Here is a 286,548-nt window from a genome sequence, read left to right on the forward strand (position 1 = left end):
GTGCAATTGGTGATCGATGTGAGTCCATGTGGCATGAGAAAGAGAGAGAGAGAGACACCCTGGGGTCGGGCTTTTATGCAACAGGCTCAGGCTTTCTAAGTTGTTACCAGTCCAGTCCTTTAGGAATAAGAGAGACAGAACCAGTTAGCCTGGTATTAAGCCAAGGCAGTGACCGTCACAATCATCAGTACATGTAGTCTACTCTATACAAAAGTACAACCACAAGACAAACACACTGTCACACTGTCTGGAAACATTTATATTTGGAGATATCGCTTAAGTAACGTCCACTGGTGCTTCAAGACGAAATGTTCCAGCGTATCACGATATGTGACAACTCAGACTTTCTAACACCATTGGAAAGCCGAAGCTTGAGTTAAGTGTAACATCTTAATGCTGTTAGTGTCCCTAAAGTACACAAATAGACAAAGTGAATTCAAACGCTGCAGTCAATGAAGCTTCTTGGTCTGACCTCGTTTTTACACAGCCACATTCTCGGCTGTTTATTTGCCCGTCTAGATCTCAGTGAGGTGCACAGCATTCTTAAACACAGCTTGAGTGTGTCTGGCCTTCGTTTTATCGCAAATCTAATAGAGCTGTTACGTTGAGCCACTCATTTTTAAGTGAGTGTGACTTTGATAGGTGGGTTGACAGGTTTGTGATGACATTACAGAAACAATTCTTTTGTTTTATGCTATTGTGATCCACAACTTACCCCCCCCCCCCCCCCAATACACCCTATCTGGACTTATATATCTATACATATTGCAATAATGAAAGCAACAGCAAATTTAAAAGCAGAATTTTTATATAACACCTAATATTTCCTACAATCTCAAACAAATCCTGTATGTTCCAATTTCTGCAACTGTTTCAAGTTTCATTCAGAAATTCAGTTCTCTTGTTTTGCATACATGACAAATGAGACCGCGTACAACATGTTGACAATGTTTCTCTGCATATGGAAAACATGCCCATTAATAATGTATGTTTCTACTTATAGCACTAAGTCAACATCCCTCAGGATGTGTTTGTGGTTCGTACAGTTGTGGTTATAATCTATGCAGAGCTAATGTTGTGGGGAAATCATATCCCTGAAACCGTAACCCACAAAGACACTGTGGAAATGAGGGAAAGAGAGAATGTTTAAAGGGCAGAGCAAGTGCAGGAAAACACATTAATCCTGCAGCTAATACCAACTGTTCAAGTAGAAGGAGCTTAGAACAATTATGCCTCCAGGACATGACTCTACTACTCCACATGGACTCTGTGGAGACATAGACTTGAAGGCGCACGTGGTCAGTATATTCAGTGTATCTGTAAAGTCTTCTAGTGCCAAAAAAAAAAGTTGTCTTGGTTTGAAAAAAAGTGTATAAAAAGGGTACAAAATAAACCTCGAGCAACATCGAGACAATATCTTCCAAATCTGTTCTTATACTGCAGATTTGATGAAGTTGGCCTCCAAAAGCAAGTTCCTAACATTATCTATAAATGATCATCATAATCTGCTCTGTGTTTTGTGTTGGAGGCAAGCATGAATACAAACGCTGCATTCGGTGTCATTCATTATGAAGACAACAACCCAGGTGGCTGAAAATAGAGAGAGAGCCCGCACGAAACAGTAATGTCAGCACGTTCGCTTCGAGGCCTTTTGAATGCCAGATGTTCGGTGCCAGACGCCACAGCGCCAGGACGCTGCTTTCCTCCAGTCAGCTGATTTTTCCAGCGCTGTGCTGCGGCGGGGGCATACACTCTGTTTCTCTGTATGTGTTACAGTGTGATACGGCGCAGAGGCTCACAATGCAGCTCTGTGCTTTCTCTTACTGTACGCTCAACTGAATGGATTTAGTAAGAATGTATTTTTTTGTTTTTGTTTAATAGACATAGAAACAAGGGTTGGTGACCTTCTGCGGGCCAATTCTAATTACCAGCAGTCACATGACAACTCACTTTAATGCTCTACATGATGTAAGAGAGATTTTATCACTTTTAATTAGACAAACGTGCACAGGACAATACATCTATCCTTATTTCATGTCTATAATCCATGTAAGACCCCCCAATACTCTCAGTCCACAGCTGTGTTAGCATCGCCGTGAGCATTCAGCGTTTGAGTCTACGCTGTAAGTCCGTATAAGACCGAGCATATGTTAACCGCCATGAGCCTTTGCACTTTGAATTTGCGCTAAATGCTAATTCTCACAATAACAATAACAATTGCAACATGGTTTTGTTTACTATGCTCACCACAGCGTGTCAAAGGCACCATTCGCTAATTAGCACTGATACATTGTATGCCCGAGGCTGATGGGAATGTTTGTAGTTTTGCAAGTATTTTGATAAAAACCAAGTGCTCAAAATAAAAAAGTACCAATATTTCTCACTTCAACTTGAAGTGAGAAATATTTTATGCATCAAATGTAATGGAAATAGAAAGACATTTTACTTAAAACAAAGAAACTACACTGTATATGTCCACAGTGTTAAACTTTAAGACTGATAATTGTAGACTTATGGCAGAAAAATGTAATGATATATTTCATCAGATTCTAAAGAACGCGGAATTGTCTGTTAGAGAATTGTCTGAAGAGTGAACCAATTAAATCATTTGTTGGTCACTGGGTGTAGATTCTCTCTTTAGAGACAGGTCTGTTCCACCTTGACACACTCACTGAGTTTTACCTGTGTGCGTGTGTGTGTGTGTGTGTGTGTGTGTGTGTGTGTGTGTGTGTGTGTGTGTGTGTGTGTGTGTGTGTGTGTGTGTGTGTGTGTGTGTGTGTGTGTGTGTGTGTGTGTGTGTGTGTGTGTGTGTGTGTGTGTGTGTCCGTCCATGTGTAGAGTCAGTTGCTTTTAAAACATCTCCAGCATTGACTATTGGGAATCCCAGCATGGATGATATTTCCGTTCAAACGTTGCACAGGGGAAATTAGCACAAAACAATCTGCTCGGCCATCTGGAACGTTTCAGGGAGCTTGTTTGTTTCTGAAGCTGCACATCTGTGTACGTGTATGCAAACATGTATAGCCAGATTGGCTTCAAACACCTGAGGGTAGTACTTTGCCTCCCAGCTAAATTTGGCATAAGCAGAGTGATTTTTCCTGTTTTTCCCAGTGACACATGAATATGTGTTTGCATGGGGTTGTTGTGCATCTCCTTCACGAGGTAAAACATCAGGCCCCGACAGGGGATGAAGGGAAAGAACAAGAACAACCACTGGAAAGACACAAATGTCTTGTTAGCAATGGATTTTATACTTTTTTTTGCCCTAAAGAATATTTTCATTGAATTATGAAAAGGGATAAAGAGTAAAGCGGGAATCTGCATTATGTGCTGACAATATTAAGCATATCCATATCCCTGTCACTCTTTTCTATTCTGTCCTCATCTACCAACTGAATTTTCATACTTGTAAAAATACTTCCTCCTCGAAATAAAACAGACAGGGGCTGAAAGTCAATTCTTAAATTTAGCCATGAAACTGCAAAAACAAGTTATTTAATAAATAAATGGATAAAAGCACAGCAGACTGAGGGCTCCAGCAGAGGACAGTTTGTACAGTTTGATTGGTGCAGGCACGTCATCCTTTTTGTCATCCTTTCCAGTGGTGCCAAAAAAAAGGGGCAACAAGAGGTAGATTCTAAGGCAAAAATAAGGATTAGAGATACGGTTCAAATTGATTTAGTATACTTAATTGAGGGAGGGATGTTTGCCATTTTACCTGTATTTTCCATAATTATAGAAAGTTAATTGTACAGAGATTCTTTGTGTGTGGGGCTTATATTTTTAATTCTTCACTGTTTATCTTATTCAGTGTAAGTCCCATAACATTAGAAGCACTGTTTACAGGCTTTATTCTTGTGCAGTTTATTTTTATGTTCATTGTGCTCGCACCAATAACAAAAAACTCAGGACACATTCCTTATGTGTAAAGCAACTTGTCAATTAGTTCGATTCCGATCTTGCTCTGCTGATATTAAACTCAGAGTTCTGCTGTGCCTGTCAGCCTTACAAAGCTGCTAGCATAGCTTCAGGCAAAAAAAGCCCAGTAACTCCCTGGTCCCTGCTTCTGTGATGTAATGATTGTGTTTCTTTTATTTACATTCTGTCACAGGAATCTTTGGCTTTTTACACTGTTTTTCAGACAGTCCAGCAAACAACATCTTCTTTGGCTCTGAGAAATTGTGATGCTTTTTATTTCCAATTTTTCTGGACTTTTTATTGGAAAGAACGCAAATCATGTTGGATTGATTGATAATAGAAAACAGTTACAGCCTCAAAGTCAAACTCTTAAGAGTACATTTTCTTGTTGCGATGAGTTAAAAGCTTCAAATGTTTTCATGTCAGGGTCACCCTGGGTCAGTGGTGCACATGTGGATCAAATATGTTCTAGAATCATGTGTTTATCCTCCAAGATAACACCTGGTAAAGCTGAACAATTAGTAGGCACCAGCTGTGTTGGACACACAATTTGTCACAACATTAAATCTAGCAAAAAACATGCTTTGCTTCTGTGTTTTTGTAAGCTCACTTTTTCTAAATGACTGTGTACTTGATGTACTCACCCGTGTAATCCCTGTGTAGTCAAGCTGCTGTGAATAATGAATGTACTTGTCTATGATGACCCTGACTGCTCTCACACTTTGCTGCTGTGATCCTCATTAGTTGCTGACCTTAAGCCTTTAAAACTATCCTAACACTATTTTGGTTGTCCCCTTTAGCTGCAAACCAAACACTGTCAAGCCTCTCTACAACAAAGTTCACACAACCAGGGTCATGGACCGGAAAAATATGTAGAAAGCCAACCGGTTTGGTTGCCTTTGCTCGCTGGATACTTGAAAACTTTCTCCCTTGTTGAAAAGAAGGTCACTGAAGCTTTGTTTACTCCTGGTTAAATTTGCAAGTAAAATTCCACTTTCAGAAAAATCGCTTCTTCTTTTTTTTCCCAAATGTTTTGTGTGTGCGTGCTGTAAAAACGCTTATTTGTGCAGCTTTTGGGGGATTTATTTTGTGCGTGTGCTTTCACTCGTTCTGACTCAACCAAGTTGCCACTTTCATTGTTGCACAGAGAAAACAGAAGGAAATGCCTCAGCCCTCGTGGACACGGAGCGCATATATTTTTAATCTGCTCGATTTTACATACTGTTTAAATGGGTCCTGCATTTTTAATGCATCACTCGCCCCCACTGACACGGCAACCATTACTTTGGCACTGCTATTGTGCTACTTGGATTTCTTGTTGCTGGCCTTATTTCACCTAATTCCCTTTCTTGTAATGTTGAATTGGGGATTTGAGTAAAACTGAACGGATAATAGAGCAGTTTTGTCGTCCATCTTCCCCCCCTCGGAGCATTAGGGGGTCGTTTTATATCTACTGACACTGTGCAAGCAGGAAAGACATTAAAGATGCAGAAGGGTTGAGCCTCGGCGGTCACTGATCACCGCTGCTTTATAGTGGAATTAAAATGAAAAACGGACCCCCTGCAAAGTGTGTTTGCGCCGAGATAATGGAGCAATAATAATGCCAGAAAAACAATTCAGTCGGATAGACTCCTCTGTCTGTCTCTGAAGTTTAAGCAAACTACCTTCATTTGCAGTAGTACACTTATTAATTTGACATCTGAAATTTAATATAAATACATGTGGACATTTAAGAATCACTTCACACAATTACTTCTCATTGTGTACAAATGGCTGCCTCATCTAACAAGGGACTTATTATGCGGGTGGTGGGCTGGATTTGAAACCCAGAGTTGTTGTTAAAGTCGATTGTTGCTCCTCTGGAACACGTTTAGCTCTCATTCCAGTTAAATGCTGCGTGATGAGATGGTTAGATTGAAACAAAGCTGCTCTCTGAATCCTGAGGAACAAGAATCACTTGTCCAGTTGCCTAAGCTAGTGGTTCACAACCCTCCCCCCCCCCCCATTGTATCTTAGAAAAGCATATTTCATTAGAACCTGAATAACAGATGTGGCTGGCTAAGTAACCTGATACTTGTGGGTGAGGACAAATTCATATTTAAACTGTTTTATCTGCAGACTTTTGAATTAACTATCTAGTAAGTTTGTTGTTTACAGGGTTTTAAATTCATATGTGCGATTGAAATTTTGACAACCTCAGAGCAAACATTGGTTCCAGGTTGTGAACTACAGGTCTAAAGCATCGTCTTTATAATCAATACTACTGAAGCCATTATTCTTCAGATGTCCCTTTGAAATCTACTAAAGTCTAGGTCTACATCCCGATCACAGGCTTAAAATAGAACACGCCCCTCGGGGGAAAAAGACAAATACATTCATGTGCGTTAATCGCAAAGATGTTTCTGCATATTTCATGCATGATGTACAAGGTTACACAGCGGTTTCTGAATGTATTCAGACCGTCATACAACCTTTGTTGGTACACAATTTTGTTGTGCATTCCTTTAAAACATATTGAAATAAATGATCTGCAGCTCTTTACTTCTCTGATTTGTCTATCTTTAATAAAACAGCACAATGGTTTCATCCTGTTATTCCAACAGTGCCAACTTTTTTTCTGCTTATTTTTTATTTTTTTAATTTCTTATGACACTTAACATTTTAGTTTTCTCCACATTGAAATTGAGATTGAGGCTTGTATCTCTTCGTGCTCAGCTGATATTCAAAGTCAAACATACTGCCTCACGCGTAATCTTATCTGTGAGACGCAGAATTTTCAGAGATTCAAGCTCTATGGCCGCACATATAGGAAATTCTTTGCAGCAACACAAGAGCAACGTTTATGTTTTTAGTTTTTTCCGTGAAGTATCTCAATTAAAACTGTGATTATTGTGATTCATATTTTAAAAAATTCTGGACAATTCAAAAACTTGACCATTTGATGTTGTTGAATGAAAGGTCAAGAGGTCAAAAAGTTGATCTCAATCCAACCTGGGGAAGAAAAAAAAACATCTGCAAAAATAATTAATTGCCAGCCATACAACACATGAGATTATCAACCAGAACTCCAAAAACTCTTTCCAGAAATGAGTACTGCCTATTCTCATATAACTCAGTCACTGGAAGCTACAGTAGGTTCATCTTGACAACTACAACAACCTCAGCTTGTAAAAGAAACTGTTTCATACCTCCAAGGCCCGAGGTGTTTGTAATGTTCCCTCACTTTAAACAGTTACATGATATCAGCCTCTGATCTTCTTTTGTTGAACAAAAACTCTTAAAGAACTACGTCCTGTTAACTTCAGTTTCAACATGTCCTCTGTTTTCTCTTCCTCCTCTGCTTGCTCTTGTGTTGAATCTCACTCTGCTCCTGCACCAAGGACTCATCCATGTCTGCTCTAATTCCAGGAACTGCATAATATTCTACTCATTGTGAGCACCTCTGGATTACAACATTGTCCGATGGAGAGTCTTATAGCCCTTTTCCTGTCTGCGACTTTACAAATCTTAAGCTTCTGGGCCATTTGGAGTTCATTTTTCCTCTTCTCACTTCAGCTTTTTCTCACACAAATCCTCTCGGCTAAGTGGGAAGCATCTGAGAGTAGCTGGAAAAAATGCTACCATAAAAATGAAGCATCTTTAGAAACTCGTCATTTAACGGTACTACTCAGCTGTTGAATGGGATTTTAGTGAGCCAGACGGGCCTGAAAAGACATGAGGGATAAGTGTTTACTAAATATGGTTGCTTACATTAGCTGAAGGCCTAAGAGACCGAAAAGTGACATTTTTCACAGTCGCTGTAGCAACAACATACATTTCTGCCACCAAAGCAGAGGCTGACCCGGTGCCTCAGGCTGATGTCACACCGGCCAACGAGTTCTAACCTTCAGTGATTTTATAGATCATTCTCCAGTGTCTGTACTTCCTTAACTGTCTAAACTGCATTCTGTACATTTATTTACCCAACATTAATTCAAGTACTGAGCAACAATTGCAGGAAAAACATTTTTAAACAGGCAGAAACCTCGAGCATCTGCCACTACTGGATGGACAGAGAACGTAGGAAATAGGGAGAGATGGAACGAGACAATCAAACAGACAGAAAGCCAGACAAGGAGACAAACTGATAATGTAAAATATGGTAGTCTTAGCAATAACACCTAAAATAAGGAAGATAGATAAGTATTGTAATTGGCGACAACAATCCAGAGAAACCTGCGGAAACTAGGAAATATATATCAAGTTAGTGGCATGCATTAATGGGACATGAATGCATACAGAAAGAGAGCGGGAGAGACAGATGGCTGGTCAAAATCATGAATGAGCCTGTCCTGGGGCACCATTGGCCTAGTGGTTATTTTTCGTGCCCCGTGTACAAAGGCTACAGTCCTCAAAGTGTGCAGCCGAAGTTTCCAAGAACCCAACCTGTGGCTCTTTTACCCCATGTCATTCCCAACTCTCTCTCTCTCTCTCTCTCCAGGATTTCAGACTCTACCCACTGACCTATCTCTAAAATAAAGGTATAAAACCCCTAAAAAATAAACATTTAAAAGCCCCTTATAAAGAATGCTCTTGCTAAGCTCTATCAATGAAGGAAAGGTTAAAGCTTACTGTTTAAAGTAGAGAGGGTGTCTGCCTCCTGGACCCTGACTCATAGATGATTCCACAGGAACTGAAGGCTCTACGTCCCATACTACTCTTGGAGACTTGGAGATTAGGTAATAATATTTTAGACAACCTTAACCAGGAAGGCTTATTTTTCACATGATAATAAAAAAAGAGAACAAGACTTTTTACATGCTAGTATTTTGTACACTACTTTCAAATGATCCACTTCAGGAAATCATTGTCCTTAGTGTCCATCTAATATTAACCCCCTGTAGCCCTTGTGACTAAATTACAATGCAAACATTGTCATACACTGTATGCATGCAGGATAGTTGTGTGGACATCCTCTCTACCACAACTACAGGCCGGTCCCTGGTCTCGCCCCTGGCTTGTGGGGTGACCTCACGCTCCCTGCACGACAACATGGCTGTGATGCTGTGAAATGTCACTTCGCTGTTGCTCACAGATACAGCGCCTTGCTGCAGGGCCTCATCAATGATGGTGGGAAACAAGTGGAACAAGAGTCACTGTTAAAGGTCAGACCGCAAGATTCATGGATACAGTCCAGACCCCCTGTATCAAATTGAAATGTTAGGGCAAAATACTCATTTTAGAGCTTTTTGCTGAATAATATTAAGTATTTCTGTAAATTGGTAACTAAAGGCAGGGGGGCAATTTTCTTTGACAGCACTGTTGCGGGATCGATAGCTTTTGTTTGCATGTATATTAGCATTGAGCTTAAAGAAACACTGTGCCTAAGTACCTCAAACAGATGTAAGCCATGCCGAAGCCTGTCTTAATAAAGACAAGCTTATTAACATGTAGGAATCATAGCTGTTCCAGATGTGTGAATTTTCCCTTTAATTCACTCATGATAATATAGAATTCAATCTCCAGTTTTGGGACTTAATGTTGTTTTTCATTGTCAGGAAACTTATTTGCCTTTACTTCTGTGCTGTTGATTCATTTTATAAATCCTTTTAAAGTTCTCCTCCCAAAGAGAAGAAGCTTTTTCTTGAAGAAAATGTTTTCTCTTCCGTAGAGAGCTGGAAACTACTGAGCTTTCTGCTCCAATGAACTGATGTGCTGTGAGAAATATTCCGGCCAAGACACAAGTATTATAACTCAAAGATTTCCCACTGTACTCTCCAGTTTTCAGAGCATTATTATTCAAAACGTTTGGTATTAAAGCTGTTCCAACACTCAGCAGAGCAAGTTTTTTTTTTATTTCATTATCACATGTACAACATACTGTAACAGTCACCTTTACTCCCTTTGAATGACTCGTCCCTCCAGTGTGCATTATTATAACAGTATTAATTTCACAACACTTCAGTATTATGTGGTCAGTGATGATTCAGAGCTCAATATTAAAAGCACTTGTGGTTTAAGAAAATTAGTGTGATCTCAGCCCACAGTTTCTTTGTAAGTTTTCTTTTTTTTTGTCTGTCCAAATGTTCTTTTCAATTAGTCATGAAGTGAAACAGCAGAGATCATTCGAGACATTTGTGAATGACTCTTAAAAGTTTGCGTGCATCGTATTTGTGCTTCGTTTACTTAAACACTTAAAGAAAGAATAGCATTTTTAAAAAAAAAGGAAGCAACACAAAAGAGGTCAAGACCTTCAAGTTGATATTTCTTATCGTTAATTTTTCATTTCATATGCACACTCACTTTTGGTCTGTCCTCATTGTTAAATTGTTCAAGTAAAAGTGGAACTCCCCCTGATAAGAACACGGCCACAGAGAAAGATAACAAGGAAAGACTTGACAAACAACTCCTCAAAAGAACTCCACGGGGAAAGCAATCGTTCTTGTATCTTCCTTTATGCAGTGCAAAGATCTGACAAGAATTCACCAATAAATTAAGTTCATGTGCAGTATGGCTGCATGTCCATCAGTGCACACGGGTCAGGTTGCTGGTCCTACATGAGTGTGCAGCTTTTGGCCCGGTCCTTTCTGACGGGGGGAGTCTGCTCGTGAATTTCAGTCCGAGGCGGCTGCTGGGAGACCCGCTTCAGGCCGCGACGTGATCCAGCACGTTTGAGCTGAGGCCGGTGAATGCGAAACACGGACGACAGTGTGGTGACGTGGAAAACATCGCGGACGCTGTTCTCAGAGTACTTCGAGGTGCACTCTGCGTAGGCCACGGCACCGATCTGCCTCGCCAAATGAGTTCCCTAAAAACACAGAAAAACATATGGGTCTGTTAGGAGAAATATGAAAGAGTTCTAATTCTAACAGTGAATATTTAAGAGCTGCTCTTGTGATGATTGTTATTCTAATATGTACCCTCCTTTTTTGCTCTCTTTTGGGGCCCATTAATAAGAGACATATCTGGCTCTTCAGTTGTAAAATCTCCACCAAGTCTACAGATATTTGGTAACTTTATCTGCCATTTGGTGTGAGCCATGTGGTAAACATTTGCTGCAGCTTCTGCTTTGAATATGATGGTGCAGATACAGAGACTTAACCAAAACCTGTTAATGTGCCGGCTACTAGATCAAATGAATAAATTTAATAACCCTAAAAATGATGTAAGAAACTGCAGTTGAAGAGTATGTTATTGTGGGTCTTTAGATTAGATTAGATAACTTTATTGATCCCCAGCAGGGAAACTCATTTGTCACCTGGTCAGTTCATACAGACAACAAACAATATCGACAGTACATCACAGTACACAACAAGTAAATAAAAAACACCACTGAAACCATTTGAATAATCATGTACAGCCATGAGTCTGAAACACAACTAAAAATGTTCATTAAAAGATGGCCAAAAAGATCTTTTTCCTGTCTGTGAAAGACAGGAAAAAAATCTTTTTGGCCATCGATTTAGTTTCAGGTAGGTATTAAAAAAAAAAAAATTAGTCTTGCAGCTTTAAAATATAAACATTCATCCAGCTGTATGCCTCTTTTTGCCTTTGTTGTCTAAAAGCAAGTAACTCAGCCACAAAGCTGCTGAGTGGCGTTACTTAGAGCTATGTCATGATAATTGTGTTTGTGTGTTTATAAGAGACAGAGAGGTCATGCGGTGGAAATGATGCTTTTGCATGTCCTTAAACCATGTTGAACCTCTTGAATACTGCTTGATGCCTCTTGTTCCTAAAACGAGTGAAAAATAGGCTTCCTCCTATCAAAACATGTGATTGCTGCAAGCCCTAAAGTATTGCGAGTGCAACCCCAGCCCTCTTTTAAACATTCTCAGAAGTTTATTTTATGATCACCATTTATTACTTCATGCTACCTTATTCTTTAAAGATCAAAGAGCCCCACTTAATAACAGCCTGTGATCTCGGAGGCACGATCGCTAGCTAGGGCATCCAGAAAGCTAAGATACTTCACAAAGCTATGAAATATTCAAGGCCTATCGGAGCAGCTGTAAAACTCGGGCGTAAAAGCTCTGCTTATTCCCAGTAGTGGTGGCAGCATCTTCAATCTGGACTGGTTGGACTTGCATCTGGTGCCGTTATTCTGCGGATCTGTTCTCGGAAATCAGACTCTAGGCTTTTGTTTTGTGTGTTGTGTAAAAAGACAAAAGAAAACTTTAATCAACACTAGGTCATACAAATGTAACGTTAACTCTTGTGCTGTCTGGCACTATGATGTACACTGTCTTGGGCACCTTTTTCTTGGGATTTTTGTTTGTTTTCATTTACTTTGTTGGCAATGGCATTTCTAGGCTGTCTGACAGCGTAGGTGTTCAGCTCTTAGTGTTAGTGATGCTAGCAGGTGGTGGTAGCAATAGTACTTCTCTTTAAAAATATGAAAGGCTTGAGATGTGCTTCCAGGGAGGCTGTATTATTTCTGCATTAATGGAAACGTTCCAACACTTTATGCCTCTCTCTGAAGACCGTAGGGTGATTAGAGCAGTACAGTCACACAGTTAATGAGAGGTTTTGTTCTGGTGGAGGCACTTACCCCCTCGGGATCACATCACTTGGTCAAGTGGCTACAACCCCCAGCTTTTTAGCTGTTTGCATTTCATTACTTTGTTTAAATAGGCCAATTAGGAATACTATGGTTTTATTTTCAACTTCAGCCATTTTCAACACCACTTCTATTTTCCATGTTTGTGTGCTTACTTTTTGGACAAGACTTAGGGCTCTTTGTTCAATGCTTAAAAGCCAATGTACACTTATTAAGGCTAAACATCTTTTCACTGTTTCACTCTGTAATCACACATTTAATCATACACAACTAATAACATAAGGAAATGCCATTTACCATAATGCAAAGACTTTATGGTGAAAAATGAAAATGAAAATCAGAAGGGATGCATTTCAAGAAAAAACAACCTGTTAGCAACCATAGCATAACTGCTTACTTACTGTAAGTATTCCTCCTTGTCCAAGCTACAATTACTGTATGATAGTGTTACAGGATATGAGAATACAGGTGTACATTTATACCTAACACGAATGTTAGCTAGCTAGAATTCTGTGAGCTAGCACACATAAGCTAGCTCATGTTAGCTAGCTCATGTTAGCTAGCTCATGTTGTTAGATCAGGTAATGTTTTCTAAGAAGGCTGAATGGTGATGTTAGCTGTTATTACTTTGTTAATAAGTTATTAAATGATGTTTTACCTCAACTATGTACTAAAGTACCTCAATTTTTTCTCAATGCATTGTATTTTTATCTGCTGATCAAGTTATTGTACATAAACAACATCACTTCATAACACTATTTGAGCTCAACCCTACTCATAACTTAAAACAGCCACCATATAAAATTATGTTGAATGGATTTCCCAGTTTTGATACAGCTTAGTTGCATATATATCAAAATGCTCTAAAAACATTCGCTCTAGTATCAATATTGTTTGTGCGTTCTTTATTTAGGATTCATTTAGCCAAGTAAGACCCCAATGTGAGTATTTCAGTTTGTGCAAGTTGGATGGCTGGAAGTTTGAAAGTTTCTCAAATAATTTCAGACAGAGTTTTTTGCTGTGATCAAATGTTTCTGTTAGAATGGAAATGAGTAACTTTATGCAGAGAAACTCATCTGGGATCGTGATAGACCAATTTTGATGTCATTACTGACAGGAAAATGAGAGTGGTTACATTTGCTTTGTCGGAGGTATGGGAAAATATTAATATGTTGACAAAAGGGTGCCAAGAAGCAGGAATTCAAATTTACATGAAAATAGGCTATTAAAATTCATGCATGCCACTGTTCATCGCTTCAAGACACAAACAAAACAATAGTATTATCGCACATCCGCCTGTTTGTCTCTATCTTTGTTCAGTCCTGGCTCTTTTATCCTCCTTGTGTTGCCATATTTGTTGAAGTTATGATCTGAAGCAAATGTCACTCTCAAAATTCATTTTCAAAAGTTTTGTTTATGTGCACAAGGGATGAAAGTAATTGTTGTCATTTGTCTCAATAATACTTTGAGATTTGTATTATTTGTGTTAGGCAAATGAATATGCAGGGAAAGTTGTAGAGCAGTAATTGTTTAAAACCGTATGTTAAGCCTGTTCCAAATATATATACTGTCAGATAAGCTGATAAAAGACTGCTCAGCTGTCGTTCATTTCAAGCTGGGTTTGACTCTGATGATTGCAGATGCTGGTTTGGGTTCCATGGAAACAAAAAGAAACATATATAAAAATATGAATGGCATTTTATCTAACCTGTTCGTGAGTGACAGGAATGAGTCTGTGTTTGGAAAGCTCTCTTAAGACGTTGAGGTCCGTCCTCATGTCCAACTTGCAGCCGACCAGCACCACTTTGGCATTAGGACAGAACTCCTGCGTCTCGCCCTGCCACTGTGTATCAAAAGACAAATACATGTCAGTCCACAGACACCACAGAGACAATGAAATTAACATTTATACCTTTCTGTTTTCCATCTCATCCAAAGAGCATGGACATTATTGAGTCAGAGTCTGATGTTCCATGTCAGGATAATCAAGTTCTTCTACTTTGAACTGTGTATAAATTCCTCCTCTAAATACTTGAACATGTTGTTACACGTATTTCTGGCAGTAAACACAGAACATAGATTAAATAAATATAGAGTGTGACTACAGCCTTTATTCATTCAACTTTTCATTTAAGATCCCTCAACCTGGAAAGTGTTTTATTAACAGGTACAAACATTTGGATTATTGCTTGAAGAAGAATTCATATTTTATTTAGAATCGAAACAAGTTGAGAGCCTTAGCTGAAGAGGTTCAAACATTTAAAAAGAAAGTTTTGATAAAAAAGCATGTCTGTATTAAGCTGGTGTAACTAATCAGATACAAGTATTATGTTCATTACACCATGTTGCACATTTGGTATTTGGACACTCAGCTCTTGTTATAAACTTGAAACATTTAGTTTAACAAAGTCTTTTTAATCTATAAATTTAAACTGAATTTTTTTTCACCAAGAACCTTACAAAAACTTTTTGCCTCTTCCTCGAGGGCCTCAGATCTGAAATAAAGGCACATTACATCTTGACAAGATAACATTACAAAACAACAACTAGTCTGACAAGACAAGCAGGGCAAAAGCACAGAAAAATAAAATACATTTGCCACTTTAGCTAATGCTGCTTCTGGTCAGACAGTGAAAATGTAAATAGACAGACAACAGTGATTATATTTGACTGACATTACTCAAACTATTTAACGCTTTGTCTCTGCAACTCCAGTGATTATCTCCTCACGACATGGCACAGGCAACCACTTCGCACACTTGCTTCATTTGTTCCCCTTGACAAAGACATCTTTCTTTTTTTTTTTAAAGCTGGATGTGTCTCTGCTGTCGGGGGCTCCAGAGTGTTATGCTGTTGTGCAGAGTGAGCCGTTGCCTTTCAATAGGCCAGTCCGCCGAACAGTATGCAACTGTTAATAAGCACCAATTTAGATGAGTCACAAAGGAGCCATGGGAAGAGTGGTTTATTGTTTGTGTTAATGTTCAGAATAAGTGAGAGTTTTGTCCAGAATGAAGAGCAGAATGAGAGCTGTCGGAGCTAAGAGTCTGGTTTATCAAGAGGAAAATAAGGCTGCAGTTTAATAACAGCTGAATTTTTAACTGCATATTTAAATATACTTATCAAAACCACTCTGAAATGCGGAAGCTATCATTGAGAAGACTGAGTTCATGCCTGCAGTAATATTTCTACAAATTAAGGGATGTTTAAAGACGTTTGAGGCATTAACATTAATTTACACACATTACTGGTTTACAAACCATAATTCTAAATGACTTAGTTTATGCACATCATGAGCTTAACAGTTGTAGCTTTAATTGAAATTTAGGTTGGGTTGTTCTGAAACTTGATGCAGACCTCCAAGTTCTCAGGATGAAATGTAAAAACTAAAACAATGGCTTTATGGCTCTAAAAAGTGTTTTTATGCTAACCGAAGAAAGGGCATGGGGTGTGCGCGGTTACACTATACCTGTTAAACGTTTGCTTTGTGGAACATGCTAGCGTGCTTATGTTTTAGCATTTAGCCCAAATCTTGTATTGTTCTTTGCTGCAATTATATGTGCACTGTAGAAAATAGTAATTTGTTCAATCTTTGACATTTTGTTCAACATCTGAGTCAAATTGAGTTAAATCAGGAAAAATGTGAAATGTTTTTGAAATATTGGCAACAGCTCTAGCAGCTTGTTTCTTTAATGTCATTTTTTTTGGGCCAGTTTTTGCCTTTACTTGATAGTACACCTGCAGAGAAACAGATAACATTGGAAGGAGAGGTTGGGGGATGACAGCAATTGGCCGAGGTCAGATTCAAACTTGCGGCTGCTGTGACAAGGGCTATAGCCTCTGTATAGTTGGTGCTCTCTAACAGCTGAGGTAAACCTGTGCACCTTGCAGACGGTTTCTAGTTTCATGAAAAAAATTGTTTTGTTTTTTACCGGCTGACCTTATGCTGACATATTCCACTTCTCAGAGACGGTGGTGTGATCACAATTAAAGACACTTACAGACAGTGCTTTCTTGTTGTCTGTTGGTATCTGTGCATGATGTATTTTGCAGTCTTTAAGGATAGATACAAAACATAAAGCATTATTGTAGCTTTCATCATTTTGTTCACAAATAAAGTGATTCTTCAATCCAAAAGGGCATCAGAATGGAAAGAGACAGGGAAAAAAAATAGCAAGATGGGGGTGTTAGGGTGTTTTCAGTCCTCCAGTCAGAAAGTTAAAAAAAAAAAAGAAAGAAAAAGGTGAGAAAATGTCACTCGTGGCAAAGCAAGTGTTGAAGCGTTTCAAAAAAAGTGATAGCCGCAGGATAACATCTTACGTTGGGTAATGCTCTGACGTAGGAGATTTGATGAGCATTTGAAGAGAACAAAGGATACAAAAAGGGAAAAGGGAAAAATAAGGACTTCAAGAGGTGTTTTTGTAGCTTAGTCGTGCTGTGAAAAGAATATTCCTTCTCAAAAGAAAATTGGAGGACACGAGGACTTGTTAGTCTGACAGTTTGTCAGAAATGGCAAAAGTAAAAGTGCTGTGTACTACAAGGGAATTATTCGAGAAAAGAAGCTTGCTGATGGAAAATATGCAAAAAAAATAAAAAAATAAAACCATGACTCGGAAATTAAAACAAGACAAAATGGCACATTGCAATACTTAGACAGGATAAAGATAAGCTGTTAGTTTTGTCTTTGAATAGAGGGCCCATTCAACATGTCACTTTGGCATCCTGTGCATGCATTGTGTGAACAGTTTATTCACCACTATTACTGAGGGAACCTAAGGTCATCTAACGAGGTCAGCGGTCAAGTTAGTTCTCAAGTGGACCCCCTGTAGATGTGAGAATTTGTCCACCATGAAAGATTTGTGTTTTGTCTTATGCTGATGATGTCATTGATGAATGATGATACGACAGCAGGAATGTCTGTGGACTCGGAAAGGTCAAACACCCCAACACTTTTGATGTTCATCAACAGTTTTGGTACTGCAATTGAAAAAAAAAGAAAAAAAGTTCCAAACAAGTCGAAATACTCAACCATTGGAAAGGTTTTTATTATTAAACATTCGCGACTTTGGGAATAAATTCAGATCCTAGTAAGTCCATCTTCAGGCTATAGCATTTCCATATGCCATAAACACTTCCTTTATGTTACAATAACACTTAGAATACAGTCTAGACCTTCTTTTTGTGTGAACTGATGTGAGAAAACTTTATTTGTGTTTTGGGGATAAATGTATGAAAATTGATTGTTTAATGGATTAATATCCACTGTCCTTTTTTTGTGCAAAAATGTCTTTTAGCCAAAGCTAATATGAGGCTTCACCATTCTTAGTTATGCTAAATGACTGTTTAGCAGATTATTCCTTGTTTGTGTTTCAATAAACCATGTTATGTTGTAGGAGATAGTAAAAGTCTAAGTCCTGGTGGTTCCATTGTCAGAACAAAGCTCCAGCAACAAACTTACACAGAGCAAACAGGACAAACATACAGACTTTATTTGGCTAACTCAGACTGCTGCAGCTTTGGCAAAACGTATCATTAACCAAATGTTAAGCTGCCCACAACCTTGGAGAACTTTAAGATACATTTGATTTAAGGTTATTATTTAGCTATCCTGCTAGACATGTTATCTTATGATTCACTATCAAAGCTCTCATAGTGTCATTTATTTTTAAAGCATTGTTTTTGGCATGCTAGGAGATCTGCTTTTTGATAAGACCCAAATATAATTGGCAAAAAGTTAGCATCTAGCATTACCAGGTAAAGAGCTAGATTTAAACTGGAACTTCTTGACAATAAAAACGGAGCTTAAGATTGTGAATACTGTTCTTTAACGACTAACATTAGCATATAGGAGCTCGTGCATAACTTTAAAGTTGCTATGTGAATTATGTTTATATATTGTTTGCATGAGGCCAAAGAAATCAATTGTTATAAGAGGCGACGTTTTGATACAGAACAAGAGCTGTAGATATTGTACACTTTCTTTAAATGTGGTTATGCTTTAACAAAAATGTCTCTTGGCCAGCATAGAGCAGAAAAATGATTTCAGTGACCTTTAGCGTACACATTGCATTTGAGTTATGTAATAAGTAGGACTTCAAATAGCAAAATCCATTCTTTAAGGCTCCTGTTGTCTGACGTCCTGACAGGAGACAGAATGTACCTTGAAATCTGTCACACTCTGTTCCCTTCTCTTAATGTGACACTGACCTTTTTCAGCACGCTGTCCAGTGTTTCTGGACGGCTGATATCGAAGCAGATGAGCACAGCGTCCGCATCAGGATACGCCAGAGGCCGCACATTGTCGTAGTAGGCTGAACCTGTGGGTGAAAAGGACACAAAAACATGACCGACATTTCCAGGTAGATGCCATGTAATTGACTTTTTTTGAAAGTTAACTTTCCTATCTCAAAGTGAGTCCTTACAGAGCACTCTCAGCTGAAATAACTATGATTAAATGTAATTACCATGAACTAAGCCATTTCGCGAAGGACAATGAGTGGGTGTGATTCATTGCTTTGGAAACAATCAGAGAGGCCCCGACCAGGAACCCCAGGTCTGTTCGTCTGACAGTTTTGAATAAGCTGACAGACTTGTGATGCTGATATGTAATATGTATAATGCCGGGCTCACAAAAAGCGTCACCTGGAATTTCAGAATGGCATGTTTTTCTGCCGGGGGCCCGGCATTGTGACTTAGGGAAGGGGACACATTCCTATCTAGAGGGGACAACATTCCCTTTGGGTTACCGTCTTTGTCTCCATCACTACAAGCTTTTGTCACCACACACAAGGCTTTGGACCACTTCACAAAAAATGTGTTTGTCAGAAAAACTCCCATAGAACCCCAATGAATTGAACATACCGCAGCACAGCCAATATATACCACGAACTGAAAAAACACATTACACGACTCACAAGAGTTAAAAATCTGAAGAAAATGTTTTTTTGCTTTTAAAATGTCATTTTTTTAAGGTCACTGGGTTCAGATACAATTCAACTATAAAGTATAGTATATTCTTTACACTAAAATACCTCTTTTTTTATGTTTTTTTTAATCACTTACGTTTAATGACTCTTCCCTCAGTCATGGATATAAAGCTGACATAAAGCTTAATGAGCACTTGACCGTTAGCTTGTCAGTCGACGCAGCTAATGGTCGTATAGTCTCAGTGACGTGTGTATTTCAAATGCAGCTGGAAAACCTTTTTATTTATACATTTATATTTCCAATTATTTATCCAATTTCACAAATGAAAGTAAAGGTTGAGCTAACCAGTTCTACAGCTCTATATTTCAGTTATTTTGTGCACGCCACCACAACCCTGCCTCTGCATATTCCTCTACTGATTTATTATATTACATCACAGAAACAAAACATACGGCAACTGCCATTCCACTGTGAAATTGCAACAAAACTCCTGTTTGTTACACCCTTATTTATGACTTTATTTCTATCAGTTGCAACTGCAACAGACACCCCTAACCCTAACCATGATTCAGTCATATTTCTGAACAGATCCTTGATTAACATTTGATAACTGAATAAAGTTAGGTGAACATTTGAATATAAACAAATTCAATAAATATATCAATCATCAGTTCCCGAATCATTGTAAAGTTTGTTTCAGATGATTGTTTTCACATCATCTAAGTCTATAAAAATGTGGAATTGTTAACATCTAAAAAATAGGATTTTTCCCCCAAAGTTGGCATTATGTGTGCTACAGAGAGCAGCCATATTTATCCTGTTGTGTGTGTCATTCTGTTAAAATATGTCCCCCAAAGTAGAACACATGCTTGTACACGTGTGTTTCTGAGGTCATGAATGTCAAAATAAAGGTCACAACCAATTTTCCCCCTGTCGCTTTGACTTTTCCTGCTTCTGGGCTTCACACACACACTCACTTTTCTTACACCTTTTTAAGGTGCAGTTCAAGTCGTAACATCCACTGCAAATTGGAATGATTAATTAAGTGTAAGGAGAAGAGGGCATGGCGCAGATCAAGTCCCTATAAACCTGCCACAGGTTTCCATCAGTGAACAGACAGCAGCAGTTTCACAGCTCCACCTCTGCATTAGACCACAGCTATGATGAACCAACCTTTAAAAGGTTTCTCCATTAAAATCCACTGGATTCCACTAGACTCTGCTGAACTGAATAAAACAGCAATTTCTTTCTTTTCTTGATGTCACTGACTTTTTGTTGTTGTATTATTGTGTGTGTTGTGTTTGTGCCTTTTTTATGAAACACCATATCTTCATCTCAGCCCACCTGAAGCCCTGCAAACTGTATTTATGAAATATTGCTGGACTAATCTGTGCAATAGGATGGGTCCCTGTAAAAGAAGTCATTGCAGAACTGCTGTCTAAGCGCTTTTGCAAGTACACCGGGCTATATAGACTACAAGTGCAGAGTCATGTGTTTTGGTCAGCTACTCTCAAAAGAAGTGGTGCAGAGTTTTAACAAAATTCTTTCAAATACTTTTTGGTGTATTTGCCCAAACAACTGAAGTTACCACAAGGTCAGAGATAACAAATACACAAAATGTGTTATTCTTTAACAATTTCTATATTTAAAACAAGCTGGAACTTATGTCTCTGCACCAACATATCTGTAACTTGGTCATTATTAGAGATGGCCGACTGAGCCTACTGTCACCCATCAATGATCCAAACCAAGATCATTGATGTCCAGAAAAGTCTTTTTTTTTTTTTCTTTGGAGAGTCCCCTTCCAAATGTTACATATTCTGCTGTGTAGGCATTTTGCCCACCCTCATTCTCCTCTGCTGTTTAGATATTATTATTCCTAATTATAAAAGTTAGGTCGAATTACAGAGTTGGACAACAACCATCCTAACCAGGGATCAGTTGCAAATATGCAGTATGCTCACTCCACTTTGCTTCATCTTGGCCAACCATGAAGACAATGTGAGCTGTTTATTTGGCGTCCAGTCAATCAAGTTTAACGGATCGCTCTTCTCAGGTGTATTAAAGTTAGTTGCTACTCCTTTGGCAGTAACATAGATTGTTTGTTCTTTTGCCAAGTCATCCTTGCTCTGTTCTTTAAACCTATCACTGCCAGAATAAACAAGCATCGAGACTCTCCTGAGATTGAAATCTCCTAGCACTGAAATTCTCCTCCTTCTCCTTCTCCTCCCTTCACATTCAGAAATGCTGATGTTACTCCCTTGCAGCAGCTTTATAGAAAACTTTAGGGCAATAATATGTCAGTATATTTCTGCGAAACAGAGTGTTAAGACTTTGTATCCTGCTCTTTCATTTTGTACACCACACTAGCATGAAAATGAGAGTTAAAGGCAACCAGACCTGGTTCCATTCTTTGTGTCATCAATACCCTTATCCAGCTATGAAAGTAAATAATACAAAATCAAAACTATTCTTTTAATGCTTCAATTGATGCTAACTCACGTCTATCTTGTGATTAATATATGGTCTGTTTCTAGAAAAAGAGTGTGATTGTTGAAATCCTGAAAAACTGCAGAGTTTACTTGACCACACACACACACACACACACACACACACACACACACACACACACACACACACACACACACACACACACACACACACACACACACACACACACACACACACACACACACACACACACACACACACACACACACACACACACACACACACACACACACACACACACACACACACACACACACACACTGAGAGAGACTGCACAGACTGCAGAGCCAGCCTCAAGGTTCCATGATGTCAACTAATCCATGTTCAGCACTCCAGCAGCAGCTAATGTGTATTGATCTGAAGGCTTTTTTTTGACCCTCCCGGGGACCTGTAGTATGATGCCCCTCACGGGAAGTTTCCTGCTCTTGTTGCTACAGCACACACACACACACACACACAAAAAGCCCATCTGTCTCTGTCTGAAAGCCTCAAGAACAAACTCAAAAAGCCACTCAGACACTGAGCTTCTTGTATTGAGATATCTCAAAGGACAATATAAGTGGAATTTTCGGGGTTGTACAGCTCGCTTTGCAACTTGTTTTTTTTTATTTTTTTAAAGTATATATTTAGGGTACAAAAAACATGGATTGCAGAGTGTAAAATTGAAGTATCCTGCCTCAAGTCACTTCTAATGAAACAGAATAAAAAATAAATTTTTACTTAAATGCAAAATGTCAAATGTGTGTTAAATGAAAGGCTGCTGTACAGTGTTTGACACAGTGACGCAGAACAGGCTGAGAAAAAGCAACCTCATGCTGTGACTCCACATGGGGTTGTCATGCCTGTGATGTCTGAAACTCACAAAAAAGCTGTTTCCTTTCTTCTCACGTCTGTTTGCACACACAAACAAAACACTGCCAAGCAAGTTCTGTCTCAACCTTGTAGTGTTTTGTAATCCACTTGTGTGCGGCTTCTGAAGGAAGGTTCTGTTCATGTTTAGCGAGGGTTTGTCCTCCATAAAGACTGCTGTGGAAGTGATGTGTTTAAGACTGGGCAGTTCTTCACAGTTAATGTGTTGCACATGAAGCCAGGATTAATGACATGATGCTTTATATGTAAATGCAGACATAGGGCTGCAACACAGGAGAGGCCAGGTTGGTATTTGCTGTCCTTCTTACTTGGAGCCTTTCCTATCAGAAACACAACATAAATCAATGCTTCTTTTAAAGTCAATGGACAGGCATAGCTTTCATGAAAAAAATGTATGGATGCAAATGAAATGAAAGCGCTACTTTTCTCGGGGAGTACAGCCACAACTTATAATTATTGTCATCATCAGTATTCAAATTTTCAAAAGCTAAAAGTGACATCTTGTTTTTTTCTGATCAACTGTGCAAAGCGAAGAGTTTCAGTCTCATCACATACTGCAGAACAAAGACAAAACAGCAGAGCATCACATTTAAGAAGCTCAAAACGGAGACTGTTGAATGTTTGCTGTCTGCTTATTCCCTTTAGTAGATCAACTATTAAAATAATTTCCTGATGTCTGACAATCCATAAATGCCTTTTACAATTTTAGATATTTCTCGAGGCTGTTTGGGTTTTGCAATAGGTTCTTGGTGTTCTCAGCCTCGATATTTTTCTCTTATTTTGTTGCGTCTGAATGTGGATCTTGTGCAATGTAGTTTGCTGCTTCCATTAGCCCTTTACAGATTACAGTTCTGCAACAGTGCCCATTTCGATGGTTAGCACTATCATCACATCACCAGTCTTCCCCCCCCATGAAGATAGCAGGTCAGGGGCATAACGACATCAACCCACCATTCCGCATCAGTGTGTTACAAACTGCACGCTAGGCTTACCAGGGGGGCGTAGGTATCCCGCCTTCAAATGGCATTATGTAAGCATCTGTTGCTATGTGCTTCTCTTTTGTGTATTGTTTTTTTCTATTGTTCCTACTTAGTGGTTATTCTGTGGAGGCAGCTTAATGTGTGCAGCACTCCAGTTCATGACAAAATTTGCCTAAGGAGACAGCAAAGAGAAACGCATCTGATCTTTTTATATCATATTGTATCGATCTACCAAAGAGCTGACATGTGTCGTGTGTCAGCGCCTGTAACATTAAACCAGACATTTGTCAAAAACAGTCCACTCAAATGTCACATAGCGTCCTCAAAAAATATTTTCATATAAGAGCAAAATATGAGGTGACTACTGTATACAAAAAATTACTTATGTCAGTTTTTGTTATCAAGTCATGCATGTAACATTGCCTATCATGCATTGAACAACAGGATATGATTCAAGTTTTAAAACCGCAGAAAATGAAATAATTGTTCAACATTAAGTGGATGCAGGCAATCACTCATTGTAAACTTACTTTAGGATAAAGATAAACACAGCACTTTATCTGTGCGTGACTTATCCACAAAAACAATGAACAAATCTTTCATTCTTGACGGGAATACAGACAGGCGACGGAAGAAAACAGAGTATTTTAAGAAGGTCACCAAAATAGCTTCAAGTGTCTGAGCTCTTTCAAAGTAAATGTGCTGTTTTTGACTGTCTGACATGTCACTGTGAAAACTTTCAAATCTTTATGACGTGTCTTGTTTCTTCACTTGAGTTTTTTCCCCCCCAAGTTTTTCCAAGTTTCTAAATCATACATTAAAGGGAGGATACATTATCTCCTTTATGTTATCTCTCTTTTTCTCAACAACATCAACTTGTGAAACTCATTATGAAACATGCACTGTTATATTTTTGGAACCGTCTTTGGTGAGTAAAGCTCAGAGCTGCAGAGTGACTGATAAGAGACAATCAGACTGCGTGTCGTACCTTTCACTATTCTCAGCTCGGCATGATTCAGAAGGAACAAAAACACATCTTGAGAGGTTTCTGCTGACAATCACTATTAAGCCCCTCTTGTGACATCTTTGTCTTTATTCTGCCATCACACTCAGATATTCATTTGTTTTTATAGTCCTGTTTCTCTCAGTCATGCCCTTCTGGAGAAATAGTTCAGGTCTAAACTTCCCAAATACATTCAGAGTGGAAGCAGCAGCAGAACGTAATACTATTGATTGCCACATATTTATTCCAACACCTTCGACTGCATCAAGCTCATTATGTGTGCAATGTGGTGACACTCCGACTATCTGGGAAATATTAGAGGGGAAATCACCCTGTACTTCCTGATGACTTTTGCATTGTAACAGATGCTGCTTAGACACACACAAATACACACTCAAACAAACACACAAACACTTTGCGACGCCCTGCAGAGTAAACAATGTGTTGTTGTGTCTCTAACCTGTACAGAATCACAGCTTACTTCAAAGCAATTCTACAGAACCGAAATAACTTTAAATGTGTTGTGCTTCAGATTTTCTTTGCAATTTGATTGGAACGAGTCCCCAACAGGGCAAGAGAGATTGTATAATTGATTTCTAAAAAAAAGTCGCAATTATTTACTTCGGGTCTTTTTTCTACATAGAATGAAACTGGTTGAGCTGAGGAAATGAGACACCTTTAAGTACCAACTTTTACCAAATTTTACAGAAGATTTGTTTTAAGATTAGAGGTCACCTTGAAGCCCCCCCCCCAAAAAAAGTGATGTACGATTGAAGCAAAATTGTAACAGAGAGTCTGCATGATATACTGGCAACATAAAGATAAGGACGGCTTTTTTCAAAAAATATCTCTGCTCAGGTGTATTGAAAGAAATGTGTCACCCAGCATTTTTGGAGCTTGAGCTTATTTTCTCCACTTTTTGTTTCCCTTTCTTCTTTATGTTTTTTTTTCCATCAAACTTTATGAGATGCAATACATCATTGGCTTACAAATTTAACATTACAAACTTAAGAATCATTCGGCATATGCGTGGTCGAAAGTTTATTTATAGTCCTCGTTGCAGCCGCTGTGGGTTCAAGTCCGACCTCGGCCTTTTGCTGCGCGTCATCCTCTACTCTCTCCTCCCAACATTTCCTGTTTCTCTTCACATTTCCTATCCAATGAAGGCAAAAAGGCCCAGCAAATAACTAAAGCAGTCATTTTAGGTCAAAGCAGTATCTTGGTAATTAAATCTTCACAGGAAAGCTGTGATGTTAAAGGAGATAATCATTTCCTATTTATTGGCTATTGTTCAATCCCCTTTGTCCCCCAACCTTTGTTTTCTATTCCAGTTCTTAAAGTTAAAGCTTACTTTGCTAGGAGTACTTTGAACACTTTGAATTTGATCTGTTAAACTGCAGCTCTAAATGCGCAACAGAATGAATTTAAGCATGCTCACAGAACTCAGGAAGATAAGTGCTGTTTTCAGGCACATAGACGTACATGAGTCATGGATTTGTCTAACTAAAATGCCTTGTTATTGCTGTCATGTGCACTCCTCTGCTTCATACAAACCAAAGTCAAAGTAGCACTTTGGGAGAATAAGTGATGGTGGTGCTGCCAATCATATCAAGAGCTGACTAGTTGTTTCCACAATATGCTTGTCAACAATGTGACAACAGATTTCCACACACATGCTTGAATATTTTTATATAGGGTTTATATGACAGTAGGTTCAGTCTTTATTAGCACTGTCTACAGTCTAAATCACTCGTCTACAGCTTACTTACACTCTGTTGGTCGGACTTACTATAATTCAAATGTCATATTTTATTAACTAAAACATGAATACCAAATTGAAGTGAAATATCTACATGATGTTCAAATGTGTTTCTGATTTAATGGACACAGGAGGAGAAAACTGCCAGTGTGCAGAGTTTTGCCTGAAATCAGCAGTAATCCTTCAAGAATCCTTAATCTTAATGACAGTGACATCTGGGCATCTCCCCCTCCACATTAAAGCTCCCAGCTCCTGTTGTGAGTTTATATGCTGTCTAAGCAGCCTTATGTTTTTGTGAAGAGCCCCATATACAGAGAAGAAATGTTTATATAGACTACAACTCAAGAGTTTCAAGGCCATGCAGCCAGTAAGCCATATTCAGGACGGCCATTTTCCACCTGGGGAGGGGGAAATTAAATACAGTTAAAAGTGTCAAACTGCTGTTTTCTAGCTTTTCTTTGTTTTCATAAGCAATAAAAAAAAAAACAATAGACAGTTAAAGAACATCAGAACACCAAGCCAAATTTAAGGTTAAAGCAACAAATTTGATAAGGCACACACTTTATGATTGTACAAATGTTGTGCTGGAATGTCGTCTCACACCGTAAATGAAGTGAATCGTTTATGAAGCATAATCAAATCTCACGATTTTCTGTTCTCACACTGTACAGCCCAAACTCCCACAGTTGGGGGTTAAAGTCAGAGCTATGACATTTTTTGTTTGTCTCATACGCACGGCTCAAATAGCCACACCGTCAAAACTCTCTTGCTCTCTCACTCTCACACACAAGCTAACTAGTTAGCTAAATCATAACAAATAGTCCCTGGCAGCTAGAGGTTTGCAGCTATTCCCTGCCAATGTTTCTCTCATTCACATCTTTCATGGTAGGAGGACATTCATCTGACAGGTTGCGCTTTTCACAAATCAGGTGAAAACTGGCCTGAAATTGTCTAGTAGTGTATCCCCAGGTTTACTGATTAGCTAGCATTAGAAACAGCTATGGTTAGCTAACATAAACGTAAGCTAGTTGGCATATTGTGTATACTTACAAATGGTACTGTTAACTAGGAAGTGGATCGTGCTAACATTAGCTGTAAGGGCTATCAGATATGTTATTTTATCTTTTAATATGGCCCGTATGTAAGCAAAGAAAAGAGCTGCTAAAAGCAATTTAAAATGTTTGTAACATCCAGCTTCTGCCACTTTCCTTATTTAAAGTTGACATTATATGTATATTGGGGGAAAAAATGAAAATAAAGACACAAAACCAAGCCTTCACGTATACATTTCTCGGTTCACTACAGAAGCTATCACAGTATAATACTATACAGTAGAATCAGGGTCACTATAGTGCAGCCTTCCCTCCCTCCAAGTAATGGCGAAGGTGTTGGGAGTTGAACTGAGTGGTCATAGCTACGTCTTGAATTATAAATAAGCAATAGAGAGGGTTCCTAAGTGGATGGATAGACCTCTTGAGTGCCCTCTGTGTGTGTTACTGTGTCTGAACAAAATGCACAACAAAACCTGATTATGTTTTCACACAATGTAGAAACTGAGCTGGGAAGTTTCAAACCACTGAAACAAGACAAGCAAGTGTCTAATCCTTGATGGATCTCAATGTAGCCTGACAATAATTTCAAGTTTTTGCGTTTGTTTTTCAGTCCATAATACTTTGAAATGTCTTCAAGCCTCGTTTTAATGTCATTTGGGGAGATGGCAAAATGACAGAAATCTTGAAAGAAATAGCAAACAACACAAACAAGAGGAATACATTCGACAGGCATTCAGGAATACATTAACATGAAAATAAAAAGAAATGTACATAACAGCAACAAATCACTACTCACATCAAACATTTACATGAAAAAAAGAATCAACTGATTACGCTGGGTGGATGACGTTCTACATTCTGGTTGTAATGACAGCAAAATTCTGCGACTTTTGTTTAAGTTTGGCATTCTCTATAGTCATTAGGTTGTCATTTGATGACCTCAGTGGCCGCTCAATCATGTAAGAAATTAGTCATTTGGAAATGTTAGCAGATGCCAAATCCATTAAGTACCTTATAAGTGATGAGAAGAATTGTAAAATCAATTCTGAACTTCACTGTAGCCAGATCATGGAGTCTTAAATGATGAGTCTTTGTTAAGAGTGTAGCTGCTGTATTATTTAAGATGCATTTGCTGCTTATTATTGGGGATATCAGGGCTAGAAAAAAACAAATTCAGCTTTAACATTAAGTACACATAACATAATTCAATGTATCTTCCTCAATGTCAGTACACACATTGGGGGAGGCTGAATTTCTTGTTTTTATAATACTTCAGCTGACTTACTGCATTGCCCCTGTCATAATTGTTACTGCCACTAGTAGGCACAACCTTACAATTAAGATAAAGACATTCATTTAAAGACATTGGTGTTTGGATGGCAGTTTGCCTCTGTTCACTTAGACTAGTCGACTCCATTCGACAGGATGCTCAGTTACACATCCACCACTATCTGAGTGATGGACCATTTGTCTCCTGGGAAAGTGAGTGTAGATGCATCTAGACCATTGATTTTCAATGTACCCCTGGTCGTCTAAAGGTCTGGTTGAGCAGAAGAGAATCAGACCAGGCTCGCTCTAAATCTCACTGACACCTATTAAGCCTGAACTCAACCCATACATGACTCGGAGCACTTAAAACCCAGCACTTCTCTGACACAATGTCCTGTCTCTGCACTATCTTCATGCTTTGAACTCACCCACTTCTATAATCTCTGAGCACTTACTCATGAACTTACTCAAACATGCACAACCTTGCACATGCTATGTAAAAAAACAACATCAGCACTGGGACTAGAAACCCCGGTCCCTTTGCTATCTGTAGAAAGCCTCCGAAGCACCTCAGCACATCAAGCTATTTTCTCACTTTGTTTCTGTCATGGAGCCAGGTGCCACTCACACTCTGATATTCGCTCGGAAACACATTTGGGTAGTGCTTTTCAAGCAGCCAACATGTAATTGGGGTCATAAAAGCTGCTCATGAATGAATGATGGATTGTTGAAGCAATCTCAACCACTGACTCAGTCGGCCTGGGGTGGATGGATGGATGCCGAGATGTTTCATAGCATTTTTTTTTCATTTCCAATACCAAATTACATTATCAAATGTGCATTTTGGTCAGTACAGAATGCTTTTATTTTTTCTATTGACTTGTTCAGAGAGTGTATGACAGTGAACTTTCATTTATTTTATGGTTGAACAGTCAGTCATATAGATTCACTGAACAAAACAAAATGGATCCAAGAATAAATACTTCTTTATGGAGAAGATATGTTTGATACATTGGCCTCAATAGCATTGGGGAGACTGAGTCTTGAATCTGCTTTGATCAGTTCCGACCGGTAGAGTGAATGCTAATCCAAGAACAAGCAGAACCTCCTTCTAGCTAGCGAAGTGAATAAAAGCAGCAGTCTCTTTGACCTGCTACGTCCACGGAAGAGATGGAGCTATACATAATGGTACTGCTTTATTCAGTGTATCTTTGAATAGTTCTCTGCCAGTGCTGCACTGTTGTTGTTAACTAATGTAATGTGATAAATTACCAGAAATCAGTTTCACTTTGCTGCTTAAAACCGTAAACCGCTGTTTTGAGCTTGATTTTTGGGATTGTATTGGTGCACACCCACTTACCCAGAAACCGAGCCGGCATTCAAGCCATTCGAGGCATGTCTAAAACTATTATCGGCATCAGAAATCATTAGATGGATTACTTACAATGCCAGTTGTTTTGGGCAGTATGTGACAGAAAGAGCACCTGTGTTTGTTGTCTTCTTACTGACTTGTCTAACCCTCATGAAAATATCAGAAGTGACATTCTTCTGAACAGAAAGCTGCCTAGGGGGGACAGAGTTCAAGGCAGCTAACCTCAAAAGGTTCCTTCACTGTTTTGAGGTGTGACTCTTCAGGTCGATCCTGTTTCTTCATTAACTCTAACCTCACACTTTCACATGCTCAGCTGGGAAACCTGCATATTTTTGAGGTATGTGTTTTTGTAATGGGAAATTGCTGCAAGCCACAACAACTGCTCTTTGTCGGCAGCGCTGAAGAGGCGGAAAAATAACTTGGAATTCTAGTGAAATGTCATTTCTTTGAAGCAACCCTCATATGCTTTTGTTCTATATGAATCCGGGCAAGATTATTGTTCTTACTTCTAACCCTGATATATGGGTTAGATTCAGACAAATTCATTTATCCCAGAAGGGCATTTCAGTTTCGTAATTTACAGAGTCTTAATAAAAGAAATCAAGACAAAATAAGAGGAAACAAACACAGTCACAGCACCATTCAACAATTCAACTCACGTGTCAGTGACAACAGACCAGCAGACACACAGGTCTCCAAGTGAGAAGCCACATCCAAAAAGAGCACCGTAAAATACAACACAAGAAATGTGTTACTGCATCATGATGTCTCGGAGGAGTTTCCTATTCAACAGTATAACTCATGACACAACGTGAAATGAAGGGCTTTAATGGAATTAAGATGATAAACTAGTTTAAGTATAACTTGTCTTTAATGTGCAATTACATATATTGTTTACAAAGTAGGGCAGCTAAATGAAAATGCAATCATTACCATCCATCCCACCCTTATTTTAAGCGCTTTTACCATTGGGAGTCCCGAGGGGGCTGGAGCTGCTCCTAGCTGTCATTGGGCGAGAGGCGGGGTACACCGTGGACTGTTGGCCAATCACAGGGCTGACATACAGAGACTCAACCAGCCACACTCACATTCACAGTTATCGGCAATTAAGAGTCACCAATTAACCTCACAAGCATGTGTTTGGACTGTGGGAGGACACCGGAGTACCCAGGAGGAACCTACGCATGCATGGGGAGAAGATGACAAACTCCACACTGAGAGACCCTGTCCAACGGGGATTCTAACCAGGGACCTCCTTGCTGTGAGGCAACAGCGCTAACCACTGCACCATCACGCAGCCTAAGCATTACCCTAAAAAATACAACTAAAAGTTTATATAAAAAATGTGTTCATTGAGATCGCCTCCCATTGTCTATCAGTATTAAACTGCAAACTTCAGTTTCTCCCAACTTGACTTGAATACTGCCATAAAAGCTGTACGCCAGACTGTCTTGATCCTTCCAGAAATAACCTTGCTCGATGGCTGAACTCCAGCCGCATTTAAATGTGTTTGATTGTTTTATTGTACAATCTGATCTTCACAAAAAGCTCCCCCTCTAGACTCTCGTGCTTGACAAGTCAATCATATGCCTACTCATTAAGAACAGAAGGGTAAAGAGGACAGAGTCTGTTTAAGTGACAGGTTTAATATTATAACTTGATATGTAATTACCTTGGATTGTAGAAAAAAAAAAGCGATTCTAGGGCATATTCATAATCAGCATCAAATGAGTCATTGAGAATGAAAAGGTCACCCCTGCAGTCTAAGTATTAATTTAATTTATGACCTTTTGAAGACTTACATTGGTTAATAATGGAGCAGATGCCTTTCGGTAATTTTAGCATTTAACCATATTCTCCTTAAGAATATAAATAGCTCCAAAATACAATGGTACCCTTACATTACAAATGTTCAATTCAATATTCAATTCTTAGCTAATAATGTGTTAGCCAGGACTTTACACATTTCTGTATGTGCAACACTGTGTAGTCCTGACAAAGGATGATCAACAGAGTTGTATAATGATAAGTTATCAAGTTTCCTAAAATTATATGACTTGGAACCTGGAATACAGCAGTGCAATATCATATCACCATTTGAGCTTCTCTCACTATTAGTTTGATTTCAGGGAAAAATGGTCGTCATGTGAACATGGTCTTCTATACATGCTAGATAAAGATCATTGTTTGCTACTTTGCAGTTAGGTCAGTAGATAGACTCAGCACCACGTGAGTATTATCTAAAATAAGGCAGGTTAGAGTGTTTTTGTTTGTGGTTTCTGAACCATCAGGACACACTGACTTAAGGTTGAAGGCAGGAGAGGCTTTCGAGAGAAAATTGGGGGGGGGGGAACGACTTAGAAAGAAGTGGAGGAGAGACATGAAGACAGATAGAGAGATGGACAAAGAAAACGCAAGGTAAGCTAATGAAGTGCAAGAGTGCTGAGAGGGCAGTGCCCCGGTACACGGAGGCTCATGACCTTGACTTGCTGGAAAATCAAAAAAGAAGAGGCTTGGTGAGGTAGCCAGAGTAGATTTTTTTTTTTTTTTTTTTTTTAAAAGACTGAATGAAATTAAAGAGAGGAAGATAAAAAGTGCAGAGGTTGGCAAATCAAGACAGTAAAACTCTGTTAAAGCACATGAGGTCTGCTGGTTCTTCTTGTTATTTAAGTCATTCTGAGATCAAACTTCTCTCCCTATGTCCTCGCTTCACACTGTTGTATCATCATAATCAACACTGTTCACAACTTAAGACTAATAAGTTTTTGTTTTATGGTGGTTTGAGCTTACAATTGCCATTAAATGACTCCACAAGGTCCAGTGCACATTAAAATACAAAAGCTTCTTACAAAAGAGAATCTGTCTAATTGTTGTAGTCATTTGTTATTGGCAGACTTCATTTCAAAGTGTTTCTTAACAGGCTTTGATATAAAATAGACAACATAAACCATAGTATAGAATGAAATAAAAACTTGTCAAAAAGGAGGAAAGATGAGTTTTTGATCTAAAGGATTTAGAAAGACGGAGGATGGAGTTCCTTCTGTATGACAATAATAAAAACTCTTAAATCAGAGTTTCAAATAATTTGGAATACTTTAACTGCTGCAGGTAATTAGAGCGAACCTCCTGCACAAACACTAACCATGGGTGTGTGTATTTAGAGAGCTGGATATGATGCATTACTGCAAATATGTCCTGGTACCCACTCGCGATCATGTTGTTTAAATCTGTGGCAGACCTAACAGACGTTTTAACAAACACACACAAAAAAAACCTGCAAATTAAACAGGGATAATTATACATCCTTTGAACATATTTTCAAAACGTCCCTTAGCAGAGTAAAAAAAAAAAAAAGATGTTCATATTGCGATAAGTCAGTCTGGATTGCTCAGACTGGGCAAAAGAGAAAATGCGCACAATGAAGTGTCCCACAAAATGCAAAGGCAAACCAGAAAGAAAATTTTTTTTTTTTTTGGCTTATGCACAAATGGAGCAATTCTCTCTTGAATGAATGGGTGCTTTCTTTGAATGTTCAGTTCTTGATGTTACTATGTCTGTGTTGTAACCTCGACTGTGGCCTTGGTGGGGACTGAAAAGGACAACGCTAGGATGAATATGTCTCTTGCAATTAATAGGTTATGGCAACCTCCCAAACAGAATTGGCAAACATGAACACGATGTCTGACTGAAAAATGAGGTGAAATAAAATAGTGATTCCTCAGACTGATTATAAGGTGTTGGCAGAGTGTTAACGTCAATGTTGAAGTATCATCAAGGCAAATCAGTTGAAACACCAGAGAGGTGACAGGTCTAAGCAAGATGGCTCCACATGTTTCATTAGGGGTTTGAGCATTTTGTGTTTTTGTCACTTCTCTAAGTATAGGGAGGCCTTGAAATTATACAGTGTATAACAATTGTTTTTTTTAGAGCCCGACCGATTTCTCAAAAGCTGATAATGGCGCCTCCAACAACAGCCGGTTTCTTTCCTGGACTAGAGATCTGGTTCATGGACGCAGGCCTTGGTGTCTTCCTCTTCCCCCGCTGTGTGCGTTTTGCTTTGGACGCCTGTTGTTCTGTGGTTTCAGAGAGGGGGGGGGGAATGGCTTTGGTCCAAAAAAAAAAGGGGACAGGCAGGATTGCTTGGTGATGGAAAACTGTCACTGTGCCCTGGTTTGATTTTGTTCCCCCAGGGATGTTGCCACTGGCACCGAGTTCGAAACAACACACATGTAAGCACTGCAAAGGCTTCATACACTTTGTGTTACCTGAACTGGCAATAGTTACTGACTTCAAAGATATGAATTTAAATGTAAGACTTGTATACGTTCGCTTTGAATTGCAAAAAGAAGTTGACATTTGAACGTCTTAAACTCTGTGACAGTTGTGCAAACTTTATCTGCAGAGAAAACATCGTGTGACATGATCAAAGCAGCCCCCCCCGGAACAGCGTCTGAATGGACCTTGAGGTGAGGCTTTTTTTCTGTCGACTGCTGTTTCCAAGGCTAGGAATGCACTTTGAATCTCGGCTTGACGCCTGTTGTTGTGATCTTAATCTTAACTCAGTGTCACACACAACACGGCATGAAAGACAGAATAAGGAAAGAGATTAAGATGGCGGAGAGATTGGGAAGAAAATGAAGGCTAGCAGAGATGTAAACAGAAAAAAAAAAAAGGCCGGGGGGAAATTTAGTTTGGCAGGTAGAGAAGAAAAAAAGAAAAAAAAAGGAGTTTAACCTACAAGGCAGGGAGTGTGAAAACAAGCAAGCGAGGTCGGTGAAGCAGTGGGTGGTGTAGTGAGATGTAGAATGAAGCAGACAAGGGGCAAGTGTTTGGTCACACAGCGAAGGCCTGATTAATTAAATCCACTGTTTGTTTCTGCACAATGAGAGGGCAGCTCGGAGGCTTATTCTGGCACCTTGCCGAACAAACTCTCCTCTCTGTAAGACGGAGCAACACTCAGCTTCTTCTGCTCTTATCTGCTGGCCACACAGGAGCTCTGGTCTTATATCTTCAAATCTGCTCCAAGTTTATATTCTATTACCAATTAAATTTACGTCCTTCTGTAGTATGAAGCCACTCGCAACAAAAGTGCTTTGTTAAAAGCCACTTGCAGAATTAACTTGACCTTCACTTGGTACTACTCTGCCTGTATTGTAAATCCAAAATTCGCAGCTAACTTAATTAAATCATTCATCTCTGCACCCATCAGCCTGTTTTAGCTTGCTGTTATGCGTTTGTACACTCAAACACTCAGAAAGAAACTATTATGACACTTGGCAAAACATCTTTCTTTACAATGAGCGTTCGATTTCCTCTAGTTGTGTTGACCTGCTGTCATGCACACTGCACACACTGGCATGCCATGCACCCCAACACGTACACAGACAAACTTAGTGCCAACACACGTTTCCATGGCTGTTATGCATGCCTGCACATGCACGTGAATACAACACACACACACACAAACCAAAAAAAATCAGCATGTACTTACTCAAACAAATTGGTGATTGCATTAAAAAAAAGGAAAAAGAAAAACTGAAGTTTGAACATAAGTTGAGCACTCAAAAGTATTATGGCAACTGTTACAGCACACATAAAAACCATCCTTGTATTCACTCCAACTGACTGTAGCCCCCCCCCCTCTTCAGTCATTAGGAAGAGGAGTCAGATACCAGGGGGAGTTGTGGTAATACTGATGTAGGTGCCAATGCACCTGTCTCCTGAGAACGACCAGGAATAGCTTGCAGGGAAGCTGTAAGGCAACGCACCCTTCTCCTCTGAGCTTATGGAGAGCTAGAGTGATCCAGCTCAGGTCAGGCTCGGATCATCTGCCATAATGTACATCATTAAAAGCCTGTTTTTTGACAGACATCCAATTAAAGAAAAAGTTTTTCTTTTGGGATTTAAGTGCCTCCTCGCTTTTTTTTTGCTGCATGTCTTTAAATACTATCTCAGTATTAAGAAACAGCCAACAAACAGTTCGCTTAGCTCTGACTCGAAGAGGAGGGGGGGGGGGGGCTAGCCTGGCTAAAGATAAAACCATTTATGTTTGTCTGCTAAAAACTGTGTTCAAGCTAGGGAAGCTTCACACCTTAAGGCTAAAAGATGCTGTCAGTGACCGGGCGCTGGTGGTGCAGTGGTTAGTGCGCACGCACCGTGTATGGAGGCTATAGTCCTCCAAGCAGGTGACCCAGGTTCCAATCCAGCCTGTAGCTCCTTTCCCGCATGTCATTCCCAACTCTCTCTCCCTAATTCCCGACTCTATCCACTGTCCTATCTCTACAGTAAAGGCACAAAAAAAAAAATCTTTAAAAAAATAATAATAGAAAAAGCCATTGCTGCGTCTTTTTACTTTGCTGTGGGAACTAAAGTCTATATCTCTTTGAACAAACATTAAAGCTCACATACTTTTATTGTATATCTTGTCTGTTGCCCATTTAAATAACAGTGAGTGAAATCAACAGCACATAAAAGAAGAAATTAAAAGCAGCAGTTAGACAGACATTGCTTCTGTTCGACAAAGCCTGGCAAGCGGTTTTATGCTAAGCTAAGCGAACTTGTTTATTTGCAGAAATGAGAGCGGTATAATTTTTTCAACTTCCAGCACAATTCGGCCTACTAAGATGTTATGGCAAATTGTTATATAGACACCCATGAATGAGTAATTGCTTCATAAATCAGTAAAAAGCCATTAATAATTCCAGTATTTGGTCTGCCAGGTTGTAAAACACCCCTTAGCTGGTGTTTATCCTCCCATAACCCTTTTTTTAAAGTTTCCTTATTAAAAAATAATACCTCTTTGTACTTCAGAGCATCAGGCGCAGTAAGGAAGGGATTTTTGTCAAATATATTTACAGAAGAGGATTGGTGAACTTTGGTGAGAAAATACCGAAACATCTTGCAGACAATCACACCTTGGAGTGCTATGTCCACGATGTTCAGCCTCTATTGTTGCAAAAGATGCCTTTGAGATGACATAATTAAGTCATGGATGCTCCCACTGCAATGATGAAGCCAATGTTTTTGGGCGGTTGAGTAAATGACTGTTTAAGCGTCCTTTTAGTATATTATATAATTGTAATCCATCACACAGCTCATTGAGAAAAAAGGTGTGTGTGTGTGTGTGTGTGTGTATGTGTGTGTGTGTGTGAGACAGCAGAGACAACAAGCTATTTCAGAGGGTGTTGTTCAAACACAGTGGAGTGACCTCACCCACCTCAAACTAACAAGCAACACCAGCTTCAGCAGCTGCAGCTCTTACTGTGCAGCTTGTCTAGCTGGTCTTTCTTAGTGTCTACATGGGTGGAGGCTAATGGAACGCAGCACATTAAAGCCGCTCTTCTGTGGCCGTCTGAGAACAAGTTTGAAGGTGTAGTTATGTAAGTGGAAATGAAATGCGAAAGGGCCTAAAGGCTTACAAAGGGAAAAAAAAACGTTACTTATGTGCAGAGACCGAAAGAATCTGACTGTTCTACAAACTCTCTAGACTCTTCTTTAAAATGCTGAGTACAAAGTTTGGAAGCCTAAAAATGACTCCTAAAAAAAAAAACAAGCGTTAACTCAATAGCTTTGAAAAGATGCTCCTTTCACATCTTTGAGTGCACAAATTGCTCTGCAATCAACAGTAACTAACTTATTATTTGTAACAAGAAAAATGCTTCGTTGCATGCTTTTTAAAACCGTAATAAAGTCATGTACGCAGATACTTGCTTGTCATACCTGAATAAGAGTTTTGGCATTGGAAACTTATTTGGCTTACGCAAAGCTTTGACCTTTGTGTTCCTTTTTTTTTCAGTTCAGCGCAACATGAAACTTCTGTACAGACCTGAATGATTCTCCTGTTTGACCTGTTAGTCACATGTGAGTGCATGCTGTCAACCAGACATTAACAGATTTCAAAGAACCTCCTTTTTTTTTTTTTTTAAATGTTTGAAGTTACATCTCTGTCGACTTTGACAGTTACACCTAACTAAAAGAGTTACAGTAGCTCAGTCTTGTAGAGACTTGGGTTGGGAACCAGATGGTTGTCAGTTCAAGTCCCAGTACAGGCCACATCCCCAACACTGCAGAAGTGGCCCAGAATAAAGCACTTTACCTCCAACCCAACAATCTGATATCTCCCTCTGTATGTATGAATATAGGACCTGTTTGTGCTTTTGGCCCTATGTGTGTGAAGTGTAAGTTAAATGACCCTTCTTTCAGCATTAATAAAGTAAATAAAAAATAACCAGCTAGCGAGCTAAAGCAAAACCCATGGCGAGAGATTCTCATTCTCTGGAAAATTGCTTTATAGAACGTTTTGCCTGAATTTAATTTCCTATTTTAATTGTTTTGCAGAAGAGGAGACCCCAAAGGTCCATTTGTCTTCCTGCAGTAAAAAAAAAATAAATGAACATTTATGACATTTTAACCTAAACAAGCTGGGAACTTTAAACAAATTAATGGCAGTTCAGCTCTCGGCCCCTCCGTCCATGTGGCAATCTAACAGAGTCGGTATAACTCTGTGTTTGTTGTGTGAATCTGCTTTATTCAGGGCTTTTCGGTGAACCTGAACATTAAAAGGTCGGTTTGTAGAGTTTATAGCTCGCCATGCTGTTGCTCCTGCATTGGTGCAGCATACAATGACACAGCTAAAAAAGGAACTGCAGATATTAAACAGACAAAATGTTAGAAGGCAACTGTTGACTGACAAGTTGTGTATCCTCTCACGGAGCCGATACGACTCTCTAAGTGGCTCAACAACACACAAGTGTGAAAGTGATGACAGGACAGGAGATGCACAAAAAAACTGGATGAGCACACAAGCTCTGTGTGTAGAAATGTTGCATCTCAAACAGAATGAAATAGGTTATAAACATATAGTACTCCCAACAGATTGCACTGACACATTTCAGCATTGGTTGCTAATATTTTTGGCCCACAGCCTGGATGTGGTTGAACGCTCTGAGGATTCATCTGCTTGCCAATCTGGAGTGCCTCGAGTAACTTTCTCAACTCCTCATCACATCGGTTTGATAATCGAACCGAGCCAGTAAAGAAAACCAAACCACAAGCACGTCTCACCTGAGGTGTCCCACATGTTGAGCTCGATCCTCTGTTTGTCGATCTCAAAGCTGGCCGTGTAGTTCTCAAACACCGTGGGAACATAGTTCTGAAATCACACATATGAGGCTCAAATGAGATGAAAGTGAAGGAGGGTTGTGTACAATGTAAGATTCAAAATCAAGAACGGCTAGTGCAATGCGGAAACACACATATTATTTCAAGCATATTGCACTCAGGAACATCAGAGGCACAAGAGACCGTGTGTGAAAAGCAGATGAAGCGCCAATATTGAGCTCTGACCTATTTCCAATAATTGTAATGTAGGCCGACAAGCTCTGATTTCATTATCCTTGACAGTTCAAGAATTCGATTTAGAAATTAAATTAACTGGCATAAGGAGGATATTTCAGTCACACATTTCTTACTTCCTCATACAACAAGCAGTTTACTGATTGCATTTTATTATATATCTGCAAATAATTCACATCTTCATGTACTGTTAATATATTGAAAGTGTACAGTCATCATATAGACAGAACCATCACAGAGATTGGATTAATTATTTTATCTTGATTCATTTTTAATAAAAAAAAAAAAAAAAAAATCATGGTCAAGACTCTATAATGAAAAACCATTCATTTGTTTGTTTTCTTTGATTCTAAAGTTTCTTAATGCCGAAACTAAAAAAAAAAAAAACAGGTTGATAACAGGTGTTGATTATTGGCACGTCGGCTCACTGGCTGCGACAGTATCCACAGAACACACTGCTCCAAGAGCTCTGTGCGCTTTCTGCATCGCGCTCAAACATCTGTTTTGTGCAGATTTCCGCATGATTAAAAAAAAACAATAATAATAATAATATATACAAAAATATACAGCCAGCGTTTTAAAAAAAAAAAAAAAAAAAGAAAACTCTATACCATGACCATGAGACGAGCATATCAAATTATAGGATGAACAATGACATAACCTGCCTAAAGTAAACAGTTTGGCGTCACATGTTACGCTCTTATTTGGATAGTGTCTACAGTAGCCTAGGTCAGTAAAAAACAAAAACAAAAACAAAAACAAAAAAGAGGGAAAACACAAACATATAATTCAAAATAAACGTCGTTTATGTCATTACATTAGTTGTAAAACAATGACAAGCATAAGCAGGTTTTGAAGTTTCGCTTAATGCCGTTTGGTGTCAGGGACTTTGCGCACTTGTACTGCAGTCATCACTCGTGTTTTTTTTTTGTTTGTTGAGAAAAGAGTCTGTCTTCTTACCTCCGGGTACGAGTCCTTCGCAAAAACGTGCAGGAGAGCCGTCTTTCCACACTGCGCATCTCCGACCACCACGATCTTGCAGCGAAGTAATCCCTTAGTGCTCTCCATCGCGCCCCGAGTTATCACTGAGTGTCTCCGTGTCCGGGTCCGCTTGTCATTTAGCTCCAGACTAGTTCAGAGACGCGCAGCAGCTTTTCATTTGTCTCCAGAGAAGACTGAACTCACTTGACGTGACAAACTTTAAACTCCACGGCACTGGTAAGAGTTTCCACTACATGCTCTGAGCAGTGCTGCGCTGCTCTGATCCACCGGTGAACTGAGGCTCACTGATACACCTGTCAGAGCGCGTCCACAAACCCGTTTCCTGTCACATCTTTTCAAAATAAAGCACAAGACGTGGGCTACTTTTGTGATCTTAAAACAAATATATAAAGGCTATACAATAAGTAGCTTGATGCAAATTTAGTTTCCTACTTTTATCTTAGTTAACTTTCTGTGCTACATAAACACCGAGACACGTAAAGAGCTCTCTTGTGGTTGTGATACCAGAAATCAAACTTTATCTTTGTGCAATACAGCGGCAACAAATACATAGAAGTCCCAGGCGCTCTACATCCTGTTTCTCTTGTTTTAACCTGTAATATTTACAGTCTATGGTTTTAACATCACAAAGATGGTGCTGCTAACTCCTGCATACTGTTTAATTTGCTCTTTCAAAATCTGTTGGCTATTTTTTTTAATTTTGTTTTTATTTCGGTATTCTTTCAAATAACAGGCAGACATTGTATAATCTTTATACATTTTATGTGGTATCAAAAAGTATCAGAGTAACTGAAATTTTGACAACCTAAGTCTTGTGTCTATAATGTAGGCTGACCTTTTACCTCAAAGTATCTATTTATCTATCTATATTTATCTATCTATCTATCTATCTATCTATCTATATTTATCTATCTATCTATCTATCTATCTATCTATCTATCTATCTATATATCTATTTATCTATATCTATCTATCTATCTATTTATCTATATCTATCTATCTATATCTATCTATCTATCTATATCTGTTACTTCAACAACATATTTGTTTCCCAGTATCCGATATTCACGATGCTAAATTTAAAACCATAACAATTGAATTGCTGAAGATGAACAAATAAGAGTGATACGGTTCAGCAAAATAAAACTGTAATAGAATTCTAGTTAACAATCACTTATTTTGTAGTGATTATAAACATTAATATCACACAGACTCCAATGGGCTGATATTGTGCAAAATGCATTCATAAATCCTGACTTAACTTTCATCTTAAATCAAAGATATTGTTTTAACTAGCGTGTGAGTCTTCATAAAACAATGTGTCTGATCTATGCAATCCATTTATCTTTAGTCAGAGACAGAGAGATGGCTTGTCTGACAACGACTTTAGCGCCATCTTTTGGTCAAACTGAGTATTACTTCCCACAGGCTACACTATAGTGATTGCGGTCATCTGTTGTTTGTTTCACTAAACATATTTCCCAACAGCCAAGGAAAGTGACCCGATCAAAAAAACTGTTTTCTTAGTATTTATTTTTTAATTCAAACATTACAACAATTGTTTATGTAAAATAAATTGTAACAAATGCAGATCTTCTCGGCTCCTATATGATTTTTAATATTCCTGGAAATGCCACAGCGTTCAGGCCTAAATCAGAACATGTGTTGGCTGCAGACTGATTAAGAAAAATCAATTCACATGAAACTAACTTAAAAGGGAGATTGTGTTTTTCACTGTTTTCAAATGTGTACTCAGGTTTGTTGAAGACATCTGAACCTGTGAGAAGAAAGTGAAAAGTAAACTGTGTCAATGGTTAGATTGGTAGCTTTGACATATTAATGTGGCTGACAGCAACTGTGGCAGGATACAAAACCTCTGTGCAGAAACAGCCACGGTGTGCAGCAAACACATCCTGAGTGTCACTGAAGAAAACGATTAGGGGCCTGCTGTGTGTGTTAGTTCATCTGAAACACTGTAAAACATTTCTAACTAACCGACATGTTTGCAGCAGCTGTATGAGGGTGTTGATTCTGAGTGTGACAACTTTAAAGTGGGAGACATTAAGTGTAGCTTAGACCTGCAACTTCTGACCTCAGATATGTCTTTGTATTTAAAAGAGGAATTTCCTGCCCCATTTTTAAAGCCCACCTCCATCTCTCTTACCGTCACTTCACTTCCTGTCTTATTTACTCAATCTGTGTTGGCTGATTGAAACAACTCATTGCCATTATACAGGAAATTGTCCATAACTTGAGCTTGTCTTGATAAGATAATAATAACAAATTAAAAGACAGATTGTATTTATGTAGCACCTTTCAAAGTTATACAATGTTAAGTGCTTTTCAAGCAACATCTGAAGCTGTGGAATAATTAGGATAAAAAGAGTTACTAAAAGAGTTAAAACCTTATTTAAAATTGAGTAAAAAGGTCAATAAAATATAGCAACATGAAATAATCTAAATAAATATATTCTCTGGGGGCGCGGGTAGCCTAGTGTGCACACCCTATAGTCCTCCGAGCAGGCAGCATGGGTTCAAATCCGACCGATGGCTTCCCGCATGTCATTCCCCTTTCCCCCCAATTTCTGACTCCATCAACTCTCCTATCTCTAACTAAAGGTATAAAAAGCCCCAAAATAAACATTTCAAACTTAAAATAGGCCTAGTTGAGAATATTTCTCGAAACAGAAAATGGTTTTAGAATAACTTCTCTCTTTCTAAATAAGAATAATATATTAAACTGTCCGTTTGTGGCACTAACACTCATTCTGAAATAGATCTTTCCCCCCTCTCTTTGTAAAGTGAGGTTATTTTCAGATATCCAATAGGTCTATGTCATGTCTGGGGTTGGACTATATGGAGGGGTAAAACACATTAATTGTCAATTTGGTAAAATAACAGGCTACTCTTAATAATTGGATTATCTCACTATGGTCGAAGACTACCAATAAATGAGCACTGTGCATGACTTTTGAGTTGAAGGTGAGGGGGCTGAAAGGTAGCTGTGTGTCTTTTCTCCAGCTGTTCTTTAAAATAATCCCAATTCATCCTCTCAGTACTCCGGTATCCGGATTTTCTATTCTCCGCGTTTCTCTGACTCACATTTGACCAACAACACGGATCGGTCACTTTTCCAGCTGCGTCAAGTCAGACGAAAACAAAAAGAAAAACACCCGAAGATACCGGATTTGGTGTGTAAGTAAAATACTTTTTTTTTTAAATTTTAAAATCAAACCATTGCTTAATGCCAGAATCCCATCCACAAAACATATTGATAACAAACAGGATGATAATTTATTATAGCCCATCAAACTAAGTGATATTGTAATGAGTGTCATTTAAATCAATAGTATCAGGGTTAGCCTATTCGAGGGCTGATTCTGAATTAAGTCTGTTTGTCACAGAAACATTGCTCTCATATTTAGACAAACATTGAGGTGTAAAATGTTTTTTTTTTTTTTTTTAGATTTCTGTTGATATGTTTGAGGTGCAAATCAATTCATGATAGTATTGTTTGTAATTTGATTGGTTAAGAAACATAAAACCTTATGAAAGAAAGTCATTTAAGTTTGCATTTGCATTGTTTTAGTCTATAGTCATGAGCATCATCATTTTTATCAAATAGTCTACCTACCCTTCTTCCCTGTCTTCCCTGTGAAAATACATACAGTCTAAACTAGAGTCAAAATATTTTACATCAATATTTATCAATATTTAATAGTTTATATGTCCCCCATGTTTTAAACAGATTTGACCTTTTTAATGTAAGTTCTTGCGTGTATGCTTTTATTCCAAAATTGTAGCACTTTGAGATTTGGTTCAAATTCAAAGTGCGTTACAATAAATTGAATTATTATTATTATCAAGTCTCCTTTTCTTTTGTTTAATTCTATTATCTTTCTGTTTTTGTTTGCCTTTTGTTTTTGTTTTGTTTTTTTAAACTATTTTTGATCATTTATTTATTTTGAACAACAATTTTTCAAGCCAACTTTTAAGTTGTTTTAATGTGAAAATCCAAACCGGAACAAGCGATCTAGTTGTCAGTGTGTTGACTAATGTCACTTGTTGATCGCGGCGCGCTCACAGGAAACAAACCACGAAACATTAATCTCATTTTTCACCACAGACACAGACGGTCTTCATTCTTGGGGAACGACTATTTTCTGAGAGTTTAACGGGACTGTTTCACTTTGTTTCGGAGAATAAACGCCCACAAAGACCGAACTGTTGATCTGAAAACCTTTCTGGGGGAAAAAAAAAAAAAAAAAAAAAAATCATCACAAGTGTTGATCATGTCTGGTGAAGAGGCTCCAACTCAACAGCTTCAACCTGAGCAGGAGAAGAAGCCCGATGAGCCCCCGCCGGCTGCTCCGGAGCCCCCGCTGGAGTCCGAGGGAAGCCCCGCAGCTGCAGCAGAGGAGAAGGAGCTCCCCTGCCGGGCTCTGGTCCTGACCGGCTACGGCGGCTATGATAAAGTGAAGATGCAGGTGAAGGCGCTGAGCCCATCACAGCTGAAGGCGGGAGAGGTCCTGCTTCGGGTCAAAGCTTGCGGGCTGAACTTTGCCGAGCTCCTGGGCAGACAGGGGCTATACGAGCTGCTGCCGGCCCCGCCCGTTACGATGGGGATGGAGGGCTGCGGGGTCATCGAGGCGTGCGGGGAGGACGTGAAGGACAGGAAAGTGAGTACAGGCCTTCTGAGTGCACCCACACCCACACCATGTCACTGAGCACCGAAGCTTTATCGCTTTCAAAAAGTCAAAACATTCTAAAAACTAGAGCAGAAATGGGGAACGACAGCCAAGAGGTTAACTTGACTGATTAATTGGGGAATACAGTTTTAGCCTATAGGCTAAGGTACGCTCATCATGTCTCTACAGGGCCATAAACATAACCCCTAACCCATGTGTCATTTTAAACCACAAACATTGGACTAGTTATCCAGACAGTGAGCATTTTGAATGGCTGTTTTATTTCCCTTATAAGACAATGGAAACTCTATTTTTATTTTTTTAAGTGTCAGTATGAGAATTATGGCTGGAAAATAATGCTGACCCAGTTTACAATGTTTAGTTTACAACTTGTTTGCAAATGGAGAAAATTTCAGTCCAATTTCCTTAAGTCAAAGTTGGTATCTTCATTTTTCTTTTCTTGCCAGGACATCAAATATCCAATACAGAAATGCAGAAAATCCTCCAATCAAGAGGCTGAAACACTAACATTGGCCACCACAACCTGACCACCGACTGTTTTAATATCAATAGTTCAATATCAGTGTTTCAGAATTATAGTGTGTTAATGTTTCAGGTCTATATAGGACTATTTCTTTCCTACGATGGAATTTTCTGTGTTGAAACTTCTCCGCACAATATGCTGCTCGATGCAGAATGAAAGAGTAGAAGCCCCTTCACACGTAACCTAGTGACCTATGGTCTTTACATCAGGAAAGAAAAAACAGCGTTCTGCTTTACAGAGTGTCCTTGAAGTGTTTTTACATGTTTCTTCTGTGCAGAGGAAGCACATTTACCCGATCTGTGATAAGAGCTTTTGAAGGGCGACTTTTATGGCTTTCTCATTTATCAAATACAGAATATTTAGAAGGTAAAACCCAAACATTGACAGGCTAAAGTTTCTTTTATTTAATGCTTTTCTCTGGTGTTGAAGAGCATAGAAACCAACGCTGCAGATACTTGCAGCTTTCAGGCCACTTCTTCCCTGAAGTAAAAAAAACACTTTTTTTTCGTCTGAGATACTGCAGAGCTGATCCCAGAGAACAGGCCAAATCCTCCACCTGTTACCTACATAGTGTTTATTTATAAAGCCACATATTGGAGATAAAAGAAGTGACTCACTGCAAGCTACCTCTCTGACTTCAAGAGAAAACTTCAAACAGCAGCGTGTTTTTACATCGTCAGAGAGTCTCTTACATTTTTCTTGCAGTCATGCTCGTGTAAGGAAAAGAAAAAAAATCCCAAGTCACTAAGACAAAACTTAGAAAACTTGTACTGTTTGTAAACCTTTTTTCAAAATCTTCATTTTGGTTCAGGAATGTCCTTGACAATGTTTTTTTATTTATTTATTTTTTTTAGCCAAATTAATCATTCAGGGAGCTTTGCAGAGTGAACCACTATGCGTCCTACTGTAGCTGTCTTGTGCTGCCTCTCGTGCGTCACACAGAGCTAAACATTTAATGAACCGTTCTCTGAAAATCTGCATGAAAGATAGTCTGTCTGCTTCACTCTTGAACATTATGACATTACACCCTTATGGCTTCACAAAGACGGCAGATATTGCATATCCTATCAGTAATGATGGTTAGTATTGATGTTGATTTCATACATTCTCATATAAAGTGAAAACATTTTTTTTTACAGTTTGTGTTCAAAGGGAAAACACACAGTGGTGCAGTGGTTAGTGCGGTTGCCTTTAAGCGAGTCGGCTCCTGGTTCTCATCCCCTTCAGACGGGAGCCTCTCTGTGTGGAGTTTGCATGTTCTCCCCCGTGCATGCGTGGTTTCTCTCCGGGGAACTCCAGCTTCCTCCCACAGTCCAAAGACATGCTCATTTAGGTTAATTGGTGACTCTAAATTGCCCGTGGATGTGAGTGTGGCTGGTTGTCTGTCTTTATATGCCAGCCCTGTGATTGACTGCCCCCCCCCCCCAGGACCCTGAATGTGAAAAGCGGTATAGATAGTGGATGGACATCGGTCTCTCATATAGCTACGTAGACTGGAAGTGAGGTTGCAGCTTGAGCATCGGGATAAGCATATTTTTTTTAGCATGCAACAGGTCAAATGTTTTTAAATCCAGATTATTGGAATTATAAAAAAAAATAAAAAAAAAATACTGGTTTTCTTGGTTTTCCCTGAGTTTATTATGATGCCCGTCTCTCAGAGTGGGATTTACAGTCAATGCGTGAGAGGTGAAAACTGGGGCATCGCACACCTCATTCAGTTGTTGAAACATGTTAGAATGAAAAAAAAAGGTTTTATCTTGAGTTGTTTTTCCCATCTTCAACCTTTCTGAGCATAAACTTGACCATATTAAGCACTTACGTGAGTATGTCTGCAAGTTACTGTTGTTTTCGTCAATGAGTCTGTTCCGAATCTATACAAACTATTCTTCAAAACGGGTCGCTCACATTCTCAGGCGGGGTTTGTATTTTTCTCCTGATACACTTTTCAAGAGTTTGTTTGTTAAATTGTTGAACTCATTCGTGCGCTCAGAAAAGGAACAAAGACAATCCGTCATCGTTAGCAGTTTGTCAGCCTGTAAAAACCGATGTCTGTCGCGAGGTAATCAATCTGATGAACCAATCACGTCTCCCTGTTTGTACTCCGACACCTGGCGTGCGTGTCACAGAGTTTATACTGTGAGTTTACTCCCTGCTGAATGAGACGTGAGGCGACGTAGCTTCTACACAAAGCTAGTGATGAGCTCAAGTCCACTTCTGGAGAAACGGTGTTCATGCATGTACGTGAAAGGGGGCGTGGCTTTTGAGGGAGCACAGAGGGGAGGGGATGGATGTTGACGGAGCACTGAGGGAAGACTACTTTCAAAGTTACGCTAATTTTTTTAAATGACCAACCCTGCCTTCAAAGTGACGTCTTCATTTGCTTGTCCAATCGAGAGCCAAACACCAAAAACTCTTTGTTTACTGTCATGAATAATGAAGACAAGTAGCAAATTCTTGAATTAAAACATCAGAAACACGTTTTACATTTCATCTTAAAAATGACTCAAATAATCAATAGATCATCTAAACAGTTGGCAATTGATTCTCTTTCTTTCGATCAGACACGATAAACAAACTGAGCTGTGCTGTGAGCCAGCCTTTTGAAGTGCTGGAAACTTTTCTTTATTGTCAACCTTGGAGATACTTTGGAGTCAGACTTGCATTTTTCTTGGCTCCTACATGTGTGTGTTGCTGAAGCCCCTCCCCGTGCCTCTGTGTCAGCATGGAATTTCTTCCACCTCCTCTTACTACAGTCCTTTCCCACCCTCTTCTCATTCCTAACTCCCATCCTTGTCTCTGTTTTGGAAAAGAAAGAATCCCTTTTTTTTTTTTTTTTTTTGGAAAGGAAACGACTAAAACTTAGGACACCACAAAACCCCCAACTGCAGCAGCACAGAAACCAGATGTATGAAGTCAAGAGTTCCAATAAGCTAAAACGCAATGGATGTATCATGTAGAGGCTCTGAAAGGTACAAGGGGGAAGATATTCATGCTTACAATCAAGACATTTGGTGAGGTTAGAGTAAGAAGATTCTGGGTGGGACTGCGTTTGGGGACGCACAGAGGAGCAGATAGTAACACAAAGGAGAAGCTGAAGTGTTTTCAGAGAGAGGCTGAGGCTTGGCAGCAGCAGCAGCAGCAGCAGCAGTGCCTTTTCTCCAGACGAGGACAGGAGGGTGTGGCTCCGCAGCAGACGGAGCAGATGTGTGATGTAGGATCCCATTACAGCGCCTCATCCCTTCATGATTCAACAAGCGGCGTTACATTTTCACAGAGGTTTCCAAACACGGTGCCTCGACTGTCAGAGTTGATGAAATCGCAGCTTGATTGATCATTTTGGAAGATGGGACCCGTTTAGTTTCCGGGCCGACTGATTTGAAATAAACAACAACACCATCTGTTCTGCAATTCAGATAATTTCATCAGCCTAATGTGCTGTGATAACAGATGTGGAGCGATGTGTGAACTTAATTAATGTTTTTACAATTGGACTGTTTTGAATTAACTTTGTTCAGTCCATTCACGCAACACCTGCACTTAAATACAATTCAGGTCCTTTTACTTGACATGAATATTTCCACATTCTGCTATTTCATACATAAATTCCAACAGAATTAAAGGGGAAATATTCCACTTTTAACTCCCTACTTTAACGACAGCTGTAGCTGTGATTGACCTGAAACACAGTATGAAACACTTAGAATACGAATGACACATTGCAGCTGATTAAACCAGCTTCTACTTTTTTTCTAAATATTATTTTGGGGTTTTCATACCCTTATGGAGAGGACAAAGTAGTGGATAGATTCAGAAACAGGGATAAGAGAGTGGGGCATGACGTGAAGCAGGACTTGAACCTCTGTACATTGGACACACCATTTAACCACTGAGCTATTCTGATGCCCCAACCAGCTTGTATTTTTAAACATGCAAAAAAAAAAAAAAAAAATTGCACACAGAAGGTTTCCATACCATATTTTAGGGAAATATATGAGAAAATATTGAGGATTTTCCTGATTGGTTCAATTTGAGTTATTGTTTGAGGCCATGTTAGGTACTTTTTTCCTACACACACAAAGCAGTGAAGAAACCAGCAGAAATTTGGAGAAAAAAAAAAACTTTATTCTTTCAGCTGTTGCTTTAGATTGTTTTACGACTCTCATATTTATTGCATAGTAAGCCTTTGCAGGGGCTAGCCTGTTTTTGTCAATGAAGCCAGATCGATGCATCGTTTGTGCTGGTTTAATATTCTTTTACAGAACAAAACATGCAGAAAACATAACTTTTTTCTGAGAGGGGTTCATAAATGTTGTCTTCTTGTAGTCTGTGTAGGTGACAAATCCAACTCCAACATAAAACACGGTACTCTCAGCCCTGACCTCAGCACATTTTGGAAAGCATTACGGTCGATCAGATGCTCGTCTGCACAAGAAATTGTTGACGCTGTGTAACAACTCAAACAGCCTCCTGACTACATTTTCAAAGTTGTAAAAAAGAAAAATCACAAAATTGGCCAGAATATTGGTAATCTGTGAATATATCTATTTAAAAAAATCCCATATCTATCTTCTGGTTCTAATATTAGGAAACTCAGCCTCACTACAATTAAAGAAGTTTAAGCCAGCTCCACCTGGCTCTACCTTTAGCCTTGGTTCTTGTAGTTCCAGTTAAACAAACACAGCAACATTCTCTCTCTTCATCTATGTTATGAGACGTGTTTGTTTTACTGCTATAATTAAACCTGTGAATGAAAGAGGCAGCGTGCACTGAAATGTGTCACAGTGTGTTTATGTTCATGTCATTATAACTTCATCTGCTGATGTCAACAGTCAAGGGAACTGTGCTGTCTGATGGCTCATGGGTTGTCAGCATGCGGTCACACATGCAATGAAAATCTGTAGACATTTTCAGGAGTTTTGTGCATGTGTGAATACAGCAAAAGTGACACAGTCAAATCAACAGCAAGTTTCCATTCGAAAACATCCCCCTGCTGTTGTGCTTACAAACATCTCTTCAGTTACCTCAGTTCATGTCAGCTGTCCAAGAACTGAGCTCAGCCTTTTGTAAACTGACAATTGTGCATTTTTGTGTGTTCCTGCAGTTTTTTGTTTTTTTTTAAGTGTTTCATAAGAGCAAGAGTTGAGACATTTTATCACCATTAAGACAAATCAATACAGAAGGGAAGTAAAAGCATACAACATGGAGCTGTAATGATATATGTGTACAAACAGATATGTAAAACATGTTTGTCTGTGCCTGTGTTTGTGTGTCATCAGTCTATTGTCATGGGTTTGTGTGTATCAGGAAGGAGGCGTGGCTCCTGAATCTGTTTATACAGGAAGCAGGGCTGCACTATCAAGCCTCTATCCTGTACTCTTCTCTATTTTAGTGAAGGTTCACAGCACCAATGATACTTTTATCACTACAAATTTCAGTGTGAAAAGGCAGCACACAATGTGTGTGTCATGATTTGGTCTTATTTAGTTTCGTATTTCAGTATTTAGGTTTCCATGTTTTCATTTCTCCTGTTTATCTTAGTGTTGCTTGTTTCCCTTGTGTGTTTTTGTCCTAATGTTTCATAGTTCAGTCTTTAGTGTTTCGAGTGTTATTTTGTAACTTCGTACCCTAGTGTTTCTTTTTGTTCGAGTGTGTTTTTGTTACATTCTTGAGTTCTCTGTGTATCTTAGTGTTTCTTGATTTATGTTGTAGTTCTAGTCTCCAGTGTTTCTTGTCTTGTGTTTATTCCTGCCTCTGTGTGTTTTCCCTCCAGTGTTGATTGCCCTCATTGTCTTCACCTGTGTTGTTAGTCTCACCTGTGTCTGATTACCCCTGTGTCTATTTAGTCTCTGTGTTTCTTCCCCTCTGGGTCAGTTCATTGTTGTTATTATGTTGTTTGTTGGTATATGTCAGTTTTTGCTCATGCTCCTGTGTGACTCCCTGTTTTTGATCCATGTGTGTTTTTGTTGAACTTTTGGAAGTAAGTTTCTGTTTGCCTTTGGCCTTTTTGTTTATCAAATATATTTAGCTAATTCTGCACGAGGGTCCAGTTCCTTGTTTTTCCCCTGAATGTGACAGTGTGAACAACGTGTCCCATAAGCCGCCTATACATGTGCTGATAGTAACATGGAGTGGTCAGGCTCTTGCAGCAGGTTTTCAGTCATCTTAACATGCTCTGAATTGGTCATGACTAAAATATAAAAAAGAGAATTGAGTGATGATGTAAATTGTTGTTTTTAGCTGTTGAAGATGCTTTAAGAAATAAATCAGCAGACAAGCCGAATTGACAGTATTTCAGGAAATTATTTCTAGTTTGAATTAACAATAAATCATGGATTACTCAAGTGCAACTATTTGATAGTTTATATAGCCTACTTAAAGCTACTGTGAGGAGTTTTTATCTACTGATGAACCTACTAAGGCAAAGGACACGACCACCAGCACGAAGATGAATGATTTCTATGTAGTTATTTATAAATGTCTGAAAGTGCTGTCAGGGGCTCAGAAGAAGAGATAAACAGCGCAAATAACCTTCGACTGTATGTGTTTGCCATAGCAACGAGTATCGATGAGCGATACTTCTAACTGCTATTTGTTAAGTGAAAAAAAACAGTTAAACATATGTACAGGGCAAAATCAGAAAATAGATTAGAGGTGCCGCTTTGTCCACAGGGGGCATCGAAGTCAACACAAACAAAAAGTTTCTCACAGGAGCGAATTCTCAAATTCTCAAATTACACAGATACGTCCTGCTACATCACTGTTATAACATGGGTATTTTACTATGACATCACAGTTCATGAAATCAATTCTACAGCAGCTTAAAGGGATACTTCACTTTGCTCTCACTGTTTACCTGTGAACACAGACATAGACATAGAGTCTGTTTTCTGCCAGGAATTTCCAAGATACTAATTCCTTCTGGAAGAAATCTCGGAATGAGTTGTGTAAACAGCCTTATGTGTTGATGTAAACGTGTCTGTAAACCTGACCTTAGTGGGAGTGGCCTGCAGTGCTGTGCATTCTGGGATTTGATGTCTCTCATCCACATGAGCCAAAAAGACACTTTCTGCCTTTTCTCGGCCAAGAAGGCACCAACTTTATTTATTTCACATTTCTACTACATATATGACCCAATGTCAATACAGATTCATGTTTCAACGGGTGAAGTATCCCTTTAATAACAGCAAAGTGACGAGTATTTAACTGAAATTTTACTGCAACATACTGATTCATCACTGTAAATTGATTGAAGTATTTTACTTTGAAATTCTGCTGTTACATGCCTCTATGTTACAGTACAATCACAGGTCAATACAGTAATGCTAAAGCAAAATACTATATTTTACAGTGTATTTTAGCTGCTTGTAAAAAGTTGAATAGAGTGATCCTGCAGCAACATGCTGCCCTGCAGAATGAGACAGAAAATGAGGTATGTGTGTGTATCAAAAGGTCAGAAAATCAAACATTTCAAGAAGCCTCTTTGGGCATTGGGAAATAGGTCTGCTGAAAAAAGGTTGAAGTCATTATTAACTCAATCACAAGTTACAGACAGGATGTGTTTCCGTTTCACAGCCTGGCACACACCACCACAGAAGATCTTCTTAGTAACTTATCTCTCCCTCTCTTTCCTCTCTCAGGTTGGGGATCGGGTCATCACATTAGCCCGCAGTGGCATGTGGCAGGAAGTGGTGATTGTGCCTGCTGACCGCACCTTCCTCATGCCTGAGCAGATGAGCTTTGAGGAAGGCGCTGCTCTGTCTGTGAACTACCTCACTGCCTACATGATGCTGTTTGAGATGGCCAATCTGAGGCCGGGGAAGAGTGTCCTCATCCACATGGCAGCAGGTAAGAACCGCACAGAACAGACATAACAAGTGTTATTCAGCTTCATTCCCCTCAGTTAGGTCCAATAATTAAATGATTTGACTTTTTGACCAAATTAATGAAATTACCATAAACTGGGGAAATCAGTGGAACGTGAAAGAATGAAAATATATATAAGATGTAACAATAATCATTCCTGCAAGTTATGTAAAATCAAACATTTTGATTTTTTTTTTTTTTTTTTTTAGAGTTTTCATTATCTTCATTTTTTTTACACATTAGAGTGCTTTTGGTAAATCATCAGTTTTCTTTAGGTTGAAGTGTCATTTTGTTTTCCCCATAGGTGTATGAACCCATATTCTGCAGAATCAGCGCCAATACGTTCAAAAACATCCCCAGATAAATGAGACTAAAATGATCATGATAAAATAATAAGTTGAAACTTCTTATGAAGCAGCAAGCAACATATTGTCTCATTACAGTGTCCGGTCAAAAACTCAGTGAAAACAAAGTGTTGTCTAATGTTTACATCTATATGACTGTTATAGAAAAGGAATATCAACCTCATGACCTAGTTGAGCTGAATATCAGCAAAATGGTCTACTGATATAGTGTTGTTCTATTCTACATTCAGACACTGACAGGAGAGGCTTCTTAGTGAAGTGCCAATCTGTACTAATAACTGAAGTTGTCAACATGTTTTAATACAATACAGTTCTGTTATTTTAATGATTGGTGGTATTGAAAAGTACGGAAAATAGGTTAAAAAGAAAGAAAAAAAGCAGCACTAGGGGCGCTGGTAGCGTAGTGGTTAGTGCTCGTGCCCCATGTACGGAGGCTATGGTCCTCCAGGCGGGTGGCTCCGGGTTCAGATGCTTTGCCGCATGTCATTCCCCGCTCTTCCCCATTCTCTCTCTCTCTCTCTCTCTCTCTCTCTCTCTCTCTCTCTCTCTCTCTCTCTCTCTCTCTCTCTCTCCCTGATTTCTGACACAATGGTAGAGTATTGACAGGTTCCAACTCCTTAAACATGTTGTGGTCTCCACCCTGGACAGATTTTCTTCCACATGAATGGATTGTGAAATGTAAAAAAAAAAACAACTAATTAAACATCTCTCCTGGTCTCCATGGTAACCTTTGAAGAGTGACACAGCTTGTAACCTCTAGTTCACTAATCACTTCTCTGAATGCAGCTACGTGTCTTTACTGAAAACATATCATCTGAGAGACTGTGTGTGTGTGTGTGTGTGTGTGTGTGTGTGTGTGTGTGTGTGTCTGTGTCTGTGTGTCTGTGTGTCTGTGTGTCTGTGTCTCACGGGCCCCATAACAGCTTATTCATAAAATGGCACAGGATCATTATCTGTTGGGGTTGCTCTGGCAACACCTGACATTTGAAGAAGAGGCTCCAACATTGTGTGTGTGTGTCTGTGTGTGTGGGGTCCTTGTAGTACCACATCCATCACAGCAGGTTTTTCTAACAGCCTCTTACTGTGACTGATGGGATCCACAGTCCTATCTGTTACATGATTATTTCACATACAGAGATCTCTGTGTTGTTCTTTATGCTCTTCTCTCTGGTTTGAAGTGGGCGGAAGTCGCACACTGACATGCACCAATCAGGATTTAGCATCAACTGAGTCAGAATCTAACAACAGGTGTTTGCTTGTTATGTTTCTATTCATTGATATCTGATCAAACCACACCCACACGGTCCTGATGGCGCACACGAGCTGAGTAGTGTTTAACTCAGTAAACAGTCATTAGAATTATTTCAAATAGTCTTTTTTTTTTTTTTTTACTTCACACGTAACTTTTCATTTTAAAAATAAACACTTGGAAGCTTAAAAGGGCTATAACCATATACAGGCAAAATACCAACAGATTGTCTTCTGCTTATTTCTGATGTTGAGTCATGCTTAAAAGATGCTCCAAAAAACACAGGTGGATGAATCCTCCGAATGTAAAATTTGATCGATAGCGATGCCATTTTCAATTGCCAGAACATCCTGCTGGGTCAGTGATGCAAGAAAAATACTGTAAAAGAAAAACATAAACAGGCTTTAAATCTGGACCTTTGTTTTTGATGTTTGCAATCACATTATCATAAAGAAAAGATCCTCAAGTATTTACCTCAACTATTTCAAGCAGTTACCTTTCTTATGCTTGTAATCATTTACCATTACCTTCAACATCACATTATCATCTACAATCAGTAACTCAGCTGTTAGTGGGATTGTTCAACATATTCATCTTATGACAGCGTTCTGATTTTATCTGAGGATCTTTTTAAAAAGTCTCAGATTGATAAACACTTACTTGTGCCGTGCTGAATTTTATATACAAGCCAACCATGACCAAAATAGACCCGTCACAGATAGATCAACAATGGATGTTTTTCATGAAATGCCGATTTGAAAACTTTTTTTAAGAGAACATTAACTCCATCATCTCGTGGTTTAGCGTAGCAAATGATGCTACGACGCAGTAGTTTACAACTCTCAGCACTATCTGCAGCCACGTGTAGCAGAGAACCACAACCTGGCTTTACATTGACATACCTGTGCAAGAAAGGTGCACATGCCACCTAGGCTTGGTTTACATTGGCCAACATGTTGGTTGAGAACTTGATTTTTCCCACATTAAATCAGTTTAAGTCATTAAAAAACTCAGCTCTGTAAAGCGCCTTCAGACAACAAGTTGTGAAATTAGAACAATCATGAGCATATTATTTTGATCTTTAAATAAAAAGTTACGTCAAATAATTGTGAAAATTCTTGGGCACTAGTGGCCCACTCGTTAATATGCGGGCCCCATGTATAGAGGCTACAGTCCTCAAAGCGGGCATCCCGCGTTCAAATCCGACCTGTGGCTCCTGCATGTCATCCCTGACTCTATCCACTGTCCTGTCTCTCCAAAAAAAAATCCAAAATAAATAATATTAAAAACAAATAACTGTAACATTCAAAAGTAGAAGATACATTTTAAATCGGAAAGAAAAACGAAAGGTCTTTAAAATTCCCACCAACATTGATTTGTCCTGTTTGTTCTTTTAATCCGCTATTTTCAGATGTTTTTTGGAAAAGAGTCAGATTTATTATCGAACATGAAATCCAAACTAAGAAATGTGGGTGCTGCGGTTCCTCTCATAGCTCACTGTTTGTCCACCAGTCTTGGCGGTAAGCACAGAGGTCAGTTTCTGTCTGCGTTCAGCATCACAGTCGAGTGCTCTTCTGCATCCTCGCTCTCAAAGGCCGTGTTTCAGAGCTGAGTGGGCGGGCGCTGTCAGCTGACCTGTATGAATCAGCGTCATGAGGCCGGGGTGAAGACGAGGGCAGGGGGGATTACTGGTGAGGCTGCACACACAGGCAGCCATCGTTGTGAAAGACCTCTCACTGCTTCAACAGAACCAGAGCGAAAAACACGAGAAATGACAATCCGCTTTATCAGCTGTTTATTCTCCTCTGTTGTAAGGTTTCGCCCTCGCTAAGATCACATGAGCAACCTCTGCAGAACTGAGTGTAATGCTTCTGAATGGGATCCCACTGATGTTCAGGTTTTATCTACCGTACATGAGTAACCTTTACTTGTTTTCCTGGGGTCTTTGTTCGGATCAAAGCTTGTTAAATCATCAAATTCTGATTCTTTTATCACTTATTCTATGTATTTTGTATCTGTATGCATGGGATATGAGTAAAATAAATAAGAAATTGTATGGCCACATCTTCCCACTCAAAAGATTTTCTATTACATCCCGTTATTTACATATTCCTTAAAATAAACAGGACAATAATATAGTATGTAAGTTGGTATATGGTTGAATATAGTAGAATGTGCATGCATTGAAACGAGTCTAATGACTGAGGGGGTGAAAAGGTTGTTTGATCACAAACCACAGCTGCTTAACATCACATTTCAATATAAGGAGGAGACGTTTAAATACCAAGTTACCAAAAAAATAATTAGAATCAGTCTGAATCATCCTCTAAGAGACAATGTCTGACATATAAACCTGCTTTATGACAGAAGTTAAAACCCTTATTAACAGATAACAGCATTTAAAAATGTATTTATAAACTCCTGAGTCATCCAGGAGGTAGCTTTATTCTCTGCACTTAAAGTCATTTGCTGTTTGATGATTTCATTTGAACATCTGTAGGTGGCGTTGGTGTCGCTGTGACCCAGCTGTGTAGGACTGTGCAGGATGTGACTGTCTTTGGTACAGCTTCAGCCTCCAAACACGAGACCATTTCTCAGGGCGGGGTGACTCACCCCATCGACTACCGCACCAAAGACTACGTTGAAGAGATTCGCAAAATCAGCCCAAAGGGTGAGAAAAAAAAAAAAAAACATGCAAATCCGTCCCTTTCTTGCCCTGCCATGGAATTTCATTGAACTTTTAATTCCAATAATTATGAACTGTTTGTACGTTGTTTTTTGACACACAGGAAATAAAATGTATCTTTCTTTACTTTCTGGACCATTCTCTCCTTTTTTGTGTGCAGGAGTGGACATCGTTCTCGACCCACTTGGTGGTTCAGACACCCAGAAAGGTTTTAGCCTGTTGAAACCTTTGGGTTCACTTATAGTTTTTGGTAAGATATTTTCAAAAATTACAAAAAACACGTGTTTAATCTGTATATTCAATTACAGAAGAGCAGGGAAAAGACCGCCCTCATTGCTTAATCACAAAGACTCCAGCGTTAATTCATCATGAGCACAGCACTGAGCAAGATGTAGCAAAGCTACAGTGGAGAGAAAAAACTTAATTTTAACAGGCAGAAATGTTGGGCAAATCGAGCCATCTGCCGAAACTGTGCTGGGCTCCATAGCAAGAGGCGATTCCAAGAAGCCTACAAAGAGCTCAGGAGCTCCCAGGAAAATATGTGGTTCATAACTTACATAGTACATCAAGATTTACAGAGAGTGACATGCAGTAATATGATGTGAATGCACAGAGAGAGAGAGAGGGAGAGAGAGAGGAGCTCGAGGTGTCAGTTCCCCCAGCAGTCTAAGCCTATAGCAGCATAAGTAGAAGCTGGTCCATACCTGCGCAAGGCCTCACTATAAGGTTTATCTAAAAGGAATGTTAGTCAGGAATGTACTTACTGTATACCTAAAACAGTAAATCACAGTCAATCAAAGGGCCAGCTTCAGCTAAGTCTCCTGCTCTAAAGCTGAAAATGAAATGGGACACATCTTATTTAAAGACATTCTCATCTCTAATTCTCAATAAGATCCTCTTTCTTTGTTCCGTTCTATTTGTTTTCACTTTAAGGTGCTGCCAACTGTGTGACCGGCCAGAAGAAGAACCTTTTGGCCATGGCTAAAACCTGGTACCATCAGCTCTCGCTCTCTGCGCTGAAGCTGATGCAGGTCAACAAGGCAGTCGGCGGCTTCCACCTGGGCTACATCCCTGATGAGGAGCTCATCAGCAGGACCATGGTGACGCTGCTGGAGCTCTACAAGCAGGGGAAGATCAAACCCCGTATTGACTCCTGCTATCACTTTGAGGAGGTTTGTTTGATCAAGTTTCAGACAAATATTAAAACATTACTATATTTTTGATAGCCCCTTCAAAATTCAATCCTGATAAAAACACAAAACTGCGGTTGCTTTGCTGCACACGGCTCTTTCTTGTTTTGAGTTTTACAAGAAGATTGAAAACATTGTCACTCATCGCGTGATTTAAACGTCATCACCCCCTCCTCGAAAGTGAATTTTCCAGAATATTTCCTGTTGCATTCACACATCTGCTCACGCTGGCTTCACTAAATCATACGACTAGGGGGCAACTGGTCAATCGTCATGAATGCACTAGAGCAGCGTCATATTGTCGTCTCCTTGCCAAAATGTTAGTTCTCACTCTTTTCATGATACAGCAGATATAACTGACACTTTACGGTCAGACTCTGCTGTGCCCACCATATTTGATATCTTGGAAACATTATGACAAATCATCCTTTTTACATCTGTAAGGACATCTGTCAACTTTTGAAAATTTAAGGGCCAGGCACTCCTGAATCATTTTGTGGAAACTTTCTGGAGGGCAAATAGAAAAACAACTTTGCAGCTGTGATACTTAAGATTCCACCAAAGTCTTTGTTGTTCTGCTTTATTCTGACAAAGACACAAATGTCTGAAAGTCATTACTTTGAAAAAAAAACTATTGGGCCCCCTTGTAGGAAAAGTCATTATTACACCTTACAGCCACAATTTTATACCTACAGCAGATGAGCAAACCTACAACCCCTCATCACATGGGTGGTACTTAAGGGCCGTTGCCAGGTAGCAGTCCCAATTGTGTCCGTGGCACCAACTACTAATCTTGGTTGCGAGTTTCTCTGGAAGGACTGTGATACAAGACGACCCTGATTCTGTGTTTGAAAACAGGAAAGAGAGAAAACCAGAGGCAGGAAATAATAGGAAGTGCAGATGACAAATGACAGATACAAGTTGAAGATTGCCATCGCTTCCTTTTTTTTTTTTTGAACCATTGTAACATATTGTCAGCACTCAACATATTTTGAACACCACACTAATATGTGTGTTTGAAAAAGGCTGAGATGTGAAAATGATAATCAGTCTAATGATGACCTAAAGAAGCTGCTCTTGTTCTCAGCCCATAACCCTTGTCTCTTGTATAAACAATGGAGGAAACGATTACCGGTAAGTTCACTCATGAAGATGTAATTCTTCGGGATGAATCCACAGCTGTCACCTGAGCACTTCCTTCTTCTCTACCGAGCATTTTCGCCTCTTTCAGCTCATTGTTTTGCTTTTATGACCCTCCAGTTAACTCATATTGGTCCCCTGTGTTTCCTCTGCAGCTGTTTCGTGCACACACAAAACGCTCTGACAAACCAACATACAAAATCAACTCAGCTCCAAACCCCAGTCTTAGAGTTTAAGTAACTAGCTTGTGAACATATGGAGCATTTAGCCGCTAATGAGCCAGATATTGAACATGCAACCAAATCTGAGCTCATGGGGGAATAAATGATAGACGTATTTGCTTCAGAGGCAAAAGAAATCCGACCTCAAATCAGTGTCAAATGTGTGTCCTCTTGATGTGTTTGAAAAGTAACTGTTAGCTTGAAGGCAAGTTTAACTTTTACAAATGTAGATATCAGTTATGTGTTTACCACTTCCTCTCGAATAAACTAGACTGCAGCATCAGATCCCCCCCCTCCCCCCCACAGGGATTTGTGAATCACTGTAGTAAGGAATATTATAAGGATGTAAATAACAGTTGCACATTTTGTTAAGGCAGGAAAGAGACAGACCCTAATGCACACCGTCATTCTGCTCCTCTGTCTTTCCCCAGGTGACCGATGCCATGAAGCGCATGCACGAACGCCAAAACATCGGGAAAGTCATCCTCCTTCCCGAAGCCAAGAAGAAGGAGGAAGAGAAGCCAAAGTCCGACCCCGAGCCGGTAGAAAGTGAGGAAAAAACAGGAGCTGCTGTCAGCGAGCAGAAAGAAGAGGTTGCAGAGGAAGTTCAAGCCGAGAAAGATTGAGTAAGAGTGTTTATTGAATTATGTTTTCAATCACTTCCCTATTATTCAACCGCCAAAAAAAAAAAGAAAAAGAAGGAAATTGCAAGTTGCCATGAATACTTTGAATTTGTCCGTGTTTTGGAAATGTTGATGAAGATTTTGTTGTGGAATATGTCTATAGTGAAAGTGTCGATGTTGGGGATATTGTGTTTGAATTGGCTCATGTATTCTGATTTCAAGTTGCTGTTACAAAAAGGACAAACTGAAGGGATCTGCTTCAAATATATACGTTGATATACGTTATATACGCATGTCTGAAACTTCTAAGAAATGGTCTTATACTTTTATTATGAATAAAAGATAATATATAAAGAAATCAAAAGTGATTCTCCACATCATCATCTCAGGTTAACACACAACTTCTCATTCTCATCCAGTACTCATTGTGACCAACAAACCTGATGCTTCATTAGACTGCAGTAGCTCAGAGGAGAGCTCATATTACGAATTCTACATGTGGTTGGGATATTAGTAAAAAAGACTTCATTCTTTTTTTTCTATATTATGGTCCTTATGTGGAGGTGTTTTAAAAAACACATTTGTTACAGCTCCATCAAACCTTTTTTCCTGTCGGTTGAGGCCATGATCAATGGAGCCCGTTTGTTTTGCACCCAAAAGCAAATGTTGATTTGGCCCCTTAGCTTTGAAAGAACCACCATGAGTAGTATTCCCAACTACTCATTCTGGCATAAGTAGGCTGCGCTTTGTCAACTTTTTATGAGAATATAACTCGCTAATTTTTACGTTGTTAGACATTTTTGTTCTTTTGTTTTGTCTTAGAAAAATCTTATTATTTCACAGTTTTTCTCTTCTTCATTTGAATTATTTTATGTTCTTAGTGAGTAAAATAAGCAGAAAGATGCTTTCAAGAAGAAATTAGTGTCAGAGTTGATTGATCAGCCCTTTTTCAGTGCCCATGAAATACATCAGAAAAAGATTGGTGTGAAATCATTTTACTGAACTGAAATCAAACTTAAAAAAGTTGTTTTTAAATAGGCGTCATATCTGAAAACGGGAAAAGTCATTTAAGTGTAACAAGAATATTTTACTGAGCTTTGGTAAATGTATTCACATTAACCTACACCTGTGTTATCAGCTAGAATTAGTGTCGGGCTTGTTATTGTAGCTAATGATCATTTAGTGGAGTCTAGCTCCAAACATTATGATGCACTACTTAAATTGAAGTGTACTATAGTGGCGTATGTTTTCCCTTCCTTTCCTCTTCAATGAATGTTGTCAGAAAAGAATCTCTCTATGGAGAGCACAGGTCAGTATTTACCCTAGTTAGTGTTTTTTTCTTGCGTTTCGTGCCAAACGTAAAGCCAACTCACACCGCTGCCGTAAAGCAAACTGTGAATAACAATTAGCGGGACTTCCCGGCCTTGGCAAACCCTCGAGGGTTTCCTTTCCAAACAATGTCGTGCTGAACTCAAGGTAAAACAGTTTGGCAGCCTTGATTTGAATGAGTCCTGTGATTTAGCTGCTTTTTTAATTGCCTTTTCAAAATCAAAGGGATTCCTTCCATGTTTTATTGTTTACAGAACAGCCGTATGTGTTACTTTGTTATTCCTCTTATATAGACGACACATAGAGGTTAAAGAGTTATGAAGGAAGGTGCTTTGCTATATGCACTTTGTATGTCCGTGCTCTATATCTCTTCATTTAGCTTTTACGGCTACACTGAAGCTTTTACAGTATGATGATCGATTTCAGCTTCAGTCTTTAAGTTTGAATTATTCACTTTTCTTCACGTTTATGTTTTATTTTCGATGTGTGGTCTTAAAAAGTGGAGTTTGGGCTCTGATGTTTAATCCAGCTGTGGGTGTAATTCAATGCTGTGAAGCAGAAGATGCTACTGAAGCACAACAGAGAGAGCATTCCCCTCCGTCCCCCTCCGCAGCGACTCCTCACATTCCTCTCCTCCTCACTCTCACCCCTGCTCTCTGTCTCTCTCTGAGCCTTCCTCTCCATCCAGCATGCTCTGTTTTTCATTTTTATCTCAGCACTTGTAACAACACATTACAGATAATGCTTTACATTATTTACATTGACGAGTGTTTTCTTTTGTTCTTGTTTTCTTCTTTCTGGCCACTGGGATAAGTGTTGTGAAGTTGGGCCAGGTTTCCATCTGCTGGTGTGAAGTAAGATCTGATGTGGATTTAGAGTGGGGACTGGAGTGGCTCAATTTAACTAATACACAAAATATAACAGAGTAATAACTAACTAGCATATTGAGTTTTTTTTATATGACACAGGCTTTTAAGATTTGATTTTAAAGAGCATTTGGTGAAGATTTAAAATGTAAAGAAAAACATGAAAGCCTGCTAAACATGTTTGTAATGCTTAAATTCCACATTTAACAGGAGATATTTGTAAGAACTACAATTAGCTTTAAAAAAATGTGAGAAAATGTGTCTTGTAACACTTTATAGTTCGACAATTATATTGTGTACATGAGCTGTTACTGTTACTCGTGCAGTGAGGGACATCTAGTGGTCAATGAAACAATGTGCCTTTAAGATGAGTCATTAAAACACTCACCATAATGTTGCCTATAGAGGAACATATTCTTAGCCTGCTGTTTAAAAATACATTTCCAGCTAAAATCACGGTCTTCTAATCACCTCTGATCCTCCTCAGTTCCAAAAATGTTTTGTAATTCAAAATAAGCCTTCACATATTTTTAAAGGAAGAGTCGGAAGTCTTCGATTTAAAAGACATCTAACAGTTAAAATGACGCTAGCTGCTTTCAGTTGGAACATGCTGAACATGATTCTTTGATGGAAGCTGTGAGTGTCACCGCATCGATGATTGTGTCATAAATTCACTTATATATACACTTTATGCCTTCTGTGTTCATGTGGCACTAACTTGTCTGTATCATTAAAGTGTTATCACTTGTGTTTTTGATTTCTTAATGGATTTTGTAAATGGTTTCTTTGAAACAATATTAACCCCTGATTTTGTGTTTAATCAACATAAATGAATCTAAGAAACAAAGACATTTATAGTGTTCTCTATCAATTTTTCTTACAGTTACACATGCATGGCAATCACTATCGGTTACATTTGGGCCGATATTAACCTCCAGTGTTGAAAAATGAAGCCAATACGAAGTGTGACAAACTGCAATTCCTTGAGTGTCCAGTTGAGGCTAGCTCCAAAAGACCTGGAAGTCTCAAACACATACACACCCTATGTGTTGACTTCAAGACTAAACATATTTACAGCCTGGTACAAACAATTTTGTTCTGAATATTTCACGTTTATTTCGGCATACACTGTACGGGGGGTGACATTTTTAATGACTCATGAGTTTTGATTTGATAAAGGATAAGAGTGATGAATAATTAGAGGCGTGTCCAAGCAGCAGCCTCTGGTGTTGAAAAGTGAAGGCTGCAGAAGTACAGGAAGTCACATACACTCCCATTCCAAAAATCCTGTTTTTAATGCAGAAATAAACATGTTTACAGCCTAGTTTTAAACACGAAATAGATCTGATCAGCTGATCAGCACACACTGTTCGGGGGGGTCCATTTTTTGATTACTCATCTGTTTTGATTTTATGAAGGATTTGAGTAATTCACAATTAGGCGAGTAGCTGACCTGATTGCAGGCAGGCATGATGTAATGGTTTGTCAAGAAGCTTTTGACATAGCATTTTCAATATGGCGACCGCCATTTGGCTTCAAAACTGCATTTCAGAAACGGATGGTTGAGGTCACTGAGACTACGTCCATATTTCTACAGCCTATGATTTGTACCAAATCTTACAGCTTTTACACAAACTATTGCTTGTATATAAAAATATATTATTCAGTTTTATAAGTATTTACATGAGAATTAACCATAAGAGGAAAAAAAATAAGATGGTAACATTGAAAGAAACAAAGCTGGACAGAGATTATAAAGTAAGATTTTAACATCAGTGGTAGTTTTGGCTCCACAAACTTAAAACTGTGTTAATGAGCTGCTTGTAACCCAACATGTCTCTGATTCCAGTTCTGTTTAAGAAACCAAACCTTGTGAGGAAGTTCCTATGACCATCTCATTATCCTGGATGACTGATGTGGGATTTTTAAAAACCATTAAGCTCATTGAAATATATTTAACAAGATCCAAGTTGACGTTCTTCTGTGGGTCTGAAATAATCCTGTGAATGCCCATACGGCACATTTTTATATTTTGAAAACTGTTTGAGGACTGACATTTTCATCTTACACAAGGTTAAATTAAAATGTTTGCAAAATGATTTAAGAGTTAAAACCCTAATCTTCACTCACATGAGATAACATAGATAAGATTCACGGACATACTTCTTAATTTAAATGAACACTAACCCTGTGCTGTTATTATTTATCTGTTAATACCAGTTTCCACAAGTTATTAATTGTTTATCAATTAGTTTTCACTGGTGAATAAGGTCAGACAAGAAGTAATGTTGGAATGTGTAGAATAACACCAACATCTTATCTTTTTTTCTCTCAAGAAGCTGCCTGTTCACATCTAAAATCATCAATAATTTGGCAATCAATTAGGTCATGTAGTCATTGTTGGTTTGATGGTGTTAAAACAGCTCTTAAGAACCTAAAAGAATCCAGACTAATGTCCAATAGACAGCATTAAAATGTAGTTAAGGATGGACATGTTTGTTTCAAAAGTTCCAGTAGTTTATGTAGAATAAACACGATGGAGTTTGCTGATGTGATTGTTTTTCAGATGACACAATTTTGGCAACACCACAGTTTAATTCAAACCCTTTTATTATCCTGAATTGAATCACTTTTAGGTCATACTGGAAAAAAATGACGTGTGCCAATTTAGTTTTTTCTCTTTTTTTGAAAACATTTTCTCAGAAGACTGAGACACAGAGAGAGAGAGAGAGCGAGAGAGAGAGAGATACAGAGATATTTATCTTTTAACCAAACTCATTATTAAAAATAATTTACCTTAAGACTAAAAACCACAAACTACTTTGGAGGTTATACAATAAGAGAAATAATATCTTCCAAAATGTAAGGTTACAAATCTGGACTATCATCAAGTGTCAGACACATAACTGAAGTGAAGCATGATGTGCAAAGGTTGAAAGTTAATGTCAAAAACTGTACACATGTTAAGTTTGTGCTCTATCAGTAAAGGAGTACGACTCAACAGTGAAGGTTAAAGGTCAACGGGGAAGAATCCAAGTTAGTGATCTGAAATATATTAATGTTTGCTCCCAAAGCCAATACGTGTATAAATCGTGTCTAACATAGATAAGACCACCTATAATGAACCTATGATTCAGTCAGATGAGATACAATAAATGAGAGGAATCCTTTTATCACAAAAGTCATTTCTGTCAACATCCTGGTTTTAAATGTACGATGAATGATTTATACAAATGGACTTCTGTGTAAATCATCACATGCCACACATTATGTAATCACATGATGAACCCTTTGAATAGGTTAACCACGTTATTGGACTGAAGTATGTTTGGAAAGGTTGGAGAGGCTGAAATGATAACATTATGCCTTTCTGTATCAGCTGAGAATGTAAGTCTGGAGGTCTATCTCATTCTTACCTAACAGGGAGTTTGTCCAGCTTCTTCGTACATGAGCCGATGTCCTTTGTTTAACCCTCAGCTATCTGCAGCAGTGGCTGTCTTGTACTTGTTGCTGCGGCTGACTCAGAAATGCATTTATTTTTAGATGGACATTACCAGCACAAGGCAAGGTGACAAGTTATACAATATTTTCCAGAACTGTTGTCTCTACTGCTTCTATTGGGTTTATTGTTCAACTGAGTTATTATTTTTAAGTTTATTTATTCAGGAAAAACCTCATTGAGATTAAGACTCACTGGCCAAAAAGGCAGCAACACGTTTAAACAAAGTTACAGACAAACAACACGTACAAAATGACAAAACACTGTTCAACATATTCTGAGTCGCAGAGCGGAAAAGTCATTTGTCAAAGCGTCAACAATCTGTAGCATCTTCCTCAAAAACCTTCAACTATCTCTTCAAAAGAAAGATGACCAGCGTGCACGGACCCGAATCCTGCTACAGCAAATGGAGCAGCATACCTGAAACTGCTTTTCCCCCACTTCAAGGCACACTTTGCAGGAACAGATAGCGAGAATGCAAGCTTGCCATGTCACTGGATCACAGAGCAAAGGTGGTCCAATCATTTTCAAATGAATACAATTACTCAAGTAGGGAAGCAGGTTAAGTATTGCCTTACAAAAAAGTAAATGACAGAGTGGTCAATGAAGACCAGCCAACTCCAGCATACAGAATACAATGATGAGTTTGGGACTTCAGATTTGTAATGCACCTCAATGCTCAATGGTAAACTGTATCCAAAGAATAAAGGCATTGACAAGATGCATGTAAAAATAACACGTAGCTGTAGTCGAATAAAGGCATACAAGTAGCAGAAACAAGTTTTTTTTTCAGCATAAGAAAAACAAGCTGCAACTTCAATTTCTTTATGAGCTGCTGAATATGAAGAGAAAATACAGCTAATCATCAATTAAGAATATATGGTAATTATAAGACAATTCAGACTCAATCACATCACCCTGAGAAGAACTTAAAGAAGGCAGAGCCCGTGTTTTTTTCTTTGAGCTTGTAAACATAATGAGTTATGTCTTATCAGGATTCCAATAAAGTATTAATTAATGAAAAATGTCATGTACTGTATCACAGACATTTTGTTATGGAAGGAGAGACTAATGCTGAGTATAGGCAAGGCAATACACAATAGTATCATCTGCATGAAAAATTGCGTGTAGGAACATTATGACTGATAGATGCTATAAAGTGTAAATCAAATAAAATTAAATAAATCAATAAAATAATATAAAATTCATAATAAAATTAAATTCAACCTACTGTGTTTTGAACATATGTTGTGGTTACTGTGATTCGGCTCACATTCTGTTATTCTTTGTATCTTAAATACTTTTAAGTGGCATTTATGTAGCCTACTTAAAGAAGGTGAAATACAAGTGCACACCTACCAACCAGTCATTGTTGCCTTTCAAAAGAATGTTCCGCTCTCTTGCTTTTAATTTGAAAGGTCACGTCGGATGATCCGCGCTTTACGGTCGCTGACTTGACGTCATTGCTTAAAAAGGGAAACCCTCTGTGCTGCTGTGGGAGTCTCCTTTAAAAAAATCTTGCCGCGTCACTGGGATGCGGTCGCCGGAGCCGGGCACCTCGCCTACCATCCCGCGTACCATCGCCGGTAGGCCATATTTTCTGATTCTACTGTACAGGTTGTTCTTGATCGTCGTTTTTCTGTGTGTGTATTTTGTTCTGCTAGAATCTGCCTTTAAATCCATGCAGCGCGATGTGACCACAGACCCGGTCAGCCTAATGACTCCTGACTGAGCCGCAGCTTATGACTTTCAGTGGTAACCTTTCTCACACAGAAATAGCGCCGCGAGGCTATAATTAGATGATTTAGTTTGTAAATATATGCCCTATTAATAATGCAGCTGCTGAAGAGGAGCAGCCGCTCACTTGGCAACAATGTTACGTTGAAGCCAACCTGCAGGTCACAGGACGTTTAAATAAGTGAGCACCAAAAGCAGCTGGTCTCATATTACAGGCTAGCACTGTCAAGGAGGAGACATGGTCATAAACAAAATTGAATGCATTCAGTCCATCCTGCCAGGAATCTGCCCTTCAAAGCTAGACATCTGTATTAAATGCATACATCAGGTGTGGGTTCAGTATGGTTTTTTTTGTGTAGTTCTGTTACATGTTCATCATTTGAATTTAACTTTAACTCTCTGTTAGGCTATTATTAGCTGAAGGCATAAACCCAGTGCCCCCTGCTACACTGATGGCTATACTTGCACACAGCTTGTGCAAGACATTGGTAAAAACAGTATTCTGGTGTGACCTTCTAAAAACATTCCTTGTACTTGTAATAAGCGCCAAAACCTTTTTTGTATGACTGTTAATGCTGATCTTCAAATTAGCTACTCTTTACATTTAGCTTTGTTATACCTAGATAGTGTTTTAAATATGAGGTGTTAAACATTTAATTATTTTAGCTTCATTAACTATTGCATTACACAATTACATAATAATTTTCACAGATTAATGTAAGTATATTTTAACATAATGTAGATATATAGATAGATAGATAGATACTTTATTGATCCTGAGGGAAATTCAAAGCATCCAGTAGCAGGTTACAAAGATGTACATGACATGAAACATTTGTTACAAATTAACCACAAAACCCTACGCCCCCTCCCTCCCATACATATATATTAACCCGGAAAAAAGATTTAAAGAATACCCCGAGATGAATCAAACTTAAACTGTTGCAATTAAAAATAGACTTATACAAGAAATGTACATAACCCGTGCAGGGATAAAAATATATGTGCGATTTAAAACAAGAACCTTTAAACAGTTGAGGGAAAAATATGTAATTAGACCTGAATATAAAAAATAAAATAAAAAAAAAGTGTTGACCTTCTGAAGTTGTGTTGTTTATATATGTACAGCAATGTTTAAAAAGCAGATAGTGCAAAATGATCAAATAACAGGCAGTGCAAACATTCAATTAAGTAATTGAGGTAATCATTAAAGTGTCCAACTAGAGGCTGACTCTTGGGACAGCTGTGCAGATGGGAAATGGAAAAAGGAAGATTTAGTCCAAGTGTGTGTGCTTTCTCCCTGCCATAACCGTGAGGTGTTGTACAGACGTATGGCCCGGGGGACAAAAGAGTTCTTGAGTCTGTCTGTGGAACTGGATTGTGACAGCAGCCTGCCACTGAACACACTCCTCTGCCTGGTGAAGGTGCTGTGCAGAGGGTGGTGGGGTCCATTCTGCTCAGGGTTCCTTCTCTCTGCCACCGTCATTAGAGAGTCCAGCTCTGCGCCCCCCAACAGAGCCAGCCTTCCTCACCAGTCTGTCCAGCCCGTGCTGCGTCCCTCTTCTTGCTGCTTCCTCCCCCAGCACACCACAGCATAGAAGAGGACACTGGCCACCACGGACTGGTAAAACATCTGCAGCAGCTTTTTACAGATGTTGAAGGACCCCCAGCCTTCTCAGGAAGTACAGACGGCTCTGTCCCTTCCTGCAGATAGTGTCCATGTTTGATGACCAGTCCAGCCTGTCGTCCAACTGCAGCCTCAGGTACCCGTAGGTCTTGACCACCTCCACGTCGACCCCCCCCCCCCGATGGAAACAGGTTGGGGCTTGTTCCTTCTGAAGTCCACCACCCTCTCCTTGGTCTTGGAGGTGTTCAGCTGCAGATGGTTTGAACTGCATCACGTCACAAAGTCCCCTACCAGGCTCCTGTACTCCTCCTCCTGTCCATCCCTGACACAACAACCAACTATCACAGTGTCATCCAAGTATTTCTGAGCTCGGCGTTATACTGGAAGTCAGAGGTATACAGAGACAGGGGAGAGGACAGTCTTTATTGGACAATCTAAAGGAAAAATAAACATGGGATATAACATGCCATAATGTTCTTTTTCTTCTTTAGCTTTTTTAAAAAGTTTAAACATATGATCTGATATTTAAGAATATTCAAAAATATACATACCATTAAAACTGCAACTGCAGGGACATCAGTGCTGCTCCTATAGGCTAGTAACTTTAAGGAGTGCATGCTTTTGTACTGCTCCCTTTCTTAGCACTATGATGATCTTACGATACTGCCTTGTTAATGTGGAATAAAAAATGTAATCTGCTAAAATGTTGGACCTTTACGTTTTTGTTTTTTTAAAGCTCACTAGCTAACCCTGACTTGGCGTGGCAGTTTGTGTTTGGGTCTTCTTCTTTTAACAGTTCAAGCTAATTCTTTCAGCAAAAGAATTCACATTTTACTGCATCATTCTTCTATATGGCAAAACGTTCTAGTCTTTACTGACCTCATGGTGTTCCTACTGTGATTTGGGTCTGTATGGTCTATATTTTAGGAGAGAAAGATTTGACACGAAGCTTCTGAATTTAGTTACATTAACATTACGACAAAAAAATCATTTCAACAAGTTAAATACTTCTAAATGTCACACTCCTGATTCACATCTCCATGCATAGGTCCATTTGTTCCACTTGTGGTGAAGGTATGCTGTGACACGACACGTTTTTCTTCGCTCAAGTTACACCACATGCCTCCAACAGCGGAAGCTTTGTGCTGCAAACATATCTGCTATGTAAATATGGCATTGGCCCAGGTTTAAAATGTGGCCTGTATAAATAACTGTCTCAGTTAATGTTCCCTCAATCCTGAAAGAATAAAGGAATGTCTGAGTGGCAAAGAGATTAAGGAAACTTCAGACTATGTGTGGCATATTAGAGGCTGCTGCTATACTTCCAAAGAGAACAATTTGATGGATCCTGGAAAATGATCTTCGGACATTTGTTATTTCTTGAACATCCTGTTTAGTCTTGTTTGATTTAAATCAGCTCCCCTTCTTTCCTCTTGTAAACATATGTTTTCCCAGCAGCTAATGGCCTAATTAAGACGTTTTATATGTTGTGCTATTTCCTCAGCTCTACATGGTTTGGTCCCACAGTTCTTTAAAACAGACAAAGTGTGATTTCAAACTGATATTTTCAGAAGGTAATTTACTGGAATAAAACAGTAATATTTGTCTTTTGCAAAGAAAATGTTAAATGTTTCACACCCTCTGTTTTCTTTCTTAGTGACAGACCAACCACCGTTTTCTTCACACACCGAAGATGTCAGCTCCATCAAATGAAGTCCGTGTGGTGTCGTCACAGGATCAGCGCTTTCTGGTTTTGTTCGACTTTGATGAGACCATCATCAACGAGAGCAGTGATGATGCAGTGGTGCAAGCTCTACCCAGCAAACAGCTCCCCGACGGGCTAAAGAACAGCTACAGGGAGGGGCACTACAACGAGCACATGCAGAAGGTCTTGGCTTACATGGCTGAGCAGGGCGTGTCAAAGGACTGCATCCATTCAGCCGTGGAGAAGATCCCACCCACGCCTGGCCTCCTGAACCTGTTGCAGTATTTGCAGAGCCACAAGCAAGACTACGAGCTGGTGGTGGTCTCCGACGCCAACATGTTCTTCATCGAGACATGGTTGGAGCGGGCTGGGGTACGAAAGCTATTCCAGAAGATTTTCACAAACCCTGCCAGTTTTGATGACACAGGTAGACTGGTGCTGTTCCCGTTTCACTCCCACTCCTGCTCAGGTTGTCCTGATAACATGTGCAAGCAGGTGATCCTTCGCGAGTACCTGGCTAAACGGCAAAAGGAGCGGGATGGTGCTCCTTTTCAGAGGGTTTTCTATATCGGAGATGGGGCCAATGACATCTGTCCCTCTCTGGCTCTCGGGTCCCGGGACACAGCATTCCCCAGGAGAGACTTCCCCATGCACAGGCTGCTGCTGGAGATGCAGCAGTCCCGGGCAGCTCAGTTTAAGGCTAACATAGTTCCTTGGGTCAGCGGCGAGGACATAGTGTACTACTTGAAAAAAATAATGGAAGAGAGATGAGATCGGTGTGTGTTTTTGTGTGTGTGTGTCGTGTGTTGAAAAAGTGAGTAAATGAAAGGAGCAGATATAGCAAAAGCGCATTAACCCTACTCCTGGCGAGGGGTAAGATAAGCATGATTTTACCCAATAACCTTTGGTAAACCCTTAGAGTGTGCATCTATTTCTTTTTTCAAGACTTATTTTTGGGCTTTTTGCCTTTATTGGATAGAACAGTGGATAGCGTAGAGAGTGGGGAATGACATGCAGGAAAGGAGCCACATGCCAGACTTGGCCCTTGGCAGCCCACTTGGATGTCTAAAGCCTCCGTACATGGGGCGCAACCTAACCGTTAGGCCATCTGCACCCAGTGTGCATCTATTTAAGTCATCTGTTTTAAATAAAATTTTGACAACTGTGGGAAAACGCTTCTTCCTATTCTTCTGGAGAAGTTAAGACTATCAATGCCAATGTGATGTTTTAACAGTAAATATCTAGCTGGAGCCAGCACTGGGTTAGCTTAGCTTAGCATTAAGATTGGGCAACCACAAGCTGGCTTTGTAAGGCAACAAAATCTACAATCAACCAAATTTAAAAACTTCACTTTGGGAACTAATTATTTACTATAAAAACAAAAACTAAGATAAAACAAAAAACCTCTAAAAGGTTGAAAACAGGCATATTACTGTATAGATGAAAATGTGGATCTGTCTTCCCAGGACATACTCAAGAAACCAAAAATGTATTTCCCAAAATTTTAAACTTTTTTTTGTTAGCTTGGCATAAAGCCTATCTTTATTTATAGGCTGCAATTGTACAGTTATATGAATATGCGCATTATGATCAATAATGGAGATATAGTATGCACTGCAGTATTGGTTTTGCACTTATTTCTTGTTAAATTCTTGGATCCTGTTTATTTTTCATAAAGACAAAATGCTGTCCTCCCAGCCCCAAGCAGTGACAGAAAGAAAAAAACATTTAACATATAGAGTCACAAATATACCTAAAAATCTACTAAGGAATAAAAACAGCTGTAAAAGTACAGTAAAATAATTGTAATAAAAACTGCTCAGATGATATAAAGTAACAAAGAAAATACATAAAAAAGAGCCGACAAGAAATAAAGCAGGCAGCATACAGTTAGCACCAAAGACATTCAATGAGTGTCTAAAGTGCAGTGGATTTAAAGTGCAAGTGCAGCACATGTCCATCTGATACTAATTAGTGTGACAGAGGAGGGAGGCCCAGTTTGTTAATGATCCTGACAGACTGTGTAAAGAAGCTGTTGAGCGTTATTCTTCATTTAGCAAGAGTGCTCCGATACGTTTTGCCTGACGGAAGGAGGGAAAACAGTTTTTGAGATGGATGGTGGGGGTCCTTTCACGATGCTGGAGGCCTTGCAAGCACAGCGCTGATTGTAAGTCTCCAGCAATATTTTCTGCTGGCTGTCTTCGCTATCCTGTTAAGCTGCCATTGTTGGGCAGCTTTACAACTGCCAAACCAGGAAGTGAGTATGTTTAGATGGTTTCAGTGGTGCCCGTGTAGAAGGTGGAAAGAGTTGGGATGGGGAGACATGCCCTCTTTAGTCTCCAGAGGGGGTAGGAGCCGCTGTTGAGTCTTTTTTACTATGGCTGAGGTGTTGAAAGAGGAGGCCAGGTCGTCCAGAAGGTATGCACCCAGGAACTTGATGTTGCTGACCCTCTCTACAGCTGCACCATCGATAATCAAGGGCAAATGATTGTGCCTGCCAGTCCTCCTGGAATCGATTACCATCTCCTTGGTCTTGTCAACATTTAGAGCCAGATTGGGAAGTTTGCACCATGATGTTAGTTGCCCTAACTCAGCTCTGTATTCCGATTCATCATTGTTCCTGACAAGTCCCACCACTGTTGTGTTGTCAGCAGACTTGTGGTTGATGTGGTTGGGGTCAAATTGAGCACAACAGTCATGGGTAAGCAGGGTGAAAAGCAGGGGACTCAGGACGTAGCCCTGAGGTGTGCATGTACTAACTGTGATGGTTGTCGAGGTGTGGCGGCCCACTGACTGTCTGCTGCCGCTCCGTCAGGAAGTTAAGAACCCAGTCCAACTTCAGCGACCTCAGCATCTCAACCAGTTGTTGTGGTATGGTATTAAAAGCTGAGCCAAGGTGGATGAAGAGGATCCTGGCATAGAAGTTCTTGTCTTCAAGGTGGCATCTGGTGGTTATTCAAAGCACTTCATGACTACGGGAGATAGGGGCAACAGGACGGAAGCTGTTTCAAGTCAGATCAAAATGCTGAAGCTCTTGACCAAAACTGACTGTAAGTGCTCCAGAGCAAACTACATCAAATGGAGGTGGCTCAATAAACATACCATGCTCTGCAAATATAAATGGAATTTACATTAGAACATGTCTCTATGTTTAACATTTCTGCACAATCTATGTGGTGAAATGTGTCACAGTTTCTGAGCTTTGTTCACCAACTGCATAAAGCTTTTCCACCCTTTAGGGTGTCTCTTTGTAGGCAGCCCATCTGAAAAACACGGTGTTCAAAGCCTGGACGATGGATACACAGGATCAGATATTATATCACTACCTGACACTGTTTGGTTGATACAAGAGGGATAAGGTAACAGAGACTCTTGCACATTAGCTGTGCATTCACCTCCACCCAAGACTCTTTACTGAAACCTACTCTTGATTATACAACAGTAATTTACACCAGCATGAGATCCAAAGGGAATGCTGTAGCCATATGCCTGCACTTTGGCTCAATGTTGTACCCTGTGAGGCTGAAACATGGACAGAAACTGTACAAGTTAAAGACTTTTAAATCTAGTTATGTAGTCATTAGCTAGCATTCTTTACCTGTATTCAATGTATTTATGGTTGAATGTATCCCTTTAAGCTACACTGTTATGGATGAATTACAATGGTTCCAGTCTCTTTTGAATATTTGCATTAATAACGCAACACGTAACCTCATTTTGCCTCAGTAAAATCATCACAGACACTGGAAAATATATTTTAAAAAATAATTACGGACACTTGCATTCATATACATGGTTTACAGGGACATTTCTATATTTTTATGAAGCAGGACATTCTAAATATGCATTGTTCAGTCTTGTTGGGGCCTTTTTTGGGTTTGTCATCCAACAATCGTCTAAATTTTTGATACTAATAGGGCATGTACACTGTCTGTTTGTAGTTTTTTGCAGTCTATGTTTAAATTAAGTGTGTAATGTACACAAGTGAACACCCCCTATAATGGTCCTGTAACCTTAGGCAAGAGTTAGTATGAATAACTGAGTGTATATTTATATTCATTTTATATTAACAATATTTTAAACAAAACATGCATATCCACATACTGTACATCTTGTTCAAGTCATTACACAACACACAGAGAGAGGTCTGGTGCTGTTCAAAAATAGTTAAACATAAGTATTAAATATTAATATTGATGGAACAACTTCGCCTTAAACTACATCATAAAACTGTAAAAGTGCTTGAAATTTCCTAAACCAGTGTTTTAATATCTCAGGGAGACGAGAAAAAGTGTTGACAGATTAACGAAACATGTATTTATATTTAAAGTATATAGATGCTACTCTCTGAACAAAAAGTTCATTTGATGACTAACAGTATCGTGTTTATAGGAAGTGTGATTCTGAAATTCTTTGAGAACAAAACCTAATCAGTTTTGTCATTACATGAACACACAAGTTCTTCAAGCTTTACCCGTTCTAATGGTAGAAGTTGGGGTATTTTAATTTGCTTTACCTATATTAATATGTGTGTACCTGTAAATCTTCCGTGGAGTTCAGTGCAATAATCAATAATGAATACTTGATATGATGTAAAAGAGATTTAAGATTCATTACAAATAAAAAGACGTACATTTTCAGGGATGGTAATTCACTACAGATCACCAAACAACAGTTTTGTCATGATGACTTAGAAATGGTATTATGGCTTCACAACCAAATAAAGTCATATGTTGTTGCTTGACTGTTGTGTTTTTTTCCCTATTTTTTGTGTGGTTTACTGTCATCTATTGTTGGTATACGTATATTTATTTAGTCATTATCTAATCGTGTGTAATGCATCAGTGTAAAAGGAATGTAAAGCCATTTCCTGATTCATTTGTTTATTTTCATTTGTTTACCATCTGTGCGTGTAAACTACTAAAATCTAGTTTCATCTTACAGACGTTGAGTGAAATTTAGAGTTTTTGCGATACTGGTACCAGTGTCGGTAAGGGCCTCTAATACTACCTAAAATCCAGTTTCAGTTAGAAATATACTGTTCAGAACTAATCTTCCACGACCAGTACCTTCATCACTTATCTACTTACATCAATATCTGAATTTTACAATACCTGAGAATACCTGAGTGTTTATGGATCTTTTTTTCTAATATTCATCTTCAACTGAAGTTGGAAACGAGAGAGAGAGAGAGAGTGAGGAAAGACATGCGGAAGGGGAAAGAGGTCGGACTTGAACCCCAACTGCTAGGCCATCTGATCCCTCTTATATTTGATTATATTATATACAATAATATTTTGCAGGAAAAGTGTTAGCCTGTAAGCAAGTTCAGGTTAGCTTGGTGTAACAAGCTTTTTTACAGGTCTCTGGTCTTGCATTGGTCACTTCATATTGTTATCCGTAAAAGGATTTGTATTAAAAGTTTACTCATAAATATTATATTTACGAGTTATTTACCTGCCAAAAAGGTATAGAAGTCTGAATTTATCAGCAAATGTTTTCCACAGTATTTCACAACTTTGCTGTTTCAGAGCTTTTGTTGTAATCACAGGATCTACATTAGTTTTCCCCATTTTTCAGAGAACTACCAACATACAACACTCGCTTTTTTGCGCTCTAGTTTTACCTTTTTGCTGTGTGAAAGGGTCATGAAAATATTTAATTTAATTTTTATTTTTTTCACCTTCTATAAAAATTCAATTTAGTCTAAGTAGAATGGACCATTCCTTAACCAGTTGGAGCTGAATATTTTTTGAAGGGTGATTAATGGAATTATACTGGTGTGCTTTTTTTTAAGTCACTGGTTTTGGGAATGACATTGTCAACCCAATGTCAAATAAATTAAGTAAGGAGAGGGGGAGTGATTAAGGGAAAGGGACAAGGAGAAGAGGCATCACATGATACAATTCATCCCCTCAAAGTTGGTGCCACGTTGAATTAGCAGCAGAGGCAGAAGCAGAGAAAGGAGGACACAAGGGACCCGGAGTGAAGAGCGTCATCTGAACCACTTTCTCAACTTGCAGGACTTTAGACAGCCAAAGGACAGAGTGAAGACAGAAGGGCAGGATTAACGAGCAGCTAATGAGAGAGCCGACAGAGAAACTTGGAGGTGGTAGGGTCAGTCAAAAGAGAGTCAGCAGCTACAGAGAGCAGCTGAAAGATGGTCAGCAGCACTGAGCTGTGATAATATGGGTAGACATAAGAGATTAGATTAAAAAAAAAATCAAGTGATAGGTCTACAGTGAGTAGTCACCTTTAGATCTTGTGTAATGCAGTGCATGAAAAATAATTGTATGATTTTATTAACCTTTAGGACCCCAAATGTACTTTATATCATAGGACAGACTGTTTTTGGTTGGGATGGATTTCCATCCTCCCCTGCAAATGCCAACTTTTAGTGAAATGTTGGTATCATGAACAGAACCTCCAAATGCATTAAGAATTTCCCCCAAAATCCAAGAGGAACAGCAGACTGCATGGAGTCAAATGGGAACAAATGGCTTGGGTTAAAAATAATCTGCCTGGTTAAATTTGGTATGACCCTGCTGTGACAGCCATCTAAAGCCCCAAAGCTACGCCAAATTATTGCTGCTGTGCCAGTCTCCCAAATCCTTTGCCAACTTCTCCAAGGCTGTTTGGATGAAGGAAAAAAATGACCTTGTCTTTTTTCTTTATGGATCTCCATGACAGTTCTGTGGACCACCCTTAGGAAAGTAGGTTTGGGCACATCAACATCCAGGTCTGTCACATGGTAGGACATCCTGGGTACCAGCCAATGAACAAAAACCTCAGATCTTCTGGATTTTTGTGCATACTATTAGCCCTGACTTCATAAAGAATTTGTAGAAGACAAATGAATGCTGCTTTCAACATCCTTTAGTCAACCTTAAGTTCTTTCTCCACATAGTTTTGCATACTCAGTGTGACATTAATATTTAACTGTGTATAATGTTTAAAAACAAGTACGGAATCATAAGATCACCAATTGGAAAATCTTTACTCAGATCAAATCCAATACTGCATGTTTTTTATTGTATTATTCTTTTATATTAAATAATTCATTAGTTATTCGTAAACTTAAACAAACTTTGTGCATTTCCGAAGATACTTGAAAAAAGATTAATTCAAGTTTATAGTTAAAGAGATATTAGAACAAAGGTTTATCTATTATCCATTGCTCCAATTGTGCATTTTTGGTAGTTAAAGTCAACCTGAATGTCTGGTTTTGAATTAAACCACCAACATTGGGTATTGACCTTAAGCAAATGTCTGATTTTGACATCATCCCAACATTCAATTTTGGAGTAAAAAACAGGTTTGGTGAACAGCCCAAAGTAGGGTTTTGATCTAGACCCATCATTACATTTTGGTGTTAGCCCAATGCCAGTTTTTTTACAATAATAAATTGTCAGGTTTTGATGTTACCCAACATCTGGTTCTGATGTTAAACTGATAGTGCTTTCCATCCAAGATCTTCGTTTTGAGATCAACTTAAAGTTGGGTGTTCAAGTCAACCCAACGTTTTGGTTGAGATCAACCCAAAACAGTACTGACATCACCCTGACAATATTATTTCCAACAAAGATTAGATTCCTGTCCAGTGTTGGTGGTTGATGTCAACTCAATATATTGTTTTAACATCGACCTAGTATCAGGTTTGAGGTTGAGATTAAACCTATATCTGGTTCTAACTTTAAGGTGATTATGATTCCAGATTTGTCCAATGTTGGTGGTTAATGTCAACCCAATGTTAGGTGGTTGATTTCAACCCAACTTTGGTGGTTCAACATCCAATCCAAGGGGATTTTGTTAAAGCCAAGATAACATTTGGTTTTTATGTCAACATACATTTGTTCAGTCTCAATGTGTACCACAAATTTATATTAAAATAAATAAATCCAACACAAATTGAACTGTTTTCAAATGTTGATGCCCAGTGTATTTATGAAATTACTAATAATGCATGATTAATACTGATGATTAAAATCAGCCTTTGGAAAAATCTTATGCATTACTTAAACTGAATACTTTCAGTTCCCAAGATTAAAAAACAAAACAAATAAATAAACTGCTCCACACCAATAGACAACTGGATGTGTACAGTACAAGCTTTGTGTTTTAAGAGTTCACAAGACAAAGTCTTGGGAGCCACCAATTTATTGCATATTTTTACTTTTGTTTACAACTCTTGACCAGAAGATGGCGTCAAGCTTGTGTATTTTTTTGAAAACTGCTTCGGAGTTCCCCTGGCAGTCAGAGACATTTGTTGGTTCTTCATATACTAAGCATTCAGACTAACAGGGGACTTGTGTTGCACTTGATTAATGAAAAAAACACATGACAGCAACAGACATGTCTTTCCTTGGCATAAACAACAACTGATGTGACTTCATGAAACATCTCTCAGAGAATATGACAGCAAAGGCTTGAGGCTGCGATGCTGAAGATGACATGTTGTGTTTGTTCATTCTCTGTGTTACAAATCCCCTGAGTGAGATGCTGCTGAAGTCAGCCAAGTCATTTGTTGATTCAGCTCTCTTACTTGTGCGTAAGGGACTAATCATTGTATCCTCATTTTTCCTTTTATAATTTTTTTTATTTAACCCCTAATTAATCTCTTCACCTTTACTGATCTGAATAATTTCTACTTTGACTTCTGTCAGATGAGATAAAGTCATTTCATGTGTCTATCTTTCCAGCCAAACTCTCCATCATTGGTCTCTCTCCTCATCTGATTTGGTCTCTCTGATTTGTTCTGTCACTTTATCCTCTGGGTGATTTTGTGTCATTGTTGTGTCTGCCATTATATTCCCAGTTGTCAGTTCAGGACCCTTTACGACAATGTCACCAGCAAAGAGCTGACCGCAGTCACACTTTGCAGCCCACATTTACTTTGCATTTCTATTACCTTCTCCTTTCAGTTTGACTTCAACATTTCTCTCTGGAAACCTCTCGTGTGCTTAGATGTTTTGCAACTCTCAGCTCAAATAATCCAACCAGAATCAATCCTTCAATTAAGGTCATATTGACACTGACATTGTTAGGGAAAGAGTACATGCTATGTCTATTACGATTAATTGCCAAAAGATAAATTTATGTCCAAACCAATCTTCAATGACCTCCAGTTGTAAGTGAATGGACAGAAAATCCAATTAACGTCCATCTGCTGAGAATGATGACAAATCGCATTTGAGGATCTCAAACTTGTCGATGACAGCCTCGCCGCCTTCTGTTGTACGGCCCTGTCAATATCCACATTCCAGTTGATACAGCCCTTCTCTTTACCAATAACAGAAGACACTCAACTGTTAAAATGCTTTAAATTGGCAGGGCTCTATGATGATTGCTTTTATGGATACCCTCATTGATTTTTCTCCATTCAATTACTCCCTTTGAGGTAAAAGATAACGCAGTTAAGGGACTACAGCCTTGCAGGAGGTCGCTCTGAATTAAGATGTGGACTTCCTATGCCAAAACACTATCAGGCCGATTAGGGTTGAAAGTGTTTTCCCTCCTGTGTTTGATTCTTCCGCTGATAGTTTAAGAATACAATGCCAACTGAAAGTCAAGCAAATAGATTTGAGCAGTCACCCTCCTAGAGAGAAACAGTCAGTAAGCAACACATGGAGATGGAAAGGAGAAAGATGTGTGGGCTTGGGTTTGTCTTTGTCCGTGAGATAAACGATGGGGATAAAGCTAAGTTTCCAACACTTGTAGGTCATCAGCAGGAGCAATATTTGAATTGTATCAGCAGGTCCATGAGGACGTTTAATATCATATGAAATACATAGATATTAATATAATACATGCCTTGCTGCATTGTGGGAACCTTTTGCGTACTTATCTGCTAAAGCATAGCAGCTGTGATAGGACGCCATTGTAGCCATAAATCTGTTTCATTCATTGTCCTTGTTTGTTTCTCCATCCCCCCTCTATCCCACTTTTCAATCCCAACACAGTTGAAGCAAATGGCTGTTCAACACGAGTCTGGTTCTGCTCGTGGTTTCTGCCTGTTAAAAGAAACTTTTTCCTTGCCACTGTTACTTTGTTAACTGTTGACAAGTGCTGTGCTCGAGGTGGATTTATGTTGGGTAAGTCTATGGTTGGGTCTCTGTAGATAAGTGTCTTAAGATAACATTTGTAATGAATTGGTGCTGTCCAAATGAAAATGGATTGATTGGTAGTTATAAAACTGGTAAGCTATTCAGTAATATGTACGTTGAATGTGATCACAAGCACATTCTTATCCAGATCACAAGCACAGTCTTATCACACAACACAACACCCACACATGTGGTTTACATTGGAAGTTAAAAAATGCAGAACGAGTCCAAGCACAACATTGTCAATAGAAACACAGGAATTCCCTTAATTCAACTAGATCATCTTTAAGAGAAAACCTGTCGCCTGATAACTGCCCTCATCGTGAAACTTCACATCTGCCGTTTGTACACAGGCTGATCATATGCAGGTTTATTTTCGAGGACTTTGAGCTCCGAGCAGAACCGCAGATGATATTATACAGCTGTTTTTGCAGGCTAAGCTCTGTTCTCCATGACAAGTAAACTGACCTTTATGTTTTAATATTCATAGAGTGCCCCTTTGTTAAAGACTTGATAGCAGAATGATGATGTGTATCCAAAGCCTGATGGAAGAAGATGAAACGAATTGATGGCGTCTGTTCAGTCTCAGGCTCTGTCTTAAGACAACAGAGAGGGAAATATATGTGTTGTCTTACAACTCTGGTCTTTGCCCTTCTTATGAAGCCCTGACTCATGACCAACTTGTTCTGTCGTTTGTGCTTAACAGACCTGGAAGAAACTGGGGGAAACTTTGCAACAGACCTGAGCATTCATTACAGAAGGGTGTAAGAGTATTGTTTCAAAGACATTCTTGTATTGCTCTGCTTCACTAAATGCACCAGAATGCTAAACCACCCGTTCATTGTTGAATAAACAGAACCTGTAAACCTATCTTGGGGACTTGATTTCCTCATTTGTCACTTGGTGATCATCTGTCCCTGATGACAAACAAGACTGAAGGAAATAATTACCTTCATAAATAGGCTATGTGGCTTGTAAAAGAAGAACAGGTATTTTGAAAACATTTAAAACGTTGTGGCATTCACTTAAAAAAGGTAGGCTGCTACATGGAGACAAGGTGAAGTGATACAGCAATGCCATTTATTTGGGATTAAAGTTTTCCTGTATTTCACCATATATTTGCTTTCATAATTTAAAAAAACATAGGCTACTGTCCCCATTATTGGCTATCCATTAGATCAAATGATTACAAGTTTTTTTTCTTTGCCTTTTATAAAATGTCAAAAGGGTGCATTTAAGGATGAATGCATAATGATGCTTGACTTTCTGACTTGCTCTCTCTCTCTCTCTCACACACTTACAGAACAGAAGCCCCTCCTTGCCTTAAACCAGCCGCCTATGTGTTTCTGAACTGACACAATCAAGCTCTCCTCAGTCCAGTCTCCTTGATAAAAGACAATACATTACCCAAATTAGCAGAAACTTCCCTTTAGCTGAAACTATGACCAAATGTTACAGAGTGGGCGTCAACATAACATTTTTTGCTGGTATTCGGCGATGGTGATTTTGCATTCCCTGAAGAGTAGTTCACCTTCTTGCCGGTGTACTTAACGTGTATCCAGCTTTGTTTGACGGAGCGGACCGGCGCCAAATGTGAGTCTGATGAAGTGAGGATGCTGTGGGGAGTTCGCACATGAGGTAAGGCAAATCAATGTCAAGCTCCTGTTAATAAAGAAAGTGTATTTGGTGACTAGTCAGTTGAAGGTTATGAAGAAAAATATTTAAAAAAACCCCGTAAATACAATGAGGTTCGCCTGTCTCTTCCCTTTGGGATTATATTTGACTTAATTATCTTGCATGCAGCTGATTCAGTGTAAACTAGTTTCATTACCAACAACATAATGTTTTTGCTAGCAACATCAGATGAACTCAGTTATATTTTAAAGGACTTGATTAAGGGTCAATATACTATAAGTAGACTAGCATACTTTACATTCTCCAAAGTGATAAAAGAGAAGAAAAAAATCCATCTTGCAAACTTTTTTTTTTCTTAACACAATGTCAGTTATTCCAACGTTAGCACAACTCTGCTGTCATCTGAAACACTTGAAGTCGATTCAGAAGGAAACAAAAATGTGAAAACATATTTATATCAGGAGCCCAAATATAGTTATATCTGTCCAACAACCAGCACAGAGACATTGCACGTCTTTCTGCATTATAAAATAAATGAAAGACACACATACTGGTATTTTTAAATACTGACAGCGCCTAAATAATCTTAATTTTTGATTTTAAAAAATGGCTGGTACTCAATTTTCAGTCCCATTGATAAATTAGGATTATCAGTAACTGTTCAAATTAGAAAAATAAAAAAAGTAACAAAGAGACCTTTAGTTTACTTATCCATCTTTATATCTTACTGCATGTATTCAGTGAGTCCTTAGATAAATGCCCTTGTTCAGGTCTAATTACACAGTGGGCTAAACAATTTCAGTGTTACATTTAAATGTGTTTTTTTTTTTTTTTTACAGAAAGATCTGTGGTGTTAAATGCTATTTTGTCGTCTTTGAAATTGTGTTGCCTTTGCAATCACAGCATTTTCCACCCAGTGGTAGCCTCTTTCAGAAAGTGAGTGAGTTTTTAATTTAAAACTTCGGCTATTTAAAATGTGATATACATTTTTTTCCCCCAATGAAAATACATCAGGGCTTTTTGAGTGGAAAAAATTGTGACATTTACATAAATATGCTTTTTAGAAATCACCATATATGGTGAATTAACTTTTTTCTTCTGTCAAAGATAGGAGTGTCTAAACTGATTTGATCTGACATACTTTAATGTTGCTACCTGTGTTCTCTGTTTGCAGGCACATGGGGTTTGAAAACTCTTGTTTTGTTGCTGGCCGGGGAAACTACGAGGATTTGAAGGACAAAACAAAAAGAGGTGATTCACTTTAACCTGAACAAATACGTAAAATTATGATTAACATGAAAAATAGCCTATGCTGAAATGACACTAATATTGCTAATATATTATTAATGTTTATTTTTCTTATCCGTTTCGGTAGTTGTAGTAGTTTGAAAGTAAAGTTACTTTACTCTTATTTTTTATATTTGCATACATTCCTCAGGCTACCTTTATTCATATACTTGTATGGACTCATGCCCTAAGCCTTCACATGAATCTGATGAAGCAGCATAATGACTAAAACTAAATCAAGAGTATGGCTTTCAAGTTTTACTGGCAGCTAATATTTACTCACAAATGAACAGCTGCACATTGCAGTGTGGTTGTGACTCTTTGAGGTCAGTACATGAAACGACGGAGCTGACACTGAATTGACAGAGAGCAGTGAGTGTGTCTGTTGTGTTAATGACAATAATTTCGATAATGTATAAACACACACACACACACACACACACACAGTATATCATGCTTCAAAACTACTACTGCTCTCTGTGTAATGTTAATATTCAAACTTGTGGCATGTGCACAGTATTTAACTAGTCCCACTCATCCGTGTAGCCTGATGAAGAGAGACAGAAAAGTAAATGCCCACGCAAAGACGACACTTTTATCTCATGTGGACATGACAGGGATTATGATCAAATTATATCAAATCTTCAGATGAGGTTCTTTACAAGTAAAGAAGTAACCTGACCTGAGTTTAATGGGCAATTGATTATGAAACATCACATTGTCTCATAATTAGCCTTAATAATAATGTCATACGAGATGATATGGGAAATTAGACTAAAATCTGGCAGCTATTTTTACCCATTACAAGCTATTCAGTTTTTTTGCTTCTAATATCTTGAAATAAGTTGTTAACTGTATCTGGCTTGTCAGGTGGACGTGACTTATATTAATGGTAATGACATATTTTTGATAGGGATGCACCGATGCATTGGTTTAACATCGATATCCGCCGATATTAACCATTTTTGACAGACATCGGAAAATAATGTGGCATGAGCCGATGTCAGTCGCAAAATCAAGTTAATGCTTGCATCTAGTACACCTAACTACTGTTTCAGAGAAGAGGTTGTTATTTGGCAGATGAAGTTCCAGTTGTCAAACATGAGAGAAAATGGTGGCATTGTGGGAGCCTTGCATCAATAGAAGTAATAAAACAAGAATGGGCAATCGGCTTAATTGTTATTTCAAACGATATCGGTATCGGCTTGGAATTTCCCAATTGCTACATCTCAAATTTTTGACTAGATATGAAATATATACACGAACTAAGATTTGAGTTGTTGCAGAGTTTTTGGCCTCTCTACTAAACTCAGATATGATCATCACAGGATATAAACATCACCTCTGGATAATATCCGCCTGTGTTCTCGCATCAGCTCCCTCGCAAACAATACTCGGGGGCTGGCAGGAGAAACTCTTTATCTTAAACAAATGACCTGACAAATAAAAAGAGCAAAAAAAAAACCAAAAAAATGTAAAAGCTCCTGCATGAGAGACCTATCGTTCAGTTCACAAAGTAATACCGGGTAGTTTCCATCTCTTCCTTGCTGGATGATAGATTGCATATGAAAGCATGGCATGCTTACAGTGGCTCCTTTGGCACAACAAATTAGCTGCATGCTAAAGGCTTTTGTCATGTTGACATTGGGTTGTACTGCACTGCATCTTCTGTTTGATGTGTTTAGCTGTAACGTATTGGCTCCATGTCAGGATGAACAGTGATGGGATTTTCTGGACATTAAGTTCGGGTAATAAAAACACTTGCAGTCTCTCCTTGCAGCACTCCCTGACAGATAATAACTGACGTAGGTTTACTGAGGAGTATTGTAATGTGGGCAGAGTTATTTGTTGTTGTTTTGTCATTGCTCTTTATTTTTGATTCAGTGGAGAGACATTCTCATTGGTTGGCCTGACATTCCTGCCTTTTGATTTGTTTGTTCGTCGGAAATGCAGAAAACACAAATTCATCTCACGACACAAGAAGGTGTTGTAAGTTCTTCCTATGCAAGTAAAGCCATCTTTACCATTCTTTGCATTCAAGATACTGACCATGTTTACCTTCAGAGTTGAAGTGTAGCATGTTTTTAATTATTATTAAAAAAAAGTAGCCACCCCATGCCAAACAGGAAGTACAGTGTCAGCAAACTACAAACTTTTTACAGCGGTCTTTTAAGTTAACAGCCAGTGAGTGTTCCTTCCTCATAAGATAGATTTGGGGTTTAGCATCACTTTAACTGCTGTAAAGAAAACCACAAAGCTTCACAGTGTGAAACCTATTTAGATAGGCATGCTCCTTTAAGTTACAGTCAAATGGTTCTTTTACTAGCACTGTGGGGAACTGGAGGCTGCTGGTCTGGGGCTGGGAGACATCTGGGTAGAAAGCACTGCATCACCTTCAGGCAGTTGATGTGGCACTACTTGCAACTTGTTGCAGTTCATTCTTAGGAGAGGTAGGTGTTTTTATTGAAAATCATATTTACTTAAAGAGCCCATATTATGCCCTTTTTGGGGTTCATATATTTAATCTATGTACCTACTTCTGTACGTTCACAATAGCTAAAGTTCGAAAAAAGTGTCTGTTTTCATGTACTGCTCCTCCTTGCTTCCTCTCCGCTCTGAGTCCGTTAGCGACGCTCTGTTGAGCCCACACTGTTAGACCCCACGTGGACCAAGTCTGCTCTGATTGGTCTGCCGATCAGCTCTGTCGTTATTGGTCAGTTGCTCAGCACGCATCTCGGAAATTTCAACATGAGTTGCTGGGCTTGCCACAACGAGCCAATGGGCTTAGATCAGTGATCTCACACTGACAATGACGTCGGACTGACACATTTTTATCGAGGGGGACTAGAACCGAGTTTTACGTGCAGCTAATGCTACAGCTAACAGGAGGAGGTAGAAGAAGCCACGTTTCTGCGGACTTTGAATTTTTGCACATAGATGTGCCTAAACATTCACAGGACACTTGGAAAACACACTAAAGAGCATATAAAACCAGAAAAAGCACAATATGGGACCTTTAAAGGGGACATGAAACATCTACTTTTACAGTGTTTTTAGACATATATTTGGGTAACCTGAGTGTTTACATATCCACAAACTGTGAAATAAATCCATCCAGTGCTTTGTTTGTGGTCTGACAACACAGAGAAAAGTGCTCCATTTCAAATTTGCTTTCCTTGTGACATCACAAGTGGGATTCTGGTAAAAAAAAAAAAAATCCCCTCCCCTCCTCTGGTATCTAAACCCTTGGACTCCACCCCCAGCCTAGAACAAAACTTTTGCACAGGTCCTCCATTTTTGTTCTCGCTACAGAGGAGTGATGTCTACCGGGAAAAACTCGGGGGGGGGGGGGGGGGGGGGGGGGGGGGGTTCATTGTATTTAAAGAGACACACACACCAAAACGCAGCGTTCTGGGAGAGCTGGTTTATACAGGGTCACAAACCTACTCTGGTACTTGATTCATGTTATATTTTGACCAAAGCACAGCACAGATGTTTCATTTAGACCACAGGGAACTGTTTTTTAAAAGTGGAAAAGGGCTTTAATATGTCCTCTTTAATACTGTAGTTTTTTTCATATAAATACATACAGTAATGTTGGGTTCAAATTCCCCCTGCATTGCTTCTGAAACAAACCTCAGACTTCTTCTGCTGGTGAGTAAAATGCTACAGAATAGGATAAGAGCGAGCCGTATGCTGAGCTGAAATGAGCAATGTGAAGGTTTGTTCCCAGTTTCTTGCCGTCCACAAGACTTGTGTTTGGGTGGTGATTGCTCTGCTACTGGGCCTCAAAATAAGCTCATTACACAACACAGCCAGATGTGCAGTTTTAGAGAGCATGTGACTGTTAATGAGACTTTTTTTTTTTTTTTTTTTAATTTTCAGAGTCAGACATGAGAAACCATGTTGCAGCAGCTGGACCTGGCTTCATAGCAGATACTTATTAAATTATAAAATATCAGATAGACTCAATGCGAAGCTGTGTCAGTCTGTTATACACAAAGTGCCAGTAAGGAACACATTGAGTGGCATGACAAATAATATTTTCTTGTCTATCAAATTGCATTTGCACGTTTTTCCATGATAAGAAGAATACAGGCATCTTAAAGAAATTTGAAAATCACTGGTTTTGAGCATTTGATTTTTTTTTTCCAACGCTGCAAATATCAAAGAAAGCAATATCATGACAGAATGAATCGAGTTGCTAAGTTGAATAAGCTATTTGGGTGTTCCTGGTTGGGGAAAAGAAAATCCCTATACATTTTCCACACGGCTAACCGATGGAGCACTTTCTATGCCTGGATCAGCATGACTCCTCTGTTTGAATAGTCAGTCCAAAATGTTAAGGACTGCATTAGAAAGTAATTTACTACAACCACCAAGGTGCAATTGGTGCTTTTGGCTAACTCAGCCTAATTGCTCAGTTAGCGTTTGCTAAGTAACTTGAGTGTAAAATTCTGTGACTTGCACTGCTAATGGTCGGTAGAACACCAGAGCTATTGGTTTACAATTGCAGCAGCAAAGCTACTACTAAGCTATGTTGGCAGCAACTTTGAATAAAGAATACTTATCTAATATTGTTTTGATTACTCTAGTAATTGTTAGTTTACAGATTTGTGGATTAAGGGCATGTTTTTTTTTTTTCCTCCAAATGGTTTTTTGAAAATATCAAACTATGAAAATGTTTCTGACTACTTTCCTGCCCATTGAGTCATCAGTCTGAAAGAAATAACAGTAAACCTCTTGAAACTGAGCCGGAGATGCTTACTGTATTTTTGCCAATTAGCGTAGTCACACTAAGATGGTACACAAAAGGTAAAGCTTATTGAAGACAATGTTTTTGGATTCAAGCTCTAAACATCACATTAATTGACTTCACAGAGTGACAGTCCCATAACAACCTAAAGGCTGCTCTTTTATCACCTGGCCTCGTTTGCCTCGGCCTCTTTATTCTGGATGGGTGGTGAATGTCGAGTGCATGTTATTACAAGGAACTGAGCCTGTGCCTCGACTACTGGAATACACACTATCCCTAAAAAACCCTTTGAACTCTCGTACACATACACACCCTTACACACAGAAACACACACATACACATGCAGACACAGACTACGCCACAGAAGTCTCAACCTCTTAGATTATCTCTTACATGAGTGACTCTCAGAGATGTCTGCAGCTTAAGGTTTTGGCAGATGGATGTCTGCAGGTTAAGCAGAGTTTTTCAAGGTTAGGTACAGCACGAGCTGGTTTAGTTTACAAGAGAAAGAAGATGGATTTTCTACTCATATTTCAATCCTACAGAGTGATATTATTCCATGCATTTATCTTGAATAGACAGACAGTTTTTTTTTTTTTGGCTTTGCCTCCAGGAATGGTTTAATGTAGAACAGAAGAGAGTTTGACGTATCAACTGCCTCAGACCATGTGGTCCACTGATACTGAGGTTTTTTATAAATAAATACGATAATGATAATTATCTCAATATAAGTTTTCTCAATAGAAATATAACAAACGTTCCATAAAATTTCAATATCTCAGCCCTATGCTTCATGTCATCTCCCGCCCACTCTCTCCTCACAACATTTCCTCTCTCGCCTCAGCCTTCAGCTTTAACCAAGGTAACTAAAATCTTTCTCTGGGAAGCCAGATACCTGTCAGAATATGCAGAAATTATTGAGCTCTATGCAAAAGAAACAATGCAACCTGTCACTTAATCAACCATTTCTTTGTTTAAGCAGCCAAGAAGTCAAGGAAGCAGTCTGATGGTTCAAGCCCTTAAGATACATAAAATGACATACTCAGAGAAACTCAACATTGTTAATGAAAGTACAGAACATGCAGACTTTTGTCCACTGCTAAAAAATTCACAGTTATTCAAAGTAGAAGGAATGTGTTGGTGTTTGTATCAGCAGACCAGATGAAATCACACTATTAACCTTCACTGATTGACCCGTTAGTCGACCTTGGATTAGTGTTTCATGGTTTCTAACTTCAAATTCAAAGAAAACATGACTGCTTGTGATAAAGCTGGATCACTCATTTTGTTATTTAAACCTTTTATTATACAAAGCAAACATCAAGTGTCTGTTTACCTTTTTTTCAGGCTGCTCTGGTTGTTGCTTTCACCAGTTTAATTCATAGCAATAATACCAGCTATTGCCAATGATCACTAAGGAGCTAAAGACAAGAGTGGACTTGTTAAAGCTGAATAAAAGCAGTTTTTTTTTCAAATTTTACAGCGAAGGCAGCAAATGCAAAGAGTTGAAAGACAAGAGGCTGATAAGTGTGTGAGGGACTCGCATACAAGGAAATATTAAGTCATTTTCTTTGGTAACTTTCTTTACTTTAGTTACATCGACATCTGTGGAATCAAGGAAATGAGAGGAGCGGGTAAAACAAGGTGCACATTTGTAAAAACAGAGCATCAAGAATAACCACCAAAACTCAAAGTATAGATAAATTAGCTCACAATGACTTAAGCAGGGTTGTGTGTGTTAGTGTGCTTTCTCTTTCTCTTTTAAGAGCGGTTGCTCTTCCCATTAAGAGGGTTTAATACTACAAGATAATCTGGCCGATTTCGTGTCCGATCACCGCCTTCAGACCATGTCCGATTAGCTGATGGTTCCAAAGATTATTTTGCAAGATTCTCCTGTGGTTTGATGTGGGTTAAAAGGGATTTTACCATCCCTGATCTATTTGGAAGGTGATCTGGCTCCCCCGATTTGGAATCATAAATATTTATGATCAGAAATCCTGTTATGTGTGGAGAGAACACAGAGGACGGCCGAGCACGGAATCTGCGCATTGTCACGGAACCCAACAATAGCCAATCAGGAAGCAAGATGACTAAACCGGAAGCACAACTAACATATCCATGGCTATGAAAGCATTTAAGTTAGATGGAGGTCATAAATGGACCAATTTATAGATTTGTGGCAACAACACGTGTTTAAACAACAAGTCCTGTAAAACATACCACAATCGAACTGACAAGGAAAAGAGTTGGACCGAGATTGCTACCATAATGGATGTACCAGCTAACAGCTAGCCACATTTAGCTTCACTATCATGTTTGTTTACTCTTAAGTTGTGTTTGACCGCACAAGATTACGAGTTTTGAGAATCAAAACTGTGTTACTCCCCAGCAGCAAACTCTCATATCAGCGTTTTATCAGAACCGTTTGTGAAATGTTCCTCTGTTTAAATATACTTTGTCATGTTCTGAGAATAAAAAATGGTTTAGCCACAATTAACCATCTGATTTCTTCAACTTTCACTGAGGGGCAAAAATCAGCCTTTCAATATGAAAAAAATAAGTATTTGATATTTATCGTGATAAAATATTGATATCAACTTACATGGAACATTTTATTGCGATTACATTTTTGGTCATTGCCCAGCCCTACCTACTTAATTCCTCTTTAGGGTTTTATTGTTTTAGTAGTCGTTCCCCTGTACAAAAAGAGTTCTCTTTAAACCAACTGAGAAAATGTTTAGTTCATGCAACATCTGGATGGTAAAACTTAGTAATGACCTCATGTAAAAAGCCTGACTGGGGACATTCAGTTTACAATAGCAATTATGGTTAGACATTCCTTTGTTGTCATTACTCTTCCCTTTGTGTACTATTGCCAACGGTGTGTTTATACATGAGCCGTAGGGCACAGCTATTAAAAGAATGGAGAATAAACGTGTTGTTATTGTGGAGAAATACACTATTTGATAACCGTGTATACTGTAGGAAAGACAAAGTGCTGAATACTTGCAGAAGAGCGTGGGGTACCTTTATTTGTAGATTTAAAACATTTCTATTTGTCCTGTGTGGTAAGAGACAAATTAACAGACAAACACAAAAAGTCAGGTGAATAAATACTCTGTTTAGTTTTGTTCTGCCCATGTCACACATGGTTAGGAAGGAAGGAGTGGCCATGAAGTGGTTTCCTTTGCTAAAATCCAGGCAAATATTTTCCCTGTTGATAAATAATCCATTTATTATACTTGGTAGACAGTTGAATCATTTCTGCTCTCTCCACAGGGTAGTAACAGGAGGTGTGAGTTGCCTCTCACTGCTGTCTCCCTGCCACTACCATGAGTTGGAGTTTCCTGACTCGCCTGCTGGAAGAAATCCACAACCACTCCACATTCGTGGGCAAGATCTGGCTCACGGTACTCATTGTGTTCCGCATCGTGCTGACAGCCGTGGGAGGCGAGTCCATCTACTACGATGAGCAGAGCAAGTTTGTCTGCAACTCGGGCCAGCCGGGCTGTGAGAACGTCTGCTATGACGCCTTCGCTCCCCTCTCGCACGTCCGCTTCTGGGTTTTCCAGATCATACTGGTGGCCACACCCTCACTCATGTACCTGGGCTACGCCGTCAACAAAATCACTCGCGCAGAGGAGCAGGCGGGCTTTGGGGGAGGTGGAGTTGGTGGATATTCGCGGAGGAAATCCAAGAAGCACTATATGTCAGGCAGGAAGCAGCACAGGGGCATTGAAGAGGCAGAGGATGACCAAGAGGAGGACCCGATGATCTATGAGATGGCAGAGGTGGAGAGCGATGCCGGTGGAGCACCAAAAGAAAACAGTGGTGATGGACAGGCGAAGGGTAAAGTACGCCATGACGGGCGGCAGCGTATCAAAGCAGATGGACTGATGCGTATTTATGTGCTTCAGCTCCTGGCCCGCTCCCTGCTGGAGGTGGCCTTCCTGTGTGGACAGTACGCTCTGTATGGTTTCGCTGTTCCCGCCTCCTACGTGTGCTCAGACCTGCCCTGTCCTCACAGCGTTGACTGCTTTGTGTCACGACCAACTGAGAAAACCATTTTCCTCCTCATCATGTACACCGTCTCCCTGCTATGCCTGGCGCTCAACATATGGGAGATGCTACACCTGGGAGTAGGTACCATCTTTGACATTATGCGCTACCACAGGTCTGAGCTCTCCGATGACGAGCTGTACGGGCTCAGACGCGGACACGAGGCTCTCAACAACGCTGGATTGAGTGGAGAGGATTACAGCAGCTACCCTTTTTCATGGAACGCACCATCAGCGCCACCTGGCTACAACATCGCCATCAAGCCTCCTCTGGTATCTACAGGACACCACGAACAGCCACTTCCCATCACAGATCTCAGTAACGCCAAGATGGCATGCAGGCAGAACCACGTGAACATCGCCCAGGAGGAGCGCCAGCAGTACACCAATAATGATGAGAACCTGTCCGCACATGGGATGGGAGATTCCCCCCGAGGTGTTCATAAGGACATTTGTCAGCCTCAGAGCAGGCTGCAGGCTGACAGTCAGGCCTACAGCCAGCCACAGATCCACAGTAATAACCACAGCAAGCCTCAGCGTGAACGCAAACACAGACAGGCTTCCAAACACACCGCGAGCAAGACAGACGGAGACCGAGGCAGCAGCACAAGCAGCAGCAGCAAATATGGAGTCATAAAGGGTTCAGAGTGGATCTAAGATACAGACTTTGACTTTTGATGTTGTAGATGTTTAATAATGAAAATCCTTCTCACACTGACCCAATATCTATGCTTGTGTTGTGTGTCCATACTACAAACACATGGACACATCTCCCAGTCAATAGTTTTCATTAGGAATGTTTCCAAACACTATTTCCCTGTCGAGTCAACATATCTTTAAATTCAGACTATTCTGGATTAGTCTGAAGTTAAGAAAAACTCAGAGAACAACCAACATTGAGCACAACCTCTTTAACAAAGCTCAACATGAAGTCTACAGGTAAACACTGTCAAATGGGTTTGCAGAATGTGGCTAACGTTAGCAGTGCTAGCACTTCCAGCCTTTGATCCGCTTTTCAGGTTTGTGTCCACATGCCTGTGCTGGTTACTTATTGCTCTGTATGAGTGGTTATATGCCCATTTAACCTGATGAAGCCTACATACAACTTTGTCTCCATTTTCTTGATCAAAATATTGCCAAACGTCTCCGCGCTATGAGATGCAATCTGTCCAGTGTGCTAGTTTACATCAGGGTAGCAGAGCACTATGACAGTATGTTAGCAGCCATAAACCTGAGTTACAGCCCTAGCTAGTGGCAGGCAGCTACATTACAGCTTACACTCAACATTGACCAGCGTTGTGGACCTACATGAATAAAAATATTAAATCATTTGTTTACTCACTAGTAAGTCTGGTGTCTACTAGTGAGGGTGACTATGTTTAATCTTTTTGTTGGCTAATCGCGGACATCCCTACTTTTCATGCCATTAAAATTCTTAAATGTAAATATTAGTATCAGAATCTTCCTTGCATCAACTGGCAGATCGTTTTGTCCTATGAACACTTTTTTTTTTGCTCTAGATCTTTAAACAGAGAGATGACATGTATAAAAAGCAAATTCCTGATGCAAGTTTATAACCAAAAGTGTCTGATTTAACATTTCAATTTAGGGCTGAAATAATTGATTAATAAATAATCCTAAATATAATTGTCCAAACTTTGATTATACATGGTTTAAGTTTTTTATTTGTCCAAGGAAAACATACTAATTTACTTTATGTTAAATATTTTAAAGATTATATCTCTTGTTTAGGACTGATTATTTGACAAAATAAAAAAAACAAAGCAACAACTTAATGTGTTGGATAAAACATTTCATTGGTTTGTGGTTTAACAACAATCTTGAAATAATATTAGGTAAACCCCTTTTAGGCCTTTTAGGATTGCAGTCAGCATTGCCGTTGTGCTGAAATATGTTTTATACAGTGCATAAAAGAACATAAAAAAACATTGGGTCCAAGGTAATTGTCAGCCTCTGAAAGTGTTGATGTCCTTATGATACTGATACGTTTGTATTACAGTGTCAGTTTAATGTATAAAGCAAAGTATTCAAGAAGCTTTAAAACGACAGAACAAGATAGATTCTGCTACTAATATGTGTATCTAAATTTCAAAGCTAACCAATGGGGTTGATGTTAAGGGAATGGGAAACGACAAAAACAGAGGAAAAAGCTGGATTAGTGTTTCTTGCCACTGTGTTCAACATTTCACTGTTGTGTGTGAAAGTACCAAAATAACAGTTTATTTTATCGTACATTCTCTGCAGGAAGTAGACTGTTGTCATTTATTTTTGGTGAATATGCAGATGCTGCTATGCTGAAACCTGAGATGCCTTACTAAAACAAACTTTGTCAAAATGCTTCCACAGACTCTGCATCACTTTCAGTACAAGTATTGAAAAATATTTTTTTTTTTACACAAAAGATCCCACTTTTGAAACTACACAAGGGTTGATGTTTAAGAAAGATAGCTGTTGTTCAATATACGAGTATTACTATTTACACCAGGCTTGATTTGGATTGTTTTTTCACAGCCATAATCAGTATGTTTTCGGTAGGTACATTTAAAGTGTTCATGCGTCGAGAGAGAAAAAGAGGTCTCATTCTTATTTTGAATCAATGTCATTCGAAGTGTTTTGGAAAGTTAAATTGCTTCTCTCTTTGTTCAGACTGTTGTCAGTGTCTTATTGTTGAGCTGTTACAGTTTTCTGCCATAGGTTTTATTTTTCTTGAGTTTATCTTGTGATGATTCTCTCCAATAAGTCTTAAGGTTGTGTTGTTAACATAAAAAAAACCTAACCAGTGCATCTAGCCTTTGCTAAAAGAGTTCCTTTTCATCAGTACCCTACATTTATTTTTGCAGATTTTCAAATTGAAATTGAAGTGAGGCAAGTCATTTGCACTGTGACAGTGTTCTTGTGAAAAAATATTTTTGTAAACAAAAATGCATGTTTTGAATAAATAATTGGTTTCAATGTCCTGTGGTCTTTGTCATACCTTCACCAATGTTGTTGTAATTACAGCGTAAAACATAGAATGTATTAATATAAATAATTCCAATTACTGTAGGGATGATTTCTTAGCCTAAAATATATTCTAAATGAATGTAAACCAATGTGTTATAGGTTACTTCAAAAGGGATAATAGACTCACTGTACTGCTGATGTATTTTCTTCACTAAGATTACTGTATTCACGTGGACAATGCCCCCTGCTGGATAACACTTGAACTAGGTTCCACCTACTGTAAATAATGTTATGTACTTTATACAGTCTATGGTTCCATCTGATAAAGATTTTTGCAGCAGCAAAGGATTTTATCCCTTTTTTTGCCAAGTGCTAGTGTTACCAAAGTTGCAGACGCACAAACCCACAAAGGGGCTCATGATCAGAAGTAAACTCAACTCCTTTTAACTTTAGTTTTTCTGCAGCAGTTCCCACCTCTCATTCAACCACCTGTATATGATATCTTCCCCTTTCTAACCTACAAGGCTTACATTTATGAAATAATTTAACAACTTTTCTCTTAAGGGGCTACAATTATTATTTTAACAATGAGTTCTCGAAAACAGGAAAAGGAAGTAACAGCTTTGAAAAACACGGATCTCAAGGAACAAGACCATTAAAAAACAAACAACAAGCGGTTATAACTACAGACTGTAAAAAGATTTTATTATTCACGGTCTATGGTTATATAACATTTATGCGGCGTTTGGGTTATTATCAAAAATTGCATAAAACCCAACACGTATAAAAGCAATGTGTTGACTAAAGGAGGCGTGCCTTTTAAAGTTCCGCATCAAACATTCACCGCCATATTAGTTTCGTTTAACGCTACTGCTTCAGAAAATATTATTGTCTTTGCTGAAATCTGTAATTTTGTTGTTGTTGTAATCCAGCGAGCAGCAGCACGAGAAGGCGGCGTCATACCGGATGTGACGTCACTTCAGCCTCACGTCTTCTCCAGTGTTTTTAAAAATCGGCGGTTGGTGTTTGAGCACCTTTTTGGTGCAGCGATTTATTAAACCAAGTTTTACAATAAAGTAAAAAACACGTAAGTGGGCAGCTTTTCTTTCATCTTTAATACGTGGATGCGTTTAACAAGTTTAACCTAATTAGAACTTGGCGTTATATATATATATTTTTTAGGAAAGCTGTGTTAGCCGAGGTCAGCTAACATGTTGCGAGCTAGCTGCTAGGCTAGTGAAACGGGTGTTGCGCTGCGCTGTTGTACTTTGTTCTTATAATAATGTTGCAGTGCTTGTTCCTTTCAATGCTCGGCTACTTTAATGTGTAGCATTACTTTCAGAAAAAGTGTTAAAGTGAAGCTAATCACCTTAATCACAGTTAAAATGAAGCTGTTTGGCATTTAACTTTTCCAGTGTTCAAGTATTTGAACACGAGCTGGAGGTAAATATTCAGAATAAGTAAAAACCTGACACCTTGGTCAAAACGAAGTTCTTGTGTAATTGTCAACTGGCTTTTGATATGAGATTTTCTTAAATTTCTTCTCAGTTAAATAAGCAGACTTATAACATATTAATAACAACATGACTCTCCCTCTTTTCTAGTGGGATCCTGGTGTCTGTCTTCTGAGTCATATGCTCCTTCCTGTACTGGGATCATGCAGAATCAGCAGTATGCAGAGAAGCAGGGGCTCCTGGGCTCACTGTGTCCTGGGCAGAAGAAGCTGGAGGGGAAGACTTTCTACATGGACAATCTGAAGAAACGTGCAACAGCTCTGCTAGTGGAGGCCATATCTCTACTGGGAGGGGTAAGCTGTGGTGAAGATAAAGGCGCTTCACTATGCCTGTGAACCCTGTGCGGTGTGGTTCAGGGTTAAACACGGGAATTATCAGGTTTACAGATAAACAAAAACATTTTGGAAGACATTTTTCCACCAAAGCCACATGGGACTGATGTGAATTTAACTGTTTGCAGATCTGCTCTTGTTAACTGTGTCTTACCTACTGTGCTAAATTATGGAAACAGTTGTTTGGCAAAAAGTAATGCACTGTTATTATGGTACTTTGTGTATGTTTGATCGAATGACTTTCACTTTCACTTTGCCAAGGCCCCCAGAAGGCTACTTATAAAAAAAACTCTATTAAAGAGTATTATATTTCCATTATTGTCAATTTCAGTGCAGATCACTGTCTGTTCAGCTGTGATACTCTGCTGCATGTGCTGATAATAAAAAAACAATTTGATGGGCGTTGGTGGCCTAGTGGTTAGTTGGCGTGCTCCATGTTACAGAGGCACCAAAGTCTAATAGGGGGGTGCCCTGGTTCAAATCCGACATGTGGATAATTTCCCACATGTTATTCGCCATTCTCCTCTCATTACTCACTGTCCCGTCGATCTAACACAGGCTTAAATATAACAAAAATGATTCTTTAAAAAAAAAAAAAAAGACAACAAACTGTGTCACAATATCAGCTGCCAATTCATCATTCATCAGAATCGGTTTGAGGTTACATGAAGAGTGAAAGGCTTGAAGAGGTCAAAATGCTCCAGCAACACTTGTTGAATGAAGATCCACTTTATAAACAAATTAGACGTACGCGTTTTGGCTCGTGGCCTTTATCAGGGTCATCCAATGACTGATGTTTCTCTCTTTTCTTTGTCTGAAGGGGGTCGAGAGTTTCCTACACAAAGATGTGAGCTTTGTTGTGACTGGAAGCCAAGAGGGCCTGAGTGAATCCAAGTGCACTGAATCCAAAGCGGGGGCGAAGGATACGAGTGATGAAGCTCCATGTCCTATCATGACACGAGAGAGTGTCCCCAGCAACGGCAAACAGCGACCAAGAACTCCAAGGCCAACGGTACTGAACTTTTTACACATATGTGGGAACAACGTTAAAAGCTAACACGGATGTTGTACTGAAAGCTTAATATTACTTTCTACAGAACCAAAAATCTGATTCTTTTGAATAAGTATATTTGGTCTGTATTTACCCTCCTGCTTAAATGTATTTTGACATTTAATAAATCAGATGTTGTGTTTTTCTCCTCAGGTTTGTGGCAGCCGTGGGAAAGCCCTGCTTGAAAAAGCCATTCGCAACAATGTAGGTCACACACTAAAGAAAAAAGAAAATTATGGTTTATATGCAGACCTGTTTGCTTTATTTCAGATTGTGGGCGCTGGTTATATACTGCAGACTGACATGGTTTATTATCCTGATTCTGATTTGCTGTCATGTAGGAACGACTGAAAGGCAGCAGTGTTTTGGCCAATGCCCGATCGTGGGGAGTGAAGATTTTGTACGTGGATGGTATCCTTTTGAATGACTTCAGTGGAGGAACTGATTTAATGCATTATAATTATCTGTGTTGGCTAGTGTCCACATCTTTTAGTGTAATGAGCCTCTGCTCACAGAAGATGGCACTGTGTGAGTGCTTGTGTTTGGTTCTTTGCTGCTTTATTTCCCTGATACTAACTGTTACTCTGCGTAGAAATCACAGAAATATCACGATCCTTGTCACACTATAGTTATCAAAAGTCTTGTTATGTTCCTTAATGTTGTATCAGACGTGCTGTTATATTTGAAACAGCTGACCCGAGAGAGCTTCAGTGCGGCACCTAAGAGGCCAGAGGTAAGATGTCTGAACTCTTCAGCCAAAATGTTGCAACTTTACACCAACAAATAACAAATAAGCTTCAGCACAAATGGAACAAATTATGAAATTGCCTCTTTTTAGATTAATAATTCTTATTCAAAAATGTCTTCTACAGAAAACATACACCAAACAAAATGCTCATGTTGTCAAGGGTAAGTTTTTGTATGTGAGGTTTCCTAATTCTCAATTTCCAAACAAAATTGTATCTCTGTGTTTTTATTCATGAGGCTAATTTAACTGATTTTCTATTCCTTCTTTTTTTTTCTTCTTGAATACAGCTGCAGCTCTGAGGACTCCCTACCTTAAAATTGAAGATATGAGCAGGTAAGTTTCATTCCTTATACCCAGCATTTTCTGTTTGCTGACTGAGGAGTGTGGGAGGATTGTGACCCCCTCTTTTCTGCCTCTTTTTGTTATTGGAAACAAGTTGTAAACACAGCGATGATGCTATCTAACCACTTTTTAAGTTGGAGCTTGTTAGAAAGTAGTTGTGTATTAATGAAGCAGCATTTGGAGACTTGGGTTTGGCAGCCGTTTTCTCTTGTGGCTCTGATTCTGGTCTCTACCAAACTCTTGGATCAGTATCTTACAATTGTAGCGTAATGCTTCACTACGTTCTGCAGCATGTCCCTCTTTTTGTCTGCCTGCCCTTTGATGATGAGCAGGTAGTGAGCAGTGCGGTTCTGGAGCTTTATTTGTTTAAAACAGCTGCCTTGTGCAACTGAAAAAAACATGTTGAGAGTGATAATGAATGAATAAACACATTGACATACAGACTGGACAGCTAGACAGTGAACCTGAACTCACTGAAGCATAGAGGAGGATGCATCTCTACTTGCATCCTCTCTACTCTTTGTATCTCTACCAGTAACTCCTTGTGTTTTGATCTAGTTTTCTATATCATTGGGACATTGGGTTTTAATACCATCCCAGGTTCATGTGGGGTTAGTTTTATATTATTAATAATAATTACAGTGATACAACAAAGGGTGGCAATGATCTGTCCCCCCTGTTTCCGCCCTTTCTACCCCACTGGGTTCTCGATTTGGAGGTTTGCATTTCAGCCCAGATGATTCCCTTAATTGAACCTGTGAGGGAGTCCCATCGTGTAATGCGACAAGCCGCACCCCCCAGGAGCTCAGACCTCTGGTGGATACAATTTCTATTCGATGTGGCTTTGCAAGCTCTGCTGCCTCCTCCTGCAGGGGATCTCCGGGTGCAAACAGCTCTTTTCATTCGCCTTCTCATTTCAGTTAATTGAAGTGCTCCCGTTGATGCAAAGGCCATCGCTGTGAGAAACTGAACCCGAGACATCTGAAACATTTGAATATTGGCCTAGCTGGGGTTCATCTCAGATGTCTAGTGTCAAATTCATTTTGCAATGCAAAGTGCTCTTAAATATATTCAGTTTGATGATAAAAATATACTGTTATGATCTGCATGTATATGTTATTGCTTTACGTTTACTTTTTTCTTGCATGACATTTTGTCATTTGTAAAGTCTATTTATTGTCTGTGTGTAATTCTGTTGTTTTGTGATCTGCTCATCAACCAGGAAATACAGGCCTCTCCATATGCAGTCTGTGAGTTTCCCCACGCTGTGGTACTCTGGGCGATTTAGTCCCTTTGAATCTCCTCCTCCTGTCTTTGAAGAACAGACAGGGCAGGCAGAGAATAAAACAAGGTTTGTTCAACTGCCTGCCATCATTTGAATTATAACATTGTTTTGCTAGTTTGGATTCAAGTATATCTACGCTTCTAACAAACTGCAGCCCATTAAAAACAATTAGCTCAATTCTAGGGTTAGAATATATGATTTATCAAACTGTGATTTCCCTTTTATTTGTCAATTAGAGAGAAGAAGAAAGTTGAAAGTGGCATTCAGGACAAATCTCAAACCCCGATCAGCTGCAACCCTTCACCCTGGCGGCCGCGGAAAAAGGACCGGTCTTACTGTGAATGCTGTCAACAACCCTTTAATCATCTGGAGGAGGTAGAACTCTTTTAATATGTACTCAGATAATTGGATTGTATCGGATTGAATGTAGTTAGATAACTTTGGTCTTTGTTTAAACTTGCAGCACCTGCAGTCTGATCAGCACCGTGCCTTCGTGCTGGATCTCTCAAACTACAGCGTGGTGGACCAACTTGTTGCTGAAATGCTTCCGGGATTTGACCCAAATCCACCTCAACAATCAGTAGAAACACTGAAACTGTGAGTTACAGATTTTCCCAAGCGATGTCCTAACATCCCTATGGATTTGCTTTTCTCACTGGACCACAGTTTTCTGTTTAAATCAAAGATATTTATAATTTTCTTATCTGTTGTTTTAGACCACCTACTCCTTCGCTCATGGAGGATGTTTGTGAGCTGGAGCCTCTCACTGATGTTGAGACAGAGCAAGCTGTTCAAGCCCTGCAGTCATTCGACGCTCACATCTTTAATCCTCCAAACGGACCTCTTTCATCTGACCCTGCCTGCCCGTCACCAGGAGTTCCGTGTCCCACCCCAACTCCAGCCACTCCACCTAATGACATCCAGCTTTACACTGCTTACACAGACTGCAAGCGCCCTCTCAGTCCAGGAATGCCTGTGTTGGATATTGAGCCACAAACCAACCACTTATCCCAGCAGCTGCCTGATACTCATCATCTTTACCCCTGCCTATCCTCAGACCCTTACTTGCTGCCTCCGGTCCTCAGCCCACAAGTCTCTTATTCCTCCCATGTGACTGAGCCACACAGCCCTTACTCAGAGCCCCCTGTCCTCAGTCCTCAATGGTACACTGCTAATGATGCTGTAGAGGGACACACAGCAGAAAATGTGCCTCAGTTTGGCTCAGTTGTCACAATTCCTGTCTCCACCCCACTTCTTTCCTCTGTGGCTGTGACAAATACAGATTTAATAGAAGGATCGAATCAAGACAGTCATTTTGGATTCAGTGGGATCAGTTGTTCAACCAAAGGTTTGGGATGCGCTACGTCGTTTTCTCATAGATCTCGTTCCCTCCCCCGACAGTCAGCGATAGCACCAAACCCCAAAAAGCGCTGTAGATCAGCCAGCCCTGAACAGAGCCGGAGCAAAAAGAAGAGGATTACAGAACGAGGACATACATTTCCAGAAACAGAAAGAGACATGATATTGAAACCTGAGGACAGTTTCTCATTAGACAAAATCTCCTGTCCGATTTTACAGTCCTCCCCAAACCAAAAGCTCTCTTCAACATGCACTGGTGAAACACTTTCTTTAAAACACACTTTTACAACCTTTTGTGTTCCTGCTTTACAGAATTTCACTCAGGCACCAAATCAAAGGGACACTTTAGCTCACGGTAGCACTTCTTTTGTCGATCAGCCATCATGGCCGCTGTCATCCAAATCAAAGACTTTTGAACCTCTAGTTCACTTCCCACACAACAAATCCCTTTCCAGCCAAGACTCTCAACGCTCGCTATCCCACTCCACCTCAGTGTGCATAGAGCCGGCCCTCATTCCAGACTTAGCCGCACTCTCTCCATCATCATCAGACTCGGACTGGGACTGTGAGCTTCTCTCACGTATTGGACCCTCCTCAGCTGCTCCTGTGTCCCCCGCTGAGCAGACCTGCGAGCTGGACAAGGAGCTCCTCCACAGGCCGTGCACCTGGATGCACGACACAAGCTACGAGTCCCGTCTGCACACTGTCCTGCAGCCGACCAACACAGCGACCTCGCTGTGTGGGGATGAAATGGACCCTTCTGCGTTTTCTAGGACTGTGGTACAGATTGTTGAGGTTCAGCACTGACATGTTTATTTTCCCAATTATTTTTAAGAACAGGAAAATCAATCCCATGAAAGCCATGACAAGCATTTGGTGTAGCAAGTTTTTAACTTGAAATTGACAATGAACTCGTCAGAATAAGTCAATGCAATGTACACTGAATAAATATTTAAAACTTAGTGCAAACTAAAATGTATATTAAGCTGTTTTTAGAGATGCAGATTTTATCTATGGTTTTATTTTTAAGAAGTTACTGAGTGGATGCTGCAACGTCATGAATTCAGAGAGCATCCGTTATTATTTTCCCTCAACTCCTAATCCTCCTTGTGCACAAAACTTCAGCATTATACTGCATGTCGTGCTGACTTCAGGCTATGAGCAGCTATGTCCGGGAACACATGGTGGTATTGAGAATTTAATGAGGCATTTCTAAAGGGGGCATTACTCAATTACTGTAAGTGCTGCGTCTGGATCAGATCCCACTCTCACCAGCGTTCAGGCGTCAGTGGAGAGAAGGACTTGCACAACACGCGAGACAGAACTCTGTCTGATTAATGTCGAATGGCTTTTCCTGCCTGTTGAAGGTGGGCCAGAGGACTGTCTGTCAAGGAGTGTGTGTGCGTGTGTGTGCTGTAGCTACAGGGAAGTTTGTTCTTCACTCACTTGTTTTTGGAGTGCAAGGTCATTGCTCATAACAAAAGCAGACAACCAAACCCCCAGGCTGCCCTGAAATCACACCTGCTTATCTTACTTTGACATTTTTAACAGATTCAGAATGTAACAAGCTATCAGAAATACCACATGACTTTAGCATGTGCAAAAACTTTCAGATCTTGTACAGTGTTTTTAAATAAATGCTTTTAACCATAATTCCTTATGATGGTTCAGAAAAAGTTGTTGCTAAGGTATAAAGTTGTGGCACATTGAAGATTATTCTTCCTTACCGAGCTAATAAATGCTGACTCGGCTCGAAAGCTAAAGGAGAGCCAAATAGGAAGGGCAGTGGAGGGTCGATGTGTCCTGTTTGGCTCATCAGCGCAGTTTCCAGCTGACGCACACAATATTTGATATCCAATCTCCAACCATTGTTGCATAACCCTTCACTATCCACAGTTGCTTGAATTAAACGATTTATGTGTGGCACCAACAGTACAAAACCAAACTAGCTTGTGGCAAAAGAAGGGAGCATCCTGCTCTGACTTGTACCTGTTCAGTCGTATCTACAACAGATCTTTTTCAACAGATTGAGCAATCCAGTTGTCATGCAACCCAAAATGTTTGTTTACAATCCTTCAGGGACAGTACTCCATTTCCACAAACTTAAAGGATTGTATTTATAAGTCTTAAACATTTCGTACAGCAAGTCTTGTGTGTCTTGTAAAATCAGTGGAGATTTAATTTATGGTATATTGTGCTTTTCCAGCTAAGAGCCGCCCCCGCATGCGCCTGAGGGAAAGAACAGAGGAGACCAAAAATACAGAAATATTCAAGTGAAAATCCAAACCACATGTGTAAGTGTGCCAGGAATTGTCTTTCCTAAGAACTGTTGGATACAAAACTGATGAGGAAAATAGGATATTGGGTCCTTCAAGTGCATCAGTTGCCAACAATTTTAGCACAAGATTTCTCATAAACTCAGTGAGTTCCCGAAGACATTAAAGAATATCATTAGAAAAACAATGGGGTAAAGTCAATAAGGTTAATTTTGTGGCCAATTCAATGCTACTCAGACAGACAGCTGGTCGTTTTTTTAGATTTTGACTCTATAGTCTGGCTGCTGGAAGTCATAGTAGATACATTTCAAGTCCCTAATGCATTCTAAATTCATTTTTGATTCATAATGTAAACATCAGAAAGCTGCTTATAGCTATATGCCCATGTGTAACGATAGGTAACCTTGGAACCCAGGACCTGTCACCATCAGTGCTTGGGTGGGTGGGCCCGTCAAGCCCCACGTGCTCCTCGGCTCCTCGCGCAGCCTCATTGCTCTGAGCGAGCCTTTGGCGATAGACCACAGACTGTAACTATTATAGACCGACAGAGGAGCGTGTGATCACCGACACTCATTCACCTACACCGCCATGCCGCTGGAGCCGAGAAGAAGAGCGTCGCCGGGGTGTTGTTAGTTTACCTGAGGCGGAGGGGGGGGAAAGAGGCGAGAGATGCGGGCGCGTCGTTCAAAGGCACCCCGCTGTTGTGTTCGTCTTCACTGTCAACAACAGTCCAACCACAGCTTCGCTCTCGCCTTCTCTCAGTTCATCTAAACGGCGCTGCACCGAGGACATCACTAGGACTATGTGAGCATCATGCACGCTGTGAGATGCCTGCTGTTCGCTGCAGTGTGTGCACGGTGCTCCGTGACAGGTAGGACACATATATTCTATCATTTATTTTATGAGAAGGGACAAGTTATCACTCATTCCAAAAATTCTAATAGACATTTTATTCATTGCTGCGTCCACCTCACTTGCGCTTCTCAACATCATGCACCGTGTACTGTTGCATCGGCGTCAACAGCAGCAGCTTAACAGCAGCAGCTTAACATCAGCCGTTTAATCCCTGCAAAAATATGACACCTCAACAGCTTTACGTTGAGATTCACTCGGTCGGCTCTCCTGCCAGGGCAATGACATCCGCTCCTGTTCTCTGCAGGTCTGAGGGAGTGGGGGAGTCTGGTTGAGAGGTTGCCGCTTGCAGAGGAGGTCGTTCGACCCAAACGGCTCCTCCAACAGACCCACTCTGAGGAGGAGCTGCTCCACAGCCACCTGGACACCCGGGTCAAGAACTACACAGCCGGAGCTCAGGTGATCTTGTCTGCACCTGCAGTGACATGCTTTCCATTCCATCCATCACACACAGGCCACCAGAACTGAATACATGTGCATTATTCTATACATTTAATCTCACTTTGTTTATATTCACTGTTACACAGAACATGGACTGTAATTAACTTCACACCACCCTTTTTTAATGTCCAATTGCTAGGCCGATTTTAGGGGTCAGATTTGCATTAGTGCAAAGATACTCTATTTCTTTTTAAATACTTTTCACTGTGTAGGTAGGTATGTAGGTAGACAGATCATTCATAAGTAACAGGATAAATTGAATTATCCCAATAGAATATAATTTCCGATTAATCGGCCAGCCGATAATATCGGCCGATATTTGCATATCCGGTGACTATCGGCTAATTTTATTGCAGATATGCGTCGATATTGCTAGCTTTGTTTACCAGTCAAATTGCATTTCATTTGAGTATCCTTGTATTACACTAGCAGTTCTCTTTCTCGCTGTCAGCAGCAGTGTATTATCACCCTCCAGAGTGTCGTGCGGTGACGCCAAGGGGCAACCTCCGGTCTCGAAAAATGAAGCCTATGCGGAAGTCCAAAAAACTGCAGTTCCTCGAGGTTCCGCTTGAGGCTGGCTGCAGAAGCGCCGGAAGTGCCATAAGCCCACAGCCAAAAAAGCCCGTTTTTACCACAGGAATCAACATGTTTACAGCCTGGTTCAAAAAACGAGATATATCTGAGAAGTTGACGGCCCCTTCTCCTCACACTGTGGGGGGGGGGAATTTTTTTATAACTCATCGGATTTTATTCTATTAAGGAAAACGACTATGCCCATATTTGGTTGTGTCAGATTTGATTGACAGCTCTGCGCGGTCAGCAGGTCAGGAGGCTAACAGCTTGATCCGTCTGATTTCTCCTCTTTCTTACTTCGTTTGGAGAGTTTGTTTAACACATATCTGACAACATACATGGCTTGCTGTGCGGTTAACAGACCATCCAACAAGTTGATGCTTCAGTTTTTTTCGGTAAGTGATATAGTAGTGTTATATTTACTGTATACTTGTGTGTTTATATTTACGGACCTAGCTTGTTTAGCGTTAGCTTGTAAACCAGTCGGCTAACTGTTGCACTCATTATTTACATTATTTACGGTCAATGGTTTAGAAATGTTTGTTGTTAAGATGTTGTTGTTGAAAATAGTGAGTTTGTGTGATGTTAGAAGCTAAAGGTTCATCTCGGTGGTTAACCACAGACTGTAAATATGGTTATCTGACGTTATGATGAATGTTATACTCCACCTAAATGTGGACATTAAAAAACAAACTTTGTGTAGTAATTATCCGTCAGTAACATAAACTGAACTGAACCTAATGTGCTGTGTAGGTTATAGAGGATGACATTAATGTTACATGGTTGATGTAGTGTCTTAAGGTTTGAGCAAACTGTTAACAAATAAAAAAAACTTCACTTTGTAAGAGCATCTGTAACCATTAAGAACTATATTAATAACCATATTAATTTTCACTGAACTCATACACAGAATATAGCAGTAGAAATATAAAATATAAATAACATATGGAATGAAAATAAGATTTAAAGCACATAGATATAAAGTATAAGAAATAGTTTGAAGAGTACAGCCATGTACTGAGCTCATGTTAATAATAAATGAGTTACTGTATGTTCTGTACTAAAGCACAGAGAGTTGGGACCTGTTAATGATTTAAATAATTCAGATTATATTTGTTTCATGTTAAGATGAAGTACTATCCACAATAAATTGCTGAATTTTTCCTCACAAAATCTGAGACAATCTGATGTGGAATATCATTGTGTGAGTGAGAGAGCTGAATATAGCACGATTACAATAATGTTTATCTTCTTAACTTTAAATGTTGATTACCTGAATACTGTACCTTTGTTGTCTGGGTAGTACACTGTTGAATTTATAAATGTACTCTTACACACAGATGAATACAGAAAAATAGATGAGAACAAAAAAAAATATTTAATGAATAACTGATTTTTTCTCTCTTTCTTTGCCATCCTGAAGACCTCTCACTAAAAGTCCATGTTCTCCTGGATCCATGTCACATGCTCGAGCTTCTTCTGAATGACTTTTCAACAGTCGAAGTTCTGCTGAGAGAAGATGGCCAGCAGATAAGACAGCAGTACATCAACGAGCTCCACAGGCTTCAGGAGGAGGAGGAGGGTTTGCACCTTGGAAGACTGTATTCATGCTGTTCAAATAAAATAGATCTCCTCTAAACAACTTGCAATCAAACCATTTTCTTCCCATTTTAAAACCCTTTGTCCAGTTTAGATGGGAGAAGTTGATATTATGTGATATTGATCAGGGAAGACTACATTTCTAAATCATTTTTAACTGTGTTTTTATTCACAAGTTATTGATCTTATTTATTCTCCATGTATCTTGATTTAAGAATGGGGCTGTGTTTAAGGGCAAATTTTTGCAATGACTGTTCCATCCCACTTTCAGAAATGAACTACATTAGTATTTATCAAAAGAATAAGAAGTTGTGTAAAAGTAGACTTCCTTCCCTAAGCTATTGAGTTGAGCATTAATCTGAAATGTATACTCATAAGTAGACATAAAGGAGTGCATTTATATAGAAATATTTATTTAATCTGAAAAACAACATTAAAAAAAGTCTGTTTTTACAGCAGAGATTAACATGTTTACAGCTTGGTACAAAACAAACAAATAGGTGTGATTAGCTCATGTCTCGATGGACACACACTGTACGAGGGGGGTGAATGTTTTGATGAAGGATAAGAGTTATTCACAATAAGGCGTGTAGCTGACCAGCTTGACAGGTGGGCGCGGTGTAACGGTTTGTCAAAAGGCTTAAAACCCGTCTCAGCTCCAGCTCTCAGTCTGTGGGTGACATCACTCAGGCCGTCCGGGGGAGACCTCCCTCACAGCGAGCTGTTGAAGAGAAGCAACTGAAGTCCACCCCAGAAGAACCAACAAATGCAGATGTTGTTGAAGCTCAGGTTTCTTCCTCTGTCTCTGCAGCTCTCTGGGCACCTCGATGGACCAGTCACCAATAATCCACACTGTGTCTATAGGAGAAATACAAAGGTGTTCAATTAATGCCTCAGACAAGACAAAATGTACAGTTAACTACATGTGACATCTCAGGGTGTTTTTTTGTTATGAGCCACATCTGCAGGAATAATATTGAACAACGTAGCTGCAACTCATCATAATAGATGCCAGTCTTAAATACTATTTTTTCTAATACTTAAAGTTTTTGGTGTGAAGCTGACACTGTCCACAGACTCCATGACTTCACGGGGTTCAATAGAAAACAAATGTCTTATAATAAATACTAAATCATTATTTTTCAATTGTCATGTTCACTGTCATCGCTGTTGACATCAGTAAATATAAAACACAGACATTCCTCTTTTTGTCAGAACAGTAACATGAACTGTATGCTTTGTAATATTGATTTCTTCTGGATGTCTCATATTTATTTACAGTTTATGGATAAAACTTTGTTAATGTATTTCTCTGCTAACACTGACAAAGTAACTTCTCTAACAAATAACTCATAAACATAATTGTATATTTAAAAAAGTGTAGTTTTAAGACTTTAATTAAATATTTGTGTTGAATATAATTCGTTTTAACTGTGTTTTAGAAAAGTTAAATGTTAACTTACTGTTTGTAGAGATAACTCAGGACGAGCAGGAATAGTTGATGATAGCAGCCTAGCCGTTAGCTATGCTGTGAAGTGGACTGCTAACGTTGAGCTGAATGGGCGGAGCTATGTCCCGCCGGTCCCGCCTTACTGCTGTGGTTAGGTTGATCCGAAGTTAGGTTGAGACTGCAAATCCAATATGGATGCGGCCGTCGATTGGACTCATTTTCTGCCTATGTCACAGACGGGTCAGGGTTCGTCCAGTAATATTTACAGTCTATGGGTGACGCACGTACATGCGTAGTTACTTTCCAGTTGAGTGATCACCTTGTCTACATTATACTGTCTATCTTTTCCACAATTGTTTGATTACAGCATTTGAGGGATCAGCGCAACAAATGTGTATATCTAAATTTAAATATCGCTTCACATCAAACATACAGTAGATCGAAGAAATATATCGGCCAATATATCGGTATCAACCTAAAAAAGTCCATATTGGTCAGGCCCTATAAACCCCTTAAATCCTGTATAAGAGAAATTGCTGAACACTACCTACATAATTTGCACTATAAAATACACTAGAACAATTACTTGCCACATTTTTGAAATGAAATACAATCATACTACACTCTTAGAAGTTAAGCTGTGAATATGGCACAAGCTGTTGTATTAGTAGCAGAACAGAGTGCAAAAAAGACCTTTATTATCAATCTGCTCTCTTAGGACCTTATTGGCCCTTGTTTGTCCTCTCTTTTGAGGTCACACACATGCACATACACACTCTACTCACGTACATGAGGCTTCCCTTCCTCCTCCTTTAGAGTCCATTAGATATTATTTCACACTACTATCCGTCCTCTTGTTACCTGTGCTATGAACACTCTCTGTCAGTCAACGGGTTGTCTGTCAGTGGATATGACACAGCTCTGACCTTGAGCTCCCCTCTGTGCTCTCTCATGATCTCTCTGTTGCTGCCTGTGGAGAAGTCTTAGTTCTGCTACTGTACAGGAAGTGAATGTAGATGTGAGGTAGAATCAGCAGAACCACCTCTACGTGGTGTTTTCAAAACATTCAAGAAAAAGTATCTTAAAACGAATTGATTATATTTGTGCTAAAGTGTTCGCTCTGGATCCAATAAAGAGACTGCAGTTTTGGCTACAATCAATATTTTCACATTAGCATTTGAATAATTGTTTACAGTTTCTGCAGTGTTCCATCTAGCAGAAGGAAGCCATCACCAGACTCTTCATTTCCATCTCAACAATGGAGCATTTTAGTGTCTTTAAGCTTTTTCTTTTGGTTTTACAAAGAACAAATGATAAGCTCTAGTTGTTCTCATTAATGTTGCCTTTAGGAGCAAGCTAAGTTTCATACAAAATCCTTGTATTCTAATTGTCCAGTACCAGCCATATTATAGTAAAAAACATTACTCTCTGGAGCTGACACCAAACGGAGCTTGCGGAAAAAAAAAAAAAATTGGATATGCGGATGTAGGAATGGCAATGCTGCACCTAGTTTTGTTGACATTTGAATTGGTTAAAAAAAATGATCCTAGTCAACGAATTCAACGCAAAAAGGCAAAATATAAATGTAGATGGCAGTTTCTATTTGTAGATCATTTAAGAGGGGCTACTGTGAATTAATTTTAAGGTGCCCTTGAAACAGAACTCAGTTGGTTACATATTCAAGATTTAATTCTATTTCAATTCTATTCAAAACTTTATTACAGACTCAAGACACACAAAAGTTCAATAAGGCTAATCATTTTTAATTTACATGAGTATATAAAGTTGTAAAATAGGAATCTGTACCAATGTCTCGAAATCTGGAACTGGTAACGGACAGTACTGTAACTGATATTAGAAAGGAACAAGTTGATTTCATTCTCAGAGGCGTCAAGTCTGGATATAAATGTATAAGGTTCTTATGACAGCTCGGACAGTACTGACTCTAACATCTCACCTGCACTGCACCATCTCGGTCTCTTGTAATATTCTCAAAGCCTTATAGGCTACTTGTAGCCTCTGCATGCTTGCTTTCTTATAGTTTATCCCTAAGTGTGCAGTATAGAGAGGTGTACAACATGCTTTGAACTGAACACAAGCTAAACATGCACGCAAGAATGTTTTCTCGTGAGAATATCTTGGACTATTACCTTTAAATATCATCACCAGTCATCTTTTCCGTGATAAAATAGCCAAGAATTTGACCCTATTAGAGACGTTAATAATATTGTTCTCCAGTTTAAAAATAGGAATGTAAAGTGTCTAATCGTCTTTGGTGTAACAGATATACACAGAACTTTTAGTGGCATTATATTTGATATCATGTTCAGCTTCATAGAATGAACGTACAATCAGGAGCTGCTGAAGACTACAGCACTACTTGGACTGAAAACATGCAGGTCAGAGCTCTGTTGCTGCTGTCTTTCCTCTGCTAATGGGTAACCATAGTGACCATAGTGGGCTTATGGACCCAGTGGAGGTCTGGATTGGGACTAAGTGGTTTGCAGAGAGTGCATGCTAATACTAATGAGTGCATGCTAATACTAATGAGACCTGCCCAGCCTGCAACTGGCCATTAAGTACTGATGGGAGCCACCACAGAGCACAGTTTTATAATAATATAATCTGGACGAGGTTCACCTTGAAACAAGGTTATACAGAGCTGTTAATGCCAAACACCAAATTTATCTAACAAGCCATTGCGATGGATGGGGCTGTCTCATCTTAAGGGAGAGGCTACTGAAGAAGGGTGTCCCTTCATTTGTTGCATTTGTCTCTTTACACACGGTGTTATATTGTTTCATAATAAACATCCATCACTTCCTGTAATGGTATTCTGGCATTTTTTCTCAACATTTCCATGAAAACATCCAGTCCTTGTCGCGGCAGCAGTAGGTTTGAATCCGACCTCTGCCCTTTGCTGCATGTCAACCCCCAACTCTCTCCTCTCAACATCTCCTGTCACTCTTCGGCTGCCCTATCCTATAAGGGCAAAAATGCCCCACAAAATATTAATATATTAAAAAAGGATCGATAGATGTAAGATGTAGAGACTAGGTACTAACTATGTTGCTGTTTTCAGACATGCACTCCTGAAAATCTCTAGAAAATGTCATACAGCATGCCCCAGAAGTCTTCATGAGTTACCTGTTCTCACAAGTCCCTCACAGCATGAAGTTTACCCTGTTGGACAGGAGGGAAGGGGTCTAAGGAGGCCAGACATGAAACAAAGATCCAAGGGACAGAGTTTTGACCTTAATATTAATGCAATGTGTTCTTGGATGCATTCACACTCTAGAGTGAAGAGTGAAGAAGAAAATTCTGGCGAGCTGAAAAGAGTATGACGCAGTTCCATTGCATGCATGAAGATCTTACTGGTCCTGCCCCGGCCGCATGATATAAAAGGCATTACCCTGCCCGCTAGCTGGCGGTGAATTTACCTGAGTTTTCCTGCAGCATGCACATGGAAATAACCAGGGGGCTGGCAGGAAAATAAGTCTTAGCAAAGTTGGGGTGAAGAATTCGGCTAATTGCATTCACACATGCAGCTCACAATTTTCAGGAGTTTGTGCATGGGTGAAAACAGCATTAGTGTTGCTACTTAAATCAGTATCTCAGAAAATAAACCAAATGTAGACATCTTGTCTGTCTCTTTTTTTTCATTCTCTACAGTCTATTTAATAACTTTTTCTCCCAACTCTTCCTCTCAGCCAGTCCATCTGGCCCAGAGCAGTTTCTTGGTGGAGGCCTTTGGTAAATCCTTCATCCTTGACCTGGAACTCAACCAGTAAGTCTTCCTGCAGAACGTCCACACATCCTCACCTCGGAGGCACAAACAGTGTTTAATGTTGTGTTTACAGCAGTTACGCCTGCACACTCTTACTGCATGTCTTTCCTCCTCCGTCTCTCTCGCCCACCTTCAGCATTGTACAGTATGTATGTGTTGGCATTATACAGACAGTCTGAGGGCTAAACATCACTTTGAAAGTAAATCTCCCCCTCCCCCTCTTCTCGCTTTTCATTTGCTCTAATGGGCTGCTTTTATGTAACACCTTTCTTTGACTCTCTTAGATTTAAATGAATCTTCACACATTTTGGTTTAACTTTACCCACATTCATCATGTTTGATGCTGATTGACATTCTGTTAAAAAGCAGCCCAGAGTAATGACTCATATTGGCCTCTAATGGCAGCATCATCTTGCCTTTTCAGACAATTATTAAAGCACTGAAATCCCGTAAAAATGAATATTGTGTTCCTCATGTGTTTCTTCCTTTTCTCTGCAGCGACCTCCTGTCTACAGATTATGTGGAGCGTCACTATGATGAGGAAGGGCAGCTATCAATGAATATGGTAAGAGTAATCTATTGAACTCGTTTGCTTATTTAAATGATATACTTGTTTACTTTTTTCTTTTTACTAATTTCGCAGGTAGTATTTGTCTTTATTTAATGTAATGCTACAGCTAGCTGCTAGTTAGCTTAGCTTGTTAATGACACTGGAAACAAAAAAAACTGCAAGCCAGCTTCTGGCCAAAGGTACCCACATCTGAAACCAACCTTAAGAGTCGAGAATAAACAAGTTGAATCTTAAGTTTCTAATCCAAGAAAAAAAAACTTTGCCTTGAGCACTTACTCCTGCGTGTTTGAAATACAGCTAATGTGAGCATTGAGGCTTAAGCTGCAAGTAGCTGGGCTGAAAATAAAAATAAATTAAATAAATGTTGAGCAATTCCTTAATTTAATTATTTTTATAAATGTTGGAAACCCAATTTCTATCCGTGATATGAATAGAAATCAGTTGGGTTCCTTTTTAATCACAGCCACTTTGATATAAATAGATTTTGTACCAATGCTTGCACCACTAGCTTTTTGTCCACTGTGTAGGAGAACATTTTTGATGGGTGCATACCCCAGAGTGAAATTGAACAGAATCTATATAAGCAGTGCATGCTCTTATTTTGTCCTTAAATGTAAATATGTAAATATAAAGATGTTTTGCTTCAGGTGTGCTATGGCCTAGTGTTAGCTCATGTTGCTGCGTACTCTGCTTCCCATCTTTATACAAAATCTGCTGAATCTCTAGAATTATGGTCAGATGTGCATCTAGTTTGTTACCACCTCTCACAGAAAGGCAGTTCATGCAGACAGCTTGACTCTTTACTCCATCTGAGGAAATGATTCCCTCCGCTGTCCCCTCCCTCTCTCTGTCCCCTTTTGTTATCTCTATGCCTCTGTTTCTCTGCAAAAGACCACCTGACCAATCAGTAGACAGTTACCATGGGTACCAGCAGTCAGCAGCAGCAGCAGCTTGGGTCTTTTTTGTCATGTTGTGAGGGGAATTCAAATCATGTCCACTTCCTGAACCATCTGAACCAAATCTTACAACCATCCTCTGCCCTGACCTTTGAAACCACATATTTAAAATTACGAAGAATCAGAGGTTTATTGTCACATGGTAAAAAAGTGATCATATCTGGGTTTTTTTTTATCTTGATCCAAATGTAACGGATCCTCCTTCTCCCTTTTTTCTTGTGGCTAAAAAGGTTTCACCAGGGCTCTAAATGTTGGCAGTATCGCAACTGAACAAAAAGACAGACAGAGCGTAGACTATTTAGGGAAACATCAAAGATGTAATATGACACATCCAACAAATCACGAGTCCAACAAAACCTTTTCATTTAAAGTGTATTTAGTTGTGGAAATTATAGTGACACAGGAAAGGATCCTTGTGGCACACCATGATTTTTTGTCATGATGTTGGTATGGCAGGATAAACACACTAAAACAATTTGAATTGGCTAGTGTTCTGAATCAAGCCCATTTGGTCTGTGTACCAGAAGCTTATGCTAGAATTAGGAATATGGTATTAATTAAATAAATTATGTCAAATGGTGTGGTTATTTTGTACATTTGTTGGAGCAAAGCAGCTATGGCGTATGGTCTTGATGGAAAACTGTACAATTGTCAATAGAAAGGTAAAGAAAGAGGCCTTGCATTTGTTGATACTAGTAATAACATCCGTATAAAGGAAATTGATCCAATATCTTGAATTGGAATCCCATTGTGGGGATGAATAGTTGTTCAGGATTGGCTCGGATGTCGCACATGATAGTAAAACGACATACTATATTTGTATGGCTAAATTACTATACGTGCTAAACATTTAAATATCTGCACATTTTCTGATATGTATGCAAACACCTACTTTCATCTACAGACCAATTACACAGTAGATTGCACAAATTGCTCTTATGGACATTTCCTTCGGGCCCCTCCCCCACCCTCCCATCTCCATCTGGATTTATTTGGTATTATTGATGTGCCAATAAATTCTTCTTGCATTTTAGTGTCGTTTTTTTTCTTGGTCCCTTAGAATCTCTGCAATTAAACTGAGTTGTTGACTTGCTCATTTCAAATTGAATCTCAGTGTAATGGGACCAAGAGATGAACTGAATTAGAGATGAGGAAAAAAATGACGGGGTTGACTTGCATAGACTTTTTATTGTCCTCCTTAGAACTTGCTCCTTTGACATTGTAAGTGATAGACCACATTTACCACTCTCTATCAGCTTGCAGCATTGCATTTTTTTTATCGTAGTCTTCGTGACGGGGCCTTCTGATTATGAATCAAACACAATCACATCATCAATAACTTAGCCTATTATTGATTATTCCCTGAATAGTTTAAATGTGAATGTATTCAGTCTATGTTTTTCAGGCCAGTGTGGCTTTATTATATATGAAAAAACACATTTGTTAATAAAAATGCTTCACTTTATGACAGAGGAAATCTTTTACAACTAACTGAAGCTATTGTGCTACCATCTCTCTCCCTTTTCATCTTGCTTTTTGACTCTGCTGAGTCAAAGTCCAGACGGAGAATAAACTCTGGCTTTTTCTAATTCAGTTAGAGTTTATGATGACGCAGGACCCATCCATCCATTATCTATACCGCTTTTACCATTCGGGGTTGCGGGGGGGCTGGAGCCGTTCGCAGCTGTCATTGGGCGAGAGGCAGGGTACACCGTGGACTGTACGCCAGTCAATCACAAGGTTGACATAGACAGACAACCAGCCACACTCACATTCACAGCTTCGGGCAATTTAGAGTCACCAATTGACCTTGTTATTTTCCTGCGTTTCATTTTTTTTCAGTCACTCACTTATTGTCAGGCTAACCTGTCCCTGTCCTCACAGCACTGATATTTCACCATTAATCCATGATTTATCATACAATGTGCTGTATTTGTAGGAGTGAGTGGCAATTATTTGAAGCACATTTGCTTCTCTGAAAAGTGCACTTAGTCTCTCTCAGTCCGAGTGTGTCTGCTGTGTCAGGCAATTTGATTTCCTCCATTTAGCCTCGTAATCCTACCTTTTATTTATTTATTTTCTTGCCCCTTGACTAAGTGCTGCAGGCTGTCTCACTATTCGGTATGAATGATTCAAGTACATTTCTTCCTCAACAGATAAACGGACACCAAGTCTAAATATGTTCGACAAAAATACCTGGCTTTGCTGGCTGCAAAGCTAGATAGACTGTCAGTGTTAATGGGACCACCATTCTAGTCAAGACTGATGTACCTTAATGTTTCCATGAAATATTGTGCAGACATTCATGATCCCTGAAAGACCATGCATACTGACTTTGGTGATCCCCTCTTGTCTCATGCTGAAATGTTACACTAAAATGATGGTTATAGAAAATATAATACCTGTTAAACTTCAGGATGTTAGCATGCTTATGTTAGCTGTAAACACAGCGTCGAAGAACTACCAACATGGTTTGTCAACCCCTTGTCTCGTTTTTAAGTTTTTAAAATTGGTTAGTTTGTACTTCGTGATGTTTTATTTAATCAATACTTTTGTGCAAACCTTTCTTGTAATCTTTACTTCCTTGCGAGTCTTAAGAGGAATTTCGATGCATTTCCAGCATGACGCAAGGTGTAGTGATGTTGATGAAAGTGTCTGTGTTCATATCATAATTAAAAAAAAAACTGGGCAGATGTAAAGCAATCATGTTGAACTCTTGGTAAAGCAGTTGAAGCCATTTAATGTTTCTGATTTCAGCAGATTCTTAAGTCTTATAAGAAAAGTGTCAAACACAAAGGACACAAAAAGCCTCAATACTACATGTTTGCTGTCTCTCAAGCTGTCTGTTCTAAGAAACAGCACTGTGACTTTGTGTCCTCTGAGATCTGACATGATATGTTTGACAAATAGAAGCTATTGATATTTTGCTTTCTATCAGAACTGTGTATGAATCATGTTGGATTGGAGAGTGATGCTGTGGTTTACAGAAAAAACAAGGCAAGCCATTGATTTCTCATCAACACGTACACGGCAGCCTGTGTTATTAAGGGATTACATTCGGTGTCGAAGAAGTCATATTTTTACAGTGAAATTATTTAGTACAAGTTTGTACAACATTTGAAAGGCTTGATAGGGTTTTCAGGTCAGAGTAAAGGTTGTCCAAGCATACAGAACTGCAACTTCACACTGCCTCTTTTCTTTTTGGTCTATCAACCTTGCCAGACAACAGCAGGCTCAGTTGCCAGACTTATTGGGGTACATTACAAGCGTCTGAAACTGACCCTCTCTTTCACACAAACACACACACACACACACACACACACACACACACACACACACACACACACACACACAAACTAACTTCTTAGATCCAAGTTACTGTAAGCAGAGACACATTCTTTTATCTTCATCCATTTACAATAACTCTGCTTGATTATATATAAAAACATCCTTAGTGCAGTTATCCCTGCACTGCACAGATTGTTTTTTTTATCTTGAACTTTTAGTTGTATTTTGACACATGCACGTGTTGCTTGAGTGACAGTTGCAAGTCTCCTCTTTTGTTGGAGTAATCTGATCACTGTTGTACTGTGAGAGGCCAAGTGGAAACACTATATTGAAAACACGATCATCCAGATAGAGTCTTTTAGGGGATTATGAATAATCAGGTAAAGGTATCTGTTAAGCTAACACCTTACAGGAGGGCTGATAGACGGTTGCAAACGTGAAAAATGTGGCTTTTTATCCACCGTTAAATGTGAACTACTGATTTTACACGTCAAAGTTGGTGGTTTAGCAGGTTTACATTCTTGAATATGCCAATTAGTTACGTATGCTGCGATGGAACTTTGCTAGTAGTGGTTGCTACTTGCAACAGGATGTTTGTCTGAATCCAAGTGCTGTTAGCCAAATATTATGGCTAAATCTAACAAAATTACAACAAATCAATGTTTTATTGTTGTTTTATTATAAACATGATGGAAAAAAATGTAAATTGAGGTCTCTGTAAAAAAAAAAACACCCACCGGGTCTGCTGCAGTCCAAAGACTGACAGTAAACACTAGGCCCAGTTTGTATAGAGCGGCCAGGAGATCAGCAACAATAAGGGCTTCACGTCATTGATGATTTTTTCTTCAACACGTTACAAGGTGATGAGGCGTTAAATGTCTGACTCTGATTTTTATTTTCTTCAAGGGAGGAGAGCACTGTTACTACCATGGGCGAGTGCGGGGATCGCCCGGCTCCTGGGCCGCTCTTGCCACCTGCCACGGCCTTCAGTGAGTGAGATCCCCCCCTGAACTCACCTGACACAATCCAGATCAAAAGTTGTTTTTTTTGTATATAGGTATTTCGAGTTGCATATAAAAATACTTGCACGTTAAAAGTCTTCAATTCAAAGGGGAGATTAACTTTTTAATCTGTTTACTAATTTTCTCTCTAACATAATCTTTAAATATTAAGCCGAAGCTCGTAGTTGTTATGGTTGAATTTATTTCTGAACCTAACTGAACTTATCTAACTCAGCTCTTATCTTGGCTAATCTAGGTCTTTTTTTCTTCTTTTTTTTATACTCACAACACCCACTATGTCCTATTCTGACTTTTTAACTTACTTTTTTTTATCAAAGAGTAAAAAAAGATGTTTCAATTTGCTACACTTTTTTTTCCCAGGTCAGGCTGTTTCACTTCCCCGTGCCAAACTAATCCTGCGCTGGTTATTGCTTCACTATGGCTATGTAATCTGATTTATTCCCCAAAAACTTGGGGAAAATATAGATCAACACAAACTAAACATTAGGTTAAAGTGTTATATATTTGCTAAAAATGTTATAATGAAGAGCACCAAATTAAAGGATTTGTTTGTATTTGATAACTATTAGGATCCATCATGCTAATTTTGCCTATAGTAAGTGGTGGTAATTATCTTGTCTGTGTTTTTGTGCAAGATCATTAAAAAAAAAGCACATTTAAAAGTAGATACATGAAGGTGGCATCTAAGTATTTCTTGATATATTTATTCTTTTAAAACTCTTCCTTCACATCCTGGCTGCCATTCAGGGATCCACCTCTAACATCTCAGAGCAGCTTCAGGCGTACTCTAACACACTGCTGTGCTTTTGTTTTTTTCAGAGGCATGTTTTCTGATGGGAACTTCTCGTATGGGATTGAACCTGTTGACAGTGGCAAGGTGAGTTGGTAAACACACACATATCCACTTTCTTGGCATCAAACCAAAGCAGCATCAGTGTCATGTGAAAGAAAAAAAAAAGTCACACAAAACTGACACTAACCCTTTAAAGTCATTGAAGAACTATTTGAATCTTCACAGTGAAGCTGCCTTCAGTCTCACTTTCTCTCTCCATCTCCATATCACTGCACGACTTACGGTCAGTCCAGACAGTGATACTCTATCTCTGTGCTGCTGTATGGAAAGTATCAAGTTGATACACAACGCATCGGAAAACAGGAGGGAGAGAGTGGGAATATAAAATAATTGACAAATCCAAAAAAGGTTAAGAGGCTTTTTAGATTTTTCCAAAATACCTAGATTTGATTTAAGTGTATATCTAGTGTAAAAAAAAAAGAGACATATAACAGAGTGGCCAAAGGGGATAGGGTGAAAGTGTTTAGACTGGAAGAGGCTGCTTTTTTTTCCCATTAAGATTCACTGTAATCGAAGTGCAGCTCAATTACATAGACTGCAGAGATGGATCAATGGCTGCCCAGCTCGTCTTCAAACTCTCTCTCTCTCTCTCCCTCCACTCGGCTCCATATCTCCGATGGGTCATTTTCATAAAGTATTTATCCCCAGCTCAAGTGTACCACAGTGTCCAGCAGTGTTATTGCCATTATGACAGCCCTGTGATTGATTAATTATGCATCAGAGCACTTTCCTTCCTGTTGGTCCGTCTCTCACCCTGAGAGGACACGGCAAAGCTTTTTCACACAGAGAGAGAAGCTGGCGACTGGGAAAAAAAAAAAAAAAAAAAGAAAAAAGGTTAACGATGAGAAGAAGTCATTTCAAGCATTGATTGTTTTAAAAGCATGTTGTTGTTTTGTTCGCGGGGATGTCGACTTTCATAAAGAGCAGATTTGATGTCAACAAAAAGTGACTTTTGTGCTTTTTTCTTAAAGATATTGTTGCTTCAATTAAATGTCAGTATGGTAAAAAAAAAGTAGTATTATGAAAAGATAAGATATGCTTTATTGTCTTTTCTGTCAAAACACATTCAGTTGCATCCTCAAGGGAATGAAAAGGGAATTTGATGGCCTTTATAATAACAACTGAAACATTTTAGTTAAAATGGGGTAATTTGTGATACTTGCAATTGACTTATTATTTGTTTTTGAAATTTTTCATTAAGTATCAGAAACTTTTTTTTAAAACGTATTATCCCTGTTTCTACATTTCTGGAGTAGTAAATCACACAGCTAGGCTCTTCTGTGCACCCTCCATAGTAATTCATCTTGTAAAAATGATAAATGCAGAGTGAAATGCTGAGAGAATTCAGATTCTTGATGGGACTTCCTGTCTGCCTTGGTTTTATTCTGGGATTTCCTGTTGGCGAAGAAAGGGAAGTTTTAACATGACTTTCTGGCGTTTTCATTCTTGTTCAAGCAGATATATTTAAAGTGATGTTCAATCTGACACTGGCTTGTATATGGATCCTTTAAAAAGTTATAATAATCATATTTCAGAAACACTTACTTTTCTCTATCCTAGATTAAAATTTTCAAGAGATGTGTTTTGTCGCTGAAGTGTTATCAAAGAATTGAAAACAACGCAGGAATTGCTCTGAGTAATCATATACCACAAGAAGTTTAAACAGATAAAAAGTTATTGTTTTTAATGTAAACTTTATTGCATAAACATATACATCTGTTTTCTCTCTCTCTCTCTCTCTCTCTCTCTCTCTCTCTCTCTCTCTCTCTCTCTCTCTCTCTCTTTCTGTCTGTCTTTGTTTCATTTGACACCTTTCAGGAGGAGTACAACGAACACATTATATATCGCATGCCAGACATCGACCTCTTTCCACCTCCTTGTCCAGGTAAGACCACGGTCAGGCTTACAGAAGATCAAACTCTACACGGAAACTCCTCGTTTTCATTTCCCACTGTGATGGAAAGTCTTGAAATCATTTGTGATGTAATGATCAAGATTTGATTGGCACAAAATCTCAACCTCCGATCCACTTTTACATTATATATCTACATACAATATCTTCTGCACAAATTCAGCATTAATACAAAGTATGGACTTTCTCAACTCTCAAAGTAGTCCACGTTTCAAGCTTCATTCGTTAGCTCTTTTCTGGGTGCTGAATATATATCAAACTCAGATCTTGTTAAAACCTTGGCAGGATGCAGCTTGTTACACCTATATCCACATGCTGTGTGCCATTGCTTGATTGTAAGTCAAAGAAATCAGCTCTGTCCTTGAAATTTGAAGATCTTAAACAATCCAATGTTCTGTAATGCAAGTCGTTTTTTTTTTTCAGCTCACAGCGTCCTCCTCGAGTCCTCTAGTTGTCCTCCTCACCCTTGTTAAATGTCTAATTTCATTGCCTCTCCTCTCTGTCCCTAACACTCTTCTTCTCTGGACGCATCTCCTTCCTCTTCTTCCTGCTACCCAACCCCTGCCTCCCTGCCTCTTCCCCCATTCTTCCAGTTATACCCCCCCTCCCCCCCCCTTCTCATCCTTTCTCCTCCACTGGCTATTATATTGATTACTCCTGCAGTTCTGTGCACTAAAAACGTGGTTACATCCATCCTTGGTTGATGACTTGCCATTTTTTCTCTCTCACTCTATGCATTCATTTCCCAGGATGCTCAATGAACAGAACAGGACATGAGGAGAAGACAAACAGCCATGTCGAAGAAGAGGGCGAGCAAAAAGGCGGAGATGACTGGTCCGAGGAGCAGAAGCCAGTTTTCAAAAAAGGCCTGAGACGCTCAAAGAGACAAGTCAGTATTCAGATAGTCTCTTTCTTTCTGCACACAGATGTCCTGCCATGAACATGTGGCAAGCAGTGCTGCACATGTCACCATGAGGGAAACGTCGGAGTTGAAATGTGCAAACACAATTAATATTTTACAGAGAAGTCTGTCAAATGTTTCCAAATTTCCAATCGGATGTTGCCAGCTCTTTTCAGCTGTCATGATTTTATGAACAGAATCAAAAGGTAAAAAAATTAGATTTTTAAAATCAAAGAAAATAATTCAAGTGATGTCCCTTGATGATCCCTGGATTGGGCTTGGTGTATATTTGTACAGGAGGGGTGCAGGGGGTCTAGCGGTTAGCTTGCACGCTCCATGTACAGGAGCTGTAGTCTTCAAAGGTTTAAATCCGACCTGTGACACTTTTCCCACTAGTCATTCCCCAGCTCTCTCTTGCTCAAAATATGAATAAATAAAAATGAACATTTCTACAGGAAAGCCTGCAGTACAGGTAAAGAGTGTGGCAAGTGTAATGACTGTAACAGCTTGAATGATCTCCTGATATATCATTAAGCACCAACATGTGGTTAAAAGGTTTACTTTTCGTTGATTTATTGACAATAACTGAAGAGTAATTTCACAGATTACCTGTAAATCTCACAACTGTTTTTTTTGTTCTTTCATGTTGTGAATGGGAAATGGGCTGTAATTATGAGTTTTTCTTGTATTCAGACCACTCAAATGATGTATGGTAAATAGTATCACACATTCACCCATCTACGCACTGATGGCAGACGATGCCACGTAGGAGAAGTCTCTTATCAGAATTGACTAATCCCAGTCAAACATATTCACACGTCCCCAGGCTTTACCACCAGGAACAAATTGGGGTTCAGCTTTTTTGCACAAGTACACTTTGACACGTGGACTGCAGGAGCTGGGATTGAACTGCTGACCTTCTGTTTGAGAGACAAAGCAGACAACAGATTCTACCACTGAGCGTCTGCCATCCCTGTTCTAAAAAACATCTATATTCACCGAGTTGATTGTTAAAATCTGGGAACACAAAAGAATATTCAGACAGTCAGAAAACATTTTGGCCTGATTATCAAGAACTTTGTTTGAACGTGAACGTGAAAGCAAATAGCACCCATGTATGTCTGCTCTCTTGTCCATACTTTTTTGTTGTGAGAATCTTACAAGATAATGACTATAACGACTGTCACTATTTTAGTCTGGAATATTTAATGTGAAACTATATCAAGGAAGTTTCTGCTTCTTCAAAAGTACTTTTCCTTGTAAATAATCGGATACAGAAGCTGAGATTTATCTTTGTACATGCCGAGGATATATTGAGGTTATTGAATGAATGAATGGTTGTTGCTTTCCCAAGTTGTTGTTGCCCTTTCAAGGACAAAGAGTTGAGTTTCAGCAGCATCAGCGTGTGTGTGTGTGTGTCTGTGGGTGTGTGCGCTCAGTGTGAGTTATGGTTTCACCTGCTGGCTTTGAGTGTGTCTGCTTGTCCTGTGTGAAGGTGAATATGACAGAGGACTCAAACGTCTGGCTGTGTGGGTTTATTTTACCTCCTCCAGGTGCGACGAGGACAGCGCACAGTCCAGACTGAGACCAAGTACATCGAGCTGATGGTTGTCAACGACCATGAACTGGTATGTTTAACACTTAAAGCTGCAAAACATGTTAAAAACAGTGAAATTCAAACGAAAAAAAACAAGGTAACTAAGTGTTTTTCTCCTCTTTTTTTAAGTTTGTGCAGGTCCGTCGGTCGGCCACTCAGACTAAGAACTTTGCCAAAGCAGTGGTGAACATGGCCGATGCGGTAAGAGGAAATATAGTTAAAGACTTTTCTGTTAACGTCCTCTTTAAATCACATAATTTAAAAAAAGATGGCAGTATTTCATAATGAATCTATTAAAAGGAGTCTCTTGAGCTTTCCTAGGAGAGTTGCCACATTTTGCAGTATTCTCGAGTTGGACATCGGCCATCCCCTTTTTTTTTTTTTTTTTTCACAAAAAGCCATGAGCTGTTGGATAGTCTTGACATTTTTATTTTTAACCACCTCCTCCTCAGATTGTGTAGAAGCCTGCTGTGTATCAGAGTTTCTATTTTGTGTATGTACAATCACAAATCTCTCGATTGTCCTTCCCACTCAACTCTGTGACCCTGACCCCTCTCTGGAATCCTCATCATCATTTAATGAGAGCCTTAAGGAATATTTCTAATGTTTCTCATTATGCCATGTTTATAAATATACAAATAAATACATGTGTAATTGTTCGCAGTTACATTAAATTGGAGTCATCCCATCTTTCTCTATTGATTAGGGTTAGATCAATAAGATATAAAAAGTTGCATCAATTTCAGCACGACATAAAAACAAGTCTCTCAAAAAAAAACACTTACTCTGTTTGAAAATAATTGTGGTGGGCTGTCTCTAAATATGAGTCAATCTGCAAATGCCCTGAACAGCAGAAACAAATGTGTTCATAGCATTAACAGACAGAAACGAGCAGATGAACATTCTCAAAAAGAAACCCCTTTAAAGCATATTAAAGCTCAAAGTTATGGACGTGATCCCTTCAAATGACAAGTGAGTGCTGTAAGCTGTGTGCTAAAGGAATCACTCTCTCTGCTGAATGTCACAAGACTGCAACAGTCAATTTTGCAAAGATGAGTCTTCACTGTAGTTGTCCACACACAAATGTGTTAGGTCCACTTCTTTTATACCGTCCATGAGAAGGACTCATCCCGATAACCTTCCAGCAATATCTGTGAAAAAACAACTCAAAGGTAAAGTTGGATTGTTCTGAAACTGGCTCATAGTAATCGATACAATTCAAGTGAGTCTTCAGTGAAGGTTTCATGTCTGAACTATAAATCATGAGGTATGCACCAATGTATCCGTGGTTACAGATTTATAAGTTCAACACTGATCTTGTGTTTCCAGTTCCTTCACGTTCTCGATCTGACCAGGAGTGCTATGGACAGACAATATTTGACGATATATAGCAGTGATTACAATTTGACTTAAAGGTTGGAGAGAGATTGATTCAGGAAAACTTTATGAATAAATAGTTTAAGTGTCTCACTCTAAGCTCAGGGAAACAGAAAAGAAAGTTATGCATCCTCTAACACTCATCAAATCACTCACGTTACATTTTTCACAAATTATGTGACGCATGTTTAGGCTCTAGCAACTAATTTTTTTTAGGACTCTTCTCAGTTCTGTTTGAATCACTTTTTGCTTTAGGACACATTTTTGAGTGTGTTTTGGTATTTTCTGTTCATTTTTCTGTGTTTTCTTTTTCCTTGTCTGATGAGTCCAGATCTTTAAGGAGCAGCTCAACACTCGCATCGTCCTGGTGGCCATGGAAACCTGGTCTTCTGAGAACAAGGTCTTTGTGGGCGACGACGCCTTGCTCACCCTCCGAGACTTCATGAAGTACAGGAAGGAGAGCATCAAGGAGCGCTGTGACGCTGTTCACCTTTTCTCGTGAGTTCAGTCTTCTCATCCTCCTCCTACTCTTTCTTCATTTTTTTCTTTTCTTTTTCTGTATTTTCTCATCTCGCCTTTGTCTTCATCTTCTTTCTTATTTTTATTCTCCTCCTCCCACTCCTCTTTCTTTTTCCTCTCCTCCTTATTCTGCCTCCTCCTCCCCCTCTGACCTTTTCCTTTCTTCTTCCCTTTTCTCTTCTTCTTCTCCTTCTTCTTCTACAACAGTGGGAGGACTTTCATGAGCAGCCGCAGCGAGGCCGCCTACATAGGGGGAATCTGCTCCATCACCAGAGGTGGAGGCATCAATGAGGTGAGACCTGCATCTTTTACAGATCAGAGACACTGACTCAGCTCACAAAACTTGACTTATTAAATAAATGAGAATGCTTTTATGCAGAATAGGTGATGTGTTTTAAGAGTTCAGGAAAGTCAACTGTGTTTTCTTTCAAGTTGTTTTGTCAACATGTGTATTTGTGCGTCGTCAGTTCGGCAGTGTGGGCCCGATGGCCATCACACTGTGTCAGAGTCTGGGCCAGAACATCGGCATGCTGAGAAACAAAGAGAGGCCGGCTGCTGGTAAGGATAACCCATTTGTAACTTTCATCAGATATCACACAAAGAGTCAGTACACAAAGAGTACTGTTGCCTGAAGTGAACCCAAGGAGTTTAAATCAATTTCTAAAACAGAAGAAAATTCAGTTTTGACTGCAAACATTTTTATTACAGTAACACTAGTGGCTGCACTACAGGTCCCTCAAGTGGTGGTTTTATAGCACTGCATTGTGCTGTGTGTGTGTGTGTGTGTGTGTGTGTGTGTGTGTGTGTGTGTGTGTGTGTGTGTGTGTGTGTGTGTGTGTGTGTGTGTGTGTGTGTGTGTGTGTGTGTGTGTGTGTGTGTGTGTGTGTGTGTGTGTGTGTGTGTGTGTGTGTGTGTGTGTGTGTGTGTGTGTGTGTGTGTGTGTGCGTGTGTGTTTCTGTCAAGGAGACTGCAGGTGTCCCGACCCGTGGTTGGGCTGTATCATGGAGGACACAGGGTATGCATTTAATTAAATGTTCATCAATTTAAAAAAAAAACTATTAGACGTAAAATGAATAACAAAGACTGAAATAATTGAACTTCTGGAGTTGTATTGACTTTGATTTGATTGATTATTTCTCTTTCTTTCTTGATTGACTTCCTTTTTTGACGGCAAGCCACAAAGTAATGTCCAGTTAAAGCCTCTGCGAGGAGTTAATAGCTGGGTATTAAACAGACTGATATCATTGTCTCTTTAAGACCTCCCAAAGCACAAGAGAGCATAATCAACTAGATTGATTATTTTCTATATTTTAATATTTAATGTCTCAAACTGCTGGCAAGCGAAAGATGTCAGACAAAGTGATCAACACAAACAAGCATTGCTATTCTTGTTATGTATTTAACTGTTTAATAAAGCAGGGTGAGAGTTTTTGTTTAAACATTACACACTAACCGAAAGTCCCTCAGTGGAGCTTTAAGGAGACGAAATGTTGCTTGTAGAAGCATTTAGGCATTACGCCAACAAGAGTTTGGTAGACAGGTTATCACTTTTCACTCAAACTTTTGAGATTTTAATCAATACTGTGAATGTAACAGTGATTCGTCTTTGTGTTTTCTTCTTCGTATTAATTAGTTTCAACCTGCCTCGGAAGTTCTCTCGCTGCAGTATAGACGAGTACCTGCGTTTCCTCCAACTAGGGGGAGGCAGCTGTCTCTTCAACAAGCCCAGCAAGGTGAGATGAGATGGTCTGTCATCCTCTGAAAGACTCTGCTGACTGTTAGCTTATGGTGATAGTGTTTTTGATAATGATTCAATAACCAGTGCAGATTCACTTACTTTAGTCACCTCTATCACGTTGCAGTTGTTGGACACGCCGGAGTGTGGGAATGGATATGTGGAGATCGGAGAGGAATGTGACTGTGGATCACTTGTGGTGAGTTCATTTGAAATACACATTTTGTAGTTGGCCGGGTTCTTTATTTTTCTCAATTAGGGTTGTCATACCTGACCCCAAAAACCATGGCAACAAGAAAGACAAGCCACCCAATCGTGTGTCATTTCTTGTTTTTAATTAACAAAAAGCAAAGCAAGCAAACTCCTGACAACGTTTCAGTATGTTCTGGTCTATGTATCTGTGCAATGAAGACAGTGTCTCCTTCCCTGTCAGCTCCTCTGCTCTCGGTGGTAGTAAGAGACATAAACATAACTTTAGAATCATTAAGAGAATGAGAAACGTATCTGCCAACCCTTTGAATTTAAGTCGACCTTTGACAACCTTTTCCTCAGCTGCAGAAGGTAACAGATATGAAAGCCTGTCTAATTGCCCTGTTAGAAAGCCTTGTTGGTATCCACTCCCAATTATAGGGAATACTGCATTATGCTGTGAATACAAACACTCCCTGTAAACATCTCTAGGGTTTATAAACTTTATCAATCTTTTTATAAGTTTAGAATGGCCTGCCTCAAATGAAGCTGCTGATATATCTTGTGGAGATAATCACACATTCTGCACTCTGTTTCTTTTTAGAATCACTTGATTTTATAGTTGAGTGTAAAAAATACAGTTAAGACATTTACATTATGTTTCGTTGTAAAGCTGAAATTCACAGCCGTCATGCTTTGTGGATGGTTGCCTGATATCTCATCTGCAGTTTAAAACCCTCTCTGATCCGTAGGAGTGTGCCCGTAGTGGAGCCAACTGCTGTAAAAAGTGTACCCTTACCCACAATGCAATGTGCAGCAACGGGCTCTGCTGCAGGGACTGTAAGGTAAGTTGCTACCTCTCACCTTAAACTGAATCATTTTCATTGACTCCCTTACATTTTGATTTCTCTTTAACCTCCCTGTTCTTTCCCGTCTCTGTTTTTTTCTCTTCTTCTTCTTTGGTTGTTATGTGGCAGTACGAGCTGAGAGGGGTGACGTGTCGTGATGCTGTGAACGACTGTGACATTTCTGAGACCTGCACAGGAGACTCCAGCCAGGTAAGAAAGAGGCTTCAAACGCACGTCCCTGTGTTTATCCAGATGCTTGAAAAAAAATTGGTCATCAGAAATCCAACACGCAGATAATTTCCCTCTCTTTTAGTGTCCTCATAATGTGCACAAACTGGACGGCTACATGTGTGATGCTGGACAGGTAAAGACATCTTACTTGTTAATGTTATATTTTTTATTTCTGAGCGTCCCCTCTTCATCATTTAACCCTCTTCCTCCCCCTCCTCCTCCCCTTCCTCAGGGTCGCTGTTATGGAGGTCGTTGCAAGACCAGAGATAGTCAGTGCAAGAGTCTGTGGGGCTACAGTAGGTTTAGATATTATTCTTTACTTCTCAGTGCAGCAGTCCATCTTATGGTTAAAATAGGACTTTTATGGTTATAATAATAATATGATAGATTTTTTCTGAAAAGAGCTTTGTAATACCTGACAACTTGAAGTGAAATCAAACTTTCTTTTCAGACTCAGCTGACAGGTTTTGCTATGAAAAGCTCAACTCCGAGGGCACAGAGAAAGGAAACTGTGGCCCAGACTCCAGTGGTCAGGGATGGGTGCAATGCAACAAGCAGTAAGTTTCATTTCTAATTAATTAATTAATTAATTTGTTGGTGTGTTTTTTTTTAAAATGCAGTCTCTTCTGCAGCTTTTAATATTTTACCTTTTTTTTTTTTCCATTTTAAAAAATGTTCCTCCTTTCTGCCTGGTCTCCATCAGAGACGTTCTTTGTGGATTGCTGCTGTGCACCAACCTGACAGAGAGGCCGCGCTTCGGTGAACTGCAAGGGAAGCTCACCAGTCTGACCATCCACCACCAGAACAGATACATGGACTGCAGGTGAGGGAGCCTTTCTCTGGCTGCTTGCTGGGTATATATACAACAGCCTGATAGTTAACATACACTTAAGGACTGTTTAAATTTGTATTATTTAGAAAGAAAAAGTGAAAGTAAGTGGAAGGGGGGAAAAAAAAGGGAAAGAGGATGACATGCAGTAAGGGGTCCAAGGCTGGGATCAAACCTGGGTTACTTTTTCTTCTTGTACACCACGGATCAGCAGGGGGGCAGAAACACACCAAGGTAGTTAACAAGTAAACAAAGATATAAACAATGCTGAATATAAAGATCCAGTGAGGAGTTTTAGCTTGTGAGGAAACAGACTGAAAATTTACTGATGTCTTTTCTTTATGACCAACAAAAGCAAACGAGACCATCAGTAACAAGATTGAGTATTTTTATTTTTATTTTGTTATAAATACCTGAAACTGCTGCGGTAGTTCTCAGGTGACAGGATTAGCTACACGCTGCCGAAAGAGCTTTTCTTTACATTTTCTACTGCAAATATTCCTGATAAGTGATACGTTTGACTGTTAGTGGGATATTCATAAGGTTACACTGCTTACACATGTACAGGACAAAAGCTGAAAAGTAATGAGCTACTGCCTTAGCCACAGGGGGCGCCATAATTGATAAAAATAGAAAGTTCCTCAGAAAGATCAAAGGAGATTGTTGTGTTCCCTGTAACTGTTCCAAGGACGACAGTGTTTTTCTGGGTTTAAAAATACCTCAGAAGAAAAAATATTGTCGTCAAAATGCAAAAAAAAGTTGTATTTTTATCCCGCATGTAAAAACATCCAACCAATCCTGAGTCCTTCCTGGATAGAGCTGATCTTATCTGTCTAATAACACTCTTTCTTTACATGACCCCCTCCTGCTGGTTATGATTAGAGGGACATATAAAGCACAACCATCATTACGACATTAAAGCTTCTGTGAGGAATTTTCATTTTGTGTCAATATTGGCGCCCCCTGTGGACAAAAAAGAATCAGATTTGATTTGATTTTTTAAAAAGGAAATGATTTGTATTAGCGATCTACTGAGATAAGTAGGAAAAAAGTTCCAGTTAAATAAATTCCAGTTATGTAAATAAAATATATAGGCTATATATATATATCAGTAAATAAATAATTGTGATTTAACTTGACTGTGTGACATGCAGGGGTGGTCATGCTGTGCTGGATGACGGCTTGGATCTGGGTTATGTGGAGGATGGGGCACCGTGTGGGCCGAACATGATGTGTTTGGAGCGTCGCTGCCTCCCTGTCACAACATTCAACCTCAGCACCTGCCCGGGCTCCTCCACCTCACGCATCTGCTCCCACCACGGCGTGAGTGTGTCTCTGCAGTCCAACTTTCTGATTTTAGTGTTGAGTAGTTTTTAGATTAACATTTGAGTTTCAGGAAGTTAACGAGAATTGAAAAAGGTGAGTAAGGTTCCTCATTTGTGTCCCTCAGACTTGCAGTAACGAGGTGAAGTGTATCTGTGATCCAGACTACACCGGGAAGGACTGTAGCGTGTTTGACCCGATCCCCATCCCCACCCCGCCAGAGGGTCCAGAGAAACACAAAGGTAACATACTGGCATACTGGGGCAGTTTGTCTCAACTTACAAACACCCACAGAACAGTTAGAGGCGTTTTCACCTCATAGTGCCTGTTGTTACAGGAAATATGAACAAAACAAAAAGTAACTACAAACCTGCCATATGCACACACAGCTTCAATGGCAGATGCAGAACTTCTTCACTACAGTGTCAATTAAAAAAAAAAAAAAAACAATCTCACAAAAAGGTGTTAAGTTATGTTCTGCATGAATTAACACAGCAAACTCTATTTGTAGAAATTAACCAGAATACCAAAAAGTCTACACTTTTTCAAAAACTAAAACTTTCTTGCTTTTGATTTCTAGGCATTGAATTGTTGATTTGACAACTTGTTCTTTTACATTTGTTAGACAGTTTTCTTTGCTTTATATTTCAAGTTCTTTATATGTCTCTTAAAAAAAATTGGGCTTCACACAAGACAAATACCTGTTTCTTATGGGTACACACATTTCTAACAAAGGAACTCATTTATTAATTAATAACAAATATTGAGAATATTTCACGTATTAAAGTGGCAGTAAGCAACATGAGCATTGTAGTGGAAAAACCTTTCGCACCTTCCTTTGCTACATCTTATTACTTCACAAGCCCCGCCCACCAAATGACACAAAACATGAACACCAACGATTGCCACTGTAAACTTTCTTGTATCAATCAACAAGTAACATGGGACTCGAGAGAACAGAAAGACTGACGTTCGATCAATATTTGCACAAACACAGATGTTATGCTCTCAACGACCCTCAGGTGGCGAGAGAGAGCAAACTGCAAAGTTCTTTACTCCTTCTTGGGGTATTTTACACTCAGCAGGAATCCTGAAAATAAAATAAAAAAACTCTCATGCTGTATTTTTCCCCCTCACTGCCTGACTCCTTCACTCCCACAGGTCCCAGTGGTACCAATATCATAATAGGTTCGGTTGCTGGTGCTATTCTGGTGGCAGCGATAGTCCTGGGGGGAACTGGCTGGGGATTTAAGTAAGAGCTGTGGCATGCCTCCATCTGTGTGTGCCTGCTGTGTTCCTCTGTCAGCTAACACACGCTTGTGGCTCACTGCTGAATGCTGCTGTGCTTGCTGTCTGATCCATACACACAACCAGAGACCGTGTGGGTTAATCAATAGCGTTGGTGGATCTGAACTAGATGGAGTATGACCTGCTGGTTTGGTTAGAGAAAGAAACCATGAAGAACGTCCATGACAGTGTGAGATGTATTCATTTTCTTCACTTAGTTTGCTGACGTATGCACAATGTTAAAGCTTGTTTGAGAAACTTTTAGTCTGAGTCAATTTTGGCGCCCCCTGCAGTCAAAGCAGTACCTTTTATGTCTTTACTGTTTTTTTCTGACACATGTATAACTAGTCTTTTTTTAAAATGAAAGCAAATCCATCCCTTTAACAGTCCAAAACATCAATCTGCCGAAAACAAGGATGAATCCGAGGCCAGGTCTTCTTTCTGTACTTTGTTGAACTCACTCTACACTGCTGTCTCCACTCTTGTTAGCTTTGCTGTGGCATGCCTGCAGGATGTGTATGAACAAACACCTTGAACATGAATATGTTTGCTGTAATCTCATGACTGCAGCTTGTTTGATTGCATCAGAACTGCCTCTTTTAACACGACTGATGCAAGTTCACTGTTACAAAGATGATGAATCTGCAAGTTTTCAAGGCCTGTTTGCTGCTTTTGATTTTGGAAGCCTTGGATTCATTGCACGTTTATTTATTTATTTTTTACTCACTCCTTGTTCACATGCAACAACAGTTCAGTGTCAAAATATTTCTTCTACACTCATTTTCTCTCTCTCTCTCTCTTTCTTTATGTCTGCCTCCTCCGCCATGCTCCTGCGTCTACTCCCAATCCAGAAACATCCGAAGGGGCAGGTATGATCCAGCTTTTCAGTCCTGCTCCTGACTTGAAGGCATAAACTGAGTCTTGAATCACCATACATGATATCCCAAAATGCCATGTGTTTTATAAAAAAAGAAGCTTCTTAACCCTCTGGCTCAGAGACATTTGTAAACCCACACACATCTACCTGTTACCTTACCTTAATTGGCCTTATTCTTCTTCGTAATGTGATCTGTTTATTTACAGAGAGACTTATATAAAAGCATGAACTAACACCACATAGCCCAGCATTTATACAGTCTATGCTAGTTTGTCGTGGCCTCACATAGATGGGCCTTTGAAATAGGCAAATCTTCATGTAAAATGTTCACATTTTTATTTTTGGATGTGCATCAGCTCATAACCAATGTTAGGAAACCATTTGTGTTCTATAACAGTAGTTTGCTTCATCATTATTTGTACTGCATGCTCCTTCAATAACTTCCATTACTACGATATAGCTGCTATTTCACCTTTGTCATTTCATAAACTTCCACAATAAAAGGAGGACTACACCTTGGTTGTTTTGCATTTCATTTATTTATTATTTTTATGATCGATCATCACATAGTTGATATAACAATAAACAAGATTATTGAAAGAAACTAGCAGCTATTTTTAATTATAATAATAATTTGCTGCTCTAACTTGCGTGTTTTAATTAGTCTGAGTTGCCCTGTTGGTTCTCTCAGATTCCTCATTTATTTATCTCTTCTCTTCTCTTCCCCTCTTTATCTTCTCCTCTCCTTTTTTCTGCTTTCTTTCTCTTCTCTTTCCAGATCCTCGGGTGGCTGAGTCGTATCTCTTTGCTGTCTTTGTCTACCATAATCTGTGTCCAGCCTGCTCTGAGGAGACAAAAAAAAAAAAACTCAAGATGTCTTCCATTTATGAGCCCTCAGACCTCTCCACTCTTTTTCCCTCCTTTAATTTCATCTTTACCTTCCTCCTTGATGGTCAAAGATTTTTTTAAACTGTGGAACTTAAGACACCAGATCTTACCAGCTGTCAGGGATCATCTGGATACAAATATCTGAGTCTATATTTGCGGTATTACTTTGTTGTTTTTCCAGCTGTTCTTCTGCCATATTGACTGCTGGTTGTATACTTTTTACCCCTTTAAGTGATTCCTAAAAGAAAAAAAAAAGGACAGAGCCTTCTGTCCGTACACAGTTAAAATATTTTGCCTCATGGAGAACTCTTAACCTCTTTCAGTAGTGTGACTTTAACTGCCATATCACCCAGTAGTGAATGTTTGCACTCTATCAGCGTAGATGAGGTTTTTTTTTTTGTGTGCTAGTACATTCCGCAGTGACCTCCATACTTTCTCATTTAACGCTGCCTTCATTTACAAACACTAGCCCATGTAAATCAATGCTTCCACATAATCTGCATTAATATATTAATGTATAGTACAAACCACTAACTATTAATAAAGATAGACGATGCATCTCCACCTCCTCCCGTTGTACAAAGCTGAAGCCAAAATACCCCTGTGACGGGCGCTAACACATTAGTCTGCCAAGTAGGGATCGTCTAGGTGTGCAGAGGTTCTGATGCCCTGCTGCTTCTGCTTACCATGACACACATTTAACTTATCAATAATTTGGTATAGATCCCGCCCACAGTAGAACCGATTCTTGTTGAGGCAGACATTCACGGTTATGGAAGGTTCAATGACTCATTTGTAAGCATTGGTTTCATTTTCTCTCGTCTTTCTCCTCTACTCTCCTAATATATTACACACAGTGATGCATTTGTCAACAGAGCTGTCAATCATGGCATTATACCTTTTATAGCATCAAAGGACTAATTATAAAAAAGCTTCTTGGAGGGGGAAAAAAGAGGACATGAACACAAATCAATGTTATAAAAACTAGCTATCATGTCAAAAACTGTTTGAGAAAAATGTATTTGACATGAATTTTAATTCTAAATATTTCCCCATGTCCCATCTGTTAACATGGAGGAGGCAGAGTTTATGACCTATACTGCAGCCAGTCAGGCTGCACTTTGCGGGAGTTGTTGATCTTCATCTTTTTATATTGTCTGGTTCAAACCTGCATGGAGGCTCGTTGTGTCTCTGTGCTGATGTAAGCGAAGCTGAATAGTGTGTTGCATACACACCAAATATTTTCCCCTGTAATATGTTTAATCCACCCATTGCATCCACAGGACCAATATGCATACAGGTATGCTGAACACTGGTGCTGATGTACATATTGTAATATAAGGTCGAGTCATTTAGACCGCAGTGACTCACTGACGCTCTGAATGGAAGCACAAACCGCTCATGTTGGAGATTAAATAAGCAAGACAGGATTCAAATCTTCGCTTGTTCAGGGAAGTCTGAGATGCTCCATGCCTGGTGACTTAAACCACAGAGAAAACATGCTAGCTTGTGAACCCTCCGAAAGGATATCTAGCTGCACAATTATTACAGATTAGGAACATTAATGCTCATATTTAACAGGATCTCCCTCAAATTCCACATGATTTGGCTTCTGTCAGTCAAGTCAAGGAAGTAGTTGGAAAAGTATTTGTAAGATTTACTTAATCTCTTAATGGCTATGAGTAGTTACATTCTGATGTAACACAGCAATAAAATGTACACTGATTCAGAATGTGGTTATGGTGCAAAAGAAAGTACAACAAATTATGTTCTCCAAAAAAAAAAAGAGAAAAATAGTAATTTCTGCAACTTTTTTTATTTACCTTAAATTGTTTTAGTTATAGGGATTTACAGGAACTTTAATCAGGTTATGAAGATATTCTTCTGTGGATATGATAATATATAACAAATGCTTACTCAGCTTTGTTTGAGTTAGAAGCATGAACGACAGCGTAATAGCTCAGACTGTGCCAGAAGAGATGATCCAAGCTACACTGCCAGGCAACCTACAGAAGTGAGAGTCAGCATCAGGTTAATCATTTAAACATTCCTGAGTACAAGTAGCAAGTGGTGTTAGAAATGTCCTCAGAATTTATCAACACAGACTACAGTTAAAATGTCAATGTACATAACTAATATTCTTACTGTATCATTTCTAATATTTTAGGAAACATTTGGCTGAAAGCTCAGGTCCTGCTGTGAGAACTACTCTTGTCCATACTCACTCATGTAGTTGGACTTTGTCATCATTCACACATGAAGGTTTACACAAATGTTGTGTTACAGGAAGGTTACCAATATTTGCTCTGTTTGTGTTATACTCGTATGGCTGTATATTTAAATAAATATTAAACATATCTGAATGACATTGACTGTGTTTTTCATTCATCTAATTTTAAAAACTGAAGTGCTGCAGATTGCTCTCTTATCTCTGTCACTTAGTCACTTATTGTTTGGCAGTATTCACAGACAAAAGTCCTAAATATTTCCCAACATTTTCAGGATGAGGCGCATGTGTGAACGCAAACGGCCACATTTTTTAACCTGTACATTTTCGAGGCAAGTTAGGGGTGTGCTAACGTGTGATCGCCGCAATTGAAAGTCAGGCAATTTCACTTTGTGAGAGCTGGTGGTGGTGATGATGTTTATGTCAGCCAAGTAATGAAACTGCTTCATAATCTTTTCTGCTTGCCAGGATGTTCTTTTCTCCTCTTTCATTGAAACTGTGAATTAATCCAATTACATGTAGCATTGATATTAAGGTAAAAAAAAAACAAATGTCATCATAGTGTCAGACTACTGCGGCGTCCTTTGAGAGGTTTGATTTGCTCTATAGTATCTCAAAACTAAGCGTGACTATTGTCCAAACATTCATGGTCCCCTGAGGAAACATCCCACTTAACACTTCCAAAAAAAATCAATGTTAAATTTATAAAAAGTCTGGGAAAAAAATGATATGCAGGTTTCCCTATAATAATGACATCATATTTCCATATGTCCCCCCAAAATGCCCTAATCAATACTAATATGAATGAGTTGTCTGATCTAGTTCTAATGCAATCCTCAGTTTCTGCTCTGCTCAGACATTTGAATCCGCGGCGTCTCCTTTGCCCTTTGGTTGTTTCCAGTCAGCGTAGATTGACTCCTCGTAGTCTCCCATCCCTTCAAACTCAACGTCAGGAGACTCCGAGGTCAGAAGAGCAGCTCCCTCTGGTCCAAAAAAATCCTGAGAAAATCGACTTTATTAACAAAGATAACTTTTAACCACGTTGGAGAACAGCCTTCCATTAAGGTGTTATACAGGTTCCAAAAATGGACTGTATAAAAAGATGGACAAAACAACAGTCCCGTCTAAGTGAAGCCAAAAGGTTTAGAGCTCCCCCTACTCACTGGCTTCAGTGTAGGTCATGTGCTCTGTCTCCTCCATGTTAACAGCTTGGACATGGGGCAAACTTTAAAACTAAAACACACCTCAAGTAAATTATTCTCAAACCTAGATCCTGTCTAGATGGTTGATTATTATCATGATGATTTATGATCAAATGTTCGTTTTCTGGGAAGTTTTAATTCGTTTTTTAATGCAACAAAGACAGGTCTGTTGCCAAATGCGGCTCATGCAGCGTTTTTATTCCAGATTAGCAGAGTAGCAGAGGAACAATGCGATGAAACATAACACACACTAACACAAGAGTCATTGTACTTTCCATAGCAGTGAGTGTCTGCTTTAAACCAACACTGGAATCTGTTCAGTGGACTATACATGAGGGATCAATTCTGCGGCTCCGCCATCCAACTCCCTTGTGCGCATGTCTTGGCTCCAAAATACGTTACCAGCAAAATTAGTCAGCGAATGTTGCAGGGGTATTTTTGCGTCGATATTTGTACAACAAGGAACTGAAGATGCATAGTTCATCTTTATATACAGCCAACGAGTCCAAACTAAATTCACACTTATTAAAGATTATTTGCGCTAAAATTGAAATCAAACATATTCATTATTAAAATAAACAACATTCAAAATGTTTGTGGTGAAAATCTCACCTCATCGTCCATCTTTGAGTACTTCTGTGCAGATGTCAGCATCTGCTTTAGAGTGGCAGTGTGGTTGTAGAGTTTGAGAGCCTCCTGTTCAAACAGAGTTAAACTCATGAAGACTTGGACAAAGTGTCAATCTGAAGAGTGTCTGTCTAAAGAGTATCTTCACTTATTTCGTCATGAATAATCCAGGTAACATGTCTATTTGGTGTCTTTCACCGGTCATTCAATGATAGTAGCCATGTAAAACAGTTAGGATGAACAGCACATTTTCCCTGTGACTCAACACTTCGTATCCTCTGCCATGTTCATGCTTTAGCAGCATCATATGAACTGGATGATAAGAACAAATCTCATTCTTAGCTTGTTTTTTGGGGGGGATTGGTGTCAAAAGTTGATGAAAGATGAGACCGTTTTTTTTCTCACCATCCTTGGTAAGAAGTGTTCAGGCTGAAGGCCCCACTGCTCACTGTAGGCTTCATAATACTGCAGGTTCTGCTTCATCACCTGGTCCTCAGGCTCGAACAAGAAGTAGCTGTACGCACAGGGCACCGCACTGCAACCATCGTTCACTGGTGAAAAAGAAAAGCATCAGCATCTCTGAGGAATAACGATTAGAGATGTAAAGCTCTGTTTCTGAAGACGTGACGGTAAACTTACTTTTATAATAGGCGTATTGGAGGTAGTGGTAAATAGTGGCGACAAATTTCTCCACAAAGAAACCTCCAACATTAGGCTTCAAGTTTCCTTCACACTTCAGCTGACACTGTAACACCTCAACAAAGACTTCTGTGGAAAAGAGCAGAGCAGAGATTATTTAGTTAGTCTCAAGGGGGAGCTCGTTTGGATTTCTTTATACAGTTTGATTGTTGGGTGAAGTCAGAATCACAACCTGAGATATTTTAATAATCCTCAGGGCCAGGGGGAAATGTTGCTATTAGCTAAGAAACTAGAGATAAATTAAAATATAACCGAAATAGGAAAACCAGTAAATTAATACCAATCCAAGGGATCATTATAGATGAATATGAGACATACAAAAGGAAATTCTGCTTCACAGATTTGGGCGTAAAACTCAGGGATAGAAAAAAAACAAGGTTTTTAAGGACATTTAGCTCTTGGTTGATCTACTAGGTTCAGAACCAAGTGTTACATCTGTTGTATTTTATGGCTTATATCTGAACATAAATCTAAAGAGTTTTGCAGGTCTGATGCAAAAGCAGGACAATGAAAGAAGAACTTTTCCCTCCTAAATGTAGAATCTAGGAGTAGATTTATGAATCAGCTTTAAGTGAATAAAACCCAATAAATGAGAAAGTGTAGAAAGCCAGATTTACCTCTGACCAGAACATTGTATTTGTTCACATTGATCTTTCTTCAATAGGAGTTCTTACCTGCTATGACTGTGTAGAGGTCACTGTCTGGTGAAAGTTGACTGATGCCTTCACAGTCTGCCTGACAGAGTTCGAACTCTCTGAGGTAGAGCCGGAGAGCTTCCTCCATGTGTCCGACACTGTCACTGTAGTCGCCTGAATTCACAAGTTTGACTCCTTTCAGAAAGGAGGCCTGGACAGAAAGTGATTGACGCTTAAAAAAGTTGTGATTTTGTCGAATTTTCATTCAGTCTTCTTGCAGAGGTCGAAATGGACGTCTCTTTATGCTTCGTTATGTTGCGTATGAAGATGAAATCAAACTATTTTTGAACACTCAAGTTTAAAATAATGAGTGATGTTTTTTCACCAGATGGTGCAGCAGTAACTCCATCATTAATTCCATAAAAAAGACGCTTCACTTTTTCCACTTACGGTAAGTAACTGATGTAAACGATATGTGTTGCATTTGGTGTTATATAGCCTATAGTTATTTTATTCTCTATTGTGATGTTAATTCTGTACAGAAACTCGTTTTAACAAACGACAAACATATTTATTTATTAAAACTAACGAGGTAAGAAAAGAGGGGAAATTATGACAACAAAAATGTAAAGCTAAAAGAAAGAAGCCTCTGAATACAGATGTATGTCCTCTTAGGGCTTCCATACTAATAAGAGTCACATTTTAACTACATTTAAAGAAGATAGACACATTTAAAACTTGTCAATCAAGTGAACCACAGAAGCTGCCATACGAAAGCTGCTCCAAAACCAAGCAAATAGGAAATGTAATTCTTCTTCAAATCCAAGACCTTCAAAGTATCTATCAAGTGTATAATAATACTGATTGACTGTTTGTGGTAAAGGGTTCTCTACATCAGGTTAAACACAGAGGGAGGTTCAATATATTATATTATCAAATGTAGCAGAAGTAGAGAATTTGAACCCCCGGATATCCTTACCTCATATGGTTGTTCTTCGAGGTCTAGGAGGTATCCGCTCAGGTCATACTGGCTCTTGTACTCCTCCATCAGTTGATGCATCTCCTGGTCCCCCGGGTTCCTCTGGAGGTAGGTGTAGGCGCATGGCACAGCGCTCTGCAAGTCATCCAGCTGCGGATAAAAAAAAAAGAAGGACTCACCTTTTAATAGGAAACTCAGATCCTTCTCTTATCTTGAAACTTAAAACTTTGTTGGAGGTTTCAAGAATGGAAAAAAAAGTGTTTTGACCTTGGCGTGTGCAAAGTGCATGTATCTGTATGGAGATCTTCTGCTGAAATCCTGCAGGATGTCTCTGCTAGGAGGAGGCAGCTGTAGCGCGGGGAATTTTGCCCTGCACTTTTTCTGACACGTCGCTTTCATCAAGACGTGCCAGTAAACGTTTAGGTCCTTGTTCCGCGTAAAGCTGGTCTCTTCATGTTTGCTGCTGTTACAGTGCAGCACGCAATACCTCACGCTGTCTTTCAGAAGCCGGTGTAAACGCAAACTTAGCTCCAGATATCTGATGGATTCTGTCCACTTCTCTGCTGCATAATGATCCAAAGCCAATCCGTACGCAGTGGTGAGGGGCAAAAGCTCCTCTCTGGGGAAGTTTTTTAGAGTGTAGTTTTCAAACTGCGTGGCTGTCATACAAACAAAGTTCAACAAAAGCAAGGTCACCGACGTGTCCCCTTTGGTGCCAAATGTGACCATGGTAAGATATTATCCCACATATTAGTCTGCTTCTTCTGTTGCTTACTGTTCCAGTGTCTCTCTGTTTGATGGTCTGTTGAAGTGCTTAAGGGTCTGAGGGAATTCTGTGATTGGGCCTTTCAGAGGATACTGGCTCGGGTTTCTTTGTGAGCAGTGAACAGCTGTCATTTACTGCTGTGTTTCTTTATTTGGCACAAGAGTTAAAATGCCCACTTTTAGCTCCTGCTGTGTTTTTTTTTTTTTTTTTTTACATATGCAAGTTTGTGTGAATACATCTGATCTGTGTGATATGAGATGTATGAATTTAGGTCCCATATATTTTCAACATTTTTCTATTTGTGTGTGTGTGTGTGTGTGTGTGTGTGTGTGTGTGTGTGTGTGTGTGTGTGTGTGTGTGTGTGTGTGGGGGGGGGGGGGGGTTGGGTTATTTATGACATACAGTTGGTCGCTTCTGCTGCTGAAAGTTTCCTTGATGAGGTCATCAGAGGTCAGATATAGTGCTGACAAAGATGGACTCATGATTATTTGCTTTCTATTGCTGAAGGTGCTAAATATCTTTATTGTGCAAGTTGCATTGTTCAGAATACTTAGAATAATGATTTAGATTTAAGTTCTTCAGTTACTTTTGCATTTAGTTGAACTGTGCAGACTGTATTACAGGTTATGTTTAACAATTGTTTTTTTTAGTGTTACATGTAATGAGGTGAGATGAAAAAGAGAAAATGGGAGCATTAGAGACCTATAAATCATAAATATAATTAATATTTAATCATCCACTTACATCTTTAAGAATGCAAATTCTTCCATATGTTAGAAGCTGAATAGATTCAACAAGTTTGACCTCAGAATCATTTTGCTCTAAATTAGCGGTAATATCCAGAATTAGGCTAATAAACGCCTTTCATATCGTATCAGTGATTCTCAAACATAAATGTGAACTAGGAAGTGGTTGAATGCTAATGTTAGCGGTAACTAACAGGCAATTTAATGTTTGCTTTTGTAACTCATAATATGACCCCTTGTCTTGAGAAACCTCAGAATGCTTTTCAGGAGTTTTGTCGAAGTCGGAAAGCACCAATACATACTCCAATCTCCTTGGAGGAACTTTCTGTTTGTATAGCGCCCCCTGCAGGAAAAAGTAGTACCTTTATCTCTTTGCTAATTTTGTCTATAACTTTTTGTTTGTTTGTTTGTTTTCAGAGAAAGTTTCATCATTTTATCAAAGGTTATCACTCACAAAATCTTTGCTGTTGAAAATGTAATAGAGACTGTGCAGTGTTCAGTGAATTACTTTGTCTGACGCCTACCCTGCAGCAGCCGTTTTAGGCATGAAGAATAACTACTTAGTAAATCTTGGGGGGCCTGTTGGGATAGAGGTAAGCTTGCGTGCCCCATGTTCAGGGGCTGCTGTCATTTGGGCGAGTAGCCCGTGTTCAGGTTTGACCTGGGGCTCCTTTCCTGCCCCACAGGGACCCCAATCTGCTCACAAGGTTTAAATTCAATAGCATACATTGAGTTCTGTGTCACTGAAAAACAGCAAACTTAATGCAAATCAATTAAATTTGAAATAACTGAAAATGAATATTCCCTTTACTGTGATTAATGAGTGATCACAGATTATGATACCTCCTTCATTTGTTTGTGTTTTTATATCTGGGTCGTGGGCATTTGGGCATTTCTTCTGTACAATAGTTTTGTACTCTTATTTTGAAGAGTTACAAATATAATGCATTGTTCTGTGCTAGATAAGTGACACAGATGCTTTTTATCTTTTCAGTGTTGGCTGGTTTTTTTCCTCAAGTAATTTGTAATTCTTAGAAACAGTGTTGTCCATGATGAAGTCTATGGATGCTGGGCCGGAAGAGAGATTTTTTTTCTGGCTTTATTGGTACCTTTTTTAAAAAAAAAAAAAACTCATGCATTTCACAACATTAATGAAAACGGTGAAAGTTTGGGGCTGCCATGCTCCTTTACGGCTCTGAGAGGGAGAGGCGGGTCTCTGAGAAGTACCCTGAAGTTGTATACTTAACAGCGGAATTAGAGTCAAGTTACACGACACCGTAGACGCTTTGCCTTTCAAAATAAAAGTAGAAATTTACAAATTTTAAAGGACAAAAATAGCTTACACTAGGCTATTTTTTTTCTTTTCTCACCAGAATTAAACTATCGTCTACCCCAAATCCCATGTGCAGGCTGCAGTCACTTTATTGTAGGAAGTAGCACTAAGAAACATGCTCCAAATGATCTTACTTGATCCTCCAGCGTAGTCCTACAAAACTTCCTCTCTACTGGGATTGTCTTTTATTTTTTAAAGGAAGTCATGGGCTCTTCGTATTGTTGTTTCCTTAACCGCGGCGCTTCCCACTCCCAGCTCAGACATCCTTCTGGTTAAAAGTCCTCCCTGCAACCTGGAGATTGTCCACGTTTACAACCTTCAGACACAACTCTCCTGCTCCACATCAGCAGCCCAGATCATCTGCGCAAGGCACGCAGAACTCTGCAGGACTCTTAATTTATTTATTTAGTGTCTATAGTTTTTTAGTCGTCTATTATTTTTTATCCCTAAAATCTATTTGACGTGTTTCTGCAAAAAAAAAAAAAAAAAATGTTTGCCCGCTGCATTCTCCTTTTCCTCTTTTTTTCGTGGTCTTCCGTGGAGTGTAATCCAAGCCCTGTGCTTGGAGATGTAGTCGTGGACAGATACTTCATACCCAAAGTCTGTGCTAGAGAGTCCAAAAATGGAGATTATGTCCGCTATCACTACAACGCCTCGTTTGTGGACGGGAAAATATTTGATTCGAGGTAAGTTTGGTCCTAAATTCTTATTGCATTCATTTCAGTTTTCTATTTGCAAGATGTAACGGTGACGCAGAGGCCATTCAGTGATTGCAAACTTTGAGTGGACTTTCAGAGTGTCCTTTTTTTTTTTTAGGAAGTCAACAATAGTATTACACACAGGATGTACATGCATGTGTGATATTATCCGTGCTTCGAACAGCTGACCCACTTCTAACATTTGCCTTTGTCCGTGTGAATATTCTGTTTCCCTTTGCAGCCATCAGAAAGGAGAGGCCAAGGTGGGCCTCATCGGGGAGGGTCGGCTCCTCGCTGGTATGGATAAAGGTCTGCAGGGCATGTGTGTGAACGAGCGCAGGACCGTCACCGTCCCTCCTCACCTGGCGTACGGCAGCACCGGTGCAGGTAACTTCTACCAATGTCACAAAGTGAATGACGAGTGTTGGCATTTCTGTTTTACAAACTTTTTAACTGAATGTTCCAGTTTATTCAGTGGTAATTAACTTTTTATTTTTATTTTCAGGAGTCAGTTCTTATCAAAAATACATTCATAGGACATTTCAGTAGAATTCACTTAATATGATCAAAAGTATCAAACATAGTTATGGCAGTATTTAACATATAAGATATAAATGTAGATCTTTGGGGCTAAAAAAAAAAAAAAAAAAGCCAAAACTTATTTTTATTTCAAAACATTTTTATTTAATTTCCCATGCTCCTTCATTTTAGAGTTTAGAATTTCAATAAAATGCAATGTGGCAATAAAAAATAACTGTTAAAGGACCATGGGGGAGGAGCTATAGCGAGAGATGATGGCAGTGATATTAGCCTCAATAGTAGTATCGTAAGATAAAGTGTTTATTCTACAAAAATAACACTTTTGCTTATGTTACTTTAGATGACAATATGTATTGCAATGGAATTAAATGTGAAGGGAACACAGAGTTATAATTGAGTTTCATGACAATTCAACATGCTATTAGTGAGAAAGTTTCAACCACAACCATAAATGCGAATGCTAGATTAAAGGTCACATATTATATCCCTTTTCAACAAATTTAAATAAATCTCAGAGATCCCTTAAACATGTATGTGAAGTTTCTTGCTAAAAATCCATGCTGATCCTTTATTTTATCATTCCTTTAAATTCCTAATTTTCAGCTCCACTCAGAACAGGCTGTTTATCTGTGTGTCTGTAGCTTTAAACGCAAGTGAACTGTGTTTAAACACGCCCCTCTCTGGAAAGGAATGTGGCTTTGGCTTTCTCGCACATGTCCTATTGTTTACAGTGGAAAAGTGTACTCAGATGGCAGTACACACACCTATATGTGAGAGTGCCGCTCGGGGGAGGGGTGTCCTTTGTAATGTCATAAAGAGATAATCCTCAAACGGCCTGTTGTAGAGCAGGCAAAAGACAGAAAGAATGGACTTTTCTTGTAATTGGTGGGTTTGTCGACAAGCTAGAGACACATTAATGTTCGAAAAACATGATAAAGTGTACTTCGCATAATATGTGACCTACAATTCTACAATTCACTTAGCAGACGCTTTTATCCAATAAGGAAACTTTTTTACAAAATGTAATGGATTGAGGGATGTTCCAAGCAAATCATTTCATAGTTGATGAAACAAAATGTCAGTTCTGACGAGTCAACTAGTCTAAGGGTACGAAAATATTTTTCAAAATTCAGAAAAATTGGTTAGTGGTCAGTGCGCCCGCCCCATGTACCGAGCCTACAGTCCTCCAGGCGGCCGGCCCGGGTTCGAATCCCTGTGCTTCCTTTTCCAGAATGTCATTCCCCACACTCTGTCACCGTGATTTCTGTCCACTGTCCTATCTCTACAATAAAGGCACACAAATGCCCCCCATGTTGAAATGAGATGAGAAAGCCACCCAGATTGGGCAGAAAATCATTTCATCTGCGGGTACTTTGACAACTTTATAACAATTTTCAAATTCAAAATACTACCAAACCGTGCTGCTCCTACTAGCCGTTCAATGTGCTTGTTTACATCTGGGCAGTAGAGCCAGGAGGGGAAGTCCCATTGACCAGAGCTACAGCCCCAGCTAGTGGCGGTTTGCTGCATTACAGCTCAAACACCATTTAACTGGCATAATGGGTCTACATTGAAAAAAATATTATTAGTTTAACCAACTAGTAATTCTGGTGCCGACTAGTTAGGGTGAAGACATTTAATTGGTTAGTTGACTAATCAAGCACATCCCTAATGGAAGTCCGATCAATCATTCTTATAACTTGGTCTTGACGTCATTTTTATATCTAACGACATACAGTTTTCTTACTTATTTATTTAGAAAGCCAATAGTCATGTATCTATTCAAAAGCAATTCATAACACATTTTGAGTGATCTGTAACCTCAAATTCTCCTTAATTTCCCAGCAGTTTTGCTCATTTAAGGAAACCCAACGATTTGGTGTGTTACTCATGGATTATAGTGTTTGTGTTTACCGTGAAAGCTCCTTTTGACCTTTTATTTAACTTTGTTTACAGGCGACGTGATTCCTCCAGATGCCACCTTGGTGTTTGACATCCAAATGATGGATCTGTGGAACAAAGCTGACCTGGTTGTGACAAAGACCATCACCACTCCCAAAGACTGTAAACGCTCTGTGATGCGCACCGACTTTGTGCGTTACCACTTTAACGGCACTCTGCTCGATGGCACCGTCTTTGACTCCAGGTGAATTCTTGCTCAGACAAGAGTAGTTGACAGGATTTCCTGTCAAGAGTATTGAATAAATTGACAAGCTTTGATGTACCAATGAAGAAAGCTATGAAATTGTAAAACAAGTACCACTTTTTGTGCAGAGGTCATAGATTAAATCACATACTTGTCTAGAATTGAAACCCTCTGTATGACAGCTCTGTGTTTGCACTGTGTTATCCAGGTGTGTTGTGTGTTTGACTTTGCGCTTGTATGAGCCCTACGTAGCTACACAAGGAAGCAGACCCACGACTCCCTAGTGGGCGAGGGCTGGCTGGTCAAGGGCCTGGATGAAGGGCTGCTTGGCATGTGTGTGGGAGAGATCAGAAATATCGTCATCCCGCCCTTCAAAGCCTACGGAGAGAAAGGATCAGGTTAGTAATAAACTAACTGCAGCAAACGGCAAAATTGAAACCATGGTTGAACTGAAAAAGCTTATGAAGGAGAGGCTAGATTATTGTTTTCTAGTTTGCAATCAAACCCTGCTTCTCCAATCAGCTGATAGATTGATAAAATAGTGTTAGCAGGAGAGAAATCAACTTGCAAATGGAGTCTTTTAGGTTTGTTTACGTGTATGAGGAGGACACATGCAAACATTTTTTTATAAAGTAGTGGTAACAATTTAAATCATTTAAAAAAACTTTGCAAATGATAATGTTCAATTTATCATGTTCGATATGCCTTGAGGAAGATGTGTTTTCCAAACACTGATGATGTATACATGTGATCTTTGGTTTAAAAGTGACTTGATGGAAAACTTGTATAGTATTAAATACAGTATACTACACCAGGTTTGCAGGAAAAGGGCAATGGCAAAATAATCCAACAAAATATTTATCTAGAAACCTGAGAAAAATCCAATCTGTTTAAAATGAGCAGTTCTTTTGTTTTTAAATGCTTAGCAAGAGACACCAGCACAAACAAAATGTAACATTAAACAAACAGAAAGTAAAAGGTTATCATGGGTACATTCAAAGGTATACTCTACGTATTGTTTTGCTCATCTTATGTGTTAATGTACATATCTTGTTCTATTATTGTTTTTAATGTTTAGCCTTTGGCTTTCTCAGATTTCCTTAAACGGCTGGAGAATATTTACCTTGTTCAATCAAAGTAGTTCAGTTGTGTCCTTCCAAGACCAAATTTGGTGACATGAAAATCATTATATTATGTTCTGTTAAGTGAATGGATCAAATACTCCAAAGAAGCCTGGATGAAACAACTAATTGTTTGACTCTTCAACCAGGCACAGAGATCCCCGCACAGGCGACCCTGGTGTTTGATGTCTTGTTGGTGGACATTCATAACCCCAAGGACAACCTGACCATTGCGGACCAGGTCATCCCCGAGTCATGCACACGCAAGTCTGTGGTTGGTGATTATGTCCGTTACCACTACAACGGTACTTTCCTAAACGGGGTCACCTTTGACACAAGGTACAAAACTGCTGATGATATTTCATTTCCCAACACAACAGATACATTTTTTTTTTTTTAAACTGGAGAAGTGATATTAAAATCAAACCTAACCTTTTTTTTTTGTATGTGTGTTTGTCTGTCAACAGCTACCAGAGGAACAGCACATACAACACCTACATCGGGATGGGGTATGTGATAGCAGGCATGGACCAGGCTCTGATTGGAGTCTGCACTGGAGAGAGGAGGAGGGTCACCATCCCTCCACACCTGGCGTATGGAGAGCAGGGAGCAGGTACGTTACCGAGGCTTTTTCCTGCAGCCTGTTTGATGAATGTCAACAAATTGCACTTGACTTGATAAACATACTCAATAAATAATATGCCAGAATAAATATGTTTATGAGAAGTTCAATCTGTAGGTTTCTGAATGAGCTGTGAATCAAGATGCATGTAATTGAAAAAAAAAACGGACTTACCATAAAGATGAAATATCCATCCCTCTGTTCAGGTAACGTCATCCCCCCTTCTGCCGTTCTGTTGTTTGACATTCACGTCATCGACTTCCACAACCCAAATGACACTGTGGAAATCCAGATCACACACAAACCTGAGTTGTGTAACGAGACGACGGGAGTGAACGACCACGTGCGCTACCACTACAACTGCACCCTGGTGGACGGCACTCCACTCTTCTCTTCGTGAGTCATCCACACATATTCTTAAACGCTAATATTTTGGTACATTTCTAGAGCAGTATTATTCCAGCTGTCAAATATGTGGCACACTTCATCCTCAGACACGACTATGAGAACGTTCAGGATACAGTGTTGGGGGCAGACAAGGTGATTGACGGGCTGGATGAGGGCTTGAGAGGCATGTGTGTGGGAGAGAGGAGGCTGATAACGGTGCCGCCTCATCTCGGCCACGGAGAGAAAGGAGGTAAGATTTCTGCTTAGCTTCATAGAAACTGAGAGCTCTGACACACTACCACACTGTGCTCTTCTCTATCATAAAGAACATTATTTTATTTTTTGTCAAGAGAATACACAACCTGATTTACAATCCTCTGATGGTATGAGGCTGCATGTCAAACCTGCTAAAACCCTGAAGTGAAGAATGTATAAATATCAAAATCTTTTTTTGTTTATAATTTATAATATTTTTAGTCAAAAACAACACGTTTGCCATGTTTTTGAATTTGTCCTTATTTGTGTCTACTTCTTTGACTCACTGTTTTGCATTCTACTGAAATATTTGAGAACCTCTTATCAGCTGCCATATAGTTCTTTATTTGAACTTGTACATTTTTCACAAATGTTTCACATATTCAGCATTTTATCACAGATTTGTTTACTTACAAATCAATCAAAGCAAAACCCCACAGAGCACCAAATAATGAGCTAATGACAAAAAAGTTCAAGCTCTGACTGAAAAGGTTTCTTACAATGTCTACCCTTCTACCGACAGAATGGTCACTAACAATAGACACCATCTAGACAACATTTTTAAAGGAAGTTGTGAAGATAATTTCACAGGTAATAAGACAAACCGTGTTTTCCTTGCTTCCTATCCGCCAGCCAGTGGAGTGCCAAGCAGTGCTGTGCTGCTCTTCGACGTTGAAATGGTGAGCTTCGATAAGGGTGTGCCGCCAGGTTACCTGTTTGTGTGGCTCCAGGACAGCCCTGCTGACCTGTTTGAAGCTCTCGACAACAACAAGAACAAAGAAGTGGCCCAGGAAGAGGTTTGTTGATCTTTTTTAATAAAGAACTTACCATCAATGATCTATTGTAATTTTGTTCTCAGGTTTTTATTAATGTACTCTGATGTTGCTCTTTTATTCTTTTTTCTTAGTTTGGAGAATTCATCAAGCTGCAGGTGGCAGAGGGCAAAGGTCGTATCAGGCCTGGGCTGATCATGGATCAGGTTATTACCGACATGTTCCAAAACCAGGATAGAAATAAAGACGGCGTGATCACAGCTGAAGAACTCAAACTGAAGGTCGACGAGGACAGGGAAAGGGAAGAAGGAAAGCATGACGAGCTGTGATGACGATAAATGCTTTCATTCTCTCTCAGGGAAAAACCCAAACACCTTAAAAACAAGCAACTTTCCCACACAGTATCATGGTTTAATACTTTCTGCACCACATGGAAATGTCTTCCCAATTTTTGTCGTATGAATTACCAAGAAAATAATGCAAAGAATTATTTTTATTGAGTTTTATATTGTATGTTTGTTTTTGATTGTTGTATTTTAGAAAACGAAACAAGCACCTTCATTTGTCCCTGAAAGATTGATTGATTAAAAGGTTTGTTAGAAAAAGGAGATTGTTTTCTTATTATTTTTCTATTCCCGCTAAATTCAAGGGGCTCGAGCAGGAATTTTTGTGGTTTAAAATTTCAGAAAGTTTCTGAAAATCCAGAAAATTTGGGGGGTAAATTCTCAATCTTGTGTTCCCTACTTACAACAATCTTATATAATTAATTGTACCCCCAAATTTCTTGTCAGAGTTTCTGAATAGTTCCTAAAACTTCTGAAAAGTTATATTAAAAATGTATATTTCCCAATGTTTACTGTGTTGAGAATGTTCTGAAAAAAACTTCATGGTGACAATTCTTGAAAGTCTTTGAAAATTGTTAGGTGGTTAGCAGCAGGAAGCTTTGACTTGCAAAGTTTTATCTTAACTTAATGTACAGCATCATTACTACATGTTCACTACTACCATGTTGCAGGCACATGAAGTAACATTTACTCTGATTTTGTAAATTGCAAACAAAAGTTTTGAAACATTTCGAATGAAAATTCTATGAACATTTCAACGGTCTAAAATATTCAGTGGAAGGCGACTTACAAAATCAAATCAAAACATTTCTGTATGTATCCAAAAGTTATGTGCAAAACTTCCCGAAAGTTTCTTAAAATTTCCAAACAAAAAGTTTAAATTTCGAAAGAAAGACTCCCAAAAAACTTCGAATTAGAATTCCCAATTTAAATTAAAAAAACATTGTGAGCTCCTGAAAGTTTCCACAAAAAATCCCATTCAATTATTGCTCAGAAATCAAAAAAATTACAATGAATATTTTTGATAAAATAAAAAAAAATAATTCAGAAGACTTTCCTCAAATTTCAGATGAAAGGCTCCTTAAATTAAGTCGGTCAGTCCCACTTTTCCCCCAGCTTGGACACCCATGTCCATACATCCAATACGTCACATGACTTCACGTTCGTGATTTAGGATTTATCACCATAGAGACTTGGCCTAAACGCTCATATTTTCATTTAAAGGTTACCAAACCAAAGCAGAGCTAGCTTACATTTTTAGTATTGCCTGTGTCCACTGCAGCAGAAGTTGTTTTGTGTCTCCTCTCTAGTTAAACTAAAAGTTTTGATAATCTTACAAGCAATAATGCAAAAAGTCATTAAAGATAATTAAAAAAAACAGCATTCAGAACTTTGCAAATAAATAAATATAGTTAATGCAACAAAGTGTATTTGACTATAGGCTACACGAGTATTATGAATAGTATAATCAACCATTTTTTTTATCAGTTGTAGAACAGTCACCTGTTACATTGTTGTGTATTTTATTTGCAGTTTTGTACATTTAGTCTGAATATGTTTTCTACCAACAAGGGGATTGATTCATTTGTACTAATAAATGTAATTTGTACTTAAATCTACATTTCTACAATTCGAGGTACTTTATTTTCAGGTGGACTACAGGACTTGAGTAAAAGTACTGGTTATTGGTTAATATACTTTGACATAATCAACAGTGGTACACAGTTGTTGCACTGTATAAAAATATTTTAAACCAGCTGTGAGCCATATTCTCTTTTTCACTATTTTTACTTCTAAAGCTTCTCACCCTGACAGTTCAAAATACACGTTGACGTTTTGACGTTCAATGGAAAAACACTGATACACCATCAATGGGGATTCACTACGTTGTACTGTGTATGGCTCTAGCTTACAGTCACGTGATCCCTATCCCAACATTTAGTTACAAGGATCTGCTGCCAGAAGAGGGCGCTATTACATTGGCATATAAATCAGTTGGCAATTCTTTATAGGTAGTAACAAATGTGGCCACTTGTGTTGAGCTTTTAGCTGGTGAAACTACTATTGATGCCTATTTATGACATTTTAAAGCAAACAAGACCATCAACAACATTAATGATTTCTTTCCAAATTGTTTCATTTTAAATGTCTAAAAGCTGTGCACTGGTTAGTTGTCAGATGAAGTGATGGTGCCAAGACAGGCAGAGGTTCTTGATGACTGATACGTTTGGCTGTTATATTAAAGCAGGTTGAAAAAACAAAACACTGCTTTCAACTGTATTTGACAAAATCATCAACAGTATGAGTGAAACAACTTTGTCCAGAGGGGCCGCCAAAATCAACACAATAAATGTTCCTTGTGTGAGCTTTTCAAAAATATTCAACATTTAACATTTTTGAATGTATTATCTTTACAGTGATTTATTGCTGCCTTTAGTTAAATAGTACAAGTTAAAACCTTTTACAGCACAGCTCTGCACTTAACCTTGTTATTTTAACTCCTTTTGCATTTTTATACAGATACGTTTAGATGCATGAGTCTTGATGTTTTTGCTTTTCAGCCCTTCTGCTTCGGTGGTTTTTTCTAGAGGAAGCCCTGAGTCGAGGGTCCTGAGGGGGATGACTGGCACTGCAACCTTTGCTCAGTTGGCACAGTCTCCCTCCCTGAACTCTGAATACTTTAATAACAGACGTTGTTGTCGGGAACAGCAGGTTGGGTGGGGTTATGGACGGCCATATATGAGTGACTTTGGACTTACTGTAAGCAGGAGAACATAGAGGCAATTATTGTGGTGTGTTGCACCTCTGTTGACTCTCTTTATAGCAACATGTTCATAAAACCTGCTGCTGAAAAATGCTCTACCCTGTCGATGTCTTAACAAACAGGAATAGAGTGTTTCATAATAAGCTGCACTCCTATTCACATGTCAAACATTAACGTTTGGTGAAGTTAAAATTATTTTAATGATTTTTGTTGCTGAGTAGCCAAGCAAACAGTAAGCAGTGTGACAATTTCTATGTATGTCTATATTTCCATCCAAGAGGAGTTGTTGACAACAGACATTTTGACTTATAAGAGAGCACAGGTGAGACTCAGAACGTTGTATCATTGACAGGTACTGGCAGGCTATGTACCACAGTCATTTAAAGTAGCAGTAATCAAACCTCTACTCAAAAAACCTACTCTAGATTCAGGAACTCTAGCTAACTATAGGCCTATATCCAACCTTCCTTTTATCTCAAAGATCCTGGAGAAAGTGGTAGCTAATCAGCTGTGTGACTTTCTCCATGACAACAGTTTATTTGAGGAGTTTCAGTCAGGATTTAGAGTCCACTATACTGCACTAGTTAAAGTTACAAACAATCTACTTCTAGCTTCAGACAGGGGACTTCTCTCTGTGCTTGTCTTGTTAGATCTTAGTGCTGCTTTTGACACTATCGACCATCAAATCCTATTACACAGACTAGAACATTTACTTGGAATTACAGGGACTGCTTTAAGTTGGTTTGAATCCTACTTATCAGACCGATCTCAGTTTGTACATGTTAATGATAAGTCCTCTATGCACACCAAAGTTTGCCATGGAGTCCCACAAGGTTCAGTGCTTGGACCAATTCTCATTACATTATATATGCTTCCTCTGGGAAATATTATGAGGAAACACTCCATACAGTTTCATTGTTATGCAGATGATACTCAGCTTTATGTATCAATGAAGCCCGATGGCACCAGTCAGTTGTGTAGGCTAGAAACGTGCCTTAAGGACGTTAGGACCTGGATGACCAGAAATCTTTTGCTACTTAACTCAGACAAGACTGAAGTTATTGTGCTAGGCCCTCAAAACCTCAGAGAGACTTTTTCTAGTGATGTGACTGTCCTCAATGACATCAGCCTGGCATCTAGCACCACTGTTAGGAATCTAGGAGTTCTATTTGATCGAGATATGTCCTTTACCTCTCACATCAGACAAATTTCAAGAACAGCCTATTTTCACCTTCGTAATATATCCAAGATCAGGAATATCCTGTCGCAAAATGATGCAGAAAAACTAGTTCATGCATTTGTTGCCTCCAGGTTGGATTATTGTAATTCTCTTTTGTCAGGGTGCTCTGGTAAGTCTCTAAAGACTCTTCAACTGGTCCAGAACGCTGCAGCTCGTGTACTGACTAGAACTAGGAAAAGGACCACATTATTCCTGTGTTGGCTTCTCTGCACTGGCTCCCTATACAATCTAGAATAGAATTCAAGATCCTTCTTCTCACTTACAAAGCTCTAAATGGCCAGGCACCATCTTATCTTAAGGAGCTACTAGTACCGTACTACTACGATCCCAGAATGCAGGCCTGCTAGTGGTACCTACAGTCTCTAAATGTACTATGGGAGGTAAAGCCTTCGGTTATCAGGCTCCTCTCCTTTGGAATCATATTCCAGCCAGGGTCTGGGAGGCAGACACAGTCTGTATTTTTAAGAATAGACTTAAAACTTTCCCTTTTGATAAATCTTATAGTTAGGGCTGGTACTGGTGTAGACCAGCTCCTAGTTATGCTGCTATAGGCTTAGACTACCGGGGGAACTGGCACCTTGAGCTCCTCTCTATCTCTCTCTCTCTCTCTCTGTGCATATACAGTACATCATATTACTGCATGTATCTATCTGTAAATCTCAGTCACTAACCACCTACTTTTCCTGAGAGCTCTTGAGCTCTCTTAGGCTCCTTGGTTGACGGCCTTGCTCCCTGTCCCTCTTCCTGCATTTTATCCCATCTCTCCCCCTATCCCCTTCAAAGCCTGGCGCAGTCTAGGCCTGTGAAGACTGTTTCGTCATGAGCCGGGGATCCAGCCGAAGATTCCTGCCTTTTAATAAGGCAGTTTTTTCTTACCAATGTAACTTTTGCTGCTTTGCTAAAGTGCTCATGATGGATAGGCCGGGTCTTTGTAATATAGCAATAAGTAAGGTCTTTTTACCTGCTCTTTTGTAATGTTAAAAGACAAAGAGTAAGGTATTTTACCTGCTTTTTGTAAAGTGTCTCAAGATAACACTTGTTATGAGTTGACGCTACACAAATAAAAATTGATTGATTGATTGATTGATTGATTGATCGATTTAATGACAGACACCTGTAGTATACCCATTGTGACATGTTAATGTCTTCAGTCAAAGAGACCTTAGCCCCGCTTTTACGTCTCATACCTGACCGGCTTGATTCATAAAATCAGGATTATTCTCAACGAATTTCTTATTTCTTCACCATAAACACAAGGGAAAAGTACAAGGGAAGAAAAGTAAAACAGATGTTGTGTGCAATGGGCTCATGGGAATTGTGATCTTAACAGTATTATTGATGTTAGGACATGGTCCATGTTGAGTAAGGATGTTTTTTCCTGCTTAATGCTAATAACAAATGTCTGCTATAATTATAGTATATTTGAAATTACAATGTATATAGCTGGAGTTTCAGTCTTTTTTCCCACAGTATATTTTGAAAATGAAGTAAAGCCATCTGCGAAACCAAGCCTGACCCTCAATGTTTGGGAAAATGTTAGTTTTCAGCCAAATTAAGGGAGAGCGAGCAAATTCAGATTAGAAAATATGTAAAATAGGCACCATGATGTCTCCTTAAAGTCCTTCTTTTAAGGGGGAAAAAACCTTGAAACATTTACTGTTATCACTGCAGAGGAAGCATCTTTAAAAAGATAGTGGCATCCAAATTAAAATTCCATAAGAGAACTCATTAAAGTGTACTATTCAATAGTTTGACATGAAGAATAAGAACAACACCATTTGAATTACACAACAAAACCTAAATCCCTAAAAGTTTCCCAGTCTGACATTAAAGCCTGGAGGGCCTTAAGTCTTTTTGAATTTTAATGAAAGTAAAACTGAAGTCATCATATCTGGACCCAGTGGGGCTGATGCCCCTCTTATGGATCTGGGCTATTTGCAACATTGCCCAAAAAGCCACAGTATTTAAACTCTGGTTAAATCTAGTTTTTTACCATCTGAGAATACATTTCGTGAGTGATTCATGCTTTTATCTCAGCCTGTTTGGACTATTGTACTTTATGTTGGCATTAACCAGGCTTAATTCATAATTACAGTAAGCCCAGAATGCTGCAGCTCGTCTTTTTACATGTACCCTGTACATATACAACCTCACCTGACCTCCCTCCACTGGCTCCCTGTTCATTTTAGAATTCATTTTAAAATTGTATTGTTAGTTTTTAATCCTTAAATGGGTTATCATCTCTGTACATCTCTGACCTCTTACACATTGACACCCCCTTGAGGTCTTTTAGGTCCGCAAATCAACTTCTTTTTGTTGTCCTGAACAAAAGACTGAGCACCAGGGGTACCTTTTCTGCAGTGGCCCCAAAATGTTGTGCCTTGTAGAGATAGGACAGTGGATACAGTCAGAAATCAGGGAGAGAGAGAGAGAGTGGGGAACGACTTACAGAAAAGGAGCCACAGGGTGGATTCGAACCTGGCTTTTATTAGTTTTATGTGTTTTATATTTTTTTAAGTGCTTTTATGTTTTTTTAGGTGGTTTTTATATTATATTTCTGCTTTTTATGTGTACAGAATTACAAGTATTCAAGTATAAAAAGTTTATAAATGAAGTGGAATGGATTGGATTAAAACAACCATGGAAACAAGTGCTTATTTTACAATACAAAAAAACATACCCTGTTTTTATCTATGAACCATTATGTCATTTTTCCACTGATGCCCATGATGACGTTTAAATGTCGCAAGAGGGAAGCCGTGTTAAAACAGACATATACGACCAGGATCAAAGTCAACTTGGAAACTTGGAGATAAAATCCTTTTATGGCTGTTGATAGGACGATAGCTTCATTCTTGTTAAAATGGGAAAGCATTTTAAAGCATGACTACAGACTACATTTCTTGTGAGGAAAGTATTAAACAGACTTTGATATATTTCACATTTGAACTTGTTAAAGTCTGGCTAACTTTTTTTTTCATATCTTTTACTGTTTGTACTGAGGTCATTTTATCTAACATCTTATGACGTCTTGAATCAAAGGTCATGCTGTCCTTGGTCCCACCCGGTTTTTATTGGCCCCCTCATTTCCTGATAACATTTGTTGTTGAATGTAGGTGAAGTGAGACGTTGTTGAAGTTCTGAGACAATATATATACACCTTTGTTAGGTATCGAATTAAACTTCATGGAAACAGCTTCTTCTGGGGTGTTGTGGGGACCTTTTAAAACCTGTAAAGAAAACAGAGTATATAAGTTGTCTCAAGGTTGTGCAATAAATTCATAAACTCTTGGAGGAATGTTATCTTTGACCATCCTTTTCCGCATTGCCCATATCAGTAACTTATGCAGCCTAATGCGGAGATGTACATTATAATCAGAGATTTTTATTCTAAAAAGAAACTGAACCTTGGATGTAATACATATTTTTTCAATGATAAACATTTCCAACTCTTCAGGAGGAGAGTCTTGACTTGAGTGGACGTTTGCTCCAAAGGTGGTTTGATCCAGGCACACCGCAGATACAGGACATGACATACTTACATAATCTTAACATTTATTACTTACTGCCAGAGGCCGATGCTTCCTATTGTGTTTCTCATCAGCTGTGTCCAATATAAATCCAAATATTAATATAATTTTGTTTAGCCTTTATGGTTTTCAAGTATGAGTAAGAATGAGGTCAAATTTATCCAAATTGGTCCAACTGTTGCTCTAACTGGTTGCATGAGTGTTAGCAATAACTGTGAACAGCATTAATAACATGAATTAAAATAATAGTGCTGAATGCTATGAGAAAAATGACCTGAAGATGTATCATGTGAAAGAATAATTTCAAGCTGCAGATCTTTTGGTATATCTGGCGATTGCAGGCATTACAAATAATACTAAAGAAATAGTCATTGATGGTCTTGTTTGCTTTTCTGGGTCATAAAGAGGCTTCAGGATTCATTTCAGTCTGTTTCATAACCTTTTTAAAAACATCTCACAGGAGCTTTAATATGATTATTTTGTCAACATTATCTCAACTCATATTTCATGGTAATTTGTAGAGGGTTCATGAGGATTTATTCAACAGAATGTGATTTTTCACTGAAAATCCAAAAGATAATTTTTAAATAAAAAGCTTGGTCATGGTTTCATTTTTTTCTAGACATGTTCTTTGTTGAAATTGTCTGAGGCTGTGTTTATCATGTCCATAAAAAAGCTGAAATTCCTGAAATTAACACAATCAAAGTGATTTAACCACGTCTATGTCATGGAAGACTACTAAACCCATTCTTCTTTTCTGGGCCGGGACATGTACTTTAGCACAGTGCCGCCCTCTGAGGAGTGGCTAATGATTGAAACATCCAGATGAGGACACCTCAGCTCTAAACAGCCAAGGTTTTAACGCGAGTGGTGAGCCATCCACTCACAGTCCTGATTGGCTTTTTTCCCCCTGTGTTGACATTTAATCCTTAAATTTTATTCCAATGGCTCCAAACTTCAAACCCTTCTCACTCATTTGGCTAGTTGCAGCCTGTCTTGGTAAGTAAGCCCTTAAGATTTTATTTAACCTTAAATGCTAAATTATTTCAAATCTCTGAAAAGGAAATTGTACAGGTGATTAGAAGTTGGGGAGTTGTGTGTTTTTTTAAATTACATTTTTAAAGTCAAGAAAACAATTAATTATTCAAGTAATTCCTGACAACCATTTTTACCTGACAGTTTGGTTTGGTGCACACACAACCAAATGTGAATAACTACAGTACCTTATTGTTGCAGATAATTTAAATTACCTTATGACCATTTTTGCTAACCTACCTTTCTTTCTAAGTCTGTTGCAGTCAGGGAAGTCTCCCTCTCTTCCCCGTAACACCTCTTGTCTGGTTAATGCTTTACTTAAAGTCCTAAATGAGCTCAGGGACACTGTTACAGGAAGGGTGAGGGACCTGTTTTTTGTTTCCAGGCTCATGAATGGGCAAAAATCATGTAATCTGGATACTTTAAAAGGTCGTACACATACAAGTGTGTTTTAGTTTTAATGAATTGTTGGACAGTTTTCTCAAACAATAATTCAACCTGAATTTGGAAATGATTAATCTCCAACCCGTTTTGGCATGAATTACAGGATTGAGACAGTCCGATCATGAGCTTAATGTTTTCCAAATCTTGATTTTTACCTCAGTACAAATATATATATATATATATGTGCCAATTATTTGGGTTTAAAAAACAAAAAAAATGAAGATCAGTGTGTTAATTCTTTCAATGCATAGTCTCAGCTTTATTGAATGCAACACTGGATTGTCCCATTACCTCGAAGGCTGCAACGTATTAAGGAGAAACTTTGATAACAAATAAACCAGTGGATCTGTTGTTCGGGCTATATGTAGGAGTAAAACATAAAATTCCACTATTCTCAGCTTTAAACACAGTGAACAGTCTGTTTTTTTCCCCACAATCTTTATATAAAATATGGCAGGGGTTAAGCCCCCCAGGATCTGCCCTTTGTTAGGCTGTACAAAATTGTACCTTGGCTTCTGTCAATAATTTAGGATGAGGCTAAACTTTCATTGTTTGTTTTCAAACTGATACATCAGTATAATTTCTTCCTCTCATCTATGATGTCTTATAGATTGCATTGCCAATGCAAGAAAAATCTGTTAAATATGTTATTTTAGTGCAGTAGTATTTTCCTTCTGTTTAATTTGTCAGTATGTAACATTCAGCAGTGGATGAAAAAACTATTGGCAGGTTATTAATGATCAGTGCTACAATTTGTTGCTCTAGCCATCCTTTCCTCAAGCAACAACTGAAGCTGATGTGTGTCCATCCACAGCACCTCAAGCAACATCAGCCGCTGATGGTACAACAGTCCCAACAGCTCAAGAAGCAACGGCAGGTCCAGGTGGTCCATCGACAACACCTAAAGTAACAACGGCAGCTCCAGGTGATCCATCGACAGCGCCTAAAGTAACAACGGCAGCTCCAGGTGATCCATCGACAGCGGCTAAAGTAACAACGGCAGCTCCAGGTGATCCATCGACAACACCTAAAGTAACAACGGCAGCTCCAGGTGATCCATCGACAGCGGCTAAAGTAACAACGGCAGCTCCAGGTGATCCATCGACAGCGGCTAAAGTAACAACGGCAGCTCCAGGTGATCCATCGACAGCGCCTAAAGTAACAACGGCAGCTCCAGGTGATCCATCGACAGCGCCTAAAGTAACAACGGCAGCTCCAGGTGATCCATCGACAGCGCCTAAAGAAACAACGGCAGCTCCAGGTGGTCCATCGACAGCGCCTCAAAAAACAACGGCAGCTCCAGGTGGTCCATCGACAGCGCCTCAAAAAACAACGGCAGGTCCAGGTGGTCCATCGGCAACGCCTCAAGTAACACCAGATAGTCCAGCTACAAAACCACCATCAACACCAGCTCCAACAAAACCAGTTCCAGTTCCAGGTATATGTTCCATAGTCAAAAAACTGAAAATTTCGGTTTCCAAGGTGTCATTATTTTATGTTCTTATATAGCACTGCAGATACTTATTGTTATCTGTATTTTTCCCCTTTGCCTTCAAAGGCCCTTGTGAGTCAAACCCATGCGGCGGTGGTAGCACCTGTGTACCTCGTTTCAATCAAATGTTTGAATGCCTGTGTTTGCCTGGTAGAGTCCACAATAATGACAGCAACACTTGTGAGAGTGGTAAGTTTTTTCTTTTCTGCATACCACTTTTATGAGGTTGTTACTCAATGCAAAAGTTTTTAAAGAACACTTAATACAAAACCAAAGTGTATGTATCTTTGGGATATTAGAATATTTGGACAAACAGGAGAAGTGATTTTTCGTATGTCCCCAGCAGTCCTTTTGATGGAAGCTTATTTATGTGAACCTGTTGGTATCAGAATGTACAAAATTGAAGCAACTTTAGAGGACCTGTGCTACATCAGTCAATATCTTCAATACTGATGGTTATGCAAAATGTTTGGCAGTATCAAAAATTATTATTAAGGAAGATGTTAGACACAATTTTTCCAGTATATCTCCAAAGCCCAAGCTAGAAGACAGTTAGCCTAGTTTAGAATTACGGTGATAGTTTAGGTGTGCTTAACTATTGTGTTTACAATTTTATTTTACACTGTTACAAGTTTGGTAAAATAAAGTGCAATATCTTTGGTGATAACACTCCAGTGAGATGTCTTCATGTAATTGAAGGGGTTTTTGAGGCTTAGTGCAAGATAGCATACCCCCTTATTGGAGTCTAGACTGGTGTTGGTGCTGGTGCACTAAGACTGAAAAGAAAAACAACCAGCCTGCCTCTGTTAGAGGTCAGAAAATTACAACCATAATGCTAGGCTAACTTGCTGCTAGTTCTTTCCATATATAAATAGGACAGACATGAGTGGATTCTTCTCATCTACCTATAAACAAAGAAAAAAGTGATCAAATGTATTTCCAAGTTGTTGTATATCCTTTCAAAAATGTATCTGACTATACTTCTTCTGACTATATTTCTTGTTTTAGCCAAGGTTTTCCCTGGACAACTGACCCTGGCAAAAGAGTACAGTCCAAACCTTGCAGACCCCACATCAGAAGATTTTCTGAGTGTGTCTAAAGACGTTGTTACAGAGGTTGGCAATTATTTCACTCCTCTTTAATCCACTGTGTGTTTACAAGTGCAACCACTACAGTATAACAGTGCTTGTGTATCATTACTTATCTGACATAGGTAGTAAACCTGATTTGTGTTGTAATAAATGTACTATGTTGCTGCACAATATCTATGAAAGTAATTTCATTCAAGTGAGCCTGAACACAATTATGTTTTCTTTCCAAAACACAGCTGGACAATGTTTTTAAGTCAACTCCTGGCTACTCTAAATCTATAGTGCTGAAACTGAAGTAAGTGACTGATGATGGTTTTTTTTATACCATCTGGCTGTCTCTCCACCCAGAACAATACTTCTTGCATTACACTTAATTCCAAAGAACCTAAAAATTACAGAATATGATAATCATTACATGTATTTTTTTCCATAAAGGCCCGCTATTAGTGTCAGAGTGTGGTTCAGGGCGACGCCAGGTATCTTGGCTGAAGTAGAAAACATCTTTGAGCCAACAGCTACCATTGAAGCTAAAACAATTACAGAAACATTGAAAAAGGCGATTACAGAGTCAACTGAAGGTTCTCTCCTGAATGGGGCAGATTTTAAAGGTAAGTTTTTTACTCATATTCAGGTAGTAAGTCTGGGCCTTTTGCTTGATGCTGGTTGTTATCTATGAAAAATTCAAGCAAGACATAGATTTTCTTTAAGAAAGACACAAATGAATAGTTTTGATGTGTTGTTGCAGTATAGTCTGAAATAAATGAACATTGACCCATATCAACTATCAAACTAATTATGCTAAGGGTGGGGGGGCATTTTACATTGTTTTAACATTGTTATATTTGTTAGATATTTACTGTTTTTTAAATCACTATTTGAGCTAATAAATGCATTAACGTTTTTGTTGTGTGCGTATCGTATGCCTTATTTGCGTTAGATACTGTATGTTAATCTTCTTATTTTCCTTTATTTAAAGAGGCTGACCTGTGTACTTCAAAACCTTGTGATGTGGAAACCACAGAATGCACTCCCAAGAATGGATCTTTTGGCTGTTCATGTAAGGACGGCTACATTAAGACGAGCTTCAGCGACAGAGTATGCATTGGTAAGGAGGGCATTAGTGAGTGGAAGTGAGACAGAGAGAGAAAGAATGTGTCTGTGTGTCAGTGAGTGTGTGTGTCACAGAATGTAACAACCTTCCTTGGACTAAACTACAAACTATCTCCACTTTTTCTACTTTTGCAGCTTGTCCCAGTGGGAAAAAAGCTGGGACCAGTGGTTGTGTCAAGTAAGTACTTCAGTGTCATAGCATCTGTTCAAAATGTTAAAATGATCTAGTAAGATTTTCAAAAGTCTAATGTCAAGCATAGTAAGGCGATAAAAGCCAAGAGAGATGTTAATATGCTCTGTGTTTATAGAGAGTGAAATTGTAAAATGAATTATCTTTTTTTTCCAGTTGTCCATTTGGTTATTCTGGCTTAAACTGCAATGAATGTGAGTATACAGTACAGTATGTTTGAATATGAATGAAAGAAAAAAAAACACAAGATGATATTAAAGTGAATCAGTTATGCCTCGTCATAAGGGACTTAATAACTTAAAGTTCCTGTGAGAAACTTTCAGTTTGTGTTGATTTTGGCGCCCCTTGTGGACAGAGCAGTATGTCTAATCTCTATGTTGATATTGTCCTGTACACACGAGTGTCTATTTTATTCCAAAAAAGTCATCCTGATTTATTTTAACAGTCAAATTTCTCACTCATTCTGTACATTTTCTGTAGATAATATAACACAATGCTTTTTCTTCAGTGTGCTGTCAATTTTCCTGTCTGACACCTACCCTGTGTCAGCAGTTTCAGGCATTAAAAGTTACAATATAAGAAAAATAACCCCTGTCACTTATCGTTTTGTTTGTTTTTGGAGCACATAAAGTGACATCAGTATTAATTTCAGTTTCTTTCATCACCAGCTATAATTTCCATATAGGAGCTTTAAGCTTTCCAAATGTAACTTTCTCCTGACATTCCCTGAAAAAAATCATGCTCATATGCAAAACCTGGCAAACGCAATATACGATCCTGCTGAAGATTTAAATTGCTGTTAAAGACTTTTGCTCCTTTAGAACGATAATGTTTAACACTGCACGGGTCCTTAATATACAATTTTCCTCCGTCTGTGAATTATTTTTACTTCATGTAAATTGTGTTTTATATTTCTAATCAGTATTTCAATGTAGGTCACATGGTTTCTACACTAATATACCTGAATAAAGGGAAGGTAATTTATCTACAAGTCTTCTTTGACTTTTAAAATAAACTCTCTTAAACTGTTTTGAGACCACTACAAATATTTAATGTGTAAAATAGAATGTCATATAAAACTTGGATCTCCTTTTTATGGGTTCTTTTTTAAACAGTTAACAGATTAAAAGTAATTATTGAGTCTCTTTATTACAATTACAAGAGCAAACCAGACCATCAGTGACATGATCAACTCGATCAACAAAATGACTTTTGATGCCTTAAACCACTGAAGCCAGCCAGACAAAGTGAATAACTACCAAAACAGCCTTCATTTACATTTAACTCTTGATTAGTGATACATTTAGCTGTTAAAAGAGAGCAGGATGAGATTGTTTTGAACCTGGCAAAGCCATGTTATTGATCTTCTTGTCTTGTGTTGTTTTAGCATGGCAACTTGCGCTGGTAGTCGTGTCTGTTGTTGTAGGAGGACTGCTGCTCATCTCAGGCATTGTTATGGGTGTATTGGCATGCAGGTACGTTTTCCATCTACTCATTAAACAATTTGTCATTACTTTTTCATCTCTGTCATGTTTTTGTCATATTCTCTCTTCTTCATTCAAGTCATTAACCTTTTAAACCTTGACAGGGTAGCGTTTATAACTAGCGTTATTTACCATTTTAATTTGGACACATTAAAACACAGCAAATATTTTAACTAAATTAAAATCTGTTTACCAATTTATTAATTCTAAAATTATTGTTTTATCTTGTTAGACCTGCCAAGAAGAGCTCCAAGAAAATGAAAGATGCAGGCACGGCAAAGCATAATGTCAGCAACTTTTCTGCAAAAGCACCATTGGTCAACAGCACAGCCAACAGCCGAGCACCCTTGGTGAATGGATCAGCCAACGCCTATGCTAGCGCCGGGGTGCCTAGAATCCCCCGGGCTATGACAACAAGCAGCCTGGACCACAGGACCAACCTGGAGATGACTCCGAGCAGCAGCCGGCAAAACCTGGTCCCTAATGGGAGGAACGCGGTTAGTATAGCCTTTTTCACAAATGCACAAAACTCCTGAAAATGTCACAAAGTTTTTGGATTGATATGCATTTGCAAACGTAAACGAACAAATCTTTCACCCTAACAGCTCTCTTGTACATTTTCTTTACAAGAAGTTGGGGTTACGCAATGTGAAAACACAGCAGGTCAAATTCAGGAAAATTAATTTGGAGCATGTGAGAGCTGTGGCCCTGGGCCTTATAGTACATCTAAGCAATCCCCGCTCCTGAACATTTTGACATTTTCAGGAGCCTACTTGTGAAAAGTTATTTTGCCTCTGTTTGTGTTGGATATTGGTCGATTAATATTTGTTTAGCACTTTACTAATCAAAACAAAATATACTCCTTTCATTGTAGCGGCTCTATGATGACCCTGACGACATGAAGCCATACACACAGGCTCGACCCCAGAACAACCCCTACGCCCAGGCTCGACCCCAGAACAACCCGTACGCCCAGAATCGCCTCCAGAACAACCCGTACTCCGCCAAGGAGGGGTACACCAACCCTTACGTCACCAATGACAATGGAAGACGGTTATATTAATAATGGTTGTTCAACCATCCCAAATAACACAACCTCTTTAATTCCTCATTATGGCATTATGTATACAGAAGCATGAATTAGATGTCCTTTCACCACAATGACTCGCAGAGTTTGAATGTAACTGTGATCAATTATAAGCTTCCAACAGTCATTTCAGTTGTTTCCATGACACATCTACTGAACATCTTCCTTTGGGATTTGGAAAAATGCAGGCCTATTCAAAGGTGTCAGTCAAATCTGAATTAAACTCAGGGACCAGTATATTTAAGATATAACTATTTTGTCCAGTTAATATCTTGCTCGTCAGTGAATTTACTAGATATCACTTTATATGTCAAATGTTTACGCTGTGTCATTATGTGTAACTCATTAACTCATCTTATTGTGAAGGAGACGAGTTTCTTAAAGTCTGATCAAATATTGTTCAAGTGTTCATTATCTATCTGTCTGTCTGTCTATCTATCTATCTGTCTATCTATCTATCTATCTGTCTATCTGTCTGTTTGTGTAAAAAGTTTATTATATTAAGAATGTTTGTTTTTCTTTTTTGTATTTCTAAGATATATATATATTGTGTCAATTTTCATTTTGATTAATACTTAAGTATTATTCAACACCAATAAAATAAAGTTATAAGAAATATTTGATGGCTTATTGTACTGCTACGTGTAATGTTATACACTTCTTATATAAGATAGTCATGTACGGATGTATTGATCAAACATCAATATTTCAATTTAATGTATTTAATCAATAAATATGTCTTATGAATGTGAAAGCATAAGTGATTATTTGAATAAATTACTATCTCCATTATTGAGTAACTTGTCTCTCAATATGTATTATTATTATTATTATTAGTACGAATATCATTATTATTATTATTATAAGTATTATTAGTATCATTATCATTATTATAAGTATTAGTATTTTTTTTTATTATTAGTCAAATATGTTACCCTGCCCCAATCTGTCTATTTGATTGAAGAGTGAAGTGTGTCTTCTTTGTTGCTACCACTGGAGGGCGCTAACTTAAACTGTAAAATGGTTCAAAGGAATGAGTAGAGGGTCGCTTTATGTTTATAAGTCTACATCATGAAAGAGTCTATAAACCTGATATCTTTCATTTCATCAAAAAAAAAACAACAGAAAAACATCTTTTTAATTCATAAATTATTACTGGTTTTCTATTTTGGACCACTGTGCTTTTGAGAACAACAGTTTGTATTCACAGTGTTCCAATGAAAAGAAGAGACATTGAGTCAAGTTGAGGTGATGTGTGACTAAATGCCCTTTAACCTGCTGCATCAGAGTAACACTACAGCAACCAACAACAATAGCATGTTGTTTGAATGTTACATCTGAAATGTTCAACTTGTTGAATGTCTGACAATTTGTTTTAGGGATGAGGATAAAACTGACTGCAAAGAATTTTCATTATGCCCTTTACTCTTGCAGCACTTCCAATAAACAAGCAAAGCAGTTTTACTTCACACAAGTTTCAGGTTACATAATTTACATATTAAGCAATACTACAGGTCTGTTGGGCAGTGGGCCCACCAGAGAATAAACCTTCATAGAGGCAAATAAGGTGGTGAACAAACACATCTGGAATGACCTACACAAACACAGGCTTAAATGCCATAAAGAGATAAGCAGAAACTACTAATAAGGATGTCTCAGATATGTGGCAATGGTTTGATACTATTGACAACAACACAGAGTTCAGACCAGGAGGCAGAGCTGCAGTCTTACACAATTCTCTGCGCCTCCCTTAGATCTGTCTCCCAGTCACTATAGCTGTAATTCTGAATCGAACTGTAGTTATACTATAGGTACTGTGTCTGTCCCCCGGCCCAGACCCGTTTTTATAAGTCATCCAAACGTAGAAAAAAAAGGCGTAAATTGTCAAAATCTCATTAGAATCAAAACTATGAATACGATTTTGTTAAAAAATCAGAAAATTCATTGCAGACTTTTGATCATTAGGTCCTTAGCATCCAAATCTCTTTTAGTGAATGATCTGATATCAGATCAGCATATTGATTTACTTTTTTTGACTGAAACCTGGCTGTGTCGAGATGAATATGTTAATTTAAATGAATCCACTCCTCCCAGTCATTTTAATACTCATATACCTCGAGACACCGGACGAGGTGGTGGAGTAGCATCTATTTTTAATTCTAGTCTTCTAGTTAACCCTCGACCAAAGCTGAATTTTTCTTCTTTTGAAAGCCTTGTTCTTAGTCTTTCACATCCAGTCTCAAGAACCTTTCAGCCAGTTCTAGTTGTTGTAGTTTACCGCCCTCCTGGCCCATATTCTGAGTTTCTATCTGAATTTGCAGAATTTTTATCAGATTTAGTCCTTAGCAGTGATAGAATAATTGTTGTAGGTGACTTCAATATCCATGTGGATGTTGATAATGATAGCCTTAGCACAGCTTTCTTGTCACTATTAGACTCTATTAGACTTTACACCCAGGGTGTAAACGAACCTACTCATCGTTTTAACCACACCCTGGATCTTGTTTTAGCTTATGGCATTGAAATCCAAAACCTTACAGTTTCCCTAAAAAAATCTTCTTCTATCAGACCATTTCCTTATTACTTTCAACTTTGTCCTACCAGAATTATCTCTGCATAATAAAAATGTGCTCTCTAGAAGTTTAGCGCTAGAAGGTGCTGTAGCTAGATTTAAGGAAGCTATTTCAGCTGCTTTTGATTCAGTACCGTGTTTCAACCCAGTTGGAAACTCTTATGATAGCTTTAGTCCCTCTCAGCTAGATCAGTTTGTTGATAGTGCAGTGGATTCGCTAAGAGTTACTCTTGATTCGATTGCTCCCCTAAAACAGAAGGTTATCAAACGGCAGAGAATAGCTCCATGGTTCAACTCAGAAACCCGTACTCTAAAACAATCGTCGCGAAATTTTGAAAGAATATGGCGCTCGACCAAAACGGTAGAATCTCGTTTATTCTGGCAGGATAGTCATAGAAAATATATGAAGGCTCTACATCACGCTCGAGCTGCCTACTACTCCTCTCTAATCGAGGAAAACAAAGGCAATCCTAAATACCTTTTCAGCACTGTAGCCAGGCTGACAGAGAGTCATGGCTCCATTGAGCCTTGTATTCCTTTAGCCCTCAGCAGTAATGATTTCCTGAGCTTTTTCAACAACAAAATTCTAGACATCAGAGGCAAAATTAGTAACCTCCTGCCCTTACCTTATTGGTAAGTCTCTAAAGACTCTTCAACTAGTCCAGAACGCTGCAGCTCGTGTACTGACTATAAGATTTATCAAAAAGGAAAGTTTTAAGTCTATTCTTAAAAATACAGACTGTGTCTGCCTCCTGGACCCCGGCTGGAAGGCGGTTCCAGAGGAGAGGAGCCTGATAACCGAAGACTTTACCTCCCATAGTACACTTAGAGACTGTAGGTACCACTAGCAGGCCTGCATTCTGGGACCGTAATGTTCTCGAGGGGCAGTACGGCACTAGTAGCTCCTTAAGATAAGATGGTGCCTGGCCAGTTAGAGCTTTGTAAGTGAGAAGAAGGATCTTGAATTCTATTCTAGACTGTATAGGGAGCCAGTGCAGAGAAGCCAACACAGGAGTAATGTGCTCCCTTTTCCTAGTTCTAGTTAGGGCTGGTGCTGGTGTAGACCAGCTCTTAGTTATGCTGCTATAGGCTTAGACTACCGGGGGGAATTGGCACCTTGAGCTCCTCTCTCTCTCTCTCTCTCTCTCTGTGCATATACAGTACATCATATTACTGCATGTATCTATTTGTAAATCTCAGTCACTAACCACCTACTTTCCTGGGAGCTCTTGAGCTCTCTTAGGCTCCTCGAGATCGTTGGTTGACGGCCTGCCAGAACTGTTTCGTCATGAGCTGGGGATTTCTGCCTTTTAATAAGGCAGTTTTTTCTTACCACTGTAACTTTTGCTGCTTTGCTAAAAGTGCTCATGATGGATAGGCCGGATCTTTGTAACATAGCAATAAGTAAGGTCTTTTACCTGCTTTTTGTAGCATAACAATGAGTAAGGTCTTTTTACCTGCTCTTTTGTAATGTTAACAGACAAAGAGTAAGGTATTTTACCTGCTTTTTTTTAAGTGTCTCGAGATAACACTTGTTATGAGTTGACGCTATACAAATAAAAATGTATTGATTGATTGATAAGTTGTCTCAAGGTTGTGCAATAAATTCAAAAACTCTTTGAGGAATGTTATCTTTGACCATCCTTTTCCCCATTGCCCATATCAGTAACTTATGCAGCCTAATGCAGAGATGTACATTATAATCAGAGATTTTTATTCTAAAAAGAAACTGAACCTTGGATGTAATACATATTTTTTCAATGATAAACATTTCCAACTCTTCAGGAGGAGAGTCTTGACTTGAGTGGACGTTTGCTCCAAAGGTGGTTTGATCCAGGCACACTGCAGATACAGGACATGACATATTTACATAATCTTAACAATTATTACTTACTGCCAGAGGCCGATGCTTCCTGTTGTGTTTCTCATCAGCTGTGTCCAATATAAATCCAAATATTAATATAATTTTGTTTAGCCTTTATGGTTTTCAAGTATGAGTAAGAATGAGGTCAGAAGTTGATCCAAATTGGTCCAACTGTTGCTCTAACTGGTTGCATGAGTGTTAGCAATAACTGTGAACAGCATTAATAACATGAATTAAAATAATAGTGCTGAATGCTATGAGAAAAATGACCTAAATATGTATCATGTGAAAGAATAATTTCAAGCTGCAGATCTTTTGGTATATCTGGCGATTGCAGGCATTACAAATAATACTAAAGAAATAGTCATTGATGGTCTTGTTTGCTTTTCTGGGTCATAAAGAGGCTTCAGGATTCATTTCAGTCTGTTTCATAACCTTTTTAAAAACATCTCACAGGAGCTTTAATATGATTATTTTGTCAACATTATCTCAACTCATATTTCATGGTAATTTGTAGAGGGTTCATGAGGATTTATTCAACAGAATGTGATTTTTCACTGAAAATCCAAAAGATCATTTTTAAATAAAAAGCTTGGTCATGGTTTCATTTTTTTCTAGACATGTTCTTTGTTGAAATTGTCTGAGGCTGTGTTTATCATGTCCATAAAAAAGCTGAAGTTCCTGAAATTAACACAATCAAAGTGATTTAACCACGTCTATGTCATGGAAGACTACTAAACCCATTCTTCTTTTCTGGGCCGGGACATGTACTTTAGCACAGTGCCGCCCTCTGAGGAGTGGCTAATGATTGAAACATCCAGATGAGGACACCTCAGCTCTAAACAGCCAAGGTTTTAACGCGAGTGGTGAGCCATCCACTCACAGTCCTGATTGGCTTTTTTCCCCCTGTGTTGACATTTAATCCTTAAATTTTATTCCAATGGCTCCAAACTTCAAACTCTTCTCACTCATTTGGCTAGTTGCAGCCTGTTTTGGTAAGTAAGCCCTTAAGATTTTATTTAAACTTAAATGCTAAATTATTTCAAATCTAGATTTGTTAGATGCAAATCTCTGAAAAGGAATTGTACAGGTGATTAGAAGTTGGGGGGTGGTGTGTTTTTTAAAATTACACCTTTGATAGATAGATAAATACTTTATTGATCCCGAGGAAAATTCAAAGCATCCAGTAGAAGGTACAAGATGTACATGCCATGAAACATTTGTTACAAGGAGCTACTGGATATACTGGACATACGGCCACTCACGTCAGCGCCGGAAGTTATAATATTGTTTTATAATATATAATATAGTTTAAAATCAAGATAACAATTTTCTCAAACAATAATTCAACCTGAATTTGGAAATTATTAATCTCCAACCCGTTTTGGCATGAATTACAGGATTGAGACAGTCCGATCATGAGCTTAATGTCTTACAAATCTTGATTTTTAACTCAGTACAAATATGTATATGTGCCAAATATTGGGTTTAAAAATAAAAAAATAGAAGATCAGTGTGTTAATTCTTTCAATGCATAGTCTCAGCTTTATTGAATGCAACACTGGATTGTCCCATTACCTCCTGTTGGTGCTAGAAGGCTGCAACGTATTAAAGGAGAACCTTTGATAACAATGAAACCAGTGGATCTGTTATTTGGGCTATATGTAGGAGTAAAACATAAAATTCCACTATTCTCAGCTTTAAACACAGTGAATAGTCTTTTTTTTTCTCCACAATTTTTATATAAAATATGGCAGGGGTTAAGCCCCCCCAGGATCTGCCCTTTGTTAGGCTGTACAAAATTGTACCAATTATTGTCAATAATTTAGGATGAGGCTAAACTTTCATTGTTCGTTTTCAAACTGATACATCAGTATAATTTCTTCCTCTCATCTATGATGTCTTATAGATTGCATTCCCAATGCAAGAAAAATCTGTTAAATATGTTATTTTAGTGCAGTAGTATTTTCCTTCTGTTTAATTTGTCAGTATGTCACATTCAGCAGTGGATGAAAAAACTATTGGCAGGTTATCAATGATCAGTGCTACGATTTGTTGCTATAGCCATCCTTTCCTCAAGCAACAACTGAAGCTGATGTGTGTCCATCCACAGCACCTCAAGCAACATCAGCCACTGATGGTACAACAGTCCCAACACCTCAAGAACCAACGGCAGGTCCAGGTGGTCCATCGACAACGCCTAAAGTAACAACGGCAGGTCCAGGTGGTCCATCGGCAGCGCCTAAAGAAACAACGGCAGCTCCAGGTGGTCCATCGGCAGCGCCTAAAGAAACAACGGCAGCTCCAGGTGGTCCATCGGCAGCGCCTAAAGAAACAACGGCAGGTCCAGGTGGTCCATCGGCAACACCTCAAGAAACAACGGCAGGTCCAGGTGGTCCATCGGCAACGCCTCAAGAAACAACGGCAGGTTTAGGTGGTCCATCGACAGCGCCTAAAGGAACAACGGCAGCTCCAGGTGGTCCATCGACAGCGCCTAAAGGAACAACGGCAGCTCCAGGTGGTCCATCGACAGTGCCTAAAGAAACAACGGCAGGTCCAGGTGGTCCATCGACAGTGCCTGAAGAAACAACGGCAGCTCCAGGTGGTCCATCGACAGTGCCTCAAGAAACAACGGCAGGTTTAGGTGGTCCATCGACAGCGCCTGAAGAAACAACGGCAGCTCCAGGTGGTCCGTCAACAGCGCCTAAAGAAACAACGGCAGCTCCAGGTGGTCCGTCGACAGCGTCTAAAGAAACAACGGCAGCTCCAGGTGGTCCATCGACAACGCCTGAAGAAACAACGGCAGGTCCAGGTGGTCCGTCGACAGCGCCTCAAGAAACAACGGCAGCTCCAGGTGATCCATCGACAGCGCCTAAAGTAACAACGGCAGCTCCAGGTGGTCCATCGACAGCGCCTAAAGAAACAACGGCAGCTCCAGGTGATCCATCCACAGCACCTCAAGCAACATCAGCCACTGATGGTACAACAGTCCCAACACCTCAAAAAACAACGGCAGGTCCAGGTTGTTCATGGGCAACGCCTCAAGTAACACCAGATAGTCCAGCTACAAAACCACCATCAACACCAGCTCCAACAAAACCAGTTCCAGTTCTAGGTATATTTTCCATAGTCAAAAAACTGAAAATTTTGGTTTCCAAGGTGTCATTATTTTATGTTCTTATATAGCACTGCAGATACTTATTGTTATCTGTATTTTTTCCCCTTTGCCTTCAAAGGCCCTTGTGAGTCAAACCCATGCGGCGGTGGTAGCACCTGTGTACCTCGTTTCAATCAAATGTTTGAATGCCTGTGTTTGCCTGGTAGCGTCTACAATAGTGACAGCAACACTTGTGAGAGTGGTAAGTTTTTTCTTTTCTGCATACCACTTTTATGAGGTTGTTACTCAATGCAAAAGTTTTTAAAGAACACTTAATACAAAACCAAAGTGTATGTATCTTTGGGATATTAGAATATTTGGACAAACAGGAGAAGTGATTTCTCGTATGTCCCCAGCAGTCCTTTTGATGGAAGCTTATTTATGTGAACCTGTTGGTATCAGAATGTACAAAATTGAAGCAACTTTAGAGGACCTGTGCTACATCAGTCAATATCTTAAATACTGATGGTTATGCAAAATGTTTGGCAGTATCCAAAATTATAATTAAGGAAGATGTTAGACACAATTTTTCTGGTACATCTCCAAAGCCCAAGCTAGGAGATGGTTAGCCTAGTTTAGAATTACGGTGATAGTTTAGGTGTGCTTAACTATTGTGTTTACCATTTTATTTTACACTGTTACAAGTTTGGCACTGTTGGAGTCTAGACTGATGTTGGTGCTGGTGCGCTAAGACTGAAAAGAAAAACAGCCAGTCTGCCCCTGCTTAGAGGTCAGAAAATTACAACCATAATGCTAGGCTAACTTGCTGCTAGTTCTTGCCATATATTAATAGGACAGACATGAGTGGATTCTTCTCATCTACCTATAAACAAAGAAAAAAAGTGATCAAATGTATTTCCAAGTTGTTGTATATACTTTCAAAAATGAATCTGACTATACTTCTTCTGACTATATTTCCTGTTTTAGCCAAGGTTTTCCCTGGACAACTGACCCTGGTAAAAGAGTACAACACAAACCATGCAGACCCCACATCAGAAGAATTTCTGAGTGTGTCTAAAGACGTTGTTACAGAGGTTGGCAATTATTTCTCTCCTCTTTAATCCACTGTGTGTTTATAAGTGCAACCACTACAGTATAACAATGCTTGTGCATCATACTTATCTGACATAGGTAGTAAACCTGATTTGTGTTGTAATAAATGTACTATGTTGCTGCACAATATCTATGAAAGTAATTTCATTCAAGTGAGCCTGAACACAATTATGTTTTCTTTCCAAAACACAGCTGGACAATGTTTTTAAGTCAACTCCTGGCTACTCTAAATCTATAGTGCTGAAACTGAAGTAAGTGACTGATGATGGTTTTTTAATACCATCTGACTGTCTCTCCACCCAGAACAATACTTCTTGCATTACACTTAATTCCAAAGAACTTAAAAATTACAGAATATGATAATCATTACATGTATTTTTTTCCATAAAGGCCTGCAAATAGTGTCAGAGTGTGGTTCAGGGCGACGCCAGGTATCTTGGCTGAAGTAGAGAACATCTTTGAGCCAACAGCTGCCATTGAAACTAAAATAGTTACAGAGACATTGAAAACGGCGATTACAGAGTCAACTGAAGGTTCTGTCCTGAATGGGGCAGATTTTAAAGGTACGTTTTTTACTCATATTCAGGTAGTAAGTCTGGGCCTTTTGCTTGATGCTGGGAGTTATCTATGAAAAATTCAAGCAAGACATAGATTTTCTTTAAGAAAGACACAAATGAATAGTTTTGATGTGTTGTTGCAGTATAGTCTGAAATAAATGAACATTGACCCATATCAAGTATCAAACTAATTATGCTAAGGGGGGGGGCATTTTACATTGTTCTAACATTGTCAAGATATTTACTGTTTTTTAAATCAGTATTTCTGCTAATAAATGCATTAAAGTTTTTGTTGTGTGCGGATTGTATGCCTTATTTGCGTTAGATACTGTATGTTAATCTTCTTATTTTCCTGTATTTAAAGAGGATGACCTGTGTACTTCAAAACCTTGTGATGTGGAAACCACAAAATGCACTGGCAAGGATGGATCTTTCGAATGTTCATGTAAGGACGGCTATGTTAAGACGAGCTACAGCGACAGAGTATGCATTGGTAAGGAGGGCATTAGTGAGTGGAAGTGAGACAGAGAGAGAAAGAATGTGTCTGTGTGTCAGTGAGTGTGTGTGTCCCAGAATGTAACAACCTTCCTTGGACTAAACTACAACCTATCTCCACTTTTTCTACTTTTGCAGCTTGTCCCAGTGGGCAACAAGCTGGGCCCAGTGGTTGTGTCAAGTAAGTACTTCAGTGTCATAGCATCTGTTCAAAATGTTAAAATGATCTAGTAAGATTTTCAAAAGTCTAATGCCAAGCATAGTAAGGCGATAAAAGCCAAGAGAGATGTTAATATGCTCTGTATTTATAGAGAGTGAAATTGTAAAATGAATTATCTTTTTCTTCCAGTTGTACATTTGGTTATTCTGGCTTAAACTGCAATGAATGTGAGTATACAGTACAGTATGTTTGAAAATGAATGAAAGAAAAAAAAACACAAGATGATATTAAAGTGAATCAGTTATGCCTCGTCATAAGGGACTTAATAACTTAAAGTTCCTGTGAGAAACTTTCAGTTTGTGTTGATTTTGGCGCCCCTTGTGGACAGAGCAGTATGTCTAATCTCTATGTTGATATTGTCCTGTCCACATGAGTGTCTATTTTATTCCAAAAATGTCATCCTGATTTATTTTAACAGTCAAATTTCTCACTCATTCTGTACATTTTCTGTAGATAATATAACACAATGCTTTTTCTTCAGTGTGCTGTCAATTTTCCTGTCTGACACCTACCCTGTGTCAGCAGTTTCAGGCATTAAAAGTTACAATATAAGAAAACTAACCCCTGTCACTTATCGTTTTGTGTGTTTTTGGAGCACATAAAGTGACATCAGTATTAATTTGAGTTTCTTTCATCACCAGCTATAATTTCCATATAGGAGCTTTAAGCTTTCCAAATGTAACTTTCTCCTGACATTCTCTGAAAAAAATCATGCTCATATGCAAAACCTGGCAAATGCAATATACAATCCTGTTGAAATATTTCAATTTATAAACTATTGTGTTTGTTTTATATTTCTAATCAGTATTTCAATGTAGGTCACATGGTTTCTACATTAATATACCTGAATAAAGGGAAGGTAATTTATCTACAAGTCTTCTTTGACTTTTAAAATAAACTCTCTTAAACTCTTTTGAGACCACTACAAATATTTAATGTGTAAAATAGAATGTCATATAAAACTTGGATCTCCTTTTTATGGGTTCTTTTTTAAACAGTTAACAGATTAAAAGTAATTATTGAGTCTCTTTATTACAATTACAAGAGCAAACCAGACCATCAGTGACATGATCAACTCGATCAACAAAATGACTTTTGATGCCTTAAAACACTGAAGCCAGCCAGACAAAGTGAATAACTACCAAAACAGCCTTCATTTACATTTAACTCTTGATTAGTGATACATTTGGCTGTTAAAAGAGAGCAGGATGAGATTGTTTTGAACCTGGCAAAGCCATGTTATTGATCTCCTTGTCTTGTGTTGTTTCAGCATGGCAACTTGCGCTGGTAGTCGTGTCTGTTGTTGTAGGACTGCTGCTCATCTCAGGCATTGTTGTAATGGCACGCAGGTACGTTTTCAATCTACTCATTAAACAATTTGTCATTACTTTTTCGTCTCTGTCATGTTTTTGTCATATTCTCTCTTCTTCATGCAACTCATTAACCTTTTAACGCCTATGCTAACGCTGGGGTTCCTAGAAGATGTCCGGTAAGGGTCCTGAACCGCGTAAACAGCCCGAGTCTCAGTCTCAACCTGGAGATGACTCAGAACAGCAGCCGGCAAAACCTGGTCCCTAATGGGAGGAACGCGGTTAGTATAGCCTTTTTCACAAATGCACAAAACTCCTGAAAATGTCACAAAGTTTTTGGATTGATATGCATTTGCAAACGTAAACGAACAAATCTTTCACCCTAACAGCTCTCTTGTACATTTTGTTACAAGAAGTTGGGGTTATGTGACTTGAAAACACAGCAGGTCAAATTTAAGAAAATTAATTTGGAGCATGTGAGAGCTGTGGCCCTGGGCCTTATAGTACATCTAAACAATCCCCGCTCCTGAACATTTTGACATTTTCAGGAGCCTACTTGTGAAAAGTTATTTTGCCTCTCTTTGTGTTGGATATTGGTCGGTTAATATTTGTTTTGCACTTAACTAATCAAAACAAAATATACTTCTTTCATTGTAGAGGCTCTATGATGACCCTGACGACATGAAGCCATACACACAGGCTCGACCCCAGAACAACCCCTACGCCTAGGCTCGACCCCAGAACAACCCATACGCTCAGAATCGCCCCCAGAACAACCCGTACGCCCAGAATCGCCCCCAGAACAACCCGTACTCCGCCAAGGAGGGGTACACCAACCCTTACGTCACCAATGACAATGGAAGACGGTTATATTAATAAGGATTGTTCAACCATCCCAAATAACACAATCTCTTTAATTCCTCATTATGGCATTATGTATACAGAAGCATGAATTAGATGTAGTTTCACCACAATGACTCGCAGAGTTTGAATGTAATTGTGATCAATTATAAGCTTCCAACAGTCATTTCAGTTGTTTCCATGACACATCTACTGAACATCTTCCTTTGGGATTTGGAAAAATGCAGGCCTATTCAAAGGTGTCAGTCAAATCTGAATTAAACTCAGGGACCAGTATATTTAAGATATAACTATTTTGTCCAGTTAATATCTTTCTCGTCAGTGAATTTACTAGATATCACTTTATATGTCAAATGTTTACGCTGTGTCATTATGTGTAACTCATTAACTTATCTTATTGTGAAGGAGACAAGTTTCTTAAAGTCTGATCAAATATCGTTCAAGTGTTCATTACTTAAGTATAATTCAACACCAGTAAAATAAAGTAAAAATTAATGTATTTAATCAATAAATATGTCTTATTAATGTGAAAGCATAAGTGATTATTTGAATAAATTTCTATCTCCATTATTGAGTAACTTGTCTCTCAATATGTATTATTATTATTATTAATATCATTATTAGTATCATTATTATTATTATTATAAGTATTATTAGTATCATTATCATTATTATCATTATTATAAGTATTAGTATTTTTTTTATTATTAGTCAAATATGTTACCCTGCCCCAATCTGTCTATTTGATTGAAGAGTGAAGTGTGTCTTCTTTGTTGCTACCACTGGAGGGCGCTAACTTAAACTGTAAAATGGTTGAAAGGAATGAGTAGAGGGTCGCTTTATGTTTATAAGTCTACATCATGAAAGAGTCTATAAACCTGATATCTTTCATTTCATGAAAAAACAGACAAACATCTTTTTAATTCATAAATTATTACTGGGTTTCTATTTTGTACCACTGTGCTTTTGAGAACAACAGTTTATATTCACAGTGTTCCAATGAAAAGAAGAGACATTGAGTAAAGTTGAGGTGATGTGTGACTAAATGCCCTTCAACCTGCTGCATCAGAGTAACACTACAGCAACCAACAACAATAGCATGTTGTTTGAATGTTACATCTGAAATGTTCAACTTGTTGAATGTCTGACAATTTGTTTTACGGATGAGGATAAAACTGACTGCAAAGAATTTTCATTATGGCCTTTACTCTTGCAGCACTTCCAATAAACAAGCAAAGCAGTTTTACTTCACACAAGTTTCAGGTTATATAATTTACATATTAAGCAATACTACAGGTCTGTTGGGCAGTGGGCCCACCAGAGAATAAACCTTCATAGAGGCAAATAAGGTGGTGAACAAACACATCTGGAATGACCTACACAAACACAGGCTTAAATGCCATAAAGAGATAAGCAGAAACTACTAATAAGGATGTCTCAGATATGTGGCAATGGTTTGATACTATTGACAACAACACAGAGTTCAGACCAGGAGGCAGAGCTGCAGTCTTACACGCTTCTCTGCGCCTCCCTTAGATCTGTCTCCCAGTCACTATAGCTGTAATTCTGAATCGAACTGTAGTTATACTATAGGTACTGTGTCTGTCCCCCGGCCCAGACCCGTTTTCCAAGTCATCCAAACGTAGAAAAAAAAGGCGTAAATTGTCAAAATCTCATTAGAATCAAAACTATGAATACGATTTTGTTAAAAAATCAGAAAATTCATTGCGGACTTTTGATCATTAGGTCCTTAGCATCCAAATCTCTTTTAGTGAATGATCTGATTTCAGATCAGCATATTGATTTACTTTTTTTGACTGAAACCTGGCTGTGTCGAGATGAATATGTTAGTTTGAATGAATCCACTCCTCCCAGTCATTTTAATACTCATATACCTCGAGACACCGGACGAGGTGGTGGAGTAGCAGCTATTTTGAATTCTAGTCTTCTAGTTAACCCTCGACCAAAGCTGAATTTTTCTTCTTTTGAAAGCCTTGTTCTTAGTCTTTCACATCCAGTTTCAAGAACCTTTCAGCCAGTTCTAGTTGTTGTAGTTTACCGCCCTCCTGGCCCATATTCTGAGTTTCTATCTGAATTTGCAGAATTTTTATCAGATTTAGTCCTTAGCAGTGATAGAATAATTGTTGTAGGTGACTTCAATATCCATGTGGATGTTGATAATGATAGCCTTAGCACAGCTTTCTTGTCACTATTAGACTCTATTAGACTTTACACCCAGGGTGTAAACGAACCTACTCATCGTTTTAACCACACCCTGGATCTTGTTTTAGCTTATGGCATTGAAATCCAAAACCTTACAGTTTCCCTAAAAAAATCTTCTTCTATCAGACCATTTCCTTATTACTTTCAACTTTGTCCTACCAGAATTATCTCTGCATAATAAAAATGTGCTCTCTAGAAGTTTAGCGCTAGAAGGTGCTGTAGCTAGATTTAAGGAAGCTATTTCAGCTGCTTTTGATTCAGTACCGTGTTTCAACCCAGTTGGAAACTCTTATGATAGCTTTAGTCCCTCTCAGCTAGATCAGTTTGTTGATAGTGCAGTGGATTCACTGAGAGTTACTCTTGATTCGATTGCTTCCCTAAAACAAAAGGTTATCAAACGGCAGAGAATAGCGCCAAGGTTCAACTCAGAAACCCGTACTCTAAAACAATCGTCGCGAAATTTTGAAAGAATATGGCGCTCGACCAAAACGGTAGAATCTCGTTTATTCTGGCAGGATAGTCATAGAAAATATATGAAGGCTCTACATCACGCTCGAGCTGCCTACTACTCCTCTCTAATCGAGGAAAACAAAGGCAATCCTAGATACCTTTTCAGCACTGTAGCCAGGCTGACGGAGAGTCATGGCTCCATTGAGCCTTGTATTCCTTTAGCCCTCAGCAGTAATGATTTCCTGAGCTTTTTCAACAACACAATTCTAGACATCAGAGACAAAATTAGTAACCTCCTGCCCTTACCTTATTGGTAAGTCTCTAAAGACTCTTCAACTAGTCCAGAACGCTGCAGCTCGTGTACTGACTATAAGATTTATCAAAAAGGAAAGTTTTAAGTCTATTCTTAAAAATACAGACTGTGTCTGCCTCCTGGACCCCGGCTGGAAGGCGGTTCCAGAGGAGAGGAGCCTGATAACCGAAGGCTTTACCTCCCATAGTACACTTAGAGACTGTAGGTACCACTAGCAGGCCTGCATTCTGGGACCGTAATGTGCTCGAGGGGCAGTACGGCACTAGTAGCTCCTTAAGATAAGATGGTGCCTGGCCAGTTAGAGCTTTGTAAGTGAGAAGAAGGATCTTGAATTCTATTCTAGACTGTATAGGGAGCCAGTACAGAGAAGCCAACACAGGAGTAATGTGCTCCCTTTTCCTAGTTCTAGTTAGGGCTGGTGCTGGTGTAGACCAGCTCTTAGTTATGCTGCTACAGGCTTAGACTACCGGGGGAACTGGCACCTTGAGCTCCTCTCTCTCTCTCTCTCTCTCTCTCTCTCTCTCTCTCTCTCTCTCTCTCTCTCTCTCTCTCTCTCTCTCTCTCTCTCTCTCTCTCTGTGCATATACAGTACATCATATTACTGCATGTATCTATTTGTAAATCTCAGTCACTAACCACCTACTTTCCTGGGAGCTCTTGAGCTCTCTTAGGCTCCTCGAGATCGTTGGTTGACGGCCTGCCAGAACTGTTTCATCATGAGCTGGGGATTTCTGCCTTTTAATAAGGCAGTTTTTTCTTACCACTGTAACTTTTGCTGCTTTGCTAAAAGTGCTCATGATGGATAGGCCGGATCTTTGTAACATAGCAATAAGTAAGGTCTTTTACCTGCTTTTTGTAGCATAACAATGAGTAAGGTCTTTTCACCTGCTCTTTTGTAATGTTAACAGACAAAGAGTAAGGTATTTTACCTGCTTTTTTTTAAGTGTCTCGAGATAACACTTGTTATGAGTTGACGCTATACAAATAAAAATTGATTGATTGATTGATAAGTTGTCTCAAGGTTGTTCAATAAATTCATAAACTCTTTGAGAAATGTTATCTTTGACCATCCTTTTCCCCATTGCCCATATCAGTAACTTATGCAGCCTAATGCGGAGATGTACATTATAATCAGAGATTTTTATTCTAAAAAGAAACTGAACCTTGGATGTAATACATCTTTTTTCAATGACAAAGCTGAATTCTACTGTTTTTGTTTTGTTTTGTTACCTGTAGATTTGAGCAAACTCTGTTAAAAACAGTTACAGCTGGGGAGATAAAGTTCAGTCAGGAAATATGTTCGTGCCGCTTGTGTTTAGTGTTTGATATCACACTATCATAATAACGTTTGTCTGATAATGTTCTCCTCTGATTTGAACCTTCAGGTTTTATTTATTGAACTGGAACATTTCCAACTCTTCAGGAGGAGAGTCTTGACTTGAGTGGACGTTTGCTCCAAAGGTGGTTTGATCCAGGCACACTGCAGATACAGGACATGACATATATGTGCCTATTTATATAATCTTAACATTCATTACTTACTGGCAGAGGCTGATGCTTCCTGTTATGTTTCTCATCAGCTGTGTCCAATATAAATCCAAATATTAATATAATTTTGTTTAGCCTTCATGGTTTTCAAGTATGAGTAAGAATGAGGTCAAATTTATCCAAATTGGTCCAACTGTTGCTCTAACTGGTTGCATGAGTGTTAGCAATAACTGTGAACAACATTAATAACAAGAATTAAAATAATAATGCTGAATGCTATGTGAAAAATGACCTGAAGATGTATCATTTGAAAGAATAATTTCAAGCTGCAGATCTTTTGGTATATCTGGCGATTGCAGGCATTACAAATAATACTAAAGAAATAGTCATTGATGGTCTTGTTTGCTTTTCTGGGTCATAAAGAGGCTTCAGGATTCATTTCAGTCTGTTTCATAACCTTTTTAAAAACATCTCACAGGAGCTTTAATATGATTATTTTGTCAACATTATCTCAACTCATATTTCATGGTAATTTGTACAGGGTTCATAGGGATTTATTCAACAGAATGTGATTTTTCACTGAAAATCCAAAAGATAATTTTTAAATAAAAAGCTTGGTCATGGTTTCATTTTTTTCTAGACATGTTCTTTGCTGAAATTGTCTGAGGCTGTGTTTATCATGAAATTCCTGAAATTAACACAATCAAAGTGATTTAACCACGTCTATGTCATGGAAGACTACTAAACCCATTCTTCTTTTCTGGGCCGGGACATGTACTTTAGCACAGTGCCGCCCTCTGAGGAGTGGCTAATAATTAAAACATCCAGATGAGGACACCTCAGATCTAAACAGCCAAGGTTTTAATGCGAGTGGTGAGCCATCCACTCACAGTCGTGATTGACTTTTTTCCCCCTGTGTTGACATTTAATCCTTAAATTTTATTCCAATGGCTCCAAACTTCAAACTCTTCTCACTCATTTGGCTAGTTGCAGCCTGTCTTGGTAAGTAAGCCCTTAAGATTTTATTTAAACTTAAATGCTAAATTATTTCAAATCTAGATTTGTTAGATGCAAATCTCTGAAAAGGAAATTGTACAGGTGATTAGAAGTTGGGGGGTGGTGTGTTTTTTAAAATTAGATACTATATTGATCCCGAGGGAAATTCAAAGGGAAATTCAAAGCATCTAGTAGAAGGTACAAGACGTACATGACATGAAACATTTTTTACAAGGAGCTACTGGATATGCGGCCACTCGCGTCGGCGCCGGAAGTTATAATATTGTTATATAATATATAATATAGTTTAAAATCAAGATAACAATTAATTATTCAAGTAATTCCTGCCAGCCATTTTTACCTGACAGTTTGGTTTGGTGCACACACAACCAAATGTGAATAACTACAGTACCTTATTGTTGCAGATAATTTAAATTACCTTATGACCATTTTTGCTAACCTACCTTTCTTTCTAAGTCTGTTGCAGTCAGGGAAGTCTCCCTCTCTTCCCCGTAACACCTCTTGTCTGGTTAATGCTTTACTTAAAGTCCTAAATGAGCTCAGGGACACTGTTACAGGAAGGGTGAGGGACCTGTTTTTTGTTTCCAGGCTCATGAATAGGCAAAAAGCATGTAATCTGGATACTTTAAAAGGTCGTACACACACAAGTGTGTTTTAGTTTTAATGAATTGTTGGACAATTTTCTCAAACAATAATTTAACCTGAATTTGGAAATTATTAATCTCCAACCTGTTTTCGCATGATTTACTGGATTGAGACAGTCCGATCATGAGCTTAATGACTTCCAAATCTTGATTTTTACCTCAGTATAAATATGTATATGTGCCAATTATTGGGTTTAAAAAAACCAAAAAAATGAAGATCAGTGTGTTAATTCTTTCAATGCATAGTCTCAGCTTTATTGAATGCAACACTGGATTGTCCCATTACCTCCTGTTGGTGCTAGAAGGCTGCAACGTATTAAAGGAGAAACTTTGATAACAATGAAACCAGTGGATCTGTTATTCGGGCTATATGTAGGAGTAAAACATAAAATTCCACTATTCTCAGCTTTAAACACAGTGAACAGTCTGTTTTTTTCCCCACAAATTGTATATAAAATATGGCAGGGGTTAAGCCCCCCCAGGATCTGCCCTTTGTTAGGCTGTACAAAATTGTACCTTGGCTTCTGTCAATAATTTAGGATGAGGCTAAACTTTCATTGTTCGTTTTCAAACTGATACATCAGTATAATTTCTTCCTCTCATCTATGATGTCTTATAAATTGCATTGCCAATGCAAGAAAAATCTGTTAAATATGTTATTTTAGTGCAGTAGTAATTTCCTTCTGTTTAATTTGTCAGTATGTCACATTCAGCAGTGGATGAAAAAACTATTGGCAGGTTATTAATGATCAGTGCTACAATTTGTTGCTCTAGCCATCCTTTCCTCAAGCAACAACTGAAGCTGATGTGTGTCCATCCACAGCACCTCAAGCAACATCAGCCACTGATGGTACAACAGTCCCAACACCTCAAGAACCAACGGCAGGTCCAGGTGGTTCATCGGCAACGCCTCAAGAAACAACGGCAGCTCCAGGTGGTCCATCGGCAACGCCTCAAGAAACAACGGCAGCTCCAGGTGGTCCGTCGACAGCGCCTAAAGAAACAACGGCAGCTCCAGGTGGTCCGTCGACAGCGTCTAAAGAAACAACGGCAGCTCCAGGTGGTCCGTCGACAGCGTCTAAAGAAACAACGGCAGCTCCAGGTGGTCCATTGACAACGCCTCAAGAAACAACGGCAGGTTTAGGTGGTCCATCGACAGCGCCTAAAGGAACAACGGCAGCTCCAGGTGGTCCGTCGACAGCGCCTGAAGAAACAACGGCAGCTCCAGGTGGTCCATCGACAGCGCCTGAAGAAACAACGGCAGCTCCAGGTGGTCCGTCGACAGCGCCTAAAGAAACTACGGCAGCTCCAGGTGGTCCGTCGACAGCGCCTAAAGAAACAACGGCAGCTCCAGGTGGTCCGTCGACAGCGTCTAAAGAAACAACGGCAGCTCCAGGTGGTCCATCGACAGCGCCTCAAGAAACAACTGCAGGTCCAGGTGGTCCATCGGCAACGCCTCAAGAAACAACGGCAGGTCCAGGTGGTCCATCGACAGCGCCTAAAGAAACAACGGCAGCTCCAGGTGGTCCATCGACAGCGCCTCAAAAAACAACGGCAGGTCCAGGTGGTCCATCGGCAACACCTCAAGAAACAACAGCAGCTCCAGGTGGTCCATCGGCAACACCTCAAGAAACAACGGCAGCTCCAGGTGGTCCATCGACATCGCCTGAAGAAACAACGGCAGTTCCAGGTGGTCCATCGACAGCGCCTGAAGAAACAACGGCAGCTCCAGGTGATCCGTCGACAGCGCCTAAAGAAACAACGGCAGCTCCAGGTGATCCGTCGACAGCGCCTAAAGAAACAACGGCAGCTCCAGGTGGTCCATCGACAGCGCCTAAAGAAACAACGGCAGCTCCAGGTGGTCCATCGACAGCGCCTAAAGAAACAACGGCAGCTCCAGGTGGTCCATCGACAGCGCCTAAAGAAACAACGGCAGCTCCAGGTGGTCCATCGACAGCGCCTAAAGTAACAACGGCAGCTCCAGGTGGTCCATCGACAGCGCCTAAAGAAACAACGGCAGCTCCAGGTGGTCCATCGACAGCGCCTCAAGAAACAACGGCAGCGCCAGGTGGTCCATCGGCAACGCCTCAAGAAACAACGGCAGGTCCAGCTGGTACATCGGCAACGCCTCAAGAAACAACGGCAGCTCCAGGTGATCCGTCGACAGCGCCTAAAGAAACAACGGCAGCTCCAGGTGATCCGTCGACAGCGCCTAAAGAAACAACGGCAGCTCCAGGTGGTCCATCGACAGCGCCTAAAGAAACAACGGCAGCTCCAGGTGGTCCATCGACAGCGCCTAAAGAAACAACGGCAGCTCCAGGTGGTCCATCGACAGCGCCTAAAGAAACAACGGCAGCTCCAGGTGGTCCATCGACAGCGCCTAAAGTAACAACGGCAGCTCCAGGTGGTCCATCGACAGCGCCTAAAGAAACAACGGCAGCTCCAGGTGGTCCATCGACAGCGCCTCAAGAAACAACGGCAGCGCCAGGTGGTCCATCGGCAACGCCTCAAGAAACAACGGCAGGTCCAGCTGGTACATCGGCAACGCCTCAAGAAACAACGGCAGGTCCAGCTGGTCCATCGACAGCGCCTAAAGAAACAACGGCAGCTCCAGGTGGTCCATCGACAGCGCCTAAAGTAACAACGGCAGCTCCAGGTGGTCCATCGACAGCGCCTCAAGTAACACCAGATGGTCCATCCACAAAACAACCATCAACACCAGCTCCAACAAAACCAGTTCTAGGTATATTTTCCATAGTCAAAAAACTGAAAAGTTTGGTTTCCAAGGTGTCATTATTTTATGTTCTTATATAGCACTGCAGATACTTATTGTTATCTGTATTTTTTCCCCTTTGCCTTCAAAGACCCTTGTGAGTCAAACCCATGCGGCGGTGGTAGCACCTGTGTACCTCGTTTCAATCAAATGTTTGAATGCCTGTGTTTGCCTGGTAGCGTCTACAATAATGACAGCAACACTTGTGAGAGTGGTAAGTTTTTTATTTTTTTAAAGAACACTTAATACAAAACCAAAGTGTATGTATCTTTGGGATATTAGAATATTTGGACAAACAGGAGAAGTGATTTCTCGTATGTCCCCAGCAGTCATTTTGATGGAAGCTTATTTATGTGAACCTGTTGGTATCAGAATGTACAAAATTGAAGCAACTTTAGAGGACCTGTGCTACATCAGTCAATATCTTCAATACTGATGGTTATGCAAAATGTTTGGCAGTATCAAAAATTATAATTAAGGAAGATGTTAGACACAATTTTTCTGGTACATCTTCAAAGCCCAAGATAGGAGACAGTTAGCCCAGTTTAGAATACGATGATAGTTTAGGTGTGCTCAACTATTGTGTTTACAATTTTATTTTACACTGTTACAGGTTTGGTAAAATAAAGTGCAATATCTTTGGTGATAACACTCCAGTGAGATGTCTTCATGTAATTGAAGGGGTTTTTGAGGCTTAGTGCAAGATAGCATACCCCCTTGTTGGAGTCTAGACTGGTGTTGGTGCTGGTGCACTAAGACTGAAAAGAAAAACAACCAGCCTGCCTCTGTTAGAGGTCAGAAAATTACAACCATAATGCTAGGCTAACTTGCTGCTAGTTCTTTCCATATATTAATAGGACAGACATGAGTGGATTCTTCTCATCTACCTATCAGCAAAAAAAAAAGTGATCAAATGTATTTCCAAGTTGTTGTATATCCTTTCAAAAATGAATCTGACTATACTTCTTCCGACTATATTTCCTGTTTTAGCCAAGGTTTTCCCTGGACAACTGACCCTGGCAAAAGAGTACAATCCAAACCTTGCAGACCCCACATCAGAAGATTTTCTGAGTGTGTCTAAAGACGTTGTTACAGAGGTTGGCAATTATTTCACTCCTCTTTAATCCACTGTGTGTTTACAAGTGCAACCACTACAGTATAACAATGCTTGTGCATCATACTTATCTGACATAGGTAGTAAACCTGATTTGTGTTGTAATAAATGTACTATGTTGCTGCACAATATCTATGAAAGTAATTTCATTCAAGTGAGCCTGAACACAATTATGTTTTCTTTCCAAAACACAGCTGGACGATGTTTTTAAGTCAACTCCTGGCTACTCTAAATCTATAGTGCTAAAACTGAAGTAAGTGACTGATGATGGTTTTTTATACCATCTGGCTGTCTCTCCACCCAGAACAATACTTCTTGCATTACACTTAATTCCAAAGAACCTAAAAATTACAGAATATGATAATCATTACCTGTATTCTTTTCCATAAAGGCCTGCAAATAGTGTCAGAGTGTGGTTCAGGGCGACGCCAGGTATCTTGGCTGAAGTAGAAAACATCTTTGAGCCAGCAGCTACCATTGAAACTAAAATAGTTACAGAGACATTGAAAAAGGCGATTGCAGAGTCAACTGAAGGTTCTCTCCTGAATGGGGCAGATTTTAAAGGTAAGTTTTTTACTCATATTCAGGTAGTAAGTCTGGGCCTTTTGCTTGATGCTGGGAGTTATCTATGAAAAATTCAAGCAAGACATAGATTTTCTTTAAGAAAGACACAAATGAATAGTTTTGATGTGTTGTTGCAGTATAGTCTGAAATAAATGAACATTGACCCATATCAATTATCAAACTAATTATGAGGCGGGGGGCATTTTACATTGTTTTAACATTGTCAAGATATTTACTGTTTTTTAAATCAGTATTTCTGCTAATAAATGCATTAAAGTTTTTGTTGTGTGCGGATTGTATGCCTTATTTGCGTTAGATACTGTATGTTAATCTTCTTATTTTCCTGCATTTAAAGAGGATGACCTGTGTAATTCAAAACCTTGTGATGTGAAAACCACAAATTGCACTGGCAAGGATGGATCTTTTGGCTGTTCATGCAGGGACGGCTACGTTAAGACGAGCTACAGCGACAGAGTATGCGTTGGTAAGGAGGGCATTAGTGAGTGGAAGTGAGACAGAGAGAGAAAGAATGTGTCTGTGTGTCAGTGAGTGTGTGTGTCCCAGAATGTAACAACCTTCCTTGGACTAAACTACAAACTATCTCCACTTTTTCTACTTTTGCAGCTTGTCCCAGTGGGCAACAAGCTGGGACCAGTGGTTGTGTCGAGTAAGTACTTCAGTGTCATAGCATCTGTTCAAAATGTTAAAATGATCTAGTAAGATTTTCAAAAGTCTAATGCCAAGCATAGTAAGGCGATAAAAGCCAAGAGAGATGTTAATATGCTCTGTGTTTATAGAGAGTGAAATTGTAAATTTAATTATCTTTTTTTCCCAGTTGTACATTTGGTTATTCTGGCTTAAACTGCAATGAATGTGAGTATACAGTACAGTATGTTTGAATATGAATGAAAGAAAAAAAAACACAAGATGATATTAAAGTGAATCAGTTATGCCTCATCATAAGGGACTTAATAACTTAAAGTTCCTGTGAGAAACTTTCAGTTTGTGTTGATTTTGGCGCCCCTTGTGGACAGAGCAGTATGTCTAATCTCTATGTTGATATTGTCCTGTACACGAGTGTCTATTTTATTCCAAAAAAGTCATCCTAATTTATTTTAACAGTCAAATTTCTCACTCATTCTGTACATTTTCTGTAGATAACATAAAACAATGCTTTTTCTTCAGCGTGCTGTCAATTTTCCTGTCTGACACCTACCCTGTGTCAGCAGTTTCAGGCATTAAAAGTTACAATATAAGAAAAATAACCCCTGTCACGTATCGTTTTGTTTGTTTTTGGAGCACATAAAGTGACATCAGTATTAATTTCAGTTTCTTTCATCACCAGCTATAATTTCCATATAGGAGCTTTGAGCTTTCCAAATGTAACTTTCTCCTGACATTCCCTAAAAAAAAATCATGCTCATATGCAAAACCTGGCAAATGAAATATACGATCTTGTTGAAATATTTCAACTTATAAAATATCAAAATTGTCAAATTTGATCACATTAGAAGTGAAGGTTTATAATTGCTGTTAAAGACTTTTGCTCCTTTAGAACAAAGATGTTTAACATGAAAATCCTGGACTGCACGAGTCCTTAATATACAATTTTCCTCCGTCTGTGAATTATTTTTACTTCATGTAAATTGTGTTTTATATTTCTAATCAGTATTTCAATGTAGGTCACATGGTTTCTACACTAATATACCTGAATAAAGGGAAGGTCATTTATCTACAAGTCTTCTTTGACTTTTAAAATAAACTCTCTTAAACTCTTTTGAGACCACTACAAATATTTAATGTGTAAAATAGAATGTCATATAAAACTTGGATCTCCTTCTTATGGGTTCTTTTTTAAACAGTTAACAGATTAAAAGTAATTATTGAGTCTCTTTATTACAATTACAAGAGCAAACCAGACCATCAGTGACATGATCAACTCGATCAACAAAATGACTTTTGATGCCTTAAACCACTGAAGCCAGCCAGACAAAGTGAATAACTCCCAAAACAGCTTTCATTTACATTTAACTCTTGATTAGTGATACATTTGGCTGTTAAAAGAGAGCAGGATGAGATTATTTTGAACCTGGCAAAGCCATGTTATTGATCTCCTTGTCTTGTGTTGTTTTAGCATGGAAACTTGCGCTGGTAGTCGTGTCTGTTGTTGTAGGACCGATGCTCATCTCAGGCATGGGTGTATTGGCACGCAGGTACGTTTTCCATCTACTCATTAAACAATTTGTCATTACTTTTTCGTCTCTGTCATGTTTTTGTCATATTCTCTCTTCTTCATGCAAGTCATTAACCTTTTAACGCCTATGCTAACGCCGCAGTGGCAGCCTGAGACGTTTGATCAACATGTAGATGACTCCGAGCAGCAGCCGGCAAAACCTGGTCCCTAATGGGAAGAACGCGGTTAGTATAGCCTTTTTCAGAAATGCACAAAACTCCTAAAAATGTCACAAAGTTTTTGGATTGATATGCATTTGCAAACGTAAACGACCAAATCTTTCACCCTAACAGCTCTCTTGTACATTTTGTTACAAGAAGTTGGGGTTACGCGACGTGAAAACACAGCAGGTCAAATTTAGGAAAATTAATTTGGAGCATGTGAGAGCTGTGGCCCTGGGCCTTATAGTACATCTAAGCAATCCCCGCTCCTGAACATTTTGACATTTTCAGGAGCCTACGTGTAAAAAGTTATTTTGCCTCTGTTTGTGTTGGATATTGGTCGGTTAATATTTGTTTTGCACTTAACTAATCAAAACAAAATATACTCCTTTCATTGTAGCGGCTCTATGATGACCCTGACGACATAAAGCCATACACACAGGCTCGACCCCAGAACAACCCCTACGCCCAGGCTCGACCCCAGAACAACCCGTACGCCCAGATTCGCCTCCAGAACAACCCGTACTCCGCCAAGGAGGGGTACACCAACCCTTACGTCACCAATGACAATGGAAGACGGTTATATTAAAAAGGGTTGTTCAACCATCCCAAATAACACAATCTCTTTAATTCCTCATTATGGCATTATGTATACAGAAGCATGAATTAGATGTCCTTTCACCACAATGACTTGCAGAGTTTGAATGTAACTGTGATCAATTATAAGCTTCCAACAGTCATTTCAATTGTTTCCATAACACATCTACTGAACATCTGAAACTTTGGGATTTGGAAAAATGCAGGCCTATTCTGCATTACAGGGGCCCCGCAGGGGACAGTTCTCTCCCCTTTTCTCTTCACCCTGTACACCTCTGACTTCTGCTACAACTCTGGGAGCTGCCACCTGCAGAAGTTCTCAGATGACACAGCCATCGTGGGGTGTGTGTCTAAGGGGAGCGAACAGGAATACAGGCAGGTCATCATGGACTTTGTCGACTGGAGTGAGCTCAACCACCTTCAGCTCAACGCCAGCAAGACAAAGGAGATGGTGATTGACTTCCACAGGAAGTCACCCCAGACTACACCGGTGAACATCCAGGGTTTGGACATCGAGAGGGTGGAGATGTACAAATACCTGGGTGTTCACCTCAACAACAAACTGGACTGGTCACACAACACAGACGTCCTGTACAAGAAGGGCCAAAGTTGACTTCACCTGCTGAGGCGACTGAGGTCCTTTGGAATGTGCAGGACTCTGCTACGGACTTTTTATGACACTGTGGTGGCGTCTGCACTTTTCTTTGCAGTGGTCTGCTGGGGAGGAGGGAGAACAGAGAGAGACAGAAAGAGACTGAACAGACTGGTCAGGAGGGCCAGTTCTGTCTTGGACTGTCCTCTGGACTCTGTAGAGGAGGTGGGTGAGAGGAGGATGTTAGTGAAGCTGACATCTATCATGGACAACCCCTCTCACCCCCTGCATGACACTGTGGGGGCCCTGAGCAGCTCCTTCAGCAGCAGACCGCAGGTCGTTCATCCCATCTGCCGTCAGACTGTTTAATCAGACTGTTTAACAGCATCACCACCTCATGCTACACACTGTGTGTGTTTTTTAATAACAAGTTACTGTGTAATTTTACATTATTGTATTTTTTTAATTTAAATGATGTAAATATGTTTGATCTGTTTTTAACTTTTATTTTAATTTTTTATAATTATATTCCCGTCCCCTGTTTTCTGGAGCTGCTGTAATGCACAAATTTCCCCCACGGGGGATCAATAAAGTTTATCTATCTATCTATCTATCTGTCTGTCTGTTTGTGTAAAAAGTTTATTATATTAAAAATGTTTGTTCTTCTTTTTTATATTACTATAGAGATATATATATAGTGTCAATTTTCATTTTGATTGATACTTAAGTATTATTCAACACCAATAAAATAAAGTTATAAGAAATATTTGATGGCTTATTATACTGCCTTCATGTTATACATTTCTTATATAAGATAGTCATGTACGGATGTATTGATCAAACATCAATATTTCAATTTAATGTATTTAATCAATAAATATGTCTTATTAATGTGAAAGCATCAGTGATTATTTGAATAAATTACTATCTCCATTATTGAGCAACTTGTCTCAATATGTATTATTATTATTATTATTATTATTAATAATAATAATAATAATAATAATAGCATTATTATTATCATTATTATTATTATTATTATTATTATTATAAGTATTATTATTATCATTATTATTATTATTATTATTATTATTATTATTATTATAAGTATTAGTATTTTTTTTATTATTAGTCAAATATGTTACCCTGCCCCAATCTGTCTATTTGATTGAAGAGTGAAGTGTGTCTTCTTTGTTGCTACCACTGGAGGGCGCTAACTTAAACTGTAAAATGGTTCAGAGGAATGAGTAAAGGGTCGCTTTATGTTTATAAGTCTACATCATGAAAGAGTCTATAAACCTGATATCTTTCATTTCATGAAAAAACAGACAAACATCTTTTTAATTAATAAATTATTACTGGGGTTTCTATTTTGGACCACTGTGCTTTTGAGAACAAGAGTTTATATTCACAGTGTTCCAATGAAAAGAAGAGACATTGAGTAAAGTTGAGGTGATGTGTGACTAAATGCCCTTCAACCTGCTGCATCAGAGTAACACTACAGCAACCAACAACAATAACATGTTGTTTGAATGTTACATCTGAAATGTTCAACTTGTTGAATGTCTGACAATTTGTTTTAGGGATGAGGATAAAACTGACTGCAAAGAATTTTCATTATGGCCTTTACTCTTGCAGCACTTCCAATAAACAAGCAAAGCAGTTTTACTTTGGCAAGGTCACACAGGCCATAAAGAGATAAGTAGAAACTACTAATAAGGATTCTCAATATAATGTCTCAGATACGTGGCAATGGTTTGATACTAGCATACCGCATATAGTATTTCTAAATTTATAACAGCATCACTGTCCCCCTTAAACACATATGTAGCAGTTGTGAATAACATCTTGAACTAAAACAATGCATGTTGAATCAAATCAAAGATGAATCCTTTCGCATTTACAAATGTATTTACAAAAAAATAAAATAATACTAGTATTAAAATGATAGCAGGAATATTGTATTTGGCAGCAATTAATTTACAGCAAGTCAAATATGCAAAGCATGCTAAATGTTTCCAGAGCTTAAAACAATAAAACATTTGGATATAAATGGTTATCTAAGAAGTCTTTAACAAAGCAGCACTGATGGGAAACTGGTGAAAAACCTGCATTAGGTTGTCAAATAAAAAATGCAGGTCACTTGTGTGGAATTTCTAATCAAGACAAAATAATAAAACAATATTGTCTTGGTTTCAGAGAAAGACAGTTTGACCTTCCAGCTACATTGTTACACATAAATGAGTGGTTACTTTTTCTTGCTGATGTAGACAACATAGCAAAAGGTGAAAGTTAATCTTAGATGAGTTTTATGTAAAAGAGCGAGCCATAAAAAGCTGTAATCCTCCCTGTCACATTGTTGGTCTGCTGGTTTCTCCATGGTCATACATCTCAATCCCAAAGTCAGTGTCTGTCTGAGAGCTCATTTGGATAAGCAGGCTCAGATTTAGCATGAGCGTACAAAATTTGTCGAACTAAAATTAATTATGGGCCTTAACGGTCTCCACCTTCTATGTCTTCTACTGCTGTCTCAAGGGATTCAACTTACTCAAGGTATGTGCTTATTCTTGATTTCACATTCAAATGTTTTTTTTCTTTACTTAAAACTTTGTTGAACTACGTATTGAGAGTGGAATAAGAGTATAACAATTTTTAAAATAATGTGTTTTCCAACCATTATAGTGCTATTTCAAACACAATATGTGCTTTTAAAGGTTTAAATAATAACAAATAGGTAGATATAGACTTTCTGAGATATAGTATAAGGGTTCATGCAAATGTGGCAAATGAGTATTTTGACACTCATTTTAAATAAATAGTTACAATGGTGTACATTATAAAAACAATTAAGCAATCACTGGAAATTAAAATCCATTTAAAAAGTGTGCTCAAGAATGAAATGTAATTATTTATTGTGCAGAAAGTAATGGTATAAGTATTGCTATTTCAAAGTCTTTGATTACCGCTGTTATAGAAACATTACATTTACAGTACCTTAACTCATTTTTTTTCACATTTTAAGTCATAAAAGAAGCTATGAATGCAGAAAGATGGTCTAGATACAAAGCACATCCCTATATGCTTATTCAGACATATACTGTATTGCCAGTGAAGGGTTGTATCCTCCAAGGTCATAAGATTGACTGGGATTTCATGGTGAAGATTTAACTATCGTTTAATAGCCAAATCACATGCTTTAAGGTTCAAATGTTACACAGAGAGTGTCACTACAGGTGTCATAAACTAAGTAACTCATTTGTCAAGGAAACAGTAAAATACACTTTATTTTCAATTACATGGACATCTGACATGTTAAAGTGGCCCCCACACGATTTAAACCACTTTGGAGGTGTGAATGACCTCTTGGACTAAAACAATGAATGTTGAGCTTAATCAAAGTCCCTAAAAGATGAATGCTGATGTATGTTATAATGTACCATTCTGTCTTTGTGTTTGTATTTGTCAGGAAGTTGTGGTAGTACAGAGTTTCAATGCACGAGCGGACAATGCATCGACATAGCTTGGAGATGTGATGGTACTAAAGACTGCACAGATGACTCAGATGAGCTGAACTGTCGTGAGTATTACAACCAATCAGCCGGACAGAAACAATTTTGTGGAAATTTAGAAACTCTATATATGTGTTTTTCTTTGTGTCAGCACCTCAACAATGCACCTCACAAGAATTTAAGTGTGTGACGAGCGGGGAATGCATCTCTTCGGGATTTGTCTGCGATGGAGAGGAAGACTGCTCAGATGGCTCAGATGAACAAAGAACCTGTGGTACGCAGACTGTGCTGTTTAGGCCAGACTGAAAATATGAAACAGTTGTCTTCAGGAAGATGTTATACACTCAAACACTTTGACTTGTCAATGAACAAGTAATGTGATTTTCAAAATGTCAATTCATTTATCCTGGAAATTCGCTCAAAGTGTTAGGTATTTCATTATTTGTGTATCAGATGCTCACAAAATGTTCAGAGTTAAACCACTAGATGGTTTTTGAAATTTTAATTTTAAAATGGAGCATTATCTAAATGATTAAACAAATTGCACACAACATGATGCAATAAATATTTTCTTTTTTTAGAAAACAAATTAATGTAAATCCTAGTTATACTGTTATTTACTACTGACTGTATATGGAAACATTTTTTTAACAGGCAAACACATTATAATCCAAACATGGTCCTTTAATCCTTTGCTGAGGTTAAATTATGCCCTTATAGCACATTAAACATTCCATATAACAAGGATTATGCCCAATAGAGCCATTATATTGAAACAAAACCCACTAAAATGGTTTTTGGTTCAGGTGGGCGGACCTGCAGCCCAGACCAGTTCACTTGTCGGGAAGGCCAGTGTATCACCAGCAAATACAGATGTGACCATGTGAAAGACTGCGTGGACAACTCTGATGAGAACAACTGCAGTAAGAGTTTTTCATTTACAATGGATTCAACAGATTACTAATATAATGGTATTCAGATGTCAGTCCAAGAGTCACAAATCTGTACTTTACTGTCAAATGTTTTTTTTTACTTCTATTTTCTGTAATAATTACAGGGTTCAATGATCGTTTTATTTTCTTTGTCAGCAGAAAATCTATTGTCCTTCTACTTAACAAAGTGAGCCTGTATTTTTTTCAGATTATCCACAGTGCACTGAGAAGACTTGTGCCAATGGGGCCTGTTACAACAATTCCCAGCACTGTAATGGGCTACAGAACTGCAGAGATGGCTCTGATGAATTCAACTGCAGTAAGTAGACATGACCAGTGTATACTTAGCTGTGATGGTTTTGTAGATCACTAAGAATATGCCAGTTTTGTTTTGTAACACTTAAAAACAAAAACTTAAACCTACCTTTAAATACAGTGGTATAGGAGTAAATGTTTAATCTGTTGACTATAGCATTTTTAGACAAAATGATGGTAAATTGAGTTCCATCAAATCCTGTGTGCTGCAACTATATTACCATTTTAATCATAAACATTTAATTTTTAAAGTGAGGATGATCTAATTAAGAACAGGAAGTTATTGTTATTGTAGGGCCTGCTTAAATTGCTTTAATACTTTTCATAAAACTTAACTTATACCCATACATTTCAATACAAGTATCTGCACTTTCTAATCAAATTTTCAAAAAAAGACTGGTTTCTTTAGCCATCCAGCTTTATACCATTGAGGAGTTATTGAGTCATTGTTACAACTAATCATTATGATCATAGTGATAATGATTATGAATTATGTTATTATCATTATTATTATTGTTTTGTTATAATTATTATCTTTATTATTAGTTGCATTAGTGTATGATATTTTTTAAGACACTCATGTTTTGCGTTGTACGTGCAGAAATCCTACTTCCGCTCGCCATCTTTATGTGATTTTATCTCAGCTAACGTCCTAAACAAATTGTTTTTGAGCAGCAGAATAAACATTTCATATTGTAAAACAGTCACTCACGACTCTGTTGTATCAGGGACCTGTGATAGCTGAGCTGTAAGTAATATCAAATGATGTCTGTGGTGTATATAATACCACAACAACTTTTAGCATGTGCATGCGTTGAAAATCGTTTTCTCAATACAGTCCTGTTTTCTTTCCTGGCATGTGTTAACAAACTGAAAACTATGACTACTGTCTTAAACTCAGCAATATTTATTCATTAATATTTATTTCCTTAAATTTTGCTGTATAAAATTCAAACTTAATAATGTTGCTTTGTTCTAGGCTACCTAGAAACTTATTTTTGACCAGTTGTTTACCAGTCACTGCGTTTTATTTTCAGCCACACAGCACTGTCCAATTCATCAGTTTGAGTGTACGAATGGTTACTGTATTCCACATTCCTTTGTGTGTGACCACTATGATGACTGTGGGGACAGCAGTGACGAACAAGGCTGTGGTAAGGAAAGCAACACTGACAGTTCATCCATGAAATTATCTATTTCAGTAGGCTATGTATTTAGATCTAGGTTGACAGTGTTATCTTGTAAAAAAAAAAAAAAAAAGAAACAGAGTTAAGCCTATTCATGAAAGAAAAAGAAAAATAATTGTAGTATCTCTAACTCAAAATGTATTTCTCAAAATGTTGATATTCAGACTTATACTGTAATTTTGATGCAACTTCCAACCGTATTCAGTATTCACGTTGTTTATTTTAAACCCAGGTAACAGTCTTTAAACATCGGCAGTAGTTGCAAAATAAAAGTTGAATACATTTGCCTTTTTAGTTACAGTGGGTGGTTATTTCCTTTGAAGAGATACAACTGTAACTTTTTAGATTTTGATAATCTGGCAATGAACCAAAAACCATAGCATACTGTACATCTCAGCTGTTGGATATTGGAAGTCCTTTCTGTAGTCAAACTTTGTAAAGGATCATTATACTTATCATAAGTTATTTATTATCTTTAAAAAATAATGTACATTCTGCCATCTGCTTTATTGTTTTAAAACAATCATAAAAGATTGTCAAGTTTTTGTCAGAAACCAAAACAAACATTGCTGTATCTGTTTATTTGTTAGTTTACCAAAGCTGTAGCGGCAGTGAGTTCACATGCTCCAGTGGTCGTTGTATTCCTCAGCGCTGGGTGTGCGACCAGTTTAACGACTGTGGGGACTACAGTGACGAGAGGGGATGTGGTAAGAAAACTTACTTGTTAAGGAAGTAGAGAATACACATTAAAATATATTTTAAAGACTTGGTAACAATTTTAGATTTCTATACTTGGGTTCATACAGCAGAGGGTTGTCATTCATTGTCAATACCAATCCTCAATACTTCAAGTTAAATTTCAGGCTGAGGGTTTATTTTTTATTTATTTCAATGATGCTGATGGATAATATTTTAAGAATGATATTATCACGGTTGTGTCTGTGGTTTTTAGATAGTAACTCACGAGGCTGTTACCCTGGTGAGTGGGGATGTCCTGGCTCCACGTTATGTATACCAGTCAACAAAGTGTGTGACGGAAAACCTGACTGCCCCGGAGGAACAGATGAGACCAACTCCACTGCACAGCAAACATGCAGTAAGTGACAAACATGTTACCTGTCATTATTTACATATTCTAAGAAACCTATATGAGCCCCAAATGAACCACACAACACTTATAAAAATGGTTGCGTGTGTTTTGGAGTCTTAATGTTTATATTGAAAGCAGCCTTATCACAGGGAAATACTGAACTTAATTCAAGTATAGTCAATTAAATCTTTACTGTGTGATCGGGATCCGGTCACATGCAGAACAGGGCTATAAATGTAGTTGCAAGAGTTTTAGACTTTATAGCGTGTAAATGTTTCTCAGAAATCAGCTGTTTGGGCAGATATGATGATACCTTAACCTTCTTTATCACTGCCTTCACACAAACCTGGTTTAAGATTAACCTTGTTTTGGACTCTCTTAGCACTAATGGCCTCCAGAATGACTGAATGATAGCTGTAAAGCTGCTTCATTACTCACAAAGACGACTTGGCAGATAACATTGTGAAGATGACAATCCCAAATTGAACCTGTATGTTGATTTATATGTTTTTTTTAACTCACAGGCTTAGATCAGTGCTCCAGCTTGAGCTGTGAGTACCTCTGCCATTCTTCTCCTCAGGGAGGTGCTTGCTACTGCCCAGGTGGTTTCATTGTAGCAAATGACAGTCGTACCTGTGTAGGTGAGTGACAAAACCCATTTGCTTCTGCAAAACCTAACCTCACCTGTGTCATTGCTTCAAAAAAATGATTCACTGCTATTGAAAGCATAGCAAGTCCCTGATTGCTCCTTTACTGTAAATGCATACTGTTTGAGAAAGCTATTTATCAGAAAGATACTTTGTAAGAAAGACTAGAGACTTGTTTTTCCTTTAAGTTTTCAATATGAGTCAGCCTTTATTAAAGTCTTCAATCGCAAGTTATAGTTCATGGCGCTCTGATTGCAAATAGCTATGGCCCTCGTTCTTTGGACTTAAATATAAACAATGACTTCCTTTTCATCATCCAGACTTTGATGACTGTCAGATTTGGGGGGTCTGTGACCAAGTGTGTGAAGATCGTCCTGGGACACACCACTGTAGCTGTGCTAATGGATACTTCCTGGAGCAGGGTCATGTCTGCAAAGCCAATGTGTCAGGTACAGAGAGTCACACAGCACACAGTAGCTTCATGCGTTATGTACATGATACCACATGATCTAAATAGGGTTATTCAAAGATCCTAATGACATAAATAAAGACACACAACATTAAACTGAGTGTGAAGATTCTGGTGTGTTGCTCGAAAGACGAGATCATAAACCAAATTTAAACGAGAGCTAAAGATTTAATCCTTAATTTATTTACATAAAGTGCTTTAACATTGCTTGTCACATTCACCAATTTAATCCACACACTGGTGGCAGAGGCTGCTACGTAAAGTCCCCATCAGTATTAACTAATCCATTAATAGACATTCTCATAATGCTGGAGTAGCAGCATGACTCATGAGCAATTTGGGGGTCAGTGTCTTGCCCAAGGACAGTTCAACATGTGACTGCGGAAGCTGGTGATCAAATTGGAATCTTTCGGTTGAGAGACGACCGACTCTATCACTGAGCCACAATGTTCTTTATTTTTCAAAGAACCATAGTTGAATTTTACCATGTCATGTTACAACTGCAAATTAAAAGACATTTTCTTGGTGTTGCTGGGCCAACAGAACATACTGGTATTGCAGTATTTTGAAGTGGAAGGGGGGATAATGACATAATATTAAATTTTTTTAAATAAGAAAAATAAAAAGCTTTGATTGAGAGATTTTCTGTGAAACAAAGATCAGGTGCAACTGTACTCAGACCCAAACAGGTGTATGGTTTTAGAACCCCTCTTGTGTGCTTCAGTCTGTTACACTGTAAAAACTCAAAGCGGGTGAATACCTATTCAAGTACTATTTTTTTCAGGTGGACTTCCACAGATCATTTTCACCAATGGTGGAGACGTGATGATTGGTGACATTCATGGGCGCTTTGTCAGAACTCTCGTGCCGTCACAGGGAAGAGGTTATTCTGTCGGGGTTGCGTACCACCTGCACAGCAACATAGTCTTCTGGAGTGATACATACACCAAAAAGGTTAGTCTGGATCATTGTCTGAGCCATTTATGGTGGCAGTTTTTTCACTTCCTATCATCATCATAGTTTTTTAACATTATGTCATACACAAAGTAGTTATTTGTCCAAAATGCACCAAAAACTCTCAGCATTTATGATTTCTGTTTACCACCTGGAAGAAAAGCAACCGTGGCTAATGTGCTTTTTCCAAAGATTGGAAGGTAGCAGTTTAGTCAGGAAGAAAATCTAATTTCAAAACTCTTTATTTTCCCAGGTTTACTCTGCAAACTTCAACGGGGATAACATTAAGGAGGTATTGACTACTGCGGTCCACAATGTCCAGAACCTTGCAGTGGACTGGATAAACTTCAAACTGTATGTCCTAGAAGCCATGGTTGAGCGCATTGACATGTGCGACTTAAATGGAGGCAATCGGGTCACACTGGTGGCTGAAAACCTGCAGACTCCTCATGGGCTGGCCCTGGACCCAACAGTGGGGTGGGTTTGACTTTTTTCATATGTGAAGCTGCTTTAAATGATGTGAACAGTTGTGAAGAATTAACCATCCCTGTGTAGGATGCAGTCAATATTATCGGATATGAATGACATTAGACCACATGTAACAACATGTCTGTAAAGTATGTAAGTATATATACAGCTCTAACCAAATTCTATAATATTTCAGATCTTAAAAATGGTAGACAAAAAAAACAAACAAGAAAACCATTGGGTTATGTTAGAATATGGAAGTCTAGCATAAAGTCAGAACAATTTCATTTTTGGTAACCAATTATTAACTGGGACGTTCGTCATTTACAACAGCTCAGAAAGTCTGAGAAAATTAAAATGGAAATCAGATGATCAGAAACAATGCAAATTATAATAATGAATTAATAACAGCTATAATAATAAGAAACACATACATTATACACTATATATAAACATAAACATTATGCAACTTTCACTTACACAAAAAGATCAATCGATCTTTTCTGAACATCAATTCTACCTAAAGTGTCGACCTGACCCAGCTTCATTTGACTTATTGTTTATGTTTTTCTGTTTGCAGCTATATGTTTTTCACCGACATGGGCATTGGGAGTGAGCAGATGAAGCTTGAACGCGCCTTCATGGATGGCAGCAATCGTCTGGAGCTGGTCAAGAGCAGTCTTGGCATTCCGACAGGAATCACCCTAGATATCGTCACACAGAGGGTCTACTGGTCTGACAGCCACTTCGACACCGTGGAGACTGTCACCTACAGTGGTTTAGACAGGTAAAAGCTTCACTGAAGATGTTGTCAGGCTTTGAATAATTCTTATAAGCAGAGGAACTCAAATGTATGTTCTGTTGTTCCAAAACTGCTACCAGGACTGAGAAGGTCTCTGAAGTAGCTTACAATAAGGTATTCAGTATTGACAAGTTCTCTTTGCAGCCAATATGGTACCATACATAATTAATCGGCCATAAAAATACACTTCACAACTTTTTAGGCTAATGTTTGTCCAAAACAGAATCCTAAAATGTAGTAGAATAAATTATTGCTGTCACAAACAGCTACTTAATTTGCAAAGAATAAATTATTTCTGGCAGTTTATCATGTTCTGACAGCAAAAAAACAACATTTCGGTTCTAGTGGTATACAGTATGTTAAAGCTAGCATGATGCTTTTTTAAATTTAAAATTAAGAATAAAATCTTTCATGCATCAGTCTTTCATATTAAAAATCTACTTTTCTCCAACACTGCTGAGTAGAGGCCACGAACAGAGCTACAGCAAAGTGTTTCAGAGCATCTCCAAATCTAATCTGAAAAAACAAGTCTTCCATGTTGTACTGTTCTTGATAGCTATTCTGAAGTGTTGATGATTCACAGGAAAATAGTCCTCAATGGTGGGACCCAGGCACCACATCCTTTCGGAATTGCTGTGTTCGAAAACCATGTATTCTTCACTGACTGGACCAAGATGGGTGTTGTGAGAGCGAACCGCTTCAACGGTAGCAACCCAGCGCTCCTATATCGTACAACAAAGCGACCGGGCCATGTTGTCATCTCACATCCTGTCTTACAACCTGTTGGTAAGGAGACTTCCAGAGGTGTCCCAGTGTGTCTGCTGGAAGTAAAAAAATCTCCTGACCTTAAAATTGTCATATTTGGTTTTCCAGCTCTTGCTCAGTAAAGTGCAACACTCTCTTGTCCTTTTTGTAACTGCTCTCTCATTTCCTTTCAGTGATGAACCCTTGCGGTAGACACAACGGAGGTTGTCATCAAATTTGTGTATTGAGTCACGGCACAGACAACGATGGTTTGGGCTTCCGATGCAAGTGTCGCCATGGTTACGACTTGCAGTCTGATGGTCGTACCTGCTTTAGTGAGTTTCCATCAATTGAGGGCGTCCTTTTTATCGGACATTTTCTAAATTGTCGATGCTGCAGGGTCTGTGAGAAGTCATTTATGTAACATAAATAAGAGTTTATTTATTGATAATGTACTATTTGTCCCTATCTGATTGTTTGACATATTGGAGAGTGTATGGAGGAATTATGAGTTTGTACTACATTCCTGTACGCCCATTTTCACGTAAAAATATTTAGTTATTGACTTAAGACTTAAGTTTTAATTTTGGGTTGATTTTTATCATCGGGCCCAAGGATATTTCACGATTCAGATATGACTGCAGCTTGGTTCCCGTCAGGTTTTGGCTGGTTCTGGAAGTATGTTAAGCTTTTTGTAACCACCACCCACTGTTTGAACAGAGCTGAAGGACTACCTGCTGTTGGCGACCTCTCTGGGGGTTCGAGGAATTCCACTGAATATATCTCTCCAGGACGACATCACCCTGCCTCTCTCAGGGCTCGGGACTTCTTTCTCCGGTTCTGCTGTGGAGTTTGATGGCAACGAGGAAGCTATTTTCTACAACGACAGGTCCAGAGGCCTGGTCTACAAGTCCAACCTCAACGGCACTGGTAATTCTTTATTATGTTAGTAGTAAAGTGTGAAAAGTGAGATCATGTACAAAGAAAGATGCTGAAAAAGAAAAAAATACATTTGTTGGTAAAGTGTTGAACTTTATTTGAATCTCACTGTTATAAATCCTTCTATGCCTTCTCAGTCCAACAGATTTTGTCAGGCTACAGAGTGGGAACGGTTGACGCCATGGCTTACGACTGGACCTCCAAAGTCTTGTTCTGGACCACAAGCTCCTACAAGTCGGTGGTGGCCTTCAGAGTCACAGACAAGTCCAGACGGGACATTGTGACGGGACTGAGAAACCCAAAGGGAATTGCAGTGAGCCCCAGTGCTGGGTGAGCGCTCAGATTTATCAGATTTAAACATGAGAGAGTAAAAAAAGCTAATGCATTGATTATCAAAGCATAGATAGCGTTTAATAACTGTTTTAAAACTGGTCTTAATAACTGTTATGTACAGAATAGTTCTACTCTAATTAATACATTTAATTCTGTCTTTGTGACTTACACTAAACAGATCTGTGCCTCTGTGTGTTTTATTCATTGTTGATCCACAGTTACTTGTTCTGGTCTGACTGGTACCGTCCTGCAGTCATAATGAAAGGCTTCACCGATGGAAGCAATGCTGTTCCTCTGGTCAACACAACACTGGGGTGGCCTTATGGACTTGCTATTGATTATGTGTAAGAATAAGAATCACTTCACTGAACAACTTCAATGTTATAAAAAGGAAGAGAAACATTCAACAGTATTTGTTATATTCTTTGGTTATCCTTGTGATTGGTCCTTAACAGGATGGACCGGCTGTACTGGGTAGACTCCCAGCTGGACCAGATTGGTCACATTGACTTTGAAGGATATGACAGACAGACATTTTCCAATATCGGCCAGATCACACAACCATACTCTCTAACAGTGTATTCAGGTGGGTTTCATGGTCTCTCTTTTCATCTCCCATCTATACAACAATACTGTGCACTATTCAGGTTTATGATCACCTTGAACACAACAACAGTATGAACCAAAGTGAGGGACATTTGGAAAAAGCTGTCTTGCGTTTGTATTCAGATCACATCACAGTGAACAGATGGATCATTGACTTAATCAGTATTTAGTAATTCTATAAAGTATAACTTCACTGTACAGCAGGGTTTTTAAAGGGAGACCTGAACAAGTTAGCTCACAATTACAAAGATACACGACTTGTAAACTGTGATATATCAAAAACAGACACGGTACTGTTAAAAAATAAAAAATAAAAAAAAAACTGCATTTGCATTCTTCAGTTTGTAATAACTCGGCTCGTGGTTCAAAGCAAAAGATTGGAGAAGTCAGAAATTTTACCAAAGAAAATGAATATTTTTTTTCAAAGCGAGTTAAATAAATCAATAACAAGAGTTATGAGGCGTGTTAAATCTTGATCATCAGTGGTGAACGTGTGGGCGTGTGTGAGGTGTTGAAGAGTGCACTAACATAAAGAACTGAAGCAACAACTGTGCAAACGTCAGCCAGGCTTAGGAAGAGAGTGAAAGAGGCACTGGAAGCTGGGTTTTTATATCCTGGGTGGAGCAATGGGCCCAGGTGCTCCAGATCTAGCAGGATATGACAACTCCATGGCACCTCAAAGTAAAGACATGCACATGAGCGCACACATACACGAACACACTCTAAGCAGGGGCCGTCACACAGTTACAGTTTTTTAAAATCATAGCTGTGCACTTTCCTATATTTTTTTTGCTATATGAATAATACTTTGTGTAGTACCTTTGTTACTTTGTCTCTTTTAAGATTTTTTTTGTTGTTGCAATAATCATAATCTATTTTGCACATTCACCATAAAAATTGATGGGCTCCTTTTTCTGTTTTTGGTCTAAATTGAGTGCTTGACAGCTATTTGGAACTTATTCAATCATATTTTTGAATGTTGTTTTGTTAAGTACCTTTGACCGGTGTTTATAAAATGCTTAACTATCTATTTCATGTTTTCAGACTTTCTGTATGTGGCCGATACAAGGACCAGAGCGATATTTGAGATGAGGAAGAGGGATGGGGGAGGAAACATCCTGATCAGACAAGGAATCAACGGCATTATGAATCTCAAGGCCTACACAGCTGACCTCCACAGCAGTAAGCCTACTCACAGGGAGGCTTTTAAGACTGCAAATAGTTTTATTGCAACTTGCAGGATCAGAGCCGATAGCTAAGCATTTATTAAACCAGAAATAAATAACCCAGAAACACACTAACTGTCTCTTTTTCATCCTCCTGGCAGCATTTACCAGCCGGTGCAATGCTGTGCCCAACGGGCGCTGCAGCCACTTCTGTTTCCCGACTCCATCTTTCAATCGAGTGTGTGGCTGTCCATTCGGCATGAAACTCCATTCCAATGGGAGGGACTGCATCAAAGACGATTCTGTTACCCCACCACCTGGCAACATCTGTGGAGACTTTTCCTTCGAGTGTGATGAAGGACGCTGTAGACCCAACTCCTATCGCTGTGATGGGATTGTCGATTGCGTGGATCAGACTGATGAGGCCAACTGCACCGATACAGGTGAAGATATAAAAGAATGTGTGTTTGAGGAGAGGTGGAAGGTGACTTTGTTGAGCAAAGAAATGTATTTCTCCATCTTCCTTCCTCATATGTCTTAACCAGGAGCGACCTGCTCTCCTCGAGCATTCACCTGCAACAACAAACACTGCATCCTGACCAGTTGGCGCTGCGACGGCATGGACGACTGCGGCGACGGGTCTGATGAAGTGAACTGTCCCACTCGCCGCCCACCTAACACCTGTGCTGCAGATTACTTCACCTGCGACAACTCCAGGTGTATCTCTAAAATATGGCTATGTGACGGTGACAACGACTGCGGCGACGGCTCTGATGAACACAACTGCAGTAAGTATGACGTGTGCGTCCACTTTCAGCTCAGTCACCTAACATAAATAAACTTCATAAATGAATGTTTTTTTAAATGTTATTTAATGTAACTAATAAATAAGCGGGATCTGTGATTGACAGATTCAACCATCACTACGTGCCCTCCAAACTACTACCTGTGTCCCAACCACCGCTGCATCCACAACTCCTACGTGTGTGACGGAGACCAGGACTGCCTGGATGGATCAGACGAGGCAACCTGTGGTAGGAATCATTGAAACTTCACACTGAAATAACTGAAATCTTAGCATATTTAGCAATGTGTATTTAGCAATGTGTATTTAGCAATGTTTATTTAGCATAGCCTATTTATCATAACAAATATCTCATCACAATCAATTTAAGTTGCATTCACCTGACAAGTAAAAAAACACATTATCTAAATATATTACACCCGTAAGGCCTGAATTGCTTGTAATTATTTAAAATAGCTGCCAATGCAGCAAGCAGAACTTCATTCAAGTTGAAATACAGTAAATATCTCATTACATATCTAGAAATAAGACATTTAACTAATTTCAGTAAACAAGTTAGTACATTTTGCCTGCAGTATTGGCAGCTATTTTGCAAATTACACACGTTAAGGCCTTATTCTTTGCTTGGTAATCTTGAAATAAAATGTGGATCTGGATTAGTTAGGAGAATATGGTTTACAATAAGTGTAATGAAATTTGTTTTTATTAGAAATTGCTCAGTGATGTCATCCATTGGGTTCTGAGACTTTGAGCCCATCCATAGAGTTCGTTATATTGGAAATGCTGTCTCAATCTAACTTTCAGTCAACCTAGTAACAGACAAGGAGCTGGAGCTGAGGCGGACCTTGAGCCTTCTGAAAAAGAGTTTAACGTGCCCGCCTGGCAGTCAGATTAGCCCCACCCCCTTATTATCAATAACTCTTACCCTTTATCCCAAACGGGATGGGTACTAAAAAAAATTACAGTTTTTTTGCAGTTCCTTACCCAGTTCATTTTTTAAAATAGCAGGTTGCTACTTGACAAATACAGTTGCCATGATTTAGGCTTTTGCAGTGTAGTGTTGTGCTTTTTATTTTATTTTTCACGTTAATTTAGATGAGAAATCCTCCTTAAAACGACAATTTTTGGTTTATGAAATACCTTAGATGCAGTTGCATGGAGTTTCATTTCTTTCTGCTTACATGTATTTTACCTCTAACTTTTTCTCCTTTTCGCCACAAGAGTTTCACTGCGCCTCCCATGAGTTTGCCTGTGCCAGTGGGGACCAGTGTGTCAGTTCTAGATATCAGTGTGACGGCGTGTTCGACTGCAGGGACCATTCTGATGAACGAGACTGTCGTAAGCATGAAGCACAGCATTCAAAAAGACATGAATTATTTTTTATTATGATCAATTAAAGAGATAATGTCAATTTTGTTCATAATGCTGTAAAAATGAAAGATTGCAACAAATGAAACCCTTGCTTTTTTATTGTTGATTAGGCAGATAGATATTGTGCATCACCAAAAATCAGTACCTACTAGATATTATATGTCTGGCTTGTATTCAATGTTTCACTTATTGCCCCTTAAACGTCTGCAGTTTTAGTCATTTGTAAATGTCTGTGGCCCCTCCAGCCACTCGAGGTCCAGGCCTCTGCCATGACGATGAGTTCCAGTGCCAGACGGACGGTTTCTGCATACCAGACGAGTGGGAGTGTGACGGCCATCCAGATTGTGAGGACGGGTCTGATGAACACACCTCCTGCGCTCCTGTAACCTGCAGATCAAACTACTTCCAGTGCACCAACAAGATATGCATCCCTACGAGCTGGGTATGTGACGGCGACAACGATTGCAGGGACAATAGTGATGAGCAGGACTGTCCCACCCCTCCATTTAGTTGTTCCTCCGGACAGTGGCTCTGCCCGACTGACCAGTTGTGCATCGACATTGACAAGTTGTGTAACGGCCAGAGGGACTGCCCTAATGGAGCGGATGAGTCGCCTCTCTGCAGTGAGTTTTGAAAATGTCATGTCTTTTCAACTTTATTGAAAGGGTATACCTAACAATTAAATCAAATGGTGTATACTTACTGCTACACATTTATAATAAAAGGAAAACAACGTAACATGCACTCTTTCATAGTTGTTAAAGTCTAAGAAACTACAGAAAGTTGGCACAAGTATACTGTAATTCTTGTAAGAGAATAATGACAAACTAAAATGAAAAAAAGGAATATAAATCAAGGCCAAAGTTAACAGCAATACAGCATGACGATATTAACTCAGTCATTAAATATCTTAAAGACCAGGATGACTGCGTGCTGAACAACGGAGGCTGCAGTTTCACCTGTGTCCAAGGACCGTTCGGGGCTCAGTGCATCTGTCCTCCAGGATACCAGCTCCTCAACGACTCAAAGACCTGTGACGACATCAATGAGTGTCTGATCCCGGGTTTCTGCAGCCAGCAGTGCTTCAACGAGAGGGGAACCTTTCGGTGTTACTGCTCACATGGTTATGTCCTGGAGCCTGACGGGCGCACATGCAAAGCTACAGGTAAGGAACATACAACAGGGACCAAATTAAGCTACAATTAAAGTGTGCAGAATACGTAGAAAATAGCTTTCTCATTTATGTTTGGTGTTCTTCAATGAATATATGTTGTCATTTTGCTTTGTGATACAAAAAGAATTAAAGAAAATATTCAGTAACTTGAATCAAAAATCCCTGTAGACAGAATTTGTAAGATTATTTCTGTTCACTTATTTTCATGAAACTCTTCTTTGTTGAGATGTTAGGAGAAAACAAAATGTTTTTTTCTGCCTGTAGACCAACTAGCAGCTGTGCTACTGGTTTCCAAGCGTAGCCAGATCATGGCCAACCGGATCAACACAAAACCACCACAAATACGTCCGGTGATCAGCGGTTCCAGTATCGTGACTGTAGACTTTGATCGCATAACTTCCAGAATCTACTGGGCTGATGCGTCGCAGAAGAAGATATGGAGCTCCTTTCAGAACGGCACTGACAGACAACAAGTAAGAGAACAACAACTGCAAAAGCACTAAGGCAAAAGATTTCAACTACTGTTCATAACATTTCTAATAGGTAGAATTTAAATGTAAAGGCTGTACAGGTACACCAGAAAAAACAACATAAAGTAAATTGAACTGCAATACCGTCCAGTCAATCTGTCCCTGTTGCTCTAGGTGTTCTCCTCTGGACTGATGGTACCAGAGAGTATAGCTGTGGACTGGGTGGGGCGGAACCTTTACTGGACCGACTCTGTCATGGAGAACATAGAGGTCTCAACGCTGGATGGTCGCTTTCGGAAAGTTCTCCTCTCCAAGAACGTAACTAGCCCACGTGGACTGGTGCTAGACCCTCGTAACTAGTGAGTTGATGTATTGAATAGGGTGTTCAAATCAGATATTACATTGGGTTTATTCATGGTAAGCGCCATCCTCTTTATAAAAATTCAGATATTTTCTAAGGAAGGAAAAGTCCAAAGATGTTACAAACCTGTTGACAAATCTCCTTGTTCTTCCTCCAAGCACCAACTTGATGTTCTGGTCCGACTGGGGTCAGAACCCCCGGATTGAGCGGGCAGACATGGACGGCAAAGCTAGACGAGTCATCGTCAGCACTAAGGTCTACTGGCCTAACGGACTGGCCCTGGACTACGCCACACGCAGGGTCTACTTTGCTGATGCCTACCTCAGATATATAGACTACTGTGACTATGATGGCAACAACCGCCATCAGGTCCTGGCAAGTGACATGGTAGGTTTGGTCTGATGATTCAGTTATTTTTTGAAAACAAAGAGGATGTTTTACACATGGTGACTAACACAAACTGGAAAAGAAGAACAAAGTCTGATTTAAGTGCCACAAGATGTATCAGAATCAATTACTTTCTCACATTTGCCATGTTAAGGGAATTTTTACTCTTATCCAAAGTCTTGTTTATGCCAAATTAGTTTTCCTGTCATGGATCTTAATTGAAAAAGACAAGATTTGAGAGATTTGGAACTCCCCAGTGTATATATATATGAGAATAAAGAAAAAAGATATGATAATGGTCCTTAAATGCACATCTTAGCTTAAGATATAACCTTTCATTGGATTTTAAATTGTATAAAAATTTCACCCCTATACACGCCTACTTAAAAACCCCAGGTTCTCCAGCACCCACACGGTATGACCATCTTCGAGGACAGCATCTTCTGGTCGGAGCGCTACACCAGCAAGGTGATGACAACCAACAAGTTCCACGGAGGCAACATCACCACCCTGATGAACAATGTGTACCAGCCCATGGGCATCGTGATGGACCATCCCATCAAACAGCAAGCAGGTAATTTCACAGCAAATGTTACCTGTACACTTGTGGTTTTCTGAAGATAACTCAATGTTGTATTCTGATGGCAGTTTAGTCAAGTAAATACATGTATTGTGTGTAATCAGTGAGTTTAAACTGACCAGATTAGTACTGACCATATGGATGACAAAACTCCACCAAGATGGCTGCACAAAATGATCGCTATGGTTACACATTGTGTCATATGAAGTGTGATGAGGGTAACACAACTGCACTTTGGTTTTGTGTTTAGCCATCAACCACTGCAGAGAGCACCTGTGCACTCAGCTGTGCCTGCTGGCAGGTCTGAGGCCTCGGTACTACACCTGCCACTGTCAGTCTGGCTGGAAGCTGGATGCTGACCAACGCACCTGTATCAAAGGTCCGTAAGTTCTATTCTATGCACCTGTATTTAAAGCATTCAAACGTGTTAAAAGCGCCAACACATAAACCTCATGGATGGATATTATTTGTCTATTCCTGAATTATTTTTTTGAGTATCTGCTTCAATGGAATTCTTTAAAATAAGTCAGTAACCTGTTATGTGAGTTGTGTGTCATTATGATCCTGTGTACCTTCATTCTAGATGAGACTCCTTTCTTGATGGTGGTAAGGGACTCAGTGATCTTTGGCATTCCTCTGGACCCTGCTGACCCTTCCAACAACGCAATGGCCCCTGTGTCTGGCATCAGCCAGGGGAGGGACATTGAATTTGATGACCTCGAGCAGCTGGTTTATTGGGTGCAAAGCAGTGTGAGTACAGGCATAAAATTAAACCTTAGAAAAATGTTTATGATTTCATTAAACGTAGGCTTGAGGCTCATTGTGAAGAACGGTCTCTAATTTTGCTTCAACATCAGGGGTCTATATGGCAAGTGAAAACCAGCGGTACCAACAGGTCTGAGTTTGCTCCAGCTGCTTTAATGGGCTCCCCGTCTGGTCTGGCTTTTGATTGGATTAGCCGGATAATGTACTACACCAATCCAACTGGTAAATCCATAGAGGTAAGCACAGTTGAAGCTGGCCTCAGATGAATAGAGTAGACAAAAATACATAAAACCCATAAAGGTAAACTAACAAGAATTATGCAGATGATGTGAAATAGTTCCCTCAAAATGATATAATGAAATCTAAAATGTATTCATTTGAGAAGTATGGTGGACTTTTGTGAGTTCAAATTAATTTTCTTAAATTGCTACCTATGTTGTTTTCTTTGATTTGTCATTCTTATTTCATCATAAATGTTTTTAGATGTTACCTGCATGTTCTTTTTTTCCTATTGTCAGTTCTTTGTCATATAATGTTCTTGTTTTTTTGTATCGTCATCACATCTACATTAAATCAAACTTGACACTTGACTTAGGTTATCCGTGTGGATGGAAACCAGCACTATAGAAAGACCCTCATCACATCCAATGGTAAACCAGAGGGGGCAGGAGAGCCTTTTGGAATAACTGTGGATCCTGCTCGAGGGTAAAGCATTTTCTCTTGGCTGAAAGAAAAAACAATAGAGTATTTACTGTGTTACTTAAAATGAGTAACATAGGAAACCAATGGCACCAATAACCCTCTTAGTGTCCTATTTCTGTGTGTATTATTGTAATTATTGATCATCGCTGCGTTTTCAATTGGCAAACTGATATAAGTTGGTTGACAAGAACTAAGTTGTGTAACTGTTTTAAGAACTATCATGTAATTGCAAATTACCCAATAAGAACCCAACTAAAACTAATGAACAGTTTAAGGCTACACAGGAAAATGTGTGTGCTCATAAATGATCCTTTTTGCACAGTACTATTTTATCAATGCAACAGTTTTACACCAATATAATTCATTTATACAAATAATACTCTGTCCTCCTTTCACAGAAAACTGTTTTGGACAGACAAGGGGTCAGACAGTGGAGTTCCTCCGAAGGTTGGCAGCGCTGACATGGATGGAGGAAACCTGAGGAACCTCTACACAGGCAATCTGGCTAACATAGGATACATCACTGCTGACATTTCTACCAGGAAACTGTACTGGGGTGTGGCGGGCTCTGGGGTGGTATGTAATGGATAACTATCAATATTAATTGTTGTTTTTTTGTCTTTGTCCAGTAAACAACAAGTTAATTCCACCTAAACAACTTGTGAAAATCCTTGCTTATAGTCGTTTTCCCTCCCAGGTTCTGATTCAACTACTTTCAGTTACCTCTTCCTCTCTCTTGTTTCCCCAGATTGAGAGTGGCACCATGGATGGAGTAAGCCGGGTGACAGTTGTGAGTGGCCTGTCACAACCATGGGGGCTGACAATCCACCAGAACCACCTCTACTATACTGATGTGGACTACGAGGTCATTGAGAGGGTGGACAAGGCAAACGGTGCCAATATGGTGGTGATGAGGAGCAGCATGTCTGGCCTGCGTGCCCTCAAAGTGCACGCCAGAGACAGTATGTGGATTTTTTTATTTTTTTTATTTAGCAAGAGATTTCTGTCCTTGAGTTTTTTGTTTTTGCTCAGACTGTTGCATTATGTAGCAGGTAATTACAGCCACTGAGTAAGCGAGTAGGTGTTCAAGGACAGCAAACTGCAGGACTGAGCACCACTTGTTTTTCATGATTTGAATTAAGCTTTTGTGGTGAATAGGCTGTCTTCCCTCACCATTATCATAGCTCTATTTTAGCTTTTTCAAAAAAGAAAAGAAATCATCTGCAACTTTTTGAAAATGTTCACATGGTTACATCTCATCGAGGATAAAAAGCTAGTTAAAACCATTGTTATGAAAAGAGGAATTAAAACCTTTGAATGCTCAGTGCAAAAGCATCTTAGAATAACAGTGCAATTTTGAATACCTTTTAAAAAAAAACATCCCAATGACAAAAATCTCGACATAAAAACAAAATACAAATGAAGAAAGACATTTAGGTAATTTAAATGTGTTTGTTCAGGTTTTTTTAATGGCTCAGAAGTTAAGACAAAAATTAAAGCTCTCGCCTCCTGTCATCTCTTCACTATTTCTTCCTAATTAAAGCAGAAATTATGTCCAATTAACATAATGCATAATTAACATAATGCACAATAATAACACAAAGTTATTTTTCTTGCATGCTAAGAAAAATGCAGTTACTTTTCCATGTTAGAATGTGGCTCAATGGCAAATCTGCACGTGATTCACGGATCAATTGAAAATGTATCATCATGGTGTAAAATAAATGCACTGCCACTTAATCCCTGTGCAGAGTCTCAGTGAAAAGAAAGTTTTGACCTTTACACAGAGACGGATCATAAAGTGTTGATATTTCAGTCTGTTCTGGTCCTTTGACTCAATAGTTCAGTTGGATTTCAATGAGAGCGGGGTTCCTATCATCCAGTCTTGATCACCTCCGTTTCTCTCCTTCATCAGACTCAGCAGGGACCACCAATGCCTGCAGCTCCAACAACGGGGGCTGTCCCCACCTCTGCCTGCCCAAACCCGACAATCAGAAGACGTGTGCTTGCACCACAGGTTTTCAACCTTCTCAAGACGGCACCCGCTGTGAACAGTTTGAGTCCTATGCAATCATCTCCACCCCCAAGTACATTCGTGGCTTCCACATAAACAGCTCAGACCACTCCGAGGCTATGGTGCCTATCAGGGGATGTATGTGGGCTCTATACAATTCTTGATCGTAATGTGAATGTTGTACAGCTTTTCTCAACATTTTTAACTTAACATTTACATTTGTTGGATTCTATGTTTTCTTGTATCTCTTTCAGCTTCCACCTATAAGGGCAAATTGGACCTCCATATCCAATCAGGCTTTGTGTACTGGTCTGAAAACAGCACCTCCTCCTCGTACAAGGGCATCTTCAGGGCCAAAACAGATGGAGGGAGCTACAGCCGTATCATCAACACAGGCATTGGAAGAAGAGGCATACAGGGCTTCGCTGTAGACTGGATTGCAGGTGTGTAGCCGATCTACCAATCATTTTTTTTGGAGAACATAGAAGCTCTACTAGCATTGATTTAATCTCTTACTTACCTAAAAATGCAGAGATCACAGGATGAATGATCATCAAAGTGTGTCAACCTCATGAAATTAAATCCCTTGGCTTCTCTGAAAAGAATTAAAGATCTGCATTCTTGTCTTTTACATCCTTTTATTCACTCTAGGTAACTTATACTTCACTAACGCCTTTGAGAGTGAGACCTTCCTGGAGGTTTTTGCCATCAACACCACCTACAGAATGATTCTCCTCAAGTCCACTGAGGACCAGCCCCGCGACGTGGCCGTCAGCCCCAAGCTTCGATATCTCTTCTGGACCGATGGTGGCCAAACACCCAAGATTGAGCGTGCCCTTCTGGACGGCACCAACCGCACTGTGTTGGCATCAGAAAGCCTTGCATCCCCTCGTGGCCTCACTATCGATTATACCAACGATTTCCTCTACTGGACCGATGATGTGCTTGATATGATCTCCAGGATGGCCCCAGACGGCACACAGAGGCAGATCATCCGGTATGGGAGCCGGTATCCGTCTCCTACGGGCATGGCTATATTTGGAAACTACATGCTGTGGGTGGATACAAAGCTTGGGAAGCTCTTCCAGGCCAGCAAGGACCCAAACAATTCTGACCAGCCAGAGGTGAGAGTCATTTTCACAGTTTAAGCTCTCATGTGATACTGTTGTAACATCCCTAAATAGAGTTTGTTACAAAGATGACAGAGACTCTGTAACTTATGTAATTTCATGTTGTACATACATTTTATCGAACATTGTTCAGTGACTTGTAAACAGTCATAGTTCCACGGCATTTGTATTTGCCAGAGCTGCAGCCAAAAACTCTATTGTTAATGACAAATATGCTAATTCATATCTCAATCCATCCATTGTTTTATAACAAATAATTAAACTATTTTTTTCAGTTCATGATGGCTGCATTTGTTTTCTGACAAACAGTCCAAACCCCACACATATTTAAAAAGCAGAGATATAAAGCACAGAAAAGCACAAAATCCTCTCATTTAAGAAGCTTTACAAAAACAATGTTTGTGACTTTTGCCAGAAATATGCCTTCAATTAGTAATAGAGTAATTGCTTCAGCTCTGATCCCCACTTCCTAATCTGACCTTGGTTTAGTGCAATGACTCATTGACAGTAAGCTTTTCAGTCCAATGAAAAAGTAATCTTTCTTTGGTCTAGAGTAGAGACGAAACACAAAGCCTCATTTAGAGAATGGAGAAAACAGATGGCTGGAGGACAGTCAAGAGCACTAAGCATCACTACAATTTAGCAGGTGCAATATCAGTTAACAATGGAAAATGTCAAATTATATTTAGGTGGGGAATTGCAGACAGGGTTGGCCGATTGCTTTTTTTCCACTTATTGCCGTGATCTGATTTCTCTAAAGGTTCTAAACGGCTGCTTAATGAGATAATAAATGATATAGATGATAAACTGGATACTTGTTGTCTTTTTAGACATTTGATAAAACAGAAAACCCCAAATAGCTTTTTATTTAATAAAGAAAATAAGCTTTTGTTAACGCCTTAGTGTTCTGTTTTTTTCTCGTCTTGTTATGCAGTGTCATAATGCAATGTGAAATCACAGACTTGGACACCAATAAAATTCACATGAAGTTACAAAAGTGTAATGATGGCAGAGCTTCCTTATGCTATTGTTGTGGAATCCTAGTCAGTAAAGGGCTAAAGCTGTAGGGGCCCTAGTATTCTCGGGTCCAGAAAAAAGTTTGTACAAAGATTCACGAAGGAAAGTACTCATCGAGAACACTGAGTGATCCTTTTCTGCATGTGCTGTCCCATGTCCCATGCCAATAAATGATTTTCTTTTCTTTGGTACCAGGTAATTCGAGACAATCTTGACGGGCTGATGGATGTCACAGTTTTTGACGCTCATGTCCAGCCTACATCTGCCAATCAGGTGGGCTTTAACCCTTGCCAGGAGGATAACGGACGCTGCCAGCAGCTCTGCTTTGCCATCGCAGGCCAAGAGAAACCAAAATGTGGCTGTGCACACGGCTCTCTCCTTAGTAACGGAGTAACTTGTGGTTACGGACAGGATGAGTTCCTAATTTTCACTACGGACTACCAGCTGAATAGCATGAGACTAGACCCCACAGATCACAACCCCCCCCTTCCAGCGGTGACACTGGGCTACAACGTGGTGGCTTTGGATTATGACTTCAAGGAGAGGCGTATTTTCTTCACCCAGTACATGGGGATTGGTCGGAGTAAAATTGGCTACCTCAGCACCACATCCATCACCAGCCCACCTGTCATTATCGCCGCAAGTGAGATTAACATTAAATGTTTCCTTTTTGTCTTTTTGACCCCCTATCTTTTGATATTTCTGCTCCTGTTTCTCGTGTCCTTCCATTTTTTCCCCTCTCTATTTATTTTACATTCTCTCTTATCTATTACTTTGCCCAGATTTGGATGACCCAGAGGGGTTGGCCTATGACTGGGTCAACAAGCGTCTGTACTTCACTGACTACTATAAGCGCAATGTCCAGGCCATGGGAGTGAATGGGCAGAACCGCTCCATCATCGCCCATGCGAACCGTCCCAGAGGCATCATCGTTGACCCCTGCTATGGGTAAAAACAGCAGGCCAAACCTTCACTAGCTTATGATTTCAACATAATGAAAATAAATACTGAGAGATCATTACCTTCTCACACTGCTCTATTTTCCCAGTTACCTGTACTGGACTGACTGGGGCTCTCCAGCTAAGATCGAGAGGGCTACACTTGGTGGAAACTTCCGGACCCCCATCATTAACACCAGCCTGTCGATGCCCAATGGTCTGTCCCTGGATTATGAAGAAAGGATGCTCTACTGGGCTGATTCCTCATTGTATGTTCATTTGTTTGTTAAGATGTTTCTGTATTGCCGCAGATCCCATCACTCAGATGTTTTAATTTATCTTCTTTTCAACTCCTGTTTTCTGCAGAGATAAGATTGAGCGATCCACTCTGACTGGAGCCAACAGACAAGTCCTCGTGCGGGGGGTCATTTATCCGTACGCCCTTACCGTCTTCCAGCAGGACATCTTCTGGACAGACTGGACCGAGAGAGGCGTCTTTAGAGCCGGGAAGGACGATGGCTCCGGCTTCACAGTGCTGGCCCAGGACCTGCAGTATCGACCTAACGACATCCATGTTTATGCAGCTTCTAAACAGGAGCTCTGCTCCAGCTCCTGTCAGCAGTTTAATGGAGGGTGCAGTCATGTCTGTGTTTCCGGTAAGGTTAAATGTTTCTTTATTGGTGCCACTGATAGAGGCACTGAATGGCCTCTCTACATCAACATAAAAATACAAGATTATAATGCAGACCTCGCCTCAGATGTCTAAAACTTTGAATATCTCTACCTGTCGAAATATTATTTAGTTCATTTTTTTAGGTTTGTGCATTGTTGTTTTTGGTGCCTGGAATTATTTCTAAAGCCCAATTTAAACAATAAATACAACAAAATATAACATAAAAACTCTTGGCACAATAAGGCTAAGTGTTTTAGTCACTAGGACTTTCTCTCAAACTTGTGCTTAGTGCAATTCTAAACACAAAAAGAAACACAGCACTTCTAATTAATCTTCATCCTTCATCCTTTAATGGCCATCACCTCCCATAATCCCTTCTGCAGGCCCGTTGGGTCCTGAATGCCAGTGCCCTCATCAGGGAAGTTGGTACCTGGCTAACAATGGCAAAGACTGCATCCAAGACAAGGGGAAACGCTGTGAGCCCGAGCAGTTCACCTGTCTCAACGGTAACTGCATCTCAGCGCGCTGGAAGTGTGACGGCCACAACGACTGCCACGACAACTCTGACGAGCTGGAGAGAGTGTGCGGTGAGACGTGACATTTATGGTTCCTAATTTTCATTGGGCAGATAAGAGAAAACAAAGGAGGCACGTTTAACCATGTGTTGAAGGACAAGCAAAAAAGCCTGAGACATAAATATCAAGGCATTCAACTAAATCAGAACTCTCTTACTCCTTTCGTCCAGCTTTCCACACCTGCGCAGCCATCGACTTCACCTGCGACAACGGGCGCTGCGTGCCACTCGGCTACACCTGCGACTACACCGACGACTGCGGTGACAACAGCGACGAGAGAGACTGCCCCTTTCCAACTTGTAACCCTGCAACAGAGTTCACCTGCGGAAGCGGACGCTGCATCAACGCAGACTTCGTTTGTGACGGCCACAATGACTGCCGGGACAACGCCACCTCTGATGAAATCAACTGCCGTGAGTGATGACTCGGCTGATTAAGGACCATTTCTCTTGCTGAGTTTTTAGTTCAAACTTCCTTTACAAAAGCATTTTTTAAGAAAATCACAGCTGTAATTTCCATTCCCAGTTACGATTCTGTGTTTCTGAATAAAAAGGAATTCATGTCTGATTCTGTTCTTCATATTTAATTATCTCCCCCTCCAGCTGACCGGACGTGTCCTGCAGGCCAGGTCAAGTGTGATAGCACCAACATCTGCATCTACCCCGAAAGCCTCTGTGATGGATACAACAACTGTGGAGACAACAGTGATGAGAATCCTCTCTTCTGCGGTGAGTTGAACGTCAAGTGTTTATGCTGCTATTGTGTCAGCGAGCGAGAAGGTTACTCATGCTGGCAACAACAATATCAGCCTTGACGTTTTATTGTATCTGCTTGTAGATCTTTACATGCATACACATCTGATCAAATGTGGATTGTATTTCTGTGCTACAGCGGGTCGTACATGCGCTCCGAATCAGTTCCGCTGTGATTCAGGGAAGTGTATCCCTGACTCTTGGGTTTGTGATGGCATCGTGGACTGTAACGATCGCACAGACGAGCCTTCCTCCTGCGGTGAGTACATTTAACATGCTGGCTGTATAGACAGGTGACATTTCTATTCTAAAGCCTTCTTGTCTTTTTATGACTGAACTGCTTGAGATAGATCGAGATCAGACTTACTTTATAGTTTTTAGCTGTTATTTTTGTGTCTCTTGTATGTTTCTAAATGTATTGTGAGTTTAGCCATTGCATTGGGGTAACACAGTTTAATATCGTTTTTTAGAATTTGTGTTTTAACTTAGTTGCTTATATCTCACAGCAAAGGTGAGCAAAATATGTAAATTGAATGGTGCTCCCCAGAGGGAGTTTGACCTACCGGTTACTCTTTTTAGGATGTCATTACTCCACTATCTATATTCACATAGGGTGTATTTGATTCACTCTCTTAATATTCACAATGTTGCATATTCAGTTCTCAATTTGTAGCCCTTTAAGCACAAAGCCAGATAGCCTTTATGTAGTTTTTGTTGCAGTATTTTAGTCTGGAGATGGAGCCGATTTCTTAATATCTATTTTTTTGTTCCCATATAGAGGATCAAATCAGAACATGCAACCCCAGCCAGTTTACTTGTACCAATGGAAACTGCATCCCCCAGTCAATGGTCTGCGATGGCAACAATGACTGCTGGGACAACAGTGACGAGGCTCCCGAGCTGCAGTGTGGTAAGACAGCAGCTTACATTTATTGACAAACAGAGGCTCATAATAGGTCACATAGTTATCTTAAAAAACACTGTGCTTTATGTTCATTTTGCTCACCAGATGTTTTTCTCCTTGTCCAGTTTCATTACGTCTGTTTAAAAAATATTAAAGCTACATTTCTGACCTTGAACATGTTTTCTGTGTCATTTAGTCAATCCATCCCTCTTAACTTCTCTCTGTCTCCTGCAGGCCAGCGTACCTGCAGCTCTAACCAGTTCACCTGCCCAACCTGGCACCCTGGTCATCCTCGCTGTGTGCCGTTGAGCTTTGTGTGTGATGGCGAGAAAGACTGCGCCAACGCGGCAGATGAGCTTCAGAATTGTCCAAACCGTACCTGCCACTTGAACGAGTTTGCCTGCTCCAATGGGCTCTGCATCTTCATCCCCTACCAGTAAGTAAGAAATGTGTGTGAGAAATGTGTTTACTGCTTGTAAACTATGTAAACTGTCATCTCCTCGTCCTCAGCTGTGACCGTGTGAACGACTGCGGGGACGGCAGTGATGAGTTGGGTTGCACCTACGACACTTGCAGCAGCAGCCAGTTCACCTGCAGTAATGGAGCCTGCATCCACTCCTCCTTCACCTGCGACGGAGAGAGCGACTGTTTGGACGGCTCCGACGAGGCAGACAGCTTGTGCATCACACCGCAGCCCACCTGTTCTCCTCAGCAGTACATGTGCAAGTCGGGCGAGTGCATAGACACTAACAAGGTGTGCAACGGGCAGAAAGACTGCCAGGACAACAGTGACGAGAAAGGCTGCGGTAAGAGAGATTTGGTAATATTATATAATGTGACAATTAGAGCCCCACCGATAATTTCAGCCGCTATTAACTTATCCAGTGACTATCAGTATCGGCTAATTTTATCACAGATATTCGCCGATATTTCACAGATTTATTTGCTTATTCATGCTCTTTAAACTCAGGTTTGAATTTGCGTTTATTCTGAAAAAATTAAACTAAAAACTCAATAATTATTTTTTTCAAATTTTATGACAAATGATGCTAGTGCTTTTTATTTCCTCGAAAAAATAAATCTTTGTGGAAAGCTGAAATATAGTTAAAATGTTAAAGTATGCAACAAAAAGGTAAGATTATATAACTTTTTCTTAACTAAGAACTAAAAATAATCATCATTATTCTTTCTATGTTTGTATGTTATACTATAATAATAATATTTGATTGTTTTCATGCTGAAACATTATCAGTTGTTGACATATTTCCTACATTTCTTTTTGCTGTTTAAACACAGTACAGCACCCCTAATGATGATAATAATAATAGAGTTAAATGCTAGATATAAAATTCTAATTAAAAAACCCTTTATCTATTTTGCACCAGTCTACACCCAGGTTACAAAGTTATTTAGCACAACAAAGTTAGATAAATGGAAAAAGCAAATGATTTTGCTTTTATAATCTGGGTTCAGTTAATTGACATACTGTTTCATGGTTTATTTAGGTTCATCCTAATCTCTGAGTTTGGTTTTCACTCTTTTGATCATATTGTGATCTCTCAATCTTATCTGTGTCAATTTTCCTGTTCTCATTAGTCATTCTTAATCTTTTTTCTTCTTTTCAGGAGTCAACGAGTGCCGCAGCCCTTCAGTCCATAAGTGTGCCCAGCTCTGCACCGACACCCTGACTGGTTACTTCTGCTCCTGCTACCCCGGCTACAAACTCATGCCAAACGGCAAAGCCTGCGAGGACCTCAACGAGTGCATCAGCACGCCTTCTGTCTGCAGCCAGATCTGTGAGAACACTGTGGGATCGTTCCACTGCAAATGTGCGCCTGGATACATACGAGAACCAGACGGACGCACATGTCGTCAGAACAGCGGCATCGCACCGTACCTGTTGTACACTAACCGCTACTACATCCGCAATATGACCACTGATGGAACACAGTTGAGTATAGTCCTGCAGGGTCTGTCCAACGTGGTGGCGTTAGACTATGATCACTCTGAGAAGAGGCTGTACTGGCTGGATGCAGGGGCAGGAAAGATTGAGAGGATGCGTTTTGACGGGAGCGACAGGGAGACTCTGGCAGATGAAGATGTGAGAGGAGCTGAAGGCCTGGCACTGGACTGGGTGGGCAGGTATGTGAAGAGGAAGAGTCTCGACACTTTTTGTATGCATTCAATCTGTCTGGCCAAAACAAATAAAACTTTGCGTGTTTCCTGCAGGAAGTTGTACTGGGTCGATGGTTATTACGGCTCGGTTCATGTCATGGAGCTGGATGGACGTAGCCAGAAACGGATGCTTTCAGGAGATTTCACAGATGGAAATAACACATACCTCATCAGCAGACCTCGTGCTGTGGCTGTTAACCCTAAATATGGGTACTTAGACACACACACACTTACACACAGACTAAAACCATTGATCTGATTTATTATATTGAAAAAAGCAAACACAATGGTATTCGCCTATTTAAAGGTTTTTACATAGGTTAGGTGTCATTTTGTGCCGTTAACACTGGTCTTGTTAAGCACAGAAATGTTATAAAATCTCACCAGAAAGAGAAGGATTCAGCACTATATCATTGTCTGGACTCATGTGTTACAATTATTGAATTGCTTGTGCCAAATATCCATCATTTGATGAAAAATGGGGATCTAAATAGATTTCCCTGCCAGTTCTCCCTGGAAGCAAAACCCTTGAAGTTACCACTAATTAGCCAAAGAAAAAGTTGACAGCATAATAATAATGGACAACAGTGAAAAGAAGCTAAGGCAAGGAACGTGATAAGAGGGGAAACTCACACAAGGCAGTGAATAGATACATGAATCCTTCAGTTGACTTATTTAGGGATGCTTTATATTCTTCAGTTGATCACATCTTTTCATGTATCATTATATTATTGTCCTTCAAAATATAAGTTATTACATAATCACTGTGTGATGATTTTAATGTTGTCATGGGACATGTCTCCTATCGTTTTGTATCATTTCATTTTGTATTGTTTCATATGGTATTGTAACATATCATACTGTACTGTTCCGCTTTGCATTGCATGTCGTCATCTCATCGTCAGAGATTCCCATCTTAATGTATCCACTGTGATTGATTCTATGTTGCTTCGCTCAGAATTTCTCATACATTTTTCTGTTCCTCCATCCCGCCCCTTTTTTGCTCCCAGTTGGCTGTACTGGACCGACTGGGGAGATGAAGCATATATCGGCAGAGTTGGCATGGATGGAACCAACATCAGTGCCATCATCACAACCAAGCTGGAGTGGCCTAACGCTCTGACCATAGACTACACCACCAACAAGATCTTCTTTGCAGATTCCCACCTTAACTTTCTGGAGTGAGTTTAGAGTCCTGAATCCTTATTTTGTTTTTAAAATCCAGACAAGTTGTATTGACCCATTCTTGTGAAAAAAAAAAATTCAGCTTTGCAGACATGGACGGCAAGAACCGCCAACGGGCCATTGCTGGTTCCCTTCCCCATGTCTTCGCTGTTTCCCTGTTTGAGGACTGGGTCTACTGGACAGACTGGAACACACACACAGTGGAGAAGGCCCACAAGTACACTGGTGAACAGCGCACAGTCATGGGCAACAACACACATCGACCCTATGACATTCATGTCTACCATCCCTACAGACAACCTCGCAGTACGTACATTTGGACTTTAGCTGTTTGAACTTTGGCTTCTCGTCTCAAAAGACTGTCGCTCAGACTTAACCATTTTCTTCCCAGGTGAAAACCCGTGCTCCACCCATCACCTGACATGCAGTCATTTGTGTCTGATTGGTCCTGGTGGGCAGCGTGCCACCTGCGAGTGTCCAGATCACTTCGTCGGCCTCATGGTGGGCTTCAAAGTCCAGTGTGTCGCTGACTGCTCCAGCACACAGTTCCGCTGTGGAGACAATGAGAGGTTGGAAATAGAACATCAGGCTGTTTATGTTTCACCTCACAGTCATTATACGTTCACTTCTTAATGTCCGGATACACATATCGGTTAATACACATAAAAGCCTGTGAATTTACAGATAAACTGCTTTATACCATCATAAGCACTAACTCATATATTCATTTTTATTTTGAATTTCAGACATATTTACTTTATTTCAACTGCAGGACATACAGCTCTCTTTGTGTATTGAGGATTAAATTGCGACAAATATGGAGAAAGAGAGAAACTATTTTGACGCAGTTAATTAGTTTTGAATGTACAGTTTTATCGTCATTGTGAATTATTAGAATTAATCACACTTTGGATCCTTTAGAGGAAAGTCAGCGTTACTCCTGAATGTCTCACATTTACAGGTTTTCTAATTTAAAGTCCTGATTTACTGAGACAAGATTTCAATATTATAGCATATTGTAGGTTTTCTATATTTAGGGTTCAGTGTTAGGCTATTTAATCGGCAATACGTTGTTATTATCTTTCTTGTTCTGGTTAATTGACTTCATCTTAAGATAGCTGACCTTTGTGACACAGCCTACTATCCTTATCAAGATGAAGGGAGATGTTTAATGTCTGCCAGTAAGCTAAACAAGAAAACACCACAAGAACTAGGAAACTGAATCATACTGACCAACTTTAGAAATAACAGATGAATCAGAATCAGCTTTATTGTCCAGGTATGCTTACACAAACAAGGAATATAACTTTGGTGAACTGTGCTCTCTTATTTACACGTATAAAATTAAATATCAACAATAAACATAATAAGCAAAGACTAATATGTACAAGACTAAATAAGAAACAGTGCAGTGGTGAATAGTACAAAAGATGCTGAAGTGACAGGATAATAAAAAATGCAGTTATGTGACAGATGGGTTAATTTATATGAGGTAGAGATGGCAAGATGTTTTACTACAAAAAGACTAAAATGGTTATGAAAGAACTTAAAGATTCAAATAACGATGAAGTAGGCTATTGAATAACATCCTGCAGATTTATTTTATATTCTGTCTCTCGTCTAAAGGTGTGTCCCCATTTGGTGGAAGTGTGACGGACAGTCAGATTGCGGCGATGGCTCAGATGAACCTCAAACTTGTCCGCCACGCCATTGCCCCATTGGCCAGTTTCAGTGTCAGGACGGTAACTGTACTTACCCCGGCTTCCTCTGTGACGGACATGCTGACTGCCCTGACAGATCAGACGAAGACGCTGCTCTCTGCAGTAAGACGACTTATACTTAATTGTAACAATAATAAAACCTGATAAGAATGGAATACTGTTCCATTTGTTTGGATTTTGCACAGAAAGTCTTAAAAATGGCAAACTATCTGGTTGAAAATCTGGCTTTTTATGAGCAAAACCCCCCAAAAAACTCAGAATGTCTGAATGTGCCTCAAACTTTCAAAGGCAAATTGACCTTTGGTCCGTCCCTATAGGTGACCACCGATGCCAGGAAAACCAGTTCCAGTGTAAAGACAAGTTGTGCATCCCAGTATCCTGGCACTGCGATGGGGTAACTGACTGTTCAGATGGCAGTGATGAAGACGCAGAGACTTGTTCTCAGAAGACTTGCAGACCAGGACAGTTCCAGTGTGCTAACGGACACTGCCTGCCGTCAAGCTACGTGTGTGACGCCCAGGACGACTGTGGGGACGGGTCTGACGAGCCGTTTGAGATCTGCAGTAAGTGCCACTCTATCTGATTGTATTTTAAGTGATTAACTCCAGAAAGAAACAAGAAAAGAAAAATGTACTGCCTGGAGAGGCAAGAGAGAAGCATGAAGTATTTTTTCAGATTCTGTGTAATAAATCTGTGATACAATGATTTTCTGGTTACATGTGTCTGTTATGATTTAGAATTGGGCTCTGCTTAGTTGGATGTTATCAAAACAAAGCCAGAGCAGACAGCTTAAACAAGCATAGACCTTTTCAATGACATACAATTAATGTTGAACTATATAATTAATGTCCACTTAGTCATGTCCCAGGAGTAATCAGACTAAATGAATTAATTGGGTGTGTGTTCTTTCCCCTCCCATTCTTTCCCACCTGCTCTTACCAACTGATCATTTTCTCAACTTGTATCATTTCATTCCTCATTTCTGCCTCTAATCTCTTTCCAATGTCTCTCTTTCTTCCTTTTTGTCTCCCTCCAGTGGGTCCAGAGTACAAGTGTGATGAGGAAACCGAGTTCTCTTGCAAGACAAATTACCGCTGTATTCCTCAGTGGGCGCGCTGTGACGGCACCAACGACTGCATTGACAACAGCGACGAGCAGGGCTGCGGTGAGTGCTCGTGTCAGCAGATTTGTTTGATGTGTGAAGGCTGGGTGCGCTTGTTGAGAAAAAATAAGGCTTTAGAGCCATTTGATTGCATTCAGTTGTGTGTAATACTGAAAACGTCTCTCCAAATGCTTAAGGGTATACATTTTGGAGAACGTTTTAAATGCAGCATTTCTAAACTTAGTTCTCTTTCTCTTTGACCACATTTTGAAGCACCTTTATATCCATCAGTGTCAATGTTTCTGCCTTTGTTTTCCCACAGAGGAGTTGACCTGTGATCCACTGGGAGACTTCCGATGTGACAACCACCGCTGTGTCCCCATCCGCTGGCAGTGTGACGGCACCAACGACTGCGGCGACGGCTCTGATGAGAGGAACTGCGGTGAGTGTCACACCCCATATTTTTCCCCTCAGTCCAAAACAAAAACAGCAAGAGCTTTATGTCAGCCAAGGTTACAGAATGATTTTTGGTTTTTTTTATCCCTTTTTTTAGGTTATCATTTCATTGTAGAGCTGCAGAAGCATCACATTTACTGATTACATTTTCCTAAATGCTGACCTATGGTTGCTGTTTTACTCAAACTAAATACTGGGACAAAAATCCCACATTAGATATCATCTATGTACAAAACTGTGTCTCTGGTAGATTTTGCCTGTGTGTTTGTATGTTAGCTGTAATATCTCATTCTGGTGTCATACTGAAGACATTTGTGTGTCCCTTTTGTGATGATTGACGTGAGTAGAGCCGAGGCCTTGCTCTGAAAGTGAGTTTCGATGTGACGACGCACAGTGCATCCCTGGAAGCTGGGTGTGTGACCATGACAACGACTGCGGGGACAACTCAGACGAGCGGGACTGTGGTGAGTGGGCGCCACACATAAACAAAGTACCTTGAAGTATTCTCTGTCACAAACAACACTTACACACACATTACCATCCTGGCTCTCCTCCAGAGTTGAAGACGTGTCGTCCAGGTACTTTCCAGTGTGACTCGGGTCATTGTATCCCCGCTGTTCTGGAGTGTGACGGCCGGGCTGATTGTCAGGATCTGTCAGATGAGACCAAATGTCGTAAGTGAACAACATGAAAAGTAATGGCTGCCTGTTGTTCGCAGGGTTTAATTGATTGTGTTTTTAATTTGTTTTGTTTTTGTGAAAAGTAGCCCTTAAATCATATTTTTAACCAAATGCTGTGAGAGAAAGAAATAGAGTAGAAGTGGTTGACTCAAATTCACACGTCCTGTATTTGTGCAATTTAGACTTTAGACTTAGAGTTTAGCTGAAATTTTGATAATTTTAAAACAAAAAATTCCCAACCCTGGGTTGCCAAGGACTTCTACTTCTGATGCTGTTATTGAAACAGGAATGGCTATCATTCAATTTGTACTCATATTTAAGATGAAAGATGATAGTGAAAAACCTACTGGGGAGCTACTAGTTGTGACTCTTTTTACACAAAGGAGAGTCACAGAGAGATTATCCACAGGTCTTAAAGTCTAAATAAATGACATAACTTTTTTTCCCCTTCCCGACAGCTACTCGTTTCCCAGGAGGCCGTTGGTGCCCTCAGAGCCAGTTCGAGTGTGCGAACCGTCTGTGTGTGAGCCAGAGCTGGGTGTGTGACGGCACCGATGACTGCGGGGACCGCTCCGACGAACAGCTCACTTTATGCTGTGAGAATCATTTACTTTTACTCATTTTGTTTTAAATCACAGACATGTAGAGAGATTTGCATTGATTTGATAGGCTGACATGATAAACAGCTGCAGTATCAGTCTGAACTGTGTGTGTGTGTGTGTGTTTGTGCAGTGAACATCACCTGTGAGATGCCATCTAAGTTCCGCTGTGCAAACGGATACTGCGTCTACTCCGGCCTGCTGTGCAACCAGAAGGACGACTGTGGAGACGGCAGTGACGAGAAGGAGGAACTCTGTATGACTCACACACAGAAAACACGATCTTTATACTGTAGTTCATTGAACAGAAAACCTGCCTCTTACTCTATGTGGAACCAATTTAAAAGTCAAAACCTTTCAAAAAAAATTGCTTTGCTATGACTATGTCTTCTTCAGTTGGGGAAACTAATAATGAAGACTTCCGCCACAACTTGCAATTTGAAAGAGGACCTGTAAATTAAAAACAAAGATTACTAAGTGATGAATCAGATTTACGTCTATTGGCCAAGTACACATCAATAAATCTGAGTCCAGTTGTTCACTTCAGAGGATAAATGTACAACTACTAGGGCTGTGCTGGATGCTTCAAAGCCTTAAAACTTCTACTGTTGCCAAGGTAACCGATGTCTGAACCAGTATTGAATGCGGTGTCTTGCAAACAAGTAATGGTCTTGTTGTGCATCTCTGCCTCAGACTTCATATTTTTCTTAGCTGGCTTTCTACAGCTACGTTCAACATGTAACGTAGGAAGACTTCACCAATCACAAGCATGAGATTATCAGTTTTATCATATAGTTTGTGTAATATGGGAAATCTAACATTGAGAGACTGCAGTAGGCGATGGAAGGAATACAGTTAGTAAGCTAAAACAAGCTTGTGGTGGAAAAATCAATGCTTATTTTATTTAACCTTTAAAAATCGAAATGCCAAGTAGCTATTTTTATTTCATCTATAGCAGTAATTTAGTGAAGATGATTAATATCTGACTCATAAAATAATGAATAATAACTACAAGTTTGCTGAAAGTATGATTAGGATACTGTCTTTGTATGTCCCCATGACAAGTTAACACAAGCTTTTCAGCTTTTACCCTCCGTAAGAAAATCCAGAGTCCCTCAGACCAGGCTGAACCACTATGAACATTCATTTGTGCTGATTTCCATTCATATTCTGAAAAACAGGTAGTGTAGGATGTGCCAAGGGGCTGTGCCATATGTTTGTCACTGCTGCAGGAAGATGTTTTTCAGTGTATATGTGGAACTGTTTCACGTTTATTGTGATCTCTATTTATGTATTTTTAATTAATTATCTTGAAACTGCTGGACAGAATCCAACATAAAGCATTGAAGATTTCTCATTCAAAAGTTAAAAACACACAGATACAAGCATGATTCAAATACGCAGCTCATATAGAAACAGAGATATTGTGTGTAGACGCACTTCCCTTATACACAGTACATTTTTGTACACAGTATATTACAGTTGTTTCTTTAGATTAAACATGTTGTGTTCTCATCCTCCATTTTAAACATAACAATTGCTCATTTGTAATAAGTTCATGTTCAGTAAATGAACCACTAGTCATCAGTTTCTGATTCACGTAGGATTAATCTGAACATCACTAATGCCTTGTGAACTTTCCCCTCGTGAGGCCTGCAAAATGAGAAATTCCGAAATCACATCAGGATATCTGCTCAGCACAGAAAGCCTGAAACATACAAGGGATAAGGAAATAGTCTGTATTATGGAATTGTTACACAATCAGCTTACACGTCAATCAGAGCAAATTATTTTGAGAGGAGATTAAATAGTTGCTGGACATTGCCTGGCTCATCTAAATCCATTTGTTGTCAGGGAGGAGAGAGCCGAAGAAAACACAGGGGAGGCTGTGAAGAAGCCTTCCATTGAAGGAAAGATTTAGTAGATATAGGAAATATATTTTTCTCTAACTTCACTGTGTGGGATGCTTGAAAACCGTTTATTTTATCTGCCAGTGTGGGTAGTCGCTTTATTTTCACATATTTCTTCCCTTTCTTCGTTTAAAATGTTGTCTGAGCTCTAAAATGTGAAACAGAAGTGGAGGCGGACATGTTCCCGCGGACACACACCCATCGACCTTCACTGTGTGTTGGTACTGATGACTCACTCTGACTGTGTCCTTCTCAGGCCGTGAGCCCACGCTGCCCCCCTGCACGCTGGACCAGTTCAAATGCACAAACGGACACTGCGTGGCCCTGCTGTATGTCTGCGACCACAACGACAACTGTGGGGACCGCACGGACGAGTTAGGCTGCAGTGAGTAGCAGGACACAACACGACAACACATCCTGACGGTGTTCTGTTTTAATCGGACAATATCACGAGAGGTAGCACTGCTGTGAAAAATGGAGTCAATGGGGAATTACAAAGAAGTGCAGTTCCTTAAGTGTCTAAAAAAAACAAAGAATGACCATTTAGCCTCATATTGTAATGCCCATTTAACATGTTTACAGCCTGGTTACAAAGAGGCTTTGGTCTCTAAAGATTATTTCTTTAGTGGTCAAACTTGTACTTGAGGTGAATTGTTTTATTACTCATCAATTTTGATTATATTGAGGCTTGAAGTTTTATATAATTAGACTTAAGAGCAGCGTTTCTGATTCGACTGACAGTGGTTGAGTTGTATCGAGGAGGCCAGGCTTCACTTGATTAAAATCCTCTTACTAACAGTAACCTGTCTGATTTTTGAAGAGCTAGACATGCTAGATGGGCATCATTCAGAAAGACAATCATTCCACCAGCTTCAACTCAATCTCTCTGCCTGCTTCTCAATTCTCCAGAAGTTAGTTGGAGTCGTCATTTCCAATATAGTGAGCGCCCATTGTTTGGCGCGTCTTAAGAAATGGCTGGCCCCCTTAAAGGCCAATTGAATGGGCCGTCTGCAGATGTCATTTAATATCAATTCATGTGTGTTGGATCATTAGCGTTACACTCTTGACAAACATGTGCCTCCTCAGCCGACCTCCCATCAGCATTTGGAGCTATTATTCATCTATCCATCCCGCCATTTTGCAATGCTCATCCGGTCTAGACCTGATTATCACTAAGCGTCTGATATTTATGAGAAAAGATCTCCAATTAGAAGTTCTGGATCTCACAACCATGAGATACAAGTCTGTAGTCTGGTATTAACAGAAAAATTTAAATGGATAAAACACTTTTTTTTATTTGGAGATAATTTTGTAAGGCTAAGGATGGATGGATATGGATGTGTGTGAATAAAACCTTTTTCAAACACAAATTTACGTCCGATCCATCTATGTGCACACCAAGCTTCAGTCAAGGAGAATCATTGTCACCAGACACCTCAAGTATTGTCAATAGCTAAATTATTCTGCCTACGTAAGCAGAGTCTCTTTAATTTAATCTGCAGTAAGCAGCTGTTTGGAATTTGTAAATAACGTGCTCTGTGTTGTCTGGCAACAGATTTTGGCAAAGATCGAAACTGTGACGAGAAACTGTGTCAGCACGAGTGCACCAACCTGAACGGCACTGGTTTCATCTGCTCCTGTAGACCCGGATACAGAGTGAACCCAGAGAGCACCTACAACTGCCTGGGTACACACACACACACACACACACACACACACACACACACACACACACACACACACACACACACACACAAAATAAATAATTACATATCTTTGTTCCAGAATCAGATATTATGGTTAAAGTCAAATCTCAAATATGAACAAAAGTGAACCTCTGCCTCTCTTTAAACTCTTTTCTCACAAAGCTCTCGTCACTCTTTCAGATATCGACGAGTGTGAGGTGTTCGGCACCTGTCCTCAGGTGTGTAAGAACACCAAGGGCGGCTACGACTGTGAATGTGCGCCTGGTTACAGGAGAGTTGGCGACGGCAGCATGTGCGAGGCTCAGGGTGAGACGTGAGCAACACAGAACAGATCAGTACAACTTAAGTCTTATGTCTGTCTTTACAATGATAATGTTTTTGTAAATTAAGTAAGAAGCTTGGCCTACTTTCATTCCCCTGTTGTAATTTTCTCCTTTTTAGAGTTCTACAAAGTATAGCATGTGTATCAAATATAAAGACAAATAAAGATCTTTCAGGAACTTGTCTTAAATATCTAAGTTTTGATCTAACATGTTCAAAAAAGACCAAGACTGGGCAAACAGTTTTCTTTGGATCTAAGAATGTGTTTATGTGTGTTTCTCCCTCAGGAGCAACTCCCATTCTGCTTCTACCTGAAAACATTCGTATCCGGAGGTTCAACCTGCAGGCAGAGACTTACCACGACTTTCTCCAAGAGGAGGAGCACATCATGGCGCTGGACTACGACTGGGACCACAACAACACGGGATACAGTGGGTCACACAGAGTGGGAAAGATAGAAGACAATGTTTTTCCCCCCACAAAATTACAGAAATGACAACTCTTTGGAACTGTCTGTGTTTGTCAGGTATGGTGTACTTCACTGTAGCCGGTAAGGACTCTGTCCCGGGTGCCATCAAGAGAGCGTACATACCTTCAGTGGACGACGGCAGCAACAACATCGGAGCTGCTGTCGACCTCGGCATCAAATACATCACCAATCCAGACGGCATCGCTGTGGACTGGGTGGGCAGGTGTGTTTGAACGGACAAGTCTGAACCTCAAGAGCCCTCCTTTCATAAAGTGGATTGGTGAATATTGTTGCATTTCTTCTGCCTGTAGGAACCTTTACTGGGCCGACTCCAGAGTGAAGAGGTTAGAGGTGGCCATGTTGGACGGACGCTACAGAAAGCACCTGGTCAAGACTGAGCTGGGCCACCCATCCGCTGTGGCTGTTAACCCACGACTGGGGTGAGACAGACACACCACACCTGATTATAAAGAACTGAATCACAGACTATAATACATTTAAGGCGGCAGTTAATAAAGTTTCTTGTTACTTTGTGGCTCACAATCAGTTCTTGATTAACTCAAGCGACAACAATTTTAACTCTTAGTGGGGAAAGACAATTATTGTTTAGATTGAACTACTTACCAAGTTGTCCATGGCACTTCAAGCTTCTTATATCAGGACTCGGACCTCTGAACTCTGTATTTTTTCTGCAGGATGTTGTACTGGGCCGACCGAGGACAAGCAGCCAAGATCGAGTGTTCTTGGCTGGACGGTCAGGAGAGGAAAGTCCTGGTAGCTGATGGCCTTGGTTGGCCCACTGGCCTGTCAATCGACTTCACTAACGGAGACAGGATTTACTGGTCTGACTCCAAGGAGAGCCGCATAGAGTCTGTTCTGCCTTCAGGAGAGGAACGCAAAACTGCTGTTTTCATAGGTGAAGAATATTTGTCAGATTACTTTTATTCACAAAGGGTTTCAATTTCAGTATTTGAATTTTTTTTGTAATCTTGAGTCTGGGTTCAACTTTCTACATTTTGTTGCCTAGACGTGAGAAATCCGTTCAGTGTTAACGTATTCGAGGACCACGTTTACTGGAGCACCGAGGAGAAAGGCGAGGTGTTCCGCCAGAACAAGTTCGGCCGCGGGGCCAAGACGAAGCTGCTGACTGCCGGGCCCTGGCTGACCCAGGTCTCTGTGTACCAGCAGCAGAGATACAACTCCATCGGCAGTAAGCTACACACTCAAACACATGAACATGCACTGTGCTGTTTTAAGCATGCAGGATGATATTAATCTTTTTGTCCACAGTGAAGAATCCGTGTAAGGGAACCTGCAGCCACCTGTGTTTGCTACGACCGGGAGGTTACTCCTGCGGCTGCCCTGAGGGCACCAGCTTCATTACAGGCAGTGACACTGAATGTGATGCAGGTTGGAAAAGATAAACAGTTAAAGCCTCTATGAGGAGTTTTAAACCGCTCATTAAACAGACTGAAATGAATAGTGATGCATCTTTAGGACCTAGAGAAGCAGATCATTAGCAACGGGGCACGGGGTTGGTGTTAGACAAGGCAAATTACAGCGACTGATTTCACAATGACGGAAAAATGTGACTATTAAAAGAAAGCGGGATGAGGTTTTTTTTGTTTTTGTTAAAAAGAGATAAGATTAAAAGTTCCTCACTTCCTCTGTAATCAGGATCAAAGTAATGAATCAGTGACCTATACTGCATAGACACAGACAAACACAGAGTAAGTGTTAGAATGAGAGAAGAGGAGGAAAAAGGGAGGAAAGAGAGAAAGAGTTTTGAAGTCGTAAATCTGTAGTTTACCTCTAAATGTTCCAGTGAAACTAAATTATGTTCCTGCTTAAAACATTTTTTATTTTGTTTCGTGAATCTTTCAATAATTTCAGGATTTGATCCTCCACCCACCATGCCTCCACCATGTCAGTGTTTGAATGGAGGCACATGCTACTTTGATGACAACAAGGCGCTCTGCAAGTAAGACTTTTTCTGTGCACATAGATAGACATAGACTGAATGTAAAAACTCTACTTTTGCAGTAATAATTAAACTACTTGAAACCGATCAAAGAGAGATTCATCACTCATCAATAGATGATTGAATAGGCTCATACTCTGGAAATGGGTCATCTCATATGTTTGTATTTTGTCTCACAGATGCCCTCCTGAGTGGCAGGGAGATAATTGCCAGACAAGTGTGGCCAGCCTGGTGGCATCCTCAGGTTTATTTCATTTTACAACTTAAAAAAATACATTAAAACATTTCAAATCCTTTCAAAGGGACATTTTGAACTTTGTTATTAATGAGCTGCTTGTTCTTCCCTCTCTGCCCATTGGTCTCAGTTGGGATAGCGATTGGGGTGACGATAGTGATCGTGGCTCTGCTGACTGCTCTGGTCTATGCTGCCAAAAAGAAGTCCAACATGCTGGAAACGCTACGAGACAAATTACCCAGCATGCCCAGTATGCCATCTATGCCATCAATGCCGTCAATGCCGTCAATGCCCTCAATGCCGACCTTTAGGTGAGAGAAGAGACAACCACACTAAATGAACAAACTTTTTCAAAAGTACCAAATTCTGTAAAATAAGGCTAAAGAAAGAGACATTACTGTGTGCTTCAGACTATTCGGCACACGTGTAGGTTTTCTATGTTACTCTCAGTATGTTTGTGCATCTTACGTGTGCCTTTATTATTTTCAGAAATGGAGTGTCTCCAAATGCTGCGAACACAGACGGGACTGAAACCATCCTGAACTCTGAAGCAGTCAGTATCAAATCATTCATCGATGACTTAACAAATATGATGATTTGAATCAATACTACTGCTCCAATCGATACTCTGCCAATCCATCTCCATCCATCCATCTCTTTAATTCTTATCAAAGCATTTCATTTAAAAGTAAACATTCAGAACAGGATTATCATTTATTCATTTTCTCAATATTAATTAACATGTTTCCAAAGTGGCAGCAGCAGCATTTCACCAGCACTCACTATTGAGCTTGTTGCACACATGTACTTCTAAAGATTCCTTGAAATTTCATTGCAGCCTGAACTCGTTCAAGTTAATTTCTCCGTGTTGGTGATCCCCATTTCAGTTGGGCGCCAGTCACAGGATGTAAACGTCATCTTGCAATCTTTTGTGCATGTGTGAAAACACCTAAACAATAGAGAAATATCTCCCTGGATGTCATTGAAGCTAAGCTATCGACATGATAACTGGAAGTACATTATTAACCACTTTAAATCATTCATCCTGTCCTCTGATATCTTTCTTAATGAAGAAAACCTGCTTGGCAAAAGACGAGCTGGTTTGTTATTAAAGTCTGCTGTCTGAGTCATAGACCTCAAGGAAATTGCTTAATTTTTAGATTTATGAAAAGATACAGCTCAACCAATGACAAATGGGATACTACTGTATTAACACACAAATGGAAAATAAATCTTTTCAGCATGTTAAACATGTTTTGATAAATTTTGGCTTTTTAAATGCAGAAGTTTTGAAAGACATTAGAAGCTGCACCAACGTCCATAAATAAAAACCACCAAACATTAAGCAGGTCTTTGACGACCATTCATTCTGACAACCAAAGAGGTGTTTTGATGATGTGCTTGTCTGTCTTCAGGTTCCCTGTATGTCCGTGTCGATGGTGGACTCAAATGGGAAGAATTTTGAGAACCCGGCGTATGAAGCTGGAGAAAATCCTGCAGCTGAAGGCGATGTGACAAACACCTCTGCTCCTGATGGAACCAACAAGGTCAATCCAAAAAAAAAACACTGCCCGCCTGTACACTTCATTGATTCTTCTTTACCTCCTGGGTGACTGTCTATATACACGACAGGCTGCATGGCAACAGTTTCAGATTTTACACACAGAAGGTCTATTTGTTAAGACAAAACAAACTTGGTGTTGTTGTTGTTTGGTACCTATAAACCCACAGTTTTGTATAAAGACGTGCAAAATGATCCAAAAGTAGAGTGCAAGTAGTTTGTGGATGAACGCTTACATATGTTGAAGAATGAAGTTCAAGTGAACTGGTGAAACTACAAATTATTAAGTAGAAAAAGATGAATTCAGACTGAGTAAGTCTGTGATTCTTTGCTTCTAATTAGATTTAGTTACACAGCTTGTGATAAATAAAGGTTTCTCACAGGCTTGACAACCCTAGTTTATATATAGATGAAATCATTCTGATGATCCTGTGTTTCCCTCCTCAGGAGTACGTTAGCAACCCCCTGTACGTGGAAGGAGTTCAAGTTGTGGCTACTCCCTCAAGAAATGCAGCCAAACCTGCTGCAGCGAACAAAGTCAGATTCACATTCATCAACCATTCACATTTCACACCACATTTTTAGACCTAATAACTAAAAAAAAAATGAATTCTTTAATATCAAATGGCACTGAAAAATCAGAGATTGAAAGCTGTTATTACATAATGATCGTTATTGTCGGTACATTTCCCCAAATTCTCTCCCAGCTCTGAACTTTTTCTTGATGAGATGTTCAACAGTTAGTTTAATATTTCTTAATGCTTTGTTAATTGTTCGGCCTTGTTGCTTTCATTAGGAGGCTTTTGAGAACCCGGCATACAGCTCAGAGTCAGACGTCACTGCTGCACAACCAGCTGCTTCAAGCATACAGGTAACCATGGAGACACATGTCACAGTTCTACAACGCAATGTTGTCTGCTGGTTTTCCAAAAACATCAGCAATTACTTGCTCTGATTGTATGAACAATTCTCATTTGTCACTTTCTCCCCCCAGCTGTTTGAACCCATAGTGGATGACAGTTTGGCGTCTTTCAAAAACCCAATATACACGGTGAGTCCATCATGACAACAAACTCAGACTGAATGTGTTTGGAGGATAAAAAGGCCTCAAACAATCTGTTAATTATTCTGGATTTCATTCAAAATGCTTTTTTTTCATAGAGCTATACAATTCTTAAAGGTGTCTGTATGCATTTTTAACTGCATTTTTACAGTCTTGGAGCCGTTGCTACGGGAACCTTTATTTGTAAATCATGAAACATGAGTCTATCGATTGCAGTGCTATATATTCTGCTTCTACAGCTTTACTTTGTCTTTAAATGCCAACGTATGAACATGTTATAAAAGGCTGGAAACATGACATCTCATTGCTGCCATTTATAAGCAACCCGTTTGTGATCTTCCACCAGGACAACGCGTTTGAACAAGCTCCACACTCCGACGCTTGACGTGAACTTCACAACAAGGACTTTAAACTCGCTTTGATCTGAGGATGCTAAAGAGAATTCAACAAATCCACCAAAACTGTTTGTGAAAGAAGAATATTATTTGTGCTACAACATGCTTACATTTAATTTTTTCTGTGAATTAAATGTCAATTTTCTTTTTTTTCATGATTTTTTGTAACTAATGGGACTTAATCAAAACCAATATAGCGAATAGAAACTTGTAAATTATGTGTTTATGATTCAAGATTTTTAATCGTTATGTACATTTTGATTGTAAAAACGTTGAATAATAAAAGTGCTATTGTCATATTTTTTTGTGCAGTAAACATGTACTGATTTGACTGCAAATAGGATAAGATGTGGCACATCATTTCAGACCCAGGACCTTTTAACTACTGAACATAATTCCTCTCTTATCTTTTTCTTGTGCAACAAATCACAGAGGGATCTGTTGTTACGGCAAAGCTCTCTGCTTTTATCCACTCTTCTCATCACAGACAGGAACTCTGATCCCACAGCTCGTTCATCTGACCCAGTGAGCTGAGATGAAATGCTTTGTCACCATCCATTTAATCACACACAGACACAATTTAAGACCATGATCATAGTTCAACAGCTCCTCTTCTCTCCTCCTGTCCCGAACGTCTGAATGCATCAAGGTCTCTTTTTGAGCGAGCAGCAACCAGATTAACAAGACGAGCAAAGGGACAGAAGAAGAGTGGGAAAGAATACAGTTTAAAGGAGTGAAGATAAGTTGAAACACAACAGGGAGGAATGCAAAGGGAGTAATAGCGTTCTGTGTTAAGGTCAGGGATGATTCATAGTCCATGTTTTCAAAGCTTCAGTCCCCCACAAAGCATCTCTGAGCATCAGCCAAAACATGTCCTGAACCCGCTCGCTGGGAGACATAGACATGGAGGGAGGGGATAAATAGAAATGCTTAGTTTTGAGAGGGGCGGGCCCGAGGAGGCGTGCGGTTTGTAGCATGTGTGCACATTATGCTGCCTTCAGGAGCTGTCGGGATCTTCAATGATATATCGAACAATGGGAGTACATACTAATGATTGGCCAACAAGGTAAGCTATTGTTTTTTTTCCAATCACGTGATGTGATTAATATTTGGAAAGGTGAGGCTTATACTTGAAAATTAAATCATAATCGTCATTTATTGCATGTTTTAGATAAATATCTTAGAATAGTATATGAAAAGATGAAGATGAGTGATCCTATAGCATACCCATAGAGGCGAGGTCATTACACTTTTATAAGCAGATTACTGTTTGTATGGAAATTTACTTTTGCCAGGTACAAACAAATATGAAATACTAAAAGGATATTCTGATAAAACTTTGGATTATGACTTTCCATAAAATCTAAACTATGAGATACAAAGTCATTTGCAATGAGGTAGGTTACACATTTTATCCCAGAGAAAATCATGAGAATCTCTAAACTGATGTACTTGTCTGTCAGAGTTTTGAGTTGAAGGAGGGTAACTAGTACACAGTTTACGTGTAGCTGCAGGGCACATATTGTATGGTATGGGCTTGCCTGCACACTTAACAAAAATATTTTAATTGGTGCAGCATTTGGATTGCACTTCAATCTTTGCATTGCAAAAGGCTAACGCATGATTTTTTTTTTTTTTAAGCTGTGAAGTAAGTGTACTTCATGTATTTTCCCAGTTACACAGTTTTGCCTAAGAGCATTTGAGCATTTTTACATGAGCTTTTTTTTTATTTCTTACTTCCTCGCAGCTACAGTATATGCTGCTGTATGTTATAAATATATATGTTGTGCTTTTGAGTCTAAGTAAATTTTCAGTTTGGATTTCTAATTCCAGTTTTAATTTATCGGTTTAAGTGGAAAATTTTATTTTGCACAATTTATAAAGACCATGGACATGATATTCAGGCAATGAGCTTATGCCGTCTGCGGACATTTCTAGGGACCACTGAGGAAAAAGTAACACCTGTTTTTGGGTATCAACCAATTGAAATAATAATAATAATAATAATAATAATAATAATAACACCTGACTGAAAAAAATATTAAAATAAAAAAAGTGAGCAAACAAGGTTTGTTTTCACATCATATTCTAGGACAAACTTTTATCAGGTGTCCAAGAAAAACAAAAAATGAGAGTAGGCTAACAGTTTTTCATTTGCCTGGTTCTGGTCCATTCTTGCCTTACACACATTTTCCACTCTTTGGTTTCCATTCAATTCAAATCTTTCAACGACAGTGAAACATAGGCCTAGCATAATATTTTCAGTATTTTCATGTGATACTTCGATATGGAAGATTACGAGGAGCATTTGAAGGCGGCACTGAGAGAGCGAGCTGGTGAGCGCGAGAGCAACCTGCCTGATTGACTGACTGACAGACAGAGGGGGGAAGGGGCGTCTCTGGAAGCGACCAACTGGACGGAGAAGGTAAATTAACAGCCCAAAGTGTGCACCGTCAGCTAAGGGCTGAAGAGAATACAAAGAGGAGGAGGAAGGAGGGAGAGGAAACACAAAGGGGGAGGAAGAGTCGTGTTGAGACAGCGGTGTCGGTGGGGTTCAGCGAGGGACAGACAACGGAGAGAAACACGCACTCGGAGGCTGAGGGGAGCCCCAACAAGGTGAGGAGGCTTTTCCTTTTCACTTGCAATGACTGAACTGTGTTTATGTTCATTTCTTTTTCTTTTTGACTATGAAATGATACCTTCAGGGACACTCTTAGTTAATGTTCATGTACACATTTGCTGACTGAGATTTTTTTTTTTTTTTATCATTATTTGTTCTCTCTCTAATGTTTTTTTTTCATCTCTAATGAAATATGTTTAATATCTAGAGGTTTTCTTTAATTGGGAGGTTTGAGTTAAACATGAATGCAAATGAATTGTATTGTATGTAAATTTCTGCCAACTCCTGTAGGACAATAAAGCATGAGGTCATACATCTTCATACACTCATAGGCCGATGAAATAATATATATATAATAATATAATTCTACCTCTGATAAATAAGAAGAGGAAAGCTTTTGTGATAGAGTAGGTTGACAGCTTTGCTGCAGGGCAGGGCTGAGGGTTTCTATTTTATGGCGTCTTCATTGGCTTTCAGAAGAAGCAGGGCAGTCAGAGGGAAGGTCACTGTTTATGCACGGAAGATGATTTATTATACAAACATGTTTTTTATTTTTATTTTGCAACAATGGCTTAAAACCCAATAACAAGTTAAAAAGGAAGTTCAGCCTCTAAAAACAGATTTGTGTGATAATTCTGCCACATTTTTTGCTAAAACTGTAGTGTTTTTCATGTAATTGACTATTCAGAGGACATATTTAAAGTCTAGTTTTAATTTTAAGGCTAAGGTAAAAAAAAGATCTTGAGTTTTGAATGTGTTCGGCTGATGATATTCTGAAATTGTGACAAAAAAACAAGAAATGGTGTAGAGACAGAGGTGAATTCAATCTCCCAAGTGATTCTCTCACTCCAGCTGCTGTGTCTCCGAGTGGGCGTGTTGAAGGTGTTCAGAAGTGATGTTCGTCTTATAAGCCTCTTAAAAGCCGTCTGGATGCTGACCTCATCTGCACTACATTTTTTTTTTTTTAAATATTTCCAGCATTTTTGGAAAATTAAAATCTGGACTAAATCTCAAAGTGGCTGCATTTGAATTAAGATGAACTTTGAATGCTTCGGTTGAAATGGGAAAACTATTCAAGGGCAGTTTTGCAAAAAAAAAAAGTTAAGTCCTGTCTTTGATCTGAATCATACACACTAGGGACAAGACAATAAGATCTAAGTTTCTTGTTTCAGCTTCTCAGTGAAGAGGATTTGCTGTTTTTCTTCATCATATATCATTTTTTACTTCATATCTTTGAGTGTTGGACAATTTGAAATCCAAGGCTTCTACAAAGTATGTTTGGTATTTCTTATGCAACTTTTTGACATCTTGTAGACTAAATGACAGCATGAATCAAAGTAATCTGGATGCAGGCCTGAATTACCTCAGCTTTCTGTCGTGGTAGAGAGTAGAGAGCAGAAAGCATCTCATTTTTCAAATGAGCAACACAACAAATAAAGCCTTCATGGAGTTGTAATAGATTATCTTAATACCCCCGCAAAATGTACAGCGGGGAAGTTTTTTTTTTTTTCTCCGAACAGATATTGGACTCAAATATGTCAGATCAGCCATGTTGGGGGCGTCATAGGTGGCGGATGGACTACACACAGGCACACACACACACACACACACACACACACACACACATGCTCACACACATTCACGCAGAGGGACGGGCAGATGGCATAAGCAGTGTGTCGGCGACCTCGCCCCTCTCTGTCTTCCTCTCGGGACACGTCCAACAGCAAATGAGTCTGGCAAACAGGTGGCGTTAGTGCGTGACCGAGTGTGTTTGTGTGAGCATAGAGGACAGTGACATAAGGTTAAGCTCTACAAACACAATGTCAGTATGATAAATCCTGCGCTCAGTTGACTCTTGATTGTTTTGTTAAGATAAACGACAAAGAGAACAGAGAGACACTATAAACCAAAAATGAGTTTTAGTAAAAATGTCAGCTCCGAGTGGTTCCCTACAATCGTATGTATTTCTTCATCACACAAAGGTTCTTATTACAACTACAAGTCTCGGTTGTTGGTTCTGTGTTGGGAGGGAACAATAGGTATCAAAACAATCACAAAAAGTCAATGTATAAAAGGGCCGATAAGTGAGGATATTACTGTCAGTCATAAACTGCATGCTCGGTGATTCACAGCACCTGAGACCTGAAGAAGAGGCATGTTGTGAATATACAACGTGGTCATAATCCAGCACGCATGGCACTAAAGGAAGAGCCTGCAGAATTTTACAACCATGCATACAGAATCATGAAATACTTTTCAATGCTAGAGAGCCTTCAGCAGGTGTAGTAGTAAATAAGATCAAGAGATTAGCAGACACGCCGCGTGTTAAGTCTCCTTGACCAACTCCCAGGACTTCTATGGCACTCAGAGGAGGAGAGGTGGTTGACAAAAAAGAACGGCCAAATTATTTATTTTAAATTTAAAAAAAATATGAATCAGTTACACAAGGCAGACTCTAAAACTGTTAAAGCTGATATCAAAGGGAATGGGCGGATACATTTGATGCTGTTGTTACTTGAAAGCAATCTCTTACGATAAAACCCGACTTTTCAATAAATTAATTGGTAACAATATACACAAATAAATACAGTCACAAGTTTTCCAAGCCCTGGATGCAGGGATTGTCGTAACATTTGTTACAATGAAAGTGTCCAGCCATGCTAGCAGCCCTGCCGTGTTGTGAGCTACATGCTCCCAACCAACACGGTTACATGATCTTGACCTTCCTAACATGCGGACGCTAAAGCAGATTCAATCAAGTATGAGAGAAAATCTTTGCTTAAAGTTTCTCTTTATGGGCGCTGTTAGGTTTAGTGGTTTTTAATGCCTCTGTGCTGACGCCAGCCTCGGCAACTCTCTCAACCTTTCAATACTGTGCAAAAATCCACCTCAACACAAAGATTAACTGATTATGTTTTGCTGGTCAGATGTCTCTGTGACCTCATGTCCGACCTGAAGGGGATTGTAATACATCTGTTTAACTTTAATGTCTGAAAGATTTCAAACCATGGTCTCCATCATTGACTATTGAACACCCCTTCATTGCTCTATTTGAATTTGCCTTGCTTTGTCAAACTGTTCAGACAAGTTGACTGACGATCATATGCCCTGCAGAGAAACACGAGCATATAGAGAACTCTTCTCTTGTGTTATGTTGGTCCTTTTAAAATGTGTGGAGTGACCTCTTCTGTTCTATTTGACCAGCTTTGTACTTGACTTATTTTTTCAAATGTTTTCAATACTCTTACATACTCCCTGTCAATGGTCATTGTGTGGGAGCAACATGGATTGATATTAAGATAAATATGAACTCGTTTGCAGAGGTTTACAATTACAAAGGGGGTAATTCTAGATGTAACAATACCCAGTAGGAGTGGGAATCACCAGAGTCCCCAAGATACGATATTATCGCAATACTCGAGACACGATACGATTCTATTGCGATTTTCAACATTTTGCAATATTTAAGCATATCTGAAATATCATATTAAAAATATCGATACTTGGCCGCCATGAAACGATATAATATTGCCACACAAAATATCGCGATACTATACTGTATTGATTTTTTACCCTAACCCTAATACCCAGCCCGATGTATTTGGTTAAACCGAAGTGTCAGGGGACCTTTAGGATTATCCCGATTTAATCTGAGGGTGACGTGTGTCTGAACCAAATGTTATGTCAATCCATACAATATTTTTTTTTACAGTTAATGCCATCCCTACAACAAACCTTCATGTGGCTAACCCCCCCCCCCCAAAGGGATTCACTTTTTAATGAAATGAGATGCAGAGGCTTCAAATCCTTGCACCAGTAAGCAGGCCTAACATGATATTGCATGTTAGTTAATATGATATGTTTTCTCAGTCAGTGTTCATTTCATGTGCTGCAGAGTTGTTCTTCTTACTGAAACATGCTTTTCATACCTGTCCATGTTTAAAAGGGAAACAAAATGCTTGGGTACAGTCTCGGCTTCATTTTTTGCTGCTTTAGTTTCTCGTCTAATCTACCAGTCTTTTCTAATCTGCTTCATTGTATTCATTGAAATCCTCGGTGATGCACAGAGCCGCGAGCAATGCCGTCTTAAATCAAGGAGGCTGGATAATACCACCATATGGCCAAGGGGAACCTTAAGTATTTACACGACAGACTCAGTGAGTGAGTGAGTGAGTGGGAAAAAAACTGAGAGATGTCAGCTCTAAGCTCTTCACTGCCTCTTGCAATTAGAGACAGAGATAGTCCGGTGGAGGGGGAAATGCTGGAGAGAAAGAAGGTCAGGAACTTGGGCCAAGTGTGCAGGGCGGAGGGCTGAATGAAAGCAGGGAAATACAGAGAAGGAGGGAGAGGATTTTCCTCCCCAGAACCATCAGCTTAGTTGTTGACTAGTTTTCTCAATGGAGGGGGATTGAGTGACGGCCAACAGAAGGAATGAAACAACTGTGGGACAGAAAAAATAGTTGATAAATCTGAACTTTAAGACATGCTTTATGTTTGCTTGGCCTGCATTAAGATATGATGTTAAACTCTACATGTGCTGCTGATGTAAAGCAGCAGCAATGTGAAACAGACAGAACTTCAATTACGTGTAACAGCGCTTTTTAAAGCAGCTTAAAAATCCTTTTTTCATCACCACTCAAGAGTCAAGCTACATTTGAATGCATTACATTTGAATCATGTCTCAGACCTGGGCTTCATGAGCATTTGGGTCTGCTTGTAAATGTGGCTGTTTTTTCTAATTGCCACTTTGGCATGACGCCATCCTGTCGTCAGTCATTCTTTTTTTTTTTTTTCAATCCAGAAATTTCTTTGGCAGCTGTCGGATTTTCACAAGCCAGGGCCAAAAGTGACCTTGAAGAGACAATACATGACATCGAATCATTGTGAGACAATTGTCAATTAGTGTTGCTGATAAAAGAAGTTTCACATATGATGACAGAAAAGCAAAGAAATGTGGCTTTTCTGTTATCAAATGTCATCATCTTTTCTGAAAAAAGAGGTCAGATTGTTGCTTTTAAAGGCAAACTTTGCAACAAACGCCCTCAGTCTTTTTTCCTGCCAGGTTTGTCAGTTAAATCTAAACTGAGCCCTTGATATCTAAGAAATGTGAGTTCATTTTGATTCTTAAAACTGTTGTTCTAAGAGTGTTTCCATTTTCATTCCCAGCTGTTTCTGGTATTTCACCTCGTCCACGGACTCCAGTGGAGAAAATTCAGCAGCTTTGTTTCCCCTCCCTTCCTGTTCTCCCCCGTCTCTGCACCCTCCTGCCTCTGTGAATGATTGAAGCCATGCCCATCGTGTCAGCAAGCACAGGTACGGCCAAACATGTCGTCCAGCTACTTGTTCACTTGCTCCCTGGAGTTATATACAGTACGTGCTTATGAATATACAATACAAGGACAGTAGTAACAAGCTGGAGCTCCTGGCACGTTTTATTAATGCCTAAAATCTGAGAAAAAAGGTATCACATTATATTTAAGAGAGAATCTTTGAAACATTGTTTAAGCCTTATTTTGGATATCGTTACAAAATTATGTCTAACAGTGTTTAAAAAATATATTATTTGTTTAAAGGAGACAAGTCAAAAGTTTACAATGGTTTATATATGATAAATATACTATGCTATACAGCTTACATATAAATGTCTCAGTTACAGTTATGGTTCATTTAAACCCTATTTTCATGATCCACAGTGGCTTCATATATTTATGTATTTGTTTTTGTTCATGATGGAGAATTATTGTTTACTGAGCAATGATCACATAACTCCTGTTTTGTTTTTTTGATGATTCATAGGGCTGCATGAGACTCTGGCCCTGCTCACCTCTCAGCTCCACCCTGACGCAAACCATAAGGAGGACCTGGTATTCCTCAAAGATGTGTTCAGTGAGAAAAGCCTGGGTTATCTCATGAAGGTACTGCAGAGGGAAAAGTGACAAACTGCAAAAACAACAACACAGCTTTGCATCATCTAAAATGTTAAACCAGTGTTGTTGAAATTAAACCTTCTGATAAAAATGCACTTACAGCTCAGAAACAAATTTAGAAACCCCTCAAAATGTTCTTGAATCAGCATCTGTGCATGCATGGAAACCATTCTATTCTGTTTGAACACAGACAACAGCTCGTTCTGCTTAAGTGTTTAAGAAGAGGACGATGGATGGCTACCCAGGGATGTGAAAAACTGGTGGAGAGCATGGCTAGACACATGAGAGTTGTAATACATAATCAGGGTTATTCTACCAAAAACTGATTTCTGAACTCTTCCTAAGATTAAACATTAGAATTTAATTGGTAAAGGATTCAGAACTAGTTCTGAAAAACACTATGGCTGTGTCTGAAACCCCATACTTTCATACTATTCATACTCAATGTGACGTCATATTCAGTATTCAGTATGATCCAAAATCATAGTATGTAATTTTGTGTATGCCAGATATACTGGGATCTATACTGTATTGGGCCCAAAATGCACTGCGGCTCTCAGACTGTCCAATCACGGAGCTCAACAGCCAGCCTTCTAGCTGCTTAAAATAAAAGTTCTGTGCTGAAAAATATTTAACATGTTGCTAAATAATATTAAAATGACTACGTAGTTGTATTAGTTATGAGGGTTTGCATATTCTTGTTGAATTAATTTTACAGACGAGCTCGGACCAGAAGTATGTAGCGTATTTAAGTATGTATTAAGTAAATAACCTGCATTTAAGTATGTTGCTATCATGTTGCTATATATTTTGAGTATGTAGTATTTAGTATGCGTTTCTGACACAGCCTATCTCTTTTTGTTATCTTAATCACTTGTCAATTTCTGCAAATGAAAGAGAGACTGATAATATTTAATTTGGAAGTTGGGAGAAATGTTGTATACAATAATACATAAATTTAGAAAAAAAAACATATTTTTGCAGTTTTCTAAAACTGTAAATGCAACAGTCTTTTCAGACTGTCCCACCAACCCTGCATACAGTGTAAAATCTAAGTTTTTTTTAAATATCCAATGTTAGAACTCGCATACTTTTTTTTTCCTGAACTTAATTTGATGAATCTTGGAAAAACACATTCTGTCCAGAAAAGGATATACAGAATTTTTTTACTGAGTGTGTTTGTGAATATGTGTCTTTATGTTTGATGTACCATCCAGATCCATGACAAACTGAGGCAGTATGAGAAATATAGCCCGACCCCTGTTCTACACAGCGCCTCCTGTCTGGCAGAGGATGTAGGTGCATCCTTTCCATCATATTACAAAACTAAACATTATATATCATTGTAATGAGATATGATTACAAATATAATAGTATCAAGCAGAAGCTGGTCTGTGAATGTTTTTCATTTTATGGTGAGATGTGGTAAACATTTTAGATGGTTAACTTATTCAAATCATCAGCTGGCAGAAGAGCTTCAGAATGGGCCCCTGGAGGACGACGAGAGAGAGCTGCTTCTCCTGCTGAGCACTCCACACCTCAAGGTACACACACACACACACACACACACACATACATGCAAACACAAACACTCACATATACACATATACTCTGTTGTCTTTAGTCATGACGGTGTCTTCTTCCTTTCATCAGCCTCTCTTTCCTCCTGAAGTTTGATCTCTTTAATTTTGCTGTGTGTCACTGCTTCCCCCATAGCTGCTCTTAATTTCCTCTGAATTTGATCATTTATTACATAACACCAGACTGTCTGTAACACTTCCCCCTGCACCTTGACACAGATGAGGCTGCCTAATTACTCTTATCAAGTGATAGCGTTCAATTTATTGGCTTTCTTGGGAGCAGGAAGACATGGAGGCTATGAACCTGGAACACTCATTCATTTCGAAAGCAGCAAAGGAGAGACAGGCTACTTTTCTGTTTATAATCTACCTGATGTAGCCCATCACCAGATTTATCATGTTTTTAAAGCTATTCATTTGCTTTTCTTTGGTGCCTTTTTCCCTGTAATGTTTTCTTTGTTGCTGTTGTTCTTCTGCCTCTTAAATTTGTACATGTCCGTTCATTTGTCTGTGTATCTTTTATGAAGGCAGTGCTGTCCGCCCACGACACGGTGGCCCAAAAGAACTTTGACCCTGTGCTGCCGCCACTACCGGAAGATCTGGATGACGATGTGGAGGAAGAGTCAGTCAAGATTGTGCGCCTTGTGAAGAACAAGGAGCCTCTGGTGGGTCTTCCCCTCACACACCTGAGGATATAACAAAATAAGAACTCTCTCTCTCTCTCTCTCAACAGCTGTGCCTCTTTCCACATTTGGACTTCCTCATCTGCCTGATAACATGTTTTATTTCTTTAAGTTACAATCTTTATTAGTCCCGAAGGAAATTCTAGTGCCAGATTATAGATAAATAGAGATATGGGAATATAGATACAAATAAACATAATAAGATTAATCAGTTTTTTCACAATAGTAGGCCTCAAGTAGAAAAGTCTCGACAAAACATTGACTGTTGTAGTTCTACTGACAGGTTGTTAAAACTAGAAGACTGTTCTAGGTTATTCTTCGTCTTATAGGGTTGGAAAAAAAGAACTGCATTTATCTCTACAATAGTTAGCTTAGTTTAGATTCAAGTCAGTGTAGCTTAATTTAGCATACTTCCCTGGAATGGGACCAAATGAGCTTGTTTGAAGCACACAACTAGTGTATACACTTCAGTTTTTCAATCTTTTTGAGGCTTTTTTTGTCAACTTTGGAAAGAGCCCAGTTAGCTTTTAAAGAAGCAATATGTAACTCTGACACCTAGCGATTAAAATGGATACTGCAGTCCAAATTGAAAACTTGGAAGAACCCCACCCCTGTGTCGAAATGCAGACAGGTTGCCATGTCGCAGACACAGAAATTTAAGTCTTAAACCTGCTCTGCATCTGTCTTGAAACCTTTCTGCTAAAGTTTAGCAACTCAGCTAATTTTTTAATTCAGCAACACCCACAAACCTTCACATGAAGAGTAGCTTTAATGAGCATCAGAGTCTCCTATCAGTTCAGCAGCAGATTAGATGTTTGTCTCAAAATCTGACCTATTGTTGCTTCTTTTACTTTAGGGAGCGACTATACGCCGAGATGAGGTGACAGGAGCTGTAATCGTGGCCAGAATCATGAGGGGAGGAGCAGCTGACCGCAGTGGTGAGACAAACATGTTATCACAGAATGTAAAAGTCATCCTTTGTTGAAGAGAATTGTCTGGAAAGAGACACAAATGAGGTTATCTGTCCTCTGACCTTCCCAACCAGACTTTCTTGTCTTTGCTGTTATACCGACAGAGAAGTGAGGGGGATTATGTTGTGTAACCTCATGAACCGGGGGATCAAATCCTTGAGATTAGTGTCACGAGATTGCATATTTTGAGATTACAAATGAGGGATGCTCCTGGCTGTTGCCATAGAGATGTTACTGACTTCTCTCCAACAGATCGTTTTGTCCTTTTTGTCAAATCTGAGCCACAAACTTTTAAAACTACCCTTTTGGTTCCACATGTTTGAGATTTTTCAGGTTCGTATTTTCCATTATTTGTAGAATTGCTTTCAGATGACTCATTTTGTTTGTGTGTTGTGTTTGCAGGTCTGGTTCATGTAGGGGACGAGCTTCGAGAGGTCAATGGAAACCTGATAACCCACAAAAGGCCAGAAGAAATTAGTCAGATTCTGGTAATACACCACACAGCATCATGCTAGTCCCTGATAAATACGTTGGACAGAGAGTGACTCTTTTGATCTCATGTGTTTGACCAGTCTCAGTCACAGGGCTCAATCACACTGAAAATTATTCCAGCTGTTGCAGAAGAAGATAGACTGAAGGAAAGCAGGGTGAGCACATTTTATCCTCCTATACAATCAATTTGGTTCAGAAAGAGTCAACCACTTCTGAAATGTTAACCAGAAAGTGGGAAAATTGAACTTAGAGATTGATGTTCGTAATCATTTTTTCAAATGAAAACATTTGTGAACTTTTAGATTAGTTACTCTCATGTCCATTTATTCAATACCAGGTTACAGCCAGCTGTCAACCTTGCTTGACTCGGCATTAAGGAGTGTGAATCTGTCTGAAAGTACAACAACCCACCTCTGTTGTGAGGTTGAGGCTGAGTCGCTTAGTGTCTGAATGAACTTGAAATCAAAAGTGAAATTTGTTCCAAAGGGCTTCTCTGGACAGAAAGTCTTCTCTGGACTAGATCACAGTGATTCATTCAGTCAGTACCAGAAGAAGTTGTATCAAGAGTGCAAATCCTGGCTCCTTTGTCATTATTTAATTGGCCAATAACACCATGTAGGGCGTGTGAGTGAGTTTTTGGTTTTTCAGAAATAGTTGGATGAAGCCTTCCCTTATCCTTCTCAAACATTTAAGAGCACTTCTGGGGAATCCTGGCACTTAATTCTAAATTGATGTCACATTATTTAAGTTAATAAACTATTAATTATTTTATTTATAAATAGGTGGTCATGTTGACAGGAAGCATTGACTTCTTGAAAAGCCAGACAAGCTGTTTTCCCCGTTTCCAGTTTTTATGCTAATCTAGAATAAAGAGGTCCTGGCTGTCAGGGCAGTGCACATTTACATGTTACTGTCATCAAGAAAAGCTTTTACTAAAGTTATCATTGCTAACTGAATATTCCTGCTCTCTAAAGGTATATCTTCGAGCTTTGTTCGACTACACGCCCTATGAGGACAAGGCCACGCCCTGCCAGGAGGCGGGACTTCCTTTTAAGAGGGGCGATATTCTTCAGGTGGTTAGCCAGGAGGATGCCACCTGGTGGCAGGCCAAGAGGGTGGGCGACTGCAACCTGCGTGCTGCTCTCGTCCCCTCTACACAATTCCAGGAGAGGTCAGCATCAAGTCTGCTGTCTAAATGTTAACCATGTTTGAAGGTTATAAAACGTTCTCAAAATGTTAATTTAGATCAATAATCTTTCGCCCGTTCATTTTTTCTTTGCAGGCGGCTGAGATACAGGATGAAAATGGCTTCTTTCCCCGCTCCTATTTCTCCAAAAGCCACTACATGTAAGCCCATTTCTGCTCTGCAGTCTCCGACCCATAAACTACAGAAGCCCACAAATGTACAAGAAGCTCAGATCTGTTGCTGTTTTTGGCTGAATCCAATCTAGCCAAGAAGATGCAGATAGTGAGATTATGAACACAGAACAGGGAATCTAAGGTTAATCCCTGAAAATTAAACATAATCCATCATTTTATTTTCTAATCCAATTTAAAAGTAAAACAAAAATGGTCAGAGAAACGAAGAGAGGAGGGCAAGCCAGTTCTTTTATGTATCCACTTTATCTACATTAAAGCACCTGTGAAGAGTTTAAGATGGTTATAAAATATCCTTAAATTAATATTAATGCCTCTTTACTCGTTAGAAAAACAAATTGAAACAACAACGTAAGGCCTGACTTTTTAGTTATTTTTTTTATACCTGAAACATCTGTGGTGGGGTAGGTGTCAAATAAAGTGATTAACAGCATGCTACAGAAACAAACTGTATTTACATTTTCCACAGTAAATGTTCAAAGACAGCAGGTTGAGGTCTTTTGAGACAAAACACTACCTATACATGTAAAGAACAAAACAGCAAAGAGATAAAAGGGACTGCTTTGCGCCAAAATCAACACTAACACAAAGTTCCTCACAGGAGCTTTAAATCCAAAATCTTCAACGCTGAAAACTGTAGCCATAGAAACAAGATCTACATTGATTATTATAAAAGCAATGACAACCAAGATAAGTCATCTCCAAATATTTTGATAAGCAATTTGTTGTTTTATTAACTTTTCTTTTTAACATTAACTGGACCAAGTTTCTCCAATGTGTTGATATGCTGCTTTTGTAATTTAGTTAATGAGAAGTCTTGGGTAAAGAAACCACTTTACCAAGACATCACTTTGAGCTTTTGGACATTTTATAGACTTTTAACAACTTTTATGTGAAAGTGTAACTTTTTGAATTAGATGTTACAACTAAGGAGTTCTTTTAGTTTTATGGAGAACACAGGATCAGATAAAGATTACTTGGAGAAAATCCATGAAATTTAGTTTTAATTTAGATACCTCTTGACAGTACTGACGTTTGTTATTGTGAATTTGGGAAAGTTTAACTTATAAGAATGATCACTGGGCGCAACACTGTAGTAATATGATAATGCAGCAGTTGTAACATTTTGTCCATGGTGATGCTTTGTGTTATTCTTTGCATTGCTAACCTCAGATGATCGTGCTGAGAGAGGTATGTGCATAAATTCTCGTATTAGAAAATCATCCCTTCATTGACTACATCGTATCATTGACAGAATTTCTAAATGAAATTAATAGTCATTAAGAAATTGAAAAGAAAAATGGTACATTGTCTTTCCTCCACATTTTACCCATTTTTCCCTTTATGGACATCCTTTTACACTAGAAGCCTTTTGTTTTGTGGTTACTGCACATAACTTGCTGTGTTATGACTTCAAGGTAGCCTCAAAATCCTCCTCTCCTCCTCTTACCCTGTTTTCTCTTCCTGCATGTCACCCTACAGAGGACTGTGACAGTGAGGGTGCTCTGAATGGAAAGGAAGTAGGTGAGGAGGCATGATCAATTATTTATGTGAATCACATTTTTGCTCATATGTGTGCTAATCCATCTGTTCTTTAAGAAAATGTTCTCAAGGTGTTATCGTGGTTGTACTGCTTTGGATGTGATTGACTGGTCAGGACTGGTGTCAACGTATGTAGTTTGTTTTGACTAAAGAAAAACACTTTACTTTTCACCTGACCAGATCTAGACGTGGCCTAATTAAGCAATCTCACCAGTTTGTTCATTGGGCTTCCTGGCTGCTCTTATTTGCTTCATATATGCTGCTTCTGTTTAGACCTGAACCTAATTTTCACATCTTATTCCATCATAATCGTGTAAGAAAAACCCTACATATATTTTAAACAGTAGCTTAATAACGTTTTGTGATAGCAATTTTTTTCCGAATGTTTTGTCGACATCTTTTCCCCAAACAGAACTTTCTCTACTATTTGATCATGTCTACACTAATACTAAGTTGGAACAGGCGTTCATGGTTCTCAGAGGATGATCCCCTGACTCTCTCTTAAGCATCAAATGACTAAAGTTTCTGTTGTGGAGAGAAATCTCTAAATCTTCTCAATAGACTGCAAACCAAATTATTCTGACATTCAAGGTTTCCGTATGATACATCTTTAAGATCTTCCCTACCTCTCTGCCCCTCAACAGAAGGTTGTAAATTGAGTTTTGAGTCAGGACCAGTAGTTGTGAATTCAGTAACACCTAAACTTTTTTAGTTCTGTAATCCGCCTAGAATGTTGTACTTGTGAGCATGCTAACATGCTAAACTCAGAGGATGCACATTGTACGACTGGCAGAGTAAACATCACAACCCTAACAATACTGTAATGAACATACCAATGCTAGCATTCAGCTACATTTTGTTGCTTCATGTAGTTTAAGCTTTCTTGTTTTTGTCCCCCAGTATGCTTTTAATCAGGGGTGAAACGAGTACAGGAATATAGTCCTCAAGTAAAAGTACAGTTACTGAGTAAATGCACCTGTGTACATTCATAAACCAGTTATTTTACTTCTACCTAAGTAAAAAGGAATTTGTTTGAAATGTACTTACAGTACTGAGTACTTAAAGTTCTGACGAAGTGCAATGCAACAGGAAATTCTAGATGTAATGTGGAATCATGAATCTGGCTCTTATCCTTTGTGTTTAAAGTGTCCATCTTTTGACTACGCTTTGATTTGACTCATCCATCCTCATCCTCTGATTTAAAGGTTCTTCTTCTCCATAATCGATCTATCGTATACTCCTGACCATCATGTGGTACTTGTAAGCCAATCAACTGGTCAGTTTCACATAGTGCTGAGAAAAAAAGAGATCCAAGCTTTCTGTCCTACTATTTCCTCTTTTTTTAAATGTAATTTTTGAGTCGTTTTTATAATCAGTAATACACTTGGCTACAAGTACACTAAAAATGCGACTCAATGACAGCAACTTGAGTAAATGCTGTTACTTTCCATCCCTGCTTTTAACAAAATAAAGCCATGATCACTGAATTAGTTAATAATAATACAAATGCTTATTAAAAACATGCAGTGTCGACAGAATCAAAGACAGACACTTCAATTGACTCAGAGTGATGGAAAATGACATGAAAACTATTGAAGTTAAGCATTTATCAATTGTAAGGACTGATAGGTGTCGCGGGTGTTTCTTTGTGCCTTTGCTTTGCGTCTAAAAGCTTTTCACGTTCTGTGTTTGGAGTAAAGCAGGCTTTTTGTGCTGTATGAGCTACAGCTACAGAACCTCTCCCAGCTTCTTTGTGGCACCTCATTTCTCTTGACGTGCTTTATGCTACATGCTAAAGGTGCTCTTTTTGTGTGTGGTGAGGCAGTAGACACAACATGCATGGCTGCCATGCTTCTATTCTGTTGATAAGATTCAACTGGTTGAATAAGTGGTCTAATACGAGCTGCAGTCTCTCCCAAGAGTAAGGCAGCCCCTGTCTTCTGTGGCCAAGCTTTCTCATGGGATTTTTACTCAGGTACTCTTACTGATTTCTACTGGTGTTGTTCAGTGTGTCTGTGTTGTGTGGGCTTGATTTTTACTCGGGGAGAACAAGAAATCCTCTGTGAAATAGACTTTTTTTTCTAGGTTTTTAATGTACAAATCTCAAACATCTTTGTGTTTTCAACCACAGCTGGCCTGCGCAGAAGTTTTCGTGGGAGGAAGGATCATCCGGGTTCACCAGGAGAACCTCACACTCCAGATGCCAATCATAACGAGTTCCTGATTTATGAAGAAGTAACACATTATCTGCCCCGGCCTGGAGAGAGGCCTCGTCTTATAGTTCTAATAGGTAGGTTCACGTCGGGGTTTGGTGACATGAAGAAATGAAGGTATCCTAGTTATTTAGAAAAGTAGTCGAGCTTTGTGACACAAACTAGGACATTTGATAAGGCTGATGAAAACTACTGTTAATATTTCTTTATGTTAAAGCTTCAATTCTGGTTGAGAACAATTAGATCTTTTCCAACCACAGTCTTTCTGCTTGTAAATATTTGTTCTCCTCTCATAACTTTTTCATCAGTTTTTATTCTCTCATGTTTTGATGACAGGTTCCCTTGGCGCTCGGCTCACTGAACTCAAACAGAAGGTGATTGCTGAAAACCCCCGACGGTATGGTCTAGCTGTGCCTCGTGAGTCTTTTTAAAAATTATTATTATTTCTGTGGATAAGATTTTGTGGCTTTGACCTGAATACCTGATACTAATCTACAATTACAGATATCATCAACTGGATATTTTGATTTAAAGCTACACCAAAACTATTTACGCCCATTTTCCACTTGTTTCTTCTTGCATTTGAAGGGATTAGTAACATATATGAAGGTAATCAATTTGAAATGATGATACAAAACTCAAACTCAGTGTCTACAGTATGACCCCTTGATTTGTGCGGCACATCATCCCCCGCTGTCTTCTCAAATCATTTTCTGTCACTCTTAGTTGTCTTATCCAAAGAAAGGGAAAAATGGCAAAAACATAAAAATAAATAAAAAACTTGAGTGGTGTAAAGAAAGAGAATGCCTCAACCCCAGAGTTACTTTATGCTTTGAATAATGATGCGTTCCATTTACCCTGGAAGTCGTATGTCAGAGCTGGGGATGACATCACACTCAAGTTGACCGCGTTCCAGTTTGCAAAAAGGCGGATAAGCAAGAGGCACCTCCAGTAGTGCTATTATTTTGTTAGCTTATACCAGGTGGTAACAACACACTTTGGGATAGTTAGCGCTCGAATGCAACATAAAAAGATGTGCACAGATAGAAAAAGGACTATGTTGTTAATAAAAACTAAAATGTACACCTGAAACTTTACTTGCTTAGTTGATGCCTGTAGCAGCCATGTTGGATTTAAGCTCGGCCTACTGAAGTTCCCCAAAGATTCCGAGTCAGAATTCTGAACTTTAAGCTGCGTTCCCGATGACGTATCCGACTGGCAACTCAGAATTTTCAACACCCAAGATCAAATGGAACGCACCATTATATGCCATCAATTAAGCTAGGAACAGGTCAAATGGGAAAAATCATTTTAAATGAAAGCTTGATGAAGGTTGAATGTCTTTTTTATGTAAATTGTGCAAAAGTGTTAAAAGAAAACAAGTGCTTGACAACAAAAAAACTAAAGACAAACATTGTCAGAAGACAGTAAAGACAGTTTCAAAGTCAGACATCAGACGTAATGTAAGCAGGAGTTTAACAAATAAACAAGACAAACAAAAGAAACAGAGAGAAGAGGAACAGGTTTTGTTCGATGTCTTCAGGAGAGAAGAGAGTGTTTATGTGTAAATTGTATCGTCTCAATAAGTATGCAAAAAATGTTCTGCATCAAGAGAGGCTGATCAAAAGCATCATCATGACTCATGCATTAGGGAAGCATGTGTTTTTTTTTTTTAACCTTGTTACATAAAGTGTGGCCAGAAAAATAAACAAAACACTCAGTGATAATCTTTTCTTGCTTTCTGTGTTTGAAAATGTGACCTAAAGACACCACTCGAGCCAGAAAGAGCCACGAGAGAGAGGGAGTGGAGTACCACTTCATCTCCAAAGCTGCCTTTGAGGCCGACATCCAGAACGGCAAGTGAGTACTGGACACTGTAAACAACATGTTTAAAACGTATGAAAAGCAACACATGATTCACTTTATATTTGAGAAGAAAAATGTCTTAGTTCTTGCTTTACCTCATTGGCTTTCCTTCATTTGTTGGAATAATCATGATGGTGCTGAACTTCTGCAGATTCATTGAATATGGAGAGTACAAAGAGAATCTCTACGGCACCCGTTTGGAGTCCATTCACAAAATTTTGGATCAACAAAAGGTCTGCCTGGTGGATGTGCAACCAGAGGTTCGTAACTTAACTTGCATTCAGGGCCGCCAAACAAACAATTTTTTTATCTATTTCTGTATTACATGATGTCACGTACCTGTACTTTATCTAAAACCTGTGCAAAGACTTATATGACATATGAACAGGGATTTACTCTGCTCACTTATTGGATATGTGTCACAATAATCAGGATCAGTATCTGTAATGCTGTCTTATTTTTCAACTGCACTATATTTAAGAATATAAATAAAAAAAGGTTGCACCAATATCTGTTTGAAAGATAAGACTCTGGTAGTTCATAGATACTCTGCCAGAACAGAAGCCATGTGATTCCACAGTTTAGCGTCACTAATATGACAGTAATTAAGAATTTAAACAGCAGGCTTAACCTCCTGTTTGTCTTTTCGGGAAATACCATAAATGTTCCACTTTCCCACATTCAGGCACTGAAGACTCTACGCACAGCTGAGTTCAAACCGTATGTCATCTTTGTAAGGCTTCGAATCCTTGATAGTAAAAGAAAACTGCTCGGCTCGTCCTCCTCACTCAGCTCAGGGATCACGGTGAGTAACCTATAAACACAGCTCAGACGAAAACCTGAATGTCTAATTTCTGCTTTTGGAATCACAGTAATTTATGCAACAGCTAGTTCTGACCAGGCTATTTGTTTGGTGAAGAGACATACCATGAGTGCTGATACACTTCTCAGTGAGCATTTTAGGTTTAAAGATGTCTATGGCCACCATTGAAAAGATGTTAATTACTGGTTTGAGTAAATGTTTGTTTAGACCAGATTGAACCTGCAAATCTTCATGTTTCAGATTCATCACACATATTTATAATAATGAATGATTTTCAAGACATATCATTGTTACAGTAGCTCAAATGATATACAAGAGAGTATTGCATCACAGTCAAACAGAAAATATGGGTATTGACATACGTTAAGTCTTTGACAATGTTGACTTTTGACACATGCTGTCAATTGACATTTATTTACAAACAAAAACAGCCAAATAGATGCTTAAATAAAAATAGTGCTTATTACATTAAACTGTGTCGCTTCTGAACTGTTGTATAAATGCAATATCACAATCGAGGCTGTGCTGTTCTTTTAAGGTTTATTTTGGGGCTTTTTCAGTTATTTCATGACAGTGTAGGAAATCAGGATGAGAGACTCGCAGATGACATAGGGGGGGGGGAGCCACAGGTCACAATTTTACTGGGGGCGCCTGCTTAGAGGACTAAAGTCTATGTACAAGGGGCACGACCTAACCACTAGGCCGTCCGCACCCCAGCACTCAGCTTTTACCCTCAAGACCTGACCTTGTACCTGTTGAGGAAATTACTAAGAACTTGACTTCACACAAGAAAGATTCAGGAGACTCATATGGCTTAAGCTGAAGAAAGTTTATACATACAAGAATACTCCGGAGGAGAGCTGGAGTAGCAGAACACTTCTGATGCTGTGTCCCTGCTATGCCAATTCTGCTAGACTCTCCCAATGCTTTGCTTTATATGAAAAAGACGTTATTGACGTTATAAACTAGTCTGTGATGTCTAGGACAATATGGAGCAGACACCAGTCTACCAAACAACATTGCAGATAAAGGTGAAGACCCTTGACATGTTAAACTGTCCTTGCTTTCTAGTCACAGCTGAACTCTCACGTCTGACTGACACCAGAGAACAGTGAAAAAACAAAATGATGCCTATACAATTAAATCTAAATACATAGGTAAAGAAAATTCCACCACAGTACTTATGACCAGATCACAGCTGTGCTTATATAAAAAAAAAACATCACTCCCTCTCTTCTAATATTGCTTAAAGTTAAAAATAGTTTTTTTCTCTCTCTCTCTGTTGACCAGGAGGATGATCTTCAAGAAATGAAAATATCCGCTGATCGGATGGACGAGTGCTACGGTCATTTAGTGGACTATGTCCTAGTGAAGGAGGACCCGGTCAGTGCCTTAGCTGAGCTCCAGGTGATACTGGACAGGGTGCAGGTGGAGCCTCAGTGGGTCCCTGTGTCCTGGGTGAGGAGCTAGCCTGCTTAAATGAGCGTGTCTGGTTTAAGTTGGACCAGTGGACCCCTACGTGTGGAGGACAGATAAATCTGCTGATGTTGGAGTGATCCAGTCTTTACTGCCATATTAACACTATATCAGGTTTGTGATAGTCTGCTGAATCAAATCGGTATCATACAAGAACAGGTGCAGTGACCCAAAGCTGTTTCTCCATCAGTCTAAACATGAAACAAGCCTGTGTGTTGGATTCTTCAATGTATAGTGAGCAACTGTATTTGTAAGTGTACATCGGCAGTATCAAAGCATGTCGTACATGCATGTGGGACAAAGTTCCTAAAGCAAGCCGTAGTCAGAGATCTGCACTCGGTAAGATCAGTAATGTGAGACAACTTCTGTGATAGCAGCTATAATGTCAAGTGCCATATGGAGCATTACAAAAATAATTGTAAAATGAATAAACCTCATGCTGGAGACTGTACCTCTGTTTCTGTTACGTGAGAGTCTGAAAGTTCTTGAATGTATCTGATGAACTACTGAGAAATAAAACTCAAAAGCCATCCAGTCATTTTGTGGGGAAAACCTTTACTTTAGAATGACTTATGCAACAATTAGAAACCAAACCATAAACAAAGAAGGAAAATATACATGTGTTTGCATTGTGTGCAGGGAATACAAGGCCTTTACTTCCACAGCTTCTTGATGGACATGTTCTTCTCGCTGTCTTTCTGCATCACCTGGTGAGGAGAACAACAACCGTCTTACTTATAGACAAATTACAAGAATGAAAACTGATGCAAGTTTAGTCCTAGATTTGTTGATTTAAGGATGTTGGAAGTAGGCAAAAAGGGAGCAGTGTGGCAAAGTAAGGAAATATTTCTGGGCCAGGATACAAAATTAAGTGAGTTACACAAACCTTTGCCACAGCCATCTCAAAGTCCTCCTGGTTGACGTGAACCCTCCTTTCTCTCAGAGCATACATCCCTGCTTCAGTGCAAACACCCTAAAAATACACACAGGGTTAATAAAATAAAGGCCAACTGTGGACTACCTTTATTGACAACCGAACAGCTACAATTTAGCTGATCCTCACCTTAACCTCAGCACCAGAAGCTCCAGGCATCAGCTCTGCAATCTTCCTGAGATTAATGCCACGTGTCAGGTTCATCTTCCTCGAGTGGATCTTGAGAATGTCCAGACGAGCCTGTTTGTGCAGAATAAGGAGATGCTCAATAATAAGGCCCCTAAAGCACATGTGTACAGTAAGTATATGTTAAAGCTGTAGGAGTGATGTACCTCTTCATTTGGAGGGGGAAACTCAATCTTCCTGTCGATCCTGCCGGGCCTGAGCAGAGCTGAGTCAAGGATGTCGATTCGGTTTGTAGCCATGATGACCTGAGAGAAAAAGTCATTATGTCAAAATGTAGCAGGTACAAATAGGGAAAGGGGTTCTCATACAAGTAAAAACTGCTACTGCTTTTATATTCTGAACTGAAAACATGGGTACAGATTTAAGAAACAGTAACACTTTCCTTAAGCAACATGTCCATCAAACAAAACAGAGTTATTTCCTGGTGTGTGTGATACCTTGATATTCTTTGTAGCCTCAAAGCCGTCCAACTGATTGAGCAGCTCCAGCATCGTCCTCTGCACCTCACTGTCACCGCCCGAGCCACCCTCCAGGCGAGACGACCCGATGGAGTCGATCTCGTCCATGAAGATGATGGAGGGAGCGTGTTCTCTGGCCATGACGAACAGCTCACGCACCATACGGGCACCTATCATAGGAGAGAAAGATAAAGGTCATACAAGAAAATAGATACAACAATTAACAATTTGCTTAACTATAAAACACAGAAAATCTCACCTTCCCCGATGAACTTCTGGACCAGCTCAGAGCCGGACACCCTGATGAAGGTGCAGTCAGTGTGGTGGGCCACAGCTCGGGCCAGAAGGGTTTTTCCTGTTCCCGGGGGACCATACAGCAGCACCCCCTGCACACATTCAAAGAAAAACAGAAATCACAAACCATCAGTACACCGACTTATTGGGTAAACAAATGCCCTAGGCTGCAGCAATAACTTGATTGTCTATGTTGTATTACTGTTTGAAGGGTATTTTGGACTTTGTAAGAGACAAAGCAAGACATTTGAAAACATAACCTCAGACTCTAGGATACGGTGATGGTACTTTTGATACTGAAGTTATTTCTTTATTTATTAATCTGCTAACTGCATTACTTACACACTATCAGTTCTCTTGTCAATCACCCACCTTGGGCTGTGCGATGCCTAAAGCCTCAAACAGCTCTGGATGCTTGACAGGCAGCTCGATCACTTCCTTGATCTCCTTGATCTGCTTATCCAGGCCACCAATCATTTCATAGGTGGAGTCCGGCACCTTCTCCACCATCATAAGAGATACCAGAGGGTCCACCTTGTTTGGCAGTATCTTGTGCAAGGTGTAGCTGTCGTTACGCAGAGCAACGCGGCAATTTGGAGTCACCTGTCAAAAGGGGACAGAGGGACTATAAATATAACTCCCCTCCGTTTGTGATAACACATGGGTGACTAAAATTGAAGTGAATATTTGTTTGTAAGAGACGTGTGTTTGTTTTGTAACAATAACAATAAAAACACTGAAATACTAACGTCATTGATGTCAATGTTCTTGTCCACATCCACAACAAATTTTCCTTCTGGATGCACCTAAAGAAAAGATGACATGAATAATTAATTTAATCCATCAACCAATAGTCGAAATAGTATGTGCTTCCAAGAAGAAAAACTCATACCTTGACCAGCACTTTCTTTTTGTCCATGACCCTAACCACTTCTCCTACGTAGGAGCCCTGCTCCTGTAGTAACTGCAGCTCCTCACGAAGAAGACGCACTGAAAGACGAAAAAAGAAAGAATTTAGACATTTTTTTGTGCTCTTAAGGGAAATGCTTCATTTTTTTTTAAAGAAAAAGACCGGACTAATTCAACTTTTTTTTTTTAAGAGTGTACCTTTGGCATTGAGCTCATTCCTCTGTGCCTGCAGACGCCTGAGATTCTGACTCTTATCATTTACTGTCAGCTGTCAAGAAAAACAAAAGTTCAGAGTTAAGAAGCAAGCTAAACTTAAAAGGTAAAATAAAAGTCCCATTAATGGCACATTAATACGTGAATTTACCTGTAACTCTTCTATCTTTGACAAGTAGTACTGTCGGAGCCCTGAGCCACCTTTACTCTCACCCATCTCCATCTGTCAAAGGAGAAATACATGAACTTCAAAAACAAGCATCGAAAGCACCTGAAGATGATTAAATAACATCTGTTACTGTGTGTGAACGAGCAAAACATCCTCATATTTAAGGGTGTATAATAAAAAAGGTTAGAAACTGTGTTAAATAAATCACAAATTAAAGAATTGCTGTCTATTAAAGCAGTGAGTGTTTACTAGATTAACTTTGTGAAGAGTCAGCGGAAGTCTTTGGATTAAATGTAAAGACACTGACTGAAAACTGCATTAGTGTGGTCACCTGAAGGTATTTAAAGTCAGCATAAAAACAACAACTATCCAGAAACTGTTCGTGTAATGAAACAATAACAAAAGAGAGATAAAAGTCTTTGTTTACGTGTTTTACCACATTCACGGTCAGGAAGCTAACTAGCGTTAAAGTGGAAACGCGTCGCCTTTCTCAAATTATTAAGCCTTTTGTATGGTTAAATTAACCACTGTGTACTCTTAAAATATGTTAGGGAATGATTAGAGTGTTGTCCACATATCGTATTGTCTCATGTTAAAGCTCAAAGAAGCTGCATGTTCATTGAACAGTGAGTCAAAGCTAGCCGGTTCTGTAGCTAGGTTAGCTACAATGAGACAGCAAACCGGCAGCAGACTTTTCATTTAATGTTTTCAACGATGCGACGACTCGCTATTTTACAACACAGTCACGCACACATCTAATCTAACACATAGCAGAACGAAACCATCCGACTCTACGCGTATTCGAGACGTTTCTTCGATAAAATTGTGAAAAATTCAACAAAACGGCAGAAAAATACACCTACATGATCGATCCCGTCCACCTCCATCTTGAAATTTTCCACATCCGCTTGGGACCGGCGTTTTCCGGCTGACTTCTTATTCGTGGTTTGTTGACAGTAAGAGATACGCACATTGCCACCTAGCGTCATTTTATTTTTCAACAAGTTTAACATGTTTTTCAGACCTGGTTGGTTGTTTCACATTTTCTCTAAAAAAAAAAAAAAAGAAAAAGAAAAAGAAATGACTCGATTCTTTGTTGCAAACATTATTTTATAGTCTGTCCTTACTGTGTTGTTCTTTATGTTTTAACTATTGTAAAGTGTCTTTGAGTTTTTAAAAGCGCTTATAAATTAAATGTATTATTATTATTATTATTATTTTAGATTTAAAAAATAATTCATCAAACGTATCTTAGACAAACCTTTTGGAGTATTAGTATTATCAGAATTAACTTTACTCATATCAGTTATTGTCATGTCATAAGATGAGACACAGGTTTGTGGATATATTTGCTCCTTCTTTAATTGATATATAATAATAATAATAATAATAATAATGATGTCTGAGCTGTTAAGAGACAGATATTATCAGCTGTACCTGTTGAAGCTGCTGCTCGACCAGCCCTGACATGCACACTCGTGAACTGACTCCTATTTGATTACACTGCTGAGGCTGTCTGGTATATAATGAGAATGAGCCCACGCTATTAATAACGATAAATACAACACGGGAAGTAGTTCATATAAAATATTTACACTTTTGTAAATTGTATCAGTGTGAAAACCATAGGAAAAAAAACAGTTAAACAAACATTTGTGAGAAGTTTATTGCAAAAAGGAATACTCAAAATGTATAAAAGATAAAGGCTTTTGATGAATGCGTAACATGCAAACATTTTACAAAGAGGCAGTACAAAAATATTTGTACATACAACATTTCTCAAACTGTGAGTGCCCTCTTCAAAAGACACATTTGGCACAGTGATATCTATAACATGGAATGTTTAAACCAATCCCCTCATACATAAGCTTGACAGCACAGCATTTCAATATTATATTGATATTATATTATAACTGTACACAACAATTTGGTGCATTGTAAAGTTGACACACAACATTTTCATTCCTATTTTCTAAATACCAGTTAACCATGTCAAAAGGAAAGGAACTCATACAAAAACCCTTGAATTCAAACAGCTCCAGAATTCATCTCCCTGGCATAAAAACAAAAGAACAAAGTAAACCCCCATAATAAAATATGAAATACACCATGTAAACATTCGAGAAGTTCATAAAAGCTGCTGACTTTTGTTTGGACACAACTGTAAAAAAAGAGGCTCAATATTTTCCCAAAGCAGAACTTTTCCCGGAATTACTCTCTCATTCAGAAGGAAATGTTTCATATCCAATATAATATAAATCCATATTTAAATAGGCTCATACCACATATTGCTCCTTTTGTTTTAGTTCATCAATAATTTTCTAAATATATTTTTAAAGTTCTAAATACATTTTTGATCAAACATTTTTTCAGTATGGTTTTTATGTTTTTGGAATGGAAGTCTTTGTTCTACCTCTACCAAACTGTTACCAGACACAACACATTATTTCTTTCCAAAGAGTATGGCTTTAAGTATGAACATAAAGAGACACAATGTAGCACAAGCGGTCAAACATCTCCTGAACAGCACCAACACCTATAATATTTTATGCATTTTGTACCATAAGCAGAATAAATTGAAAAAAAGGCCCCAGGCTCAAAAAGGAAAACAACAACATTGCAAGGCAATCTATGTAATATGTAAATCACCACTTTGGTCCCATATACTCGGCTGTATTCAGAAAGATTATCTATGGGACAGAATAAGATATGTATGATATCCCATTTAGAAACTGCTTTTTCAACAACAATAACATAAGGATGGCTTCATGAACATCTGAGCTCAAGCAAACATTAACATTTGATGGTTCAAGTTAAGCTGTGACTCCTCTGGATGATGTCTTTAGGTGAGTCGGATTCCCAACACCTGCTCCAGCTCTTGTCTTCTCTGCTGCACCTAAAAAACAAAACTTGCATTAAAAAAAAGATTTTTAAAACCTTAAGATTAGTATCTGCAAACCAGCTTTCTTTTTCCTTACCTTTGAGAAAACATATCGGCCCACTGCCTCAGGTACCCAGGGCGCCTGGTAGAACTCGGTCCTCCTCTCCTCCTCTGGGTTTCCCGTCACATCGGTCATCAACTGAGCACACAAGAAATGAATCTCTGATCATTCGGGAAACAAAAATTTGATGAATGTAGGGAACTGCTTCATTCCCGAGAGTCAAAATAAGGTTCTTAATAGTGGATTATTAATTGTCAATTTACTTTGCCATTGCTTAGAGAGGGAAGATAGATTATTTATTAAATTAAAGAAGCACTGTACCTATATGAGCGCATCAGCCCAACATCAAAGTCTTCCCCTTTAATTACTACTGTTTCAATCACAATCCATCTATTGAAGCTCTGTTTTTAGGTGCAGAGAGTTATGCCTGGCCAAATAAAACCACTGCTTATAAAATAACGATATTTAGGGGCAGATTTTTATGAATCCTGGGAAAGAGTTATACTCTATTATTATTTAGAGAGAACAAGTGACTCCAGAAAGATTTTAAACAAAAAACAAAATCAATTGAAGACAATTGTTGGTGGACTGAAAACTGAAGATAATTGAGAACTACTCTGAGTTAAAGAAAGAGCAGAAATTGTCATCTAGTAAAATCTCAGGTAGACCAGAGCCCTCTACAGTGACGTCAAGAAGCTAAGTGGTCATTACGCCTTTGTATTTACACATCGCATCCATAACAGTGTAATATTTGTGTCCTAGATCAGGGGCAGAACGCCTGCGCCCGGCCATTCCGCCACTGTGAGTTACACTTTGCAGGCGAGACTTAACAGGCTTGTTAAGTGTTTCAGAGCAATAAGTTGGTGGTAGAATCAAACCTTCAGATCTCTGCTCTGAGACTTGAGCCAGTCCTGGATGAAGTCCTGTGGAGTATTGCTGAAGCTCAGCATGAAGTCTCTCTCTATCTTCAGCTGGTTGATGTACTCGATGGTCTCATGAATCTATCAAGGATACAACCAGTACAGAGAGTGTTATTTTAAACAAACTACATCTTTGTTTTTCTCCTTTGATTACCACTACCGTTAGAGCCATTAGTGAGGTGTAAGCCTTGCCTTCATCTCCAGAGCAGCAATCTCCTGCTGGTTGGTTGTAGAGGACAGGAAACTGTTCATTTGGCCCTTCAGAGGGTCATCCACCTCCACATCGATGTCATAGCACGCCGTCTTCTTCTGGTCTGTGGGGTCCACACTGCTCAAAGAGGACAAGCAGACGGCACAAAGAATGAAAGTTAAAAGAAGGAGACGTTGATGCAAACCTGGAAGAGCAGACCAGGAATTATTCATGATGGACCAAACCTTTCACAGACAATGTGTTTTACACTACGACGAATAAACCAACGTTTCATACAAAAAGAGACAGAAAGAAAAGAAAAGAGCACCATAATAATACAAATAATTACAATAATTAGAAAATAATAATCGTGAAAAAAGGTCGTTAAAGATATTTTACATGCAAAAACTTAAATCTTTCCAAATACTCTGTAATACAATAAATAAGATCCAGAAGAAATACCGGCCAACTCCCATTTTCACTAAGACAGAAACAGAGCTGATGGTCCACACTCCCTTACCTAATCATGTGATTGATGATGATGGGGTCAGGGTGCTGCAGCAGGCCGGCCAGTTTCATGGGGATCTCAGAGAACCTCATGCGGGAACAGCCAAATATCTGAACAGCATTAAGTGAGAAAACAGAGAAAGTGTTACAGGCAACAAGTTATCAAGATAACAACTCAACATTTGCAGGGCTCTGCACATTTGATATAATACATGTAAACAGTATTTCTTAAGCAGTGTTAATGCAAACGCACAACTGTTGAGCTACAGTAGCATTTTGCTGCTAAGTTTAGCTCCACCCCCTCCCACTACCTGTCTGAAGTAGCGGTTGCAGTTGATGTACTCCTTCTCGTGACTATCCTGCAGCTTGTTGTTCTTGATGTAGAGCCACAGAGCTTGCATGATGCTCGCCCGCGTCTGCGTGTGCACGCCCAGAAGGCGAGCCAGCCGCGGGTCCAGTTTGTACTGAGGTGGCTAGTGGACAAAGCAAAATATAGATGGAGGGAAAATGATGTGTCAGATAAGCACGGCTTTCAAGCCGGCCAAACACAACAAATGGCAGATGGGTGCTACCTGGTGGTCCAGCATGAGCAGGAGGGTGCATTTGACATTGACATCCCCGGGACGTTTGACCTGGAAACCATCCGTCTCCTGAGTGGTGGGCATTCTGTGCCACTGAAACAAGAAAGTTATCAAACGTAGCTAAAATGAATTTAAAATAGACAAAGTTCTACATCTAAACATTCTCCCCATAAGCAAACCATTTACTTCACCTTTCCTCCCCCCCGCTGTTTTACCTGACTTGCATTGGTGTACAAAATACATTTAAAAGGCTGGTTTCACCCTTTCAGTGCTCAAACTGTAATACAAAGATAACATTGGTCCACAGCCTCAGTTACAAGAAGCACTAAAAACATAAATACAAGAATACATTAAGGGACAATCGAAAGTCAAACTGTACTAAAAATAATCAGCTGTGAAGAATAAAAAGCTTCATACTGGATCACTATTCAAAATGTTGTTGTATGAAGGCTTGGCTGATAAATACGTTTTTCAGAGGGTAGGAGCTTGAATTCACAGTGGAGAGGATGCTGAGGACACTGTCTGATGTGTCGAGCTTTAGACGTCACTCTCTAATGGTGTGAAACTAATCAGGTGGCTTAATGTTACTGACACTACTGATGTTTCTGTTCTGACCTCTTTATCTCATAATGAAAGGCTAATATCTCATTTAGTTGGACTGTACTTGTATAATAAAGGTCTCTCTATCTTTCATGTCGGAGAGATTTTAATAATCACTCCCTGCTCTGTCAAACAAGCTCAGAATGGTTCCAACAGTTTGAATGATTCCAGCTGAACTCCACTTTCTAACCAGGGCTGAAAAAAAACCCCGTCCTCTGTATCAAACATGTTGGTCTTAGTGTGCCCTCAAATGTTCCATCAAATGCCTTTTGTGTTACATCATACCTCTACTAAGTGGTTGTCAGGTCCGTAGAGCTCCTTATCGAGCTCGATCACCAGACTTTTGAAGAAAGAGGAAAACTTCTTCTTCTGCTTTCCAGGCTGAGAAAAAAAAGAAAAAAGAAAAAAAAGGAAGTTATAAAGCGTGAGAAAAGACAGAGATAGAAGAATGCTTTCTATCTCTGTCTTCTTGTTTCGCTGTGTCAGAGTGTGTGTGCGGCTGCATTGTTGAGCTCTGACCACATTGGGGGTGGTGAAGCATATAAGTGTAGACAACTAGAAAAAGCTGTTTCACCCCCGCCCTGACAACGTCTGTTTGCACAACATGACCCCATTCACTCCTTCCCTCATTTTTTTTTTTGTTGTTGTCAGTGACTCCATGTAAAACTCCTACACACTCCTCAACCAAGGGAGAGAAATTATCAGACAAAAAAAACAAAAAGAAAAACCCTCCTTCATGTGGCCTCAGATGACACAATGAGTGGAGCTGGAAGTGATAGATAGAGGGAGGGGATGGTATGTAACGGCCAGTGGTTTCAATTCCTTTTTTCCAAAGAGAACATGAGCTTGTGCGTGCGTGCGTGCGTGCGTGCGTGCGTGCGTGCGTGCGTGCGTGCGTGCGTGAGGAGCTGTGGGGTTGAGTGGGGAGAGCTGTAAACATCTGGCTGCATGGTCTGAGCCAAAAGACTCTGGCCAGCCAGAGCTGAGAGACTTTCAGAAACACAATAACCGAGGCTGAAACACTCGAGAGTCTGACCGCACAAGGACGATGAGGGAAGCGAGAGGAGGACGATTTCTCTACTTACTTCCTCCAGCAGTTTTCCCTCCACTCTCAGCTCCCAGGAGGACACCTTCTCGGCCTCCTCGCCTTCCGGCTTGCTTGGGGTGTATGTGTTGGAAATGTAGATCCTGAGCTTTCGTTTTTGCTGTGTCAAAGGAGACGAATGAGCAGATGTATCAGGAATTGAGTGAAAAGTAGCGCTCGAACACAAAAAGTAGAATGTTCATTTGACAGGGAGACTTTTTATGAACAGATGGGTGGAGGCAGCTGCTCAACAAAAGCTGGAAGTCATGGGTTTGAAAATCTAACATATTTAAAGTGGAAAAAAAACCCTGAACGATTATAACATGTTAAGTGTTTCAGAATCAGAATCAGCTTTATTGGCCATGTATGATTAGACACACAAGGAATTTTGCTTCAGTGAACTGTGCTCTCAGTGTACAAAGGTATAACGCGCGCGTGTGTGTGTGTGTGTGTGTGTGTGTGTGTGTGTGTGTGTGGCTGCATCGCTGAGCTCTTTTTTTCAAACGTCAAAAGACGTCCAGCAATTTCAATCCATACAGAAAACATCCTAAGACCTCACAGAGTGGAAGATTTATGGTGCATGAGGAGTTGTTAATGAAGGTGATGAAGTGAATCTTTCCCCTGCCTGGGTCACATTGCTTCAGGATTATCAGAGTGCACGTAATGCACATTTAGTTTGATAAGTTTCATGGGCATCTTTAGGGTCACTCTCCTCTCTGCCTTTCAATGTGAGGATGTCAGAGTAAACTGGATTCATTGGTCACTCTGGTTCGAGTTACTTGTTATTTTCTCTTACCAAAAATGTGGAGACAAAACCCGCTTCTTATACAGTCCCTGATGATGTGTGCAAAAGAACTACCTTACTTCTTTACTAAAACATCTTGAGTTTTGTTTGTCTGCACGGTAAACAGAGAGTTGCTCTTGTTGTATTTCTGGAAAAGTAGCTGCTCAAAAGGTTTTTGCTTTTATTTTATTTTTTAGCGCTTTGCTCTGCCAGTGAACAAAACGAAGCACGACTGAAATCTTAACAGCTTGAAAGGATACGATGAGTTAGAGAGACTGAGAGCTATCTGACACGATCCTCTCATTATCGTAAAATCGGGCAATGTGTTATCATGAAGAGGTACCATGATGGGCTTCTTGATGGCCTCCTGAATCTCCATACGCTTTCGGGCGATGGTCTGATCCAGTTTCCTCTCGAAGGCAAGGAGATCCATGTAGGCCTGAGACTCGGGGACCAGGTCTCGGATCTAAAGAGCCAACAACAGCAGTAAAATGTTAAAGGACTACGTCTGACTGGATTCATGAAAGATGTTTCAGAAGGGGGGAAACTTTCTTACCCTCTGTGGGAGAACTTTGTCAGCCATCTTGCGTCTTTTTGGACTAGATGACACAGAACACACTCAGCTAGATGACTCAGAATACTATCAACGTGAGTTTAAACTAGGAGGGTCCGACATCAAACATTATTTGAAGAAACAACAACATGCTGCATTATGTTGCCCACATTGTCCCAGCATTTAGCATGTTGTGAAGTGTTTAACATAAAGGCCTCATTTACTTCCTCTGATCTTCAGTCATTTGTGAAAACTTCACAAAGCAATTACAAAATCTCGTCCATTGCGATGTCTTCATTAACACACCCTGCGATCACCTCAGGCCCACAATTATCGTCGCCACGGACTTCACAAGAGCGGCTCTGTTTCTTGTGATTATATTACACAGTTCCACCTCGTTCTGACTTCATTTAATTCACAAGCTCTATAATGAGAATTTAGGAAGTTGCTCCTGGCCCTGTGGCTCACTAATCCTCCTTTTCTGGGAATTTTGCTATGAGATAAAGCGTGAAGGACACAAGAGGTTCATTGTGGAGCAGACTGTAAATGCCGCCTCACATCACGGCTCGCCACTTTTACAAGCGTGGCATCACTAAGCAGCTTGAAGTCAAAAATAACCGCTCGTGTTAGCTGCTTTGAAAGCAAAGGGGCCGGTCATGAGATACTCCGACCCTCGTGTCCGTGCGGTTCTGAGCCGCACTTTCTAACAAACAGTAACTTCACAAACAGATTGCAGAGAGAAAAACAGGGTGTTGTTAGGTCAAGACAACTATTCAAAAAAACATATGTTAATGGACGTGGTTAGATTTACATAGCATCCATCACTACTTAATTCTCTTTTAAATTGTTCCTCTCCTGGCTGTGGGAATCATCTGAAGTTATTTCTTTAACATAATGCTGTTGGTTTTAAAAACAGTCACTTCAACAATTCAAGGTTCGTCCCACAATTGTGTGTCCTCATAGCTTAAACAGGAACAACAGATAAGCATCACTATGAAGAAATCTCAACGTTTATCTGAGCCTGGACCAGTTTGACGAAGGCAAACAAGTTAATTCAGTGGCTTTAAGTTTAGAAGAAAAAATAGAAAATAATTGAAGGTTTAAGTGTTTTATGAAGAGATTCATTTGCTCAATAATTGATTACTTGAACAAAATGTGGACAATTTTGTTGTTCTTTCAAACGTGTAGAATTTCGAATTTTTTGTTTCATATTAAACAGAGTTGTTTGGACTGTTGTCAAATGTCACCTTAGGCTCTTGAGTTTCCCCCTCTTTTTTTAAATTGAGGAAAGAATCCACACATAAGTAAACAATGAGAAAAACTGACAGTTGCAGCCCATTCCCCTCGCCTGGCCCCAAGCTGTCCTTGTCAATCACCCCCCCCCCCCCCCCCCCCCCCGCCTCCTCTCACACAAACACTCTCACTCCTCACTTTACCCTCGTCTGAGGCCCCCCAGCCCCTCTGGCTGCTGCTGTTGATGCTGATGAAGGAACCTCTTCCTTGAGGGGTCCATGCTCAGGGGCCCCATGCCTGGCCGCATGGACATGTTCCCACCGCCGTAAGAAGGACCAGGCAGCTGACCCCCCATCGACCCCATGGGGCCCCCTACTCTGCCGGGTGGCATCCCAGAGCGCTAGAGAAAAGAGTAGATGCTGATTCTTTGATTTCAGGTTCACAGGAACTTAACAACGATAACATAGACGTGTGCTCCAGACCTCCTTCATCTCCCAAACTGACTTCTTTCCTTTTAAACTAAATATTGAATATAAAGAAGAAAAATAAGTGTGTTTTCCCAGCAGTGGTCTGTGTTTTAAAAAAACAAAGACATATCCATATCCAACAAATTTCCAGAATTTAAACAAGATAAAGCATATCAATAATTTTCTCCTGATTGAATTAAGAACATAATTTTACAGAAAATCAAATGATAAGATTAAGATATTTATGGCTGAAACAATGCAAATAATTACTAGTTCAACTAAACAGGTGTGCATATAAATCTGTAAATGATATGAACCGCTCTTTTCAGAGCAGGTTAAATGATTTTGGATATATGATCACAAGTTTTACACAGAAAATGACTTTTTTTTTTTTTTTTTTTACAATGCAGCTTTAGTCTGTAATAAATTAAGTTTCATATGAATTTGAATCTGTGTACTTGGTTTGGTCTGACCAAAACCCATACGGCTGTTACAACAAACACAGTAAATGCAAAAGTGCATATAATGAACTGAAGAGAACATAAAGGTGCAGCTGGTGGTGATTAAAGTGTGTGATAATAGATGCAGACTTAACTCTGACAGATGGGGGGGAGAAACTTACTTTTGTTTTTTTTGAGCTAACTGACAAGAGGGCTGAGGGCAACCACGTGATTCTGTCTTTCACACATGCAAAACAGCATTTTTCTATCAAACTATTTTAATTTAAAAAAAACAAAAACAAATAATAAAAGGTACACATGGTTATGTCACTGAAAACCCCCCAGGTAAAAAAAAACAACAACGTTTAAATAAATGTATTGGTGTTATTGTGTAATTATATACAACTTTATAACGCGGAAGTAGTCTCCGCACCTTGACATTTAAAAAATAACAATTATTGAGGGTTTTACTTTATCTAATATGAGTCAGATTCTGGATATCTTTAAAAAAAAAAAAAAATCAAATAATGTTAAGACAGCTAGTTAACTTTTTTTTTTTATTTTTTTATCAGCTTCAGTAACATAACTTTTTTTTATACCCCTTAATTTAAGTCAGACAAACTTCTCCTCATACTTAACAAAGACAAATGACTCAGTAAACCTACCTGTGGATACTGAGGCGCGTTGTTCATGCTGCGGGGATATCCCGCTTGAGCTGGCGGCATGCCTGGCATCCTCACGCCCGCAGCATGCCCCACATTCATGGGGTGCAGATTCGGATTCATCGGAGGACCCGAGAATCCTCTGGATGCCATTTCTCAAGCTCCACAAGTGGTCAAAACTTACACAGGTACAAGTACAAATAAAAGTCTAGCAAACTACTAAAATAAAAGTCAGTATTACTAGTTTAAAAGTAGCCAGCGAGCTGAACACATCGGTCGGCTTCTGGTTTGACAGCAAGCACACTGTCAACAGAAAAAGCTAGCTAATGTTAGCTCGTTTCAAGTTCCGGGGTTTTGCGTCTCCCTTACTTTGCTTGGTTTTTTTTTTTTTTTTGGACGCCAAATTGTGGTGGCTGGAGTTTGTCATCCCCTCCCTGCTGTGTCTTTCCCGCTTAACATCGTTGCAATTGCACCGTGTGGCTGATGGGAAAACATGATAACTTCCTTACTTCACGTCAAACTGAGAGTCTGAGGCGTTTATTCAAGTAACTTGCCTACACAGTACACACAATGCAGGAGGATGCTGCCTTCAGGGGGGCTCGGATATCACGATGTTCAATAGTAACGGGTTTCTCTAGCTTCTAAAAAAAACCCACATATCTTAAAATATTTAGTTGTAAAGTGCGTTAAATCGTTATCGAGCCCAAGTATATAAGTGACAGATTAAAAATGACTGATAAGTGAATAAAAAATGAAAGTATGCAAACGTTCACCTCACAGCATGGCCAAAAACATGGACATGTTGACAGCCCATAATCCATCGACCAATCTGCAATGCACTGAAGGCCTATACCATCCTCTGCCTCCAAATTTCCTCTAACAGCAGAATATTCAGAGCAATTTCAACTATTATCACCTATTAACTACTAACAAAAAAAATCCATATACCAACCAGCATTTTCACCCTTAAATAATTTGGCTCCTGGTTTTTTGTGAGTCAATTAGGTTAGGTACTTTGTGGTGATTTGTCACATCATGTGAGCATGAGGTAAACCTCATTTAAACTAGGGGCCACATAATAAGACAACAATGTGGAAACTAGTTAGTGTCAATGTTGTGGTCCTTCTGGTTGCGGTTAACACAAGTCATGAACACAACAGCGCTGGTGCATATTGCATCTGAACACAGACTGATGAGGGCAGAGATGATGAAGAATAACCTTAAAGAGCTATAAAGAAACAACCAGTTGTGGAAGAAATATTAGTTCTAACACTTACATAGAAAATACACGACTGTAAAAACACTCAAGAAGTACAAGCACAAGTCCTGTGTCTTAACCTGCTTCAGCACAAAGTAGAAAAAAGCATGTCAGGTGACTACAGTACAAACATGTATTTAATTTTAAGGTTTTTTGTGCAAATTTCAGATGTTCAGATGCATCAGTGTTTAAGCAGCAATTTATAAATTAACATTTGTGATGGAGTACTGCTATTACTAATATTAGTATTATTACTAATTATTGAGCTGCTTGTTAGAGCTCAGTTGTCAGACTTTAGCAGGAACACGTGAAGGCAGCATAACCGCCTCCCAGGGCAGTTTTCTTTTTACTTCTAGAAACAAAATGTAGAAGATTTGACTTTGGTTACAGATCCCAACACCAACTGTACTAACTTTGTTTTTACCCTCCCCTCACTCTCCTGAGATTAACATCTACGACAATATATTACTGAAATGCCTGTAACATTTAATGATTCAGAAAATATATGAATTAAAATAATCCAAAGTGAAACATCTGTAGTTTATTGATCAACAGCCTCCCCTGTTGGTCATTTCATCTTTACCTGTATGAACCTGAGCAGGGTTACTGAGTTTATTCTCAGTCCTCTCATCAAATCACTTCTCAGTGCCGTGTGTTAAAGTGAAGACAACACATATTGACAGGTAACAAATCATTTATTATGCTAGACAGATGAAACAAACTGAGCCATGATAGCAGCAATTCAACTATTGGAATATTTACACTATCACTTCACACTAAGGATACATGTAACCCTTTACAATGTAAACACATGATACAAAGACATTTTTGAATGCTAGAAAACAAGCTGATCTATTCACCAAAAAAAAAAAAAAAATGAAACAAAATAAACCTGCTTTCTGCAGCAAATGCCTGCTTGAACAGTTAAATCAAGTTTCCACAGGTGAATGACGAGGAGAGCTGCTGGAACTAAAGCCTGATAGTGAATGTGAAATAAAAGACAAACCATTAGTAATGATTGTCTTTGAAGTTACTATTTTCAAAAGGTGAGGAATCATATGTACACCTACTGGCTAATCATTTCAGTACTTTATAGAAATAACATAGTGTATGTGCACACGACACTCTTCACACAGCTGCCTCTGCTCGGCCACTGAATTCATTTAACAAGAATCTAGCTCTGTGCAGTGCCATTATAAATGGTGATATTCATTATTTTGGACTCCAGCATCAAAAAAATCTGAAACAAACTATAAAGTGTTGGTATGAAGATATTGTGAAAAAAAAAAAAACAACAACTGTCAAGTATACAGTGGGAGGTCTAGACTGCTTTTGCAGAGCAGCAAACGCCAATAATGTCACCTTAACATCGACGTCCATTGATTTCACGACATAGAGAACCAAAAGAGAAGTGTTATTGGTCTTCCCGTGTGTGTGTGTGTGTGTGTGTGCGCGCGCATGTGTATGTCTGTGTGCCGACACGCGACGCAATGAGAATGCGTGTTTTGTGGCTGAGTGTGTTATTGAGGGAATGCCTCATCTTTCATCAGCATGCGCGGGCTCTCTTGGTTGTCGATGCGACGTCGAGGACCCATCATGCCTATGGGAATAAACAGGCTGGATGTCACAAGCCAGTTACAGAAAAAGATAGTTATATAACATAGAAATACACTTAACAGTACATAACTTCTGTTGTGAGAGGGTCTGTCCAATAAAACAACAACAAAGACAAAGTTTGATGAGGTCATAAAGTAGCATTGGATCATGGGAGTTGTTGTTTTCACAGCTCAAGAATCATCGTTGTTGATAAACGTTTTATGGACTCAGGCAGAAGTCAAGATCAGAGATGAGTCATTATGTTCAAGTTAATATCAGCTGATGTCATTTTATTAAAGGATACAACCGCCACTCTCTAATGCACACAGAGCAACTATACTCATGACATACTAGTAGGTCTGTTGATTTTTAGAAATGTTGCATATTGTAGCTTTAAAATCTATTTGGAATATCTCCCTCAACAGCCGATCTCATTCTTCATACAACATTTATAACATTCTATACTGGCTTTACTTTATTCCCTGTATTTATCTTTAACCAAGACCCGCTGTACATAAGCAGCATGCCATTTTTTGTTTGTTTTACTCCAACTATTTTGATGTGACAATTTGAGACCACAAACATGCTAATGAGTTCTACAGAAAATCTGATTTGTTTTGTACTTTAGAAGAATTTCTACCTACAAAACAATTAGTCTTTTAGTGTTTAAACTAAATGATGTGAAATGTCTTATATATATATATATATATATGTATTCAGTGTTCCTGTGCCTCACAGGTTAGATTAATATTTAGGAATGTTATATGAACTATCACGTGTTCCTGATTTGCTGGAAATTCAAGTATTTCCACCTTTGTTGTGCAAGAACCAACAGGTTAAGCTTCCTGAAAACGTTGAGTATCTTATTACAACACAAAGTGCTCCTGATACACCTTAAAAGGAAACAAATGTCCACTTACTGTTCTTATGTTTGAACGATTTGGATCTTCTGGGTGAGTTTGGATTCTGGGAGGAAAAAGAAAATGTCTTCTGTCAGTATTTGAGGTATTTTCCTCCGTGTGTTCATAATACTTATTACTTAATGATCAGATATAACTGATTTGGATCAAATTCACACCGTAACGCAGCACACAGTCAAAACCGTCCTTTAACAGTTATAAACATCATTCATTTACTTTCCTCTAAATACTAAAGGTTTAATTCTGTTCACCGTTAGGGTGTTAGAAGAAAATAAAAAGATACCTTATCAGATTTCCTTTTCTTGGCTGTGAAATGAAAACAGAAATGTTTAGAATAAAGACATTCTAGTTTAATGTATTTAATGTCCAACGTCTGTGGATGATTAAGTTATAGATATTCAGCACCGGTACATCACCTTTCTTTTCTGCCCCATAGGACCAGTCATTATCGTTGACGTCGTCATTATCCTCTTGGTCACTTTCTGACTTGTTGTTAGTGTTGTTTCCAGTGACTATTCTGTAAAAAGCGAAGAATAAAGCCTGACACACACTGACTGACTCAGCATTCATCGCTGCACATAACCATGGAGTTATAAAACAAATACACTCCGACCTGAAACTCTTTTTTTAAATCGATGGAGAAGGAAAACCATTTCTTGCGGTATTTCTATCCAGGAAGAGTGATTACATACTCATGGTAACATGTTTTCAAGAGATTTGACTTTGATACCTTCTGTTGGCTATGCGGCTGCTGTTGCGGCCCATTCCCAGACATTTCTCCAGGTGTGGGGCAAAGCGTGAAGCGGCGATGCTTCGGCTACAGTTGGGGCATACACACTCCTTGTTTTTCCACTGGTTGTACACCTGGCCGAATACATCCAGTCCTGGCTGGTCCACAATTTCTGCAAATATAAAGACAGACACATGCACTTATAATCATCTTTTCTTTTTTTTTTTATGATTCAGTGTCATTTGATTCGACAGACAGAACAACTTTATGCTCACCGAAGTCCCTCATGCTTTCTTGGTCCGTGTCATCCAGGAAGAAATAGCCCTGCTTGACGGCCCGGTGGACCTCAAAGCAAAGACCCAGGCATGCATCCTCCACCAGGTCAGACAGGATGTCCTGAGCAAGGCCCTGGAAGGGGAAGGGGAGGGGGAGGTACAGGGACACACACACACACAGACACATGTCAAACCATGTGTGTTTACATCCTACAGATATAAAGTACATGTGCTGCTATTACAGTGTTGCCTGTCTCTGTTTGTGTACCTCCAGCTTGCTGTTGTCCAGGCTGGACATTGAAACCTCCTCCATTTTCATTTGCCAGAACTACCAGATGAGCCGACAGTGCTGTGTTCATGCTGTAGCGCAGCAAGCATTGGGCAAAACAGGGCTGCAGCAAGGGGGGGGGGGGGACACAGTTAGGAATGCAGTGGCTTTAGTGCTCTTTGATTAATAATGAGTGTAAATCAGCTTAAGGGTCGACATTTGACGCATTGACTTTGGTGTAAATACTTACAAACTGCACGGTGAAAGCTGCCAGGGAGACACTTCCCACCTTTATAACCTGTGAATCACAGAACTGAACTGAAGCGTTTGTTTGTTGAGCAGGAGGCTACAAACATCTCAATAAACAACACACAAAAGCAAAAAAATAAAAAATAAAATAAAATGTTAGCTCCGTTTTTAAACACCACCCTTTATCAGCTGGAGCATTGAAGCGTTCAGAAAGTAAGCTGAAACCTTGGTGAAGAAAACAAAGAGCGGTGCGATGAAAGGGGGCTGCTGCTGGATTTCTGCACACCACAAGAGGTTTGAGAGCGGCGCACAAAACCTCCACAACAACAGCAGCTACAGCTATCAGCTAACAATACGACACGTATAAAGCTTGGTTGAGTATGTAGAAACTGTGCGACGCGTTTGCGGGTGACTGAACGGTTTTTGTTGTTGGAAGAAATTACATTTAACTACAGCCGAGGCTCGTCCCCGAACCCAACACCGCTGCTGCTGCTGCTGCTGCTGCTGCACTGCGTTTTTCACTCTCTGAATTCCTCCTTCAAACATCGATTGAGGAAAAACAAAATACCCCTGTGTCCATATATAACATCTATCACTGGTGCAAACCCGAAATCACAGCCAAGCAAACGGGCTAATTGTGTTTATTTACCTATTTCGGCAGGCATCCATCTTTACATCACAGGGATCAGACAGTAGCAATCGATCGCTGCACGAGTTTCCACCACAGAGCGCTTCCTTTACAGCCCCGGCGGCCGGGGACTCACTCTCCCTCCTCACACCTAGCCCAGCCCAGCATGTGACTGCGAGTTCACCCGAGAAACCAGGGTTAAAATCGGCCTTTTTTGGTTGGACAATATAAATGCAAACCAACGCTTATTTTATAGTCAATGAATCGAAATGTTAAAAAAAAACGTGAGAGCTGTTGATCAGTGTTTCCCGAAAAGTAAAAGTTGTATTCATGCCCAATAGATTTCAAATTCACCACCATGAAGGAGTGAAAGAAAATATATCAGACTTTAAGAAGTGGCAATTAGATGTCTTGATAATGGATGAACAGTTATCAAAATGATGTGCAGGTAATTTAAAACGAGCAATCGATTACCCCTTACAGATATAAACTATAGGCCTAATCATATATTACTTATTTTTTTTCCCCTGATCTGACTTGTGCAGTGTTGTTTATACTTTCCTGTATCAAGCACTCCAGGATAAATCACACGTGTATATAAAATGTTTATCAATGAGGTGTTTCTCCTCTCAATCCAAACCAAAGAGTTGGCAATCCCATAAACCATTTTTTTCAAATAATCTGCCTGAGTGGTGATTAAAGTGTCTATTGTACCCTTAGACTGTGTTTCTCTGTGTACTGTGTACTCTAATGGTACAATAAAGAGTGTTTGTTGTTGATGACTTGATACATGGATTTACCTCAGACAGATTATGTTGTAAAGGCCAGATTCAAATATTTTTTTTAGCCCTGATTCCCCCCCTCCTATTTTATGCATTGTTAAGTATTCTTAATTAATACATTTATTAAATATATTCAGGATTGCTTTGATAAAATTGCACATAAAAAAGGGGATGAAGACCATTTAAGGACATGTAGGTTAGAAAACACCAAGTCAAATGAACTCTGCAATAAAAAATGATTCTGATTATGAAATAATGAAGGCCCTAAATTAAGATATACGCATAAGGAATCCTATAATCACAACAACCCTTTAAAACAAATCTCTCTCAATGAGTTTCTTATAATAGAACCCCAAACGCACAACTTTTATTCAAAGTAAAAACAGTTTTGGTCATTTTGAGAAAGATTTTATAGAAAGTGAAGAATTAAAATCCTGTGATAACAAAATAAGGCCATAGATATTTAAAACCAGGTGCTCCAGGGTTGAAAGGTCTACAGTCACATCAGTTGATATTGCCAAACGAACACCCACAAATTGGGAAACCTAAAGCTCATGTTGTCCTTGCGGCTCTGGGAAATTCCAATTTGTACTTAAAATGTTACAATTCACTTAGCAGACGCTTTCATCCAAAGCGACGTGCATCAGAGAGTAAGCACTAATCCATTCATACACCGCCACTGAAGCAGTGGGAGCAACGCAGGGTTGAGTGTCTTGCCCAAGGATGTTGCTCAGCCGGGGATCAAACCCTTGACCTTCCGGTTGAGAGGCGACGTCTCTACCAACTGAGCCACAGCAGTACTTTGTGTGGGAGGACTGATGGTGGCATCCTCACTGCTGTCATTAAATGTAGACTTTGAGTCAGCCATCGTAGCAATCGTCTAATGTCTTACATGCGAAAATCCCAATCTGAGGTCGATGTGTGAAAGTCGCCCATGCTGTCGGTCCTTTTAACATCAATATAAATCAAACATGTTGTCATCTCCTTCCTCCAGCTCCTCACCCTGTGGACCAAAAGATGATGTTGAAAACTCCTGAATGTAGAGGATGCAAATTAAATGTGCAAAAACAACAACGTAGCGTTCAAACCTCCAGAACGATCACTTCTTCTTCATCACTGCTGCTGCTGCTGCTGCTGCTTTCAATGTTTTCGTCTTCTGAATCCTGTGCGACAAACAATAAATATGAGCCGGAAGATAAACTCAAACCTCATGTACAGATGGATGATTAAATAATTGCAGTTACTGCAGAACAGTTACAGATAGATGGTGAATACAGTCTTATGTAATACAAAAAGTGTATATAGGATGTATGATATAATATAACATAGATCATATAATACACAACCTAATAAATGTACATAGGATATGTTCAGGTGTAAAAGCAGTGGTTCAAAAAGCAAAGTGAGTTATTTTTATTCTTTATGAATTATGTAATATTATCCAAATTATTATTTATGTTTACCCCCATTATGACTGTAGTCACACTGTAACCAGCCAAGTCAAATGGACTACAAACACACGAGCAGAAATTCAAATAAATGAAAGAAGCCAACATCATCATTAGTGACTGTGATGGAATAAACTGAAGGCACGACTTCATTGGTTTGTATTTGCACTTACTGATGGTCTGTGGGAGGGATCTTTACGGTAAGGAACTGTTTTGACACCGTCAAGGTATTTATGTTTCTGCAAAGGAAAGAAGTTTATTATGAATCTTGGAAAACGGTCTAAGAAAAAAGACACATTATATATCTGAAACAAAAAACAACAAGGTGCTTGATTTCTTCTTGCGAGTGCTTACACTGGGGTTAACCAACAGGTAGTCTTGCTGCTCCGCTGGCGTCAATTTCTGAAGAACGTAACAGGCGAAAAAAGTTAAGAGAGCTTCCAGTTTTAAAAAAAAAGAAAATCCTAGAGAATAAATAAACAGAAGCCGAATGTTACCTTGAACCACTCCTGCAGCTCCTTTGCATATAGTCGCATATTGTCATCCACCTTCACTTTGTAGCGATCCTTCTCCTTTGTCGGGAGGTCCATCCACATTTGGCTGACCCTGCTGAAGACCTCCTTTGAACTTGATGATTTATTCTTAAGAAGTTCCATTTGCTTTTTGGTGAAAATGGCATTACCAGATCTGTGAGGCAAGAAAAACCTCCGTCAACAGTAGCCGAGGCAAAAGAGAGCTTGACGTGTCGACAGTTTAGCTTATTGTGTAGTCTTGTAAAGTCGCTGAGATTATTAGCTCACCGAGAGGGCATCTTGGGCTCGCCTTGAAATGTCTTCACACGCCTCTTTACTGTTTGAGCCTCAGAAACCTGCAAATCAATGATATGAATTACGTTCAAAGACCAGGTCCATCCGATATAATTCTTTGACACAAGAAATCCACAAACAATCCAACATTGGACATCAACTGTTGTTTATGTGAATCACGGTGAAACAGAAACAGACAGAATTGAGAATTGGTAGCTGAAGTGAGTTCAATCATAATCTGTTACTTCTTCTAACCTTGGGTCTTTTGATGCCGTGCTTTTCAAGGATCTGCTCCTGCTTCTCTGTGTCAAATCCCTGAGAAACACAAACATTACCGTTTACACAAAGTCTGTCAGTGTCGGCTCAAATGCTGCACCTGTGGTCTTATGAACAACTGACCTTTAGATAGTCCTCCAGCTTGACTGAGAAGTCCCTCCTCAACTGAAAGAAAAAGAAAAGCTTTTCATTCTGACTCAACATCACTTCACTGGAACATGACCGTTTTGTACAGCAGGTAACGAAGAGGGTTTATTTTCCCGCCCCAACAGTGTGCCTCTGTGTTCATACCTCACTGCAGCGTTCTCTGTAATCGCCCCTCTGCTTCTCAGTCAAATCTCGCCATCGCTGGGCCCACACAGTCACGTTGTTTTTTCCAGTGTCCCCCTCAATAGATGCCGCTTGCTCTTTGCAAAACAGATTGTAGCCATTTCTAAAGACACAAACACAAACACACCAAACATTCAACCAGCTGCCGGGGAAGTTACTGTTGTCTCAAGGTGGATTAGTTAGGTCACCGGTTTCTCTCGGCAGTTTCATGATGTGTACCGCGCACAGAGGCTACGGCCCTCGAAGTGGCAGCCCCGGGTTTAACTCCCACCCTCAGTCATTTACCACGCCACGCCCCACTCTCTTATCCCTGTGTCCGACTTTATTCACCGTCCTGTCTTCTCAATAAAGGCATGAAAAGCCCATTCTATAATCTTTGGATTGTTTAAGTTATAAATAAAAGGTGATCAAATCTGTGCAAAACCTAAGTCTTACTGCTGACGCCCAACCACAACCATCGCTGTCCTCATTAATGCACGGCCTGCTCCGACCCTACCTCAGCGGCAAGTAAGTGTGGACAACAGGAACGCGAGGAATACAAAGGAGAAATCCTGCCTGCATGTTATCCCATATGCTCTTTTGTAAAGCGGCTCGAGATTACACTTGTTATGAATTGGCGCTATACAAATTATGCTTGACTGACTGATAATCCCCCAGACTTTTGTGTTCCTCCAGAGGGCTTTCTAATATGTAATCACAAAAGAAATAAAGACAGAAATAAATATTCAGTATGTTCCTTTTGGAAATACAACACCCCTCCTTAGTGGATGAAGCACTAAACGTAAAAGCACCTTTTCAGTGACAGCCCCTCTCATTGGCTGAATCTAAACGTGATAATGTTCTCAAACCTTTGATTGTTGTACAGAAGTGCATTGTATTCACATGAGGAAATTAAAATGTGCTGTTTTTCTGAATTAACTTCATAAGTAACACGTGTGTGTGTGTGTGTGTGTGTGTGTGTGTGTGTGTGTGTGTGTGTGTGTGTGTGTGTGTGTGTGTGGCTTACACAGGAGGCTTGGGAGGAATACCATGTTCACCTTCAATGTGCTCTTCATCCTGTTTTTGCAAGAGAGGTCACATATTTAAAGTTAAGTTCAGATCTAAAACCAAACACTTCTATATGATATATACTGTTGTTAATCATTGAAATATTGTGTACAGGTTTTGTCCAGGGGAAACAACAGCACACAGTAAGACAAAAGGGTCTGCTTAATGAATTGTAATATTGTAGTAACCAGTACATTGTGGTAAATGACTACCACTAGCTGATGTGACCATCACATACATGTGTGTCGTCTTCCAAGACCCTCTTCCTCTTGCAGCTTCTTTTTGGCATGGGAGGTAAGTTATTTTTTTCCCTGAAAGACAGAAACTTCGGCTTGAGACTGGAGATGCACAGGCAGCAGAGGTCATATAACATTTGATGTTATACACATTGCCATTAATGCACATTTACTACCTGAACTCCTGCATCTTTGTCCAGTATTCTTCAGCTGCAAGCTTGTATTTCTCCGTATACCGAGCCTGAAAAAAAATGTTGGTAATTCACCATTATTTCCAAATGAC

At 39.3% G+C, this 286,548-nt stretch overlaps 16 protein-coding genes across 39 annotated transcripts in view; 10 read left to right on the top strand and 6 right to left on the bottom strand.

The window, feature by feature from the left end:
• Positions 1-9,737: 9,737 nt before the first annotated feature.
• LOC109996877 (rho-related GTP-binding protein RhoN) lies at positions 9,738-40,827 on the bottom strand. 2 transcript variants are annotated; one of them, XM_020651205.3, is made up of 5 exons: positions 40,509-40,827; positions 39,258-39,345; positions 18,659-18,762; positions 14,163-14,297; positions 9,738-10,705 (listed from the first exon to the last, which is right to left on the bottom strand). In XM_020651205.3, exons 1-5 carry the CDS (start codon positions 40,614-40,616, stop codon positions 10,451-10,453), a joined length of 690 nt encoding a protein of 229 aa, XP_020506861.1. In that variant the 5' UTR covers positions 40,617-40,827; the 3' UTR covers positions 9,738-10,450. The 2 variants fall into 2 exon arrangements, with proteins under 2 accessions (XP_020506861.1, XP_020506860.1); XM_020651204.3 differs by having other exon boundaries at positions 18,659-18,768; positions 40,509-40,825.
• Positions 40,828-44,593: 3,766 nt separating this feature from the next.
• LOC109996875 (synaptic vesicle membrane protein VAT-1 homolog) lies at positions 44,594-64,165 on the top strand. Its single transcript, XM_020651203.3, has 6 exons — positions 44,594-45,229; positions 53,420-53,627; positions 57,760-57,930; positions 58,106-58,195; positions 58,879-59,117; positions 60,928-64,165. Exons 1-6 carry the CDS (start codon positions 44,843-44,845, stop codon positions 61,120-61,122), a joined length of 1,290 nt encoding a protein of 429 aa, XP_020506859.2. The 5' UTR covers positions 44,594-44,842; the 3' UTR covers positions 61,123-64,165.
• Positions 64,166-68,245: 4,080 nt separating this feature from the next.
• Positions 68,246-76,626, top strand: LOC109996863 (probable phosphatase phospho1). Of its 3 annotated transcripts, XM_065949889.1 has the most exons (3): positions 68,246-68,399; positions 71,682-71,751; positions 71,835-76,626. In XM_065949889.1, the coding sequence occupies exon 3, from the start codon at positions 71,871-71,873 to the stop codon at positions 72,651-72,653; it is 783 nt and encodes a 260-aa protein (XP_065805961.1). In that variant the 5' UTR covers positions 68,246-68,399; positions 71,682-71,751; positions 71,835-71,870; the 3' UTR covers positions 72,654-76,626. The 3 variants fall into 3 exon arrangements, with proteins under 3 accessions (XP_065805961.1, XP_065805960.1, XP_065805959.1); XM_065949888.1 differs by lacking the exon at positions 71,682-71,751 and having other exon boundaries at positions 68,246-68,430; XM_065949887.1 differs by lacking the exon at positions 71,682-71,751.
• Positions 76,627-83,313: 6,687 nt separating this feature from the next.
• Positions 83,314-96,694, top strand: LOC109996883 (gap junction gamma-1 protein-like). The gene is made up of 3 exons (XM_029280648.2): positions 83,314-83,623; positions 84,795-84,871; positions 92,943-96,694. The coding sequence occupies exon 3, from the start codon at positions 92,996-92,998 to the stop codon at positions 94,376-94,378; it is 1,383 nt and encodes a 460-aa protein (XP_029136481.2). The 5' UTR covers positions 83,314-83,623; positions 84,795-84,871; positions 92,943-92,995; the 3' UTR covers positions 94,379-96,694.
• Positions 96,695-97,624: 930 nt separating this feature from the next.
• Positions 97,625-104,278, top strand: dbf4b (DBF4B-CDC7 kinase regulatory subunit). The gene is made up of 12 exons (XM_020651210.3): positions 97,625-97,772; positions 98,290-98,492; positions 99,352-99,543; positions 99,736-99,786; positions 99,924-99,993; positions 100,251-100,315; positions 100,455-100,491; positions 100,618-100,663; positions 101,895-102,023; positions 102,194-102,332; positions 102,421-102,554; positions 102,674-104,278. The coding sequence occupies exons 2-12, from the start codon at positions 98,343-98,345 to the stop codon at positions 104,121-104,123; spliced, it is 2,463 nt and encodes an 820-aa protein (XP_020506866.2). The 5' UTR covers positions 97,625-97,772; positions 98,290-98,342; the 3' UTR covers positions 104,124-104,278.
• A 1,802-nt stretch (positions 104,279-106,080) lies between these two features.
• On the top strand, positions 106,081-137,925 carry adam11 (ADAM metallopeptidase domain 11). 4 transcript variants are annotated; one of them, XM_065949401.1, is made up of 27 exons: positions 106,082-106,463; positions 106,752-106,903; positions 114,278-114,354; positions 114,853-114,919; positions 120,076-120,158; positions 121,011-121,068; positions 122,863-122,929; positions 123,706-123,845; positions 125,411-125,485; positions 125,584-125,655; positions 127,163-127,329; positions 127,558-127,642; positions 127,818-127,908; positions 128,314-128,365; positions 128,984-129,083; positions 129,213-129,284; positions 130,027-130,119; positions 130,252-130,332; positions 130,436-130,486; positions 130,586-130,649; positions 130,805-130,910; positions 131,057-131,176; positions 132,337-132,505; positions 132,633-132,747; positions 133,667-133,757; positions 134,644-134,661; positions 135,448-135,647. In XM_065949401.1, the coding sequence occupies exons 1-27, from the start codon at positions 106,406-106,408 to the stop codon at positions 135,461-135,463; spliced, it is 2,340 nt and encodes a 779-aa protein (XP_065805473.1). In that variant the 5' UTR covers positions 106,082-106,405; the 3' UTR covers positions 135,464-135,647. The 4 variants fall into 4 exon arrangements, with proteins under 4 accessions (XP_065805470.1, XP_065805471.1, XP_065805473.1 ...); XM_065949398.1 differs by lacking the exon at positions 133,667-133,757 and having other exon boundaries at positions 106,081-106,463; positions 135,448-137,925; XM_065949399.1 differs by lacking the exon at positions 133,667-133,757 and having other exon boundaries at positions 106,081-106,463; positions 128,317-128,365; positions 135,448-137,925.
• A 153-nt stretch (positions 137,926-138,078) lies between these two features.
• On the bottom strand, positions 138,079-142,963 carry LOC110003042 (endoplasmic reticulum protein SC65-like). Its single transcript, XM_065949402.1, has 7 exons — positions 142,194-142,963; positions 141,927-142,076; positions 140,987-141,158; positions 140,253-140,381; positions 140,019-140,164; positions 139,599-139,682; positions 138,079-138,783 (listed from the first exon to the last, which is right to left on the bottom strand). The coding sequence occupies exons 1-7, from the start codon at positions 142,653-142,655 to the stop codon at positions 138,637-138,639; spliced, it is 1,290 nt and encodes a 429-aa protein (XP_065805474.1). The 5' UTR covers positions 142,656-142,963; the 3' UTR covers positions 138,079-138,636.
• A 2,081-nt stretch (positions 142,964-145,044) lies between these two features.
• On the top strand, positions 145,045-151,921 carry fkbp10b (FKBP prolyl isomerase 10b). The gene is made up of 10 exons (XM_020658737.3): positions 145,045-145,457; positions 145,711-145,856; positions 147,966-148,155; positions 148,408-148,553; positions 149,426-149,615; positions 149,744-149,889; positions 150,105-150,294; positions 150,393-150,535; positions 151,174-151,337; positions 151,448-151,921. The coding sequence occupies exons 1-10, from the start codon at positions 145,261-145,263 to the stop codon at positions 151,640-151,642; spliced, it is 1,707 nt and encodes a 568-aa protein (XP_020514393.2). The 5' UTR covers positions 145,045-145,260; the 3' UTR covers positions 151,643-151,921.
• Positions 151,922-160,021: 8,100 nt separating this feature from the next.
• muc13b (mucin 13b, cell surface associated) lies at positions 160,022-167,913 on the top strand. 2 transcript variants are annotated; one of them, XM_065949238.1, is made up of 13 exons: positions 160,022-160,190; positions 161,485-161,547; positions 161,590-162,108; positions 162,229-162,351; positions 163,171-163,277; positions 163,490-163,548; positions 163,689-163,861; positions 164,230-164,358; positions 164,499-164,541; positions 164,710-164,747; positions 165,941-166,028; positions 166,270-166,534; positions 166,912-167,913. In XM_065949238.1, the coding sequence occupies exons 1-13, from the start codon at positions 160,136-160,138 to the stop codon at positions 167,098-167,100; spliced, it is 1,851 nt and encodes a 616-aa protein (XP_065805310.1). In that variant the 5' UTR covers positions 160,022-160,135; the 3' UTR covers positions 167,101-167,913. The 2 variants fall into 2 exon arrangements, with proteins under 2 accessions (XP_065805310.1, XP_020514394.3); XM_020658738.3 differs by having other exon boundaries at positions 160,023-160,190; positions 161,485-162,108.
• A 4,431-nt stretch (positions 167,914-172,344) lies between these two features.
• LOC109988919 (mucin-13-like) lies at positions 172,345-193,991 on the top strand. 12 transcript variants are annotated; one of them, XR_010664882.1, is made up of 14 exons: positions 172,346-172,555; positions 173,674-173,778; positions 174,409-174,456; positions 187,249-188,091; positions 188,213-188,335; positions 189,112-189,218; positions 189,430-189,488; positions 189,627-189,799; positions 190,155-190,283; positions 190,424-190,466; positions 190,635-190,672; positions 191,934-192,012; positions 192,136-192,217; positions 192,594-192,734. XR_010664882.1 is itself a non-coding variant. In XM_065949235.1 (14 exons), exons 1-14 carry the CDS (start codon positions 172,501-172,503, stop codon positions 192,113-192,115), a joined length of 1,359 nt encoding a protein of 452 aa, XP_065805307.1. In that variant the 5' UTR covers positions 172,353-172,500; the 3' UTR covers positions 192,116-192,129. The 12 variants fall into 12 exon arrangements, 11 of the variants coding, with proteins under 11 accessions (XP_065805299.1, XP_065805303.1, XP_065805301.1 ...); XM_065949235.1 differs by lacking the exons at positions 192,136-192,217; positions 192,594-192,734 and having other exon boundaries at positions 172,353-172,555; positions 187,249-187,332; positions 187,711-187,794; positions 187,963-188,091; positions 191,934-192,129; XM_065949229.1 differs by lacking the exons at positions 192,136-192,217; positions 192,594-192,734 and adding an exon at positions 192,101-192,122.
• A 1,862-nt stretch (positions 193,992-195,853) lies between these two features.
• On the top strand, positions 195,854-240,019 carry lrp2b (low density lipoprotein receptor-related protein 2b). Its single transcript, XM_029278145.2, has 81 exons — positions 195,854-195,935; positions 196,849-196,959; positions 197,043-197,165; positions 197,698-197,814; positions 198,032-198,142; positions 199,176-199,292; positions 199,916-200,032; positions 200,278-200,421; positions 200,940-201,056; positions 201,383-201,511; positions 202,316-202,485; positions 202,739-202,962; positions 203,534-203,740; positions 204,339-204,541; positions 204,694-204,834; positions 205,220-205,429; positions 205,576-205,768; positions 205,990-206,115; positions 206,227-206,357; positions 207,422-207,559; positions 207,705-207,986; positions 208,089-208,331; positions 208,455-208,577; positions 209,570-209,686; positions 209,965-210,342; positions 210,636-210,884; positions 211,158-211,366; positions 211,538-211,722; positions 211,883-212,111; positions 212,508-212,685; positions 212,942-213,070; positions 213,275-213,441; positions 213,549-213,692; positions 214,052-214,161; positions 214,557-214,734; positions 214,907-215,120; positions 216,074-216,310; positions 216,427-216,615; positions 216,824-217,296; positions 218,515-218,962; positions 219,102-219,267; positions 219,368-219,526; positions 219,624-219,913; positions 220,314-220,517; positions 220,676-220,918; positions 221,108-221,233; positions 221,397-221,516; positions 222,036-222,167; positions 222,396-222,597; positions 222,672-222,967; positions 223,787-224,303; positions 224,391-224,546; positions 225,347-225,517; positions 225,604-225,827; positions 225,913-226,090; positions 227,148-227,344; positions 227,560-227,805; positions 228,279-228,407; positions 228,667-228,786; positions 229,148-229,264; positions 229,358-229,474; positions 229,939-230,076; positions 230,213-230,335; positions 232,246-232,374; positions 233,545-233,676; positions 233,876-234,001; positions 234,304-234,447; positions 234,543-234,708; positions 234,797-234,925; positions 235,181-235,401; positions 235,513-235,695; positions 235,776-235,895; positions 236,379-236,466; positions 236,646-236,710; positions 236,832-237,012; positions 237,191-237,254; positions 238,117-238,248; positions 238,710-238,799; positions 239,059-239,133; positions 239,257-239,313; positions 239,672-240,019. The coding sequence occupies exons 1-81, from the start codon at positions 195,869-195,871 to the stop codon at positions 239,708-239,710; spliced, it is 13,890 nt and encodes a 4,629-aa protein (XP_029133978.2). The 5' UTR covers positions 195,854-195,868; the 3' UTR covers positions 239,711-240,019.
• A 2,024-nt stretch (positions 240,020-242,043) lies between these two features.
• LOC109987938 (MAGUK p55 subfamily member 3) lies at positions 242,044-261,828 on the top strand. Of its 2 annotated transcripts, XM_029278175.2 has the most exons (20): positions 242,044-242,336; positions 247,507-247,653; positions 248,137-248,255; positions 249,485-249,562; positions 249,731-249,811; positions 250,375-250,512; positions 251,387-251,468; positions 251,904-251,989; positions 252,074-252,148; positions 252,968-253,164; positions 253,276-253,340; positions 254,544-254,561; positions 254,853-254,894; positions 256,822-256,887; positions 257,044-257,202; positions 257,462-257,542; positions 258,892-258,985; positions 259,143-259,251; positions 259,677-259,796; positions 261,105-261,828. In XM_029278175.2, the coding sequence occupies exons 2-20, from the start codon at positions 247,617-247,619 to the stop codon at positions 261,282-261,284; spliced, it is 1,827 nt and encodes a 608-aa protein (XP_029134008.2). In that variant the 5' UTR covers positions 242,044-242,336; positions 247,507-247,616; the 3' UTR covers positions 261,285-261,828. The 2 variants fall into 2 exon arrangements, with proteins under 2 accessions (XP_029134008.2, XP_029134009.2); XM_029278176.2 differs by lacking the exon at positions 256,822-256,887 and having other exon boundaries at positions 242,046-242,336.
• On the bottom strand, positions 261,826-265,401 carry psmc5 (proteasome 26S subunit, ATPase 5). Its single transcript, XM_020639462.3, has 12 exons — positions 265,317-265,401; positions 264,436-264,507; positions 264,270-264,339; positions 264,055-264,152; positions 263,912-263,968; positions 263,535-263,765; positions 263,128-263,254; positions 262,848-263,038; positions 262,557-262,655; positions 262,354-262,464; positions 262,177-262,263; positions 261,826-261,997 (listed from the first exon to the last, which is right to left on the bottom strand). Exons 1-12 carry the CDS (start codon positions 265,338-265,340, stop codon positions 261,944-261,946), a joined length of 1,221 nt encoding a protein of 406 aa, XP_020495118.1. The 5' UTR covers positions 265,341-265,401; the 3' UTR covers positions 261,826-261,943.
• Positions 265,402-266,101: 700 nt separating this feature from the next.
• Positions 266,102-275,965, bottom strand: smarcd2 (SWI/SNF related, matrix associated, actin dependent regulator of chromatin, subfamily d, member 2). The gene is made up of 13 exons (XM_020639390.3): positions 275,420-275,965; positions 274,051-274,247; positions 272,618-272,660; positions 272,405-272,527; positions 271,279-271,398; positions 270,479-270,574; positions 269,585-269,686; positions 269,324-269,485; positions 269,026-269,123; positions 268,508-268,643; positions 268,274-268,396; positions 267,432-267,533; positions 266,102-267,349 (listed from the first exon to the last, which is right to left on the bottom strand). The coding sequence occupies exons 1-13, from the start codon at positions 275,567-275,569 to the stop codon at positions 267,296-267,298; spliced, it is 1,506 nt and encodes a 501-aa protein (XP_020495046.2). The 5' UTR covers positions 275,570-275,965; the 3' UTR covers positions 266,102-267,295.
• Positions 275,966-277,350: 1,385 nt separating this feature from the next.
• Positions 277,351-281,504, bottom strand: atxn7l3b (ataxin 7 like 3b). 5 transcript variants are annotated; one of them, XM_020639726.3, is made up of 9 exons: positions 281,362-281,504; positions 280,714-280,761; positions 280,464-280,587; positions 280,196-280,328; positions 279,921-280,092; positions 279,607-279,707; positions 279,474-279,496; positions 279,191-279,236; positions 277,351-278,291 (listed from the first exon to the last, which is right to left on the bottom strand). In XM_020639726.3, exons 3-9 carry the CDS (start codon positions 280,512-280,514, stop codon positions 278,275-278,277), a joined length of 543 nt encoding a protein of 180 aa, XP_020495382.1. In that variant the 5' UTR covers positions 280,515-280,587; positions 280,714-280,761; positions 281,362-281,504; the 3' UTR covers positions 277,351-278,274. The 5 variants fall into 5 exon arrangements, with proteins under 5 accessions (XP_020495382.1, XP_065805886.1, XP_020495359.1 ...); XM_065949814.1 differs by having other exon boundaries at positions 277,351-278,305; positions 279,190-279,236; XM_020639703.3 differs by having other exon boundaries at positions 277,351-278,274; positions 281,362-281,502.
• Positions 281,505-282,224: 720 nt separating this feature from the next.
• LOC109988032 (nucleolar transcription factor 1) overlaps positions 282,225-286,548 on the bottom strand; it is a 5,747-nt gene continuing 1,423 nt past the window's right edge. The window contains exons 5-16 of the mRNA XM_020639358.3: positions 286,442-286,506; positions 286,268-286,340; positions 285,989-286,038; positions 284,944-285,085; positions 284,776-284,817; positions 284,632-284,691; positions 284,371-284,438; positions 284,068-284,257; positions 283,925-283,972; positions 283,744-283,809; positions 283,211-283,285; positions 282,225-283,125 (exon numbers count right to left, since the gene is read on the bottom strand). Coding sequence (XP_020495014.2) covers positions 283,078-283,125; positions 283,211-283,285; positions 283,744-283,809; positions 283,925-283,972; positions 284,068-284,257; positions 284,371-284,438; positions 284,632-284,691; positions 284,776-284,817; positions 284,944-285,085; positions 285,989-286,038; positions 286,268-286,340; positions 286,442-286,506 — 927 coding nt within the window. The 3' untranslated portion in view covers positions 282,225-283,077. The remainder of the gene's footprint in view (positions 283,126-283,210; positions 283,286-283,743; positions 283,810-283,924; positions 283,973-284,067; positions 284,258-284,370; positions 284,439-284,631; positions 284,692-284,775; positions 284,818-284,943; positions 285,086-285,988; positions 286,039-286,267; positions 286,341-286,441; positions 286,507-286,548) is intronic.

Source organism: Labrus bergylta, chromosome 21, assembly GCF_963930695.1.
Source record: "Labrus bergylta chromosome 21, fLabBer1.1, whole genome shotgun sequence".
Lineage (NCBI taxonomy): Eukaryota > Metazoa > Chordata > Actinopteri > Labriformes > Labridae > Labrus > Labrus bergylta.

Coding starts and splice junctions, on each gene's coding strand:
- LOC109996877 (XM_020651204.3), bottom strand. CDS start 40,616: ATGGAGAGCACTAAGGGATTACTTCGCTGCAAGATCGTGGTGGTCGGA. Junction 39,346..40,508: donor CGAAGGACTCGTACCCGGAG/GTAAGAAGACAG, acceptor GTGTGATTTCAG/AACTATGTTCCCACGGTGTT. Junction 18,769..39,257: donor CAACATGTGGGACACCTCAG/GTGAGACGTGCT, acceptor TTTCACCCACAG/GTTCAGCCTACTACGACAAT.
- LOC109996875 (XM_020651203.3), top strand. CDS start 44,843: ATGTCTGGTGAAGAGGCTCCAACTCAACAGCTTCAACCTGAGCAGGAG. Junction 45,230..53,419: donor AGGACGTGAAGGACAGGAAA/GTGAGTACAGGC, acceptor TTCCTCTCTCAG/GTTGGGGATCGGGTCATCAC. Junction 53,628..57,759: donor CCTCATCCACATGGCAGCAG/GTAAGAACCGCA, acceptor GAACATCTGTAG/GTGGCGTTGGTGTCGCTGTG.
- LOC109996863 (XM_065949888.1), top strand. CDS start 71,871: ATGTCAGCTCCATCAAATGAAGTCCGTGTGGTGTCGTCACAGGATCAG.
- LOC109996883 (XM_029280648.2), top strand. CDS start 92,996: ATGAGTTGGAGTTTCCTGACTCGCCTGCTGGAAGAAATCCACAACCAC.
- dbf4b (XM_020651210.3), top strand. CDS start 98,343: ATGCAGAATCAGCAGTATGCAGAGAAGCAGGGGCTCCTGGGCTCACTG. Junction 100,492..100,617: donor AAATGCTCATGTTGTCAAGG/GTAAGTTTTTGT, acceptor TCTTGAATACAG/CTGCAGCTCTGAGGACTCCC. Junction 102,555..102,673: donor TCAGTAGAAACACTGAAACT/GTGAGTTACAGA, acceptor CTGTTGTTTTAG/ACCACCTACTCCTTCGCTCA.
- adam11 (XM_065949398.1), top strand. CDS start 106,406: ATGCACGCTGTGAGATGCCTGCTGTTCGCTGCAGTGTGTGCACGGTGC. Junction 121,069..122,862: donor AACCTGTTGACAGTGGCAAG/GTGAGTTGGTAA, acceptor GACACCTTTCAG/GAGGAGTACAACGAACACAT. Junction 123,846..125,410: donor TGAGACGCTCAAAGAGACAA/GTCAGTATTCAG, acceptor TACCTCCTCCAG/GTGCGACGAGGACAGCGCAC.
- LOC110003042 (XM_065949402.1), bottom strand. CDS start 142,655: ATGGTCACATTTGGCACCAAAGGGGACACGTCGGTGACCTTGCTTTTG. Junction 142,077..142,193: donor TGCACTTTGCACACGCCAAG/GTCAAAACACTT, acceptor TTTTATCCGCAG/CTGGATGACTTGCAGAGCGC. Junction 140,382..140,986: donor CCTCTACACAGTCATAGCAG/GTAAGAACTCCT, acceptor TCTTTTCCACAG/AAGTCTTTGTTGAGGTGTTA.
- fkbp10b (XM_020658737.3), top strand. CDS start 145,261: ATGTTTGCCCGCTGCATTCTCCTTTTCCTCTTTTTTTCGTGGTCTTCC. Junction 145,857..147,965: donor GTACGGCAGCACCGGTGCAG/GTAACTTCTACC, acceptor CTTTGTTTACAG/GCGACGTGATTCCTCCAGAT. Junction 148,156..148,407: donor GGCACCGTCTTTGACTCCAG/GTGAATTCTTGC, acceptor AGCCCTACGTAG/CTACACAAGGAAGCAGACCC.
- muc13b (XM_020658738.3), top strand. CDS start 160,136: ATGGCTCCAAACTTCAAACCCTTCTCACTCATTTGGCTAGTTGCAGCC. Junction 163,278..163,489: donor CTAAAGACGTTGTTACAGAG/GTTGGCAATTAT, acceptor TCCAAAACACAG/CTGGACAATGTTTTTAAGTC. Junction 164,542..164,709: donor GGGACCAGTGGTTGTGTCAA/GTAAGTACTTCA, acceptor TTTTTTTTCCAG/TTGTCCATTTGGTTATTCTG.
- LOC109988919 (XM_065949227.1), top strand. CDS start 172,501: ATGGCTCCAAACTTCAAACTCTTCTCACTCATTTGGCTAGTTGCAGCC. Junction 174,457..187,248: donor AGTAACAACGGCAGCTCCAG/GTGGTCCATCGA, acceptor CGGCAGCTCCAG/GTGGTCCATCGACAGCGCCT. Junction 189,800..190,154: donor GAATGGGGCAGATTTTAAAG/GTAAGTTTTTTA, acceptor CTGCATTTAAAG/AGGATGACCTGTGTAATTCA.
- lrp2b (XM_029278145.2), top strand. CDS start 195,869: ATGGGCCTTAACGGTCTCCACCTTCTATGTCTTCTACTGCTGTCTCAA. Junction 200,033..200,277: donor CAGTGACGAGAGGGGATGTG/GTAAGAAAACTT, acceptor TGTGGTTTTTAG/ATAGTAACTCACGAGGCTGT. Junction 202,486..202,738: donor GTGATACATACACCAAAAAG/GTTAGTCTGGAT, acceptor TTATTTTCCCAG/GTTTACTCTGCAAACTTCAA.
- LOC109987938 (XM_029278175.2), top strand. CDS start 247,617: ATGATTGAAGCCATGCCCATCGTGTCAGCAAGCACAG. Junction 256,888..257,043: donor CTCATGGGATTTTTACTCAG/GTACTCTTACTG, acceptor TTTCAACCACAG/CTGGCCTGCGCAGAAGTTTT. Junction 258,986..259,142: donor GCCGACATCCAGAACGGCAA/GTGAGTACTGGA, acceptor GAACTTCTGCAG/ATTCATTGAATATGGAGAGT.
- psmc5 (XM_020639462.3), bottom strand. CDS start 265,340: ATGGAGGTGGACGGGATCGATCAT. Junction 264,508..265,316: donor AGGTGGACGGGATCGATCAT/GTAGGTGTATTT, acceptor CTCCTTTGACAG/ATGGAGATGGGTGAGAGTAA. Junction 262,656..262,847: donor AGGCTACAAAGAATATCAAG/GTATCACACACA, acceptor TTTTTCTCTCAG/GTCATCATGGCTACAAACCG.
- smarcd2 (XM_020639390.3), bottom strand. CDS start 275,569: ATGGCATCCAGAGGATTCTCGGGTCCTCCGATGAATCCGAATCTGCAC. Junction 272,528..272,617: donor ACAAAGTTCTCCCACAGAGG/GTAAGAAAGTTT, acceptor TTGGCTCTTTAG/ATCCGAGACCTGGTCCCCGA. Junction 268,397..268,507: donor TTGCTGCTCTGGAGATGAAG/GCAAGGCTTACA, acceptor TATCCTTGATAG/ATTCATGAGACCATCGAGTA.
- atxn7l3b (XM_020639703.3), bottom strand. CDS start 280,514: ATGAAAATGGAGGAGGTTTCAATGTCCAGCCTGGACAACAGCAAGCTG. Junction 279,708..279,920: donor AGCCGCATAGCCAACAGAAG/GTATCAAAGTCA, acceptor CGCTTTTTACAG/AATAGTCACTGGAAACAACA. Junction 279,497..279,606: donor CTATGGGGCAGAAAAGAAAG/GTGATGTACCGG, acceptor TTCATTTCACAG/CCAAGAAAAGGAAATCTGAT.